Raw genomic sequence first — 288,358 nt, 5'->3', positions numbered from 1 at the left:
AGGAGGTAGGTTCTAATTCTCCATAAATGCACATGCAACAGCAAAGAATTAACTTCTCATTTGTTCTTTCAGCATTTGACTAATATTTACTTCTTAAGACGTCTATAAGATAAGTGGAACACTTATGGTTAACACCATTTTACAGATATATAATCCATGCTCAGACAAAGGTAAGTGACTTGCCATCTTACAGAGCTAAGAGCTGGTGAAATTTGGTGTCAACCTCAGCCCTTGTCAGTGTGAGTCTAGTTTTCCCTGCTGAGTTTCCTCTCTGAGTGCAGTGATTGCTTCCGTTCCCTACATCATGACTGAACAGTAGTATTTATTAATGCTTGAAATAAGAGCAATGCAGAGGAGCCATCCATGCCTAGCCTTGTTTAATTGGAATTCTCTCTCTCTCTCTCTTCCTTTTTTTTTTTTTTTGGCTGGGGGTACATATGGTCACATTTGAAAACCAAACTGAAATGCGGCAGGAGAAGAAGCCAAGTCAAGAAAGAGTGAGTGTTACTATTCCAGCTATTCAATCAAATGAACCTAACAAACAGTCAATGCTAATGGACCACTAGTATGTTCCTAGCTCAAAACATGGCTTAACAAAATACTCTTTAATAATCTAAATGGGAAAAGAATTTGAAAAAGAATAGATACATGTATATGTATAGCTGAATCACTTTGCTGTACACCTGAAACTAACACAACATTGTTAATCAACTATACTCCCATATAAAATAAAAATTAAAAATATATACATAAGGAAAATAAGCACTTGGTTCTTTGCCTGAAGGAACTTAAAAATTCTCTTGTTTGAAAGAGAATAGTAACATAAAAAAAAAATAACGCAGCATAGAAATTTTAGTTCTTAGAATGTGTTCTATGATATATGTAACCAATATTTGGGCTCATTTGTGCTCCAGGACTTTGTGACAGGCCCTATGCCCTCATTCGGAATCTGCGACTCAGAATAGATGATCAGCTTACCTGAGATCACACAGTTTAGAAGTAGTGGGGACCGGGATTTTTTACTTTTAACTTCCTATCCAAATCGCACGCTCCTGATTGCAGTAAGGATACCCCCTTATCACAGCATTCTAGCTTTGAGTTTATATCTTGGAGGAATAGGGGTGTTGGCTCAGGAAAGAAAACAAAAAGGAAAAATAGAGAGGGCAGAGGAAAGGAGAGGTCTGTGTGTGTGCACGTGAGCAGTAGAAAAATTCTGGGTCTCAGCTCGCACCTGAAAAAATGGTGTTTCAATGCCTGCAGGCATTTGACAAGAGAATGGCGAGCTTGTAGCACTGACAAATCAATTGGAAACATCTTAACTAGAATGTAGGGGGAAAATAGACTTTCCGTAATTTACTTCATCTGATGCTTTTTTACATGGACAAAGAAGTCACTTCAACTCGATTAGGAAATTGCTTTCGGAGTTTTCAATAAGTTTCTTCAGTGGCAACTTTGTATCTTATAAAGTTGCAAAATTATCCATGTGATGGCACTATTAGAAGAGAGAGTGTAAAATGTAATTGCTTTGATAACATTTTGCAGCAACATCAAGAAAGACTTTGATGTCCCTGTGGTTTCAAAACTCAAATAATAACAACTGTGTTTCCTGGACTTTTTTTTTTTTTTTTTTCCCAACTGATCTACATTCGTATTAATCACAAGGTGCTGACAACTTGACAAATATTCCTTTGCATGGTATTCAACTGATATTTTCTAGAGCCCAATGATATATGAAATGGGGGGTGGGGGGCGGGGGGGGAGAGGAAGAGCTGATAAAAATAAATTTCCCACTGTTGTCAGCCAGAGCTTTAGATCTCTAAAAATTATTCATAGCTACAAGGTAGCATTACTTCAAAGAGATGAAAATCATTCAAATGGAGTGGAAAAACTTCAGCTTTTTCTGAACCATATTTCAACTGAGGGAAAAGAAAGGCATCTACATTATTAATCATGGGGAGAAAAAACAGCAGTGTGTGAATTTTCACAGTGTGTTTGTTATTTCCTCTTGGACACAGTGCTCCAGGAAGCCCAGCTAGGTGATGATCTTAAACCCAAAGCAGATGGTCTTTAAAATGATCATACAGATTTTCTTTCATAACGAATCTCAAGAATCCTATAGGATTTATAATAAAAACTGTTCATACATATGAAAAGACAGATGTTTCTTTAGATGCTGCTCACCATTTCTTTGGCTGAATCCAGGAAGAGCCATTAGCTAAGACTTTATCTTCAAGCAGTTGAGTTATGTGGGACTTTAGTCTCAACTAATCAATGTCAAAACACCTTTTAAATGGAAATTATTTTTTCTCTGGGGTGAAGTATGGACGTCTTGTGTTTAGAAGATTGAGGAATTAAGTCCCTTTTCATATGTATTTTTTATTGTTTCACAAGACTTGGGACATTCATTGGCTTCTTTTTGCAATTTTTAGTCCATGAAGCAAAACACTATTCAGAACACATATTTTCAGTCTAATAAACAATGAATAGACTACTATACAGAGAAAAAGTCAATTCTAAAGTTTGGATATGATTGTGGTTTTCAATACTGCTCCAGAAGGCAGGAAACTGAGTTCCAAACCAGAATCTATCACTCACTAGTTTCTGAGTTCATCTTGATCAATACCAAAAGACATTTGAAGTAACTCAACATATCAAAAACCTAACATCAGTAAGCACAATTACAAAATAGCAATAATTGTAATACATTATTAACAATGTATGTTTAATCATTAGAAATGTGTGTTTTCTGGAAAGAAATACAACCATTGTAATATTTACAATATTGAGAGAATGGAAACAACTCAAATACTGGACAATTAAATGAACAAATGCAACACGTCTGTCCTAGGGAAGAAGACCACCTAATTGCTGACAAGGATGCTCATAAAATTTTATTTCATGATGAAAATTTTTGGATTATTATGTTAATTTTTAAAATTCAGAATGTAAATGTGTGTGATCTAAATGACTGTTTGTTTTTTTTTTCTTCCCTCCTCCTTTTCTTCCAGCCTCATTTTCTTCTTAACAGGAGAAAACTGCAGTGAAAAACTTTTTCATGTAAGGGGCACCTTCAAGATGGTGGAGGAGTAAGACGTGGAGATCACCTTCCTCCCCACAAATACATCAAAAATACATCTACATGTAGAACAACTCCTACAGAACAACTATTGAATGCTGGCAGAAGACCTCAGACCTCCCAAAAGGCAAGAACCTCCACACGTACCTGGGTAATGCAATAGAAAAAAGAAAAAACAGAGACAAAAAATAGGGACTGGACCTGCACCTCGGGAAGGGAACTGTGAAGGAGGAAAAGTTTCCACACACTAGGAAGCCCCATCACTGGTGGAGACGGGGTGGGGTGGGATGGGGTGGGGTGGGGTGGGTGGGTGGGGTGACGGGGGCAGGGGGGGAAGCTTCGGAGCCACGGAGGAGAGCGCAGCAACGGGAGTGCATAGGGCAAAGTGGAGAGGTTCCCGCACAGAGGATCAGTGCCGCCCAGCACTCACCAGCCCGAGAGGCTTGTCTGCTCACCTGCCAGGGCAGGTGGGGGATGGGAGCTAAAGCACCAGCTTCGGAGGTCATATCCCAGGGAGAGGACTGGGGTTGGCGGCGTGAACACAGCCTGAAGGGGGCTAGTGTGCCACAGCTAGCCAGGAGGGAGTCGGAAAAAGTCTGAAACTGCCTAAGAGGCAAGAGACCATTGTTTCAGGGTGTGCGAGGAGAGGGGATTCAGAGCACTGCCTAAATGAGCTCCAGAGACAGGCGAGAGCCACAGACATTCGCACAGACACCAGAGATGGGCATGAGAAACTAAGGCTGCTACAGCCACTGAGAAGCCTGTGTGCAAGCACAGGTCACTATCCACACCTCCATTCCTGGGAGCCTGTGCAGCCCGCCACTGCCAGGGTCCCGTGATGCAGGGACAACTTCCCCAGGAGAACACACGCCACATCTCAGGCTGTTGCAACATCACGATGGACTCTGCCATTGCAGGCTCACCCTGCATTCCATATCCCTCCCTCCCCCCGGCCTGAGTGAGCCAGAGCCCACTAATTGATTGCAACTTTAACCCCGTCCTGTCTAGGTGGGGAAAAGATGCCCTCAGGCGACCTACATGCAGAGGCGGGGCCAAATCCAAAGGTGAACCCCAGGAGCTGTGTGAACAAAGAAGAGAAAGGGAAATTTCTCCCAGCAGCCTCAGGAGCAGGGGATTAAACCTCCACAATCAACTTGATGTACCCTGCATGTCTGGAATACCTGAAAAGACAATGAATCATCCCAAAATTGAGGCAGTGGACTTTGGAAGCAACTGTAGACTTGGGGTTTGCTTTCTGCATATAATTTGTTTCTGGTTTTATATTTATCTTAGTTTAGTATTTAGAGTTTATTATCATTGGTAGATTTGGTTATTGATTTGGTTGCTCTCTCTTTTTTTGTAATATATATATATTTTTTCCTTTTTCTCTTTTTGTGAGTGTGTATGTGCATGCTTCTTTGGGTGATTTTGTCTGTATAGCTTCGCTTTCACCTTTTGTCTTAGGGTTCTGTCTGTCAGTTTTTTTCTTTTCTTGTATAGTTTTTAGTGCTTGTTATCATTGGTGGATTTGTTTTTGGGTTTGGTTGCTCTCTTCTTTCTTTCTTTTTTTTATTACTTTTAATTTTTTTATTTTTAATAATTTTAAAAAATTTTTTATTTTAATAACTTTTTTACATTATTTTATTTTTTGATTTTTTTTTCTATCTTTCTTTTATTTTCCTCCCTTTTATTCTGAGCCATGTGTCTGACAGGGCCTTGCTGCTCCAGCCAGGTGTCAGGCCTGAGCCCCTGAGGTGGGAGAGCGGAGTTCAGGACATTGGTCCACCAGAGACCTCCCAGCCACAAGTAATATCAAATGGCAAAAGCTCTCCCAGAGATCTCCATATCAATGCTAAGACCCAGATGCACTCAATAACCAGCAACCTACGGTGCTGGACACCCTATGCCAAACAACTAGGAAGACAGGAACACAACCCCACACATTAGCAGAGAGGCTGCCTAAAATCATAAGTTCACAGACATTCCAAAACACACCACCAGATGTGGTCCTCCCCACCAGAAAGACAAGATACAGCCTCATCCACCAGAACACAGGCACCAGACCCCTCCACCAGGAAGGCTACACAACACACTTAACCAACTTTACCCACTGGGGGCAGACAAAAAAAACAATGGCAACTACGAACCTGCAGCCTGTGAAAAGGAGACCCCAAACACAGTAAGTTAAGCAAAATGAGAAGACAGAGAAATATGCAGCAGATGAAGGAGCAAGGTAAAAACCCACCAGACCAAACAAATGAACATGAAATAGGCAGTCTACCTGAAAAAGAATTCAGAGTAATGATAGTAAAGATGATCCAAAATCTCAGAAATAGAATGGAGAAAATACAAGAAACGTTTAACAAGGACCTCAAAGAGCAAACAAACACAATAAATGAAATTAAAACTCTCTAGAAGGAATCAAGAGCAGAATAACTGAGGCAGAAGAAAGGATAAGTGACCTGGAAGATAAAATAGTGGAAATAACTACTGCAGAGCAGAATAAAGAAAGAAGAATGAAAAGAATTGAGGACAGTCTCAGACACCTCTGGGACAACATTAAACGCACCAACTTTCTAATTATAGGGGTCCCAGAAGAAGAAGAGAAAAAGAAAGGGACTGAGAAAATATTTGAATAGATTTTAGTTGAAAACTTCCCTAATATGAGAAAGGAAATAGTCAATCAAGCCCAGGAAGTGCAGAGTTCCATACAGGATAAATCCAAGGAGAAACATGCCAAGACACATATTAATCAAACTACCAAAAATTAAATACAAAGAAAAAATATTAAAAGCAGCAAGGTGAAAGCAACAAATAAAATACAAGGGAATCCCCATAAGGTTAACAGCTGATCTTTCAGCAGAAACTCTGCAAGCCAGAGGGAGTAGCAGGACATATTTAAAGTGATGAAAGGGAAAAACCTACAACCAAGATTAGTCTACCCAGCAAGGATCCCATTCAGATTTGACAGAGAAATTAAAACCTTTACAGACAAGAAAAAGCTAAGAGAACTCAGCACCACCAAACCAGCTTTACAACAAATGCGAAAGGAATTTCTCTAGGCAGGAAACACAAGAGAAGGAAAAGACCTACAATAACAAACCCAAAACAATTAAGAAAATGGAACATACATATCAATAACTACCTTAAATGTAAATGGATTAAATGCTCCAACAAAAAGACATAGACTGGCTGAATGCATACAAAAACAAGACCCATATATATGCTGTCTACAAGAGACCCACTTCAGACCGAGGGACACATACAGACTGAAAGGGAGGGGATGGAAAAAAATATACCATGCAAATAGAAATCAGAAGAAAGCTGGAGTAGCAATTCTCATATCAGACAAAATAGACTTTAAAATAAAGACTCTTAGAAGAGAAAAAGAAGGACACTACATAATGATCAAGGGATCAATCCAAGAAGAAGATGTAACAATGGTAAATATTTATGCACCCAACATAGGAGCACCTCAATACATAAGGCAAATGCTAACAGCCATAAAAGGGGAAATCGACAGTAACATAATCATAGTAGAGGACTAGAACACCCCACTTTCACCAATGGACAGATCATCCAAAATGAAAATAAATAAGGAAACACAAGCTTTAAATGATACATTAAACAAGATGGACTTAATTGATATTTATAGGGCATTCCATCCAAAAACAACAGAATACACTTTCTTCTCAAGTGCTCATGGAACATTCTCCAGGGTACATCATATCTTGGGTCACAAATCAAGCCTTGGTTAATTTAACAAAATTGAAATCATATCAAGTATCTTTTCCAACCACAGCACTGTGAGACTAGATATCAAATACAGGAAAAAATCTGTATAAAAATACAGTCACATGGAAGCTAAACAATACACTACTAAATAACCAAGAGATCACTGCAGGAATCATAGGAAAATCAAAAAATGCCTAGAAACAAATGACAATGAAAACACGACAACCAAAACCTATGGGATGCAACAAAAGCAGTTCTAAGAGGGAAGTTTATAGCAATAAAATCCTACCACAGAAACAAGAAAAATCTCAAATAAACAACCTAAACTTACATCTAAAGCAATTAGAGAAAGGAGAACAAAAATAAACCCAAAAGTTACCAGAAGGAAAGAAATGATAAAGATCACATCAGAAATAAATGAAAAAGAAATTAAAGAAACGACAGCAGAGACCAATAAAACTAAAAGCTGGTTCTTTCAGAAGGTAAATAAAATTAATTAAACCATTAGCAAGACTCGTCAAGAAAAACAGGGAGAAGACTCAAATCAATAGAATTAGAAATGAAAAAGGAGAAGTAACAACTGACACTGCAGAAATACAAAAGATCATGAGAGACTACTACAAGCAATGGTATGCCAATAAAATGGACAACCTGGAAGAAATGGACAAATTCTTAGAAAAGCACAACCTTCTGAGACTGAACCAGGAAGAAATAGAAAATATGAACAGACAAATCACAAGCACTGAAATTGAAACTGTGCTTAAAAATCTTCCAACAAACAAAAACCCAGGACCAGATGGCTTCACAGGTAAATTCTATCAAACATTTAGAGAAGAGCTTCTCAAACTCTCCAAAATATAACTGAGGGAGGAGCACTCCCAAACTCATTCTACGAGGCCACCATCACCCTGATAGCAAAACCAGACAAAGATGTCACAAAGAAAGAAAACTACAGGCCAATACCACTGATGAATATAGAAGCAAAAATCCTCAACAAAATACTAGCAAACAGAAATCCACAGCACAATAAGAGCATCATACACCATGATCAAGTGGGATTTATCCCAGGAATGCAAGGATTCTTCAATATACTCAAATCAATGTGATAAACCGTATTAACAAATTGAAGGATAAAAAGCATATGATAATCTCAATAGATGCAGAAAAAGCTTTCAGCAAAATTCAACACCCATTTATGATAAAAGCCCTCCAGAAAGTAGGCATAGAGGGAACTTTCCTCAACATAATAAAGGCCATATATGACAAACCCACAGCCAACATCATTCTCAATGGTGAGAAACTGAAACCATTTCCACTAAGATCAGGAACAAGGCAAGGATGCCCACTCTCACCACTATTATTCAACATAGTTTTGGAAGCTTTAGCCACAGAAATCAGAGAAGAAAAAGAAATAAGTGGAATCCAAATTGGAAAAGAAGTAAAACTGTCACTGTTTGCAGTTGACATGATACTATGCATAGAGAATCCTAAAGATGCTACCAGAAAAGTACTAGGGCTAATCAATGAATTTGGTAAAGTAGCAGGATACAAAATTAATGCACAGAAATCTCTTACATTCCTATACACTAATGATGAAAAATCCAAAAGAGAAATTAAGGAAACACTCCCATTTACCACTGCAACAAAAAGAATAAAATACCTAGGAATAAACCTGCCTAAGGAGACAAAAGACCTGTATGCAGAAAACTACAAGACACTGATGAAAGAAATCAAAGATGATACCAACAAATGCATAGATATACCATGTTCTTGGATTGGAAGAATCAACATTGTGAAAATGACTATACTACCCAAAGCAATCTACAGATTCAATGCAATCCCTATCAAAATACCAAGGGCATTTTTCACAGAATTAGAAAAAAAAATTTCACAATTTGTATGGAAACACAAAAGACCCCAGATAGCCAAAGCAATCTTGAGAAAGAAAAATGGAGCTGCAGGAATCAGGCTCCCAGTCTTCAGACTATAATACTAAGTTACAGTAATCAGGGAAGTATAGTACTGGCACAAAAACAGAAATAGAGATCAATGGAATAGGATAGAAAGCCCAGAGGTAAACCCATACACATATGGTCACCTTATCTTTGATAAAGGAGGCAAGAATATACAATGGAGAAAAGACAGTCTCTTCAATAAGTGGTGTGGGGAAAACTGGACAGCTACATGTAAAAGAATGAAATTAGAACACTCCCTAACACCATACAAAACATAAACTCAAAATGGATTAAAGACCTAAATGTAAGGCCAAGCACTATAAAACTCTTAGAGGAAAACACAGGCAGAACACTCTACGTCATAAATCACAGCAAGATCCTTTTTGGCCCACCTCCTAGAGAAATGGAAATAAAAACAAAAATAAACAAATGGGCCCTAATGAAACGTACAATCTTTTGCACAGCAAAGGAAACCATAAACAAGACGAAAAGACAACCCTCAGAATTGGAGAAAATAATTGCAAATGAAGCAACTGACAAAGGATTAATCTCCAAAATATAAAAGCAACTCATGCAGCTCAATATCAAAAAAACAAACAACCCAATCCAAAAATAGGCAGAAAGCCTAAATAGACACTTTTTAAGGAAGATATACAGATTGCCAACAAACACATGAAAGGATGCTCAACATCACTAATCATTAGAGAAATACAAATCAAAACTACAATGAGATATCATCTCACACCGGTCAGAATGGCCATCATCAAAAAATCTAGAAACAATAAATGCTGGAGAGGGTGTGGAGAAAAGGGAGCCCTCTTGCACTCTTGGTGGAAATGTAAATTGATACAGCCACTATGGAGAACAGTATGGAGGTTCCTTAAAAAACTAAGAATAGAACTACTATACAACCCAGCAATCCCACTACTGGGCATATACCCTGAGAAAACCATAATTCAAAAAAAGTCATGTACCACAATGTTCATTGCAACACTATTTACAATAGCCAGGACATGGAAGCAACCTAAGTGTCCATCAATAGATGAATGGATAAAGAAGATGTGGGACATTTATACAATGGAATATTACTCAGCCATAAAAAGAAAAAATAATTGAGTTATTTGTAGTAAGGTGGATGGACCTAGAGACTGTCATACAGAGTGAAGTAAGTCAGAAAGAGAAAAACAAATACCGTATGCTAACACATATATGTGGAATCTTAAAAAAAAAAAAATGGTTCTGAAGAACCTAGGAGCAGGACAGGGATAAAAACACAGACATAGAGAATGGACTTGAAGACATGGGGAGGGGGAAGGGTAAGCTGGGCCAAGTGAGAGAGTAGCACTGACATATATACACTACCAAATGTAAAATAGATAGCTAGTGGGAAGCAGCTGCATTGCACGAGGAGATCAGCTTGGTGCTTTGTGACCACCTAGAAGAGTGAGATAGGGAGGGTGGGAGGGAGATGCAAGAGGGAGGGGATATGGGGTTATGTGGATACATATAGCTGATTCACTTTGTTACACTGCAGAAACTAACACCACAATGTAAAGCAATTATACTCCAATAAAGATGCTAAAAAAAAAAACCAAAAAATGTTTTCATGCATTTTTGTAAGGAAGGATTTAAAAAGAAGCTGTACTGATGGAATTGGAGAAAAGGGTGATGAGTTTTATGTGCTGAATAATTCTCCAACGACCCCAAACCTGGTGAAGGTAGTGCCAAAGTCACCTTTTTCCTGAGCGTGTCTGAAGTCCTCTGGTAACCCTGAACTTGCAGTTTGATGCCTGCCAGGGAGAAAGGAAATAAAGCCCAAGGCCTGCCCAACTTGGGAATTCTAATAGGAGACCTTCATAAAGATGAGATTCCAAAGGCCTAAACCCTCAGTGGAAGGATGGATGTTTAATTCCACGCTGAAGGGGATGCCTGTCTTGACCTCTGACAGAAAAAGGGAAAAATCCTCTTTAAGAATTCATAATCATAAACCTCCCTTTATATGGGTTTTGGTCAGATATTTAACTGCCTGTGTCATGGAAAAAAACCTCAGTCTTTTCATTCAAAAGGTTCTATCATTGATGTCCCCCAGATGGCTGACTTAAACAAATTCAAAATCTTATTGAAGCAGTGAAAAGAGTCTCAAAGAAACTAAAGACCCAAAAAACCACAGACACTCCATCATTCTCTCTCTCCATCTCTCTTTCTTTTTCTCTCCATCTCTGTATCTATGTCTCTCTTTCTCCCTCCTTCCTTCTCTGTCTTTTGTTCTCATATACACATACACATATCATAAAACAAACAAACAAACAAGCAAACTCCATCATAACAAAGCATGATGTTTTATTCCCACTGTGGGAATTTTAAGCCAATCCTGTATTCCTGAAATAAACCCAACTTTTCCATTATTTTTTGTCTATTGGGAATAAAAAGTAAGGTAAGCAGAAGTGCAAAGATTTCAGGTTTCAGAATTATGAAATGCAGAATCTAAAAACATGTTTTACTAAATTAGAAATAAAGAAGATTCTTGGAAGTATCAGTTAGGAGCAAGAGACAATAATCATGACAAAGTAGACCTTCAAATCATTTAAATAGAACTTTTAGTAATCAATACTCCAGTAATTAAAAATTATAAGCAAAATAAATGTGCTAAGCAAAAGATTTAGTAAGAGCTAAAGAAAGAGTTAATGAACTGGATGATAAAATGTTAAAAAAAAATTCCAACATTCAGCACAAGAAGACAAAGAAAAGAAAGATAGAAAAGAGAGAACAAAGTATGAATATCTAGAATATTCTAATCAACTTCAGAAGCAGGTAATAGACACAAGACAATTTTCAGTGAGACAGCAGCTGAAGACATTTGAGAATTGTTGAAAACATAGATTCAGGTGCCAAAGCCCAAATAACTCAAAAAAGATAAATAAACATAAATTGACCCTCAGAGACACCCTAGTAAGACTATAGAAAACTAATTAAAATGAGAAGACTTTAAATATCACCTTGAGAAACTGACAGTGTAATAACTGGCTTAGCAGCAACTGTGTAGGTCAGCAGTTAATGGACATGACCATGAACACCCAAACTACTCAAGGAAGTTAACAGTCAACTTCAACTCTATCCTGAGCAAAGGTCTTTCTTAACCATAAGTGAACTAAAGATATTTTAAACAAATAATAACAGAGAATTTATCACCAACAGCTGTTCACCATGGATATTGTAAAGGTTGTACTTCAAGAAAAGGAAAGTGATCCCAGAAGGAAGGTCTGAGTGGCAATGAGGAATGATGCAAAAAGAAATTAATAAATATATGGATAAGTAAAAAATGAACATTGACTTTATAGAACAATAACAATCATGTCTAAATGGTGATATTGGAAAAAACAAAATCCAAATAATATTTTGCACAAAAATAGCATCTAAGTTAGGAGAGAAAAAGTTGGTTTCCTGAAAACACTACCAAATGAACATAACTCTATGTATGCCTGATTTGGCAATAAAACAAATAAGGCATAAATACATAATCATAAGAATGATCAACAGCACAGTACCTTAAAGGTAACAGATATTACTGAGGAAAAAACAAGATATCATGAGTTGGTAAATCGAAGTGAAGAGTATATGGAAATTTAGTGTATTATTTTCACAATTTTTTTTTGTATGTCTAAAATTATTTCAAGGCAAAAAGTTAAATAAAAGAAGTTATCTGACAGTATTTAACCCTATCCCTCAAAACATCAGATCTGGAGACATTACTGGTGCGTTTTATCAAATAGGCAAGGAATAAATCAATTCAAACTCCACAAACTTGGAGAACAGAAAAACGTAAACTTTTAATAGTTTTATGGAGCTAACATATGTTTAAGCATGAAACCAGAAAAGCCAATCTCATTAGTAAAAACAAAAGCAAAAATAGACAAAAAATAATGAAAAAGTTGGGTTTACTTCAGGAATACAGGATTGGCTTAACACTAAAACATTAATCAGTGCACCTTACTGTATAAAAAAAAAAGTGTTAGATTCAACTCATCATCCACTCATGAACTAAAAAATATAAAATCTTTTAGCCAATTAAGGATAAAAAGGGCTTTTCATACCTGACAAACAATATCTTTTTTAAAAAGTATAAAATTTAATAGCAAATATAAGTCTTATTTTTAAGGTTGGGAGCAAAATAAAGATTTTTTTTAAAGCTATGAATATATCTATTCAATATTGTACTTGAAATCCTAGGTAGGGCAGTATGTCCAGACATATAAGCAAAAGACACAGACACTGGAACATAAGAATTAAAGCTGCCATTATTTTCAAATAATAAAGTTACGTATGAAAAAATGACCATGAAAATTTGGAATTTAGTAGGGTTACTGTATAAAATCAATACATAAGTGTCAGTTGTGTTTCTCTACGTATAAAACAACCAGTTTAAAATGTAATAAAAAAGAAATCACGTATAATAGAAGGAAAAAAAAGTGACTAGGAATAAATTTACCTAAATCTTACAAGCCTTTTATGAAGAAATTTTATTGAAATGGCTAAATATGTTTATCTTGATATTGGATGAGATAACCTTGTATGCTGTGAAGATTGTATATTATTGACTTAAAGAAAAACACACAACATAAGAGTTGTGAGTTTAAGTTTTATTCAGGGTCTTACTGAGGACTATAGCCTGGGAGAGAGCCACTCAGCACTGCAGAACTGTTCTGAAGAGGTAAGGGTGAAGCCAGTTTATATATGATTTTTTTGGCTAGTAAATACATGCAGTCAAGTATACATCTTGGTAAAAGATTACTGCTAATCACAAACAATGGATATCTCCAGTTAATGATTTTAGTGCTTTCCTGTGGGGACTATGCAAGAATCTGAGGTCACTGACATTCTCCCTGAGATATGCATCTAACTATCTAAGGCCTGTTATCCAAAGCTCAGAGTCCTCGATCTTGTTTTTCATCCTGAACTCCTCTCAGGTTCCACTGTTGGCGGGCAGCTGCAGTGGGTTATGACTTAACCCTTGTAGGACTGGGTGGTAATTAATGCTCATTCATTTGTCTTTGTCCACAATATCCGTACAGGAAAACATGAAGTTGGATTTCTATCTCCCGACATTCAGAAAACTCAAGTGTTGTTAAATTAATTATTTTATAAGACAGTATGGGAGAATATCTTGATGACTTTGGGGCAGAGAAAGATTTCTTAAACCAAACAAATCATTAAGCAAAAGACTGATACATATAAATGTATAAAGAATGAAAGGACAAATCAAAACTGAAAGAAGATACTTGTAACACAGAAGTCTAAGTATTTGTATACAGAATATATAAATACCCTGTGAAATAATAAAAAAAAAATAGGTAAAATTATCTCAAAAAGAGAGGAAAGTTGGCATAAAGGTGATAAGGAATAAGTAACCTAAAAAAAGAAAAAGCCAGTTTGTCTGGGTCAATGAAAGGAATTGAGAAGAGGTGATTGGCAAAGTAAGAAGGAAGTAGGCGGACAACAGCCTGGACCATGTAAAGCTCTGGGGGCCTACAACGATTTTGAAATGGAAGCCAATGAAGAATTCCAAACAGGGAAATTATGTGGATTAATATAATTTTTTAAAAAAGATCCCTTTGATCATTGTGTTGCCAAAGGGCAGTAGGAGAGTACTTTTCAGGCTAGAGTATGGCTTCATCCAGGGAGGGGCAGAGGAGATGGCAAAGTAGACAATATTATGAAGCATGAGTCCAGAGGATCAGCTGATGGATTAAACAACAGGGTGGAAATGATGAGAAAAAAAAGAAGCAGAGGGGCTTCCCTGGTAGCGCAGTGGTTGAGAATCTGCCTGCCAATGCAGGGGACACGGGTTCGAGCCCTGGTCTGGGAAGATCCCACATGCCGCGGGGCAACTGGGCCCGTGAGCCACAACTACTGAGCCTGCACGTCTGGAGCCTGTGCTCTGCAACAAGAGAGGCCGCGACAGTGAGAAGCCCGCGCACCGCAATGAAGAGTGGCCCCCACTCGCCGCAACTAGAGAAAGCCCTCGCACAGAAATGGAGACCCAACACAGCCAAAAATAAATAAAATATAAAAATAAATTAAAAAAAAAAAAAAAGAAGCAGAAATGCTTTCCAGAATGTGAGATTAAATAGGGTTATGTTGGTGCCAATTGAAGAGATGGGGAAGTCTGGGGCAAGTGGTGGAGGGAAAAATCTAGAGTTTTGTTTTGGACTTGTAAGGTTGGAAATGTCCACTAGAACTATTTCTTTTGTTGGTCAATAACCAAGAAAGTTAGTATGTGGGGTGTTATAGACTACAGGATTTGAAGTCAGTTGGACCAACATTTAAAGGCAGATTTTTGTCACTTGTAGTATAGCCATGGCCACAACACTTTTCTTTTATGAGCTTTATTTGTTTGTTTGTTTTCCTCATCCTCAGCAGTCATCATGAGGTTTAAATATGATGGTGTATTTTACATTCTTGGCACATTTTAGGTACTGAAATACTAAAGAGTCTTTTCCCCTTCCAAAGTTTCTGATGAGAAAACTGAAGCTTGGCGAAGGAATGGCATCTATTAGAAGTTATACAGTTGGGAGTAGAGGCAAAGGAAACACCTCTGTTATTGGTTACAATTCCAATTAATTTTTTTTAAAGATCTCCTTTGTGTACTTACACACTCAAGCTGGTAGATAATCATAGGTGACAAATTTTGCTATTCTCGCAGCAGAGTAACCTGCTATGAGAGGTGAGTACTCTTGCATCCAAATGATGCCTGTGTGGGATGGAACAAGAAGAAAAGTTCAGGCACTGAAATGAAAAAAGTAGGGTATGTGAGGTCAAAGCATGATGATCTCTGGCAGGTCGAATTCACCAGCTAATGACAACCTTTATTTTAAGAATCCATATCCACTTAGCAGAGCTAAGTTCTTGCCCTCTTTCTTTGAAAGTTACCAAAGAGATGAATTTCCTCACATTTTTCTGAGAGAGAAGAAAAATAGGTTTTGTTTGCTTTTATCTTCACACACAAATGAAGGCTAAACTAAAGATAAATACTCACAAAAGAAACAGGGAAAAATTGAATGTGCAGGTAAGATAAAATGGATGCGTTTTATGGAACGGGTTTTTAAATCATTTTAAAAATTCATTTTAAAATATATCGCTGATTTCCAATGGCATACTGTTTCAGATTGGTAAACCTCATGTGTATCTTTTCTTTTTCTCCTTCCCTTCCTTCCTCCTTCCCTCCATTCATCTCTCCCTTCCCTCCCTTCCCTTTTCTCTCCTTCCTTCTTTCCATCTTCCCTCCTTCCTTAGCCTATCTCTCTCTCTTCCTGTCATCAATCCAGAGTTTTCACAATGATGCTTTAGAGAGAAAGTGATTCCTCTTTGAAAATTTGTTTTATTGTCTTCCTTTATGGTGCTTTAGAGATAAAGATGTCCCTTTAATGCTCAAAAATGCAAAATTGGTATGCCAGGAAAATGTACTATTGTAAGGCATGGTATAGATACCATTTGTCTGATGGAATGGCAAATGTTAATCTGGGTTCACGGTCCAGTTTTATCTTTCCCTTGCTGTATCATCTTGGAAAAGCCACTTGGAGTCTTTAATATAAATAGGCCAGAGGCAGTCCCTGTTTATTAACCTAAAATGGTCCCTGTGGTGCTTCCTTCTTCACAGCAGGCTAGCACCATTAGCCTAAAGTCTGATGACATTAAACTCAAATTCTTACATATATACATATATAGAGATATATCTCTATTTCTATCTATCTATCTGTCTATCTAGAAGTGTCCAAATAAACATATTTTAACCATTTAGAGCCTATGTACTTCACATTTCCTAGAAAATTGCACCAACATCTGATAACCACAGATAAGACAAGCCTTTTAGCTAGATCCTAACTGCTGCCTCTCTTAGGAGCTCTTGACCCAGCCATTCCTCACTTGCTGCTGAGAGACAAGAGGCATCAACCAGACATGTGAGCTCCCTGTATTGCTCTTCTCCCTTGGGAGGTCCTTAGGGACCTCTTTGGAGGAGGTCTTATCCCCCCTAAAGCTTTGTGCCATTGTCTCTGGAAGATCTCTTGATGGGAAGGTCTCCTCTCATGCAACCCTGTCCAAGCACAGCCCCAGAAAGCTGTGTTGCTGCCTTTTATAGCTTTGTCTCTTTCTAAATTAACCCTGGAATCCTTGAACTCATCACAGAGTCTGATTTATAAAATAGGGAAATATTATTTACCCAGCAGGGTTGTTTGGAAAGAGGCTAGTATCACACCAGAAGTTTAATTGGAGGTCATTAAATGCAATACCCTTTTCTTTGTAATTGATTCATATGCTGTCACTTGTACCAGAGAAAGGAAAGAGGAGAGACAATAATAATTATTCTGTCATTTACTTAAACATTTTAGAATTACCTGTTTGAAGCTGGAGGAATAAATTTGCAGGGGTGAACTGAGCTGTTTGGATCAGTTGGCTCTTTCAAAGTAATTGATCGGAATCTGCCAAATACCTATATTGCTTAGAGCTCTGAGGGGACTACCCTGAAGACATTGAAATTCATTCAATGTCATTTTCCATAGGATAATAGTCAATGTCAAAGATGACAGACTGTCTCTTGCTGGGACAATATGAAAAATATTTTCCAAGTGCAGATTAGTGAATAAGTAGATTTCTCTTTTCCCTCTAGTGATAGGGATGGACAAGTAAATGAGCAAAATAAGCAGTGTTCTCTTCTTAAAAGGGCTGTGGCAGGGGAAGTTCAGGGTATGATGGATATACAGGACAAGCAACCATTCAGAACGGAGGGTGCTTAAAGCACGCATGACCTCAGTTGAACAACCAGAAAGGTTTCTTTCCCTCAGTATATCAAAATAAGTGAAACCAGATTTCTGTAGTTGCAAAAATGTAGTGGCTTACTAGAGACAAAAGCTCACTTCCTCTCGGAAGCCATTCCTAACTTCCCATCTGATCAGAGCACAATTGGCTGCACCCTGTATCACAATACTGTACTTTTAATGGAGTGTTTTTGGTGTACTCAATAAAGGTGTATATTTGGACTCTCTCTCTTACTACCCTCGTGGTTCTAGAGAAGGTTTACAATCCTTTTGAGACTCAGTTTCTGCCTCTAAAAAAATTACACTGAAATATCTACAGGCATACCTCAAAGATATTGAGGGTTCCGTTCCAGACCACCACAATACAGCAAATATTGCCGTAAAGTGAGTCACACAAATTTTTTGTTTCCCAGTTCATTTAAAGTTTTCTTTGCACTATACTGTAGTCTATTAAGTGTGCAATAGCATTATGTCGTTAAAAATTAAACTTAAAAACCGGCATTCATTTAAAAAATAATGATGGAAAAATGGTACCGATAGACTTGCTCAGAGCAGAGTTGCCACCAACTTTCAATTTGTAAAAAATGTGGTACCTGTGAAGCACAGTTATGTGGAGTACAATAAAACGAGGTATGCCTGCATAACAAAATATTGGGAAAAAAGGGTAAATCTTAAAATATTTAATCAAAACAAGAGGTATATTGAAAAAATAAAATGGGCAATGAAGCAGGAGTTGGAGCAGGAGTCCTGGTTGTGATGTAGGTCTGGCATCTGGGAAAGAAGAGAGGGAAGGAAGGACGATGGCTAGGAAGACCCTGACACATCACGGCAGACCTTAGAAAATCTTTTCTAGGGTGAGGGGAGCCACAGAGTGAAGATTACTTATTGGACGAGTCCCATATTGGGCTGCAAATGTCCACAGTGGTGGTCCTGCCATGCACCATCATAGCTAGGACTCTCCTGGGAGAGGTTGGCCTCACAGTGAATTCAACAATGGATCCTGAAGCTGTGGCACCTATTAAAGGCTGTCAGCTCACTAGATTCTTTGCAACAAGTCTTGTGAAGGGGAGCTGAGCAGCATACTCAGTGTCGGCTCTAGTACACCCCTTGTATTGCACAGAGGGACTTCTCCATCCATGTGTGGGGAACAGTTTCCTCCATGGCACACAGAAGCTTCTAATACTGAAAAGAAACTAAGAAGAGAAGGGTTAGTGGAACAAACGACCGCCACCATTTGCTGCAGTTGGTCACAATGTTGCAACTGGTATTCATTTTCTTCTTATGTTATCCATTCTAAATGCTCCTCACCCTCAGTAGTCACCTCTGCAGGTCTTGCTGGCTTACCTAATGGTGTAAGTCAAACATTCACTCCTGATGGGTTGAGCCCTTGGTAATCATACTCTTCTTCAGGCCAGGATTGCTTCAAATGTCCATGCACATTTATGATGAAGCAAGGAGTACCAAGATGTTTTCCATGGAGTCTTCCTTTACAAATTGTTGGGAAAAAAAAAGAACAACTCTTCCTGTTGATCAGACTCAATTACCACTGGTAAGATGGTGATTCATCTTCTTGCCAACAGGACTCTTTGGACCCAGGGAATACTAAACTTCCCAGACAGCCACCAGAGCTTGTGGTCCAATGGTAACCTTGCTCTGTTCCCTAGAGAAAGTGCATCTCTTTTGGGGACCATGAGCTCTAACTCTAGAGAGCCTAGAATTTGTGGGACAAGGCAGCACAAATTCCCCCTGTGGATCTCTCTAGAGTGATGGTATTTGGACCACTCCTGCTCCCATTCCTTGGTTCTTGGACCCACCTTCCCTTCTGATTAAGAAAACAACACTTACAACCCTTACAGAGGTCTCTGATTTGTGCCAGTACTGTGTTCTGAATAATGGCACTCAGCTTCCAGAGCATTCTCTATAAGCAGGTGCCACAACTGCATCTTCACTAAGGTGTTTTAACATTCTATCAAGTCAATTGCCTTTCCTTTTAGATTTCTATCCAGCTGGGAGGCCATTGGTTAGTGCCCAGAAATCATATCTATATCTATATCTATGTCTATGTCTATGTCTATGTCTATGTCTATGTCTATGTCTATATCTATATCCTCTCACCTCAGGCTATTTCTCCTTGCACACAAAGGAGAACCAGGTTCAGCATTCATATTTCTATCCACTGGGAGAAAATTTTCTCTCTATTGTCTTTCAATGCCATGCTTTAGTGTGACTTTAAGGCAACCACCATCTGTTTTTGATTTGCATGCACATCTCAAGCTGACATATACAGCACCCAAGCTTGGGCATTTTCACTCTTCTTTCAGTTGGTCATATTCTACCTCACCTCACACACACACACACACACACACACACACACACACAGATACACACACAATTATAAGTGTGAGCTGGGGGCAGTAATGGTGTGCCACTGTGCTATGTAACAGTGGATCTGGGCCATTTGGTCATGCAGCTTGCTCATGGCATTTGACTTTGCTTGGTCTTAGTCCTACATATATCATTTTCCTCGTATAATGAGCTGCTGTTAGATCCCTCGGTTATGGATTGTCCAATTTTTATATTGGCAGGACTGGTAGAATCAGCTTATTATATAGGCAGTCTGCATGTGTGATTACTTGTGCCCCATGACCAAGTGCTCCATCTCTACTGGCATCCTGTAATGGGTAGGGAGTTCTTTCTTGACTGTCTTATAATTCTTTGCTACAGACGGCATGTCCTTGCTCTAGAACTTTAGGGGTCAGCGTCTTGATTCTCCCACTATGACTTATACGCCATACTGCATCCTTTCACACCATTACTGCCTCCAGCACTATAGGGTTTGTTGAATGTATGGTCCAAGTTGCAAGTCTGCTTGTGCCACTGAGTAGGCCTAGCACAGAGACCTTTTCTGCTCCAGGACAACTCAGAACCAGCAGCCCTTCCACGTCATCCAGTGTATGGGACAGAGAAGCATTTCTACATGTGTGCTACTTGGCATTTCCCACCGTGATAGTTTTTACTCCACAGTAATGTGGAGTTACTCTACAACTTCACTACCTAATGTCAATCCTAGCTACACACTCAGAGAACTGGGGAAATTATCACCAAGTGGGTTCACAGACCCAATCAATCCACTCTAAGCTGTACTTCAGCTATGACTCAATTTACTATCTGGCTCTCACATACCTTCAGTCCAACTAGGATGCCATGGCTATGCTTACCATCTACAGGGATCAATGTCAACTCCAATCTAAACCAGATCTCAAAATGGTGGGGATTCCCCTTTTCCCACTATAAGTAAATGGCCATAGACTCCTTTGGGGAAGGACTAAGGGCATCTCTACTATGGACATCTGCTATGGTATTGTAGAGTCCTTTCTCCCAAGTCAATGAGTACCAGATCTGAAAATTATCTCAGGTCCAAGGACTCATGCCTTTTTTTTTTTTTTTTTTTTTTTTAATTAAGCAACTAGCCCCAACCTATGCTCCTTTATTTTCTATCTTCTTCTGAGAGTAGACGTGAGGCAGCCCCTCCATTGACAATCTGTCTATTTTGTCTCTAAGGATATCATATTTCATGAACTGTGTTTAAGACTCCTTCTGGGTCAAGCTCCCTCCCTCCATCCTCATGGTTTGTAATGGAAACTGCAGCCCCTAATACTAAAGGTTAAGTGTTGCCACCTAGTCTCTGTCACTGAGAGGCCCATGATCTCCATGAATATAATAAATTCAGCTCTGTGATGACTCTTCTACTGCCCACCCTGCTCTTTAGGAGAGAGTCACCAGGGAAATTCTTAGAAATGCCATGGCCCCTCTCACGAGCACAGTCCTGATTGTCTTGATGAATGGGTCTGAATGGGCCCTCCATGGAAGCTACTTTTCTGGTGGATCTTCTAGCTTCATGTGACACAATCATTTTACTATGCCCATTTCTTTCAGCCTCTTTATTCCTTCCGCTACTGTTGGTCACAGCAACTCAGAAAATCCTACTTTGTTCAGAATAGGACATCACTTTTTCCAGGCTTCAGAGATCCACAACAATGAGTTTGCCCTATATTCTGGCACTGGGGGGTAGGGACTCTTACCAAAGGGTTAAATCTCGTGTCACAAAAATATGCTTCAAAACAATGAATTTATGCTTGCCCAGTCCTATGTTCCAACCTGCTTGATCAAGCATTCTTAAACTCCATTTCCAGCGATACCCCCCTATCTCCTACCAGTGTATACGAGGTGATGTTTGCAGCTCCTTTAGGGTATAACATCTTTTATTTCTATGAGACCCAGCAAATCCCCAGCTGAAACTAATATAGTGGGATTTATTCATAGTTATTGGTCTATGATCCAAAAAGAGCAGACAGAGGCAGCTCCAGAGAGGAGATCTTATTGCTTTGTTGGGGAAAGGCCTTTGCAGTAACTTCCTGCACAGGGAAAGTGTTTGCTCTTACCAGGGAGGGCTGTGTCAACTCTGAGGACACCGATGGTCCAGGTGAGGTTGCAGAGCTGCCAGATGACCTCCATTCCATTTTACAAGGCCCCCGATTTTCGCAACCAGGGCCATTATGTTAAAAAAAAACAGACCTGCTTTGACTGAGCCTATGTCCCTGGAGCACTCCACTATGACTATCGAATCTTGTGTGTGCTCCTCTGCTGTGTCTGTGTTTCCACTGCAGAGATAAAGACTTCTCTTAAAGCTATAAAGAAGCCCTCTGCCTCTCACAATTAGCTTTTAACTGCTTGTTGATAGTTTTTCATCCTTTCAACGGGGCATTGCTATGGACTGAATCTTTATGTCCCCTCAAAATCCATATGTTGAAGCCTGAATTCACAATATGATGGTATTTGGAGGTGGGGTCTTTGGGAGGTTGTTAGGTTTAGATGAGGTCATAAAGGTGGAGCCACCATGATGGGATTAGTGCCCTTATTAGGAGGTGAAGGGACTGAACCTCTTTTTCTCCACCACGTGAGGACACAGCAGCAATGAGAGAATCTACAAGTCAGAAAGAAAGCACTCACCAGAACCTGACCATGCTAGTACCCCGATATTTGACTTCCAGTCTCCAGGACTGTGAGAAATAAATTTCTGTTGTTTAAGCTACCCAGTCTACGGTGTTTGGTAAAGCTGCCCAAACAGACTAAGATAGTAATTGGTACCAAGGGCTGTGGTGCTGCTGTAACAAGTAACTAAAAGTGTGGGAGCACCTTTGGAACTGGGTAATAGATAGAGGCTAGAAGAGTTTTGAGACACGTTCCAGACAAAGCTGATATTTCCATGAAGGGACTTTTAAAGGCAATTCTGTTGAGGACTCAGAAAGAAAAGAGGCTGAAAAGAAAAGACAGCTGTAGAGAAAGCTTTATTGAGATATAATTGACAATCAAAATTGTATATATTTAAGATGTACAACCTGATGACTTGATATACATATGCATTGTGAAATATTCACCACAACCAAGCTAATCAACATACCATCATCTACACTGTTATCATTTTTCCTTTTTTTTCTCCTTTGATAAGAACATCCAATTTCCACAATATTAACACATTTTCAACTTGATTTGAACTTGAGACCTCCCATGACACAATTTGTTTTCGCTTTTCCTTGTTACCCTCTGCTATATTTACCCACCGTTCCCAGGCTGGTAAATGAGAGTAGCATCCTGTTGGACCTGCCATCAACAGGCAGAAGTTTCATTTATAATTTTGCAAAGGGTCCTAGGAACCACATGTGCAGTAGTGTACTTGTCAATCTGATCACAGACTGTCCACACATGCATGTACACACACACATGATATTAACTCTAGGGAAAACTGATATAACATAGCTTCACCAAGATCCCATGGCCCTCAACCCAGTGAGCAGTGGGTGGTTGTCAGACTCTCACAGTCTTGATGCGTCTCAGGATTTGAGATCTTTAAGAGATTTGGGGCAATACCTAATTATCACGCATTTTTGTCTCTAAATATGATGGGACTAGAAAGGAGGCTAATGAAAAGTAATGTGCTATGGTCTATTTAACTCTTCAAGGGGACTTCTAGATCTAGGTGGTAAATCTTCAGAGGTAGTAATGTTCAGTTATCAACTAGACAAATAGGGTAGCAGAGTCTTTTCCACGCTTTGGATATTGCTAAGTGATTCCTGATAAAACTTGTCTGGGGAACAAAATTCATTCAGGTGTCTTTTCTGCAGGACTTCTTGGAACTTTTCATTTGCTACTTTAATGAGTATTGTGAAGAGAGTAAGCAGCATTAAACAAATGTATTTTCCAATAATGTCTTTCTTTCATGGAACATCATTTAACAGAGAATCAAGGAGTCTTGTACCTGTTACTCACTGTATGATTATCAGTTAAATGACTCAATCTTTCTGACTTCCCATATCCCCATCTGTAAAATGGGAAGGCTACCCCCCAGCCATGCCTGTTGATTTCCCTTCATTGGAGGATAGAGGTTGCATATGTGTCCACGGTGAGTGCTAGGAGGGAGGTAGCCTCAGCTTTCATCAGCAGGTAAGGGTGTAGATTCAAGGAGCAAATGAAAGCAGAGGGATTTCATGGACCTGTACCAGTCCTGGAGCATTTGTTTCTGGTCAGCAATGAGATTAGTAGAGAAATGAGCAGAATGTGTTTAGAAACGTTTAGAGCAATGTGAGAGGGATGTGATAGCCAGCCTGTGATCAGAGGAATTCCCCGACTTTTATTGTATTTTGCAAAAACAAACTGGAGAAATAGCTAAACAAAACTGGTTTCCCCCACAGACAGCTGGAGAGGTAGTGCTCTACAACACATCGAATCTCTCCCTCTAAGAGACTTTTAATGCTAGATAACCACAAAATGAGTTTCCTTTTCGATATTTGAAAACTCTTTCTTTTAAAAGCTTTTCTATGCTTTAGTTTACTTGGATATGACTATTGTGCCACAGACACAATGTGATGCCTTCAAAATGCCGGAGGCAAACTCACTGTTTATGTGCACAGAACAAGAGCCGAGCCCAGGGTGAGATGGAGATGCATTGGAAGACCAACAACTTGTCTTTCTACTCCTTAACTTTGATTTATCTTCCTCTAAGATTTTTAGCTTGGCCTGATGACTTGATCATCAGAGCAATGTGAGTCTTTTCGGAAAGGAGGCTGGAGACAGAGTATTTACAAAGAGTTTTCCCAAGGATCAGACAGTGTCTGGCCCACAGTGTGGGCTCTGCCCTCATCTACATCTGAACCCACTTCTTACAGAGACATTCTTCTTGTCCAACATCTGTCTATAATGCTACAAATGCCCAGGTTCCATTTTAGAGCAGTTCTGGAAGCCACATCAGGGTGTCTGTCTCCTGTTCCTCATTTTATTTGTCTGTGTGAGGGCTGTTACTTCTAATCTAATGGGTTTTTTGGCTATAAAACAAAAAGTTTGAAAAATAACTGTCCTTGGTATGAGCATAATGTAGGCTGCTTAATGTTTTTAAGATGGGGTGTGCCCAGTTACACATGATAAGTTATGAATACACTGAAGATTTTATGTTCTGAAACGGGCTTATCATTCATTAACCCACAACAGAGGTTCACACAGAGAGACAACCAGGGAAAAAGTAACACGCCAAAAGAGGAAGATGCAAATTTACCCAGAATAAATCTGAGGCTGTCAGAAGCTCAGATTCTTTCAAAAGACATGGCAAGGCTTGTTGTGCGCACATAATGAAAAGGGTTTTAGGCAAATATGTTTCGTACACGCCAGGTATTTCTGCATAAGTGCTCAGGAAAAACAGGGAAAATAGCTTTCAACCTGGTGTGAAGTTTTCTGATTCTCCATCAGTTTATCCATCCATCCACACATTCATCCATTCAAACACTATCTACCATGTTTCCTTCTTCAAGTTTTCCTTTTCACTATTGCTATAGGCATTCCTCTTCTGTGACACCTAGTAGGAGGTGAGAGTGGGCAAAATATGCTTTAGATTATTGTTAATAAGCGAACCTAATTTCACTTAACGAGGAAAATTTATCCTTAATCAATTCAGGAAAACCTGAGCATTTTAGAGTTTTCTCAGTCAAACTGGGGGTTTTCATCTGTTCTTAATCATGTCTCTGGATTGATTTTAACTTCAAACTTCAGGGCATTGGGTCATGCCAACCATACAAATGCAGGGACTTATGATCTTTCCTCATTAACATCTGTCCATTTTGCTATCTGCTAATTTTATTTATGTTGTTCTTGGTCCCCAGTTATCAGTCCATAGTGTTTTTTCTTAATCCACCCCTGCTCACCCTCAAGGCACTCAGCTAACTTGCTCTCTGTCAGATAACTTCTGCATCCTTCCCAAGGACATGGGACATTTGAGCATTCTCTCCTCCAGCCTCTTGAACATTCAAGAGCCCAGCTTAGACCCTCTTTTCCCCCACATGCCATACCACATTAATGACTGTACCTCTGTCAGCCTCTGCAAGGAAATTTTGCCAGATTTGTGGCCAACCCTATCACCCATGGGTTGTTCAGGACAATGAATCAAGTGGCCTTTGATCATTAGGTCCTCAAATCGGTTCCTATATTCTATATTTTGCAGTTTTATCATCTTGCTTGTCCCATACATAGGTCAAAAGATAAGGAGAAGAATTTGGGCTGCGGTCTCTTTTAGGGACCCATGTCTAAGCTTTTGCTTCCCTTCATATGTTTTCCCTTTCTCCTGCCTATGGCAGCTTTATAGAATTTTGGGTGACAAAAGTAACTCTTTTTCGTAAAGCGTTCTTCATGATAGGTGCAGTGCATATTTTACGTCCTGAGTCTTTCAGTGTTTATGAAACCCCAAAATTATAAAAATTTCTTGGAAATAAAACCTTGACTTCCAAAACTTATTTATGCCATGGATTTCATCAAAAGACTGTTCAGAAAATCAAAACTTAGTATTGACTGTGTGTATGTTGGGGGGGGCAGGGTGTGTGTGTGTGTGTGTGTGTATTTCCTACTAAAACAATCCTTTTCTTGGGCATGGACACCCATTGACTGTGTGTATGGGAGGGGCGGGGTGTGTGTGTGTGTGTGTATTTCCTACTAAAACAATCCTTTTCTTGGGCATGGACACCCATTGACTGTGTGTATGGGAGGGGCGGTGTGTGTGTGTGTGTGTGTGTGTGTGTGTGTGTGTGTATTTCCTACTAAAACAATCCTTGTCTTGGGCATGGAAGCCCATGAGTGCAGCGCCTATGCAGACCTGGAGGAGGGAGGTGGGGGAGCCTTAGTTACTACCCTAAATTAATATCCTATAATATATGCTGGGCTTGGCACAACCTGCAGTCTTGCTTCATCACTTGAAGAAATCCACACCTTTTACTCTGTGCCCTAGCTTTATCTAACCACTGAAATCTGCTCAAACCTGCTATGCTGTGCTAATTTTCTATGACTTTGAACAAAGCTCTATCTTTGTTTTAAACACCTTTGTCTATGTGGAAAACTCCTATTCATTCTTTCAAAACCAACTCAAGAGTTTTTACCTTTGAAAGCTTCTTTGATGTTTCTAAACTAAATTGAACCTTTCTTATCACTAAAACCTCTATTTGAAACTGACTACAAACTGTTGTCATTATTCCGCTGACCTCCATCCCTCCCTCCCTCCCACCTAGACTGTCAGTATCTTAAGACCTGGGACTGTTTTAAACATTGATACCTGCATTTCCAGAATCTATACAGCACATTGTTCGTAACATGTACTTAGCAATTAGAGGAAGAAATGAAGGCAGGGAAGAAGGTAGAGTTTCTGAGATAGAAGGAGAAATAAAGGGAGGAAAAAATAGTTTATTTTATTCCCAGGTGAGTAAGATACTAGTAAGTAAAAAAAAAAAAAAAAAAAAAAGCTAACATTTGTCTCCAACCTACATTGCACTGGCTACATATTTAATTTAGATTATTTCATCAGACATGGCAATTTTGTGCTCTCACTTCACAGGTGAGGACTCCAAGGAACAGAAATGTTAAACAAAATTATCCAAGATTCAATTTCAAGTTTCAAGAGAAACTTGATCCTGGAATTCACATCCTTGCCATGATGTTCTACTGAAAAGCTGAGCTGAGACTGGGGAAATTATCTTAGTGCCTGCCTTAGATTCTATTCTAGAAGCCTCTTCAGCTGCCCTTTGCTTGTTTGTGAGCTTCTCTTGGAACTGCTCTTGACCACATTCTCTTTCCCCAATTAGGGCTCTATTTATTTGCTATTTCCTTTCTGTAGTCATTAAAACATAAGATCTGGCACCCAAAACCCTGTTTGGAATCACGATTCTGCCATACTTTACCTTCTGTGAGTTATTTAAACTCTTTAAGCCTATTTATTCTCCAAATGTAGGTTGTTGTGAAGACCAAAAGAGATAATTTATGAAGTGTTTTATAAATGGTAGTTTTTATTCCCATCCTCTATTGAGATGCTGGCAGTTATGACTGTCCAGAGCCTCATGCGGATATATTCTATGCTCCTTTGGTCTTGAAACTCTGACTGTCTCTAACTGATGGGAATGTTATGAGAAGTTCATAAGAATCAGGGATAGAATTCTCTGGTCCCATGATGGCTCAAGTAGAAGTGAAATTGGTTGGAGGACATGCAAAAAGTATTTTAGAAGCCTAGGCTTCACAGTACTGAATTCCACAATTACTCCCTTCTGCCCCCCCCAGCAATAGGCAGCACTGTGGAAACTCAGTCTTTGACCTACAGGGATATGGAACTTTTTAACTTAATTTAATTTTATTTTTCTGGATGAGAAAAGACTGGAGCTTATCTGTTCTGAGTAAGGCAGGTCCAAAAGAGAAGGCAGGATTGAAGCAACTGGGTATTGTTCTTAAATTTAGATGGGTGAAAGTTGGGATAGGGTCATAAGCCAGGAGTGTTTGAGTCAATTCCTGCTGAAAATAATCACAAAAGTGGTGAATAAGTAGCTCCCCTGAACATGTGTGACAGAGGCTCTCTCTTTAAATATGAGACCAGTGTCAATGGGATATTTGGATGACACTTTCTCTGTGTTTCTCTGGAGGCCATAAATTGAACCAGTGGGTGGTTTAGATGATATGAGAATAAGGTCATCTTAAGGAAGAACTCTAACAATCAGGGTTAGCTATCAGGTGAATGGACTGACTGATGAGATAGGGAGCAGAGGCAGAGAGAGGTCACAGTTCTAGGGATGTATTATTTATCAGAAGGGCACATGTGGACCATTCAGGTTATCTGGATGGATGCAGGTCTTGGATGAATCACATGGCCATTGACAAGCCATGTGACCCAAAAAATCTTACTTAATCTGAGCCTGTTACCTCACTATAGCTTCAAACTATGTAAGTCTCAAGTTGCTTCCAGACCTAAACTTTTAGAAACACAACTAATCCAATGGTCTTGTCTCTTTTGTTCCATATCTCTTTGTTGTATACATTCAAAGACTCTGTTGTAATTATATTACACTTTCTACATTTTATAGAGTCACGTACCTAAAAAATATATTCCGGAGCAAAATAAAGAGACAAACCATAATCCCCTAAACAAAATACAACTGGCTTGAAAGAATAGGTTCAATAAGATTACCCTGATGCTAAATCACGTTAAAAATAAAATAATAATTCTTCATGATAAACTATAACATCTAGCCAGAATTATGCTTAAGACTACCCTACATTCTGATAGCAAAAATGAAAAATTAAAAAGCAATGGTATACCCTGAAATAAATTATATCATATAGATACTTGAAATGATGAATATTCCCAGGATTTTCTTTTGTTTATTATGTCCTGAGAGTCTATAGTTGATTTCACAGCTGAATATACATCACTTTAAATACTGAAGAACCATTGAAACACTCTAAAATAAGAACGATAATAGCATTGTACTTAAGAAATGAGGTAAGGCTGATTATGCTCTGTTCACTACAATGATTGTATTCAGTAAATTTCCAACACAGTAGGAATAAAAGAGATGCTTTTAATGTACTCACGTTAATAGCAGAAGATACGTCTTTTTATTTTACAGGAAAACTTCTTTCTTCCTTACAATGTTTCCAGTCAGCTTCTACAGAGTTTAAAGCAGCTGTGCTCCCTGTGAAAGAAAATTGCTAGAGACTAGAGACCGCTGGCCAGTCACTTGTTCACTCCTGGAGAAAACAGTGCAGCACAAGGCTTTCCCCAAAAGGCTGTGAGACCAGTGTTCCTGCTGGGTAGGCAAACGAGTTTTCAACCCATCTGAGGGGTCAGGAAGGTCTGGTGAATCAATTCCTTTAGGACTAACTTTCATGTGGTGCCACTTGCTCTTAATGATACACCTAAACTACTAAGAATGTATCCTGGTGACTTAGGGACAAAGGGAGACAGTACTGAGACAACCCCATGTTTCTCTAAAGGTTCTTGTGTTTCCTGAAAGGAAGTAATCTCAGGAGTGATGCTAAGGTGTGTGTGGTATATCGTGTAGCTTTGTCACTCTTAGTCTCAGTCCTTTTTTCTTCTCAATACAATGTTATCGACTACAGTCAACTATGTTTTGCATTAAATCTTTAGAAATTATTCATCTTATAGTTGACAGTTTGTACCCTTTTATCAGCATCTCTCTATTTCCCCCGTGCCCCAGCTGCCGGCAACCACTTTTTTACTTTGTTTCTCTAAGTTTGACTTATATTTTGATTCCACATATAAGTGATACCACTTATGGTATACCATAAGTGATACCAAGTATTTGTCTTTCTGTCTGACATATTTCGTTTAGCATAATGTCCTCAAAGTCCATCCATATTGTCACACATGGAAGGATTTCCTTCTTTCTCATGGCTGAATAATAGTCCATTCACACACACACACATACATATGTATATATATATTATATGATTATATTTTCTTTACCCATTCATCTACTGATGGGCACTTAGATTGTTTCCATATCTTGTCTTTTGTGAATAATGCTGCAATGAACATGGGAGTGCAGATATCTCTTCAATATCGTGTTTTCATTCCCTTTGGATATACACCCACAAGTGAGATTGATGAATTATATGGTAGTTCAATTTTTAATTTTTGAGGAATCTCTATACTGTTTCCCACAGTGGCTGAACCAATTTAAATTCCCACCAACAGTACGCAAGTGTTCCTTTTTCTCCACATTCTCACCAACCCTTGTTATCTCTTATCTTTTTGATGATAGCCATTCTAAAAGGCGTAAATGATATCTCATTGTGGTTTTGATTTGCATTTCCCTGATGATTAGTGATGTTGAGCATCTTTTTATGTACCCGTTGGCCATTTGTATCACTATGTCTTCTTTGGACCATGTCTATTCAGGCCCTCTGGTCATTCTTAAATCAGATTTTTTTGTTTGTTTGTTTTATGTTTTGATGTTGTTTTTTGCTATTGAGTTGTATGGGTTCTGTATAAAATCTGGATAACTCCTTATTAGATATGTACTTTACAAATATTTTCTCCCATTCCGTATGTTGCCTTTTTATTTTGTTGATAGTTTTCTATGCTGTGTAGAAGTGTTTTAGTTTGATGTAGTACCACTTGTTTATTGTTGCTTTGCTGCCTTTGCCTTTGGGGTCAAATCACTCATAGTCCTTTCTTACCAGCAACAGTGGAGTGAGAGGGAGGGAGAACTTGGTTTGCTTAGAATGTTGCAAACCACTGAGCTAGCTGCACTGACTTAAACAGCTCAAGCAATCCTTTGAGTATGTTTTTTATCTATCAAACAAGAACACTGCTGCTTAGGACTGTAGCTCCAATTAAATGAGGGAAGAATGAACGGAACATCTTGGAAAATTATTAAGATGGTAGTTTCTCAAGGAATACATATTGAAGATAATTAGACATAGGATATATGCCAATAGTTTAAAAATGTGTATACTGAGGGGAAAATGCAAGGTAAGGTGTGAGAGGGAAGGGTAGAGGGAAAGGAAGAGTGAGGTGATGAGAGAAGAAGAAATAAGAGAAAGAAAGGAAAGGGAAGGGAAAGAAAGATAACAGATGGGAGGAAGGGGGTGGATCTCAGCCACATTCTCTTGGATGCTCTCTCTTACCACTACATGTACTTATCACACTCACACACAGTGGCTGGCTTCACTCTAACCCTGGAATCTTGCCTGACTTGACAGAACTGCCGTCATTACAAAAGTCCAGCACTCAGGGTGTATACTTCATTCCTTGAAGACCTCATAGCAGGTAGCATGGTACCTGACACCGAACTCAAATTCAATGTCTATTTCTGCATATACTGACCTAGTTAAGAGGCATGGTGGGAAGCGGAATCTCCAAAAGCAGGGTCAGAAAACATGAATTTGCATTCTTCTGTGCCATTCAGTAGCTTGGAACCTTGGGAAGGCTCTTTACCTCTGTGTTTTCTTATTTGTAACCTGGGGAGGTTGCTTAACTAGAAGATTAGTTGGGAGAATTAGACAAAATAATGGATTTTTGAGGAGGCGTATGTAATCTATAAGGTACTAAGTGAGAGTATTTGTTAGGGCATGAATCATCCCCCTAAAAAAGTTATGCTGAAGTCCTAACCCCCATTACTTCATTGCAGATGTAATTAAGTTAAGATGCGGTTATACTACTAGAATAGGGTGGGCCCTCATCCAATATGATTGTTGTCCTTATAAGAAGAGCACTGGAGTTTTAAACCCAGTTTCCTCATTATGTTGAAGGTCCCTAGATGCATGGAGCTCTGGGGGCAGAGGATGGGTGGAGAATATAATGAAGAATATAGCAATCATTTCTTTTCATTTACATTCTTCTCCCATTGCCAAAGTATGGGTAGCCAAACAATAGCACCAATTCAGTTGTAAGTATTGACTACTTTACTTGTTCCCTTTCCCAGAACTGGAGTCAGTTAGTACCCATTAGAGACATGAGTCTCACTATTGTTCCTGGACCCTACTTGAATACAGAGAGATGTAGTATATTCTGGCCCAAAGGCAGAATCCAGCTGGCCTGCTTCTGGTCCAGCTTTTGCTCTGGGCCTCCTTTTAGGACCTGGATTCTCTTTTGTTTCTTGGATCTCTGATCTGCTCATAATGATTTCAATCTTTCTCACTGTTATCTTGGCCCTGTGTCTACATTGCCATCATGGGTGGAAAATAACAGATGTTACCGTGGTGCCAAGTAAAGGAGTGGCAGAGGTGATATCCTTTTCTATCCTAGCAAGGATATCAAAACTAGTATAAAGAATAATGTCAAAATTTATAGTCATTCACCCATTCATCCAGTCAACAACTATTACTTGAATATTACTATGTGCCACACACTCTAAGTACTATACCATGCACTGGGATTAAAAAAAACACAATGAAAAATGCAGAAGTGATCTTTGGACTCATGGAGCTTTGGGTCTAGTGTCAGAGGTTGGTGGTGAGAGAGAAATTAGAATATGGTAGGAAAGAATCAAATCAAAAGAGTCAGGCAGAGAAATGAAAATGTGTCCAAAGTGAAAGATCCAAATCAATGACATCAAGGGGGAGTGAGGTGGTATGAAGGATGGGCACAGGAGATACCTCTAGAGGTGCCCTGAGGCACCAATGGGCAGGAACAGGTGCCTTTTTTATGGTACCTCTCTTGGGGAACCCATTTGAAGAGGCAATTAGAAGCCTTGAGTAGGTCCAGACACTCATCTTAGAAACTGATCTTGTACTTCTAATTCTCCTACCTCTAAAGTCCCTGCTGGGCTCATCCCCATCACTTCAGATCAGTCCCCTAACCTCCATCTCACACCTTTCATTCCTTTATTGATGACTGAGTTTCCTGAATCCTGGATCTTTGAAGCAGGATTTTTCCTGGTCTCCAGGCTAAGGTGTCTCTGATCCATCCCATTTTTTCATCTTAGGTCACGTTGATGGCCAGCCACCATGTTACTGTTTCTGCATTCCATGGTTCATGGATTCTGCCTTATAATTGGGACTTTATCTCATTTTTCTGCTTTGTCTCTCTCCCTGTACTTACCTCCTCCCTCAAGGGTGTGTTCATAGTCTCTGGTCACGGTCCTTACTTTCTGCCCCAGCCCACCAGTGTTAGCCCAAACATGAACTGGGCGTCATTTTCCCATCATTTTGGTTAATACAGCTGCACAACTGATTTTCTGCCCCATTTGACTTTTAGAAGAAAAAATGTCCCTCTAAGTCTTTTTCTTTTAACATTCTCTGGATTGTCTCACAGTTTTTGCAGAGACCTTCTGGGAAGGAGTCTTCAGGATGATGAGCTGTAAGTTTCAGCTGCCTGTTCTCCACTAATCAAGAAAAACAAAACAAAACGAAACAAAGTATGTTATCACATATGTGGAACCTAAAAAATAAAACAAACAAATGAATATAACAAAACAGAAAAAGACTCGCAGACATAGAGAACAAACTAGTGGTTACCAGTGGGGAGAGGGGTGGAGGGAGGGGCAAGATAGGGGCATGAGATTAAGAGGTACAAACTACTATATGTAAAATAAATAAGCTACAAGGATATATTGCACAGCCCAGGGAATATTGCCAATATTTTTATATCACTTTAAATGGAGTATAATCTATAAAAATATTGAATCACTATGTTACACACCTGAAACTAACATAATATTATAAATCAACTATACTTTAAAAAAAAAAAAAGAAAAATGAAACAAAAACACTGGCATCTATGTCCCACTCCAAAAGATAATTGACAAATGTGGGGAGATTCTCAGACGGAGGATTAATTCATGTCAAAGTGGGTCTTCCAGTTAATAATAATAATAACAATTTAATGAGTATGATTTCCTCTTTGCCTTAACAAAGAAATTGCAGATGGCTAGGTTAGATAGCTGGGGGGCAGAGTGGTTCCAGGAGCAGAGACTTGCCTATTTACTCCAATAAAGCTTCAAAATCCCAATAAAGAGGTCATAAGAGCTGATGATTTAGCAGCCACAACCTTTCTCTCTGCTGACTAAAACTGAAATGTGAAAGATGAATATTGGCCCTTGGGCCATGTATCTTTGAAAGATACATTCTTTAAAGAGTGAAGAAATTATTAAACAATGTAAACCGAACTCTGCTTTCCCAAGTGTTTACATAAATCAATATATATCAAATGGCATGCATGCTACTATATAAAAAAGGAATGTGTCTCATTTCTGGAATATATGGTGCCAGATGATTTGTGTAAGCATGGCTTTATGTTATCACTTTTCTGCTTATTCATCCAAGAGATGGAGATATTTATAGTCAACAAGGAAAAAATATGATAGTTTCAATGTGGGAAATATTTACAGAGGAAAATATAAAAGGAGGCATGAGAGGATTATTTGAGTTATTTGGACTAGGAATAAAAACTCATAGCTGTACTTGAAGAACCCAGATAATTAAAATAGAAGTGTGCTACCCCTGATGTAGAATCAACCATCGACTCTTCATTTTATGTCCTAAATACCACTCAAACTTATTCTCTTATTCACCACCCTGCTGCCAATTCCTGAGTTCAGGAATGTATCAACTCTTCCTTAGATGAGAGGGGATACACTTTTAGGGATTTAACAGATGGATAAAAATTCCTCACCCCCAAATTGTAAGGATTGTAGAATTGTATAGGTCACTAATGACCTGGGACTGGCATCATTTTATCTTGCCAAATAAGGATATTTTAAAAGCACACCATCTGCTATCACTGACATTTTGTAAAACAAATGATAGATTTAATGTTGGAAAAAATGTAAAGTAACAATTTCAAAACGTGTTCTTTTCAGTTGAATGCATTGGATGTCACTAAATCCGATGAATTCTGCATTGTCTTTACTGTTCTCATTTTGCCAGACATATGTGAACATTTCCTTGAGGAGAAGGAGTGTCAAGCAAAGCCTTGGATGCTAGCAAATCTTCCTAGCTCGATTTCTCTCACTCTGAGTTCTTCTTGCTACTTCAGCCAAAATCATCTGCCTTAATATGCAAAGTGCTCACTTGCTTACAACCCACTCTAGCTCACCATTATCCTCAGAATAGTTTATACTTTTTCGCAAGATAGACAAACTCTCTAGGTTCTGGGGTCCCATTTTCTGGTGCCTTCACTTGGTCACTTCCCAGCTTACACTGTGAGTGGTCCAGCAGTAGTAGACTCACATAGGCTCAGGTGTGCTCAGTCAAACCCTTTCACTTCTGAAATGCTGTTCCCTCTGTCTATCCTTACACGAAAAACCCCTCCCAGGTTTTCTCCTCTTTAACTTAGTATGACCTTCTTTGCACTGACTCCCCTGGCTGCATTTTACTCATTCCTTCAACAAATGTTTACTGATCCTCTGCCGTATGCCAGGCATACAGATGGAGCATAAAGACAGAGCAGAAAACAGAACAAGTAAAACCCCTTCTTGTATGGAACTTATATTCTTATGTGTTCTTTTCCCTAAGCTGCCACTGCATCTTAAGTATTATACATGTATACACGTATACATCATACTATGAGACCGAATGATTTGCCTTCCAAACCAAAACCCTTTCAAGAGTAAGAGGGATGCTATTAATAATTATTACCAGACAACAGATGTAAACCAGCAATATCTATGGCAAACTGGGATGTTGGACTACTAACTATAAAAAGTGTCACTGTTAGCATCTCAGACTTCCCGAAGAATTTTGTATGCCTAACACCCAGCACAAACCAGGGACATGGTTGACAAGCAAAAAAAAAAAAGTTGACTTGTTTAATATGCTTTGATTTATTTAATAAGGTATTAAAGAATGAACAAATAATCACAGCTCTCTGTTTGACTTTGCATATGTGGGCACTATTGTGTTCCTACAGTAAATAACCAGAACTCTTTTATAGGTTACAAGTGACAAAAGCACTACTCAAATTAAGTTAAGGGAGAAAAAGAAATGTGCCTGGAAATCCAAGGGGGTTACTATTAGATATGGTTAGATACAGTAGTTCAAATAATGTGATCTGGTTCTCCCTCTTTCTTTCTCTCTCTTTCTCTTCTCTCTGCTTGGCCTCATTCTTAAACTCTCTCCATATAGAATCAAGATGATCCCAGAAGCTATAAGCTTCCTTGATTGTTATAGTTTAGGATCTAAGAGAAAGAAAGATCCTTTTTATGAAGAGTTTCAGCTAAAGTTCCAAGGAGGGCTTTGATTGGCTTGGCTTGCATAACTTTTTTTTCTTAAAACAGCAATTAAAAAAAAAAAAATCCCTACTATTTATATAGCACTTCATGTTAACTATTGCCTTAAGACCTTTTCATGGCTTCTGTCCTTTGATTCTCCCAGTAATCTTACATGCCAAGCATTGTTGCATCTGAACTTCACAGAACTAATGGGATTCTCTCACAGTGGGAATAGAATGACTTCCAAAGGAAGGTATGCTAGAGAGAAAAAAAAAGTTCCACTCTACTCCAAGAAATTACTCAAATGCTGATTTAATCTGAATATTCTAGAAGGTACTGATAAATGAGAAATGCATGAATCTCTTTATTAGTGTTTAGTGCAGGAGAACACAAACCAAGCTCACTTCCTCCCACTCTGTCTGGAAGACCCTTCTGCTGCCTCTTCTACCTCTATGAAGAGAACGGAGGTCCAGGGCTTGGGTTCTGTGGTCGGATGGCAGGTGCTTTAGTCCAGGTGTGCCATTTGCCAGCTGAGGATCTTGGTCAAAATGCTTAATCTCCTAAACCTCAGTTCCTTCATCCATATAATGAAGATACTTATAAGGTTACTGTGAAAACTAAATTACGTGAAATATAGCGAGAGTTCTCATCACAGGGCCAAGTCTAAGTGCTTGTTCAAAAAATGATAACCGTTGTTAGAGCCAGCTTCAGGAATTATGATCTGTGGGATCACACAGAGCCTGGTTCCCAGGAGAGCATCTTTCTTGTTTTAATTCCCCATTGCCACCTTCTTGAAATTCTTAAGAACTTTATCTTTGAACTTGTGTTTTGTAAGTGAAGTCCAATGACACAGTTGAGTCATACCCACAAGTAGAGGCAGTCCATGCGCATATGGCCTTGCAAATGTTCATGAGCACATAACTCTAATGGATTCGTGTTGCATGAAAGTTCAACAGTACTCAAAGCCAATACAAAGTGGGTATGTTGTCTTTGGTTAAGTAAAGGTGCTAGCAGCTCAGAAAATACCTTGCTTTCTGTTTGAACCAGAACTTGCTTCAAACACAGAAATAAGGCAATGCCACCCAAAGAAACACAAAAGACAAAGGAGGCATATCATATCCTTTCCTGCTTCTGTTACTTCCCTACATTAGCGAACCACTTATGCTGGAAATGATACCATAGAAGGAAAGAGAAAGACAGGACAACTCATAGTCCCTTTCCTTTCAATCCTTCCTTACTCATCAGTAAAGCAAAAGTAGGGAGTGTGGGTTGAATGTGCGCATATAAAGAGGTGAAAGAAAAACAGCTGAGCTAGTTTTGTGCATCATTTCCACTGTTGTGGTAAGAACAAAATGAGTATGTACATAGGAGTTATAAAATATGAATTGTGCAATTCCGGCAATTCTCAACACGAGATAAATGTTCTTATACCTATGTTTAAGACTGGTGTTGCACAATACGAAGATGAATGGAAAATGTCATGTTAATAATTTAAAATATTTATTTTTATTTACTGAGAATGACATCAAATACAAATAAAAAACATCAAGACAAGTTAAGAGAGACACCACTGGAAAAAAAAAAGCTTTAATTTTTGGTTTTTTAATGGCACTTCCTCTGCCTTCTGAACAAGGGACTCATGTTTTTATTTTGCACTGGCCCTGCAAATTCTGTAGCTGACCCTGGCTGTATTATTATTATTATTTCACCCTGAGAAAAAAATCTAGGTCTGTCTAAATACTGCTTCCTCCAGGAAGGCTGCCCTAATTACTTGATCCAAATCTCTCTTCTCTCTCTCTCTGTTAATCCTGTAGCAATTTTCTTAACTTTCTTTTTTAGCACAAGCCCCACTGTGATTGCTATATATTCCTGTCTTGTCAATTAGACTGTGAACTCCTTGGGGTTGAGAATCTTATTTGTTTCCCTGCAGCCCCAGAGCTCTCAGACTAGCTGACAGCAGAGACCAGTCTTCAATTAAAGCTTCCTGAATTGAATCATTGGCCTCTTTGGGAACTGTTCGTCCTGATGTGAATTTCTCTTCAGGGGCTTACCCTGAATGTAGAACTTTGATTCAATTCAATCTAATGCCTTGGAAACATCTGGGCACTGCTTTTCTCACAAGAGTTTTCTTTCATATATTGATGTAGGCCTTTTGATCTCAAGCAGTCAAGATGATACTTAGATTTCATTGGCTGCCCTGGGGATAGACCTCTTTTCCTGGGGCAGCAAATGGATTGTTCCCCCTGCCCCACACCCTGGCAGTTCTCTCTTCCTCTGAGTCAAGCCTTTGGTAAATGGCCCAGCAGGAAACAGAGGGTTCTTTCTTTCTCTCTTAGAAGAAAGAGAGCAGCTGGGTGCTAAGAATAGATTGTGTGCTCCTGGGGCTGGATCTCTACCCTGCTCCCTGCTGGAGGGGCCCTTGGAGTCAGAAGTGAGCAACATAAACATGGAGCAGAGGACACTGCCCATCGTCCTTGGAGTAAACTATGGAGTCCTCACCGTGGCCTTGAGTCCACTGTGATTCAGCCCCTGACCTCTCACTACCACCCCAGAACAAGCCCATGCCTTGGTGGCTGTGAACATATAAAGCTCTCCCTGCACGCACTTCTGCACCAGGCTGCCCCGCTCACGTGGTCCCCTGTGCTCTGGGAGACCTAACTTCCCTTAACCATCCACCACATCACTGCCAACTCAGCTTACTCACACCTTTGGTTAACTCCTCCTTTAAGGCTCATCTTAAACATAAAATACGGTTAGTCTTTTGGGAATATAAAAGAATCCATTTCTCAAAACTGTACTAGAGGGGAAATATATATACGTATATAAATATACATATGTTGCAAAAGCATGAAAATCAAATAGAACCAGAAGAAAGCATAGGTTTCTAATCTTGTGATAGAGAAGGTCTTCTAAGTATGATATCTAAAGCAGAAATTATAAACTAAACATTTCATAGATTTGAACATAGGAAAAACTTAGATTTTCATATTAAAGCATTCCATACAAAATTAAAAGCAGAGAATAGCCTACAATAATTTTCCTTGATACGTGAAAAGATGAACATCCTCAGTGTATAAGGTTCTCTAGAAACTCATTATGAGAAATGCCCGCATAGAAACCACATGATAGAGTAATTCACAAAAGAAGAAATGCAATACATGTTTAGGGAGCTTCAAGATGGCGGAAGAGTAAGACGCGGAGATCACCTTCCTCCCCACAAATACATCAGAAATACATCTACATGTGGAACAGCTCCTACAGAACACCTACTGAACGCTGGCAGAAGACCTCAGACCTCCCAAAAGGCAAGAAACTCCCCACATACCTGGGTAGGGCAAAAGAAAAAAGAAAAAAACAGAGACAAAAGAATAGGGACGGGACCTGCACCTCGGGAAGGGAGCTGTGAAGGAGGAAAAGTTTCCACACACTAGGAAGCCCCATCACTGGTGGAGACGGGGGGTGGGGGGGGTGATGTGGGGGGGGGAAGCTTCGGATCCACCGAGGAGAGCGCAGCCACAGGGGTGCGGAGGGCAAAGCGGAGAGATTCCCGCACAGAGGATCAGTGCCGCCCAGCACTCACCAGCATGAGAGGCTTGTCTGCTCACCTGCCAGGGCAGGTGGGGGCTGGGAGCTAAAGGGCCAGCTTCAGAGGTCAGATCCCAGGGAGAGGACTGGGGTTGGCGGCGTGAACACAGCCTGAAGGGGGCTGGTGCGCCACAGCTAGCCGGGAGGGAGTCCGAGAAAAGGTCTGGAGCTGCCGAACAGGCAAGAGACTTTTTCTTGCTTCTTTGTTTCCTGGTGCGCGAGGAGACGGGATTAAGAGCGCTGCTTAAAGGAGCTCCAGAGACGGGCGCAAGCCGCGGCGATCAGCGAGGACCCCAGAGACGGGCATGAGACGCTAAGGCTGCTGCTGCCGCCAAGAAGCCTGTGTGCGAGCACAGGTCACTCTCCACACCGCCCCTCCTGGGAGCCTGTGCAGCCTGCCACTGCCAGCTTCCCGTGATCCAGGGACAACTTCCCCGGGAGAATGCACGGCGCGCATCAGGCTGCTGCAATGTCACGCCGGCTTCTGCCGCCGCAGGCTCGCCCGACATCCGTACCCCTCCCTCCCCCCGGCCTGAGTGAGCCAGAGCCCCCGAAGCAGCTGCTCCTTTAACCTCGTCCTGTCTGAGCGAAGAAAAGATGTCCTCAGGTGACCTACATGCAGAGGCGGGTCCAAATCGAAAGCTGAACCCCGGGAGCTGTGTGAACAAAGAAGAGAAAGGGAAATTTCTCCCAGCAGCCTCAGGAGCAGCGGATTAAAGCTCCACAAACAACTTGATGTACCTGCATCTGTGGAATGCCTGAATAGACAACGAATCATCCCAAATTGAGGAGGTGGACTTTTGGAGCAATGATATATATATTTATTTTTCCCTTTTTCTCTTTTTGTGATTGTGTATGTGTATGCTTCTGTGTGTGATTTTGTCTGTATAGCTTTGCTTTTACCATTTGTCTTAGGGTTCTGTCTGTCCTTTTTTTTTTTTACTTAAAATTTTTTGTTCTTAATCATTATTTTTTATTTTAATAACCTTATTTTATTTTATTTTATTTTACTTTATTTTATTTTATTTTATCTTCTTCTTTCTTTCCTTCTTTTTTTCTCCCTTTTATTCTGAGCCGTGTGGAGGACAGGCTCTTGGTGCTCCAGCCAGGAGTCAGTGCTGTGCCACTGAGGTGGGAGAGCCAAGTTCAGGACACTGGTCCACAAGAGACCTTCCAGCTCCACGTAATATCAAACAGCTAAAATCTCCCAGAGATCTCCATCTCAACACCAAGACCCAGCTTCACTCAACGACCAGCAAGCTACAGTGCAGGACACCCTATGCCAAACAACTAGCAAGACAGGAACACAACCACACCCATTAGCAGAGAGGCTGCCTAAAATCATAATAAGGCCACAGACAACCGAAAAAACACCACCAGATGTGGATCTGCCCACCAGAAAGACAAGATCCAGCCTCATCCACCAGAACACAGGCACTAGCCACTGGGGACAGACACCAAAAACAATGGAAACTAATAACCTGCAGCCTGCAAAAAGGAGACCCCAAACACAGTAAGTTAAGCAAAATGAGAAGACAGAGAAACACACAGCAGATGAAGGAGCAAGGCAAAACCCACCAGACCTAACAAATGAAGAGGAAATAGGCAGTCTACCTGAAAAAGAATTCAGAATAATGATAGTAAAGATGATCCAAAATCTTGGAAATACAATGGAGAAAATACAAGAAACGTTTACCAAGGACCTAGAAGAACTAAAGAACAAACAAACAGTGATGAACAACACAATAAATGAAATTAAAAATTCTCTAGAAGGGATCAATAGCAGAATAACTGAGGCAGAAGAATGGATAAGTGACCTGGAACATAAAATAGTGGAAATAACTACTGCAGAGCAGAATAATGAAAAAAGAATGAAAAGAATTGAGGACAGTCTCAGAGACCTCTGGGACAACATTAAACACACCAACATTCAATTTATAGGGGTCCCAGAAGAAGAAGAGAAAAAGAAATGGACTGAGAAAATATTTGAAGAGATTATAGTTGAAAACTTCCATAATATGGGAAAGGAAATGGTTAAGCAATCCAGGAAGCACAGGGAGTCCCATAAAGGATAAATCCAAGGAGAAAAACGCCAAGACACATATTAATCAAACTATCAAAAATTAAATACAAAGAACAAATATTAAAAGCAGCAAGGGAAAAATAACAAATAACACATAAGGGAATCCCCATAAGGTTAACAGCTGATCTTTCAGCAGAAACACTGCAAAGATGCTACCAGAAAACTACTAGAGCTAATCAATGAATTTGGTAAAGTAGCAGGATACAAAATTAATGCACAGAAATCTCCTGCATTCCTCTACACTAATGATGAAAAATCTGAAAGTGAAGTTAAGAAAACACTCCCGTTTACCATTGCAACAAAAAGAATAAAATACCTAGGAATAAACCTACCTAAGGAGACAAAAGACCTGTATGCAGAAAATTATAAGAAATTGATGAAAGAAATTAAAGATGATACAAATAGATGGAGAGATATACCATGTTCTTGGATTGGAAGAATCAACATTGTGAAAATGACTCGACTACCCAAAGCAATCTACAGATTCAATGCAATCCCTATCGAATTACTACTGGCATTTTTCACAGAATTAGAACAAAAAATTTTACAATTTGCATGGAAATACAAAAGACCCCAAATAGCCAAAGCAATCTTGAGAAAGAAAAACAGAGCTGGAGGAATCAGGCTCCCTGTCTTCAGACTATACTACAAAGCTACAGTAATCAAGACAGTATGGTACCAGCACAGAAACAGAAATATAGATCGATGGAACAGGATAGAAAGCCCAGAGATAAACCAATCCACATTTGGTCACCTTTTGTTTGATAAAGGAGGCAAGAATATACAGTGGAGAAAAGACAGCCTCTTCAATAAGTGGTGCCGGCAAAACTGGACAGCTACATGTAAAAGAATGAAATTAGAGCACTCCCTAACACCATACAGAAAAATAAACTCAAAATGTATTAAAGACCTAACTGTAAGGCCAGACACCATCAAACTCTTAGAGGAAAACATAGACAGAACACTCTATGACATAAAACACAGCAAGATCCTTTTTGACCCACCTCCTAGAGAAATGGTAATATAAACAAAAATAAACAAATGGGACCTAATGAAACTTAAAAGCTTTTGCACAAAAAAGGAGACCATAAACCAGACGAAAAGACAATCCTCAGAATGGGGGAAAATATTTGCACATGAAGCAACTGACAAAGGATTAACCTTCAAAATTTACAAGCAGCCCATGCAGCTCAATATCAAAAAAACAAACAACCCAATCCAAAAGTGGGCAGAAGACCTAAATAGATATTTCTCCAAAGAAGATATACAGATTGCCAAGAGACACATGAAAGAATGCTCAACATCATTAATCATTAGAGAAATGCAAATCAAAACTACAATGAGGTATCATCTCACACCGGTCAGAATGGCCATCATCAAAACATCTACAAACAATAAATGCTGGAGAGGGTGTGGAGAAAAGGGAACCCTCTTGCGCTGTTGGTGGGAATGTAAATTGATACAGCCACTATGGAGAACAGTATGGACGTTCCTTAAAAAACTAAAAATAGAACTACCATACGACCCAGCAATCCCACTACTGGGCATATACCCTGAAAAAACCATAATTCAAAAAGAGTCATGTACCAAAATGTTCATTGCAGCTCTATTTACGATAGCCAGGACATGGAAGCAACCAAAATGTCCATCGACAGATGAATGGATAAAGAAGATGTGGCACATATATACAATGGAATATTACTCAGTCAGAAAAAGGAACGAAACTGAGTTATTTGTAGTGAGGTGGATGGACCTAGAGACTGTCATACAGAGTGAAGTAAGTCAGAAAGAGAAAAACAAATACCGTATGCTAACACATATATATGGAATCTAAAAAAAAAAAAAAAAAAAAAAAAATCATGAAGAACCTAGGGGCAAGACGGGAATAAAAATGCACACCTAGCAGAGAATGGACTTGAGGATACGGGAGGGGGAAGGGTAAGCTGGGACAAAGTGAGAGAGTGGCATGGACATATATACACTACCAAATGTGAAATAGATAGCTAGTGGGAAGCAGCCGCATAGCACAGGGAGATTAGCTCCATGCTTTGTGACCACCTAGAGGGGTGGTATAGGGAGGGTGGGAGGGAGGGAGATGCAAGAGAGAAGAGATATGGGGATATATGTATATGTATAGCTTATTCACTTTGTTATAAAGCAGAAACTAACACACCATTGTAAAGCAATTATACTCCAATAAAGATGTTAAAAAAAAAAAAAAAGAAAAAGAAATGCAATACATGTTTAAAAAATCATATAAAAAGGTTTTTTTCTTGGAAGGCATGAAAGAAATGCAAATGAAATATACTATATCAGTTTGGCAAAGATTTTTAAATGATGCAATATCTGTGATGCAATAGACTATTGTACAGCAAATAATTATTCTCTTTTTACTCCATTGATTTGGCTTTTCCATGTGATTAGGCAGGTTAATTATACTTCCTCACCCCTTGACTTGGGGATTGGCTATATGACATGATTCAGTAAACGTGTCAATGGATAGTATTTGAGCAATGGCATAGCCTGTGTTCATATGGTAGGAATTATTCCCTTGTACCCCTGCTTTCATTATGAGAAGAACATGCCTTGAGTATCTGCTGGTTCAAACACCCGAGAGGTTGAGAGATGGTGTGGCAGGGCTAAAACCTGACTCATATCTTGGAGCCCAGCTGAACTAAGCCCAGCCTAGATTGGTCAAACTCCAGCCAAACACATAGACATGTGAGCAAGAAATTGATTTTACATTGTCAAGGATGCCACTGAGTTCAGCCTGGTGTGTTACACAGGATCATTGTAGCAAAAGCTAACTGAAACAATGTTTGATATTGGTGAAAATGTAGAGTAACCATTTTGGCCACTCTAGTGGGATAATTAAAAATCATGAAGGAAAGGAGAAAGGAAGGGAAAAAAGGGGGAAAAACTGGGGGGAAGAACGAGGGAGGGAGAAAGGAAGAGAAAATTATGGTGAATTGCTTTTTTTACTGAATTGTTATGCCTAAAATTGCTGGAGTTTGGCTACGTAATAAAAGGAAACATCAAAACCAAATAATCAGATGAAACGATAAAGCGGAAATGAGAGCCATGTTACTACGTATGATTATCACGCTGACCAGGATGTTGCTGATGAAGATAACTTGCGACCATATAGCATTTTTCAAACTGAAAAAGCTCCTTACGTGGTTGTTAAAATCTGACTTATTCCCCTCTTACAGATGAGGGAACTGGGACACGGAAGTCGTATGGCTTTCCCAAGGTCACAGGTAGTCCTGAGATTTTAGTGAAGGTCTTCTGACTCCTAAGGAAGTACCTTCTGCATTTCCACACCTGCTTCCAGTTGTCCCTGGCTGGCTCGGAGTTTCTCTGCATGACTCATGGGCACGACTTCCTGAGAGAATCTAACATGTTCTCCTCTTCCCGATAGGGAGAATGGAGCTTGTTACTGATCATATCTATACTAATTATGAGCAGTGATGGTTTAGAAGACCTGACTTTAGACTCTTCTCAGATCTTGTCAATTCCCATTATGGGATACTGCCAGGATATTCCTCATGAAAGGATAATAATTACTCATTATTGAAAAGATGCAATTAAAGGGTCTTTCATCGAAGGATCTTAGGTACTTGCTGTGCTCCTTCAAAGGTAACGATGGTGTTTACAGAGAGAGCCAGAGATACAGAGCAGCATCCAGAGATTACATGTTTGATGTCCTCCACTGGGGACGATGCTACCCACATAGCGGAATTACAGTAAACTGAGCTGTCCTTTGAAAGTTGCAAACGGGAAAGACCAGTTTGCATTCTGATCTCTGTACTACGTTACTTGTTTAATAATTTAAGAACCCTAAGAAAGTTTTCAGTCAAGACTGAATTGATAGTTTCTACAAGGGCAAGCTAAACTCACTGAAAGGGGCAGGTGTGGAGTGTGGAAAAGAACCGCCGATGTGGGGTTAGGCGTCTGGATTTAAGCTTTGCCACTTAGCGTCTCTGGGAGCTTGGACAAGTCTTTCAATCTCTCACATCTTTTTGTTCCTCCTTCCTTCCTTCCCTTCTTCCATTCCTCTGATCTCTTGCTATGTCATGTAAAGATGTGTGTGCATGTGTGTGTGTGTGTTGTGTGCATGTGTGTGGCAAATAACAGAAACCCCAGTAAATCAAGCAATAAAGTGCTTGATTTTGATCATGTGAGTGAAAAGTCCAGAAGGACGAGCTTCCATGGGAGTGAGAGGAATGTTATAGAGCTATGTCTCTGTGGTTCCCAATTTCCTGGCTCTTATTAATACTGCGCTCTGCACTTTCACTTTACCCCATTCCTTTTCTGGTGATTATTTCATAATCACAGGGTCTCTGCAGAACACAGATGCCCCCTATTTCATTTCCCCACTGAGAAGAGGATATTTGTGTGTTTCTAAATATTAGAGCATCTTCACCCCAGCATCTCATTTTGAGTGTCTTTATTCTGGTGCTACTTGCAGTATTAATTATTATGTTTGCCAGGGTCCAGATAGCAAAAAGATGGCATACTCCAGTTGGGAAGTTTGAGGAAAGCGACTCATCACAATGATGTGGTCAGGGTTTAAGGAGGACAACATAGGAGGGTCAGCTCAGGTCCTGGCAACAGCGGGGAGCTGTTGCCACCCAGGGGTCTGAAGGGACAAGGGAAGGAGTGGTCCTGGCTTCCAAATAAAGAATTGCATGGAAAGGACCACTTGACAAAAGCTAGGGCTTTGGCAGAGGGCCCAGCCCCAAAGGAGTCAGGAAAACAAGACCTCCAAATTCACTCTCTTAGTGGTTTCAATGCCTTACCATTGCTGCCTTCCCATCTCCCCCCAAGAATGCCAAACACAACCCCAAGCCTGAGGGCATGGCTGCCCAGGGAGATAGATCATTCCCAGGACAGCGCATTCAAGACGCAGAGCAGGTGTACAAAGACAGGGCTGCAACTGGCACCAGCCCAGTCCCATGATAATTCTGGGCTTTGCTCTGTAACAAGTGGATCGAAAATGTAGAGGAAGAAGCTTCTCTGGGATTAAAAACACATTATATAAAGAACAAAGAAGGAAATACAGTTTTCAGTCTTGAGTAAAAATGAAGACATGAACTTGAGGGATGGACACCTTTTAACCATTTGAAATGAGAAGCTGGCAGTGAACATATACAGAGCCCCACCACATTTCAGGTATACAGAGGGGCCTGAGACACATAGAATGAACTGGTACCCTGGCCTTTGGGAGCTGTTATTTGAAAGAGTGATTAAACAGATTCCAGACAAGCTAAGAGAATGGCCTTGGAGAAATGAATAGAAACTCTAAGGACAACAGAATTAGCCTCAGATGTTTTGGCAGGACATGGGCACAAGAGTTAGCTGTCTCACAAGAATTTTGAAATAGAGGAGATTAATTGCCGCTAAGAGTTAAATTTAAATCTACACTCAGTGGTTGTGATTTTCTGTTGGTGGTGTGTGGTAGAAACCCATACTGGAAATGTGAGTCAGAAAAGGCAGGGAGCAAAAACGTCCCTGTGTTATGTTGTGACGTGTCTGTCAGGAGACTCATTTTACACATGTGGTATCATTTAATCTTCATGACAACGCTGGGCATCAGTTTCATTACTCCTATTTTATATACAAGGTATCTGCAGTCCATAGAGGCTGAAGCACTTGCACAAAGTCTCACATAAAGTTAAGGAACAGAGAATCCAGTTAAATACAGGTCTCTCTGGATTCAAAGGATTGTTCAAGGAGATAGAGCTGGAAGGCCACTGCAATTTAATAAAAAATAACCTGGTGGGCATGATTGAATTTCAGTGATGATAGTCTGTCCCATTTCTTTGCCCACTTTTCCATGCACAAATGCTTGAACTTAGCAGAGTTTACAGCATTTTCCAAAAGACAGAAATTTAGAATTCATGGTGTAGTGGATTGAACAGTAGCTCCCAACAGATATGTCCATCTAGAACCATGGAATGTGACCCTATTTGAGATAAGGGTCTTTGTAGATGTAAATAAGTAAGGATATTGAGAAGAAATCATCCTGGATTAGGCTGATCCCTAAATCCAATGACAGGCATCTTTAACAAAAGGAGATAACAAAGAAAAAGACACAGGAAGAAAGTCACGTGAAGATGGGGGGCTGAGAATGGAATTACGCTGTCACAAACCAAGGAATATCAGGAGCCAAAAAAACTGAAGAGGCAAGGAAGGATTCTCCCCTAGAGCCTTCAGAGGGAGCATGGCCTTACTGACATCTTGATTTTAGGTTCTAGCCTCCAGAAATGTGAGAGAATAAAGTTCTGTTGTTTTAAGCAACCAAGTGTGTGATAATTTGTTATGGCAGTCCTAGAAAACTAATACAAGAACTTTTGGGGGGTACTAATTAGATGTTCTTCCCTATGGAAGATGGAAGAAGGGAGGATTCATTATCTTATTTCTGAAGCTTATTCCTTTGCTTAACTCAGATTTTTTACTTACCGAGTGACTTTTGGACAACTATTACGAACTGGAAATTAACAGGTGTTCATAGAGGACTTGGAGGAAAAAGAAATTGTCAACTAGTTAATGGCAGGTGGGACACAAGACAAGTGTGTCATTCCAAAGCCAATGTTCTAACCTCTACTTCGCAGTGGGTCCCATCTGATCAAGGGAAGGAGTTACTCTAAGGAGAGAAGGTATTTGGTCAGTGTGGGGCACCACAAGGTTAAAAGCCAAATCCTTTATTTATTTATTTTATTTAATTAATTTTATTGGAGTATGGTTGATTTACAATTTTGTGTTCGTTTCTGCTGTACAGCAAAATGAATCAGTTATACATATACGTATACCCATTCTATTTTAGATTCTTTTCCCATATAGGTCATTACAGAGTACTGAGTTAGGTTCCCTGTGCTATACAGTAGGTTCTTTTTAGTTATCTATTTTATACATAGTAGTGTGTATAGGTCAATCCCAATCTCCCAGTTTATCCCTCCCCCCCTTTCCCCCTTGGTAACCATAAGTTTGTTTTCTACATCTGTGACTCTATTTCTTTTTTTGTAAATAAGTCCATTTGTACCATTTTATAAGATTCCTCATATAAGCAATATCATATGATATTTGTCATTCTCTGTCTGATTTACTTCAGTCAGTATGACAATCTCTAAGCGTATCCATGGATTTCAGCAAAAGAAAGCCACTCTGATCTCCAGAGAATCAATCATCTGACATTGCTATCACCTTCTTTTCTAACTACAGTGCAGGGCTTCGGCAGTCAGAGCCATGCCAGCAGGGAGGTCCCTGTTCCTGGAGATAGTCAGGCACTAGATGAATACTTGGACAGCTGACCCCGGAGCGCTGAGATTCTTTGATTCTATGAGACTTCCTCAGGTGTCTGATTAAATGATCAAAGGACACAGTGGTTGCAAAGAAGCTTTGACAAGCTCTCAGCTACAGGACAGAATAAATACTAAATAAGTTAGCATTTTAAAATGGTGTCACACAGCTACATGTAAAAGAATGAAATTAGAACACTCTCCTCCCTGACACCATACAGAAAAATAAACTCAAAATGGATTAAAGACCTAAATGTAAGGCCAGACACTATAAAACTCTTAGAGGAAAACATAGGCAGAACACTCTATGACATAAATCACAGCAAGATCCGTTTTAACCCACCTCTTAGAGAAATGGAAATAAAAACAAAAATAAACAAATGGGACCTAATGAAACTTAAAAGCTTTTGCACAGCAAAGGAAACCATAAACAAGAGGAAAAGACAACCGTCAAAATGGGAGAAAATATTTGCAAATGAAGCAACTGACAAAGGATTAATCTCCAAAATATACAAGCAGCTCACGCAGCTCAATATCAAAAAAAACAAACAACCCAATCCGAAAATGGGTTGCAGACCTAAATAAACATTTCTCCAAAGAAGATATACAGATTGCCAACAAACACATGAAAGGATGCTCAACATCACTAATCATTAGAGAAATGCAAATCAAAACTACAATGAGGTATCACCTCACACCAGTCAGAATGGCCATCATGGAAAAAATCTACAGACAATAAATGCTGGAGAGGGTGTGGAGAAAAGGGAGCCCTCTTGCACTGTTGGTGGGAATGTAAATTGATGCAGCCACTATGGAGAACAGTATGGAGGTTCCTTAGAAAACTAAAAATAGAACTACCATATGACCCAGCAATCCCACTACTGAGCATATACCCTGAGAGAACCATAATTCAAAAAGAGTCGTGTAGCGCAGTGTTCATTGCAGCACTATTTACAATAACCAGGACATGGAAGCAACCTAAGTGTCCATCAATAGATGAATGGATAAAGAAGATGTGGCACATATATACAATGGAATATTACTCAGCCATAAAAAGAACCGAAATTGAGTTATTTGTAATGAGGTGGATGGACGTAGAGTCTGTCATACAGAGTGAAGTAAGTCAGTAAGAGAAAAATATCGTATGCTAACACATATATATGGCATCTAAAAAAAAAAATTTTTTTTTTCTGAAGAACCTAGGGGCAGGACAGGAATAAAGATGCAGACATAGAGAATGGACTTGAGGACATCGGGAAGAGGAAGGGTAAGCTGGGATGAAGTGAGAGAGTGGCATGGACATATATACACTACCAAATGTAAAATAGATAGCTAGTGGGAAGCAGCCTCATAGCACAGGGAGATCAGCTCGGTGCTTTGTGACCACCTAGAGGGGAGGGATAGGGAGGGGGTGGCAGGGAGACGCAAGAGAGAGGGGATATGGGGATATATGTATACGTATAGCTGATTCACTTTGTTATACAGCAGCAACTAGCACAACAATGTAAAGCAATTATACTCCAATAAAGGTGTTAAAAAATAAATAAATAAATAAAATGGTGTCACATACTGCCTAGAATAGGCATTTGATATTTGCTGCTTAAGTATCAATTTTCCAAAAGCTCTTTAAGGCAGTTTAGTATAATAAGCATATATCTCATATTTGAAAACATTTGAGCAATATTAGAATATGAACTTAGGAAAGCTACATAAATCCTCTGAGCTGCATATGTGAAAACTAAATGAGACAATGTTTGAAAATTCCCAACTCTGTTTCTGACACATGTGAATCATGCAATAAATGGTAGTCATTTTTTATTTTAAGAAGTAGACTTTATAATATCTAGGAAAGAAAATCCCCAAAGAGTAGCTTTGTTTTCTTTTGTTTTAATCTTTTATGTGAAAAGTATTCATGGAAAGGAAGCAATGCTCAAGATATATTGCTAATTAGAGGAAGCAGGATGTGAAAGAGTAGATAGGTGTGAAAATTGTGCAACATTAATTTTTTTATTCATTTTGCTGTACAGTAAAAACTAATACAACATTGTAAAGCAACTATACTCCAATAAAAATTGATTTTAAATAAAGCATATTTGAAACTGCCATTTAATAACATAAACTTGTTATGTTCAGGTATATCTGTGTTTATGGCTGTATGGTCACATATAGAATCCACAGGTGGATTCTTATATAACAAATATAGTTTACATACAGATGTACATAATTGAAAGATGTTTATTAATTGCTTATAATGTCTACAAGGTAATTTACTTTAAAAATACTTCTGTATAAATAGTGTGATATTTGTGGGTAAAATTTAATTTAATTCCAGACTGTTATTTAGCACTTAGAGTATGCATATCAAGAATCATTCCCTTTAGAGTGGTTACGTGACATGTATAATATTGTTAAAATTTACACCAGAGGATGTGTTAATTAGCATAAATGTTGGTAAAAGTTCATGTTATTGGTGAAAAGAGTAACATTCAAGGTGATTAGGAATGTTACAAGGGATCTACTACTGTTGCATCAATATGGCAAAACCAGTCGACTAATGTCACCTAAATAATATTTAAGGTCCAGGATCCCATTGATCCTAAATCTACATAGCATGTAAGGTTATCATCAAACCCAAACACAAGTCCAGTGGATCCTGTGGTTAAATATCTGTTTCCACCTTTCATGGTAAGTGTCAGTCTGACTGCTCTTGGGGAGGGAGAGTAGGAGGGGGAGTTCCCTGAACCACAGAAAAAGTAGTGAGATTGTTTTTGTGCCTCTTGGCAAATACTTGTTCTGCCTTTGACAGAATTTTGTAGAACCTTTGCTTTATTAGAACAAACCATCTGATAGTGAAATTGAAGGGGATGTAACATATACTCTTCTAAGTTCTATGACAAGAGTGCTATCAATATATATCCACCAAACATAGGTCAATTAACATATGTCATATATACCATAAATTCTGGAAATACAGACAATATTATTTTATCAAGTATTATAATATATGATAAATTAGCCACTTACGTATTTGCCTACGATTCAAAACTTGTTGGTCACCCTGTGTGTATACATAAACACACACACACATTACACACACACACATAAAAACTGAAAGGAAAAGTATCAAAATGTTCAGAGATTACCTCTAGGTAATGTTCATTTTCTTCTTGATATTATTTTATTTTCTAAATTTCCTTCAGTAAATAAAGTAAAAAAAATTATAATAAAAATGCAATAAATGCTATAAAAATTTGCATTCACACTTTCCAGTTACAGATTTGCTCAAAGGAAACAGTTGGCTGGTAGCCCTGTAACATTCTGTCTCCTAAAATTAGAGCCAGAGACTCTGATATGATCCATTACATGAAATAGATTCCATATTTAAAAATGTAAATAGACATTTCAAAGCATTAACTTAAGCTGTAGGAGCTGGGCTGGATCTGATCAGCCCAATAATTTTTTCAGTGATACATATTGAGTACACACGGTGTGCTCAAGCTGTGTGAAGAACAGTTTAGAAGAGAGACATGTCCCCGCTCTCATGGAGCATTCACTCGAGTTGACAATCTCAATTGTAATTACTTATACAGGCCTGATCTCCCTTTCTAGATAAAAGTTCCAACTAAGGCAGAGATCCATCTGTTTATAATTGATCTCATAGGTCTTCCTCCAGTTGTGTCATATAGCAAATGCAAAATCAATATTAGTCAAATTGAAATGGAAAGGATTTACCAATTCAAACCAATGGAAATCAGTTCACCAGGATTTTTGAGTGTCTGATACCAGGCATCTGGCTAAGTTCCAAGATAAGAACAGCACGTGGACCCTGAGATTCTAAATCTCATGGTCTCCTTGGAAAATCGTGACACAGAGTGATAAGTGAAATGACAGAGTTACATACAAAGTACACAATTAGCTAAGTGGAGGGAAAGGTTGATGACTCAAAGATGAGAGGTCACTAAAGACATCATCTAGGTTATTTCAGAGCTGGGCTATTAAGGAATGAGTCAGCTGGGTAAAGGGTGGAGGAAGGACATTCCAAACAAGGAGAAACAGCATGTGTAACTGCCTTGGAGGTTAAAGCAACCTGATGTATCTCAGCAATTGGCTATTTAGACTGGTTAGAGCAGTAGAGGGTTTACAAGCCATGGCAGGAAGCTAGAATTTTGTCATACTGTAGGTGATGGGGGACCATGGAAGATTCATGAATAGAGGAGTGACAGATGAGATATATTCATGATAAACTTTTTGGGCAGCTCTGTGTAGGATGTTCTCTGGGGAGAGAGAATACGAGAATGGGTGAAAGAGAGGTCTGGTAGGGAAGGTACTTAGTCAGTTAGAGTAGGAGATGGAGAGCCAAGGTCGTGGGAAGAAAAGAAGTGGATAAAATCAACGAATATTTTTAAGGATTAAAGTCACACTGACATGATTTGATGGCATCATTCACTCATTCAACTAATATTAGTTGAGTGAAAGAAAAACTCGAAATACATTAAGTTCAACAGTCATGTTAGGTTATTGTAGAAAATACTTTGGAAAATGCCCTGTCAAAGTAGTATTTTTGAAACATACTTTACGGAATACATTTTTGTAACATGATGCTGAGTCATATCTTGTTACATAATATTAACAACATCAACTATAATTATATCTTTATACCATGAAACTAATTTGATCATCTCAAGACCCTGTGACTGAAGAAGATAAGTGACAATTATTCTCATTTTAAAGATAACAAGAGGAAAATGATGCTTAGACAAAGTAAGAAAGTTGCATAATATCGAATCTTATGTCAGTGATGGTGTGTGTATGTGTGCATGCATGTGCATATTTAGGTTTTTTTTAACCCCAAGTATAAAGTCATTCCACCAGGCTAAACTGTAAAAAATAAAAACGCAAACACAAGCAAAACAAAACTGGTAAACTGTGTCTTTGAGAGAAGAATAGCCTAATCTGAACACAATTAGACCCCTAATAGCAAAGTAAAGAGTTCCAAGAACATTATGAAAACTTCACATAAATTTTTACTTTGCTCTCATCCATTTTATCTGAAATAAATTTATTTTTCAAGTGGAAAATTATGATGTAAGGTATAAATGAATTAGTCATTCTTTGACCTGGGCTGTATTAACCAGAATTCCCTCTACTCATGAATCACTTCAGATGACAGGATAAATGATTTCTATGTCAGAATAGTAGTAGTGATCTAAATAGTATAGTATTAACCTAACAAAATTTTTTTAATAAAAAATAATTATTGATTTTTTTGGTTTGTTTTTGAAAACATCTTCCCTCTCAGACATGTCTATGAAAGGCAAAATCTAGGGTTCTGGCTGTTGGTTGAAAATAGAAAACTAAAGATAAAATGACTCAAAGATTTATTGATTGATACATTGGTGGACAAATTTGAACATGAAAATATCCCTGGCATCCTCACTCTTTCTCCATTGAACACAGCTTCAAACCTTGTCCACTTATGTCTTCCAAAACTCTTACCCCACTATTATCCTTCCTTCACTCGAGAGTAATGACGATCTTTTGAAAACAAATATCTGAGCATATTTTCCCTCCCAATTAAAGTCCTCCAATGGCTCCCATTTCATTTTGAATTGAATTCAAAGTCATTCCTCTAGCCTGGAATGCTCTGATTATTCTCTCTGCCTACCTTTGTAACTTCTCTATCAATATGTTCTTTTATACCTCACCTCAACATCCTATTTCTGATTCTTTCCTGAACATTCAGTATTCTTTTTGTACCTTTGTAATTTGTACACCTAGGGTTCCAGAGTTTAGTAGCTGGGATGGACAAAATGTAATACACTTTGGGCTATGAAAGGGAGGGAAGACAAAACATTGACTATAGCATCATGTTTCTAGCTTGTCTTTCTTCACTTAAAAAAGAACATTAAATTAACTCTGTTCTAGAAAACTGGAAGCAATGATGAAGACTTATGACTGTTTAGGGAGCGATCATAATTATGTCATAATAATGACTGAGTATAATTTAATTGTGATTTGCTCATAAACATCAGCCTCTTCTTTCACAGTCTGAAGTAGAGAGATAAGGAGATGGCCTAGGGGAAGAGCAAGCACAGGCCATGTGATCCACCCCGTACTATTCAGTCCTAGGAGGAAGGAAGTCTTAAATTCAAGATGCCTACCAGTTGACCAAAAAGATCTAGTCAGTACAAGGCCGGGGACAGGCCCACGACCTATTGCTTAGAGATCACAAAAGGACACTTCCAAGAACAAAAGCTAGGCAACTGTGAATTTTTCACAGGCATCAGAGGTAAGTGGAACGAAGTATAGATGTCAACATGAAGACCAAGTAGTCAAAGAGCCTAATGCCAAATGAAGAATTCAAAGGAAGAGATGGATGGAATCAAAGGTGGGTAGAAAACTGTAAAAAAGAAAACTTTCACAGTGTATGTAGCAAGCAAGAAGCTATGTTAGAGACACATAAATAACTCCCACAAGTCAATAAGGTAAAGACAAATAGCCCAACAGAATATTGAACATGAAGTTTACGGAAGGAGGGATACAAAAGATCAATGCATATATGGAAAGCTAGTCTAGTCCAGTGAAATGCATATTAAAACAACAAGAAGATACTATTCCTCACTCAATGGTTTGGCAAAAACGGAAAGATTAATAATAGCCATTTTTTAGCGAGGGGTTGGGGAACAGAGTCTCTCTTACGTTTTGGAATGTACATTTGCAGAGCCTATTCAGAGGGTAGATTGTCATTACTGATGAGTCTATGTTTCTCGCCTGGAGAAACACTTTCACTGGGACCTAGCAAATCAGGCATAAAGATCATCACTGTGACACTGCTTGGAATAGCAGAAATCAGGAAACTAATGTCTATCAATAAAGGAATGGCTAATAGTTTTGGACATTGCATAGAACACTATGTGGCCTCTAAAATAATGTCTATCTATATTAATATGTAAGGCTCTCGGACACATATTGTTGAGTGAGAAAACCAGTACGATTTAAATTGGTAACAGACAAAAATCACGGTCAAAAAAATCCTACAGGAAAGACAACACCATGCACATAAAGGCTTTTAAAACCAGGCTAGACAAGTAAGAGGCATTGCACCTACAGGGTAGCTTGTAATTACCTGTGGAGAGAAGAGGGGCCTGAGGTCAAGGGTTGAGGAGGGATCTCATTTTGTCTGCAGTGTTTGAATGAAATTCAAACTGAATTGGACATGTTGAAAAAGACTGGAGAGTTGCATAATTTATAGAAAGGAACAAGTGTATGAACGTGTTGGAGAAACAAGGGCACACACTCCTGTTTCCAGTTCTTAAGGGCATCATGTGACATTTCTAACAGTCACTTGTATTAACATTAAATTGCTTTATTTCAAAACATTAATCTTAGAAAATGTGACTAGGGAAGTAAAGAAGAACAAAAGGAAACAAATGTAGCGCTTGCATAAACCTGTGTTTGTGAGCATGGAGTATGAAATAGCATTTTCCAAAAAACCTAAAAAAGAAAAAAATAATAACAGCCATCTGGCTAGTTCAAGCTGCAATATCCCACAGGCCTATATTATTTGTAAAAAGTATAGCAATCTCTTTATCTCTATATCCAAGATGTCAGTTGCTTAAAAAATTAAATAATGGAACTGGGATGCTAGAACCTCAGTGCTAAGACAGATTTTACCTATTTTATATCAACAATTTCATAGATGAATAAATAGTACTCCAGAGGGTAAGCTGAGGAAGTTTTGATTGCAGGCAACAGTAACCAACTCTGGTTAAGAAAAGTAAAAAGATAATAAATTGGTAGATAAAAGTGGTTCACAGGACAGGAATAACTGAAAAACCAGACTCAGAACAAGAACTTATATAAGGATCCAGATAACTGTGCTACAAAATTAGGTACCACTTAGTAGATGTTAACTTTAGGAAGCAATAAAAATAATGCACATATATTGAGTTCTTGCAATATTCTCAAAGCTATACTAAGCCCTTTAAGTATATTCACTCATTTATTTCCTCCCAACGGTTATTATTATGTCCATTTTACAGATCAAGAAACCATAAATGAACAAGACATAGAATTGAGAGTCAAGTCAAGCAGTCAGATTCCAGGGACCACACTCTTAATTACCATGAGATTCTGCCCATATTAGGTGATCAGCAAAGCCTGTCTAGAGTTGCTACTGGTTGGCTGAGCTGTGACCGCCACTTGTATCCTCTGTTAAGATAACTAGCTTAAAAAAACGTGATATATGCTAATTCTAGAGCTCACCCTTCAAAACCTTATGCATGACCTTTCATGATCTCTCTTCTTCCTGCCTAGAGGACATCAATGCCCTTGATGATCTTGGAAGCTACATGTTGACCACCAGAGTCTCTACCAGCCTGGATCCCTAGATGACTGTGTGGAGCTCAACCCCTCCCTGCCCCCAGTCCGATATCCATATTAATACATTTTTTCTCAGGATAAAGCACTGAGATTTCAAAATTCATCTACTATAACAACTACCATAACTGATACATCCAGACATGTAAAATGAACTAGGAAAGTACAGTGGAGAGATTGGATGTCTGAAGAAATCTTCCTGGTGGAGGTAACATCTGAAATTACACTAGGAAAACAACTGAAAACCTCTTGAAAATGTCTTCCAAAGCTAGTTGCATTTTAGAAAGAACCTGGATAAGTTCAAGGGCTTTGTGTATATTTAAGGGCTCTTAAGTGCTGGAATTTCCCAGGATATCCAAAACGCATGCACCCATGGAAAAGCCCAATGCTAGAATAAGATGCTTTCTCCGTCTGCAGGATCCTATTCTGATCCAGCTGGTTTCAATTCAATATGCTTTCCTGAGCACCACTCTTTGCTCAAGGTTCTGTGTTAAAGCCAATGGGAAACAAAACAGAACAGAACAGAACAGGAGAAACAAAGATGTGAAATTCACAGTTTCCCCCCCCCCCACCCCCACCGGAGGAGTTTCCAATCTAATGATGGAAGAGTGGACTCGGTCTTGAAGCAGGTAATGAGTGACGCTGTTTGGGGGAGGAGGGCTCAAGTGCTCCTTCATTTGCCATTATTTCATGAATTGGAATGTAACTGATAGGAACAAGAACCAAACAACATTTTGAAAATCTGTATATCAGATATCAGAGTGATTTTGGAGAGAGAATCTCAATTTATCACCTCCTTGATTATTTCCCCTGAAATTGTAACTTGTCAGTCAAGAATTGATTCAATCACTTTGTATTGAATGCTACTATATGCTAAACACATTGACATATATCAAAATATAGAAGCCTCAAGAAGAGTATCTGAGACTGGTGTTATTATAAGTATTTAAAAGGGGCCCCAGGAGGTTCAGAGTGAAGCTGCTTTTCCAAATCAACCCAGGAGGGAAGAGACAGAGTGGAGAGTAAACTGAGTGCTCCACCTATACTTTTAGAGCTGTGCCTGCACCCCTATAGCTGTCATCCCACCCTTACACCATTTTCTTCCCTGAGCTCTTTCTAGCTTTCATCTTCCCTCTTCCAAGTACCTGTTTCCCTTCTGAGCCTCCCTTACTTGAGATGGAAGTCTCAAGCTGTATGCTCACCTCCCTCTGCTTCAACAGCTCTGGGAGGGAGGGAGGGAGGGAGGGAGGGAGGGAGGGAAGGAGAAAACAGAAAATAGCTCAGCAGATGTTTCCGGATAAATGTTGTTTTTCTTTAAGTGCAAGTTGCTAATGTGGAGGTTTATTTTGGGGCCTGCCAGTGTTAGCAGATGTTAGAGCACACATGTACCTGGTTAGACAATTATACATAGAAACTGATAGCAGGATTGCATAAGAAGTCAATCTTTAAAAAAGGAGAATATAATAGGATTTTTTATATAGATTCAGCATGCTTATCCTAGATTGGTTCTTGGGGACTGATTTAGACCCTATATTTATTCCTGAACCTTTGTACTTACGAAAACGGGGCCATACAAAAGGGGAAATAGAAATAGATTGTGCCTACAGACACAGGCTAGAGAATATAATTAGAGGACACAATGCCAAGAAACTCTGACACTCAGGCACTGGAGCTCCGATTAATTGCAGCTATGTTATTTTGGGACATAAATATTTACACTTCATTTCTCATTAAAATTCTGCTTCTTAAAATATTAAACCTAAACTTCTGATTGCTGGATAATTAATGACAAAATAATGCATCAAGACTTTCAGGAAATTGAAGGTGTGCAATTTTCACTCTGGGTATTCTTATAGTGGGGAAAGTATGTGCCCAAAAAATCCATTCAGTAAACATTTACTACACACTTACCTATGAGTAAGGACATAAGTATTTGGATTCAGAGATAAGTAGGACACAGCTCCAGCTCTTTGGCAGCTTAAATCTCATAAACATCATGTCAAAAAGCTGATAGATTTCACAGACCTCATAGAAAAATTTCCCTCTGATTGGGAAGAAGTTGCAAATATGAACTTTAGACCAGCTTAAGGCCTGCCTGGACCTACATGAAAAATGTATTCCCAGGAAAATGGTCCTTAGAAAAGCTATGAGAATGGTGATGGGAGGTTCATAAAAATTCTGATGTAATCTTCTGGAAGATCAGTAGGTGCCCTGGGTGATGAGGTACTTTTGTTGGGACCTGAGGGCCAGGGAAGTTTGCCCTCCAGCAGGTAACTGTAGATGAGACTCCTACTTTGACAGCAATCTGTTTATAGTTATATCTGACATTTTTTTTCTGGACTTATTATTTCTCTGAGTCTGTTGGTAATTTTCCAGAAGCACTAGAGCCCTGTACCCTAAATGTGCAAGTCTTCCTTAATCAAGTGATCACGTTACTCTCCCATGGTTTAAAACACCTTAGCATTTGCCTTTGCTGGTAGGCTGGATTCTGTCAAAGCCCCCTACCATCTGGCTTCTCCCTGCATCTCTAGTCTCATCTGTAGTGACTTCCCCCGACAATACTAACCTTCTGAGAGGTCCCCAGATGTGCCAAGCTACTTTAAAATTCCATATTTTGCTGATGATCTTCTATCTGAGAAGGCTTTGCTCCTAAGTTTTGCTTCAGAGCAATGAACTGTCCATTATTATAAACCATGCTCTAGTGTCTCCATGTCTGGGGTGAATTTCTTGAGTTCTTCATCTTTCCAGGGTGCCAGGTACTTACTTTTGTTATTGTTATTGTATTACAGTATTGTCATTATAGATTTGCATGCCTGACCCCCAAACTAGCTGTGACCTCCTCCACAAAGGTAGGGGCATACCACACTCATCTCTGAAGTTCCTCCCCAGAATATACCTTGCCACACAATGGGGGCTCACAGCATGTCCTCTGAATTACTGCATCAGTATGAATATTTCCTTGTGAAGCAGCAGAGTTCAAACTAGTTTAAACACCAAAAGGAGAACATTGGTTCACATAAGTGGGAAGCACTGGGGTGGCATTGGATTCAGGCATGACTATATCCGGGAGCTCACATTGTCAAAACTTGACATTTCTTGGCTCTGGTTCTTCTTCTTTCTGAGAACTGGCTTTATTCACTCACAATTCAAATGCTCTTTTGCCACATAGTGGCTGCTTGATATTCTGGGATTACATCCTTGACTTTATAAACTACAAGGAAAGAGAGACCATCTTTCTCCAGTGGCTAAATATAAATTCCCAGGGAAGAATTCTGATTGGCCAAGTCTGGTTCTCATGCTCACCCCTGTGGAAATTGCTGAGTCTAGGAGGATAAGGTAATGTGGTCGGGGGCAGGTCTGAGTGAGTGGCCAACTCACCCCAATGGCTGTAGGATACCCTGATTGTCAATCACACCTAAACCACACAAGAATGGGGCAGGGGCAAAGAAAGAAAGGTAGTGAGAAGGACCAAAAGAAGTAGAGAACAAATCTTGAACAGAGAAAAACAACAGTGGTTTACTAACTCCTGAGCAGAGCATGTGACACATAGTGAGCGTTTAATAGATGTCCACTTACTGAATGAATTCGCAAAAACATAGGTTCACGTTAATTTATTTTTCTCATCCCATCAGTGACTTCTCTGATTCCATAGAAAGAATCTGGCCCTGTGTGTTTCATGTTTGCAAGTTTATTTCTTTGTTCACGTCCTAGACACTCTTCAAGCTCACAACATACTCTGTTCATTTTCCAACATAAAATTTTTATTTATATTAAGAGATTCTCATTCCAGCAATCCAGATGGGTTACTTTTAGACGTCTGCCCACAAGCACAGGCATCAATCTGTTTCCTACAAAGTGTTGTTTACTGTGATAATCTCACCTCCATCAGATGTTCCTATCTTTAACTCTTTGTTATTAAAATAGTGTAGAGGAAGCTCAGGAAAGATAAGGCCATGGGCTGAGGCAACACGATACAGTAGAAAGACAAGGTGTCTGGGAAATTTATACATAGCTTTAAGTGTGTCTTTGCTACCAACTCACCTTAGACATGTCACTTCACCTCTCTCAGCCATTATTTTATCTATAAAAGAGATGAGATTAGATGATTTATTGGTGTCTTTCAGCATTAACTCTCTATACATCTATGGAAGATTTTTATCACCAGACCAATATTTGAGCAACCATGGCTCCATCCAAACCACGACAACCCAGAACCTACCACATTCATCATTCATCAAGACTAACTTGGCCATCCATCCAGTGAACACATAACTTTGCTTTGTGCTTTAGGACAGACCAAATTATCTGACTTCAATTAAATTTCCAAACAATATGTTTTACTCTGTTTCCTTAACCCCTGTATGCCCCTCCCCAAAGAGCTGATGTGTTCTTCTCCAAGAACTTTATATTTTTCTTCTGTAGACTTACTTATGCAGTTTCTGTCACTAAGAAAGTCCCCTGCTCCAATTTTATCTGTTCATATCCTACCCATCCTTGAAGGTCCACGAAAAGACTACCTGCTCTGTAAAGTTTTCCTATTTTCCAACTCGCCTCCTTCCATCAGGATGCTTCTCACTCTTTTCCACTGAGTTCTTACAGCTCTTTCTTTATGTCTTTGAATAACAGTGACCATGTTCTACCTTGTGTTACAGTTATTTGGGGATTTATCTCATCTCTCCCCCTGGAATGCAAGCACCTTCCCATTAGGACAGGATGTTCTGTGTAGTCAAGCACGAATGGATTTTGCAGCAAACAAGCCATAATCAAATCCTAGCTCTTCTGCCTAGTCCTTTGAGGAATTACTTAATCTCCATGATCATCAGATTCCTTATCAGTAAAAATAATAACTACTGGGGTGTTGGAAAGACAAAATGAGATCATTTAAGTGAAAGCACTTAGTACTGTGCTTTGAACATGAGGCAAGGTTTTTTTTTGTTTGTTTTGCATTTGCATTAACTGAACACTCATAAGAGCTGGTGAAATCCAACATCTCTACAGCATTTTGAGTTCAATTCAAATTCCTCACTAGGGCATACAAGGCTGGACATAATCTGCCTCCTGCTTCTCCTGTTTTACCTCCCCTTGTTTTGTGGTCGGTTTGTTTTTTACCAGCTTTATTGGGATAAAATTGACATACAATAAATCACACATATTTAATTGCATAATTTGTTTAGTTCATATATATACATGAACTCATCACCACAATCATAATACTGAAGTATTTATGCCTCCCAGTTTCCTTTTGCTGCTTTGTAATTCTTTTTCCAACACTTTCCCTACTATGCCTTCTGTCCTATAATTAGGCAGCCACTAATCTGCTTTCTATCACTATATGTTAATTTGCATTTCCTAGAATTTTATATAAATAGAATTACTCAGTATGTAGTCATTTTTGGTCTGTACTTTCTACTTTCACTCATCATATTTATTTTGAAATTTATCCCTATTGTAGAACGTAGCAATAGTTCATCACTCTTTATTATTGCACATGATTCCATTGTATAAATATACAAGTTTGTTGATGGACTGTTGGGTTGTTTCCAGTTTTTAACTATTGCAAATAAAGCTGCTATGGGCTTTCTTGTACAGGTGTTTATGTAGACATATACTTTCATTTCTTTTGGCTAATTATCTAGTAATGACTAGGTCATGTGATAACACAAGTTTAACTTTTTAAGAAACTGGCAAACTATTTCCAAAGCGGTTGCACAATTTTTACATTTCTACCAGTAGTATGTGAGAGCTCCAAGTCAACACTTGGGATTATCAATCTTTTTTTAATTTTAGAAATTTTGAAATGTGTATGGTGGTATTTCATAGTGCTTTTATTTTCATTGCTCTAGGACTACTGATGTTGAGCATCTTTTCATATGCTTATGTGCTCTGCCTATGTCTTCTTTGGTAATGTGTCGTTCAAATATTTTGTCTTTTTTTTAAACTGGGTTATTTGTTTTTACATTATTGAGTATTAGAAGTTCTTTATATACGTAAGATACAAGTTTTTATCAGATATTTGCTTTGCCAGTCTGTGGCTTGCCTTATTCCCAGTCTGTAGCTTGCCTTATTTTTTTTCCCAGTCTGTGGCTTGCCTTATTCCCTTATCAGTATTTTTCAAAGAGCAGAGATTTTACTTTTGGTTAATTCCAATTTATCAAATTGTTTTTTTATGAATTACAACTGTCCCTCAGTATCAGCAGGGGATTGGTTCCAGGACCCACAGCAGATACTAAAATCTATAGTCCAGTCCCATAGTTAGCTCTCCTTGTCTGTGGATTCTGAACCTTAAGATACGGAAGGCTGACTGTATATTTATTGAAAAAAAATCAGTGTATTAGTGGACGCATGCAGTTTGAACCAGTGCTGTTCAAGGGTCAGCTGTATAATTTTAACAAAGTATCCGAAGAAGCCTTTGCATAACCTAAGGTTATAAGGAATTTATTCCATCCTTTCTTTTAGAAATTTTGTAGGTATATGTTTTATATTTAGATATGTCATACATTTTGATTTAATTTTGTATATGGTATAAATACTGATTGAAGATCTTTTTTTTGTTTATGTATGTTTAAATTTTCCAGTGCCATTTGTTGAAAACTTCTTTCTCCATTGAGCTGCTTTTGCAACTTTGTAAAAAATGTATGTGTAGATCTATTTCTGAGCTATTTATTCTGTTCTATCAATCTGTCAAACTTTATACCATATCCACACTGTATTTAATACTTTAGCTTTATATTAAGAACTGAATAAATTCTGAAATAAAGTATTGTCTTCCAACTTTGTTCTTATTTTTCAAAACTGTTTTGCTATTTTAAGTTGTTTGCATTTCCATATGAATTTTGGAATCTATTTGTCAATTTCTATAAAAAATAAAGCCTGCTGGGATGATGATTAGGATTACAATAAATCCATAGACAAGTTGTTAAGCATCAACTTTGTAATAATATGAGTTCCCTTAGACATAAACATGGCTTAGCTCACCATTTAGTTAGGTCTTCTTTAATTTCTTACAGCATATTTTGTAGCTTTCAGTGCACAAATCTGTATTATTATTTGCAAGGGTAAAGAAATATAATTAATTTATGTAGGTAGATTTTGTGTCCTGCAAACTTGCTAAACTCACTTATTAATTTTAGTAGATTTTTAAAATAGATACATTAGAATTTCTACATAGATAATCACATCATCAGCAAATTAAAAACACTACTTCTTACTTTCCAATGTAAATGCTTTATTTATTTCCTTACATAGTAGCAAGGGCCAAACCTTTAGTACAATGTTGAATAGAAATGGTAAGATTGGGCAAGAGAATGAGATCCCCCAACTGTAGGGAGAAAAAAAGCATTCAGGCTTTCACCATTAAGTATGATGCTAATATAGGTTTTTTAAAGATGCTTTTTATCAGGTTAAGGACAATCCCTTCTATTCCCAAATTTTTGAGAGTTTTTAAAAGGGATGGATATTGGATTTGATCAAAAATGTTTTTCTACACGTATTGATATGATCACATGGATTTTCTTCTTTTGGTTTGTTAATATGGTAAATTATATTGATTGATTTTCAAATATTAAACACATTTCATATAACTTTAGTCCTTTTAAATTTGTTGAAACTTATCTTATGGCCTGCAATATTATCTCACTTATTAAATTTTCTTTGGGCAAGAATGTGTGTTTGTGTATATATTTTTTGTCTGGTGGAATAGTCTATAAATGGCTATTAAGTTGGCAAATAGTATTCAAATCTTATATATCCTTACTGGTTGTCTATTTACTTGTTGAGAGATGAGTATTTTTATTTCTGATTAAAATTGTATATTTCTCTATTTCTCTTGCAGTTCTATCAATTTTTGCTTCATGTATTATGAAATTCTGTTCTTTGATAAATAAACATTCAATATTACTATTTCTTCTTGATAAGTTGACCCCTTTATCATTATCTTTACTCTGAAATCTACTTTGATATTAATATAGCCACCTAGCTTTTTTGATTAGTGTTTGCATCGCATATCTTTTTCTACCCTTCTACTTTCAATTTTTTGGCGTTTTTGTATTTCAGGTGCATTTCTTGTAGGAGGCTATAGTTGGGCTTTGCTTTCCCCTCCCTCAGTCTGACAATCTCTCCCTTTTCATTAGGGTATTTAGACTATTTACATTTAATATGATTATTGATATGCTCAGATTTTAGTCTATCATTTGGTCTTTTTTTTTCTATTTGTCTCAGATGTTCTCTGTTTCTTTTTTTCTGATTTCTTTTGGACTAATTGAATTCATTGTATGACTCCATTTATAGTCTTTCTTGGTTTATTACCAGCACGTCTGTGTTATTCAAATGCTTGCTTTAGAATTTATGGCATATATTTTTAAGTTATCACAGTCTACTTTCTAGTGATTATTACCCCACATCAGGTGCATATAAGAAACTTAGCGTAGTATACTTCCATGGCTTCTTCATTATTTTTGCCATGCGTATTACTTTCATGTATAACACACCAAATATATGTTTATTATTTGGTTTAAACAATTATCTTTTAATAATATTTAAATAATAAGAAAAAAATCTTATATAATTTTCAAGTAGTCACCATTCCCAGTGCTTTTAATTCCTTCTTGTAGATGCAGATTTTCATCAGGTATCTTTCTTCTTCTGACTGAAAAACTTTCTTTAGCGTTTCTTGTAGAATAGATCTCTTGGTAAGAAATTTTTCAAATTTTGTATATCTTTAAAAGTATTTCTTTTGCCTTCATTTTTGAAAGGTATTTTGGTTTTGTATAGAATTCTAGGTTGAGAGGTTTGTTTATTTGCTTCCTTTTTCAATACTTCAAAGACATTACTCAACTGCCTTCTCACATAAATTGTTTTCAATGAAAAATCTGCTGTCACCTTTAACTTCATTCCTCTATATGTAATGTGTCTTTTTTCACTGTCTGCTTTTAAATTATTGCCCTTTATCATTGATTTTGAGAAATTTAAAGATGTGCTTTAGCATAGCTTTCTTCATATTACTAGTATTTGACTTTTATTGCATTTCTCAAATCTGTGGTTTTATAGTTTTCATCAAAATAGGAAAAAATTTCGCTATTTTCTCAAACACACACACACACACACACACACACACACACACACACACACACACCCTCTTTGGAGACTCTAATGTTACTCATATTAGGCCAGTGAATCTTTCCAACAGCTCACTGAAGCTTCCATCATTTTTTTATTCTATTTTTCTCTCTATGCTTCATTTTAATAGCATTTTATTGCTATGTCTTCAATAGTACTCCTTTTTTTAAATGTAATATTTAATTTGTTTTTATTCCTATTCATTGAATTTTTATCTCAGGGATTTTTATCTCTAGTAATTGATTTGCATCTTTTATATATCTTCTATGTCTCCACTTTACTTTTTAAACATACAGGAAACAGTTATAGCTGTCTTAATGTTCTTGTTTGCTTTATCTAACATAAGTGTCCATTCTGGGTCAGTTTCAATTGATTGATTTATCTTCTCATTTGCTTGTTCCTTTGCAAGCCTGGTACTTTTTTGTTAGGATACCAGACACTAGGATTTTTCACCTTGATAGGCACAGGATATTTTTGTATTCCTATAAATATTCTTGAGCCTTTTTGGGGGGAGGCAGTTAAGTTCTTGGAATTAGTTTAATCCTTTAGGTCTTGCTTTTATGATGTGTTATTAGGGACCAGAGTCAGTTCCTTATTATGGATGCAAAACTCTGTATACTCAATTCTATGTCCTATGAATCTTGTGGTGACCCAGTGTGGCTGATAGGACTAAGCACTATTCTCAACACTGTGTGAATGCTGGGCCTTAGTTCTTTTGGGTGGCTTTTTCCTAGCTTCTGGTTTTTTCCTCACATGCATGTGCTGATCAATATTTAGCTGAATATTTAAGAGGAATCTCTGTAGATCTCCCAAGTGCAGTTCTGTGTAGTTCTCTCCTATCTTGTAAACTCTTAATTCTTTGGTCTCCCTGGACTCAAAGCTTTGTCTCCTCAACTCATGAAGTCCATTGAGCTCTACCTCAAATTCCAATCCCTACATCATGTCCTGGAAATTTCTCAAGAAGTAAGTTGGGACAATATCTGAGCCATCCTTGTTTGTTTCTTGTCATTCAGGGTCATTTTCCTTTTTTGCTTGTTTTTCAAGGTCTTGCAAAGAGTTGTTTCATATATTCTGTCCATTTTTTGACTGTTTCAGATGGGACCCAACTTATTTCTATTTATAAACATATTCACTAAGTTGCCCTTTCTTTCTATCCTTTGCCCATACCAAGCTTATTCACACGTCAAGCCTGTAAAACCTGCTGACCCTTTTTTTTCCTCTGCTTGGAATACTTTCGCCAAGATCTCTGCAAGCTGATGGCTTCTAATTATTCAGGTATTAGTTCTAATGCCAACTCCTTTGGGAAAACTTCTTGATCATACTAATAAAGTAGACCATTCCCAACTCTAAGTTATCTATCCAATATCATGCTTTATTTCTTTCATAATGTTAATCACCATCTACATTTATTCAATTGACTTGTTTACACTAAATATATATTGAAAGAAGAGTCGTGTCAGATATTCAAAGAATAATTGAAAGTAGGTTTATAATATGTGCATATAAAAGATTAGATGATTTAGAAGTGACTTAGAAGGAAACTTGCTTATTTCACATAACAAAATGGCCCAAAGTAGGACAGTTCCAAGATTAGTTAATTGAGTGACTCTGTGAATTCATCAAGGATACAGTTTCTTTCTACTTTTCTCCTTGTCATCTGTAGTGTATTAGATTGCCATCTTAGCCCAGCTCTATTTATTTTCCCAAGATGGCTCCCACAATTCCAAGCAGCACTTGAATCAGATTTTAGAGATTGTAAAGGGAAGGTATTTTTCTTCATCTCTTTCTAAAGGTAGGAAAAAATTTCCCAGAATCTTTCCAACTTCCAGCAAACTCTCCTCACATCTTCTTGGCCAGATGTTGGTGCCATTCCCAAATTAGGCAATGGGAATGAAAATTACCAATATTGGCTCAAACTAATTAAGGCACGCTTTCATCTCAGACCTCTCCTCTTCGACCTTGGGTTTATGGAAGTTTCTTTCCCCACCTCTCCCAAGAACTTGGTGCCTGAAGTTGTCAAGAATGGAGTTCTATTAGAAAGAAGGATGGGAAATATGTAGTTAGGGAGGCTGCCACAGATTATTTTATTAGGATGAGAGTGTGCAATTCAAACATTTAAATTAACTTATTTTGGTTCATCTAGAAAATCTCTCAACTAGTTCAAATATTTGCCAGAGTGTGAGACAAACCTCCTGATATCAGCTGAGTTAAGCATAAGGTTTTTAGCTTGCATTTTTAGTTTTTCACTTTGTATAACATCTCCAATTCTCCGCCTTCCTTCCTGGTATCTTGCCCACCACATTGATGCACACTGTCAACTGAAAATACTGTTTCCACAAATTTCCAACAAGCTGGCAATGGGATTTCTGAAGTAGAAACATATTTCATTTTTTCTGCTTAAAAATGGAAATTTAATCATAGTACATTTCTTGTCATGATACACCCATTCAAAAATATTTACAGCTGATTCTATTTACAGTGAATCCACAAATCTTAGTAAACATTTTGATCAAAAGGATGATGCTATGCTTAATTAATCTTTGACACAACCCTGTACTCAAGGGTAAAATTATATTATTTTAATCTAAGGGTGAAACCAGGAGATCACCTATTCATTCCTGGTGTTGAAGGTGTAGAAACTGAATGGGTAGAAATTAATTTATTTCATCAAAGTCATTTGAAGGTGTGTGCTGGAGTCCACTTATATCAGCTTATGAGACCCAAATGTGAGCACCTGTTCCTAACTACACTATCAGTGATGTCAAATTGTTAGATTGAAATTGGCTATCGTGGGAGTATTTACACTATAGAAATTGGCAAAATGCTACAAATCACATCTTTTTCTTTTCTGGAATGCTGGTTTTAAACATTTGCCAACTCACCATATAATAAGATGCAGAGCAAGATCTAAGATAGTAGAATTGAAAGAATTAAGAATTTTAAAGCCATATATTAGTCAAAGTCAAAATTATTATTAATACCTGTTTTGTTGTAATTATTAACATTTCCTGACTCAGAGTCTATTTTTTTTTCCCACTATATTGTGACAGTGTCTATAACTCATTTGTATTTACCCTTTTCCCCAATTTGATGGATTCATTTGCCTCTGAATAAATTGGGTTGGACACTGTTTTAGTCAGGGTTTTGGTGGTGAATAACAAAAACAAACAAAAAGACCCTGATGCAGGGAGAAAAGGAGCTTATAAGGATATGTAATGACTCACTGGATCAAGAGAGAATAAGACTTGGAGAATGGACAAGAACCAAAGGGACCTGGCAGCAGAAACCTGAGTCAAGGTCAGGCCTACAGGACTGTCTGGTTATGACGTTGCCATTGGTGTCACTACCTCAACTGTTGTGGAACACCGTGTCTGTTTATGAACCAAGTAATTTCTCCATAATCAATCCCTCTTTACACTAATAATGTAATATTTAAAACTGATGATACTGGCACAAAGATAGAAATACAGATTAATAGAACAGTGTAGAAAGCCCAGAAATAAACTCACAAACCTATGGTCAAAAGCTCTAAGACAAAGTATGCAAGACTATACGATGGAGAAAAGATAGTCTCTTCAATAAATGGTGCTGGGAAAACTGGACAGCTACATGTAAAAAAATAAAATTAGAATATTCTTTAACACCACACACAAAAATAAACTCAAAATGGATTAAAGACCTAAATGTAAGACTGGATACTGTAAAACTCTGAGAGGAAAACATAACTCTTTGACATAAATTGCAGCAATATCTTTTTCGATCTGTCTCCCAGAGTAATGGAAATAAAAACAAAAATTAAAAAATAGGACCTAATTAAACTCAAAAACTTTTGCACAGCAAAGGAAACCATAAACAAAATGAAAAGACAACCCACAGAATGGGAGAAAATATTTGCAAATGATATGACCAACAAGGGATTAGTTTCCAAAATTTACAAACAACTCATGCGACTCAATATTCAAAAACAAACAACCCAATCAAAAAATGGGCAGAAGACCTAAATAGACATTTCTCCAAAGAAGACATACAGATGGCCAAGAGGCATATGAAAAGATGCTCAACATCACTAATTATTAGAGAAATGCAAACCAAAACTACAATGAGATATCACCTCACACCAGTCAGAATGGCCATCATCAAAAAATCTACAACCAATAAATGCTGAAGAGGCTATGGAGAAAAGGGGACCCTCCTACACTGTTGGTGGGAATGTAAATTGGTATAGCCACTATGGAGAACAGTATGGAGGTTCCTTAAAAAATTAAAAATAGAGCTACCATATGACCCAGCAACCCCACTCCTGGGCATATATCCAGAGAAAAACATGGTTATAAAAGATACATGCACCCCAATGTTCACTGCAGCCCTGTATACAATAACCAAGACATGGAAGCAACCTAAATGTCCATCAACAGATGAATGGATAAAGAAGATGCAGTACGTATGTACAATAGAATATTACTCAGCCATTAAAAAGAATGAAATAATGTCATTGTGGCAACATGGATGGACCTCGAGATTATCATACTAAGTGAAGTAAGTTAGACAGAGAAAGACAAATATCATATGATATCGCTTATATGAGGAATCTGTAAAGAATGATACAAATGAACTTGTTTACAAGACAGAAAGAGACTCACAGACTTAGAGAACAGAAATTATGGTTACCAGGTGAGAAGGGTGGTTGGGAGGGATAGATTGGGAGTTCGGGATTGAGATGTACATACTGCTATATTTAAAATAGATAACCAACAAGGACCTACTGTAAAAAAAATTTAATTTAAAATTAAAAAAAAAAAACTGATGAAACCATCTGCTTTGTTGAGACTGAGTCATGCTGCTGCAGGTGTTATAGGAATCTTGCTTTGCCTCAACTTCCATAGTAAGAGACAGAAAGTCACCTCCCACAAATATAATTCCCACTGACAAACTCACCCCAAAATAGAAATGGAATTTGGTTGCTTGGTGACAAAACTGAAAAGAAATACAAACAAATGTTCCTTGACATAATCATTGTTAAAAAATGGGGGGAAAAAAAGAAGACATAGTGCCCTGACTATATGTTGATATGAGCAGGGGAGAAAACATATCATAATCATAGAGCAAAGTACAGTAAGTCCCCTATATATGAACAAGTTCCATTCTGAGAGCATGTTCCTAAATCCACTTTGTTCGTAAGTCCAACAAAGTTAGCTTAGGTACCCAACTAACGCAATTGACTATATAGTACTGAACTGTAATAGGTTGATACTTCTCACACAAATAATACATAAAAAACAAACACAAAAAATAAAGAAAACATTTCTAATCTTACAGTATACTACCTTGAAAAGTACAGTAGTACAGTACAACAGCTGGCATACAGGGGCTGGCATCAAGTGAACAGGCAAGAAGAGTTACTGCCTGGAGGAGGGAGAAGAGGTGGGAGATGGTAGAGCTGAAGGATCATCAGCAATAGGCTATGGAGGGCAAGCTGCAATTTCACTCACGCCTTACGTGATTGGACATGCGAACACATGTTCACACCTTGAAAGTTCACAACTTGAAGTTTCATATGTAGGGGACTTACTGTAAATGAGAGGCATGGTCTCCATGGAGCCTCTCAAGGTGTCATGTTGTCTTATAGTTTTCTACCTAGGTATTTAAGAATCAACATTGTGAAAATGACTATACCACCCAAAGCTATCTATAGATTCAAAGCAATCCCTATCAAACTGGGTAATTACTAATGGCATTTTTCACAGAACTAGAACAAAAAATTTTACAATTTGTATGGAAACACAAAAGACCTTGAATAGCCAAAGCAATCTTGAGAAAGAAAAACGGAGCTGGAGGAACCAGGCTCCTGGACTTCAGACTATACTACAAAGCTACAGTAATAAAGACAATATGGTACTGGCACAAAAATAGAAACATAGATCAATAGAACCGGATAGAAAGCCCAGAGATAAACCCACACACATATGGTCACCTTATCTTTGACAAAGGAGGAAAGAATGTACAATGGAGAAAAGAGAGCCTCTTCAATAAGTGGTGCTGGGAAAACTGGACAGCCACATGTAAAAGAATGAAATTAGAACACTCCCTAACACCATACACAAAAATAAACTCAAAATAGATTAAAGACCTAAATGTAAGGCCAGACACTATCAAACTCTTAGAGGAAAACATAGGCAGAACACTCTATGACATAAATCACAGCAAGATCCTTTTTGACCCACCTCCTAGAGAAATGGAAATAAAAACGAAAATAAACAAATGGGACCTAATGAAACTTAAAAGCTTTTGCACAGCAAAGGAAACCATAAACAAGATGAAAAGACAACACTCAGAATGGGAGAAAATATTTGCAAACAAAGCAACTGACAAAGGATTAATCTCCAAAATATATAGGCAGCTCATGCAGCCCAATATCAAAAAAAAAAAAAAAAAAAACCCAATCCAGAAATGGGCAGAAGACCTAAATAGACATTTCCCCAAAGAAGACATACAGATTGCCAACAAACACACGAAAAGAGGCTCAACATCTCTAATCATTAAAGAAATACAAATCAAAACCACAATGAAGTATCACCTCACACTTGTCAGAATGACCATCATCAAAAAATCTACAAACAATAAATGCTGGGAACCCTCCTGCACTGTTGGTGGGAACGTAAACTGATACAGCCACTATGGAGAACAGTATGGAGGTTCCTTAAAAAACTAAAAAAGAACTACCATATGACCCAGCAATCCCACTACTGAGCATATACCCTGAGAAAACAGTAATTCAAAAAGGTACATGTACCACAGTGTTCATTGCAGCACTATTTACAATAGCCAGGACATGGAAGCAACCTAAATGTCCGTTGACAGATGAATGGATAAAGAAGATGTGGCGCATATATACAATGGAATATTATTCAGCCATAAAAAGGAATGAAATTGAGTTATTTGTAGTAAGGTGGATGGACCTAGAGTCTGTCATACAGAGAGAAGTACGTCAGAAAGAGAAAAACAATTATCGTATACTAACGCATATATATGGAATCTAGAAAAATGGTACTGATGAACCTAGTGATACGGCAGGAACAAAGATGCAGACTTGAGGACACAGTGGGGGAAGGGTAGGCTAGGATGAAGAGAGTAGCATGGACATATATACACTACCAAACGCGAAATAGATAGCTAGTGAGAAGCAGCCGCATAGTACAGGGACATCAGCTTGGTGCTTTGTGACCACCTAGAGGGGTGGGATAGGGAGGGTGGGAGGGAGGCACAAGAGGGAGGAGATATGGGGATATATGTATATGTATAGCTGATTCACTTTGTTATAAAGCAGAAACTAACACACCATTGTAAAGCAATTATACTCCAATAAAGATGTAAAAATAATAATAATAATAAAAAGATGGCATGGTGAATTTATTGTGGTTTAGGGATATAGTTTTAGTCCTAAAGAGACAGACCCAGAAAAAAGTGAAATTTATCAAATTTATGTGGAAAGTGAAATTGCCCAGCTATAAGATTAAAAGTGAATTCCTGAATAATAAGAAATGGCTTGGCTAGTTGGTAGGAATCAGGAAGGAGAAAAATTTTAAATCAGAGACAAGGGTTTCTGGGGAAGACACATGTGAATGGGCACATAGAAGTGGGAACAAAGGGTATGGATGTTTGTGTCTCATGTTAATGTCCACCAGAAAATATCCACATCAGAAGAACCACTGAATAACCATGTAAGCAGAAGGATTCATCCACTGCGTTTCAACCAGACCCTCTGTCCCCAGGTACCCAGTGCTTAGATAATGCGCCCATGATTGGAATAGCCATTGTGGCAGGGATGCAGTCTATGCATTGAGCCCAATAGTATGGATTCTTACCCAAACTTAATAGAGTCTCTTCTGCTGCTGTATGCCCAAACTTTTAGCAGTAGAGATTAACTCCAAATCTTCAATATGGCTCTATCCCTGGAGGAGTTCAGCCTGCCACTTTGTAGCTTGGTTATGTTGGGGCCAGTTGTTGGTAGGACAGCAATTTGTCTTAAAGGGAACAGTAAATGTATGTACATTTGCCTTCACCAACTTCAGTATCTCTGTCAGAAGCAGTTTTCAAGGATGTAGAAAGCACTTGATTAATAAACATGAGATCCTGCATTACATTGGCTCAGATCATAGGATTCATTTTATTGAAAAAAAAAGTACAACGATAGATACACATAAAACGGATCCACTGATCCTACCACATCCTTCATCACCTAGAAGCAACAGCCTGATAGAATGTTGGAAAGATCTATAAAAACTTAAGCTAAAGCACCATTTGAGGACAAATACCTTGCATGTCGGAGCGCTATCCTTCAGGATATGATACATGCTTGGAAACAATGACTGATATATGATAATTTGTTTTCAACAAACAGAATTCACAGGTTCATGACCTAAGGGAAAAATAGGACTGGTCCCTCTTATTATCCCCGGTGATACTGTGCTTCTTCTCACAACCGGGAAACCCAGTAAGAGTATTCCCAAACCTGAAGCTGTGACTGACATATGCTCACTTTGGAATCTTCATGCCAGTGGACAAATCAGGAAAAAGGGTTATCATACTAGTTTGGGTAACTGACCCTGTCTTCATGGGGAAGTAAGGTTGCTGCTATATAATGAATGCAGAGAGGTCCAGTCAGAATTCACAGAGTCATATTTTGGTACTTCTGTGCTTGGTGATAACAGAAATCAGTCAGTCACATGAAACTTGCCCCATAGGGGAAGGTCTGATGGGGATGATGGTCTGGATCACTCCAACAAGGAAATAGTGTAGACTACCTGAAGCGCTGCTGGCTAAGGGTGAGGAAAACATAAGTTGAATGATAAATTTCAGAAGAAAGAGATGATAAATCTCAATTGCAGCCTCAGGAGCCCCCGCAATGGTGAGTACCATGGCTTTTACCACTAACCCTCATAATTGTTTTTAGAGACTATTCTGTAGAGACTGCTTCTGGCCACCACGTTGAAAAGTCAGGGACAGAATGGATTACATGAGGGTATTATTAGAACTGAGCATGCAAGAGGTAGCAGACACTTGTGGCTCTCTGTGTCCCATGGAGCCCTAGGATGCTCCATGTACACGGACTATGTCCCACCTAAGCAAGGGCTTCGGCGTCTCTGTTCTTCTGCCTCAGGCTTTTTCTGACGCTATCTTAGCCCACATGCAGGAAAGACTAGAAGTACAAATAGATATTGTTCTCATGGGATCCCTCGACCAATGGGACATGAGAGTTGATAGATAAATATTGCAGACTCCTATCCTTGGAGGGACAATTCTGAGAGGGTTCTATGTGACCCACAGTGCAACTGAAGCCCAGTTCTGATTCTGGTAACCAGTTCAATAGTGCACACTCTATTCACTTTTTCACTTTCATAATCTCACTCTTAGTACTTCCTCACTCCTAAATTCTGGAATCATTTCCCAAAAATACAATCTGTATCAAATCCTTGTCTCAGGCTCTATTTTGAGGGAAACTCAAACCAAGAGAGTAGGAAGGCTGAGATAATTATCTTATTGCTGCTTGGTGAGCACAAAGCAAGATCACTTTTCTATCCCTACAGCCCAGAGTACTCCCCTGCTATCTAAAATTCATGGGAATCCCACATTTTGAGTCTCCTTCTCAGATTATCATCAGGTACAGCTTCTGTGTAACTGACATATCCCAACTATAAGTTTTGTTTGTTTGTTTGTTTTTTAATTTATTTTTGGCTGCATTGGGTCTTTGTTGCTGCATGCAGGCTTTCTCTAGTTGCGGCGAGCAGGGGTTACTCTTCATTGCGGTGCCAGGGCTTCTCATTGCGGTGGCTTCTGTTGTTGCAAAGCACCGGCTCTAGGCGTGTGGGCTTCAGTAGTTGTGGCTCACGGGCTCTAGAGCGCAGGCTCAGTGGTTGTAGTGCACAGGCTTAGTTGCTTCGCGGCATGTGGGAGCTTCCCGGACCAGGGCTTGAACCCATGTCCCCTGCATTGGCAGGTGGATTCTTAACCACTGCGCCACCAGGGAAGTCCCCCAACCATAAGTTTTAAGTAGTACAATTCATGTAATCACTTAACCCAGTGCCTAGTGCAAGTTAAATACTCAATGCACGCTACTTGCTATGATGGTTATTATTGTTATTATTATTACTTTACTGACTTATCTACTATTCTGTCTGTTTAAAAATTACTGTTTTCTGCTATTGTTTCCACTTAGTTTATTTCCGATTTATTTCAAAGATCCTTTCACAAAAACTTACAATTGTTATCAGCTAATGCTTAAAATACCTACTTTTCAAGATTATTTTGAAATTAGTATATATAAATGATTAAAACAGAGTCTAACATGTAGTATATTTCCTACAATGCTTACTTTCCCTTCTATTGCTATTATCTATTTTCATTATTATTACCAATAATATGATCACTACTCTCATTGCTGTATCCATGGAATCTAAGATAATAATGCAAGAACAGAGCTCCCATTTTTTTATTTTTATTTTTTAAATATCATGACCCAGTTTGGGAGTCTCACTTTCATTAACTTTAGCTGCTCAATAATTCATTTTCACCAAATATGGCAAACCTGATCCAACCGACAAATGGAAGATGGCATTTGCAATTTGCGTGTTCTGTTATGAGAGTTACCAGTAAGAAGTGCTTTCTAGGATTTATTGGCTCTACGGTTGGGACTCATCCATAATATAATATAGGATGCAAAGGAACGTCATTGATTGAATGCCAGCTCTGTACCATGTGCTGTGCTGGATATTGTCTCATTACTGTCCAGAGCCACCCCTCTGACTTCCCATCATTGATCCTAATTCACAGGTGAAGCACGAAGGCATACAGAGGTTGAATCACTGGCACAAGGTCATGTATTCAGTACATGACAGAAAGAATATCTCCTTCAAATCAAATTGATAGATGCTATTTACTATATTTTTTATTCCTAACAAAGGGACCACATGCAAGTCTCAGAACAAGAAAGGCATCTGTACTCTGAACTCTGATCAAGAATAGAAACACTGAAGGTGACATTCAGATCCGGAGGCGTATCAGAATTTCACTGACTGCCGTATGTCCCAGTTTGTTTCTGCTCTCACTGTGTCTTTCAGAATAGCCTATTTTGGTCCCTAAGCCATCAAACAACTTGAAATAACTGAACCATGTAACAAGAGCTTATTGAAAAAATACAAAAAAGAAAGAAAGAAACACTTTCAGAGACAGGTGCCCTCCCTGTGATTGTAGGACTTGCAAAACTCTCAACTCCAAGGGGGGGAATTCCACAAGGGCCCCTCAGCATCTGAGACTTGTGGCAGGAACATATCGGGCACAGGCCAGTTTCTCTTCCTGCTTCTGCCTTTATTTTTTGTGGTAATTCATCCCGTAATATGAGTCAAATAAACTCACCAAGGGTTTATTTTTAGTTTGTTTTTGGCTTGGTTATGGTAGATCCTTTTCACTCAGATATGCATAATAATAAAAGGCCAGTTTTAAGCTCCATTTTGGAAAAAGAGTGATGTCATGCAAAAAAGTATGAATTTTGGAGTCCCATACTTGCATTGAAGTCCTGCTCTGCCACTTACTGTCTGTGTGACCTTAAACCCATTCCCTAACCTCTTTGAACCTCAACTTTGGCCTGGGTTAGAGGGGATAAAATGCATTTTGCAGGGTTATCATGAGAGCTTAATGAAAAGAAAAAATTCCACTGGAGTTTCTGATTCTCAGTGCTATAGTAAATGAATATCGATTCCCCTCATTTATTCCCTATCCTTTCTCTGTTTGAACATTACTTGATGGGCTTTATTTTGGAAAAGGTGGTAGACTTAGAGGCAAAAAATCTGAGCTCCCTTCCAGTCTCTGTCTTTCTCTAACCATATTTTCTTAGCATGCTGAAATGGTATGATGCACTTGAAAGAACGAAAGAAAATTATTTTGATCTCTTGGAATCTTGGGCCACCTCTTCACCTGCTCATTTCCCAGTTGTGTTGGGAATAAGGAATCATCACACCATCTGGCATGGAACCAAAGAGCTCAGGGTCTGGCTTCCAAAGCCATCTCAGACACTCAATGTCCTTGTGAACTTGGACAAGAGTGTGACATCTCTGAGTATTGCATGATTATTTATAAAATGGGATTCATAATAGTACCTGTGTCAGAGGGCAGTGGTGAGTACTAACTGACATAGAATTAAAAGAGTAGAGTCTGTTTCGTAGATAAGTTCATTTCAGTCATATTTTAGAGTCCACATATAAGTGATATCATATGGTATTTGTAGGGGAGGGATAGATTGGGAGTTTAAGATTAGCAGATGCAAACTATTATATATAGAATAGATAAATAACAAGGTCCTACTGTGTAGCACAGGGAATTACATTCAATATCCTGTGATAAACCATAATGGAAAAGAATACAAAATTGAATATATATATACATATATATATAACTGAATCACTTTGCTGAACAGCAGAAATTAACACAACATTGTAAATCAACTATACTTCAATAAAATAAATTAAAAAAAGAGTAGTGTCTGACAATATGCATTATACATGCTAATGACAGTAATTTGTAATTTGTTTTATTTAAGGAAAATTTCAGCTCTAAATGGCTATTTATCTGTTCATTCACGTGTCTGTGAATTTACTGTTTACTTAAGCATTTATTAAAGACGTATTTTGGGAATGACTGCTGTGTGCCAGGCACTGCTGAGGGTTTAGAGAATACATGACTTCTGTCATTAAGGAGCTCACGGAGTGCTAAAACGTGAGGCAGGCAAGCCATCAGTTGCAAGACACTGGTAGATCCCGAAGATGGGAATGTATACAAAGTGAAAATAAAGCACCTGGCTTCAGAGGAACAATTAAAAAAAAACATGAACCTCCATGTTCCACTGATACCTGGTTACCACGCTGAGCGATATTTTAGGAGCTGCTAAAGATGAGCTCTCAAATGTCAGGACTTCTCATGATGAAAATTGTTTCAATTTATATTTCATGGTAGTTTCCAAGAAGCCAATGCGCCAATTCAACTAACAGTGTTAATTATAGGATGTTTCAGTTTTCTTGGTTTCCATTGGTTCAGCAAAATCCTTATCCTAGGAAGGCTATTTTATCTGCTTGGGAACACTTCTATGGCCACATCCACTGGAAGAAGCGCCACATCTGCTGTCGGGATGGAGTGCTTTGCAGTCATCAGATATCATTTTGGAAGGAATCAGAAGAAAGAACCAGATCATTAGCAGAAAGATGTTCTCTAGGAAAATTTATAAAAAACTGAGTAGGGAGGGTTTTTTTTAAAGGTAAAATAATCAGAAGTGAGTTTATAATGTTCTTAATCACGTGTGAGGGTGTATTTGCTTCCCTTTTGCTAACCCTGGAACACGATGAGCACTGGGCCGAGAGTCAGATTTGAAACTTAGCTTCATCTCTAATTAGTGATGTGCTCTTGAGCAAGTCAGAACCATTCTGAGTCTGTCGCCTCATTTGTAGAAAAAAAAAAAAAAAGGATAATTATGGATGGGACAATTATTGCTTAGAAAAAACTCTGCAGAGTCAGTGACCAATAAAGGACCTTTAGCAAATAATATCCATAAGGATAAGGCTGATGATGATGATGATAGTAATAATTTAAAAAACAATCTGTGCTGCTCATTTTAAATGAAACCTGTCAAGAAATCTCACTGCAAGCTGCACTAGCATGTGATTATGAATTGGGTTAAGAGATGGAGAATATAGAATAGATACATACAATAATGGGCCAAGAGGAAACGCGAGAGTGAGCCTTTAATACTTTCATTAGTAACTTGAGCATGTAAAGATACTCATGGACCTTAGGAAGCCTTTGTGGAACTGAGAGGAGTTACAGAAAAGTGTGGGACTCTACAAGACAACTTGTGTCCCCATAGAGCTTGTGAGAAGTTTCCGTCTGCTCCTGCTTTAAGCAGATGAGACTTGGGACACCACAGATGGCCAAGGACATCTCATGGAGGGCTCCCACTGAATTAGCAGGGGGATCTGGGGCAGTAACTCTCATCCGGCATAATAGAAAACTTACACAAGGGGTGCCAGTCAATATGCATCCATGTGCAAAAATTGTGTGGTTAAAATTGAGTGTAATACTGTTAGGGTGATGCCTGCTGGGTAAAACATAGAGCTGAGCTGGTTAAGTAATACAGAGAAACATGAGCTACAATGTGCTTTGGGTAAGAGGTGAAAAGTAAAGCGTGGTGAATAGCTGGCACTGGAAAGTGCAAGGACTTCACCTAACAAGTAATTGAGAACTGAGCGAGGGCAGTGCAAGGTTTTTTCCCCCAACAGCAGCCTAGTGCCAGTAATTAAGTGAACTAAGCAAGAGTCAGCTACTCACTACTAGAGGTGGTTCTGTAATTATTGATAAATTTTGAGTATTTTAATATCTTCACATTCAGCAACAAAAAGTCTAGCATTTGACAGCACTCTGGTTCCTCACAAAGGTTTAGAACTACTGATGTTAGGAGCACAAAGAAAGACCTCTATCTATTTGATCTATTAATTATCTATTACTGTGTAACAAATGGCTCCAATATGTAGTGGCTTAAAATGGCACACATTTATTATCTCAGAGTTTTTGTGGGACAGGAATCTAGGCATGGCTTAACTACCTCCTTTACTTCTGGGTCTCATAAGGCTGCAATCAAGGTGTTGGCTGTGGGTGTAGTGTTGTTGGAAGGCTGAGCTGAGAAAGGAGCTTCCAAGCTCACTCCAGGAGTGGTTGGCGGCATTCAATTCCTCACAAGCTGTTGGTCAGCAATTTCACTCATCTCCTTGCCTCATGGGCCCCTCCATACAGCATTTCACAACATGGTGACTTGCTTCATCAAAATGAGCAAGTGAGAGGGTAAGAGAGAGTTTCAGCAAAAGGGAGAGGATGCTAGTACGATAGAAGTCCTTATAAGTTAATCACGGAAGCACCTTTTATCACTTTTGTCAGATTCTATTCATTAGAAACAAGTCATTAGATCCATGCCACACTTATCTGGAGAAGGATGTATAAAGGCTTGAATATCAGGGAGTGAGGGTCATTTGGAGTCATCTTAGCAGGATGCCTGTGACAGTTGATACAGGAAAGGTTAAACTGTAGAGATCCTAGTCTCCTCTCTCATCATCTACTTCCTACCTTCTTCCTCTTCATGTCATGATTCTGATTCTGAATTTTTTCCTGGCCAATATCTTTTTCCCCTATACCTCCTTTCCTTTTGCACCTCCTTTCCTTTTGCACTTCCTTAACTTTTTTTTTTTTTTTTGGTCCTGAGAGACTCTGATATAGTGAAAAAGACAATGTCAATAGGAGTTCCCAAATTTAGACCTAATTCTAATCCCACTACTTAAACTGTATATGAACTAAGGAAAAAGCACTTCACTTTTTAATCCTCAGTGTCTTAAACTGTTAAATGAAGCTACAAGGTAATATAGTGTAGAGCTTATCATAATGGGATTTGGAGTCAGACATTCTGCAGTCAAATGCTCTACCCCTGATTTATACCCCCTCCCTTTGGAGTCAGACATTCTGAATTGGATATTAGGTCTCTGATGTTTTAGTATTATTTCATTGTGTATTATTCTGTATTATTTATTTCTTTTAATTTTATAATACTGCAAATTAGAATCTATCTCCAATTTATACACGAGGAAAATGAGACTTAAAGAAGTTAAAATCTTAGCAAAATTTTTCATTATGAAGTGTTAATGAGAGTGTGAAACAGCAGGAGGTCTTACGTACCCTATGCCTGGGGGAACACACATTTTTACAGCACGTTTGGTACACAACTGGGCATTGACTTAAACTTTCATTTGTACCACAATCTACAAGCTGGAAGCTTAGCTAGTAGGATTATACCCCAGAGAATGCCTGCACTCTGCTGTGTAGATAACATTCATAGCAATACTAATACCAATACTGACACTGATACTGATATTAATAACTGCCGTTAACCTGCATGGTACAGTGGTTCTCAAATCTTACATGCAATCATAGCCATCTGGAAGGCTTGTTAAAACGCTGGGCCCCATTCCCACAGTTTCTGATTTTGTAGGTCTGGGGTAGGGCCAGAGAATGTGCATTTCTAACAAGTTCTCAGGGGATCTTATGCTGCTGATCTAGGGACCATCCTCTGAGCACCGTTGATAAAGTGTCTACTCTGGGCCAGTCACTCCTCTAAGTGATTTATGCATATAAAGTCCATAATTCCTCACAACAATCCTAGTGGTAGAGAACTCTTATTATCTCCTGTTTACAGATGGAGAAACTGAGGCATGAAATGTAACATGAGCTGCCTGAGCTGGGAAACTCAGGCTGACTGGTCCTGGGTCTGCATGATTAACCAAAACATTTGGTGTGTTCCTGATGGACAGATGCAGAAGAACATTTCAAGTGGAGGGAATGTTAATAAAAAGCTTGGCAGTATGGGCCATTCCGACAAGTTTGGGGACTAGAAGGGAGTCTAAGTGACTCTAATATTGGACACACGTGGGGCAGGGATAAAGACTGGATGAGGTCAGAAGGAGGAAGCAGGGGTTGTAGAACCAGGACTTTGCTTTCCACGTGAGATTGCACTTTGTCCTGGGGATTACAGGGCACGGGAGGGCTCAGGCAGGGAGGGACAGGATGATATTTGTGCTTTTAAATACATGTATAATATACAGGGCTTGGGGAATGGCTTAGGGGGAGAGAGAATGGAAAGGGAGAGAATAGTTTGGAAGTTATTTGGGATGGTCCTGATGGGAAGTGTTGGCAGCTTGGACCACATAGGCGGGAACAGAGCAGGGAGATCAAGTATGAGAGATATTCAGGTACAGAGTCAGCAGGATCTGGTGGCTGCCTGGGGTTAAGGGGAGACCAAGGAGGTTAAGGCTAATTCCTAGCTTCCTGACTTAGTCCATTTGGTCATGGTGGTGTTGTTCTCTTGGGGCTGGGGTTTTGGGGGGTAAATGTGCTTTGTTCACTGCTGAGTCTGAAGTCCTTGTTAGAAATCTAAGCAACTTTTCCTCTTAAAAACAACAACAGCTTGCAGCAGCTTCTGACACAAGGAGTCCAGCAGACATGGTTTGAATCCCAGCTCCAACATTTATTAGCTGTGCAATCTTTGGCATTTGTCCTTTCTGAGGCTCAGAACAATCCCGACATCATAATATTGTTAAGAGAAGTGCATACTGGGGTTGGCATAGGAGTTCATTAAACAGATATTGAGTCACCTCCAAGTGGGATGCTGATAGAAACACACAAAACCCCTGCTATCATGGAGCTTCTGCTCTAGAGAGGAAATACTTATGAAAGAAAATTGGAGTGTGCCCTGTAGCCACCTGCTCAGCCATGAGTCCCTGAAAAAAACAGGGAGTTCAAGCAATCGGATGGGCTGTGGATTGAAACGATCTGCTCTTGAGGCCTCCCACTCTGGCAATTACAATCCTCACAGGCAGAGATGAGCCTTATTAATGCCTGTATCCCCCAGACCCACAACACTTCCTGGTACATTACCGGTATTCAATGAAGGTGTGTTGAATGAAGCAAAAAAGTGTGTTCAGCGGTTTTCACAGATGAAAAATGCTGAATCTGGAAAGAGGTCTGTGCTGGTGGCAGGGACGGTTCGTAGGGTTTTATCATAGAGCTAGGATGAGTTTGTGCTGCTTTCATGCTCACTGGCAAAACTGCAATGACCTAGTTAGCTTCCCAAGTAAAATAAAGAAATCACTCTGTAAACGGCAACATTCTGTGCTTAAAATAGGAAGGTTTCTCTTTAATATATTAACCAAATCACCTGCAAAATCACCAAAACACCCCTGCAATTTGTGGAGCGAGATGATTCTGTAGAACCGAATAATTTATTCATACATCTGCTGACAGTGTGCATTTCTGACCTACCATTATTTGCAATCCTGCATCATTTCCTGATGCAATGTGGTCACTATTCTGCCATGTCGTATCAGAAATCTATTTAATTTTGCACTCCCTAAAATTACAAGACAAGGTATCCCAAGGATGTTGCTTTTATTTCCAGCAGCAACTAAATTTTGAATAGCGGTGAAAATATATTGTTTTTAACCTTTACCAGAAAGGGCAAGAGATGTGTCTTAGCACCCCACTGGTGGGCTTTCTAAGGATGCCTAGGGTTCCTTTCTGTGTGTCAAAACCTTGTTGGATGATGAGGACCTGGATAGTGACAGCAAAAATCACAAGCTCCCTCCCTGCCATGAACTTTGCCTGTGCTGAGCCGCTTTATTCTTGCAACAAGCCTGGCACAGAGGAACTATTATTATCTGCACAGAGGAGGAAACAGAGGTGTAGGTGGGGTTAAGAACGAGAGAGGAAGGACCTAGATTGTGAGAATACAGCTTTAAATAGTTGGTTTTGATTTTACTGCGTTAGGAGCATTTTTACCTTCATGACTTCACTTGGCAGTTCTCGAGACTAAAGTAGTTTCCTGCTTATTTTTAGACGTTATTTTATAATTTTTTAGTGACTGCAGGGGTTGAGGAAGTGTAGAATAAAAAGGGATCTGTCATATATTGAACAACTATTAACTGTCCTACACTTTCTTTTAAAAAATTGTATTGATTCTTCACACCAGTCCTAGAAGGGAAGTAACATTATGGTAGTTGTCCCTTCAGTTTGAGGATGAGGAAATAGAGCTCATAATGATCGGTGATTATTTAGTGACTGCGTGCAGTTAAAAAGCCCTTACACGGCTGAGATGGAACTTTGGACTCTCGTGTTTGATTTCAAGCAGCGCTCTCTTCATGTTGGAGAAATTGTGCCCAGTGGGTGAAGAACCCTACTGTTCCTCATGATACTGTAACCTGTGCTGTGAGACCAATCCAGCAAACTAAGAGCTGTGTTCCCACATAGCATGATCGTGACCCCTCTATAATTGCATGTATGCATAGGTTCTTTTGTGCTTTACCAAAGATGTCATTTTAAAAAAATGGCGTTTTATATGTTATTGAGTTGTTGCCCCCAGCGTTACAGTGCATGAGAAGAATTCCCTTCAGATCTCACTCCTAAAATAAAGACATCCACCCCTCTTCTAGGTTTTTCACTTATTGCCTTTCCCACTTTTCTCGGTCCACTGAGAAATCCAGAACCAAATGTGCAGCATGCCTTTAGCCAGTGTACAGAACTTGAATAACAACCATTTGCTCAGCTATGGGAACTAACCCTCTTGGTCATCAACTGTTAGCTATCTTCCTATCTTAATTTGTCCTTCACCACCATTTCCTCATTAACAATAGTACTATATGAAATTCTATAAGCTACCATGATATCCTTCTGACATTTGGCTGAGTTACATACACAAATAAACAATGTTTTCCAATGGAACAAGCCACCCTGAGAAGCAGATCTGAGAGTGGAGGTGCTATTTCCTAGGAGGTGCCCCAGAGAGATAACCTATAAGACAATTATGGCAATAATAAGCTTGATTAATAATTAATAAGTGATGACATCTTGTGTGCTTATGATGTGCCATCTATGTCAAATGCTTCCTCTGTGTTTAGTCCTCGTAATAAACTTGGAGGTAGAGACCATCATCCTTTTTACCAGATGAAGAAGTTGCACATTAGTGAGATCCAAATATACCCAACTGGGGAAGGGTCACCAACTGGAGAAGGGTGGAGCCAGGGCTCCAGTTCCGGTCTGTCTGCCCCCAGATCCCAGGCACTACTCCACTAGGGGAAACTGCCTCTCTGGGTGGAATGGTTCCGACTCCTAAAGTGAGCTGAGTGGGGCAAGCACCTGGTAATGAAGCAGGGAGTTCACTGCCCCAGAGAAGGTTCCATTCACTTCCCCGCTTTCAGTTCTGTTGCTTTCAGCCCCCTGAGATGGATGACGTGACCTGGTAATGCATATTGTATTCTCCACCCTGCAGGATTGTTAATTTCAAAAGGCAGGGGATTTATGAGTTTTCCATGGCCCTGTATCATAGCTGCAATGTGGAGGTTTCCCTGGGGAGGCAGCCCCAGAGCATTGCCTTTTCTGGGGGCCAGCACGCTTTTAAATGAATTGGCCTCACAGAGGAATGAGTAAGGCCTGGCTGAAATGACATCAAAGGCAATTGTCACCAGCACCCAGGAGAGAAAAATTGGTGACAGCGTGGAAGTGAGCTTAAGTTGGATTTCTCAAGCGGGTTTCACTGTCTGCCCTGCCAGGTGGGGGCAATTCACTTCCCCTTTTTCTATTTAACTTGTCCTGCAGCTTCAAAACAATGTACATCCATTGCGAAGAAATTAGAATATACAGAGACACAAAAACACATTGAAGTTTTCATTATCTCATCCTCCCAGATGATCCGTTATCAGATCACATCCTTGCAGATCTTTTTCTATGTAAAAAAAAAAAAAAAAACAAAACAAACTACTGTCTCTGTTAGTTTAAGAGCAGCTGTTTTTCTGTAAAAAAATATATTGTGAGCATTCATTCACGCCAATTAGCTTTCCACTGAAGCAGAGTTCAGAGATTGGTGACTCAGGCTCTCCACCTCCCTTCTTCATAGAGCTTAACAGACTAAGTAACTAGACAGTAGGTGGTAGATTTGGTATCTTACCATTTATTGTTTTATTTTAGAGCTAGCAACTTACCTGCAACTTCCCACTTCTGTCAGTATCTTGTCAGCTTCCGGCTCTACCATGTGAAACATTTGACTGCTGTGTTTCCAACTGCTGCTGTAACAAAAGACCACAAACAGTGGCTTAAGCCAAGATGAATGTATTATCTTACAGTCCTGTGAGTCAGATGTCTGATATGGGTCTCACTGGGCCAAATTCAAGTTGTCGGCAAGACTGCATTACTTCCAGAGGCTCTAGGCAAGAATCTGTTTCCTTGCCTTTTTCAGTTCCAAGAGGCCACTGCATTCTTTGGCTCAAGGCCTCTTCCTCCATCTTCAAAGCCAGCAAGGTAGCATCCCTCTGACTTTGCTTCCATCACAGACCCTCTTTCTCTGATCACAGCCAGGAAAATTCTCCCCTTTTAAGGATTTATGTGACTCCATTGTTTCCTCCTGAATAACCCAGGATTATTTCTCCATGTCAAGGTCTTTAACCTTAATCACATTTGTAAAGTCACAGATTCTAGACATTAGGACATGGACATCTTTGCAGACCTTTATTCTCTCTTCCACAAGTGGTACACCGTCTGATAGCTGTAGGGCTATCATATATTTAACTGGTCCCCATTAATATACATTTAGGCTGCTACCAACATTTTTGCTTTATAAACAGTTATTCAGTAAAAACTTATGTAACTAAATCTTTGCTTAGCTTTGTTTTCTTAAAAGGAATTACTAAAAGCAGGATTTCTAGATTAAAGCGTATGCCCATTCATAAAGCTTTTCCGCATTCAGTGCTCCATAAACATTTCTTGAGTACCTACTTTGTGCCAGGCATTGTTCTGAGCTGCAGAGATTCATTAGGGAACAAAACAGATCAAATATTCCTGCCTCAGTAGTTTCTATTCTACAGGATACTGGTGGCTAATTACCTTTTGGCAATAGCTAGACTGCATTAGAGACTGCCTTTTTCAATTGTCTCTCTTCAATTCACCCCTGTTTCTTAGGAGACGAGCTTTGATTCATTTTTTAATCAGTCTTTTAAAAACAGACATTTATTTTAACATGTGGTAGCAATCAATTAAGCTGGTATTTACAGAGAAGTAAATTTTGCTTATACTCAGAAACCCAAGGCTCAAGATCCAGTTTTGCTGTTTACTAACAGTGTGAACTTACCCCGGCCCCCTCACTGTTACAGACCCGTGTGATAGAAGTAGAGTGAATTCCATGTGTTAGGCAACTTTTAAGTCATTTTACATACATTATCTCAGTTATTTCCGATAAAAACTCTGTGAGTTAAATACTCTTAAGAATGCCATGTTATAGATATGGGAATTGAAGCACAGATAACTTAAGTAATCTGCTCAAGTTCACACAGCTAAGAAGCACTGGAATCAAGATTCAAACAAGCCAGTCTGATTCCACAGCCTATATTTATAACTGTCTTGATCCTTGTTATAGGTAGAATTTTGTACCCCAAACATATATGTTGAAGTTCTAACCCCTAGTACCTTAGAATGCGACTTACTTGGATATAAAGCTGTTGTAGATGTAATTAGTTAAGATGAGGTCATACTGGAATAGGATGGGTCCCTAATCTAATATAATAGTTGTCCTTATAAAGAGGGGAAATTTGGAGAGACAAAGACAGACATGCATACAGAGAGAATGGCGGAGACAGAAATGAGGATGCTACTTCTACAAGACAAGGAAAGCCAAAGCTTGCCAAGAACTGCCAGAAGCTCCAGGTTTCAGAGGGAGCATGGCTCTGCCGACACCTCGATTTCACACTTTTAGCTTCCAGAATTTGTTGTTTTAAACCACCCAGGTTTTGGCACTTTGTTATGGCGGCTCTAGAAAACTAATACAATCCTCCTCTACATTGTGGAGATATGTTAATTTACTTTTAGCTTATAGACAATGTGAACATGTCACTGACCATGTGTTTTTCTTTCTTTGGTTGACAGGACATTCAGAGCAGGGTAATAACTGCAGAACCAAAGCTACTACACCTCTGTCATCTGAATGTCCCAGCTGGATCCCATCATTATGGCTGTATTCTACCTTTACTCCAATGTCCTTATTTGTAGGAAATCTTACTGTACTGCATGCAATTCTTTAAGCTACATTCAAATTGCATCCTGTCTAATGGCTAAAATGTATAAAAAGACAGATTGAGAAGAAATTCTAGAGGGGAGACATGACTTGCTAAGTCACCAATCATTTGCAGCAGGTGCAAGGCTAGAACCTGAGCAGGTTGTACATCCCGTTCAGTGGAAGCCCTTGACCAGGGTGCCTCCAAATAATGGAGGATTCCTCCAAGCTCCTCTGTCTCCATTCCTCTGCCCTCTTCCTTGGGTCCTACAACTTTCCTGTCTGGAAGACCCTACCCATGCCAGCTCATTCTTTTTTTTTTTTTTTAATTATTCATTTATTTATGGCTGTGTTGGGTCTTCGTTTCTGTGCGAGGGCTTTCTCTAGTTGCGGCAAGCGGGGGCCACTCTTCATCGCGGTGCGCGGGCCTGTCACTCTCGCGGCCTCTCTTGTTGTGGAGCACAGGCTCCAGACACGCAGGCTCAGTAATTGTGGCTCACGGGCCTAGTTGCTCCGCGGCATGTGGGATCTTCCCAGACCAGGGCTCGAACCTGCGTCCCCTGCATTGGCAGGCAGATTCTCAACCACTGCGCCACCAGGGAAGCCCACGGGAAGCCCACCAGCTCATTCTTGACTCTACTTCTTAAGCCAACCTTGCCTGAGGCAGCTCCAAGTCCTCCCATAGTACAGATGACCTGGATTGTAGATACCTGAAATTGTCTCCCTCCAGATCCCAGGATCTTTTCATTCTGCCCAAGCTGATTTCTAACAAGAACGGGTCCTCTCAAGGAATTTCCCAATTGGCAAAGCTACTGGGTTGGTGGGAAGAAAAAACAGAGTAATGGAAAGATGATACATAGGATTTGGTCCTATTTCTCCTTCTAGCTGGGTGATCTTGGACACATTGCTTAGCCTCCTGGCACTTACTTGGTTTTCTATCTGTGAAATGGGAATTGTTACCCCACAGGAAGTTTACATGTGTCTCACCCAGTTTTGGCCCACAGAAAATTTCACCCCCTCCCAATGCCCTCACTTCTATTGTCCAGTTAATTATTCAGCCTCTGCTACTATGGACCCACAGGAAGAGCTCTGTACCCTTGATGAATTAGAGTTTAGGTTTTCTTGCCCTCCATTGCTTTCCTCCATGGCAGCATGAATGACAGAGCTTCAGGGACAAGAAGACAAAGGCTGCCCTTGGGTATTAGAGAGCAGAGCAGGGAGAGAAGATGACTCTTCTGCTCTCAAATCAGCTCTATCATCATCTCAGCCTGTCTGCTTTGATGGAAAATACTTGGGGAATTCTGGAAGCACAAGCGATCAGCCTGGCCAGTGTAATGTGTTCATCTCTTCCTAACTTGTTCTGTCTTTTTGCTGCTGTTAGGACAGGACGTGTGACATCTGAATAGCCCCCATGATCGGGGCTCAGCAGTCTATCAAACAAATGCTGACATTTCATCCAGAGCATTTTATTTCTCTCCAAAGCACCATTACACAAAGAGCTCAGACAGATTGTTGGAGTGGTCCGTGTTGAGACGGGTCTTTAAGCTTTGCTATCAGAGAGGTGATACTGGGACCTGGAGCATCAGTGGCCTGGGAGAGAGAAGATGAGGCAACTAACATACCCTAAGGACCTGTGCGCCACAGGCTGGGCACGCCTGCATCTTCCAGCCACTATACTTCTGCATACCCAATGTGGTGATCTTCATTGCACAGGGGAGGAGACTGAGCCTCCGAGATGTCCTTCACCCCCCTTCTCCCACTATTGCGAGAAATAGGGTTTGAGTCCCAGTGCATCAGTTTCCTCTACCTGAAGCTCTCCTGGCCTGCAGACAAAGAGCACAGGTTCTAATGAGTCTGGGCAAGTCATATAGACTCTGTCTGAGCTTCAGTTTCTCAACTTTAAAATTGAAATATTTCTCCTGGTCCTGATGGCTTCTGGAGTCTCAGTGCAACTCAGTCAAGGTAAATAGTAAATAGAGTGACCATATCATCTATCACCATACCCTTGAGTGCCTGGGATCGCCAAGACCACACCCATCTTTGGAGATTCACTAGGACTAAACATAGAGTTAAACTCACAGCTAAGATTGATTACGGCAACATAGTAGGGATACATAGCCAAAACATATGGGAAACAAACACAGGCAGAGTCTGCAGGAATCCATGTGAGGCTTCCCTGTGGTCTCTCCTTATCCCATGAGGAATTGCACAGAGCACATTCTTTGCCCAGAAATGAAAATGCAGAACTGTGTGCCATGTTTCTGCCCAGGGAAATCCGCTAGAGGCTTGGTACTCCAGGTTGTATTATGGGCTGGTCACATAGGCACCCTCTGCCTAGCACATTTCAAATTCCATACTTCCAGAAAGAAAGAAGCACAAACAATACTGTCTCCACGGTGTAAGTGCAGTGAGCCACACTTGTTAGTTAGGGAAAGTTTTATGTCAGTGTAAGGAACCATATACCAGCCAAGTGCCCAGAAACAGCCAAAGGCCAACATTGTAAGAAGGCCTTTTTAGGGATAACAGTCTCTGATCTGCTATAATAACTATTTTCTGGACTCCAGAACACCAGTGAGAGTGAAAAGAGAGCTTAACAGGATGGTACCCCAGGACAACCGGCATAAATCAGGAAAGTCCCAGATAAACCAGGGCACGGGCATCCAGACATTTGACTACAAAGCTAGCTGTGCGATGAAACACTGCCTTGCCAGACCAGGTCTCAGGGATGCTAACTAGTCCAATCTAACTTATGCTTTCTAGAAGAGCAATTTTCAAAATTGAGTTTGATTTCACATGTGTGATATCCAAAAGGAAATTCCTATATCTGGTGCTTAGGCACAAGTGAGGCATTGCTTTTAGGGAAAAGGGGACTTCCAAATTAAGGCATTAGTGAAAAATAGATTCAAGTTGTTATGTGCTTTGTATTTGGCTGTGCATCTTTAACGCTACATACTCAAATTATCACATTTGAATTTTAATACTGCAAACAGCCCTGCAAAGAGTTTATTAATTAGAACGTCTAGCTATCTGCAGCCCGTTAAATCTGTTGCTTGTTAAAGGCAATATAGTTTCTAGTTCAAATGTCTTAAAATAATGAGCAGAATTCCTTTTCCATTCATTAACACAGTTGTCCGTATTCCCGGACAGGTGACAATACAGCGAGTTTTACCAACTGCGGATGCAGCTCTCAAGCTCAGGGAAGAAACTTCCTGGGTCTCTCTGCCGTATTCATTCTTGTCACTCTTCTCAGCAATGTGTTCTGTAATTCTCTGATCTTTTGACGTTGTCATTCCCTGGTAAAAGAAATTTAATCAAAATATGTGTGCTGAAATTTTACTTAAGCAGAAATAATGACACTCATAAATTCAGATTTCTACGTGAGCCTTTTCATTAGAGGTGTGCATAATCTCAAGCCTGGCCTCTCTGTGGAGGCGAGCCACCTCCAGGGGAACCGGGGCAGGCAAGGCTCAGGCCTCTCTCCTCCTCCCCATGGGGTGCAGCTCTGCACATCTGAATGTGCACTCCATTTCTACTGAAGAATTTCTGCCTTATATATCTCTGCCAACCCACCAGTCACCAGTATTTATTTTTGTGAGGATTAAATAAAATTATATATATACATGTATATGTACATGTATACATATATTATATACATACACACACACCTAGGAGATGATTGTTCAGTTCTAGACCACTATAATAAAGGAAATAGCGCAATAAAGCGAGCCACGTGAATTATTTTGTTTCCCAGTGAAGATAAAAGTTATGTTTACACTATACTGTAGTCCAGGGGTCCCCAATCCCTGGGCCGCACAGCAGGAGGTGTCCCCATGTCTCCCCATCGCTCGAGTTACCGCCTGGACCATCCCACACCCCGCCCCGCCCGTGGAAAAACTCTCTTCCACAAAACCGGTCCCTGGTGCCGAAAAGGTTGGGGACCGTGGCTGTAGTCTATTAAGGTGTGCCAAAGCATTATGTTAAAAAATATATATATGTATACATACCTTAGTTTAAAAAATCCTTTATTGTTAAGAAAGTGCTAACCAGCATCTGAGCCTTCAGCGAGTCGTGATCTCTTTGCAATAGTGACATCAACCATCACTGATCACAGATAATCATGAGAGAATACTAATGAAAAAGCTTGAAATATCGTGAGGATTACCAAGATGTGACACAGAGGCATGCAGTGAGCAAATGCTGTTGGAAAAATGACACCAATAGACTTGCTCTACAGAGGGTTGCCACTAACCTTCAATTTATAAACAGCACAATATCTGCAAAGCACAATAAAGTGAAGCACAATCAAATGAGGTATGTCTGTGTATGTCTATACACACAGACACACACAGAAATGTAGAGAGAGAGAAAGTGCACACACACGGAGTGGGTTGAATGGTATACCCACCTATGTCCTCATCCTCATGGCAGAACCTGTGAAAATGGGATCTTATTTGAAAAAAGGTCTTTACAGATATAATTGCATTAAGGATCTCGAGATGAGATCACCCTGGATTATCCAGTTGTGCCATAAAACCAATGACAAGTGTCATAAGAGAAAGACAGAGGGAGATCCAAGACAGAGGAGAAAAGACCGTGTGAAGACAGAGGCAGAGATTTGAATGATGCAACCACAAGCCAAGGAACAGCAGGAGCCACCAGAAGCTGGAATAGGCACGAAGGAATCTCCCCAGAACTTTTGGAGGGAGAAAGGATCCTCGATTCAGATTTCTGGCCTGCACAACCATGAGAGAATAAATTCCTGTTGTTTTAAGCCATAAGTTTGAGGCAATTTTTTATGGCCCAGGGGAAATATAGATATAGATGTAGATGTGGATACAGATGTAGATATACATGTACATGTAAATATAGATACAGATGTAGATATAACCTACAACCAGTGCAGGCCTGGGCACACATTTTATATTCAGTACATGTTATTAACTGCTCTGTCCTCTGTCCTGACCTGTGTCTGTTCCCTGGAGTGACAGTGGCTCTGAAAAGTCAGCACCAAATATCCCTTATCCAATTTCCAATTTGCACCTAAAACCTTCCTTTTAACAATCTCTTCTACTTGACCTCATCTATTATGGGGTGAATCATGTCCTCCCAGAATTCATATATTGAAGCCCTAACCCCCAGCACCTCAGAATGTGACTGTATTTAGAGATGGGCCTTTAAAGACATAAGTGAGATACAATGAGGTCATATAGGTGAGGGCCCTAATGCATTGTGACTGGTGTCCTTATATGAAGGGGAGATTTGGACACAGACACACACAGGGGGAAGACTAAGTAAAGACACAGGGAGAAGATGACCATCTACAAGCCAAGGAAAGATGCCTAAGAAGAAACCCACTCTGCTGATGCCTTGATCTTGAACTTCCAGCCTCCAGGACTGTGAGATAATAAATGTCTGCTGTTTAAGCCTCTAGTCTGTGGTACTTTGTTATGCAGTCCTAACAAACTAACACACCATCCTGGCAGCAAAGAAATATCACTACGCCTGTCACTTTCTGAATCAGGGCTTGGGGGCTGTCGCTAAGACCCACCAAAGTTCCACACTGGCTATGACATGCAGAAAGTGTTCAGAAATCGTTCATCAATGGCGCATGATGATCAAAAGATGAGGAACCAAGCAGGAAAAAATAGTCTTTGGAGAATGCATTGTTTCTGTTTCCTGGAATGGAGTATGCTGCTACAATGATGGTCTTGGGGTAGGAGGCCCTGAACTCCAAAAGGCTATAACCACGCCATGCACTTAGCCTCTGCCACACGTCCAGTCCTGTGATGAGCTCTTCTCATATAATAACTCATTAAATGCTCATACTACGTCTTCAAATCAGCTGCCATTGTTACCTCATCCTACGAGGAAGCAGAGGTCGCAGAGCTTGCATGCAGAGTTGCTGAGGTGTATACCCAGCCCACTGCATCCTGAGTCTGCTTTGCAAGCCTGCAGGAGGCTGTGGATAATAGAGGCCTCCTCATCTTCCTGCTCTTTCTCCCTCCTAAACGTTTCCCGATGATTTATTTGTTGTTATTTTTTCTCCGCTTAATCACCCAGGATCTGCTACTTGGAAACTGGTTTGAAAACAACAGATTTTTTTTGGCATCAGCTGCTAAAAAGACATCAAATGGAAGCAAATATATAGGTAATAATGTTTCCTGTGGGGAAACATTTGTGAAATATAATGCAATCTTCTACAATGATATTTTCCAAAGCCCTGCAAAAAAAATTAATAGAGAGGGGAAAAGGGGGACAAAATTCTCTCGTCATATTAGATTTTTATTGACTCTGGTGTCAGGGGGGTTACTGAGGGCCTCCGGTCTGGTGGGCTTTGTAAAGAGTCACCATCAAAGATTTATCATATGTCTTGTTTATGCCTTTTCTCCTTCCAACAGGCACCAGAATCGTAGGACTACAGGTGGGATACTGTGTTCCACTTGTGGTTTCCATGAAGAGGGACATTTCTCCTAAGCATTTTCTGGTCTCTCTCTGCCTATATTACTCTCTCCTCCCTGAGGACGTGGCATGACTTACCAGGTCAGTAAATTTGGGAAGAATCAACTGGGCACACTCGTCTCCCAACCCAGTCTCTCTTTTTTGTGTGGTCCTGGCTGCTCCCCGAAAGCCATCCTGGTTCTTCCATGCTCTAGCCTCTCCTGGCCATGGCCTGTGTAGAGACGCCTGGTGCAGCAGGAGTTTCTGGTGTCCTCCATCACATCTTTTTGGCCCATCTTTGGTTGCAGCCATAGCTGCAGCGATTCAAGCTCAGACTCAGGTAGCAGAATCCCCCCTCCAGGGCATGTTACAAGTCATTCCACTTTCTGCCTCAGGAACGTCTTTGGGGCTGCAGGAAACTGCTTGACCAGCAAACTCATACGGCAGAAGTGCCAGGGAGTGACATCCCTGGAGTCAACACTCAGTCAATGAGGAGACAAGCCAGGGGATGCCTGCTCCTGCTTCCCATCATTCAGACTCTCATTTCTGCTTCTTGGAATCACCTTCCAAATAATCTACCTACACCCAAGCCCTTGTCATAGACCCTAGTTTGGAAGGAACCCAAATTAAGACACAGGGAGCTCAGCTCAGTGCTCTGTAATGACCTAGATGGGTGGGATGGGGGGTAGGTGGGAGGGAGGTCCAAGAGGGAGGGGATATATGTATACATATATCCCCTGATTCACTTCATTGTACAGCAGAAAATAACACAACATTGTAAAGCAATTATACTTCAATAAAACAAACAAAAAAAGACACTGCTGGATGCTGCATTCCGTGAACTGAGCTGTTTTGTTCCGACATGAGGCAAAGTCCTGCAGCCTCTATCCACAATAAAACTTCTGTTTGGCCTCTATATTAACCTGGATTTATTTCTGAAATTGCACAGACCTGGCAGGAGAAGATTTGTGCTCTTCTTTGGGGGAGATACACAGAGATCCCATCATGCAGAAATGTTTAATGCATGCAAAGTATTTTGTAGTTTTCAGAATAACTTGCATCTGTGCTTTCCATAGTGTAAGGGAAACACATAGCAAAAGCATCTCACAAGGCCACTCTTTACCTACACAACCACAGGCATGTCACGAACTCATCTGAGCAAACATTAAATTAGATAAATTATATCTAAGAAAGAATGTTGCCTTAAAATGCTCACTTTGAACTAGAAGGCAGGAATAGGAAAGTGTGAATTATTAGAGTTTGGCAGAAAAAGTTGTATGGCCATTAAGCTCCCAATATGAGATACCAATACAGCATTGGAGGGTGGGTAAGAGTCTGCTTACCATGCCCTGGGCCTTGCTTGGGGCCATTGTGGATTCTGACCCTAGCACTTACTAGCTGCGTGATCTTGTCTAAGTGGCTAACATCTCTAGGTCCTGGTATCCACATCTGGAAAATGGGCATAAAGATACTGAAATTATTTCCTGAAGTGGAGTAAGGATGAATATAATGAAGTAGGAAGAGCAGTTAGCAAAGCGTTCGACACGTAATCAATGCTAGACAATTGTGTCCATTATCTACCGCTTTGTACACATCACCACAACACTTAGTGGTTTCAAAACGTGATAAACATTTATTATATCATACAGTTTCTGAGAGTCAGGAACTTAGGGATACTTAGCTGGGTGTTTCTGGCTCAGAGTTTCCCATGAAGATTCAGTGAGATGTCAGCTGGGGCTGCAGTCATCCAAATTTTGGCTGGGGTTGTAGGATCTGGCTCCAAGATGACTGCCCCTCATGGCTGGCAAGTCTGTGTTGGCAGTTAGCAGAGGACTCAGCTCCTCGCCACAGGGACTTCTCTATAGAGCTGGCACAGTGTCCGTATGACATAACAGCTGGCTTCCTATATGTATATGGACATGTAGACCTAGAATCTAGATCCATATCTGTCCGTTTCTATTTCTATACCAATAGAGTTTATGATAAGTTTTAAAGTCCCTGGTTCTAACCATCAGAGCAGAGAGGAGTGAGGATACCATGATCCTTCAAAAGGAGTATATTGGATTTGGATTAGTGGAGAGTCAGCAACAACACATGCAAAGGCGTGGAGGAAAGAGTGACATACATCTGAAAGACAGATGGAAAGACCAGTTGTATAAAAGCATTGCATAGCAAAAGACTCAGGCTGGAAAGAACACAGGGAGACGGAAAAAAAAAAAAAAAAAAAGGTGGGACATGCAGAAGGGAGCAGCAAGGTCAATGACACGTGACTGGGAGCATCTGAGTGGAGAGCTAACCTGATTGAAACAGCAGTGACTGTGATAGGCTTGGACACAGTGTATTTGGGCAGCTTGAAGAAATCTGGAGGCAGAAGACTGCACAACATTTCACTGTTCGTTTATTATGAGCAAAATGCCTGTCCTCGCAGGGTAATAGGGACTAATTTACTTAAAGAGCCCTTGAGAGAACATAGTATACTCTGCCTTCCATACAAGTTGAAATTAAGGCACTTGTAGATGACAACTGTGAGCTGACAGCCCAAGTGATCTTCCCGGGATTTAGTAACTATGGCCAAGGATGGGCACATTTTGGGGAGGCCTTGTGGTGGCAGACACTTTGCCAACGTTTCTGGAATCATGTCATCAGTAGCATTTGAGGAGCTTGCATTTGCCCTGCTGTGTACAAGGGTCTTCACTGATCCCTCGTAGCCCACCCAATGGTAACTGAACATAATTTCCTGTTAACCTAGTCCCACCTCCTGATTCCCAGAGTGGGAGGCAGCATGTTAAGGGGTCAGAGCTTGTGCTGTTGCGAGTCAGACTGACTTGAGCTCAAAACTCCAGTCACTTAATGTATGGTTTTCATGAACTTCTGTTAAAAAAATACTCATAGATGTATATGTACATAATATATGTATATAAATACAGATTAATGCCTGGAAAGATTGTAGTGACAACTGAAATTTACTTAGAAATGTATCTAGCATATGGAAGATAATATGTTCATCTTCTCAATTTTGTTTATCTTCTCAATTCACATAACAGAGAATATAAATACGGAAAGGAATCAGACTTTATTCTCTGTGGATGGTGACCTACAAGCAGTAATGGCACCCTGATTGTCAGGTCTTAACCCAGAAGAATACTGTGGTCAAGTGAGGATTCTAGAACCCATTAAAGTTCAGAGACACTCCAGGTTTTCCTATATTGTTCCATTTTTAACCCACTCATTGGTGACCCTGGAATTTCTACCCTTGGACTCTGGTTATAACATGCTAAGCACATTGACTTGTGTCCAACTCTGCTTTCAAATTACAAGTTTTTATATATCTTTGGTGCTTAATCTGTGTCCTCCCCAGAGTCTAACCTTTGCTTGGCTTTCGTCTTCCAGATTGACAACTCAAAACCTGTTCTCTGGTATAAGCCAAAGAAATCATCCAGTTCAAACATTCCTTATGATATGTGAATCAAGCCCACAAGCTACTCTTGGGAAACACATTGGATGAGACAGAATTAAGCATTTGTTACTGAAGCCTCTAAGAAGCTGGGGTTGTTTGCTATTTTACAGTAAAATTTTGTCTGTTCTGACTAAAGTCATCAGAAGATGTGGGGTTTAATACTTATATTACAATTAGCAAATAATTGATTGCTGATCCCAGGGCCAGAGAAAGCCAATGAGACCCCATTTACATGGCAGGGTGTGGGATAATAAGATCCAGGTTTCAAATCTAACTGGGAGAAGTTTTACTTGATGAAGTCTGAGGGATTTGAGACCAGAATTCTGATAAGTAGGAATCAATTTGGACCAAGGGAAATGGTATTTAGTGTTCAGTCTGAAAAAATAAAGTACCAGATCTGAGGAAATGGCTGAAAAATTAATATTTGAAAGGGTCTCAGGTAAGAGGAAGATAGCCATGTCTGGGGCTGGAGCCATGGATGGTCCAGAGCTAAGACCTTGAATCAGATGCTGGGGCTTATCTTTCATTTGGCGCCATGGGTGTACGGCAGCGGGTAGGCATGGACCTGGTAAGACTTTGCTTCTCTGAGCCATGGTTTCTTCTTCTTGTAAAATGGGGATCATCATGTCTATCTCATATTTAGTACTGAACCATGTATGGGGGGGAAAACAACAGACAGCACAGCACAAATGTGCAAGAATTGCTTATAAGACAAATGCCAGTTGAAGTTTAACCTTAAACAGATGCACTCTTCCCGGACTTCTGCAGGACACCCTTCTCACCACGCAAGCAAACTTACAAATTGTTCCAGCTGTTCCCAAATCTCATTCAGGTTTTTGGCCAAACAGGGATGACGGTTTGCTTTAACTCCATTACATTTCCATTAGAACCTTCTACTCCCAGGAGGGATTCTTCATTTCCAGGGCTCATGGGAGGGCCCAGGAACAAAAGATGGTTTGTGGTTGGGTGTAAGACAGTCGTTTTTTTCTTTTTTTCATTTTTTTTGTGGCTTTTTGTTGTTGTTGTTGTTAATTCAGGTGATAGCAGGTGATTGCCTGCAAAGCACCAGTCTAGGACACCTGTTCTCACCTTGATGCATTTCACCACTATGAAAGGGACTCACCTCAGAAGGGGAGCTACACTATGACTTCCTCTTGTTTATATAATATGCAAGTATAATGATATAATAATATAATAATATAAATATATATGATATATATATAATGTATAACATATATATTTTTAAATTTTTTTAAATTTTATTTTTTATTGAAGTATAGTGATTTACAATGTTGTATTAGTTTCAGGTATACAGCAGAGTGATTTGGTTGTATATATGCATATTATATCTATGTATAATATAGATATATTATTCTTCAGTTTCTTTTCCATTGTAGGTTTTTACGAGATATTGAATATAGTTCCCTGTGCTATACAGTAGGTCCTTGTTGTTTATTTTATATATAGTAGTGTGTATCTAGGTATATATGTGTATATAATAACTATAGAGTATAATAATAAACTCACATTACTGGGGACTTGTAATGGACCGAATATTGTTCAAAATACTTTCAACATTTAGTTCTCCCAACAACCCATCATACGAGAGAAATGCCAGTTCCCCCAATTTACAGATGAAGATGCTGAAACACAGGAAGGTACCCAAGGTGATGCAGCTGGTAAGGCTGAACAGAAGTTGAACCCAAGCAGTTTGCTCCAGAAATAGCACTTGTACCCTACAGACCCACACCTTGCCTCTGCCTCTGTCTGTGTGTGTGTTGGAGAACTAGTATGGGTCTCACAATTTGGGTACCAACAGATTTCCAGGAAGCATTATACAATGCCAACATCTAGACCTGACTCACCGTACGGAAAGCACATCTTTCAAATCTATTTCATTGCCTCCTTTATAGGTGATGCCATCTGTCTGTCACCTCTCCCTAATTCCCACCTCGTGCCTTCAATTCATATGCCATAAACATGTCACCTGCTTTCTCTGGACTTCATTTCTGCATAAATGAACCGTTTTATAATTGAATGCATGAATATATAGGACTCTACAATTTCATAGATTCCATATACTTAATCTTTTCATGTTAATTACACTTCTAAATAGAGCTTTGGTCAAAAGGGGACATCAAGATTATTAAGGGGTGGGTATGGAACCCACCCTTAAATCTGAATCTGCTGCTTATTCTATAGCATGGTGCATCATTAATTAAAAGGAGACTTTTTCTTTAGTTTTTAAAATATATTTAGAGAAGGTGGTCTTATATATAACACATTAGGCCCAAGTTGCCTAAATAATCATTTCAAAATACTGATATCAAACATAGTTTAAGTCATTTATCCAAGTGGTTCAAGGATCTAGAATATAACTCAGCCAGAATGTTTAAATGACAAAACCAGTTTCCCATAGGCAAAGACTTTGCGCATGAATGTGCCCCTCAGTCCCTTGATTTATATAACATCTGTTATATCTGAGAGTCTGAGACAATTTTCTAATAGAGAAAAGTAAATGTAGACTTTCTTCATTAAAACTCCAGCTCAGCAGGCAGGGTCTAAGTGAAGTCTTCAAGCGTGTGTGGTCCATAGTCTTCTCTGGACATCAAAATGAAATCAGGAAATTTAGTGTTGCCCTTGAAGAAAAATAATTATTTTCTCCCATGGGATTTATATGTACTCAGTTTTAGTCTCTCTCTTAGGGAAAATGCACACATCTCACTTAATGTTTAAACAGGAATATCTTCCACTTCCTCCTGACTTCCTTACACTAAACTACTATGATTCCAATTTTTATTTGTTTACAACTTACCCAGTGCCTGGAAGCCCATAAATAGCATTGCTTGTCATCACAAATCCCCATCTCATAAATTAGAAACCTGTTTCTGTAACTATTTTGGGGTTCTGTACAAAATGGGATCTCTGTCTGAAGCCTGCTTTCCTTCAGTGAGAGAGTGCACACCTATACCCACCCTGTTTAATGTAATCAAAGGATGCTTAACAGTTGTTCTTGGGAGGCTTGGGCAATTCATGTGTTCTTAGGTGGCACAATCAGTAACGCACCATGTCCTGATTAATTGGTCCTTTCCTGTGATGGGGCAAACGATGGGCAACTGCAGAAGTTGATGGAACTGAGAGATCCGTCCCCTCGAATAGATATTGGCCTCTGGCCAAACCCAAGAAGTCCTGGGTGAGAAGCCCATCTATCACACTCAAAGTTTTGCTGTCAGGAGCAGGGCGCAGGACAGTACCTGAGGGGGACAGAAAAGACAGGACTAAGTCAACAAAACCAAAAGGAAACTATGATTATAGCTTCTTCACATCCCCCCAGCTTGTGTTGCGTGGCTTCCAGAGACCTTTGCTCTTGTTTCTCTAAAATCATTTTCCTTTTCTAAATTTAACCCAGCTTTGTTTTTCAAAACAAAAACAACAAAATATTCTGTGTTTATGTGAGACGGTAGCAGAGAGCAGGCCTGACACTTCCCTTTGTGAGCTAGTGAACAAAACAGATCCTATAAACACAGAGGTGGTGAGGTTGGCTAAGAAATAGGCACACAAAACATGGACGAGAGAGATGCATAACTATATATGAAGGTGTCGAGAAATCATCACTTTTTAGAATTGAAAGGCATTCTTGTAAATGTTCAAATTTTCTTATACTCGAACTCCTCTATAATGTGCCTGTCCAATAATTTTCCAGCCTGGGATTATAAATTATGTCCAGGGACAGAGAGTTTATTACTCCCCAAGCCAGATCTAACAGGTGGAAGCTTTCTTTGAGTGAAACCAAAATCTTAATCCGTGATGTTTTCAATCCTCGGTTCATGTTCTACCTCTACATTTAGTTCTGTGTGGAACAAGTCCGGGATTTCCTAGCTGGATGTGAGTGAGAAAGTTTATTTCCCCTTCCTGTATCTCAGCTTTTTCTTCTGTAAAGAGAGGGTAACAAAGATATCTATTTCATAGGGTTGCAGTAAATGTTAAATGAGATAATCCAGGTAAAGGATTCACCATCTGATTTGATGCAGGGTAAGTGCTCGCTAAATGTTAGGAATTTCTGTAAGTATTATGTTTCATGTGGCAGCTTTTCAAACATTTTAAGAAATTCATTACCTAGATTATCATTGAGGAATGCAAGCTTAGACGTAAAGAAATTCTGTTCTCTAGATCCACCTCACCTAGCCTTTAGGAAGAACCTTCAACTGGCCAGAGAATGTGCCGGGTACTATGATTAGCACAAAAATAAGTAAAGCACAATCCCAGTCTTCTGTGAAAATAAGTGAGGATGCTCATTATCTAGAACAGAGCGTGAATAAGGGAAAGGAGACCCGGACATATGGATAAGACAGAAGTGGATTCTGACCCTGGTGGTGGCGTTTGAGCCTAGCCTTGGATAAACAACTTTAACAGCTCTTAACTAAGCAGAAGATACTGAACAGAACTTTACATTCTCCTTGAAAGGCTTGCGATTCACACCAGGAACACCAGTTATTATATATGTCCTGGAGAGAACTGCGAAACTTTGCATGTAGTCTGAAAACTGCAATTAAGTAGGTAGCCCTGTGCAATGGATTGGATGTTCATGTCTCCCTAAAATTCGTACTTTGAAATCCAAACACCCAATGTGATGATGTTAGGAAGTGGGGCCTTAGGGACATAATTAGGTCATGGGGGTGAAACCGTCATGAATGGATTCACGCCTTTATAAAAGGACGCCAGAGAGCTTTCTTGCCCTTTTTTTTTGCACTGTGTGAGGATACAGAGAGAAGTTAGCAGTCTGCAGTTTGGAAGCAGGTTTTCACCAGACCCCAACCCTGCTGACACCTGATATCAGGCAGCCAGTGTCCAGAATTGTGAGAAATACACTGTGTTGTTTATAAGCCTCCCAGTCTCCGGTATTTTTCTGCAGCAGCCTGAATGGACAAAGATGCCTTGTGATCCTGGGTAAGTGGGCAAGTGTCTCCATTCACTGTAAGTTGAGAGTGTGGATCAAATGTCCTCCAGACCCTTTTCAATTCCCAGGGAATAGGTCTGCCCAGCTCATGTAGGGGTGCTCAGAGTTGACCACAGAAAACACTCCACGTGCCGGAGTAGAGGATGAGGTGAAGGCAAGGATGGAAGTAGAGGATGAGGTGAAGGAGTGGAGAGAGCACATGTAGAGACTAGGAATCTTCCAGCACAAATAATTAAGAGAAGTTGGAATAGTTTCTTCAAATCAATTTAAACCTGACCATTAGCCCTTCTAGGTCTTGGAACAGGGGCCAATTTTCAATCTGTCCTTACTGAGGATCCTTTATGCTCTCAAAGCCAAAGGGAAGACATGTGCTTTTGCTTTTGTTCAAAGACTGAAGCTTGAAAGCGAAGTTAACTTTAGACAATTCTGCTTTTTGTTTTACCACACCAAATGCTTCTAAAAAAAGGGTGACCCAAGGGCTTCAACCAAGGTGAGGAGAAACACAGCAAGAACAAAGAATAAAATACAAGTTAATATTCCAGTAAAATATACACCAATTATAAACTAGTTGGGTTGGAGATCTACTAGAACTCTAGAAGGTTATTCGTTGTGGGTCTTAATGGGTTTCTGCAAGGGTTTGGGGCCCTTGGGGTCTTTACAGATTGCTAGTCTACCTCCCTTCCCTCTTCTGATTCAGTCTTTCCTCCTCTTTGACTTAGCGTTGAGAAAAGCTCAATTTTGGTTGCACGTTACTTTTTGTAAGTGTGTGTGGTACACGAGCCCTTCTTATGAGAATCATACACATATAATAAATGCAAGTCATTTGAAGAGATGTCAAAATCTGTTCAGTTCAATGTAGGAGTCTGTACACCAGACTGATCTTTTCTCCTGATTACATACTCATTGCGCCACTTTGGCTCCATTAATTTACAAACCCCAGGAGTCCCTTTCTTCTCCCAGGTCCCTCTTTATTTTCATTTCAACCAGGAGAATTTTTTATGCTTCTCTCTGGTCAGTGAAGCCTTGTAAGTAACACCTCCATTTTGCTGGTTTCAAATCAAAGGTTCTTTCCCCTTCACTGACACAATGTACTCCACTGTCATGAATTCAGAGGTTCGAGGATGCGTCAGAGAGGACAATTCCAGTAAGACTGAAGATGTGTGGATGAGTACAAACCCTTCTATCCAAGTGAAGATGGAGTGTAGAGAAACAGAATATCACAATCTTGAGGATTAATCATAGGTGCTGAACACTAAGAAAAGTTTGGAAGAAGTAAATAATTTTGTAATGCTGTTATGGATTCTACCAAATAAAACTCTCTTTGCTAAAAGCTGAAAAAAAAGTGCAATGCAAGTAGATGCCCGGCACAATTCCAATCAGGATAATTACTGTGTTATCTCTGCAGGGGAATATGAAATTATATGGGAGCAATAAATTGTTCAGCTACCTTTGAGAACTTAGTTGAGTCCATCAGAAGCAAAAGAGGATCCAGAATTCTCTGGGTATATTGGAAAATGAAATATAGACATATCGCACTGCATTCTGAAAGAAATCTTAACCACTAGATAGAATACTGTTATTCTGGAAGTATTTTATTAAGTTGGTCATGGAGACCCCAAATGAAGGTTGCAGGAGTTTTAATAGTTTTAAGAATAATAAGAGTATTAACTTTATAATAATTTTCAAAGAGTTTGAAGCAAGTTAATTGGGAAAAGCTAAAATGAAAATGTGTGACCTTGAGCATATTCTTGCCCCTTCTTTGGCCTCATTTCCCTTGTTAGTCAACTAAGGAGTCTGAACTAGAGGAGACTTGAGATCTCTTCCAAGTTCAACATCCACAGAATGAAGGAGACAGTCATGATTTTCCTTAGAAGAATGGGATTCTGTATAGGAAATAGAGCATGTAGCCTTTAACAAACCACTTCATCTCCCCCAGACTAGGGGTGTAAGGGAGAAGTTGTATTTGCAAAACTTTATAAGGGAAATATCTGCAGCCATCCTCTCTAAGTTCTTCTGACACTAAATAATTACTTCTAATTTTTCAGAATGAGTTTTAGATTTGATTAGACCTCCAGTAGCCTAGGGCACAGGTTTGTTAACTTGGGTGCCTTGCACTACTGGAATGCCAAGACTATGCTTCAGGCTTGCAGGGATTCCCTAAAGTTGTATGCAAATGTCATGTCCACCAGTATCTATATATGTGTATGTGCATGGAATTATGCATATATTCCTCCCTGTTCATGGGAAAATGATCCATGGATTTTATCAGATTCTTAAAAGGACCCAAGACATTCATAATATTTAGGAAGAACTACTGTTGTTATGCAAGGTGCATGCTATAGACTGAATTGTGTCCCCCCAGATGCACAGGTTGAAACCATAACCCCCAATGTGATGGTATTTGGAAGTGGGGCCTTTAGGAGTGTTAACCTAAAGCAATAAAATTGCCACTTATTTTACCAGCAAAATGGGTTTACTTGAGAGCAGCTAAGAATTGCAATCTAGGACATGAAACTATGGTAAACCGCATACAAGTCTAGCAAAGCAAAGGGGAGGAAACTCTTTTACAGAGAAGAAAGGAAGTTGGGAGGGGCTGTTATAAACAAAAAGTCCCTTGGAGGAAGCTGAGAATTCAAAGTATAGTGGCTTTTCATTGGCTGAGTTGTGACAGTCTCTCATTGAATGAGCTGTTGCCAGGCAAGAGAGAAAAATATTACTTTCTCCTGCTGGAAGTAGTAAAGTAGTATTACTTCCTTCCAGAGCTACAAGGTACCACTCTTCCTTTTGCTATTTGTATTGGTGTTGAGTGGTAACTGCCTGGGAACTCTGCTTTCTGGCCTCCCAACTTCATTTTAGTGAGGTTTCTCCTTATTAATGTTCACAGGAGGTGATTAGGTTTAGATGAGGCCATGAAGATGGGGCCCTCATGATGGGATTCGTGCTTTTATAAGACGAGACCCCAGAGAGGTTGCTTCCTTTCTCTCTCTCTCTCTCTCTCTCTCTCTGCCATGGTTATAGAAGACAGCTATCGATAAGCCAGGAAGAAGAACCTCAGTGGAGAACCAAGTTGGCCAGTACCTTGATATCAGACTTCCCAGCTTCCAGAACTGTGAGAAAATAAATGTCTGTGCTGAAAACCACCCAGTCTATGGTGTTTGTTATGACATCCTAAGCAGACTAATACAGTACAAAATATTGAATTCATGAGACCTACCTTCTAGGTCAATTTCTCTCATTGAATGTATCTGCAACCTTGAATATTAAAACATGATTTCTTCTGAGAGATGGATACAGTATCACTTTGAAGGTCCAAATTCTACTTATGTTTTCCATATCATTTTGAAATTGAATGGTATAAATAAATTGGTTTTGTTTTTCCTCTTTACTTAATAGATGAAGAAACTGGAGGTCCCCTAGCTGGCTCATGAAGCACTAGCGGCAGAGCGGTAAACGCCCACCCCACTAAACTGTGTGCTACTTAAAAGCAAAGAGCTGAGAGTTTATGGTCTAAAGCATCTAACACTGACATAACATGGAAGCATGTCCTATAATTTCTGGTTAGTGGACTGAAACATGAAACAATCAAATAATGCCTGTTTTAAATATGAACAAATGATTATTTGTAATTGACTGGATTTTCTACTTAGGAAAATCAACTGGAAAAAAAGATCATTATCATTGCTGCATTACAAATGAAGACTCTGACCCTGAGGAGAAGCTCAGGAAATAACACAAATCTCATGACTAGTCAGAAGTAAAAGCTGTATTTAAAACCTAGACCTTTGTACTGCACAAACCATACTTTTCAGCTTGACAAAGTCTTTCATTTGGCATCCACTTAAGAGACTATTTAAAAAATTATAATTTAGTTCTAAATTATGTTGGTTTTATAATATGAATTGAGCTTACCTTTTGTTTACCTTACAAAATAATTAATGTATTTGTTCCACCTTGTAGGTCTTAAATAACTCACAGAGCATAAAATATAAATAATTCCTAATAACTGTTTAAATTGCTTCCTTTGTTACTGTCCTATTCAGGTTTTCCATTTTATCCAGTTGCTGTCAATTATATGTGTATATTACAAAAAAAAAGTCATTCATAAGTATTTATCGAATGCCCCCTATGTGCTGGAATAATGTGTCTTTTCATTTTCATTTTGTTTTGTTTGGTTCTGGAGGTACAATGACAGGGACTGACTACAGAATCTCTGTCTTCAGAACTTAATATAATAGAAGATGAGCAAATAGACTGGCAATTATAATACAATGTTTTATGCTCACTTCCCTATTTTTTGGAGACCTTAGTATATATTGTCTTACAATAGTAAATCATATGTTTGTTGTATTACTCTTCTAACCTCTCATTTGTGTGTAGTTTTTAAAATTTTATTTTCTTGATTAAATTCTCCAAATATTTATCTTTTTACTTGAAGATTCAGCTCCTGAAGTTCTTTTGCAATTCTATGAATTTTCAAGTGTTTTAGTTAATGTTTACATTTTTCTCTTTTTTTCTTTTTATGACTTTGCTTAAGGTTTTAGTTGTTATTGTCTTGCTTTTTAGTATGCTTTCCTTCCATTATTTTCAGTCAATGTCTTTTATTTTTATAAATCACTGGCTGGATCGGATTGAAGACAAACTCTGAAACAAAGAATAATTCATCTTTAGGCCCCCAGGCAAATGATATTGGAAAGACATAAAGCAGGAGATGGGGCACTTCTGTCTGTTAATAATAATTTGCTTCTCCTCCCAAATCCTTTCAGATAATACTCTCACAGCAGGCATTTGTGTCCTGAAGACCTCTTCTGGTTGAGTTCTAGAGACCAAGCATACATTTTGGCATCCATCAAGTGCGGTGGGTTCTAATCCTAACTCTGCTGTGTAAGAGAGGAACATCTTTGCCTAATTGCCTAACCTCCTTCAGCTTTGATTTCTGCTTTGCTGAAAACTGAGGTTCATAACACTAGCCTCCTAAGAATGACTTGCTGTATAAGGAAAGGGTAAAAACTTTGTCCACAAGCTCAGGCTTAGAAACTCTACTTTCTTTAAGTCAAATTAAATAGGACTCCTCACCCCAGCTTGGTAGGAAATTTAATCTCAGTCAGTATTGGACCTCACCATCCGCCGGGAATGTCCCAAGTCTGGAGGTTTAATTGGCACTTAGAAGAAGAAGCCGTGGCCTCTGACCTTTAGGCCATTCTGGTGGCTGTAACATCCCCATTGTCTTCACTCCCTGTGGCCCCTGGAAGTCTGATGGCTTTGCTGGAAATCCTGCCTATGTTTAGCTGACGGACATGTTCACCCTTGTCTGATGAGGGCCACTGCAGAACCGAGCTGACCACAATGGGAGGACACAGTGGTCTCCACCTCAAGGGCAGCTACCTCCTTTCCAGGCAACCACTTCTCTTTCTTCTCTTTCCCCCCATTTTTTCCCCACTTTCCCTCCTTGCTCCCAAAACCCCATCCTTCTTTCCCCTTCTCTCCCACAGAGACAGTTTTCAGTGAGCCCAGACTTTTACAAAGAAAAAAAAATGACACCAGTTTTTGGGAACTTCTGTTTTTATATGGGAAAAGCAGGCTGTTGGCCTATCTACAATTTGAATTGGGGTCAGTGGAAAGATAGGAAGCACAAACATCAATGAAAATATTTTAATCATTTACCCTGGCACACATATAGAGTGCTGGCCACTCAAAAATGTAGGAGTAGCCCCTTCCTTCTTTAAAAAACTTGGTAATTATTTGATAGATACAGAGTTTCAGTTTGGGATGATGAAATGTTATGGAGATGAATAATGATGATGGTTACACAGCAGTGTGAATGTACTTAATGCCACTGAACTGAACACTTAAAATTTGTTTGAATGGCAAATTTTATGTTTTACATATTTTACTAAAATTAAAAAATATTCAGTGATTCCTTAATCAGACAAAATATAAAATAGTTCTTCAGATGACCACCAAGGTTCTCGCCTCTCCAAACATCTTTCTTTTATGCCCTTTGTATCCTTCAGTTTTTGCTGTAATGTTGTTGTATAAGAAAAATTTCAACATTTAAGTGATTTACAATTAATATGTACTTCTCACTCATATCAGATGCTAGGGTTCTGCTCTAAGCTGTCGATTAGTTCAGGACAGCCTGAACTGTCTTCTCATTCCAGGACTCAAAAGGAGAGAGTCATATTTCCAATGTGATATTCTCAGGGTGTAAGGCAGGAGTGCAAGAGAGCTGGTAAAACTGGTGGAAATTGCCGGTGACTATGGTCTTCTGCTTGGAAATGGCACATCAACGTTTCCTTCAATCCCACTGGACAAACCACTGGGTCCATGCCCAAGCCCAATAACCACTGGACAGGGAAAGTAACCCCTCCCTTGGAGGTAGGAAAGAAGAAGTTTCTATTTGATTTACAACAATAAAATGTACTGAAGTCCATACTTCTAGTCACAAATACTCTCCTTCTTTCCACAAACAAATATACAAACAAAAATTTCATATAAAAAGGGCATCAGGCTCAATATTGAGGACCTCATGATAGTTTTCACATCAGATCCCAAGGTGGTACTTCTGATCCAGAGATCTATAAGCTAAAAAGACAGGTGATTTCTTTCCTCACATCCAAAATCCATTGGGTGAAACAGGGACAGGATAACCAAAATCAACACCCTCATTTGTAAAGGGGAAGATTAAAGGGACACAGTTACTAGGCAATAGCAATTTGTACCTCTTCTTGGGTGCACCTTTTGAGTATCACTGTCTCAGGTTAGGAAATATACTTTGATTATCCCCTGGTTCTTATCCCTGGGAGTAGCTCCCCAGTGTATTGCCCTCTGGCTCTTAAATCCAAACTTTGAGATGGCTTTCTCTTTCCATCATCCTCCTTGACCACATCTAAAAGAAACATTGGAGACTATGCCCTTCTTAGGGCTTACACAGCTTTCTAAGCATGCTTCCTGACCATAAACAGTTGGGGGTTCTGTGATAGCAATCCTCTTAGATGTCCCCTGATAATCCCATATGGTATTTATGTCCTTGTATAGTTCCCTTCCACATTGTAACAGGGTTAGTCTGTGTGACAATTAGCATACCATGTAAGGCATGGCATGTCAATTTCAAGACTAGGTCCTAAAAGATAGTGTAACATTTCCTTTGTCTTCTTGTATCACTCACTCTGGGGGAACCAGTTCCCAGGTTGTGAAGACGCACCATGAAGCTCTATGGAGAAGCCCACATGACAAGAAACGGAATCTTCCTGCCAACAGCCATGTGAGCAAGACATCTTGGAAGTAGATCAATCCAGCACCCATTAAGCATTCAGATGGCTGCAACCAATCTCTAAATTAATCAGCTTTTACTGTCATCATCCCTTATAAATATTATCAAACATTTAGTGAGTTTCCATAAAAAATGTCGATTTCTTGTGGCTCTGTGTCTGGTACCACATCTCTGCAGGGTGGGCTCAAGTTTTCCCTATGGATCTCCTTACTCCAGGGTCCAGGCTGAAGGAGTAACCTCTATGCAAGATGTGTCGTTCTCATGTGGAAGTCAGGAGCCCAGAGGGTTGGTGGAAACTTACAGTGACTCTTAAAAATTCTGCTCAGAAGCTTTATTGGCTAAAAGGTACATGGCCAAGTTACACCTGCATTCCTTCCTCTGTGTTAAAGCATGTCATGTGACCAGGATGAATGGGAAAGGGAAAATAATACAACCATGGGGTGCAGGCAGAGAAAAAATATTTGTTGAGCAACAGTCCAATCTATCACACACTTTTCCAGGTTATCTATTGATGGGCAACAAACTACTACAAAACTTAATGGCTTAAAAGTACAATATATTATTATGTCTTATGTTTCTGTGGATTACTGGGGTTACCCTGGGTACTCTGTGAGGTCTCTTCTGGTATTGTCTCAGATGATGGCTGTGCCTAAAATCATTTGAAGGCGTCTTCACTCACCTATCTTTGCCTGGGCAAGAATGGCTGGAACAGCTGGGGCTATTTGGATATTTTTCTCTTTTTGCACATCAGTTCATGGGGTAGTTTGGGCTTCCTTACAGCATGGTGGTCTTAAGCTAGTCAGATTCCTTATATGGTGACTGGCTTCCCTCAAACAAGTCTCCCATCAGAGAGGTAGTGAACACTTCTAGTCTCATAAGTCCTTGGCCTGGAGAGTGGCAGTTTTCATAGCAACTATATTGTAAAAGTCAAATCACATCCCCTCCTGAGATGCATGGGAAGGGGTCTTTTCAATGAGAGAAATATCAAAGAATTTATGGTCATCTTTACTGGTTTAACAATATAACTATAGCTAAGTGAAGCTACAATAGACTCTTTTTTTTACAATAGACTTTTCATTTATCCCTCATGAAAAATCTGGCCATACCTTTGGGTGTTGGCTTGTTTCCCTTGTAATTTAAGTCCTCAGTAACCAAGAAATATGTTCCTTCATATATTTGTATCTATTCTATAGTGCACAGCAGAGTATCTTATCAGTAGTAGACCCCCAGAAAATGCATAATTAATTCAATTAACCTCCCTGATATGAAGAGAATATGCCCCATCAGAAGCAGAACTCAAAATTAGTCAGGAACCCTGAGTTCTAGTCTGAGAACTGCCATAACTCTGCCATCTTGGCAAAGATGGCTCACCGATCTAGGTCTCCTTTTCGTCATCTGTCAAGTGAGCTGATACTGGTTGGTCCACAGGTTGTGTTTTAAAAAGAAAAAAAAGGAAACTGTAATGAAATACAGAATTTGTATCTATACAGCGGAATACTGTTCAGCCAATAAAAATAATGTTTTAAGATTATTTAATAGCATGCAAAATGCTATTTCTGATACATCCCGGGGTGAAAAACTGCAGACCACAAAACAGTAGACACTACTCTTATATGTTAAAAGCAAATTAACTCTTGGTTGTGGAATTAGGCTTAATTATTACTTTTGGATGACTATCTTTCCTCAAGGGTTATTTATTTAGAGTAACACACTCCAGAGTAATGAAGTAAAAGAAAATAAAAACTCTAATGGGATATACACTTTTCAGCCATACAATATAACTCTGTTCTGCCATTGAAAATAGTGCTTTAAAACTATTTGAAGATTTGACAATATGTTTGCAATCTATTTTGGGGTGGTAAAAAGGCAGGTTACAAAATAGAATATACTCTGATTAAAAGTACTTGACTCTGTTGGTAGGATAGAGCTGATTTTCATTTCCTTGTATGTGTTCTTTTATTTATTTTCCACATTTTGTATAAAGAAGATTTTTTTTTTTTTTTTTTTTTGGTCAGAAAGTAATGCTAATTTTTACTTTAAGGAATTCAAAAGATGCAAAAGAATGTAAAAGTCAGATGATGTTTGAAATATGTTGGTGCAAGTAATGTCCTGTCTGTAATTCCCTCTTAGTTGTCAAGCATGTGTAGCTTTAAAATCACTATTTTATGTTATCATTTTTAATTTTACCTTATCATTGTCATAAGGAGTGCTGTTCATTGACTTCAATACTATCATGACTAGGGGAAAAAGTAATCGGAGTGTTTCACATGATTCAAAATTTGGCCACTAGGGCAAAAGGAGCACCCATATGCTGAGCCCCATACCTCACAGAGGGGAACGGAATGAGCTGGAGAGAGCTCATCCTACCTTGTCAAAAAAGGCAGCATATTCCCAGGTGTCCACACTGGCTTCCAAACCCTCTGCATCCGCAGGCCTTGCAGCCTGACAGATAAAGCTCAGAGCAAAACACCCCAGCCTAAAAGCTCCTTTGCATGGCATGCAAACCATCTGTCAACACAGCAGAGACTCACCTACCCCCCGCCCCACCTCTAGGTTGCAAGTGCAAATTCCAGAGCCAGCCATGGGAGGGGTGATCCTGTCTAGGTTTGCAGGGCTTTGGTTGGTACGTTCTGGAGATTCCCACGGTCAGGTGATCTTAGTTCTTGGCTAGTTTGTGGCTCTTGTAGATCTCAATGTGATGCTGGCCCTGACCAGCAGGGAGAAGTTACATGAGTGGGTCCCCGTGCAAGCTGGCGCTGGCATTGAGGCACTGCCAATACTTTCCAGCAAGGAGAGTCCCTCAGGAGCCAGCGACACTTGTTCTTCAGAGTTGGGGACCCAAAAAAGAACACCAACTTATCTATCTTGAGTTCTGAATCTAGAGAGAGATAAGGCTTAAGGGAGATGGGAGAACAAAAGACTGCCTTTACAGCAGGAAAGATCATCTTGGGAACTGTGGATTATATCTGAACCTCAGAATTAGCTAGATCCACCCAGGAATCACAGGTGATTCTGGGTCAGGCAAAAGCTGTTGCTGCTGGGAAGAGCACTGAGGAAGTTGTTCTCCCTGAAGGGACCCATCCTGAGAGGGAGAGGGGAGGAAGGGCCAGAGACCTGTGGGTTACCCCTAGGAGGACCAGGCTCTAACTGCTAGGTTTCCTCAATGAAAGTAAACCAGGCACTGAACAGGGCTGTGCTGGTGTGGATGCAACTTGCTTCCTCTTCTAAACTAAACTTCTAAACTCAGTTGTGGAATTAAGTCATTCCTCCTCCCCAGGAAAGACAGAGTCCCAGGGATCAAAGACAGGCCAGAGCATCAGACTCATGACGCTTCCTGCCTATGGATTAGAGCTTCTCATTTGGGAGGAAGTACTCTCATGCCCCAGCATTAAGGGTGGCCCAAGTATTTTCTCAGATGAAAACATATAGGACTGGGAGTCAGCAAGCCACAGTTCTCATACACAACTGGGCCTCCACTTCCTCATCTGTTGTTTCTTCCCACATTTATGGTATTTCTTTTAGGCCAGGCACTGTAGTAAACAGAACTGGCGTGAAAAGAATGCCTTAATCCAGCCCTTCACCTTGAGGTACCGGAGAGGAGATGAGCTTGTAAACACTGTGGTTTCTAAAATCGCTCTCACCTCTGCAATTCTGAGTTTGGTACAGCAGGCATCATCGTGTGGCACAGCAGCTCTGACTCAAGGAAACGATGGAGATGATCTTAAGACTTCTTACTGAAGAGACAGGTTCGTAGTCTGTGGTAGAAGCTTCAGCCTTAGATACAGAACTCTCAAATGTGTCCTCTTGAAGACAGAACCAGTGTCAAGGGTATGGAGAGATGGAAGTTCTTCACAAAACTGAAAACCTGGACAAAGAGAAGTGTGGGCTTGGGGTAGGGAGAGATATCAGGGAACAGGAGCAGAAGCTATTGTTTCTGAGAAGCTCATTGTTCCTGCCTCAGGGACATTTTAGCATTCACATTGCCAAATGAATCGATGTATGATTCATGAGACCAATCACAAAAATACTTTGCATAAAATCCTTTAAACTTCTCCCTCTGATCCCATCTAAAATAAGGTGGCTTGCACGATGCGTACAATCTGACTCTCATCCCTCTCAAAGTCTCTCCCCTCGAAATCTATGATCCAACTTAACCATGTTTATTTCCCTTCCCTGAACAAGTAATGTGCTGTCTTTCTTCTGTATGCGATAAAACTTGTCTCCACCTGGAACCCTTACTGAAGCCGAATCCAGCCTCTGTAACCCGACACTGAATTAATTCTCAGAGACAGAGTTTTGGGTGAAGTAGAAAAGATTACTGCTTTGCCAGGCAAAGGGGGCCACAGTGGGCTAATGCCCTCAAAACTGTGTGTGCCAACCTGGAGGGGGTAGTAAGGAGCTTTATGGTAATTGTTCAAAGAGGACGTGATCAGCTCGTGGACATTCTTCTGATTGGTTGATGGAGAGGGAATCAGGAGTCAGCATCACTAACCTTCTGGTTCCAAACAGTCTGGGGTCTATGTGTCTGTGGGCGGAATAGTTGATTTCTCCCACCTGGGGGTTTCAGTATCTGCAAAACAGCTCAAAGATATTGTTATGTGTATCCCTTGAGGGGGAACCAGGACCCTGCACCAAGGCTGTGCTATTGTTTCTTTTGACTGTTCCTCCCTTGTCTCTGCATCCCTTCCCTTCCCTAATTAGCAACTGTTTGAACTGTTGGAACTCAGAGAACGTCATGGAGGCTGAATGAAGCTTATTTTCTGTAATCAAGAAGTGGGGACACAGAAAGGCATTTGTGCCCAGGAGCCTCGCAGGATCCTGCTTGGGATCGTTACCATCCTCCCCTGCCCCGCACAGTCCTTTTCAGTTGGTTTCTCCCATTCATGCTGTACAAGACAGCTTAGATGTCACTCCTGCTGGGAAGGTTCCTTGCAAGTGTCTGAGCCTGATGCCCCCTCTAGGCTCCCTCCCCTGGCCCAGGTCCTCCCTGCCCTCTTTCCTCTTTCCTCCCCTCTTTCCTCTTTTCCTCACTAGCTTGTAAGCCTTGTCTGCCCTATCCATCACCACACCTCAGAGCCTGGACAAAGGAATGAATCAACATGTATTTAGTGTTTTACATCTGCCTTGTAAGCATTTTACTCAACCCTTAAAATCAGGCTGGAATTGAGAGGAGCAGAAAGAAAGATCGTTATTCCCTTTCACAAGTTAGGAAACCAAGAATCAGAGTTTAAATGACAGGTGTGAGTTCACAGTTCGTTGAGAGATGGAGCAAGAACTCTAACGTGATCTTCTGTGATTTCTGGTTGTTTACGGTACTCACCTTTTGGGGAAGAAAGAAAGAAATCATGTTCAATTTTTCCATGATCATCTTACCTGGTGTGAAAATACAGAATTACTCAGATTCTAACTTCCTTTGCAACAGTAGGCTTTAAATGTAAGTAGTTCATTTAGACATGAAACCAATTACATATGTGTGTGTATTTGTTTATATATAAAATATATGTTTATATATAAAATATACATAGGATTTTGAGCTTTTCCAATGGATAAAGTACTATAGCTCCTTGATAAACTATGTTCCTTTTGACCCCTCTATCCTGCTGAGATCACTCACCAGTGCTCTGCACAGAGTAACACACTTGCCAGATTCACTTTTAAGTGCTTCCTATGGATTTTTTTGATGTGTTGTTTATTGGAGGCATAGACTTAAGAAGTCCTCATAAAATTAGCAACTTCCTATCACTTGATAATGTAAAGGTAGTGCCCAAAGCTATATTTCAAAATACTGTATTAGCCTAAATTCCATTGTTCTCATTGGGTAAGAAATATTGATAGAGTATACATGTTATCTGAGAGTTCGTATGTGCCAAGTACTGTGCCAGATTCTTAAGATATACAATTTCATCTAGACTTTACAAACTGCCTTTGTGTTGAGAATTATTATCACTATCTTACAGAAAAGGAAACTGAGACTATGAGTTTAAACTTTTCCCAGGTTTATAGACAGTATTTGACAGAATAGAAACTCAGTTACAAACCATCTGCCTCCCCAAGTCCAAGTTCTTTCCATTTCTTTTCTAGAATTGAGTTTGCAAGCTTGATTGCATTTCTCCCATGATCCAGAACAACTTCAGTACTTAGATTCTCCAGGAGGAAGGATAATAGGGAAAGAAATTTATTCAGAGACTATCAAGAATGGGGTTCAATTCCCAGATTTGACTGTTCCAAACAGGCGACCTTGAAAGAGCTAAGGAATCTTCAGGTGCAGTGAGGCTATTCGATGAGAACTCTTACTAAACCAAGATTGATTTGGGTGGTCACCTCTGTTCTAAGCCATGCGACCTTATAACTTACTTCACCTCTCTGGGTTTGCGTGTCCACAAGTACAAAAACAAGAGTGTGAAGCCCAGTAATCTCTAAACTATCTTGCTGCTACAAAACGCTATAAGTTCTAGCCCACAACAATCTCTTTCTTCTTCTTCTTGCTCTCCTCCTCTTCCTTCTCCTTAATATATTGATAATTATATTGATATTGATAATTATTAACTTGCTTCCTACCACTGAGTTTAAGTTTTGACTTTCCTTCATATATCTCTTCCATATATCTTCCAATCCACCAATTAATGAAGTGTTTGTTCTTTTTCTATCCTTTAAAATAAACACAAGCATGTTTTGTTTGCAGATTCTCAATCCGTTGTGCTACACCACACTTTGGAAAAATATACTCAAATTTCTTTCTGCTTCTGAACACAGACATATACAGATGTGCCTTTCCCAAGCAACAGGAGGTGTTGTTCATGGCCAACCTTTTTTGTAGCTGTCACCATGATGGCCTGTAAGAAACAGATGGGCTGATGGAGAGTACAGAATTGATCTTTTTTTTTTTACTTTTTTTTTTTAACGTTTTCGATTAAAGGGAAAAAAAACATCATTTAGGCCATTCTTTTGAGCTATAGATTTTTTATGGTTGGTTTTCCAGTTGTAACAAGTATTGATGTTAGAGAGAGGAAGAGAGAAAGAAACAACCAAGATGAGCCTGATAGCCAACTAAGAGCATTTCTACTGAGTACTTGTGCCTTAGAGGTATTGTAAAGTTTTAGTGTCTGGTCCTCAACATTTTAAGTTTGGGAACTAGTTTTCCCTAGGTGATCAAACTCAAGAAGACTGATATTTTCTAACCAACATACAGGTATTGGTATATATAAAAAAACTATTTTGTTTACATTTTTATTGACACCTAGATGTGCTATGGATTCTAATAGGTGATGGATATACAATGACTAACAAGATGCAGTCTTCGAACTCAAGAGGTTTATAGGCTCACGGGGAGCACAGAAAAGTGTATAGAAATATGTGATGCAATGTAATACATGTGCAAATACCTAGAAACAAGCTTGAAATTTCTGTGAGGAGTTCATTATTGTACCTTAGGGTACAAATTTAAGAAACAAAATAATGCTGGAGAAGTTGGAAATTCTGAAAATTCTTCTAAAACATGGTTAAGATTTTGAATAGGTCAACACAGTCAGATCTTCATTTTGGAAAGAAAAAAATGATATGGTACAAACTTTGAGGGGCTGACATGGAGCAGAGCGCCGCCTTGTCTGAAACCAATGCCCCCCCCCGCCCCCCCGGGCAGCTGGGTTAGTGAGCGGAATGGCTGCAGATGGAAAAAGGAGCAAGGGTGTGTTCTGGCCATGGAGAACCTGGATAAACCATCTTTACCCTCACCTTTGGAAGTCCTTCCCTGATGACCAGAAATTTCACCTCCCCTAAATCCCGAGCTTCCCTTTGGTTGGCTGTGCTGAATACACAGGAAAAAGGGCTAATTCATAGAAAACACTTTGGCCAAGGTTCCATGAAGACCATCCTTCATGCCTCCCACACACTGAACAATAACAGCCACATGTATTGAAACCGTACTGTATGGCAAGCCTTGGATAAGGCTTATGTCTGCTTGCTCTTTACTTTTTTACCTATCCAGGGAGGTCAATTTGGGGCAAGTTACTCAAGCTCTCCAAGTTGCAAGTTTTTGTGTGATGCAAAGATTAAGATGGCAAATAGTAAATGAGCAAGCAAGGAACAGAAGTTAGATATCTCTGACTCTAATATCTGTGCTGTTCAACATATGAGAGCCAAGATTGCAGGTTGGAGTGCACAAATACTTAAATTTCATTCCTTCCAGATTTTTTCAGTTTTCCATGGAATGAGTCCTTTCCCCTCTTGGATGCCAGGTGAACACCAGATGAATATTGAGATTCAGCTCCAACATCACTTTCTCTGGAAGCCTTGTCTGATCTCTACAGAATAAAATTCTGTCATCTGCACCCTGGGGCATCATGCACATCTGTACAAGAGCAGCCATCTGGGAAGGCAATAGACAGGATCCTATTTACTCTGTGTCCCCAGCTTCTCTCAAGTGGCCGACAACGATGGTCTCAATGAGCTGGCTTGTTGAATGAATAAGTTATGCCTAAGTTGTGCCTTTCTAAGATCACCCCCTACTCTTCCTGTGGACTTGCCCATTTCTATTCTTTTCTCAGTAAATCTTTGGAGCACGTCCATGGCTGGTTAGCTAATGTGCACCTGTGTAGTGCTGTCTAGAATCTTAGTGTCACACCAATCTAAAACATATAGAAACTAAAATTAATGTGTGTATCTGTGTGCCAGAGGCCCTCACAGTGCTTTTTATTCTTTCTTCTTTTAGTTTTTTCTTCTTTGAATACGTTCGAGGCTTCGCCTATCTCTTTATGTTAAAAAATATACCAGCTTTTATCCTATGTTGTTTTTCTGATTGAAAAAACTGTATTTGAAGATCAAGCCTCACCCTCTGCTCCAAAGAAAAAACACGGTGACTTTCTGTGTTGTTGTTGGCTTCAGAGTGTGGGCCTCTATTTTATCTCCTGATAAATCTCCAGTTTTATTTCCTGTCTTCAATGAGTGAGGTGAGAGATTCTTCTAGAGGGTTCCCATGGGGATCTGGAGGAGGCCAACCTTCACAAAGAGATTCAGAGCTCTGTGTGTTTAAAAAAAGAAGCACAGGAAGGCAAGTTCACGTTTTTCCAGTCCTGGTTTGTGTGCTGGACATTGTGTTATGTTAAACATTATGTGATGAATCCACCCCAAAATTTTACAGGGTTTGTCCCTGCATTAACTGAGGTTGAGCAGGTTTGGGTAAGAAGTCCAAGGCCACACAGAAGGCAGGGGTGTGGAGTGGGGTTTGTGTAGGGTATTTCTTAGGCATCGCTTCTGATCCTCTCTTCTTTCTGCCACTGCCTCAGTTCTGCACCCGAGCAGACCAGCTTCAAGGTGGTACAGTCTAATGGTACCTTCACCAGGCTTTGACCTGAGCATTTTCCCTCCAACCCACACCTCTCTGTGGTCTTAAAGTGTCCTACCTGTGCAGCCTGGACACGAGGTTGTGGCTAATCTTTGACCAAGGGGCATGGAACCAGTGCATAAATGGGTTTCCCCAGGTGGACAGTCCCAAAGTTCACTTCATGTGGCCTCTTGAATTGTAGCACAGGATTGTACAGCTGGTCATCATGGCAGTGCCCAATTCCATGAGTATCTTTGCACTGGCTCTCCTTCCTTCCTCCCCTGCTCCCCTCTCCTAGTTTGCTTGCCTGATCCTTGGGACCACATGCCCAATAAAGGCCTCACGCTTAAACTTCTGTCTTAGGCTCAGATTTCTAGAGAACCCAGGCTGCATCAGTATTCCAATCCAAGCTCATAATCCATGTTCTTTCCAATATTCTAGTGGCTTTTAAGCTTTTTAGATCCCTGGAGACATTTAAATCATACAGATTCTTGGACATTTCCTACAGACCTGGTGATTTGCATATTCAGAGGAGTGCTAAAAATATGCACTTTCTTTGTGTTTTCTGTTTCTTGTTTTGTTTAATTCTCCCATAAACTCCAGAGGTGATTCATATGAAGAGCCAAGGCTCCTCACTCAGGCTTTGACTGGGTTCCCCAAGGTCAAAGACTAGGTATTTACTTTTTGCTGTACTCCTAACCCTAGCACACTCTGGGATCATAGCAGACACACACACACACACACACACACACACACGTTTGTTAACTTGCATTAACTTAAATTATTTCTTTATAGAAGAATCTGATATCTTACTTCTATTAGAGAATAGCTTACTTAGGAAAGTCAGACACTCCACCCAGATCCGAAGCACTTACTAGGCTGCTAATTAGTACTTGAGGCTTAATTCTCCCCTCAAAGCATGAGCCTGGGAATTAAAAACTTACATTTGGATTTCTAGTCTATCGTGTAGCAAACTTCTCTAATTTTTAGTTTCCTTATCTATCAAATGAGGATTGAAATAGTTCATCAAGGGCTTCCCTGGTGGCACAGTCATTAAGAATCTGCCTGTCAAAGCAGGGAACATGGGTTTGAGCCCTGGTCTGGGAAGATCCCATATGCCATGGAGCAACTAAGCCCATGCGCCACAACTACGGAGCCTGCACTCTAGAACCCACGAGCCACAACTACTGAGCCCATGTGCCACAACTACTGAAGCCCACATGCCTAAAACCCATGCTCCACAACAAGAGAAGCCACTGCGATGAGAAGCCTTCACACAGTAACAAAGATTAGCCTCCCTCTCGCTGCAACTAGAGAAATCCCACTCACAGCAATGAAGACCCAACACAGCCAAAAATAAAAAATAATAATAATAAAATAAATAAATTTTAAAAAAATAGCTCATCAAGTTATTATAAGAATGACCTAAGGTAACATATTCAAAAGTTCTTTGTAAACCCTAAATGGATCTATGCATATAAGGATTAGGCAAAGTAGTTGACAGCCTGTGAAACAGGTATCCCATCTAGCCAGCTGAGTAATTTTGCTTTTCCAGAAAATCCTGGAGAATCCAACTGACATTTTTCTAGCATCATGTTGCTTAATCTGGGGCAGAAGCAGACATTGTACTCCCACCACTTCTTTAGTGACTTTGAAAGTAAGACATGACACACTTTACCATCTGATTACTGTGCAATCTCACAGAACGAAATTATTGGAAATCTGTACCTGGAACTCATGTGGGCCATTCAGTGATGATTTTCAGAAATATATTTTAAAATCTTTTCCTGTGGGTTTTCCTTAAAATGATTGTAATTTTATTGAAAGCAGAGTGATTTGGGAAATGAAAATTGTTTGGGAACCTTGGCAGTGCAATGATGTGTGCATTACGAAATGGTGAGTCTACAGTCTGTAGTGTATATTTCCATTCAAACTGGTCCATCTGTCATCTATAGTAGGCACTATAATGTTAAGTCCATATTCTGGTTGTTTTTCTTCCCTTCTTTAAAATACAAATGCTAACAACTTTAGCATTTTGATTCAGAAACAATACTTTTGGATTTCTTTGGTCAATACATAAAATTTAAACAAGGGAGTTTGATTTAATATGTTTCAATTCAATAAGCATTTACTGAACCACTTTCACGCACAAAGATCTGAGACGTAATAGCTGGAAGAATCACTACTACAACATTACATGTAAACAACAGTTTAAAATCTAGTTGCCTGCAAACACATCACCTAATTTAACCCTGACAACTGTCTTGAGAGTTATACAATCAAAGTGTTATGTACACACATTGTGGAGAGAGAAAAACTGATGTGTAGTGTAGAGGGAATTAAAATTGATGGAGCAGGTATGATATCTCAAATGCTGCACTAGGCATGTAAAATGTTTTATTCTTTCAACAAACCTGCAGTATAGTTGTTTTTACTATTTCCATTTTGTTAAAGAGAAAACTGAGTCTCAGTGAAAGTCAAGGATCTGTCCAAGGTCCTGCAACTAGAACATCCCCAGACTGTCTGATTCGAGTTTTAGGTGACTTTTTATGCCAATGGAAGTCATCAAAATGATGAATGAAATTTGAAACAAAGAAAGCTACTGAGCTCATCCCAATGTTACTCAGAAGCTGAGCTGCTTCAGAAACAAAGGCAGTTAGGCTCCTGCCCCAACGCTAGTCCCTTCCCCTGTGGAGAAGTGATTGTCGGTTCTCTTACTGTATTATTTGGCATATTAAAACCATGCTCATTTACATCACTGGAGTCTGGCAGGGGTTCATTCATCACTCAGTATCAATTCCATCCTTTCTCTAAACAGCAAAGAATCATTTATAATATGAAAATATTGTATAATTCATAGCACTTGGAAGGAGGTATCCTTTGCAGAACAATTTGCCTCTGCCTATTCTGTAAGGGCAGAGAGATGAGGTGAAGGTCAAAAGACCTCATGTCTGGTGTCCATGGTCAAGCCACTTAGACTCTATGAGCTCCAGTTTCCTCTGTAGTACAGTGAAGATGCAGGACATTAAGCTGATACCTCAGAAAAATTGCCTGTCAGAGCTACAGTTCCCGCTCTGCAAAATGTAGGTGGGGACAGTGGCTGAACCAGATCATTGAAATATCACCCCGAGGTAAAATGGAAAGAGTGCTGATAGAGAAAGTGGAGTGAGTGGACAAAAGAAGATGGGAACGCTCAGAAATTCATGCCAGCTTAATTCATAATTTGACACTGTGGTCTCTTCCACACCAATCTATCTTATTAAGTAAAGGATCCAGAGCTGAGGCTATAACTGTGTTCCAGGATCAAGGTGGCAGGAGCATATGATGCCCCATCTCCATAATGATACTCTATTAGTTTGCTGGGGCTACCATATCAAAATACCACAGGCTGGATGGTTTAAACCACAGAATTTTATTTTCTCACAGTTCTGGAGGCTAGAATTCTGAGATCAAGGAGTTCTGAAGTCTTGGTTTCTTCTGAGGTCCCTCTCCTTGCCTTGTAGATAGATGACCATCTTCTCCCTGTGTTGTCACATTGTCTTTCCTATGTGTGTGCCTGTGTCCAAATCTCCTCTTCTTATAAGGACACGAGCCATATTGGATCAGGGCTCACCCTAATGACTTCATTTTATCTCAATTACCTCTTTAAAGACCTTATTTCCAAATAGAGTCACATTCTGAGGTGCTGAGGTTAGAACTTCAACATCTGATTTGGGGATGGGGTACACAATTCAGCCCATAACAGATACTTCGCTGTGTGACTGCAGAGGATGAACTTTCTGTATCTTCATTTCTGCCTCTATAAAATGGCAATAATTATGCTCAGATTAAAGGTGTATCATGAAGATTAGAAATAATGCATGTGAAGTACCTAAATAGTGACTTCTTTCTGTTATTCAGAGAAGGCTAACCTATGGAACAATGTATATGTTCAGTGGCTTAACACATTAAAAGTTTATTTATCATTCATTTTCCAGGTTAGTGGGCTCCCCTTGATCAGTGAGTCTGGAATGGAGCCTCTTTCCAGGTCTTGTGACAACTCCACCTTCAAGCAGTAGCCTCCAAGATTGCCTGGGAAGTGGATCAGAGCATGGGAATGCACCACAAGGCATTCCTCGTGACAGCTTGCTTTCTCTTGGCCCAAACTGGTCACGTGAGCCACACTGGGGCAAAGGGTCTGGAAAAGCAGTCCCTTGGCTGAGAGTCCCCTTCCCAGCAACAATTCTGCACCGTGGGAAAAGAGAACAGACACTTGATAGTGGATAGTTATCTACATCAGTCGGGGCCATCACAGGCAACAAAAGATGGCACAAAGTAGGGCATGTGCAGAGTGGTTAATAAAGGAACAATTTACAAAGGGATGGGCGGTTTTTGAGGAAAGTACAAGGTCATGGGCAGTGGGAAGGGACATTGCCACTCCCAGGCTTGAAGGGGCCAGAGGAGGAAGTAGATTCCAGGACCCAGAGGGAGGGGCAGCATGTGGAAAGGGCTGCCTGCCAGAAATAGTAGTCCCTGGTCAACAGACTCAGCCAGAGAGACTGCACGGGAAGGAAGCCAAGTGAAAAATACCCAAACTAATCCTTGTCTCCATCCAGCCTTGAAACTCACTGCCTGCTGACTGGGCTGCCCAGAAGCCAGAAGGCAAGGGAGTTCAAGGATGTGGTACATGCAAGGTGGCCTCACGGTCCTGGGCAGATGGACAAGTGTGGAGAGAAAGTGGAGGGGGGAATAGAATAAATAAAGCACAGTTTAAATGCTATATTCTTCAACAGAAAATAAAATTAGACTGGAGGTCTTTGGAGGTCTCCTGAGGTGGCTCCATTACTGCTTTTTATTCCCTATGCTCTCCTTTCTAGAAGAGATGGGAAGCAAACTGGTGAGCAGAAGTGTTGTAGAGCAAAGCCCACCAGCTGTGGAACTGGCACCAAATATGTGTTGACTGAGGTATGTATTAAGGCACTCCAGTGAGTAAGGAGCTTCCCCATTGCTCACAAAAGATTGCAAGGCAAGCATCATTACCTCCACACCTTTAGGAACTCGAATTCTTGGTTTCCTCTTCCTCTCCCTCAGGCCCCACCTGGTCCCACCAGAACTCCAGCATCAAAAGTGCTTCCCAAGCAATCGGAACATTCAAGCCCAAATAAGAGCAAGGAAAATAAACCCTGCAAATCTGCAGACTCCCAACAATTCCCAACACCTGTAGCCTAAAGGGTTCATCAAAATTTATAAGACAGAATGCATACTTTTGAGTGGAATAGAACAGGCACACTCCTCAAACATTTGTTACATAAATCTCTTTTCACCTCACAAACACTTTTTTCAAATAAGGAAGCAGAGGATATAAGAAGTTAAATCACGCTTTCTCAGGTTTCTGAGCTAGTTGGTGACAGAACCAGTGTAAGGATACAAGGACCTTGCTTTATTCTCTGTACTCCGAACCCAACACACACACACACACACACACACACACACACACACCTCCCACACGAGGACCTTCAGCTATGCAAGAATTGCAATCACTTCCTGCTGCCTACCGAAGCCACATCTACCTGACAAAAGAACAGGGAGGGAGAACCAAGGAGCTGTTGGTCTCTTCTCTGTTCTGGAATGAGAAGTAGGGATGGGCCAGCTAGAGAGAGGGCTCTCTCTCTGTCTCTGTCTCTGTTTTTGTTTCTGTCCCTCTCTTCCTTTCTCATGCCCTCCTAATCTCACCAGATAGAATCAAGTATACAATAAAAGGAGATTCAGATAAAGGAGAAAACAACACAAAGTAATTAGTTGCCATTTTCTGAAAACTCTGCAGTTCATGTGGGATGTTAATGTGCATTTAAAGTCATCCCAGTTGGGCTACTCTCAAACATTGATGTCTCTGAGTCCATCTTAAAGGCAAATCAGAAAACTTAAGTAAGTTATCTACCTAAGGAGACAAAAGACCTGTATGCAGAAAACTATAAGACACTGATGAAAGAAATTAAAGGTGATACAAACAGATGGAGAGATATGCCATGTTCTTGGATTGGAAGAATGAATATTGTGAAAATAACTATACTACCCAAAGCAATCTACAGATTCAATGCAATCCCTATCAAACTACCAATGGCATTTTCCACAGAACTAGAACAAAATTTCACAATTTGTATGGAAACACAAAAGACCCCGAATAGCCAAAGCAATCTTGAGAAAGAAAAACGGAGCTGGAGGAATCAGGCTCCCAGACTTCAGACTATACTACAAAGCTACAGTAATCAAGACAGTATGATACTGGCACAAAAACAGAAATATAGATCAGTGGAAGAGAATAGAAAGCCCAGAGATAAACCCATGCACATATAGTCACCTTATTTTCGATAAAGGAGGCAAGAATATACAATGGAGAAAAGACAACCTCTTCAATAATTGGTGCTGGGGAAACTGGACAGCTACTTGTAAAAGAAAGAAATTAGAATATTCCCTAACGCCATACACAAAAATAAACTCAAAATGGATTAAACACCTAAATGTAAGGCCAGACACTATAAAACTCTTAGGGGAAAACATAAGCAGAACACTCTATGACATAAATAACAGCAAGATCCTTTTTGACCCACCTCCTAGAGAAATGGAAATAAAAACAAAAATAAACAAATGAAACCATAAACAAGACGAAAAGACAGCCCTCAGAATGGGAGAAAATATTTGCAAATGAAGCAACTGACAAAGGATTAATCTCCAAAATTTACAAGCAGCTCATGCAGCTCAATATCAAAAAAAACAAACAACCCAATCCAAAAATGGGCAGAAGACCTAAATAGACATTTCTCAAAAGAAGATATACAGATTGCCAGCAAACACATGAAAGGATGCTCAACACCACTAATCATTAGAGAAATGCAAATCAAAACTACAGTGAGGGATCACCTCACACCAGTCAGAATGGCCATCATCAAAAAATCTACAAACAATAAATGCTGGAGAGAGTTTTAATGAAATTTAGGCCATAGTTATAAGACACAAATTATGTATCATTGATTTTGAGCTACATGGTAATTAGACACAAACGATTCCTAGAATTATTGTAATTGATTAAGGGTTTATGTAATAAAACATAAGTGAGTTCGTCAAAAACAAAGAAACAAACAAAAACAAATATAGTCACATCCGAAGTACTGGGAGTTAGGACTTTAACGTACGGATTTGGGGGGGGGGTGGCATTTCAACCTATAACACCCTCTTACCTATATTTCCTGCTTCAGCTCCCAAATTAACTTCTTGTTCTTAAATCCCTGTCTATTACTTCTGAGGGAACCTAAACTAGGTGTTTTGCTATAGTTTTATCTTTTTTAATGTTTCTGTAAGTGCCTAATCCTTTCAACATTTCTGCCAAGGTGTAATTATACACATTCTACATATGAAGAAACTGTGACTCAGAGAAACCATACATATTCTCAACAATCTGTAAAGAGAAAAAAAAAAAGAGAGAACTGGGATGAGAACACAGATCTATGTAGGTCACTATCTTTACATCCTTTCCTCTTGTGTCTGCTGCAGTCCTTAGTAATCTCCAGAAGGTCTCTAGAGAGTTCATGATACTGTAGATAAAAATATTAACTGTTCTAAGAAGTTGCTTTTTCTGTCCAAAAAGTATTAGTACTGTTACTTGAACAGAACTGTGTTCCTATTTCTCAAATCAACTTAACCAGCCTCCCTGAACACAGACTCTGGGGGATGCATCAGCCTGGTCCAAGAAAAGTGCAAGATGAATAAGTTCCTGCTCCCCTAAACTCCCCTGTGAAAAATACCATGTAGATTTTAGTGCAAAGAAGCACTTTGTTTTCAATGTGGAAAGACGTGTTTCCTTTTTGGAAATTCAGAACTGAATAACAGCTTACACCTCCCTTTCAAGCAGGGCTTCTGGGAAGCATTAGGCTTACCCATATCATTAGTGTATTTGAAATTTATTCCCATTCTCTTTGATGGATTTTATTTATTTACACTCTGGTATTTCAGGATACTGACAACCATACAACAATGACACCAACAAAAACAATAACAACTGTTATTACCAATATTAATAAAACACATTATGTTTTAAGCTCCACAATTTACATGTATTTCATTATTTTATATAGCAACTCAATGAAGTGATTGACTAAACAAACAACAGTCTACCAACTGTTTTAGAGAAATGAGATTCCTTCCTCAAGATCATACAACTAACAGAAGAGATGTTGGAGATTCAAACTCATGTCTGTACAACCCCAAAGCCTGGGGTTAACCTCAGTGATATAATTTACATGTCATATTTTAGGTCATCTGAAATCTCTTATAAGAACATGGAGGCTGTGTACCATGGTGGGGGGTGTGGAGGTGCTCTGTTCAGAATGCCTTTCACGGAATTGCTGCAAGAATCATAAATGACCTTCAGCCCAAGATGTTGCATCTTCAGATCCACCCCAGGCAGAGGCAAGAATGCCAAGGTCACACTTTCCCCGGGCTGCTCATGGTCAACAACTGAGTGTGGGAGGGTTACCAAGCAGGCCCATTCCTACCCCATGATGGGGAATTCTTCCGAAGGGTTACTTTGGCTTAGAGACACCCCATTGGCCTAGCTGAGACTTTCTCCAAATTGCAGTGTGGTCTGAGGCTCTCCCTACCTACTCCTGCTCCCTCCTTCTTTAGTTTTCACAGGCATTTTTCCCAAGAAATCTGCTACACTTCTAATCTCATCTTTGCATCAGAGAGAATGATAGATAAATAAAAGAAAATAAGTGTATTCACTTTTTAATTTATGTAATGTAATCCCAGAGCTAACTTAGTGTCTGTGACATATTCAATGCTCAAGAAATATTTGTTGGATAAATGCCTTCTATATTCAAGTGGCCTACAGCACTGGAATTAAAAGTCATGTATGGTAATGGATAACTTAGACAGGAGGCATAATGTAAAAAAGGTCTATGATAAGAGAATAATAAGTAAAGTGCTTTGGTTGTAGAAGATTGGATTGGAGAAACCAGCAGAGAGTTTCATGGAGGGGGAAGCATGCCACATGATTTTAAAGGCCATATAAGACTTCTGTGAGTGAAGAAAGTCAGAGAAGTTAGTAAAACTCCAGAAACAGTGTGAATGAAGTAGAGAGATCTGTTCTATTACATGGCTTCTACTAGACAAGTAAGTGGTGACACATGACTGGAGTAGCTTTTACAGAGCATAAATGGGGAGCAGAACGGAGAGGGAAACTGGGGAAAGTTTGTGTATGAGTGTAAGAGGTGTATGAAGTCATACTCTTTGAATGATCTAGAAATGAAAATAAAGATAGTTACTCTCTAATAGTGCTATCCAGTAGAAGCGCAATGCAAGCTACACATGTGAGCCACATTTGTGATTTAAAATTTTCCGATAGGTGCATAAGGAAATGGGTGAAGATAATTTAATAATATATTTTAAATATCCAAAATATTATTACTTCATCATGCTATAAATGTAAAAATTATTCATGAGATGTCTTACATTATTTTTTCTTACTACATCTTCAAAATCTGGCATTTTATACTTAACAGAGCATCTCAGTTCAAATCAGCCACATTTAAGTGCTCAGTGGCCATCTGTATCTAGTGGATACTCTACTGAACACCCCAATTCTATAATAGCCTACAGACAAAAAGATGGAATGGCTTAACAAAACACTGTAAAGAATTCACATCTGGGAGACGAAACACTTCCTGAAGATACCCTGAAGAACTCAGGTCATGGGGACAATGCCAAGCCTTCCTGCTTGGGTGCTGTTTATTGAGAGTACAGCCTTTGAGAGGATTGGCTTTGGAGAATCCACCTCTTGCAGTGGCTAAGTGTGTGATCGTGAGCACATCAGGGCATCTTTGAGTGTCAGTGGCTTCGGGTGTATGATGGTGATAACTCCATCCAGCTCTCCAGTTGCTTGTTCTTCTTTTCCCATGAAGCCATTGTTCTTGGTTTGTTGCAGGCACAATTCTGTGTGCCTTGCAACACCAGTCTAATTCACCTAACAACCCTATGAGGTAGGCACTACTATTATTTCCTGGTGCTATTAGAGACATAAAAAGAAGTGAAGTGACTCACCCAGGGTCACCCAGTGAGTAAGTGGTAGAGTCAGGATTCAAACCCTGCCCTCCAGCTCCAGAGTTGAAGTTCTTTTCATTCTATCATGTTGCCTCCCTAACAGGGTTTTGAGACCCCAAATTATAAACAACAACAGCAAAACAACAACAACAAAGCCAAGTGCTCCGAAGGCAAGTATTTGTAGACATAACCAGGAGATAACTGATAATAATTCCTCAGCAGCAGAGTTGAGTTCTGACTATATTTGAGGATCGGATCTTTAAAGAGGTAATTAAGGTAAATTGAGGTCATTAGGGTAGGTCTTAATCCAATATGACTGGTGTCCTTATAGGAAAAACAAGCAGGGATACAGAAATACAGAGGGAAGGCACATGGAGATGACACCCTTCTACAGGGCAAGCAGAAAGGCCACAGAAGAAACCAACGCTGCAGGCACCTTGATCTCAGACTCCTGGTCTCCAGAACTGGAGTTTTTTGAGCCACCCAGTCTGTGATCCCTTGTTATGGCAGCCCTAGATGACTAATATAGAGGGTGAGGAAGTAAGACAGGGAAGGGAAGGAGGTCACTCAGGGGGCATTAATGGACAGGTGACCTGTGAGAGCCTCTAGGACTCAGTCCCATTGAGGACCCCTGTAGACATCTCATCCACAGGGTTGGGGATGCTGGGGTGTTCATCCACCAGGTTCCATCCTTTTTGGGCTGAAGTCTGGGGCATTAACATCCTAGCTTGCCCCACTTACAGGCTGAGCATCTCCTGAAGTCAGAGAGATTCCTCAGGCCATAGCAGTAAAAATTCTCTAAAACAATGGGAACTGTGAGTGTAGGGTACATGGATGAGGTGTCAGTGGCATCTGCTATTAAAATGCTTAGCAAACGCTAGTTCCACAATAATAAATGAAGGCAGTACTAATTAATTCAACACATATATACTGACCCCAGGCCATGTTCTAGGCTCTAGGATTACCCAAGTGACCCAGATGGCCATCATTCAGCTTGGAGTACAGGTGGGAGTGAGTGATGTAGAGCTAAGGAGGCAGAGAGGGGACATATAACAAAGAATAAGCTCAGAGAGTGACAGGTGCTATGAAGGAAGGGCAACAGGACAATGAGACAGATAAACCGACACAGGGTCACTAGTATTTGTAACTGAAAAGGACAAGAGCCTCAGAGCCCTACTAAATAATTCCTCACACAGAGGGAGAGCGGCTTCATTTACTAAGGAACTCAGAATTCTAGGGAGACCCTGAGGTTGGGGCACAGATAAATTTATTTCTAGGAGAGCAGAATGTGGCAGGGGAGGACACTGAAGAACTATGGAAAAAAGATACAAGTTCACTATTTTAAAGGGCAGGCAAATGTACTTTCAGGGAAGTGGTCTTTAGCTGGTGCTAAATTCTCTTTTGCTATTCTGATGAGTTTCAAGCTTCTAGAGGCAGAAGTTCTGCAGTAAGGAAGGAAGAAATAACTAGAATTTATCACCGAAGGAATCATCCAGTCAACAGATATGCATCTAAATATTTCTATGGTTGATCCTTGGGCAAACAATTTAACAGCTAGCTAATCAGAGGTGGTCCCTGACCCTACAAGGCTACAGTCTTGCAAAGTAGTTCTCAACCAGGGGAGATTTTGTATCCAGGAAACATTTGTCAATATCTGCAAACATTTCAATTGTCACAACTAGGGGATGCTACTGACATCTGATGGATAGAGCTTGAGGATGCTGCTAAACATCTTACAATACACAGGCCCCCACAAAAAAGTATTATCTGACCCAAAATATCGATAGTGCTGTGGTTGAAACCTTCAGGAAAGTCAGTGATACTGGATCTTAACCATTCAACCGCAATATTTAAGCTTCTCTTCTTTTCGTGTTCTCTAAGTATCTAGCACAAAGCCACCATGTATTACATGCTAAATAAACATCAAGTATCGTATGATAAATGCTGATCATCAAGGTAATATGATGTAATAGAAAGAGAACAGGACTTGGAGGTAGATGCCCTGGTTTCTAATTATTTAACTTACTACTCATGTGACTTAGGGCTGTGGCATGACCACTCTGACCCTCAGTTTTCCTATCTGTCAAAATAGGGTGGGTGTAAACGTGTAATGGAGAGACACATGAAAAGCAGCCAGAAGTGTAAGACATAGCGTAAATCCTCCACAAATATTCTTTCGCACAGCTTCCCTCCCCCCATCAGTGACCCCAGTTGTTCAAACACCATTAAGTCACTCTACACCCATTTCTAATTTTGAATAAATTGACCAGGTTGCTTTCATTTTTTTAGAAGCCCATATTAGTCCCAATCCCTTAATCATTTCATTTTTATAGGAATTTGCTTATAAAAATTGAAATTAGAAAGAAAATGCAGATTTTAATTTCTGATACTCAATATTTTAGCAGTTTAAAATTCTGTGGAAGACCACGCATCATGAGGTCTACTGTGTTTAAAGGGTACAACACATTATGGTTGACTATAGGTACAAAGTTGTACAGCAGATCTCTAGATCTTGCTTCACGGAAATTTTATGCCTGTTGATTAGTAATTCCCCAATATCCCCTCCTTCCAACCTTTGACGACTACCATTCTATTCTCTGAAACTATGAATTTGACTATTTTGGATACTTCTTATAAGTGGGATCATGCAGCATTTATCTTTCTGTGGCTGGCTAATTTCACTTAACAGAGTGTCCTCCAGGTTCATCCATGCTGCTGTGTCCTGCATCTCACCTTCTGTGGCCTAGAAGGGTTGGCTGGTTCTCTGACATGACAGTCTTTTTTTTCCCCTTCCTCTCCAGGCCCTGTAAGTGAAGGAAAGCAATGTGGAGACTCATTTTTTTTTTCTGATATAAATTATCACAAACTTCTATTTCTTTTCTCAGAGGAAAAAAATGACTTTAATCCATTTTAATCAACATTTTTTATTTTAGAATTTTATTTCAGGTCTACAGAAAAATTACGAAGATTGTAGAGAGTTCCCATACACTCCCCACTCAATTTCCCCCATTATTAACATCTCACATGAGTACAGTACATTTGTCAAAACCAATGAACTGGTATTGATATATTATTAGCTGAAGCTCATGCTTTATTCAAGTTTCCTTAGTTTTTACTTGATATCCCTTTCTATTCCAGGATCCCATCTAAGATATCCTATTATTCCAATAAGTTTTAATTTTACATAAACACACAGACAAAAATTATGATATTTTTCACATCATGCTCTGGTTATCTATTTTCTTAGTGATGACATAGGAGCCCAGAAAGCATGTGGGCTCTTGTGCACATATCATTGCAGATTGGGAATGGAATTGTGGCTGGAACCCTTGGTGGCTATCTTTGAGCACTTTCCATTTATTTTGGTAATTTCCAACATTGTAAGTCTAGCCATCCTAAAGAGGAAGACAGAAAATCCCCACCCTGACTCTCTTGCAGTTAGGGTTGGAGCATGTGACATGGTTTCTTTGAGTTGGACTTGGGTTTAGAAATAAACAATGTGAGGACATGACAGGTCTAGAGACAGAAGTCAGCTGTTCCTTCAGGCAAGGTACATTGGGACTTCTGGCATCCACTCACTCACAGGTGCCTGAGTAGGGTTTTTCCTAAAGAAGCCCTCACCATGGGATTGCACACAGTCCTTGACTACAGCACCAGAGGCCCGCTTACCCACTGTGTCATGAGATACTTGGTATTACCTAGTATCCTTTAATAAATTTATTTTTTATTTAACTAATGAAGGGATTCCAGTATTTGCAAGTAAGGATTATGAGCAATAAAACTAGAATTCTCAGAAAATCCTCATGATTAATCTTATTTACTTCTACTACATAATTGGTCTTTGCAAAGTTTGATTAGTAGCAAAATGGTGATAATTTTGAGTAGTGCATCCTCCCTTTGATTTCACTCAGCCTTTAAAAAATGTAGGAAGAAGGAAAAATATGTTTGCACCTATATTTGCTTGTTAGGGCTGCTGTAACAAAATACGATAAACTGAGTGGCTTAACAACAGAAATTCATTATCTCAGAGTTCGGGAGCTTAGAAGTCCCAGATCAAGATGCTGGCAAATTTGATTCCTTCCGTTGCTGTGAGAGAGAATTTATTCCATGCCTGCCTCTTAGCTTCTGGTGCATTTCTACTGATCTTTGGTGTCCCTTGGTTTGCAGAAGCATCACCCTCATCTCTGCTTTCACCTTCATATGTCACTCACCCTGGGTTTGTGGGTCTGTGTCCAAATTTTCCCTTTTAATAAGGATACTATCATATTACATTAAGGCCTACCTTGAAGACCTTATTTAACCTGATTACTCTGTAAAGACCCTATCTCCAAATAAGGTCACATTCTGAAGTAATGGAGGTTAGGACATCAACTTTGGAGGCACACAATTCAATCCATAAGAGCACCCCTAAGTAAATGATTAGCTTCTAGGAACCTAACTCCTGCCAGGGTCATCAGCTTCATTTCGGCAGTGGTACTCTGAAGGGACTGAGAACCAGAGAACCAGATAGTGCTACAACCTCTAATTCAACCAGTCAAGGTGAAGAGTGTATTATAACCAGGAATCAGTTGAGGGACAGAGAGGCTGACTGATACTAGATATTAGGTATGACCCTGTTGTCACAAATCCAGATTTTCAAGCAAGTCTTGATTGGAAATGTCCCAAAGATCTAGAATCTAAGTGGGTGAGTCATTTGGCTCAAGTGACAATAAGTCAAAACAAGGTGCTATGGATTTGCTATTGAGAAAAAGTTTATTTCAAATCGGAGTCCTTTATGAATATCCTATCAAGGAGCTAGAGTCTAGATCAGGCTTTGAAAAAGGGAGGGGGATCTCTGCAAGTGATAATGACCTCAGTGTGCCTTCAGTACCTTCCAAGAGAGAAACCCCTCACTTCTTACTAATTCCTCCCTTCTTTCACACTGTTTTGCATCTAATCAGTCACCAAACCTGTCAATACTGCCTCTTCAGTATTCCCCAAGGCCATCATTTCCTTTCACATCCCTACTGCCATTACCTTATTGCAGGCACTCATTTGATATTCAAACTATGACAATCACCTTATTTTATTTAATTATCCATATGGCTGCATTTTTGTTTTGCCCATTTTCACATTTAAATCTTTGCTTGTTTGGAATTTATTTTCATGTAAAAAGTGAATAAGTGACCTGAATCATTTTTTTTCTCATAATGGCTTGCCAGTTGTCCCAATACAACTTATCAAATAATCCATGTTTCTCCACTGATTTCAATGCTGATTTGGCCATAGACTAACTTCCTATGCATATTTGTCTCTAATTTGGATTCCTTTCATTCACCATTTTGCCAATTTTTGTATTGATTTCTGTTTTAATTGGAATCGAGATTTACAATGTATTTTGATTTATGACATTAAAGCTGTCTTTTCATTACTTCTCCATTTCAAGGTTGTCTTTCCTATTGTTGCATATGTGTTTTTTAAGATGGACCTTAGAATAATTATGCCAATTTTAAAAATCACTGGACCTTTGATTGGAAGTGCATTGAATTTGTAGATTGAGGATGGACAAATTGCCATCTTCACAATCTTCCCTCATCTCAAACTAGGTAAGTTTCTTCATTTGCTTGTTCTTTCATGTTACTCTAAGTTGGTTCTTTCAGGTTTACCATTAAAAAACTGTATCTTTTAATAGATTACTTATATTTGTTTGAATCTATTGCAATTGTGAATGGGATTTTTTGGTTCTATTTTCCTTTTGTTTTTATTATGAGAAAGCTATTGACTTTTGTATTTTTTTAAATAACTGTTAAACTTACTGAACTTTCCTATTATGTACATCAGTGAGTCAATAGTTCTTGTTAGGTTTTCCAGAAATGCAATTGCATTATCTTCATGACATTATTATTTTCTACCTCTGTCAAAGCTTGACCTCAAAAGTAGAAAACATAAAAGAAAAGACTGGTTAGTTTAACCACAATTTTTTCAACAAAAATTGAAATCTGAAATTTAATAAATAAATTTATTAGCTTTATGCTAAGAGCTATGATGGAAAAATAAGAAAAAAGACAACTACATCAATGGAAAAATGAGCAAAGAACACAAATATCTAATTCCCAAAATTTGATCACAGATAGGACACATATGACAAGATATTCAACCCCATAGGTAATGGAAAATCATGAAAATGAAATGAGATACTTTTTATCCTATAATTTTGGCAAAGGTTAAAAATATCAATATTAGTGACTATGGGGTGAGGGGAAGGGGTACTCTCATACAATGCTGTAGGAAATAGATATTGGTATAACATTTGAAGAAGAATCTAGCAACAAGATACAAAATTTATAATGTCTCTTTAACCCAGACTTCCTTTTCAGTTAATTTTTCTCTACACCTATTCAGGAAAGTGTATAATAACACATGCTCTGTGGATATTTAACAGAATTTTTTATAACAGCCACAAGTAAATGTCCATCCATACGGAATTGGTTAAATTAATGACAGTATATGCATATAACAGAGTTCTCTCTAGCCATTTAAATAATAATGTAGAGCTATATTCATCCACATATAAAAGCATTCAGAAATTTTATGCAGCAATAAAGTAACATGTTTATTATAATCCTACTTCTTAATTTTTATATTTATATACTGTCTTAGTCCGTTTGGGCTGCTGTAACAGAATACCATAAATTGAGTGGCTTATAAGCAGTAAACATTTATTTCTCATAGTTCTGGAGGCTAGAAAGTCCAAGATTATGGTGCTGGCAGATTTGGTGTCTGGTGAGGGCTTGCTTCTTGGATGACATCTTTTCTTCTAACTTCACATGGCTGAAGGGCAAGGGAGCTTTTTCAGGCTGCTTTTATAAGGGTACTAATTACCTCCCAAAGGCCTCACTTAATCCCCTCTCAATGGCACCATCTCTTAACACCATCACCTTGGGGGTTAGGTTTCAACATATGAATATTGAAGGGACACAAACATTCATACCATAGCATAGAGTCATAAGAGTTTCCAAAGCTGCCACCCTTATTTAAAATCATTTTAGTTTCTTTTCACTGGGAACCTATGCAAACTCTTTATTGTGCCCCACCATCCACTTCCTGGCTGCCCTGGTCAAATCTGGCTTCACTCTGCCTCTGCAATCTTAAGTCACTATGTTCAGCCACACTGGGATGTCCAGACACCCTAACTCTTTCAAGTCAGTACCTTTATCTGCTCATCCCTCCACCTGAGCTGTTCTTATCTTGCTGATGGCATCCTTTATGTCTCAGTTGAAATACCATTTTTTTATCTCTATGTAAACCACCCCAGTCTGTGTCAGTGCATACTTTTCACTCCCCTCCATGGCACTTGTTACAACTTGCAATTGTTTCTGTGTTGAATTGACTTTATTATCCACCTCTGTCACTATACTTGAAACACAATGAACCCAAGGACCATAAAATTTCTCATTCATCACTGCCTCACACATATTAGATGATCAATAGATATTTTTCAATGAATGAATACGCATGAAGAAATATCTGTAGATATTTCCTGAAATGTTAACAATGCTATCTCTTGGTATTGGGATTTGTGGTGATTTGAAAATTTCTTATTTATATACTTCTTAGGTATTTCTGTATTGAAATGATAATGATTATATTTGCATTTCAAGTTACATGTTTTATTTCTTTTTTTTTGAATTTTTGAATTTTATTTTATCTATATTTTTATACAGCAGGTTCTTATTAGTTATCTGTTTTATACATATTAGTGTATACATGTCAATCCCAATCTCCCAATTCATCACACCACCACCCCCACACCCCTCCCCCACTTTCCCCCTTGGTGTCCATACATTTGTTCTCTACATCTGTGTCTCTATTTCTGCCCTGCAAACCGGTTCATCTGTACCATTTTTATAGGTTCCATATATATGCATTAATATAGGATATTTATTTTTCTCTTTCTGAATTACTTCACTCTGTATGACAGTCTGTAGATCCATCCACGTCTCTTCAAATGACCCAATTTCATTCCTTTTTATGGCTGAGTAATATTCCATTGTATATATGTACCACATCTTCTTTATCCATTCATCTGTCGATGGGCATTTAGGTTGCTTCCATGACCTGGCTATTGTAAATAGTGCTGCAATGAACATTGGGGTGCATGTGTCTTTTTGAATTATGGTTTTCTCTGGGTATATGCCCAGTAGTGGGATTGCTGGGTCATATGGTAATTCGATAAACTCAAAATGGATTAGAGACCTAAATGTAAGACCGGACACTATAAAACTCTTAGAGGAAAACACAGGAAGAACACTCTTTGACATAAATCACAGCAAGATCTTTTTTGATCCACCTCCTAGAGTAATGGAAATAAAAACAAAAATAAACAAATGGGACCTAATGAAACATAAAAGCTTTTGCAAAGCAAAGGAAACTACAAACAAGATGAAAAGACAACCCTCAGAATGGGAGAAAATATTTTCAAATGAATCAATGGACAAAGGATTAATCTCCCAAATATATAAATAGCTCATGCAGCTCAATAGTAAAAAAACAAACAACCCAATCCAAAAATGGGCAGAAGACCTGAATAGACATTTCTCCAAAGAAGACGTACAGATGGCCAAGAAGCACATGAAAAGATGCTCAACATCACTAATTATTAGAGAAATGCAAATCAAAACTACAAGGTATCACCTCACATCAGTTAGAATGGGCATCATCAGAAAATCTACAAACAACAAATGCTGGAGAGGGTGTGGAGAAAAGGGAACCCTCTTGCACTGTTGGTGGGAATGTAAATTGATACAGTCACTATGGAGAATAGTATGGACGTTCCTTAAAAAATATGTTCTATTTCTAATTATGAAAATATCTGTTCATTTATTTATACATACATATATATAAATTAAAATGTATATATGTTATATATGAATATATATATAGAAAGAGAGTGTGTGTATGTGTGTATGTGTCTAGTTTTAAAATGTGCATCTGATCAATACCCCTCCATAGCTTACAATGGAATTTTACTCAGCCATAAAAAAAGAATGAAATAATGCCATTTGCAGCAAATGAATGGACTTAGAGATTACCATACAAAATGAACTAAGCCAGATAGAGAAACACAAATATCACATGATATCGCTTATATGTGGAATCTAAAAAAAAAAGATACAAATGAACTTATATATAAAACAGAAATAGATCCACAGACATAGAAAACAAACTTATGGTTGCCAAGGGAGAAATGGGGGAGGGAATAAGGAGTTTGAGATTAAAATATACACATTACTATATATAAAATATAGTATATAAAATAGATAACCAACAGGGACCTACTGTATAGCACAGGGAACTATACTCAAAATTTTGTAGTAATCTATAAGGGAAAAGAATCTGAAAAAGAATATATATATATAATATATATATTATATATATATATATATACTGAATCACTTTGCTGTGCACCTAAAACTAACACAACATTATAAATCAACTATACTTCAATAAAAAAAAAAAATTTAACATTGTGTATACATGTGTGTGTGTCTAGCTTTAAAATATGCATCTGATCAATGCTCCTCCATAGCTTAACTCACAATTACTTACAGAATAAATTTTAAACACTTTAGCATGACATTCAAGTCCCTTACAAAGCTGCTTCAATGCTCCATTTAAGTCTTACATTTTGTAGATTCATTCCTTCTGACAGTTCACGCTCAGCTTCAACCACAGTGGAAAGCATCCGTGTCCTGGGTGACACATTGCACTCATCCATTTCTGCGCTCCCGCTCACATTTCATCTTCTGATGGAATGCTCTTCTGTATCTTCTTTGCCTGAAGAACTCTCATTTTAGTTCTATCAATAAGGTAGCCTTGGACTCCCTAAAGAGTGTATTCCTAGTGATCTACATAGTCGATTCCACCTCTAGAATGTGAACTATTAAAGGCCAGGGACCTTATCTTTTTCTACTTCAGCTCTGCAGCCTAGATGGTGGCATACAGTAGGGAGTTGTTTTTTATTTTTAACTGATCAAGTTGTAAGTAAATTTTACAAAGAATGTTCTAGTTACTATTTTTATAATAATTAGTCCCAAATCAGTGAATTAAAACAACAATCATTTTATTATCACTTCCTGTTTCTCTGGGTTGGGAATTTAGGAAGGGCTCGGCTAAGTGATATTGGGTCGCTGTCGTTTGTAGTCAGACAGTAGGTAGAGCCAGGGGGGAAGGAGCAGCTGCCTTGTCATCTCTCCCTCTTTTCATGGGGTCTTTAGCTTCCCCATGTCATTTCCCCACATGGATAATGGCATATAGTAGTTACATGCTCATATACCAATAGTTTGGTATATTTGCTGATAGTTTGAGTGTCTTCATAGCCTGGCAGTTTCAAAGCAGAACAGCTGATTACATGCCAGCTTAGGGCTCCACAGGTAAAAGTCCCAGCTAACACAGTGGGTGCCTCTTCACTTTCTGTGATCTAGCCTCAGAAGAGGCAGGTCATCTCTGTTGCATTCTATTGGTTAAGGCACTAAAGCCAGCCCAGATTCTGGGGGAGGGGCTATAGAGCCCACTTCTCAACAGAAGAGTCTCAAAGAATTTGTGAAGACATTTTAAAGTCACCACAGAGAGTCTTGTATCTGATACCTGCACCCCGTGCAAAACCCTCTTCGTACAAGGATCAAAGGACCTGAGTATTTCACGTGCTGAAATTACTAACGCTTAATGCAAGAACTATGTTATTAGCTTAAACTGAGTGCATCCTCTTTGCAAACACGATTTCAGCCTGCTTAGAAGAAAAGAAGCAAAAGTGAAAAAAAAAAAAGAAAAACCTCTGGAAGTGATAAAAATTAAGCTTTGATGTTGATAGTTTACAACTGATGTAGACATTGCTAATTTCTGCTTTTATCGATAGCTGTGCTCCCATTTTTAGACACGCAGAAATCAAAGAATTCTGCTAGTGAAGGAATCCCTCTTTTGATCTGGAAGATGCTACTAAGGTAGATGTGCTGAGGCTTAGTTCATAAATCTTACAACAAGCAGGAATTATAGAGCTCTCTGAGTCCAAATGTGTCTACAGGCTCATTTCTCCATTCCTTGTACCAGAGACAGGGCTCAAGCAGTCAGATAGAAAAAAAGTCTGGACTGTTTCTTGTGAGAAATTGGAGATCCCACCTGAAGCTAGAGATTCAGCCATTTTTGGAGGCTCCAAATGGAAAAGGGGACTAAGAGTTTAGAGAAATGATCTGGGGCATTGTTTTGCTAGGGGATGACACAAGGGATGGAATAAGTCACATCGTTACATTAAAAAAATGCTAGATTGGGAGTTTGGGACTGAAATGTAAACACTGCTATATTTAAAATAGATAACCAACAAGGATCTACTGTATAGCACAGGGAACTCTGCTCAATACTCTGTAATAACCTAAATGGGAAAAGAATTTGAAAAGGAATAGATACATGTATAACTGAATCACTTTGCTGTACACGTGAAACTAACACAACCATAATAAACTACATTACCAATAAAATTAAAATTTTTAAAAAAGAAAAAAAATGCATGTATAGATTTATGTTTTGTTTGGAGGGCTGTCCTCTGGAAGTGGGATTCAACAACCAAACATTTGCTGACCCCTTATTTGTGGGAAGCTCTCAACCTGACTCAGGTTGGCTGCAGAGAGCACACAATCTGGCTGGTTGGAGAGCCTCCTGCCTTTTCTGGGAGCAAGGTTGAGCATCGGAGCTGGGAACTCAGCAGAAACCTTCAGAATGCAGAGTCTATCTCAAAGGTTATGAACCAGGCACAGCACATTGTCCCATGCATGAATACGTGCACACGGGCATGCTGGCTTTGCACTGAGAAGAGCCAAGGAGATATGGCTGCACAACAGGAAAGAGAGCTTTCCCATGTGAAATCAGGCCATACTGTCTGGGATTGGAATAAATATCTCAGCAGCTTCAGTTCTACCAGCTGCCATCCCATTAACCACTTAGTTGAGTAGTTCATGTCATTTTATTTTCTTCAAATGAAGGTGATTTATAAAAATTATAACCAAATGAAATATAGTTTCTCACCTTTACAAAACCCCCCAAAAAGTCAATACTTTGAAAATCAATAAAATAAGCATTTATTATATTCAGGGTCTGGTTTATCTGTAGGAATTAGGGTAGTAAACATCAGTACTGTGGCTGGCAGACCTACTGTGTGCCAGACACTGTGCACAAGAAGAGCTGTTTGTGGGAGGTGTTATTTTTCTAATTTTATGTAGAGAAAACTGACCTGGGGAGGTGAGTCAATTTCCCAGAGGTTATATGGTATGGATAGTGCATCTAGGAGTCAAGCATGGACCTGTTTTGACTTCTACATGCCTGTTCTTTCCATTATAACACACATTTTCTAGCTTTTGGCATCTGACAGAAAAGCTTGGTTCAATTTGTATGCCTAAAGAATATAAGTAGATGAATAAATGTTTTCTTTCTTCTATTTCTTTTTTTTTTTTCTTAATAGCAATGTAGAGTGGAATGAACGTCTGAGTTGAGTTCTGGCTGCACTATTCATTGGCACTAAGTCACTTATTTTCCCTTTTTGAGCCTATTTTTCACCTTTAAAATGGAAATAATAACTCCTGCTATACTTACACCTTGAGATTATTATAAGATTAAGATAAAACATTGTATAGGAAAGCATGTTGCAAACAGATGATTCCAGATAACTCTTTTTTTTTAATGGGTGAATTTTATTTTATATAAAGTATACCTCAATAAACCCACTTTTTTTAATTTAGCAAGGTAGTATTTTATTTATTTAATTAATTAATTTATTTTAACAAGTTTCAAAAGATTTTTTTTTTAATTGGGGTATAGTTGTTTCACAATGTTGTGTTAGTTTCTACTGTACAGCGAAGTGGAGTTCTCCGTGCTATATAGCAGGTTCTTATTAGATTCCAGAAAACTCTTGATTTAAATTCTTCCCTAGTAGTCATTTGAACATATGCTGGATATATTTCTGACCCATGGACCTCTTTGGGGGCTTGGTTTTCAAGAGATACATTGTTCACTGTAGATGGAAAGGTGTGTGGAGAGACATTATGTGTTGTCATTCCTACAATAATGAGCCATTACAAAAGCTGATTTCTCTTCGAGTTTTTTGCAACGCTGTGATTTTTTGAGATCCATGAAGGGTGCCCTGTCATATGCACTGGGGACCCTTCATCTCCTTCATTTTGAATCCAGGCTTTGGTTCATACATTCAAATGTGTTGAACCTACCAAGACAGATAATGTCACGCGGCCATTCTTGGCTCTTGTGACTGGTAAAGTGAATCTGTTCATTCAACATTCATACATTCGTTCATTTATATGGCAGACATTTACTGAGTGCCTGGGAACTGGTGTGGAGTGTACAGATGAAAGGACAAAGATTCAAGGGTGAAGGTAAATGAAGTCCCATCCCCAGCTGGGGTACAGTCCACAGCATAGTGCAAGAGATAAACATGTAAACAAAAGATTACAAAAACATTATGATTGTGATAGACACTCTTGGAACTAACACACTTCCCCTTGAAGGCTGAGGTGGGCCAGGCTGGGTTTGGGTCTTCGTGCCTGAGGTGAGTTTAACCAAGAGGCAAGAAGTAATATAAATCCAAGCATACTCCTTGAGCATCATATAAAGTAAAAGTTGGGAAACCAATATTAGACATTATGTGTGAATGAAATAAATAAGCCATATATATGGTAACAGAGAGACAAGAGATACAAAGAGGGGACCTGACCTTTTCTGTGAATGGACCTGAAGCTCTGATGTCCAGTGGCCAATGGGAAGGGAGTGAACTGTGCTCATTGAAAGATTTGGAAACGGCTGTGGGAACGGAATGGGAGACAACATTTGTTCTGGATTTTGGTAGCTCTTGTAATAGATCGTGACTGCAATTTTGTGATGAAGATCACACATAAGAGCTTTCTTAATATGAACCTGAAGTTCCAGGCAAGCAACCACAGAAAATAAGTGATTAAGCTGAAAGTTAGATAACTGTGTCCTTGGGTATTCATTGGCCCTTTCTCTATTTCTTTTTCTATTTCTGAGATAATCTGGTTATTAAATGACATCAAAGAGAAAGAGCCACAAATAAGGGCATGTATACCACCTCTCCTCCTATTCCAGAAGCTTAATTGTGAATGGAAAGTTCTGGTTTAAGTCACAAATCTCAAAGATAAGAGATGGGACAAGCACCTAGATTGTAAGCACCTAGAATTGGAAACATCTTATTTTGGCTTGTTGGGAAGGGTGGGATCATAAAGATGAGAGGACTAGGGTTTATTGGGCCTTGATCTTAAAAACACAGATGCACCCAGGTAATCCTTGGAACACACCTGTGATTCATCCCATATAGAACAGAGTCATGCAGTTTGCTTGTGGCATTTCTGAGATGGTGGTCGATACTCCACTCTTCCACTGTTCAGCCTCAAGCAAGCCGTTTAGCTCCTCCCAGCCTTGGATTCAAATTTGTAAAATGAGGATAATGTTCTCTTTCTTGCAAGAATGTGAAGTAGATTAAAGGAGGTATGTGAAAAACATCATCTGGTAAACTGTAGGTTCCTGAAAATTACTGGGTTTCTCTTCCCTTTTGTTACCTCTTTCTGTAACATCATGCTAAATGAAAGTTTGGAGCAGTAGGGAATACATTTCTGAGAATCCAGGTCTATATTTTTCCAGGAACTGGGTGCAGCCACAGGTTCATAATATATGATGCATTCAGCTCAAGTCTTCCTAAATGGAGCAACTCTGTACCAGAATCTAACTATACCTGGAATTCTCTGTAGCCCGAGAATGATTTCATATGGGCGCTGGATTGGGGCAGCTCTTTGAGGCTCCACATATAAATACAATGATTTATATAAATATCTTTTCTATCACAATATTACAAGACTGTGGGATTTCATTTGCATACCCCAGATGATCTCATTATACACTATTTTATCTCCCACTTTCTGTCCCCAGTTAATTGGGTCCTATGATATTAAGCTGTCTGAAAAGGCAATCTCTGCTTCTGAATTTCAGATTTTAGCTTACAAGTGAATTGATGCTGATAAAGTGATGTTTTATGTAGATAGGAAGCACAGGAGGCTTCCTGGAGGCCTTATCTACTTCCTTAATATCTTTTAAGTCAACCTTTTGGGGTCCTATCTGCCTATGCATGGAACTTCAATAAGCAATATACCTAAAGCCACCTCCTCTCCTCATTAAGTTGATTCAATTTTAACTTTCCCATCAGGGTGCTCTGTCCCAGTGAACATTTGGCCTCATCGCCTTTTTTATTTCCAGCTGTCAGTTTGAAAAACGGTGACTGCCTATCTGCCTTTCCCATTTTGCAGCATCAGCAGAACAAGCCAGGTGCTTCCTGTTTGCAGAAGACTCGCCATCATCTTCCACCAGAGGTGCTGAATCTGCACAGCTGGCCAAGTTCAGCAGATGGCTGGCAGGGGATTCAGCCCGGGATTACGCTGGTTGAAAAAACACAGGCATGGAATGTGTTTTTAGCCAGAAAATTATGTTCCCTTGTTCTCCTCCAGGTACCATCAGTGAGTGAGTTCCCACTTGGACAAAGCAGCTCAGCAGAGGAGGTCACGTGGAAGATGATAGGAAGAACCTGGGGGTGGGGGGTGGGAAGAGGAAGAGGGAGGGCCATGCTGAGTCTCTTTCAGGCTCATGCCCTGTTTGACGTGTGAAAAATATGCCAATTTTCAATTCTAGAAGTATTGGTCATTTACCATGAAACTCTCTGTCAAAGAACTTGTAGAAATCCAGATATACCTGGTCACCTCTCTTAAATTCCCTTTTTTCTCCCTTCACCACGTTCACTCATACTTGTCTGACGATGCTGAGTTCAGATGTCACCTTCCTTTTCCACCCCTACATCCTCAGCTTGGGAGGAGTGCCCTTTACCTACACTCTCACACACACACCTACGCTCAGCCCCATCTTCACACATGTCACGTTGAGCTGTGACTATTGACTTGCCTGCCTTTTCCACCCGATGTCAGACCATCCAGTTTTTTCATTTCTGCATCCCTAACGCAAGGCTTTGGTATAAAAAGGAGAGATGCATTGAGGTAATGACCAACCCTACAAGGACCACAGTGTCTGCCAACTGTGTGAGGAAGACCTCCATCAAGGTTATCCAGGTTAAATGAAGGACATCTTGAGCCATGGTACCACTATGCTAAGCCTGGCACTATACCTGACAAGTGGTAGATTTTAAATCAAGTTTTCTTGACTATATGAACAAATATTTCAACAAACAGATGAATGAACGAACAGCTGAACAAAGGGATGAATGAATGGTTTTCACTGAATCTCTGGCTTTACCATGAAGCCTGTCGAAAAAGGAGATAAGACATTACTTTAGATAAAGCACCAGTTGGAAAACACTGGCATAGATTAGTAAAAATCGACGAATCCAAGTCCCTCAGAGTAACATAAATAAGATGAAACAAAGAGAGAAAAATCTATATGCTTGGGGAAGGTAGTTTCTATGTAATGCCAAATGTGTGCATGAAAATGCCTTTTCCATCCCCTAAAGAGGACCATTTTGGTATTTGAACTTCTCTTTACACAGAGATCAGTGACCCCTGTATTGTTGTGTTATATGAACATTGCAGTTAATATATGGAATTTGTGCTAAGCATGGACAGTACTTCAAAATAACATGTGTGGGGGGGAAGTGGGCAATTTGGTTCATGCTACGTAAAAAATAATAATAAAAATAAAGGAAACAATGAGGATTTTGAGTCCCATCTCAAAAAGCTTGCAGGTACATTTACGATTGACACCCATATGACACTGATGGGTACATCACTCCAATTATATGATAAAGGTCTTTATATTTCTCAAAGCAATTAAGAAAAAAAATATCACAGTAAACAAATGCTTCAGTGGGCTAAAACTCTCTCCATTTGAACCACTTTTTTCTTTTTAAAAAAATCAGAATTCACTCATCAGATCTAGAAAAAAAATCCATCTATAAAATGGGCAAACATCTTGGAAATGCACCTCCCTTCTGAAACCTGTTTGCTGAAAGGAGAACAAGGGAACATAATTTTCTGGCTAAAAAAAACCCCTTAACAAAGATGATTGGAAAGCTTTTATGTATTTCCTAAACCATTTCTCCTCCAGTTGGTTTTTGGCCAACGTTGGATCTATGAAAGATGACTGTTGGCTTTTTAATCATTTTATGACTCAGGGTTGCAGTAAACATATTTTTTGCGTGCAGTCTTTATATTTGTTCATTCATTCATTGACTCAGAAAATATTGTTTTGCGATTTTTCTATGTTCCAGTCACTCTGCTGGACACTTAAGAGGCTATGGTGAGCACAACTGATGTTTTTTCTAGCCATAATGAATCTTATAGTGGGGGAAAGGGGATGGTGATATAAAATATAATCACACAATTGACTAATGAATAACCATCATGACAGGCTGTAGAGTTCAGCATCAAAGTATAACAAGGGGTCTTAGCTAATTGGCCAGCCTGGGTTCACTCCTCTGAGAGGTTATATATTTGTTGGAATCTAAGGCATTAATAGTTTCAATAAGCAACAAAGTGTTGAGAGAGTGTTACAGGTGGGAGGGTGGGGACCGCGTATGTGAATGACCCTGGAAAAGAAGTTTTATCATATTATTCCATCTGTGTCTACAGGCACCAAATAGTTTTTGAGCACCAACTACTTTCCCAGCTCAGTTCTGTCTCAGCCTTCAGGGGCCATAAACCAGTGGGGGAGAGAGGGGCCGGGATCTGTCTCAGCTCTAAGGAGCATCACAGTCTAGCAGAGGAGACCAAGAAACAGGGCAGAGTTCCAGTCTCAGGGACTGGAAAAGTCGAGAAGCTTAACAGGATGCTGTCCCTGGACTTGGTGACACAATGCCAGCCAGTTCCCACTTGCCAGAGATGTCAGCCCCGCAGTACCCCTGCTTTATGGAGGGGCTGCTGGGGGTTCTCACCGAGCAGACTCTTAGCTCTACCTCTAATATGTTCCCGTGAAGAGACTTAGTTAAGCTCCCAGCTGCATATACGCAAGGTTTCCCGAAGCAGAGAATGAGTCTATCCCAGCTTGACTGGCCCTTGTTTATATGCAAAGAAACCCCAAGGATCTGGAGTAACAAATGTCTCTGCTAAGAGACTCTTAAGTATCAAAGTGGTCCCCTGCTGCAGTGAGACTCTTACCTACTTGACTAGTCCTTAGATTTATTTTTAAAATTTTGTTTAATTAACTTTTTTTTTTTTTTTTTTTTTTGGCCACACCACATGGCATGCTGAATCTTAGTTCCCCGACCAGGGGCCGAGCCTGTGTCCCTTGCAGCGGAAGTGCGGAGTCTCAACCACTGGACCACCAGGGAAGTCCCTAGATTATATTTGAGGCATTAAATCTTGGAAAAACACCAACTTTCAACTTCAGCACTCAAGTCTTCAAGTTCTTCCTCTTATCCATTGATATGTTCAAAAAATTAGAGTAAGAATCTCACCCCTTTTTTCAGTAAGGTTTTGGAACCAAAATCACTGTATGCTTGATTTGGGGTATGTGGCAGGGATTAATGCCTGTCATTCCTACAAGCCAGGCTCTGCTGCTACAGGGCTCTGCCTCAATGGCCCACACTGCAGACTTCCCTTGTGGGTGCATGCCTTACACCAGTGTGTCTACTCTCTCCTACTTTGTTGCCCTGGGCCCTTTGGGCCTGTGTCTGAACACCTAGGCAGCAAGAGGAGTGTCAAGATTGCAATTAAGTCAAGTGATAAAACTAGCTGTCACTTACTAAGAGCTATTCTGTGCTAGTGTTCTGAGCACATCTTGTATTAACTCATTAAGTTTTCAGAATGATGAAATAAGGTAGGTATAATTATTCCCATTTTAGAGATAAGAAAACCGAGGCACAAAGAGGTTAAGTAAGTTGCCAAAGTCACACAGCAAAAAGTAAGTGAGCTGGAAATTAAACCAGGTGGTCTGACTCCAGAGTCTGCATGGTCCCTACCACGCTGCCTGGCAGAACACTGGCCAGCATTTATGACAAAGCCTGAGGCTCTGGTTTACATGAGGTTGGGTTGCAGATGTAATGAGGGCTTGAGCTGGGGCTTTTTTGTTGGTAAGGAACAAAGACTCACTCAAGTTGGTTTAAGGAAGTAGAGGTTGGATAGTTTAAGGATGAAATGAGTTGGCGGAAAAGACAGAATCTCACAGACATCATGAAAAGTTGTTTTTGATCTCACCACACTGACACTGCAGGTGGACTCTGTGTAGGGCTCCACGCTGGCTCCATGCACCTTGGCAGGGAAATTTAGAGATCGGTGCTTACTGCTTAGGTCGCCTAGTCTAACTCACATTTTCTGAGTGGCTACTACCCTCTTGCCTCTTAGCATCATGGCTTGTGCTCTCTGTTCTGTACCCATCTCTTCTTATTCACACTTCCTGATCCCTGCCAACCTGGGGTACGCATAGCAGCAGACAGAAGCTGTGGATGCCCCACCCACACTCCCTGGCCCACACTGTGCTCACCTGCAGCCCAAGTGGACAGGTTCCCTTGAAGGCTGACAGCATCCTTCCTCAAGCACCTGCATCTCTCTGCTTGTTCACCTGAGGCTTTCTCCAGATGGGCGCTCATTGAGCCCACCTGCAGAGCACCCTACAAGGGCACCCCTATCCAATGAGGGTTGGGAGCTTAGAGATAAGTACCCTAGCTCCTCACAGGTGCATCCATTGCTGCCAACTCAGAGGGTACCCAGGAGGGGGTAGACAGGTGGGAGTGCTTCAGGAAAAGACAGCCTGGATCCGGAAGCAAATAGAAAAGAAACCAAAGTTAGTTATGCACTTATATTGGGCCAGGATTTTTAGCGGCCAGGTTGACGTTTTTATACACATTTATGCAGATTAAGAAACAAAGGTGGGGCTTCCCTGGTGGCACAGTGGTTGAGAATCTGCCTGCCAGTGCAGGGGACACGGGTTCGAGCCCTGGTCTGGGAACATCCCACATGCCGCGGAGCAACTAGGCCCGTGAGCCACAACTACTGAGCCTGCGCGTCTGGAGCCTGTGCTCCGCAACAAGAGAGGCCGCGACAGTGAGAGGCCCGCGCACCGCGATGAAGAGTGGCCCCCGCTTGCCGCAACTAGAGAAAGCCCTCGCACAGAAGCGAAGACCCAGCACAGCCAAAAATAAATAAATAAATAAACCCAAAGTTTAAAAAAAAAAAAAAGAAACAAAGGTGCAGGGCTGGTGCCTAAGGACCCCATAGCCACTATGTAGGGAACTTAGATATAGTTCACTACAGTCATTTTTTCCCCCTGTGGTATCAGGCACCAAGGGATAGATAAAGTCAACATGTCAAGGACTCAATAGTTACAGATATTGAACAGATTGAAATCAATATCTTCAAATGAAAACACGCAGGTGAGTGAGGTGACCCGCAGGGGCCTGTTTCACAAAACTGACAAATGTCACGTGCCTCCTTTACTACGTTCTCTCAGGGAAAGCAGCCCAAATCTCTTCGCCACGGAATCAGCACAGTCCTACCCTAGATCTGCCATTAAACTGCAATTTGGTGCCAAGAAAATAATGTAACACTAATAATTTTTGCTTGACAAGCATTCATGACTTTCAGGAAAGAACAAAAAGAAATTCTTACTATTCACCTAGAGTCTGTAGATTTAAACTTTGAATAAAATAGCTACAAAAATGAGGCAGAAGCCTGGGGTGAGGAGGACCAAGGAAATTAAGAGAAAAACAAGAATACCTGCTTTCTGTATGCATCGATATGATTAGGTCAATTAAGTTGGATTTTTTTCCCTTTATTGGTGTTGGTGTCTGGAGCACAAGGGGAGTGGCTCAGATCAAACCAGGGAAAAGTAAGACCTGCGCTATGAACAACCCATTAGCAGCAAGACTGAGCTATGGAGCTGAGAGGAGCAATATTTAAACAATCCTCTAAAGTCTGAAAACTCCTGCACCCACATTTGATTGTGTTACAAGCATATTCTGACCTCTCTGGTATGACAAAGACAGGTGCTCACACACACGCATAGAGACACACATTTCCAGATGCACACAAACACAAGTTTGAATCTCAGTAAGACCCACCATCATGGGCAAAATACCTGCTCTGTGTAAGGTCCTTCGGTTATTTTGTTTGTTTGTTTTTTATTCATTTATTCTGACAGCAAACCTGTGAAGCAGGGGGGGTTTTGCTCCCATTACATAAATGAGGAGACTATGATTTATAAAGTAAGTAACTTCACTGTGGTTACCCAGGGAAGAGGTAGCAGAGCTGATATTTCCAACTAGGCTCACTGACCCCAAATCCAGAGTTCTCTCCAGCCCACCACATGGCTCCCAGGGGATGTGCTCAAAGGGCGATCACCAACCATGTTCATTCATCTATTCAACCACTGTTTATGGCACATTTAGTATGCGTCTGCCAGAGGTCATGGCTTTGGAAACAGGCACAGCCTCCTCTGTATACATTTGTGTTATCTCCTTTCGATCCAGAGGTTAAAAAAACCCTGCACTTTTGGGGATTTAGAATCCAGAGGTAATATAAAGTGTGATGAGTGTCGAAAAAACAGTCACACTGAGCTCTGGCCAACAGTGGGGTTGGTGAAGACTCCATGAGGTGGTCATAATGGCAGATTACTGAAGGATGAGAGTTAAGCTGAGCAAGTGGTAAAGCTCCAGGTGGAGGAGACAATTATACAAAGTCCTAGGGATGGCAATGTGAAGGGCATTATAAACCATGTTAAGGAGCCCGGAAGACATTATAGGAACAGTGGGTATACATGCCAAGTATAGAAAGTCAAGAAGTGTCATCATCAAGTGGAAAATTCTAGAACTTCACTGCTGCCTGATGTTAGCCATTTGCTGAGAGCGTCCCAGAAGTAACCTGCTTGAAGTTAGGGCTTAGAATGTTGGGGTTTGCCAATCTCAAGCAGCCCCCATGTAATGACATGGTCATTTTGCAAAGTATTACTATGACAAGGCAGTTTTGTTTTGGAAAGTGATGGAGTATTGAAAAGAGGGAGTTGGTTGCACAGAATCTGTGATTCCAGCACAGAAGATGCCCTGACTGAATCAAGTGACTAGTGTTATAAGCAGGTTTATGTCAATAACAACTGCTGCCATTGAGTAAAAACTCCTGTGTGCCAAGTCAGATAATATACTCTAAATACTATAGATGCTATAGACTCTACACTGTAGTCTAGCCATGATTCCTCACAGCAACCCTCTTGGAAAAGTACAATTATTCCTGTTTCAGAGATGAAGACAATACTGAGGCTTAGAAAAGTAACTTTTTCAAGGTCACACACGTGAAGACTGAAATAAAAATTAAATTCCCGTCTGTCTGACTCCAAATGCCACACTTCTGCCGGTGGAAAGAGGATATCATTAATTAATAACATTTTCCTTTACTGCCTTCCAAGCAAGCCGCCACAGCTCTCAGTTCAATGTCCCAAAGAGACTCTCCAACCTGGCTGTGGAAAATATTGGCCACACACTTTCTCCAAACAAATAAATGCTTTAACGTGGTGGATTCCTCCTCTGGTGCTTGAGTGTGACTCCGTTCCCAGAGTTTGGTCTCTCTTGCGGGGGTAACAGAATCCAACATCTGTTCCTGAAAGTGGTCAGTAAGCTCTGTGGCATCACCCAAGCCTGGGCAAAACCTGGGGCTTGACTAAAATCAGGCAGCCAGACCAAACTTGCCATTGGAAAAGTTCAGACAGCCAGTGTCACCAAGGTTCCTTTGTACCAACTATCACCAGCCCATATGTTAGGTTCCAGGGATGTGAAAATGAACCAGCCCTAGGCACCGCTCTGGAAGATCTTATAATCCAGTTGGAGAGATAAGTACATACATAAATATGGACAAAGTTGAGTGCTTTGCCGGAATTCTAATCAATGTGCCCTGGGAGCCCAGAGCAGGGGCTTGGAACTCATGTTGGAGAGGGTGGAGAAGATCATGGCTGAGCTGAGCCTTGGGAGATGAGGAGGAATTTCTCATCTGGCAAAGAGGGGCAGGAAGGAGCTCCAGGCAGATGGAATGGCATGAGCAAAGTCATGATGTAACAATGTCAATGTTTTCACTGTTGAAAGGAGGAGTTAGGCTATCATAAGAGATGAGGCCAGCTGGGCTAGCAGGGCAAATATTGGGCAGACATATGTGCTAGGATCAGAAGCTTGTATTTTTGTTTTTATACTAAACATGACAAAGGAAAGAAAAAACTTTGCAAAAGGCATATACATCAAGTTTCCATTTAACCAAAGAAAATTTCACTGGATAATCTTCCTCAAGTTTCTTTTATTGTATTTTGTTTCACGTTGTGTGCACTCCTAGCTTTCTTCTTTTCTTCCCTCTTTAGCATACATTTTATTCTCTACAAGGCTGTAAGTCCTTTGAGGGAAGAATGTGTGTATCTTGCTCATCTTTGTTTTATTACAACACTCGGCAGGGTGCTTGGCATGTAACGAAGTACTTCATAAAATGCTGAGAGAATTGAAATGAAGGGTGAATTTCATTAAGCCCAGGTTAGAGGTTTTAGGGATGCTATTTTCCTTAATTTTCACTACACCACATTATGTATGATGATTTTCCTCTCTTTATGCTTAAATAAATTAGAGGTCAAGGATGACAAGCAACAATCCCAGGGCCACAAAGGCTGTGTGCATTTACTAACGTATAGAAATGTCAGGACTTAGCCTGGGTCTGTGTCATGACAATGACTATGTTTTTAAGCATTTTGCTATATGTGTGACCTCAGGTTGGAAATCCTGGGCTCAATGTTGTCCTGTACACACTCATTGGCAACCTCACTGAAGTGAGAAATCAGCCACAAATGGGTCTTTGAAGGCAAAATAAATCCAAATAAAGTATGCACAGCTGCCTATGCACTTCTCTAAGGAGAATCTCTCAGAACCATTCTCTTTGGCTGTGGAGATAGACAGACAACATTAGGTAAAAAGATGCCTGAGGTTTGAGTACTGATGAATCTACTTCATCATTGCATGTCAAATTAAATAAATATAATTAGATTTGCACCAATAAACTGTCAGGGCTTTTTGTTCCAGAGAAATTTGTGCTCAATGCATTTGGTAGTTTGAATGCTTACAACATGGCTGTGCTACGTTGGGTGTTGTGCCTCATTCAATTCACTTAATAAACTTGTGTGTCAACTTCATTTGGGCCCAGCCCTGAGCAAGTGTGATCATACAGAAATCAATAAGACAAAGAACAGGAGTACATATGGAACCCTGGCTAAGGGTTTGTGGATTTTGCTTATCTTTTTAAGAAACAAACTCTTAGTTTTGTTGATTCTTTAAATTGTTTTTCTCTTTTCTGTTTCACTTATTTCTGCTTTAATCTTCATTATTTCCTCTCTTCTGCTATTTTTGGGCTTAGTTTGGTCCTCTTTTTCTGGTTCCTTGAGGTGTCAGGTTAGGTTGTTTATTTATGATCTTTCTTGTTTTTAACTGTAGGTGTTCATCACTATAAACTATAAACTTCCCTCTTAATACTTCTTTTCCTGAATCCCATAAGTTTTAGAATGTTGTGTTTTCATTTTCATTTATCTTGAGATATTTCTTAAATTCCCTTTTAAAAATTTTCCTCTTTGACCCAGTGGTCAAGAATGTGTTGTGTAGTTAACACATATTTATGAATTTTCTTATTTTCTTACTGTTATTGATTTTTAGTTTCATTTGATTCTTGTCAAAAAGATACTTCATATAATTCTGATCTTTAAAAATTTGTTAAGACTTATTTTGTGGCCTAATATGTGGTCTATCCTGGAGACATTTCATGTGTTCTTGAGAAGAATGTGTACAGGCACATCTCATTTTATTGCTTTTGCAGGCATTGTGTTTTTTACAAATTGAGGGTTTGTGGCAACTCTTCATCAAGCAAGTCTATTGGCATTATTTTTCTAACGGTATTTGCTTACCTAGTGTCTCATGTCCCATTTTGATAATTTTCACAATATTTCAAACTTTTTCATTATTATTGTATTTGTTACGGTGATCTGTGATTAGTAATCTTTGATGTTATTATTGTAATTTTTGGGGGTGCCATGAAATGCACCCATATTAGACAGTGAACTTGATAAATGTTGTGCGTGTTCTGACTGCTCACCAACTGGCTGTTTCCCTGTCTCTCTCCCTCTTGTTGGGTCTCCCTATTCCCTGAAACACAGCAATATTGAAAGTAGGCCAATTAGTAAGCCGATAATGGCCTTGAAGTGTTCAAGTGAAAGGAAGAGTCAATTGATGCTGCAAATTTTATTGTTGCTTAGTTTAAGAAATTGCCACAGTCACCCTAACCTTTAGTACCAACACCCAGATCAGTCAGCAACCATCAACACTGAGGCAAGACCCTCCACCAGGAAAAATATTATGACTTGCTGAAGGCTCAGATGATGGTTAGCACTTTTTAGCAATAAAGTATTTTTTAATTAAGCTACACATGTGTTTTTAGACATAATGTTAATGCACACTTAATTGACTACAGTATAGTGTAAAAATAATGTTTATATGCATTGGGAAACCAGAAAATTCCTGTGACTCCCTTTATTGCAATATTCGCTTTACTGTGGTGGTCTGGAACCAAACCTGCAATATCTCTGAGATGTGCTGGTATTCTGCTGTTGGGTGGAAAGTTCCCAACAGTATATGTCTATTAGGTTCATTTGATATAGCTCATTGTTCAAATTCACTCTCTATTTTCTCTCTTGGTGTTCTATGCATTTTTGAAAGTGAATTATTTGTCTCCTATTGTTATTGTATTGCTGTCACTTTCTACCTTCATATGTGTTAATATCCACTTTATATATTTAGGTGCTCTAATGTTGGGTGCACATTAATTTCAAATTGTTACATCTTCCTGTTGACTTGAACTTTTGTCATTATGTAATAACTTTCTTTGTAGCACTCTAAATGGCCACTATAATTATGAAATGAAAGGACCTTAAGTGAAGAATGAGGGGATGTTTCACAGAGAAGGTAGCAAGTAAACTAGGATTGAGGAATGAGTAGGAGTTTGCCAGATTGACATTAAAAGAATAATCCAGATTTACCTTGTTTTGTTGAACCCTTGGATTTTAAATTCCACCTATGGGATCTGTCAACCCATTAATTAGTTTTAATATCTGAGGATAACTAAAGTCCAACAAGCTTCTGAATATTAGAACCACAGCTTTCTTTGTGAGGAAAATGTAGGGTGTGTAAGGGATGTTTGCTGTTTGTATGTGTGTGTGCATATATTGGGGGTCATCCAGAGTTTACTCTTTTCTTGTGATAAAAGGACCTTGATTTTGTTAGGGGTTCCAATCTCCTGTCACTCTTCACTGAAGTGTTTTAGGTAAATCTAACACTGTACCCAAGCCAGGGAATCAGGTGCAGCCTATCAGGCAACCCAGTTTCTCCCATCACAGTGATTAGTTTAAGGATGAGCAAGGCATCCCCTCAGAGTCAGTGGTATTCACTGAGATTTGTGCTGAAGCTCCTAGGAAATAGGCTTTTGTTCTGATTCTGTAGATTTGAAACCTGAGAGGGGTTGGGGACTGAAATGGCTGCTTACATCTGATAGAGACTAAAATCTTACCAATCAAAGGCAGAGCTAAAAGATAGAAGAACTGAATCTTGATGATGTTATTTGATCCTGACTGTAGGAAAATCTGAAGTTTTATCTACCCTACTGGGGTCTTCTATTACATTGAGGCAATACACTTTCTTTCCACTTGAAACAGTAAATGCCCTGCCGGGTACTGTGTGTATTTTTGAAGGGTCATTGCTTCACATAGCAAAAATAGATATTTGGTCAACAGGGAACCTTATAGATATACTTTTTGCTTACAAGCTTTCACAGTGATGTGGTGAAATGTTCTCTCTGAGTGAGAGAGGCTTTGGATCTATAGGCTCTTCCGACTATAATATCTCCTGTTAAGATCCCAACTATGTCACCAATTACCTGCGACTTTTTTACTTTAAGACAAACTATCCCCTACCCACCACTTAGCCCCCAACCTTTCTGTTTCCACTGCAAAGATGTAATTTATTGCTTATATATTTTGGCTTTTCTCTTATAGATATGCTCTCAAAATGAAAAAGGTAAAGGACAGGCATGAGCTCATTTCAGGAAATAATTTACTTTTTCACATATTACAATTAAATTAAAAGAGGAATATTGGTTTTGCATTTAATCTGACTCTGGACCTTTCAGGCTGAAGATACATTGCAGTATAACAAAAAGAACTCTGGGGTTAAAAAGTTCCAGATGTAAGCCCAGACATCACCATTAGTGTGTAAAATCTTGAGCTGATCACTTAACCTCTTTGAGCCTCAGTTTTCTCATCTGACAGTGAGAACGATAGTACCTCTTGAGCAGTACTGTTGAAAGAATACCATCCACACTATATTTTCAGAGTGTCTGCCACCCTCATTTCTCTTCCAGTAGATTCTATTGAGGGCAGCCCTCTGTGCCCCTGTGCAGCTAACCACAATGGATTGAACTGGGGTGGACACCTGTGCCTTACCCAGAAACAGCCAATCTATAGGCTTCTGATGATTGAAAGAAGAGTCTGGTCTAGGAAAGAGGATTGGGGAAAATAAGATTCTCTCTCAGAAATTTACTTTGAAAAACTTGGTGAAAATGATGGAGGTAGTAGCAAGATCTGAAACTAAAAATCACACTACAGAGAGAGACAGGAGACAACTGGAATGATGGTCCATCAATGTCCCCATTTGTCTTCCTTTAAAAGCAGAGCCCGAGGCAAGGCTTTGGTGCAGGTGGTTTCTTTGGGAGATGATTCCAGAGAGTGTTAGGGGGAGAGAGGGGACAGTGAGACAGGGAAGGGAGAAAGGTAGAAAAATGAGTGTTAATGAGTGGGTAATTGCTGTGGGAAAGTTATAACTTCTTTGGTGGGTCTTCCCTAAATTTATCAAATTTAGCTTAAGTATAACCCCCCATCCATATCACCTTATAATTCTCACACCATAACACTTAGGAAATTGTATTTTAGCTGCTTATTTAAGTAAGATCAGTTGGCCCTCATTAAATATTTGCTGAAGGAATAAAGAAAGAAAGAAAGGATTGAGAAAGGAGAATTGAGTATGGAAAGAAAGAAAGGGGTACCTAGAGTGTACCTGGGTGAAGCTTTGGGGATATTACAGGAAACAATGCAGAGAAGCTTTAGGAAACTGACAGTTTGTTGAGGAAGAGAGACAAATATTATAAGGACCTGTTATGAAAGGGGAAGTGTGCAGAGCTATGAGAACATAAACCACAGGGATAAGATCCAGTTAGGGACATCAGAGAGTCATGCTGGAGGAAGTGAAGAAAAAACATTCTTTAGAAGCTGTCTATGTCCAGAAGGATAGCTGATTAGATACCCTGAATTACTCTTCAAATGCAAACAGCTTGAAAGCTGAATAAGGCAGAAAAATATTTTGAAAATGGTTTTAATCACTGTCTCAGTTGGCAAGAAAGTAAGGAATTTGCAGAGGTCAAAAACATAAGTGAAAGTGATATATCTGAAGGGTGAGTGAGCATAAAGACAACTCTTCCCGGTGAGAATCTGCAGAGCCCCAGGGCTGTACTGAAAACATGAAAGCCTTCTACTGAAGCCAGTGGAGGAGCCAGATCTTTGTGGATATGTCTTTAAAACAATAACAAAACAAAACACAAAAACCACTTTCTTCTTTTCTTCATACTCTATATTCTTTTTATGTCTGAGTTGAAAATGATTTATCATGGATATTATACATGATTTGGGACTTTTTTATCCTTATGAAATTTTGAGATGGCAAAGTTGACATTCTGCTTTTGGTTCAATCTCACTAGAAGTGAAGAATTCCAAAACAGGACTTTAAATGAAAGATCCACCACCTACATTGAATTAAATAGGTAAAAATTCAATATACAAATATCTGCATATCTTAAGGTTATTTTGTTTAATGTTATGTAAACTGGTGAACCAAGCCTGGGCAGGCAGTGGAAGTGGTCTATCAATGGACAAAACATAAAGTGACATACTATATACAGAGAATTTATAAGAACGATGAAGCAAACTAAAGTTCATTTGTTTTTTCATGTCACCAAATGCCAGCACCTCTACAAGATTAGTGATAAAATACTCGTCCTTGAAAAAAAAAAGATTTTGTTGGTCTAAGTTCTAAAAATTACTATGCTTAGTGCAGGTTTTTAATAACATATGTAAGTTTCATAGCAGGATATTTTTGTTAGCTATCTTTTAATAAAGTAAAAATAAATGTACGTGGAAGTCAATTTGGAGAATTCTCGTTTGTACAGTGAACTCCCCAAAACATAAACTCAATTACATGCATTTGTTAAGAGAATAAGATGTTAATGTTTTGAAGTTTTTCAAGCTTGTGTTGGGAGCAGTTTATACCTCTAATACCTGTGCTTTAATACATATTCTTGTATTTGAGCAGTAGATTTTAAATAATCAATGACAGCTGTATGAGATTTTCTTTTCTGAGTTATCTTTTCCTTTTGGTGCGAAGTTTTAGCTGAACATGATTAGAGTAGAAAATCATTGCAAATTAGGAACATTTATTTGGAAAAAGAGTCAAATTTTAAAGAAGAATGCCAGGAGAAAGGACAAAAGATGCTGGTCTTACTTTACCAGAAAATATGTAAAGAACAATGTTTGAATGGCTCCATTATTCTCACCAAGACCTGACACTAATAAAGCAATGGATGAAAAGATATTAATGCCTTCTACCATTCAGTCATTTCTCTGATATTTGCAGAATAATACTTTTGAAATGTTTACTAAATATGCTGAAATTTATAATAAATTGTCAGGTGAAGTTATTCCACTGGAAAATTTTTGACTGCAGAAACATTTTCAAGCTTTTAGTATCAATCCCAATAGGCACAGACAGTATTGCAATTTCTAGAATTTATTGTTGATACATTTTTGCCAAATTTATCCTTACCTTTAAGATTTTTCCTATTTGTATATATAAATCATCTGTGAAATAAATTTTTAAAAATTAAAATTAATAGAAAATATACTATCAACTAAAGCAAAGGTAGAAAATCTGGCTATACTGGGTGCTGAACACAAATATTCAAAGAAGATCAGTTTTGATGACGTAATTGAAGAATTTACACATATACTAGGTGGGTCCATAGCATGAATGCCAGTGCATCAACTTGTAAATATTGGAGTTGTGATCTAATCTAATCTCAATTAGTCTTCTGTGTTAATTAAATTTCTGTAAATATTTGTAGACTCAAAAAAGAATATAATGTTCTTCCTAATCTGACACAACTAAAATACCTTCCTTTAAGGTCAGTGCAAACTGTCAAACTATTTCTCTATTTAATCATTCATAAGTGTTGATTAATTGTTTTATAACAAAGCATAATAGCTTTCACAATCTCCACATACTGGAGGCAGTTTATGTGCTTCCCAGAAGCCCTCTTCCCAGCCTGTCTCCTAGGTGTCATACGCTTGCCCAGGGAGTAGTAGAGTCCATGCAATTCTCAAGTTGCAAAACTCTAGTACTGTCAGTCACTTGTGTCACTGCCTTTATGTTTGCACATCTCATGTCTTGTTTAAGAAGTCTTTCCCTGCCTAGAAGCTTACAGGTTTGTTCCTATGATGTCTTCTAAATGTTTTATAGTTTCACCTTTCATATTTAAGTCTTTAATCCACTTGGAATTGATTTTTGTGTATAGGGTGATTTAGGGGTTCAATTTATTTTCCTCCCTATTGATAACCCAGAGTCCTAGCACCATTTTTTGAGAAGTCTCTCCTTTCTGCACTGATTTGCAGCACCAGATTCCCCATAAATCAGGTTTCCATATTTGCCTGGGCTGTTGGTGAGCCCTTTATTCTGATGGTTGTCAATTTGCCTATGCCTAATGTCACCATAGCTTAATTACTCTAACTTTACAGTAATTCATGATACCTGCAGAGGAAAGGCCATGCAACCCACTTTTCTTCTTTGTCTTGACTATTATTGACCTTAGCACTTCCAGTTAGATTTGGGGTTTTAGCTTGTCAAGTTCTATGAAGTACCCTATTGACATTTTCATTGGAATTACATTACAGCTATAGCTCAATCTGGGGAGATGTTCAACATCTTTATAATATTGAGTCTCTCTACTTCTGTTAGGTCTTGAATATCTTTCAAAAGATTTTTATAATTTTTACCATAATGGGCTTGCATAAAGTTTATTGGACTTTTTCCTAGGTGTTTTATGTTTTATGTGCTTAGATAGATAGATAGATATAGATGGGGTGTGTGTGTGTGTGTTTGACTATTATAAATTTTAGATTTAAAAATTATATCTTAAAACTCTGTATATGGAATTCAACTCACTTTGGCATATTGATTTTGTATTCAGAAAACTTGCTAACTTTTTTAATTCTAAAAAACTATCTTTTGATTTTCTTCTTAAGTTTTTTTATGTAAAGAATCATACTATCTGTGTTAATAATACAACTTTTGTTTTTTCCTGTGCAATCTTTATACATTTTTTTTTCATTGTCTTGCCTTCCATGCTGGTCAGGACCAGCAGCACAGTATTTAGATACAATTGGTGGTCTTACATTCATGGCTTACTCCTAAGAACGTCTAAGACTCAGGGAACATTTCACATCTTAAGCTGTATTCTGAGTATAGAGAAGTTCATTTTGTTATTTTTAAATTTTTTTCATATTTATTATATACACTTTTGTAGGCTTTCTATATTGACTGTTTCTAAATTGAAGTAGAGTTGATTTACAATGTTGTGCCAATCTCTGCTGTACAACAAAATGACTCAGTTTTACACATATAGACATTTTTGAAAATATTATTTTCCATTATGGTTTATCCCAGGAGTTTGGATATAGTTCCCTGTGCTATACAGTGGGACCTTGTTGTTTATCCATTCTATATGTAATAGTTTCCATCTACCAACCCCAAATTAGAAATAAAATTTTAAACAGAAACTTGAATAGAAATTAGCCAATTGTGGGGAAAGAGGATCTTCTCAGGTGTTCAATCAGAAAACAGAGAGCAAGGATAGAGGTAGAGCAAGCATGGGACCTTTGGAGTAACACTGACAGACAGAAGAGGAGGAGGGTGCTTCCAAATGAACTTACTCCAGTGGGCAGAGGGCAAGTCATCACACCTTGAAGGAGGTTGAGAGCATTGTTTCTTACTCCCATCCTTGCTTCCACAATTGCATGAGAACAATCTCATGCAGAGTGAAGGCAGAAACTCATCTATCCCAATTTTAAAGGTAATGAAGAAGTTGGCACCAGCTCCAGGCCAGGCTCCTGAGGCCCAGTGACAGGTTATAAGCATCTACCACGCAAGGTCAAGATGAAGTCTGACCAGCTAATGATGTCAATAGAAGACGCAAGTGGGGAGTTTTAGAATCACACACATTGTAAGGGATGGAAGGTTGGAGATCATGGCTTGGCTCTGACTTCCTTGCCAGCATTATTTCCTACTCTATCTCTCCCCAGCACAATTCTGCATCATTGGAGCTCCCCAAAGGGACCCAATTCTTTCAAATTTCTGGGATTTGAATAGGCCCTTTCTTCTCTCTGGAGTGGCCAAGCCTACATCACTGAGCCCTTATTGATGTTTTCTAGTTCAGCTTAGATAATACCATCCTTGGGAAACCTTCCCCTATCTCTCCCACTTCCCCAAAGAAGGATCCAATCCTTCCCTGTGTTGCTTTGTGTGTGTCTTGTATGTATTTTTCTGGTTGTATTTGTTCTTGTTTATTTGGTCAATGACTCTCTTTCCTCAAATACTGTGAGCTCCTCAATAACATAGCACAGTACCATGTATGCAATCACGAGGGCAACATTTATTGATTTTTTTGTCATGTTCTGGGAAATGTGTAAGTACTTTTCAAGCATGATCACATACTAGGAGTTCAAACATTTCTTTCTAGATGGGGGTTGGGAGTGTTTTGCTCAAACCCATAGAGCTAGTGAGAGGTAGACCACAAATCATCTGACACTGATGACATCATACCCTTCCCTCTTCCAAGAATAGACATCACATGTAGTTTAATCTATGTGGACTCTTGGAACGTACCCTACATATCTGAACCCCTTTCTTAGCTGCTATGAATTTCCAGATATTCAGTGCAGTGCTTTCAGAGCCTGAAGCCTCTCTTAGTCAATATAATCAGCATCTCTAAGAATAACTACAGAGAGAGGGCTTTGCCATCCCAGGAGAAATAGTACCTATAAGCCAGCATTACTCTTCTTAAACAAGAAGTGAAATGGTTCAGGATAGACCCTCTGCAAGTTTATGTGCCTTCCAAATATTTCATTTTCATCTCATCTTTTGAATCTGTTTGCTAAACTGTCAGTCTGGCCAGTCTGTCCACTGTTGTTCTTCTATCATGTGTGTACATGTACATGGGTGTATGTGCATGTGTGCATGTAAGTTTTCCATGCGTTGAGTGTATGTATTTGTGTTTTCCCCTTGATGGGTTGTTAGACCAGGACAAAATCTGTTTTCAAACAAAAAGCAAATTCATCTCCTTCCTTTTCTCTGAGGAGCCCTGGAGTTCAAAGCTGAAGTGACTTTGCCTGCTTGGATACTGGAAATTGTGGCTATGGCAGCCAGATTTCAGGAAGGAACACCAGAACACCTCTGACAGATGTTCTCTCAATGGCAAGACATAGTTCAAGTTGGGATCGTTTCTGCAAATCCAGGACATACTATAAAGGGAAGAGCATTGCCTCTGGGATTAGAAGCACTGACAACTATTAATAATAACACTGGGGTTTGTTTATTTGTTTGTTTCCACACATACCCTGTGCCATGTCAAGAGCTAAACATGTCATGTGGATTCCTCAATTCTTCTGAAACTCTTGTCACATTCGATGAACCAGAAAACTTACTGTATAAAAGAAATGGGAAGAAAAAGGGAGTTGACTTTTGTCGACTCCTCAAGTGTTAGGTATCTTGCTAATGATGATAATAACAATGATGACGGTAATTATTTCACTTATTGAGCACTAACTAAGTGTCAAATGCAATGCCAAGCACTTGACATGAAATATTTAACCTTACAGCACCCTCTGGCACAGGTGCTCCTATGAGCTACGTTTTACATGTGAGGAGAGTGAAGTGTGGAGACGGTAAGGGACTTGCCCGGGGTCAAAAATAACAGAGATGGGATTAAAGACAAATAATAGGAAATTTAGAGAAACTGTTATTACCTATTTAGTGCTCACAGGAAAACTGTGAACCAGGTACTAGAGTTCCCACTTTTCAGACAAGAGAGCAACTCGTAGGAGTAGGGAAGGAGGAAACGACGGGAAAGTGCATTCTATCTACTGCTGGTCAGTGACGCTCATAGTCTCTCTGATACATAGTTTTTCTCCTGCTTAATTAGAGTTCATTGTAGGACGTGGCCTCGTCCTCCTAAACTCACCCTCAGCATTCCTTTCCCAGACTGTATTCCCCCTGTGCACCTAAGAGCCAGTTCCTTGCCATGCATTAATTTAATAGTGGCTTTTGAGAACTATTTTGGACCAGGCATGGGCTAGTTCCTGTTATCAGAAAGACCCAGAACAGAGCGGGTGCCTGCCTTGCAGGTCATTACCATCAAAGTTACCATGTCCCAGCCGAGATCTTTTGTTGCCAACACTAGAGCTGCCGCCATGTAATTGACTTGGCTTGGCCCCTTTTGTACCACATGCTGGGGGCAGCTCCTCCTTTGCTGACTGTGGTTGGCCAGGAACCTCTGTTCTCCACCCCTGAATGCCCAGCCAGCCAAGCCCAATCTCAGCATTTTAAGCTGAATTTAGCTACATCCTGTGCTTGGCCCTGAGCTGTTGTGGGGTTTTTTTTGTTTTTTGTTTTTAAACTTTGTAAATCATAGAATTAAAATATATATATACAAAGTAGAGAGGAAAATATACAAATCACCACGTAGCCACCCACAACCCAGCTTTTTCAGTTATCAACATTTTACCCATCTTGTCTCATCTCTCTGACCCCACGCTTTCTCCTTAAGTTCTTTAAAGCAAATTCCAGATAGAATGTCTTTTTAATCTATAGTTAATTCAGTATGCATATCTAACAGATAAGGACATTTTTCAAAAAACTTTCTACGGTGCCATTATTACCTCTAACAAAATAAACAATAATTCCCTAATATCATTTGACACCAGTTCCATATTTTCCCAACTGACTCAAAAATGCCCTTTTACAGTTTACATTTGAATCAAGATCCAAGCGAGGTTTACGTTCTGGTTGATATGTTCTCCTTAGTCATTTTTTAAAAATTAAATTTCTTCTGATATAATCATAGGCTCACGTGTAGTTGTAAGAATATTACAGAGAGATCCTGTGTACCCTTCAGTCACTTACCACCAGTGGTAGCACCTTGAAAAATTATAGTACAGTTTCACATCCAGATAGTGACAATTGGCATTGTCACTGAGCTGATTTTTGAAAAATGTCAATATTTCAAATTTCATAAGTCAATAATGTTTAATGGAGAAATGCTGTTTTCTTTCTTGTGTAATTCACTCATTCTCATCTAACTTTTCTTCCTTTGTAGGAAGAGAAACACTATCTCAAGGAATGCCTTGATACAGGTGTCCTAACACAGACCTGCTTCACTGTGGTCACTTCACCTGTTTTTCAAGGGGTTCAGGCCAGCATGAGTGTGGGTAAGCTGGTCTGGTTTCCCCAAGACCTTATTAGTTCCCTAGGAGATCACTCATTGCTAGGAACCCTGGACTCAGAAAAGGTGTCTGTGTAACCTTAGAGAACACTTCTATTACTTCTAGTACTATTCATGATAAATCTTTGGGAATCAGCCACAAAGGTGAGTCAGGCTGTGAATCGCTGTCTTTTCTACCACTCTCCTAGTGAGGCCCGTGATCGCTCCAGCCCAGGGAGGAGGTCTCACACATTCATACATTTTCAAGTTTGCAGAAGGGATTGCCTGGGGGTGCCTCTGCAGTATCTGTTGCTCAGTAAGTGACTTTATTGGAAATTAATTTCTGGACAGCCAAATAGAAGTCAGTGGGCTATTTTGCATGCCCCTAATATTTGCAGTGGTCTTTTAAAAGAGATAACAGACCTGCCCTTGGGGTCTTGACAGACAGCAGTTGGGTAGGGGCATGTGTGTGTGTGTGTGTGTGTGTGTGTGTGTATGACAGGGCTCCTTGTAGACATGTACATGGAGTGGGTGAAGGAAAGGAGACTATTTTTCAGCATTCCCTATGTACCAAGAGCTGTGGTAGAAATAATACATACATTTCACCGTGAAATCCAGACATTGGTAAAACAAGATTTAAAAAGGAATTTGAAAAGCCAGGGGTTCAACCAAACAAGGCAAATCTGGATTGTTCTTTTAATGCCAATCTCCATTTTTACAATAAGGAGACAGAGAACGTTCTCAAGGTCCCCCAGCTGGTGAATGCAAATCAGGATCCATACCAGAGCCCAGAGAGCACGCTCTTTCATCCTTTCGTTTTCTCTCTTCAGATCACTGCTCTGCTCTGCACTGTGAGGGTCACTGAAACTTTTGAAGGAACTGGGGATCTTTGGCTTAGGAAGAGAGAATATTAAGGGACATCATAAATACTGTTTTAACTACTGAAAACCTCTCTCCCATCACACTGCTTGTTCATTTGTTGTGCTCATTTCTGGTGGGGAAAAAAAATTATTTGTTTATATGCTTATTTGATTTTTTAAATTAATTAGTTAATTAATTTTTGCTTACTTGATTTTAGTTTATCTTCCTCACCAGAATTAAAGAGAGAGCATGTCTGTTTGGTTCTCCCCATAGGAGTTCCTAGAACATAGTAGGCACTAAGTATACATTTATTACATGGATAAATGAATAGTTTATGAGGATTAAAAAGATAAACTGAAATGTCTGTGCCTGAGATTTAGCTGGTGTTTAAAAAGTGGGGTCCCCTTTTGTGATTCGAAGAAGGAAACAAATTTGTCTGCATTAAAGGCTGCATAGAGTTTGGCCCTAAGCTACCTTTCCAGTCTCATGTCCTACTGCTGCCTTATAAATACTCTTCTCTCCATTCTCACTGGTTTCTTTCCTCCTCCCTGAGGGCCTTACATGAGTTCCGCCCCTGTGCCTTTGCTCATGTCAGCACGCCTGCCAGCATGTCCTCTCCCTGCTGCTTTCCCTTCTCCCAGTTACTCTCTCTCCTGGCCGCATGTTAGAATCCTGTGGCCTTTTAAGATCTGAATGAGGTTCCTAATGTGCCACCACAGTTGAGAACCACTGACTGGTGTCTGTGCAGCTCAAGAAGCATAAGGCTGGAGGGATTTGAGATGTTGGCAGCCAGTGTTAAAGCCATTTGCAATCCTGACCTAGTGAAGCTGTGTTTCAAAACCTGAGTTACCTCCCCCATCCTCCTCTCTCTGGGTCCTGCTGGATGCCCCTCTGCTCTGATATCCTGTGGCCCCTCAATTTATCCATACCTCATTTGGCACTTGCTACCTTTCACCTTATTTTGTAAGTTACTTTTCATGCTAGCTCTTTTGTTTGTTTATCCAGATCTTCAGAGAGCAGGGCATTTGCAAAAATACAAAGCATCACAGTTGATGTTCAGTCTGATTTGCTCCCAGGTTCCTCCCTGCTGATTGATAAGGAAAGTCTTCTGGTAACGACATGACCCCAAAATCCTCCCTGCACCCACACCCCATGCAGCATCTTTAAAAAGCAGGAGAAAGTGGGAAGGGAGTCAATCAAGTGAGTTCATCATAGCAAAACTCCCCTCCTTCCCAGGGAGCTGGCTCTATCCCACTCTGTCTTCCTCTGGTGCTTGACACTTAGCTCATTTACTTAACAAACATTTCTTAAATATCTACTTATGTGAGCCAAAGGAATGAACAAACTTCTCTAGAGCAGTCTTGACCTCAGAAAAGTGCTAGGGCATTCCCTAATACACATTAGTGAGTCGGGAGTAAATTGAAATATATGTCACTCTTTTTCAATCTCATCCCATTTGTCTTTTTTGTACAAAACTGTATGAGACTAGGGAAAGCTGGGGGTGAGGAAGGGGGTTATATGGGAGCTGCTGTACTCTTTGCTTAATTTTTCTATAAACCTAAAACTGTTAAAAAAAAAAAAAAGTCAAATTCAACAATTTAACAGTGTTAGTTGTGTTTTGGTCACCTGATACTTCCCAAATGCTGTGATAATATGCATTTTTATTAAACTAGCAAATATTTGTTGAGGATCTCCAACATGTCAGGAATCATGCTTAATAGGTATACTGTGGTAATGGGAAAGGGCCAGCCCAGAGTCCACAGGAGAAACACAGAAGCACTCAGAGAACAAGCTTGTGAATATCAGCTGGGTGGAAAGGAGCCAAAAGAAAGAACCCACAGGGAAAGGGAAATAAGGAGTGTGGTCCAAGAAAAGACCCAGCTAAAATAAGCAGAATGTCATAAATTCTTGCACTGACTGTACTACCTAGATTCAAATCCGTGGCACCATTACTTGTTGAGTACGTACTGAAAAATGACATGACGCTTCTAGCTCTCAGTTTCTACTTCTATAAAATGGGATAATGATATCTACTTTCAAATGTTGTTAAAGGCTTAAATATCTTAAAAATATTCTGACACTTGTTAAAAGGATAAGGGAGACTTTATTTAGGGCTATTGCAGCAGGTGTCAAGGCTATCACAGGAAGGAGGAGAGATTGGATTCAACTCTGAATACAGCAGAGACGGCTGGAGATTTACAGCTAGTGAGCAGAGTTAGGGGGTCATTGGATGGAAAATTACTAAGAGGAGACATGGATGGTAGGGGAATTCTAGCTAAAGCAACTTATAGAATTCTGCTAAAGGCAGGCCAGCATGATCAGATTACAAGTGTGTGAGATGAGGAATTTGATCAGCTCTCAAGGGTGATCATATATTAAGATGGGGAGGAATTCTCACTAAACTGGCTTAGCTGTTAAAACTGAGCTATGCAGGCCCAGCAAGGGCAGAAGGCTCAGAGGAGCCAGACTAAAGTTTAGTTAGGGAAAGAGTCTTTGTCAATTGATACATAAAAGCACTTATATCAATATCTGGCTGTCTTTGTCTGCTCAGGCTGCAATAACAAAATACCATAGCCTGGGTGGCTTAAATAACAGACATTTATTTATCATAGTTCTGGAAGCTGGAAAGCCCAAGCTTAAGGTGCCAGAAAACTCAGTTCCTCATAATAACCCACTTCCCGGCTTGCAGATGGCTGCCTTTCCACCCTGTGCTCACACGACCTTTCCTCTGTGCATACACATGGAGGCATGGATTCTCTGTGTTTCTCTTCTAAGAAGGCACTAATCCCATCATGGGAGCCCCACCCTCATGAGCTCATCTAAACTTAATGATCCCCAAAGGCTGCACCTTCATATACCATCACATTGGGGGTTAGGCTTCAACATATGAATTTTTTTTATTATTTTTTAATTTTTAAAAATTTATTTTATTGAAGTATAGTTGATTTCCAATGTTGTGTTAGTTTCTATTGTATAGCAAAAAGATTCAGTTATACATATACATGTTCTTTTTCATATTCTTTTCCATAATGGTTTATTACAGGGTATTGAATATAGGTCCCTGTGCTATACAGTACCACCTTGTTGTTTATCCATTCTAGATACAATAGTTTGCATCTGCTAATCCCAAACTCCCACTCCATCCCTTGCCCACCCCCTCCCCCTTGGCAACCACAACTCTGTTCTCTACAACATATGAATTTTGAAGGGACACAAACATTGAGCCCGTAAAATTGGCACAGAGTAGATACCCAATATCGGGGCTATTGAATCCTGATTCATTCCATTTTTTCCATTAGAAAATTAATCCATAACCATTTTCAAAGGTTCAGAAAATACTGAAAACTAACATATAAATACTTTAAATATCTTGTTATTTTTTCCAGCTTAGAAGAGTGTAATGTCTTTTTACTTGAGGTCGGTGAGTTTAATAAAGAAATTTCTGTATCTATTGTTTTTGTTTAATTATAAAACAGAATGTTTCTATGTTATACTAAACTCTTTGTAAACGTATGTTCAGAGGACAAAGTAACTTTACTTAATAGATAACATTTAAATCATTTCCTGCTTTTCCCTAAAATCATACAGCCAAACACATCTTTGATAATAATGCCTGCTCTTTAATTAGAATCATTTCCTTATAAAAGGTTTTGAAAACAAGAAATCAAAAGCAAATCCTGTCACTGGCCTGTCAGGGGTGGGACCTTCAACTGTGACTACAAACCAGGGCGATACATTCCTCATCAACCTGCTGGGTCCAGGGAAAGCAACTGCCCTCTCTGAGTCTCTTTTTCTCACCTGTAAATGGACAAAAGCTACCAGCTGAACTAAGTTGGTACGAAGATTAAGTGATACATCAAGTGAAAAAAAAAAAACATCTAGAAATGTACCCAGGGCAAGCAAATGACATCCAATTCAACTCACAGAGTCTATGTAAAACCTATAAAACATTCCTTCACAATTTTTTCTTAGGATTTCCTCCTTTTTAGTCAGAAGTCCTTGGAGAGGTACAGGCTGTGTTCAGAGCCCGTGGTAGGTGGGCTGCTTTGTGTCTTTTCTAGCAGGGAGGGGTCCGGCAGCTGGAGTTCCTGTGGGGAAGATGGGCTTGTCCCCATCAAATTCCGCTTATTCCAAAGATGGGGAGGTGCACACAGGTATAACATAGTGCTTAGACCTCCAGCATCTGAGTGCTGTCCAGACTCCAGTACTCACATTGTCTAAGGGAAAGAGAGTGGTCGTGTGCCCAGACTTACTTTCTCCCACCCTAGAAGGCCACATGGTTGGTACCCAGAGTGTGTTGGAGAAGGATGCCCAGCACCTCAACAGAAACAACCTACTATGTGGAAACCACTCTTGTATGCACTTATGTCAACCTTTTGTATATACGTAATTTAAGAGATTCAAAATCTTCCAGAAGCCTATGCATGGATGGACACCAAATTAAAAAGTCTTATTCTAGATGTAATTGATGTTTTATTGAAATCACTCTTCAGATTCTACCTTATCCAGAATAAATACTAGTTGTATTTATTTAGAATTCAAATACGGTGTCTATGATATATTTATTATATAGAGGCATGCATAAATTCACACACAGCTTTTTTGGTTGTGCTTTGTTTCATTTTTAAGAATAACATGAGGGCAACTACTCACCTGACAGATCTTTACCAGAATCTACCTTTAAGTCCCGAATCTGCTAGGTCACTTTATCAATTTAGTTCACCCTCCGATAAAGAGGAAGGAATATCACTCAGGCCAGCACTGCAGCCCCACTCTACATTCATTGTGGTTAGGACCAAATGTAAAAGTGCTTTAGATAGATTAGAGTGCAATTAAAATGTAAGAAACATTTGTTGTGATAAGTTTTCATTACTCTTGTTTCTGGGAAAATTAGCTCTTAAGGCCAGAAAATCTAATGTCAAATACTCCAAACAGAAGAGGCAAGCCCATAAAGAAAGCATGAGCTTTTCACAGTAACTTTGAATAAGTAAAGTGTGTGTGTGTGTGTGTGTGTGTGTGCATTGCTTTGTTGTAAATTCACAGAGATAGACCTACAATTAGCCAACAACCTTCCATAGAACCAGATGTGCTAGCTCTGAGATATTCCTGCAAGCTCCCACTCTTTCACCCATCCCAGGGCTGGATAGTGTAGACCAGTTGTCTAAGGTCTAATTCCTATAAAACCCTGATTCCATAATACTCATAGAGTTTCTGCCTTGTGTTTGAACTCTGCCGTGTGCGTGTGTGTGAGCGCCCATGCTTGCCAATTACACAGCCTAATTCTGACTCAGAAACCAGCTCTTCAACATCTGTCACCCCCACACACTTCACATCTCCCTGACTGTTCTTAGTGAACGAGGCCATGTGAACATGATTGCTGTGGTTGACCACAATGAACACATGCCTTGGAGCTTACAAGAAGTACTCAGCTGTGGTTTTCCTGATCTGAATCAGGAGGTCATCTTTCAGGATCTACTCTTTCCTTGTGAAATGAACTCAGTCAAAACCCCAGGCCCTATGAGAACAAGAGAGGCTTAGTGAAAAATGAGCAGAAATCTATAGCTGTAGCTTATAGCTACAGCAATGATTCCTTCTCCCAATAGGCTTGTGTGTGGCTACATGCAGCATGGAAGAAAATCAGGAGTCCTAAGAGCAAGGGCTTACCTGCCACTATCACAAGATGTGTGCTCGTTTCATCTCTCTGATCCTTAAGTTTTCTGTCTTTGAAATGTAGCTAATCATATGCAGTTCCTGAAGTTGTGAAAATGATAACCGTTAATGAATAATAAAATTCTGTATAAGTATTTTAGCTATATTATAAATAAAATGTGATATATGTGCATATCAAGGTTCAATCAGGGAAGCAGAATCTCTATGAGGATTATGGAATCACAGTTTTATACGATCTAGACTTTAGACAACTGGTCTACCCTAGCCAGTCCTGGCATGGGTGAGCCAGTTGGCACTTGCTGGGGAATCTCAGAGCTAGCATATCTTGCTGCTGGATTGGGGCTGTGGAGAAGGCTAATGTACAAGTCTGTGTGTGTGTGAGTGTGTGTGTGTGTGTGTGTGTGTGTGTGGCGGCGGCATGGGGGGTGGTCCTTATCTCTTCATAGACCCACCTCTATGAATTTGCAGCAAAATATCTACTGGTTGGCAGGGGCCACAATGGTCAGCAGAACTGGTGATCAATAGAATGGGCTTTGTGCTAAAAATGCTTGTGTTGATGTTATCAGCCCAGCACCACTGCTGTGTGCTGAGTAATCTCTAACAGTAATCTGTAGCAGTGGCCCCACTGACCACAGGATAAACTCCCAATTCCCTAATGTGGCATTCACAGTCTTTCTGAGTTCTATAGATTTCAGTACAATTTCAGCCTTATCTGCTAATGACCCCATTGCTCACCTTACTTTCTTCACACAATGAAATAAGTGCTGCTTTTCAAATACAGTGTGAGTTTTCATCCCTGTACTTTCCATCTGCCCATAATGCTTCCCAACCTGCTTCTGCTTAGTGGCTTGTTTACCCTTCAAGTCCCTCTCAAACACAACAGTCTTGAAAAGTTGAGATGTATATATTTAGATCAGGGAAATTTGGCTGCTCCAGGGCTGGCAGAGAAGAGCCGTTCTCACCCAGCAACCAATGTGTTCACTGTTATTTGGGGCTCAGAGCCTCTCCTGAAGAATGTAGGGCAGGAATCCAAACCACATATCTTGTGCATTCAGCAGTTATGCCCTAAGAGGAGTGCTCCCCTATGAAAAGTACGAAGGGCAGACCATGGGGCTGGAGCCAGTTGTGTGGGCTGGAACTCTCTCCAAGGTGCAGCAGGTACTGAAAGCTGTCCAGATCAAAACTCTGGCACTGCGCATATGTGTCTTGGGAGAAAATGGTTGGATTGTGTAAATGTAAAATATCTTACTGAGGATGTATCTGGGGGCCTAAGCAGAATGGCTAAGCAGGACCCTGAGAGAGGACTCAAGGACCCACCATTGCCTGGGAAGTGGGAAAGGAGACAAAAGTGTCAGGGTACCAGAGACAGCAGCTCAACTGGCTGCACATTGCTGTAGGTTTTAGACCTTCAGCAGGTTGTCAATACCAGCTCAAGATGGTGGCCCTGGTGTAAAAAATCAGAAAGAGAGACTGTCCATGGGTTTAGTGGCTGCAAATATGAACATCTGAGGGCACGATTTATTCCTCTTTTATCAACTGCTTTCAGTAAGAACACAAGACCCCTACTGACCCCTCCTAAACAAAGTAATAAAAGAAATCCTAGAAGATTGAAGAAATGAAGAGTTGAGTTCCTGTTACTTGGGTAACTAGAATTTTAAGCCCCTCTAATTTGTTTTTTTAATGGAAATGCAACTTTATTTTTTTGTCCCATGTTGAAGGGGTTTTGACAATTGAGTTATACAACAGATGAAGAACATAAAGCCATGAAAGAAAAAGAAAAAATAGGGGGGGGAAATGGGAAGTAACATTTCCTGGGTGGAGGCAGTATTTGCCTTCAGGTTATCCCATTTTAGTGCTCATTTGATTCTTATAACAAACCTGCAAGGAGAGCATCATTAACCATGTCTTAGTATCCTTAGTAGAGGGAGTGAAGCTCAGAAAGACCCACCAGCTTGTTAAAGTTCTCAGAAGAGGCAGGTGGCAAAGCAAATTCTCCAGAAACCTGAGCTATGATGCTAGTAAGAGATGTATTCCCTGTCACTTAGATACCTGTTCAAATTAAAGGCAGATGACAGTGGAGAGCTCACTTGGTTTGGGACTTTAGCAAACACAATCATCTTCTGGGAGCATCACATTATCAACCAGTATCTTGCTTCCTTTCTTTTAGACATTTCCTGTCATAGCAGTTTGCCAGAATTAGAAAGATATGCACTCTTAGTGTCCATAATTGTAGTTTAAATCGTTCTTCTTTTGATGTTAGGAAGTATTTTCTCAACTAGAAAATTCCTTTATTGTGATAATTCCACCAAACTGGATTTTGGGGGGAAATGATAATTTTATATATATATAGATAGATATAGATATAGATATGTAGATATATATTCAATTATATATATGCAATTATATATAATTAGCCCATCTTCATATATTATTATTATTACTATTGGATAGTGAAGAGTGGAAACAAGAATTAAGGGAAGAGTATATTCTGTATACTTCAGAGTACTGTATACTGTATACTTCATGTATTTTATCATGTGCCTTATATAACATTGCCTCATTTTATATTCACAACAATCTTAGAAAATAGGTATTTCTATCCACATTTTAAAGATGAAAAATGAAGCTCAGATAAGTTAATTTGCTTTCTAAATGTGTAGCACAGGTAAGAACAGAATCTATTATTACCTCTAATTCTGAATAACTTTATGAGCCGAAAGAGACCATACACTTAATTTTAAAACTATCTTAATAAACTGTCCATTCCTTGAACGTAAGAGTGTGTGTTTATTTGATAACATCGCCATATCCAATCCCCGGGGGAATGCTTAGTGCATAGGAGGCGGTCCATGTGTTTGTCAAGCAAATGATTCCTGAGTGGAGGATCCATGTGGCCTGTTGTCATTGTTCTGGAAATGCCCTTAATGTTTTGAATTCTATTTATAAAGGTGATGCCTGAGATGGAATATATATAACTAGTTTCTAAACTCAGCTTGTGTCTATATGACCTAAAATGTGGGCACACTGCCTCTAAAAGCTAAAACCAGAACATATTTTCACTGATAATATGGTGTCTTTGCATGCATGAACTCTTGGCACTTAAAAGTACATTACTGTTTGTGGCTAGTGTCAATATATAGTCTAAAAGGTCTATGCATGCAACAAAGGGAAGAAATTCCTCAATTAAAAAAAAGTAGATCCAGAATGACTCATCTGCAAATCTGAGTGCAGACTCTTTTCTTTTCTGCAAGGATGTAAAGTTTTTTGACACTTTCCTTAATATGACCTTTGCTATTTAATCTCATTTCTCCAGTTAAGGCACACACACACACACACACACACACACATACACACACACAGTCAATGCTCTGGGACTTAAGAGAAATATAGAAAAAGTAGCAGCTATATCTAGATTTATTTCAGATCTTAGAATCTTGTTAGAGAAGTAACAGAAGCAAACATAAATGATTAACAACACATATAAGACAATAGGTACCAATTGCAAGATTGGGTCCAGGTCAGGTCAGACTTAAGATGAGCAAAGAAAAGTGAATGTCAGAGGATCCCAGAAATATAATGAAGGCAAAGGGATGTGCTATACATGCAAGGTAAGCCTCTTTGCCTTGCAAATAACAGAGAGTAACTTGAGCTAATTTACACAGACATGAGAAATGTCTTACAAGGATAGAAGGATACATGTCTGAAGGCAGATGCTGAGATGGATTGAAAAATGCTGTCTATCTATCATCTATCTACCTATCTATATGTAAGAGAAAGAAATTTACTTGGAGGAATTGTCATACGTGATTATAATTGGCTTATACAATTTTGGGGTCTGGCTGGGTAAGTTTGGAATCTGAAGGGCAGGCAGCAGATGGGAAACTTAGGCAGGAGTTGATAATGTCAGCCTTAAGGTAGAATTTCTTCTTTCTCAGAGAATCCTCAGTTTTTGCTCTTAAGCCCTGCAGCTTATTGGATGAGGTCCACCCACATTATCAATAGTAGCCTTCTTTATTTAAAGTCAAGTGATTAGAGATTTCAACCACATTTACAAAGTACCTTCATGACAACAACTAGGTTAGTGTTTGATTAAGTAACTGAGTATAGAAGCCTCACCTTGTTGTCACATGAAATTAACCATCACAGTGGCTTACCTGGAAATGTGACACAGACCTTAGTTCCTGAGTGGCCTGAACCTGAGAAACCATTTTCTTCTCTGACCAGGCTTGCTGGATTGCAGACACAACCACGCAAGGGACTCATGAGAGAGCCAAATGGACACCTGAAGTTTTCTCATAGCCCTTCCTGCTCCATGGTGCAACAGCAGCCTTACCAGCACAGCTGATAAGGGACAATTTCCCTCACTTAGTTGGTGACTCCTCTCTCCTGCTGGATCCTGGGCACAGCATGTTCAACTGGACCCTAGATGTGTCTTCTGGAAAGAACGTACCCTCTCTGGGGACAGAACCTCTCAACCTACCAAGTCCAGAGTTGCAGAGATGAGAAATGACAGATCCTCCTTCAATGAAGTTCATATTGCTTCATTTGTTAAGAGTGTTGTCATCATACAACCTTCAGCTCTCAGCCCTTCTAAGGATTGCTTTAGCTGTAGACAGCCACCTTGCACTAGGACATGCACCCTCCATATCCAATGACTGATCAATGTGGGAATACACAGGTCTGGTCATCTTGGTCCAAGTTGGGACAAGTCTGAAGGACCATTCTAGCTCTGAAGCTCCCATGGTACCAGCTGCATTTTCACTGCATGAGCTGCTTTGCAGCTTGACTTCTCTCTTTGCCCAGTGCAGCTTCCCCTGTCTCCTTTCCAAGGACTTTGATTTCAAAGTCACTCCTTAATAAGCATTCTGCATTCTCAACTCTGTCTCAGGGTCTGTTTCTTGGGAACCCAATCTGCAGCCAAGTGTTTCTACAAATGAGCAATCCATCTTGGGTGGGACTGAAGCTTAAGTAGAAAGTGAATTTTTACTGCCAAAATAAGTTTTAAATATCCTTTCTTTTTATAACAGAGAATGAGGCCTGTAGAAAAAAAAAGGGTCTGTAAGCCCAGGATAAAGAGAAATGGGTAGAGCTACAGCACCCAGGAAACAGACAAGAAGAAGCCACACTTGGCTTCACCAGAAAGTGGGAGCCTGCTCTCTACTGAGCATATTGGATGGAGCGAACACTGCTGATAAGCAGCCACTAACAGGACCTGCAAGCAGGTGCAAACACAAGGACAAGGGGACATCCAGCAAAGGTCACAAGAGCTGGGAACCAAACTCGCAATAGCTTGAGGAAGACCAGTGTGGGACAGGAATAAGAACTTCAGCAGGATTTTAAAATATCAAAAAGTCTTGGCTGATTCCCATGTTAAATACTCTTTTATGAGCCCAGAGTCCCACAGCAGTATCACATTTTAGTAATCATGGCACAGTTTTGCAATTGTCTATTTACTCTTTTTGTTTGTTTGTTAGTCCATGGTGGAAAGTCTCTTTATGGGCAAAATGGAAACTCACAGGATGAAGAGCACAGGTGGAGATGCAGGGAAGTTATACAGTGAAGTTCAGTTGACCATAGAAATATGTCCCCCATCCTCATGGACACTCCTCTGTGTGAGGGTGCTTTTCCACAAATGTTCCATGAGCAGGAAGCATCCTCAGGATATAAGGAAAAATTCTTCTGTCAGTCTCCATCCCAGTCAAATCTGCCTGGACCCCTAAGACACAGCCCTCCTGATCGTGGCAGCTCTTTTCTGGATACATATGAAAAAACCTCCCCCATATGACCACCACTCCCCAGGAAGACACACAAACATGAAGCCACAGTTGTCACCCTGAAGAGTTCTAACATCAACTACAACTTATTTGGAAAGCCTGCTGTCACTTCCAACTCCCAGCACTTGTTGCGAAGGCCAGCCTCGGGTCCCCTGGCTTCTGCCTTTCCCCATCCCAGCCATGGAAACAGATGAGGAAGAGAAGATCTGGAACTCACAATGTGTACAAGAATGATCTGCAAGAGGAGACTTGGGTAAAATCAGACATCTGGGAGGAGAGAGGAGGTGGAATTTGTGATAAAGGAGATGATTCAAAGGATCACATGGCACGAGAGCATGTAGTGTAGAAGGAAGGTGTGTAGAGAGTAAGCTCTAAGCTAGTGGCCACATAGGAAGAGATGCCCCTAAGGACAGGGCTTGGAGTTGACACCTGGGAATTGACTCATCACACCCAGGGGCCACAGCTAATGTTCTACTTCTCCCAACCTCTCAGCCCCTGTCTGTATGGTTAAGGGTCTTTCTCTGCAGCAGGATGACAGAGTGGTTAGAAATCAGGGTTCTGGAGTCAGACTGTTTGAGTTCCATTCCACTCTGCCACACTAGCTGGGTGACCTTACGCCAGGTAGTTAACTTCTCGGTGCCTCAATTTCCTCATTTGTAAAATGGAGATAATAATAACAAGGAACAATTACATAGGCCTGTTGTGAAGATTAAATAAAATATTATACATAAAGCACTTAGAACAGTTCCTGGCATATAGGAGGTTCAAGTTCTAAATGATGTTAATTATCTATCTATCTATCTATCTATCTGTCTATCTATTCATCCGTCTATCTCTTATCAAACCTCCTTCCAAATTAGATATGAGCATGTTTTCTCCTCTCTTTTACCCACACTAAAGATGTAAAAGTCACCCATAGATACCACTCCACCACCTTAATAATGACTGAGTTTTTCTAACCAATGTCCACAACGCATCCTCAAGATGGTCCAAGTAACTTGATTATATTTGACAGTTTGGGGGAAGTCCATTCATTCTCTGGGTCTTAACATCTCTATCTGTAAAAAGAGGGATTTGGAATGAAATGGTCTTGAAAGTCCTTTCCAATTTTATTTTATTTTTTTAACATCTTTATTGGAGTATAATTGTTTTACAATGGTGTGTTAGTTTCTGCTTTATAACAAATTGAATCAGCTCTACATATACATATATCCCCATATCCCCTTCCTCTGTTTCTATCTGTCCCTCCTTCTCTATCAAATGCATCAGTCATTAATAAATTGGCATGCAGTAAAACATCAATCAAATAGAACTTGACAGACAGAAAGAGACTAATTCTATGAAACCATGTCTCTACCACCAAAATCCCAATTCTATGGGATGTTCTCAGTTGAGTGACTACCCAGACACCAATTTTCCATACTTCCTTTACTATCATCTACTGCCTGAACAGTGATTTCTGGTGCAAAATTTAGTCACCCTGGAGCCCTATAAAAGTCTTGGCCTTGTCAAAAGCCCCCCTGGTTAGAATCACTGGGATCTTCCCAAATCCAGGAAGAATATGACGCATTATAGAAATATCTGGAACCACAAAAGGAGAGACGGAGGAAAAAATTTACCAGCCCACTCATTCTTTGTGGCATGATAATTCTTTCATTGGTTCAGGATTTATTTACCCTAGAGAAAGGTTTTTCTAATTGTGGGGTAACTGGAAAAGGGGTAGAGTATGGTGGAGAGGTGGGATGTAGGTGGAATCAGCACAATAGACTCTCATCCACACCTGATTCGAGTCCACAAATTCAGCTCTGTTGCAATTTGTTCTCTTTGCTTTACTCTTTGAGCTTCTTTGTGAAGAAAAGTCTTTTGAAGAAAAGATTTTTGAGCTAAAAATTTGAAAACCCCTACCCTGGAGAATGTTTCCACAGATACAATCCTCATGACAAACTCATGCAGTCATTATTAATATTATCCATTGTTACTAAAAGGTCCACAAACTTCAGAGGGATAGGAAAACTTGCCCACTAATAAGTCACAGAGCACAGACTACAAGCCAGGAAGTCTGATCATAAGTATAAATATTCTTTCCACTACATCTCTGCATCTTCTTTGAAATTTTATAGTAACAGAGTTCCGGACTTTATACGATTGTATATTCTCCAACTTTATTCGAGATTAATTCAGCAAATTTTAAATCAATGCCTTCTCTAATAATAACAACCACCATTTTTATGCATTTGCTTTATGTCAGGCACTGTGCTCTGCTCTTAAATTAACTCATTTAATTTTACTTAATCTGCCACCAAAATATATTTGTTAAGGTCCACCATTAGCCTTTTTTTTAACAGATGAGGAAACCGAGACTCCAGGAGGTAAGACACTTGTCTAAGATCAAATAGCTACTTAGAAACTGGTCCAGAAGTTGATCCTAAGCAATCTAACCTATTAGAGCCTGTGCATTACTAGGTGGGGTATAGCTGAGTTTAGGTGCTGAGGAATCTGTGATGTATAAGGCATTGTCCTGAACTCATGTAGCTCACCTGTGGGCACATGGCCTCTAAAATACGGTTTAGTATGAAAGTAACTACACTGTCACAATAAATGTCAGCATGCAAATCAGTGAGTTTAAAAATAAAAATTGGGGGGGGGGTTAGTTTTAAATAGGGTCAGAGTTCTAAGGAACCATTTAAGATCGTAGTATTTCTCAAATATTTTAAGAAGATAATTCATGCTAGCTTCAGGAAAGATTACTGAGAAAATCTCAGAGAATGTACCCCATGACAGAGGCAATGCTTAAGTTACAGTGGGCATAAAGGCAGAAGAATATTGCATTGGAGAACTAGCTCTCATACTTGATGAGGACTGCATGATAAGGGCTCTCTGGGAACTTAAGGGAAGATATGTGAATATTAAAGAAAGGGATGAATTATTCTGCTAGGTGTATGGCTTATGGATGCATGCACATTGTCTACCAAATGTTCACAGCTACTGAGAGCATAAAAGTCAACTCTTAGCTCTGTTCCTCCACTGATAATCATGCACAAGACCAGAGCCTGTTTAGAAAAACTTTGGAGGGTGACATATTTTCCGCATTTCAACTTCCATACTTATTTTAATCAGTTCCCTGGTAGGACAGCAGTACGTGGGTTTTGCTTTAAAGCATGCTCAGTGTAAAATTAAAATCACGATTTGAAAGAGAAAAGACAAATTGGACAGATGTTGCAGCCAGAGACTATTGGAGGTGAGTCATAGTCAAGCGGTTAGTGGTGGAACATTCCTTACAATTGGAACTGTCAAAACAGGCTTGCAGTGCACCCGAGGTGAAATACAACCCTCCAGAGAGAAGTTTTCATCATCATAAAATCTAATCTCCCTAATTTCACAGAAACCTGTGTTGCCTGATGGTATAACACAAAGTGGAGGCAAGAAAGAAGCAGTAGGTTAAATGTTCACTCTATTTGGTTTGGTTGGTATCTTTTCTTTTGCCTAATCAGCTTCTGAAAATGGGTGAGAATACTGAGTCAGGATGAATTGTCAGTTATTTAGGGAAGATAGGCAGAAAGAGACAGCAACAAGGAGAGGGGAAAACATATTGACTAGTACTGAGGGTATAGAAACCTTTGTTCTGATACTTTCCTGAGCCTTTGTTTTTGTTTGTTTGTTTTAATCTGTCAATCTTGAGTATAATGATAATCATCTCCCTGAGTTATTGTAAGGAAAAAGAAAACACAAAACATTTCTACCAAAATTGATTTATAAGCAATGAAGTATCATGCAATTATTGGTCATACTGTATTCTTTATATTTTGGTTTTGATTATAGGGCAAAATAACCCACAAAATAAGCAAAACAGGGGAAGTGATATGCCAGTACCACCCAAAGAAAGGTGGCAATGTGTGAAGGAAAATGATGGAATTTGGTTTGAAGAGACTGGATTCTAGTCTGGCTCTACCCCTCATGAAAATACGAGTTGATATATATAAAATATTTGGAAGTGTGTCTAACCATAATAATGGCAGCAAAGGCTAATTAGAGTTGGCAAAACTTTTAACTTTTCTGAGCTTCTATTCCTTGTCTATAAAATATGGATCAGTATACCTACTTCATATACTAGGGAAGAAGGATTAATAAGAAAGGAAATTATGAGATATTTCCAAATTATCTATTATTATTACTTTTTGTTGGAATCTGTGTTTTTATACCAAAGTTGAAGGGAACATGTAACACTATCTATATCAGCAGAGAACTTGATATAAAAATAGTGTCTTATTTTCAGGAACATGAAATAAACGCTAAGTATCTTTTGCCCCAATTTGGGGTTGACGTGATCAACTCTGATAAATATGAAGACCGTTTTGGAAAAGTTTGAGATTTGTTTAAAAGAAATGGGCAGAGGCTTTAATGGCCTGTCCTAATTAGAACCACAAAGGCCCACATTCAGATACTGGTAGTGACGATTTTTAAAATGTATTCTGTTTAAGAGCATTGATAAGATTTATCATGCAACACAACAGACTTTAGTAGCAGGCAGCTTGTGATTCAGAAGATCTGAAAACCGAATTCTCACTCTAAAAATGCTTTCCGCTTATGCTGTACTTTTTACTTTTCCCTCCACTATCAGATCAATCACCTTGAACTGAAAGCAAAGGAATGAATTACAGCCTTCAGTTAGTGTCCAGTGTGGAAAGACATCATGTAGCAAACCTTGATGTAGTGAGAATAGCATACTATTTGTCATGAATCTGACCTGGGTTCAAATTCCTGCTGGGACTCTTATTTTGTGCTTGATCTTAGAAAACTTGGTTAATCCCTCTGAACCTCCATTTAAATTATTATAATAATTATTGCACCCTCCTCCCAGGACTGCTCTGAGGTTTCAATGAACGATGCATGAAATATACCCAGACCTGCACCTGTACATAGTAAGCGTTTTATAAAAGTTAGCTCTCTTCCTTTTCCCCATTCGGTCTTAGACCTCATGCTTCTATGATAAATATACCAAAAGGAGTGTTACAGTTATACTCACAGAGTCTTAGATGTGAGTAGGCTTTGTAATACAACCTTGAATATCAGCAAATCAAATTCTCTTGAAATACAGTTAGTAAATAGGCTTAGAAAGATGAGTGACTTGCTCAAGGTAATACTTAATTTGCAGCTGAAACATGACTACAGACTTGTTCCCGTGGTTTCTAGTTCAAAACATTCCCCAAGCCCAGATATGACCTATTTCTTGGTTGCTTCAATGGAGATATGAATCTGTGCCATCACGGGGCTTAGATTCTAATAAGACAACACCAAAAACAATCTGTACCTCTCGCCACACTCAGAGTAGCAAGAAACAGCTGATGGTTAAATGCTCCCTAGTTATCTCTTTCCTTCGCTTGTGTGAATGCAGCCTTGCATTTATTTAGTAACTGAACAGGCTGACATCATACCATGCAAAACATTCTCTTAAGCACTGTACAAGGAGGAAATGAAAATTCAGCCCAGGAGAAAAGAGACACACAGTCAGCTGTAAAGTAGATCAAGAGCACAGATTTCAACATCAGAAAAAACTGTTCAAATCTCACGTCTGCTACATAGCCTGTGCTGTACTGGTCAGATCCCTTAACCTCTCTAGCCTTTGTTTGCTTCTCTATATTATGTGAAGAATTATACTCAAATATGTCATGAACGTCGAATGTTACAATGTTTAAAAAGGACCCAACTGTTATCTAAGCTCTAATCAATCACTCTACCAAGGGCGACTATTGCTAATAACTGTTATTTATTATTAAGAGCCGTAAAAGCGAAGTCCTATGTGGTTAACCTTCTCAATTAGGGGTCGACACACTTTTCCTGTAAATGACTATATAGTAAATATTTTCAGCTTTGTGGGCTGCAGGGTCTGCCTCACAACTCCTCAAGTCTGCTGTTGTAGCCTGAAAGCAGTCCTAGACCCCATGTAAATGAATGAGTGAGGCTGTGCTACAATAACTACAAACACAGTAGGCCTGCCTGCCGGCCATCGTTTGCCAACCCCTGTTCTGAATGGAAAATTATGGGAGGTTTAAATACAAGGAATGATTGGAGGCTTAATGAAACTATAGGATTTAGCAGACAGATGGCAAAAGCAGTGGAAGAAATAGCCTAAAAGTAGACAAGAATTGGGAGTGGTTTAGAGCAAGTAAGGTGTTTACTTGAACCTAAGCTCCCCCATCCGGCATCCCCCAAACACCTCGTCCAAGCTTGAGCATATAAGACATGTTCAGTGAAAGGAAGCATGGGACACTACTGCAAATGACATTTTGGAACTCTTATATTTCAATGCCTTGACATCCCTGTTGAATGACAACTTTTGAGCAGGGAACTGACATAATTGATAATGTACTTTACTGCAATGGAAATTCAATGGCAACTCTCCGAAGGCAGAATAAACAAGTAACAAGGTAACTGATTTAACTGGAGGAAAGAGGAAGTGGGTGGAATGGGGGATAACACCTCTAAGTCCAGCTTAGAGGACACAGATATGGAATGTTGAAAGCAGGCAGCATAGCTAGTTTATGGAGCTGAAAAAGACTCAAAAGTGAACTACGGGACTTTGGGCAAGTCATTGAACCTGGGTGGGAAATGGATTGGATCATCTCTGAGTCCTTTTAGATCCAGAGATCAACGATTTCAGATTGAATTTGGTATTGGGACCACACCATTATTTTGGGTCTCTGTTACTTAGCAGCCAGACTAAGCCCAATATAGTAATTAGTATAAATGGACAGTGAAATCACCTATACTATTTGAAAACTCTCTTTTCATCTCTCTGGTTTTCTTTCACCCTTTTCTCTTTTCCTTGATTGCTTTGTTCCTTTACTTCCTTGGGTCCTGTGGGACACATGCACTTGAACCTATAAGGTGGTACTTATGATTTGGCTCCATTGTACTGTGTCTGATGCTCTGACTGAACATTTTCAGCACTGGTGCTTGAGTGGATTTTCAAAAACACTGATATTTTCATGTCTTCCCGCTGCATTAAACAACATCAGCAACTTAGACACTCTGTATAAAGCCTGCTCTGTTCAGTATGGCACACAAGTCTTTCATTGTCTGATTCCCACATGTCTTTCTAGCTTTATATCCCATCCCACACCTCTAGTCCAGATACATGAACCATAGAGTTTCCAAAATGCTCTAACTTGTTTTATGCTGCCCCCAAAATAGAATCCCCCTTTAGCAGCTGGATTTTGAACAAGTAGGGAAATAGAGCAAAAAAGGTGGGGTGTGGAGCGATAAGATGTCACCTAAAACATAGCCACATTACAGAGGAGCATGATTGTGGGCATTTTTGGAAACAATGTACACAGATAGGAACTACAGCCTCCAAGGGATCTAGGTAACAGAAGAAGGAATGGACAAATGATTTATGGTATCACCTCACCTTGAATCCAGGCTGGCCTTCGTACTCACTTTGGCCAGTAGATGGGGTAGAGGTTGTGTCAGGCTAGGTCTGAACCTAAGTTTCTGCTCATTTTCTTGGACCCTCACCACTTTCATTTGAACAAGCCCCAGTCACCCACTGGGGATGAAAGACTAGGTGGGGCAGAGCCTGCTCATTTCTCCCCACAAGGTCCCAGAAGTATGTGAGGAACCAGCCAAGATCCAGAAAGCCAGCCCTTAGCCACCCAGCAGCTGACCTCAGATGCATGGGCAGTACCTCTGTCCCCCCCCACCCCCGCAACAGCTGAGCCTGGCTCCAATCAGCCGATGCTCCCAGCCAAACTGCAGATGGGGGCTAACAAATGCCTACTGTTTTAAGCTACTGAGATTTGGAGTGGTTACTTACACAACACTGGCTAACTTTTTTTCCCCAGTTTTACTGATATTTAATTGATATACAGCATTGTATAAGTCTCTAAGGTTTAAAATGTAATGACTTAATATTGGTACTTAGAAATGGCTTTGAGGTTGGGTGTCAGGCAGAGATTGGAAAAATAAACAAACTGTTGATGGAAGATGAAAAGTCTTGGAATTCAGCTTTTCCTTTCTTTTTCCATTCAGACCACTACCCTAAATCCATCCAACAGAAATTTTCTTTTTCTTTTTTTATACGTAAATTAATCTGAGTCACTGTATGTTGCTTGAGACCCAAGAAACCTAACTGAAACAGACTAGAAGGAGGGAAGGAAGGACAAAATAGAGACAAGGAAAAAAGGAAGGAAGGATACTCAGTTCTTAAATAAACTCTTGTCTGGAAAAAAAATCAGATGTCCACATTTAAAAGAAAATGAAATTGCCAAATACCAGAGTGTTCTTGAAACAGCTAAAATGCTAGTGATCATCAGACTTAACAAAAGAATATGTTCTGATGTTGTGATTATTCAGTATATGTATATAAAATCTCTCTCGCTCTCTCGCTCTCTCTCTTACACACACACACACACACACACACACACACAGAGTTACAAATGGCTAACCCATCTGGTCAGAGGGCAGCAGAAAAGTCACAAGCAAATGCGTATTGGAAGTTTTTGATTTATGTAGGAGGTTTTCTGCAAACAATTCACTGTTACTGATTAAATCATTGCAAACAGATTAGGTTCTATTGGTGAGCAGGGTAACAAAGTGAAATCTATTTCTGCTTCCCGAAGCATTTATGCTGTATTTACCTTAGACCAAGGCATTCTTCAGATAAACAGATTCCAAATGCAGGGATCAAGAACAAACTTTGAGTCTCTGCAAAATTACAGAATACTTCTGTTTTTTTCCCTTTCATACCAAAAGTAAAACATGAGATAAATTCTTTGTGTCCACCAAATAATTTTCAAATAGTTTACACAGAAAACCAGATATTGGGTATTTAACAATTCACTCTTAATTATTAACAACTCAAATATACTCTGATAATATTGCTATACTTAGGAAGCACTGTACCTCAGTTGGCTTCCTACTGCCTAAAGAATTGTGTAAAAATAATTATAATGATTACATTACTGTTTATTGTGGCTGAGAATACCCATGGATCTCCCTAGGAGGTTCTAGATATTGCTATAGCAGTACTGGCTACACCTGGGCTTCATTCACACGTTGCTTGTACTTATCCTCAAGCTTGCCACTCACTAGTTGTGTCAACATTAGGCAAATTATTCAACAATGCTGGGTTTATTCTTCTGTAAATGGAGCTAGGAATTGTACTGTCTCATCCTATGTTGTGAAGATTAAGCAAGTAAAATTATGTAAAGTACTTATACCATTGCCTGGCATGTAATAACTGCTTAATAAATGTTATGTCAATAGCTATAATCATCATCATCATCAGAGTTCTGGATCATCTAATATCTCACAAATCTGATTTCTCAGATCAGTCCTGTGATTTATATTATTACCCTAACTTTATGGAATTGAAACCAAGACTCACGTTGGTGAATAATTTGCCAAGGCCACTCTCCTAGCAAAGAAAAAGGTCAGGGTCAAGCCCAGGCCTGGTGGACTTCAAAGTCTATTCCCATTCTCTGCACCCTCGCCTTTCATTGGTTTCTAAGGCTGTCTACCCATTTCCTTTTTACCTTCTTTCCACATGACTCCTCTATGTTCTACCTAAATCAATTGTGCTCAGCACTGGTGGGGTATAAGCATGGTTTCCGCCCAAGAAGTTGACCTTGGCGTAATTCCCAACTCTGCTACCATTGTAGCAGGGGAAGGAGGAGTTCAGTGCAGTGTTTAACTATTTGGGAATCAACAGACTGCTTGGATTAATGTCCAGCTCCAATGCTTATAACTATGTTAACTTGAATTATTGTGTCAAAATTTCCTCATCAGAAAAGGAATGCCTACCCAATAGGCTTTTCTGGGGATTAATAACTAGAATAGAATAACTAGAGATTATCACAGTAGTTGGCATGTGGTAAGCCCTTAATAAATGTTAGCATAAAAGGCCTGTAAAATGGGTCCTCTCTTGTCTGTCCAAAAACCACAACAATGGGTGCCAATCAGCAAGATCCTAAATAAGGGCTGGGCCATATTTGATACAAAACTGTACAGCTGAGATTATCCATCACTCACCTCAAAGGAATAAAGGGTTTGAGAAAAGGGGCAGGTGAGGAAGTTTTCCTTTTAAGGGAGGGTCTGTTGGGGCTATGTACCACCTCCCAAAACCTACAAGGAAGAGGGACGTGTTTGTCCCTTACCTCAAACAAAGTTAAAGGGGCTTTAAAGGAGCACTGAGGTTCCTTTGTGATCTGGGATTTGGGAAACACGTGACCTTTGCCTGGGGAAGACCACAATGGGTAAAGTTGTGGCCAGAACTATGCCTCCTGGCATAGGAAAGAGATGGAGTCCCATCCATGAGGCAAACAGCATTTTCTAGGGGACCAGATGTGACCTCAAAGTTGGAAGCCAGCCTGGAGTCTTTGTTTGGATTGTTGGGAGACAAGGGAACAGGAGGAGAAGCTGGAAGTGGCCAACTAGAAGTGTGGTATCACCTGTATTAAGGCTGTAGCAGGAAGACCTCTGAAATATGTCCTTAAATGCAACCCCTCGAGAGACTGACAGGGAATGCCTATGCCATGTGCTGCAGGAACCACATTCGGCTACCTGTCTGCCCATCACATTGGCCACCATGTTACATCAGGGCCTTTTTCCCTATTGCCCTCTCCTCCTACACTTGATCATGGAGAGATCAGAAATCTACACTAGAGAGAGCAGCGGGGGGCAGAAGGGCAGGGTGGGGAAATAGAAAAGATGCTCACTGCCCATGCACCACCCAAGGCATCCAAGACTGAAGATGGCCTGATTCAGGCAGTGGAAGAGCTAGAATTTTGAATAAGGCTTGAGTTTTGATGATTGCACTGGTCTGGATATTTAAATTATTTAAAAGGCTCTGCACTTTGGCTTAACCTCAGAATGTTTGGAAATAGCTGAGACTTGGTCCGGGGCAGGTAGTCATAGGACCATGTAAGGACCCTTCTCACATGAAGGAGTCAATACATTTCAAACTTTTAGCACATTTTGGCACCTTTCTCAGTGGAGGTATTCTGACTTCTCTCAATGATACATTTCCAAGAATAAACTGGCATGCTAGGCTTATCCCCTCCCATTGGGAGCAAGCTCTGCAGAGGAAAGGCCCTTTGCCCTCCAGGTGATGAGTCTTACCTGAGCAGCAGGTAAGACTCCCTGCCTGCCCTTCGGATGGATACCCATGCTGGGTCGACATACCTGTGACAGTTGGGGAATCTGTTTAAATCGGGGATTCACTTATGTGCCCCATTTGGTTCTCACTTTCATCGAAGTCCTACCATCAGCCTTTCTGTGACATGAAGACCCTATATTGGTCTCCTTGTGTTTACCCTCTAACTCATTTCTCAAATTGTTCAAAGCTCACACAAGGAAGAGAGGTGAGATGCATTGGGTCTCGCGGATACACCAACAGTCCACAGTGTAAGGTTAATGGGGAAAAGTGACGAAGACCAGAGATATTCTCTGACTGGAACCATTCCAGTCCAGCATTGCTGAGTAAATGGTTGCATTTGGCCACTGTGACTATTACTACCTGTATTAGTACTTGTAAAATCCTAAATATGCCCCCTTCTTTTCCTGTATCTTTGTGTTTGCTAGGGGCATTTTCCATCTCTGTCCTATTTCCTTTTCTGGATTCAATTCAAGGACTTCCTGAGCTACAAAGCCTCTTCTAACTCACTCCATGCTGTGCCCTCCACCCAAATTATGTGATATTTCTTCACTCGTTCTTACCCAGAAAACTTTGTCGTGATGGCTCTTACAGTATGAGTCATACTTTACTTTGAAACATATAATCCTATTGAACACAAGTTCTTTATGACCAGCTCAGCCTGGTCCTTCCTCATCTGTGTGTCCCCAGAGTACTGCTCTCACATATAATGGGGCTTCAGTGTTTGCTGAAATTGATTGAAATGACACTGACTCTGTATCACGCACAGCTTTGGGATTCAGACAGATCCAGCCTCAACCCTGGACTTTTCTCTGCTTCCTCCTTGTTTTCCTCATGCAGGCACAACTGCTCTCTGGGTCTCAGTTTATATCACAGTTATAGAGCAAGTTAAATGCTTTGTGTTAAACATCTAGGGTTGTACCTGGTTTTAGCACTCAATAAAAACTATTTCCACTTCCATTTTGATTGGAAAAAAATAACAGAAGAGGTATTATCATTATTTTATCAGTTTTTTGACAAGAATATTATCCCAGAGAGCATTCAAATCTATTGCCCTTTGAGTTTTGAACTACCTAAGAAATCGTTTAAAGAAATGAGGGTATGAACAGCTCTTTCTTCCCGAAGTGAGCTAACCCACCACCAAAGAGGAAAAGTATGCAAGAAGCATTGTAGTACACGGGCTATACTTTGCTGGTCCAGACTCTAAAGTCAAACAGACCCTATGGAATCTTGGCTTGGCTGTTCTCTCTGTAAAATTAGAGCAATGATCATCATAATATCAACCTACTTCATAGGATTTTGTAAGCATGTGTGGATATAATACATACACCAGGCTTATAGACCACAAATGTGTCTATTAACACCTGTATTATAAGAAGGAAATCTCAGATAATCCCTATCAGTTAGGCTAAGGTTCTTCTAATTATCCCACGTCTTCATCTTTATTTTTTGTACTTTTATAATTTTTATTGTGTTTTTACCTTTTATCTGTTAGAGATAAATAGTCATTTAAATATGGACATTAAATAAAGTGTCTTGTTAGAGATAACTAGGATCCCTTTTGCTCTCCTAATTAAATAAAAAGTCAGACTCAACAGTAACTCAATATGATCTGGGGCAAGTCAGCTTGACTCTCTGTGTCCCTATCTTCCTCATGCATGGGTTGATGTTAATAGCTGATGAAACTGTGAAGAAATGCCTAGAATGATAAACGTCTACATAAAATATAAAGTTGACAACTAACGTTAGGTATACTTAGCTGGGGACAGCAGAATCCTGAGGTTTTCAAGTCCTGGCTCCACAGTCATATACCTGGAACACATCTGTGGTCTCTAAATCTATTTTCTTACCTGCCAACGGGCGAGAAGAATAATAGTTACCTCACAGGGTGGTGATGAGATTTAAAGGAAATAATGCACATGAAAGTACTTGTTCAATTCTGAGATGCTATAAAATGTTAACATGTGTTACATTTGTAAAGCCCTGTCCTGTCTTCTTCATGAAGAACCAGATAAAGCATACAGGGTGGGAAAAAGGAAAAATGGGCATGAAGGAAGGACTGATTGCACTCCTAACTCCACCACTAGGTAAGTCCGTTATTTCACCTTGCAGAGGAAATAAACATTCATATAACAAGCAAAAAGAATACTATGCTACAGCAAGAAGAATACACTATTTCTACAGTCCTTTCAAACTCTGAAGCTGTGTGATTTCCATGCACCTGCTATCTGCATACAAATAAAATAATATCGAATCCTTTTATAACAAATAATTCCACCATCATTAATGAGATAGAGCAGTGTAGTGTCGTGGGAAGAATAAAAATAACCAAAGCCAGAGAACTCTGGTTTGAATCTTGGTTCTTCAGCATATCAATTGACTTTGGAGGAAGTTATTAAATTTTCATGCCCTCGGTTGTCTTATTTGTAAAATGGGATAATACAACACCTCATGGGACTTCCGTGAGGGGTGAAAAATTCATGAGATAGTACATTCTAGTTCATTTGTTCTGCCCTTTTAAAAATATCCAGCAGGCATATGGCAAATGAAATACTGAACCCCCTTAGTTCTGCCTGATTGGAGACATTGGGAGTCAGGGAGCTAATAAAGATCTCTTGGCGTCAAGGTTAAAGTCAAGCCCTTTGTGTTGAATATGGGTGATAGACCCAGAGCTAATGGCTAAGTTAGAAAAGACCCTTGTTTTGGCAGTGTAGAATTCCACATTCTGCACTCTGTATTGCCAGGAACCGTGCAAGCAGAATGCCGCGGAAACAACAGGATTAATCCTCACTGGAGGACTTGCCTTTAATCCCCACAGGAAGCCTGCTTTCTGTGGGCTGGGAGGGGAAACATGATGTTTTTTGGGGGGTGGGGGGGAAACTCAAGCCCTTCCCTTCTCTGAAGCCTAAGGGTATGAAAGTTGAGAAGTAAAGGCATCTGAATAGCTCTTCTGACCCTCCCAGAAGCCTCGGGCTCAGAGCACTGGGGGTACATCTTCCATTTCCTCCTTTCCATACTGGACAAGCCTCACAGGTTGGAACTTCCAACTTTTCTGTCTCTCACTGATCTCTGAGCTAACGGGCCAGTGGTCTTCATCGTAGGGTGGGGATCCATGGTGTACACAAGGCAATCCATTAGAATGAAGCAGTAAATTAATAAGCCTTTGATTTATGCTTTGTTTTAGCTCATCTAATGTTTACTTTAAATTTTGTAATAGGAGTAATATATTAGCACAGTAGTGCCTTTATATAATTTATAAATAAAAATAAAGTTATATATTGCAGTTGTGTTTTAATTATTATTGTATGCAGAAACAAATAATATATAAACTACTAGAAATGTACAACCCCCCCAAAAATTTTATATCTTTATACTGTTGTCTCTTTAAAAGCCAAGATGAGAGCATTGATCTTTGAATTGCAAGCTTCTGGTACAATGTCTGACAGTCTAGAAAGGATGGAGGAATGAATGAAACTGGGCAAGTACTATGGGCAAGGTTCTCTTCCAGGTACTCGGGATTCAGAGACTTATAATATTGTGAGAAGACAATCATGTAAGTGACCAAGCAAAAGACAATGTGGTGAGTACTACATGTGAATTATAATTATAATGATGTGAATGCAAAGAAGAAATGATTCATTTTATTAAGGTCAGAGCAAGATTGGGCTAATTCACATAGGAGTGGGGGTTGAACTGAGCCGTAAAGGGTAAATAGGAATTTTTCAACTTTTTGGAGGAAAGAGGGGAGAAAGGACTTGGAGAATTTGTAATTCCCTGTAACTTCCAGTAATTAGCACGGGGTGAGGTACATTGGGATGTCTGCACAGAAAGAGTCACCATTTCTAAACATATATTGGTTAGAATTGCTTTAGTTATTACTAATAAAGACACATCGAAATTAACTAAGAAATAAAAATAATTTTTAACTTATGTTACTTAGAACCATAAAGATTAGAAGGGTTTCAGGTATAGTTTGTTTCAGAGGTTTACAACATTATCAAGATTTCAGCTTCCTTTCTCTTAGAAACACTGAACTCTGCCTTCTACTGTGGTTTCATCCCCAGGCTGGCTTCTACTGTTACTGGCTATGGCAATTCCAAGCCTCATTTCTACAACCTACAACCTTCAGAGGCAGAGAGGGCCCCTGTGTCCCAGAAGCTCATGCAAGAGTTCCAACTCTAACCCTAATTGCACTAGCTTAGATCACATCTCCATTCCTGAATCAAATGTCAGCCAAATACAATGCCTGACTCTAAGAGACAGATGGGGAGTCAGCTGCTGTAAAGCTACATGGGTCCTCAAGTGGAAATCAAGGTGTTTCCAATAGAGAAAATAAGGAAATTGATACTGCTGGGGCAACCAACAGAGGACCACTACATGTTGTGTAACCCCAGTCAGAGTTTGGTGAAGAGTACAGGTGTAAATTTTGCACATTGTGAAGGCAAATTAATCTGAGGGCTTTTTTTAAAATTAAATCTCCTGAAATTTATCACACAGTTGTTTTTTTTTTTCTATATTTCATTCTGTTTTAACTAAACCTCTGAAATAAAAAAATCTTCAGTGAAGATATACCAGCTCTCATTTACCAACATGGTGAGTGAGAACTGAGCTTCCTTTGTTTATGCTTCTCTCCTCTTTTCTTTTTTTTCTTTCTTTCTTTCTTTTTGTAGAAACTTAAAACATAAGTAACTAAATCACACTCAAAGCCGCTATTTTATTCTCTGCCTTCTGTGTCTGCTCATGATATCATTATCTTCCCCTCTGAGAAACAGATATTTGCTTTATCTTGTATAAAACTAGCCTGGGTTCCTGGACAAAGTGCAAGTATATAATAACCATTTTGTTAGACAGAGATTGGCTTAAAACACACTGGCTCTTTATGGAGAAATGCAATTATCCCCAAAAAGGTATCCAACTAGAGCAATATCATCCACAATAGAATCTAAGCCCATTTGTTCATTCTACTCTTGTCCTGAATCCAATTCTCACCCTTGAGCATACATCTACTCGTCACAAATGAATCTCACAGTTTCCATTTTGGAGACTCATTTTCTATGTCAATCCGCTAGCTTTCTCCTTTATTCTATTCTATCCTAAGCCCAAGATTGCTTGACATTCAATAAATATTAAATGTGGCAATAATACTGATGATGATGACTGTAAATAAATAAAAAGAAATAATCCTTTTTAAGCCTTTCCAGATTGTCTGCATTTATGATTTAAGAATAAAAGTCATCTCTTGGGGTCAAGTGAAACGTCTTTTGGCCTCTTCATGTTATTAAGTCTACTCGATTTTCCAAAATCAAAGGATAAACCTCTAGTGGAGTAAAATCATTCCCAAATGGACACAGGGCCTATTCAGAGACCGTGTTAATAGTATTCTTAGAGGTGAAAACAGCATATTTGGCATCTGCAGTTTCAGATATAATTGAGTCTTCTCTCTTGTACAAACCTCTACTAAAGTAGCGTTAAATTCATGAACACTATTGGTCTGAGTATCTTGCACTGGGCTGTGACTGTTTTCACTATAACCACAGCATATGCATTTGTAAACCTCTCACCCCAGGCACAGAGGCTGACACATAGTAGGTGTTCATTAAAGTTTTGCTTATAATTACTTTCAAATGAATGGGCTAAGTCTTTCTGCAAATGTTTAATACATACATGCAAACACATGGCTCAGGGTTATTTGAGGATTTTCACAATCTGTCCACAAATGCAATCCTAACCAATCAATACTTGGAGTTCTACCATTTTGGGTGCATTCATTTTTATAAATTAAGTAACAAACTTCAGTTAAAATGAAATAAACCAGTTTGCTCTTCACCCCTGACAGCATTTCACATTTGGCAAAGCAAGCACTGAACTCATGCTTGGCACATAAGACAAACTATAAATATTAGCCCCAAATCACCCAACCCCCTTCTTACTTACTTAAATACCTCCTGTACCAGGTGCATTCTCTGACCTGGTCACTGCTGGTATCTTCCATTTGCCCATCCAGACCCACTCAGCTCTTGATATGGGAGGCTGACCTCTTGGACAACATCGACTGTCTCTCGTGAGGCTCCAATAGGGAGCCTCAGAGGGCGACTGAACGGAATGAAGAGAGACAAGTCAGAGTATTTCTTCCGTTGGATTCCTCCCAGTGAGGTCACTTCAAAATAGCCACGTCCCCTTCCAGGTCACTGCCCCTCCTGAGGCAGCCTGCTCTATATACAAACTCTCTCTGGCCTTCCAGATTCCAGTAAACCCCCTTCTCCTCATCCCTTCAGGGCCACTGCTGTGAGCTTGGGTCTTTGCACTATCCTTTGTAGTTCCCTACACCACACACCCACCTGAAATTAATCTCCTTTTAGGTAACATTGTTTGAGTTAGCCTAATTTCAACATACCATTTATTTCCTTTGTACCCTGAGAGATATGATGCTTCTCCTGGCAAGCCCATGCCTCACCCTACCCCAGCGTGATTTTGAACATCATGTCTCCATCCGGGCCTTAGCATCCTCTGGCCTTTGTGTCTCCTCTTTGTGACTTTAGTGGGAAGTCTCTGCTTCTGTCCACCCCAGAAACCTACGGCATGCACCAGCTACTTATTTTATGCATTGCCAGAGTTACTCACATGTCCTCATAAAGCAAGGCCTGCTCTAATGGGTAATAAATTAAGCAAAACCTCCCAGATGCAAAACTTGTGAAAACCTGGGTTTTTTAATTGGTATAATATTAGCATTTTCCTGTGTCAAATGGAAGATCTTTGAAAAACATTGTGTATCAATTAGAAAACTAAATGTTCTAAGGTTAGAAGAAAAAATAGTTTAAAAATTTTTAAACATTTTTTACAGACTCAAATGTACCAGGCATTGGATGAGAAGAATGAATATAAAGATGACTTAAAGCATTATTTCTATACTTGAATAACTTGTTCTATAATTAAATAAGAATGCATACATTCACACAGATACACTCACATCCTCTAAGTTCATTGAAAGGCTATTAGATGCTGATGTGTTTATATACATGCTATTCTATATTTTAAACCTCTCAACAACTGTGAAAGTTACATATACTCCTTCAAACTTAATGATGAAGAAGTGGAGAATTAGAGGGTGTAAGTGGGTTGACCAGAGCTGCATATCTTGCAAGACATGGGCAGACAGACAGACATATTAGAGTGAACCCACCATGTTGAGGCAACAAATCCTTATCCATTAAGACTCTACTCTTTTTTTTTAAATTATTTATTTATTTTAATTTTTATTTTATATTGGAGCATAGTTGATTAACAATGTTGTGTTAGTTTCAGGTATACAGAAAAGTGATTCAGTTACACATATACGTGTATCCTTTTTAAAATTCTTTTCCTGTTTAGGTTATTACAGAATATTGAGCAGCGTTCCCTGTGCTTTACAGTAGATGTTTGCTCGTTATCTATTTTAAATATAGTAGTGTGTACATGTCAGTCCCAAACTCCCAATCTATCCCTCCTGCCCACCCTTCCCCCCGGTAACCATAAGTTCCTTCTCTAAGTCTGTGAGCCTGTTTTTGTTTTGTAAATAAGTTCATTTATAATGTTTTTTTAGATTATGCATATAAGTGTTATCATATGATATTTGTCTTTGTCTGACTTACTTCACTTAGCATGATAATCACCAGGTCCATTCATGTTGCTGCAAATGGCATTATTTCATTCTTTTTAATGGTTGAGTAATATTCCATTGTATATATGTACCATATCTTCTTTATCCATTCATCTGTCAATGGACACTTAAGTTGTTTCCATGTCTTGGCTATTGTAAACAGCGCTGCAATGAACATTGGGGTGCATGTATCCTTTCAAACCATGTTCTTCTCTGGATATATGCCCAGGGGTGGAATTGCTGGATCATGTCGTAGCTCTATCTTTAGTTTCTTAAGAAACTTCTATACTGTTCTCCATAGTGGCTGCACCAATTTACATTCCCACCAACAGTGTAGGAGGGTTCCATTAGGACTCTATTCTTGCCGCCAAACTTCTTCCTTCTTAATGCAATCAAGTCCCCACCACATTTTATCTCAGAGCTGTTTCATTCCCCAACTTGCTGGTTTACAGCAGGATGTGATTCTGCCCCCACCCCAGGGGACATTTAGTAATGTCTGGAGACATTTTTGGTTGTCACCACAGGGGGAAAGAGTGTTACTGACTAAGCCAGGGATGCTGCTAAACACCCTAAAATGTCAGAGGACCCAACGTCACTAGTGCTGAGGCTGAGTTATTCTCTCTAGATCCATCACTTTGCCCTAGGAGTCCATCCTCCTCCAGCCTCTCTGCAAACATGACTCCAAACTGTACTTCTCATTCTTGCTGCCAGTTTTGTAGTTTTAAGGGTTTCAGCTTGGTCATTTACTGGGACAAGATATTTAAATGTTCTGAGCCTCAGTTACTTAGAAGCACACTACACCACTCTGAGTTTTATTTCCTCATCTTTGAAGGTTTCTCATGAAAATTAAATAAGATAATGTGGAGACAGCTTTATCCATTTCACCTCCAAGTTTTTTTTTTTTTTTTTTTTTGCAAAAACACATTTGCCACAGTCTTGTCAAGCACAAGAGAAAGACATCTCTTCCTACTCATGGTTAATGAGACTAAACATGTTTAAACAGCCGGTTCTCATTACACAAATCAAAATGCTTGCTCAACCTCTTCTACAAATGCTCGGCAAATGGTCTGACTCTCAGCCTCCAGTGTTTGTGTTTTATATGTTAAAATAAGGTCCCAGCCTACAGTATCTGTTTTTTTTGTTTGTTTTTTTTTTTTTTTGTTACTTCTTTTTTTAATAGTTGTGTTCCCAGCTGGTTTTATTTAAGGCTAGGCTTTTGATCTCTTTTCAATTCTGGGCCTTAGTCCAACTTGGCTGTCAATATTTCAAAAGCTCCCTTGGAGCCAGCCTTGCTTAGAAGATGGCCCCATGCCAACCAAGAGAACTGGTCTAGCCCATCTGATAGTTTGGTGAGTGTGCGGGGGTTTCAGGCCTGCCCCCATCATGTGTCCGGTAAGAAAGGTATAAGTCTGTAGTGATGCTGCCTAGGGCACTGTAAATTCATAGACTATTACAGCTAGACATGATTATATAATTCACTTAGTCCAACAGACTAATTTTACAAATGAGAATACTGAGGCTCTTAGAAGGAAAGAGTCTTACAAAGGAGACCTATTTCCTGACACTCCACCCAGCCCTTGATCCACAGTGTTTACGCTGCTACACCATGATAGGATTAAAATAACGAAATGAAATAAAATGCTGGTCTCTTACCTCTTGTGACTGAGCACTTAAAAACTAAGTTCTTTTATGTTGCTTTCAACCCTTCATGTCACTATTCCTTCCCACCTTTCCACCCATACGCCTGGCACTTCCATGTCCATAGAAGAACGTCTTCTAACACACAGTTCTCTCCATTCTTCCCCCGGGGCATCTCCAATCATCCACTTCCTCCCAGCCACCACTCCCAAGGTCATGCCCTAACCTTGTCATCACCAATACCCCTCTGACAGCTTGAGTAGGACATCATCCTACCCCCTGTACTCCACCTCGATCTATCAGCTCATTCAACCTAATGATCCCTTACCCAGTAATTGATCTTTGTACCTTCTCTGATCGCTAGTTCATTAATCAGCTCCTTTGTACTATTGATCCTCTCATGTCCTCGCTTCACATTTTACTCAGTATAAAAACTTGACTACATAAAAATACATCTTAAAGTTGGCCTGGAAAAGTGCCACAAACAAAAATCAAGAGGAAATTGATACACTGGGGAAAATATTTACAGAGTATATCAGAGACTTAATAAAAGCTAATGTCCTAAACATGAGATGATCTCCTAAAACTCAGTAAGACACAAAAAATTACCAAGGACCTAATAAAAAAATAAATAAAGGGAGCGTACTGGCTGTTTAAGGTAGAAAAGCACCTAGTAGTAAGTAATCACCCTCAATGCATAACTTAAAATGAAACTACAAAGAATATAACTTCTAAACCTAATTTATAGGCAAAAAATATAAAAGTTTCATAATATATATGAAGGAACACTTTTATAGATTGCTGGTAAAATCTTATATTGGTAAACTTCAGGAAAATAGAAATTCTTATTAAATTAAAACCCAAATAAAATATGACTCAGCAATTTCAGTTTTAGAAAGTTGCTCTACAGATACACTTTCACATATGGTCAACAATATTCAATGCTGCTTTGTTTTTTAGTAACAACAAATTGGATATGACCTAAAACTCCATTAATGCAAAACTAATCAAATAAATCCAGATCCCTCCCTTCTGTGTTATATTAAGCAACCATTAAAAAGAATGAGACAGCTCTATATGCTGATTTGGAATGATCTACATCTTTATATATATTTTAAGTGGGAAAATCTAGATGCAGAGCCATGTGTTTTGTATATTATTATTTGTGGAGAAAATTTTAAAACATTCACATGCATGGTTTCATAGGCATGGAATATCTATAGAAGTCTGCACAGGAAATTGATTAGCTTAGTTATTTCTAATGAGGAGAAATGGTGAGCTGAAAACGTGCATGAGGGAGGGGAAGGTAAACTAGTACTTTTTACCATATTTTCTTTCATCCCTTTGACTTCTATAACATATGTGTTACCAAAAAAAAAGTCAAAAAAGAATTAGGAAACTAGTAAACAAATAAATAAGGTAGTCTCTTAGTGAGTTTCTTTCTCACTACTGTATTTTATCTCTGCATAGCACTTATTGCTTATAATTGTCCTCTTTATATGCCTATTATACATCTCTGCCACTAGAATGAAAGCTGACTAAGAATAGAAACCATATCTGTAAGTTCCGACTGTAAGTCCTTTGTGAATTGAAAGAAGGGTCTCCCTGAATGGATGCAGCTCCCACAGACAAGGGCACATTTTGGAGTATGGAGACCAATGAAATTTCTGCCCATACTTGAACCTTTGCCAGATCACTCTTATGCTAGGAACGCTACACAAAAACATATGCAGCCATATCACCTTTCTGGCTTGTATGCATTCTTCCCCAAACATTTAGAGCAGTATCTTCTACATGGTAGAAGCTCAGTGCATATTTGTAAAATTGATACATATACAGGACACAGTGTTGAACTCACTGGGAATGTAAATTACTAAATAGAAAATATCCCATTGCAGTAGCTGAGGCAGGCATAGCACTTGCTTCATTTATTTTCTTTCTCTCAGTGATTACTTTGCCTGATGTTCAGTGTCTCAAAAACCATTGTAGTATTTTTTTAATTGTTGGTTGTTCTAGGAGAGAGGGTAGTTCTGTCCTTATTTCTCCACTTTGTCAGATGTAGAAGTCTCTCCAAAGCGATTTTGAGACAATTAAATTATATTATTTTTAACCATAACTTGAGATTTGATTTATGTTCAGACCAAACTGAGTTAGCAATAAAAAACCATGTGTACCTGTAAAAGGATAGCATGATGAGATTGTTTTGAAAAATTGTATTATACATTCCTTTGCCCCATTAACCAGAATATTTTAAGCCAGTTATTCTACTGTAAAATTGTCCTTGCATTTTAGATAAGTACATAAGACTTAGCTTTCTCTCTTAACATTCTTTCTATTACCACTTTCTTAATGTTGATCTTTCCTTTTACCTCTCTTATTACTCTTATTTTTGTTATTGTTGTTATTTATTGTGTTTTGTTTCTATTTCTTGGTGATTTGACATCTGGCAGTAGCAGCCTTCCCTTCTTTACCACACTCACTGTTTCCAATTTTATTTCTTCTCATAACAATAAAAGATTATCAAGAAAATCATAGAGTTAAACTGGTGAGTAATATAAGGTTTGATTTAGCAACACAAAACTTCAAGCTTTTGTTCCCAAGTCATAAAGTAGCTCAATATTTCTCCTATAGAATGAAGTACATTGGTGTGACAGTCCATGTGGGAAACTTGTTCACTTACATCTAGGTTGGGAACTATGACCCATATAGTTTAAAGAGTATACAGAAGTGAAGAATGCACTAGAATTAGAGTCAAAGACCTTGGTTTTCATTCTGAGTCTCATTTGCCAGCTATAAAACCTTCTACAAGATGTTTACTGTTATTGAAACTCATTTTCTCCATTACATTAGGCATTATTATTTTCATCTTACAAGGCTTTAGTGAGAATTTATTTATCTTTTTCAGAACATTTGTTGAAAGTTCATAGGCATTGTATTACTGGTTGGAATAAAGTATTAAATGAGAGAACATATGTGAGTCAATGACATAGAAGTCATTCAATAAAATATAAAAGCAAGGTTTATTGGAAAGCCAGAGGAATGAGTGACTAATTCTAGTTGAAAAGACTTACAAAGTCTTTAGGAAAAAGGTGATTATATAAGCATGACCTTGAAAGATGAGATAAGACTTTGATTTACTAAAAGATATAGGAAGACGTGTATTTATTCAAAGTATATTTATTGAGCAATTACAATGTTCCAGTGCTCTAGATGCCGTGAATATGGTCATTAACAAAAGAATGTAACTCCTAATGAACCTTACATTCTAATGGTAGAGATAAACAATAAACAAAATAAGTTTATACACTGCTTTAGTCCCTTCCTGCTGCTATAACAAATACCATAAACTGGGTAGCTTATAAAGAACAGAAATGTATTTCTTCAGCCTTCACAGGTGTGGAGGTTGGGAAGTCCAAGATCAAGGCACTCGTGCTGTCTCGTGAGAGCCTGCTTCCTAGATGGTGCCTTCTACTGCAACCTCACACAGTAGAGGGGATGAGCTAACCCTCTCGGGTCTCTTTTATCAGGGCACTAATCCCAACCATAAGGGCTCTGCTCTCATAAGTAATCACTTCACAGCAAAGTCCCACCTCCTAATACTATCATCTTGGTGGGTTAATATTTCAGTATATGAATTTTGAGAGGACACACAAATTCAGACTATAGCTCACATAGACACACAAACCTATGTTATAGGTTGTGTGTATATCTATCTATCTATCTATCTATATGTGTGTATATAATATACTAGTTAGTAATAAGCAGAACAGTGAAAAATATGGTAAGGCAGTGGATAAGGCTTTTCATCATTTTTCAGGAAGTAAAAACTTGAGATTGTAAATATGGTGGCAGAGAAGCCTCACTGAGAAAGTGATAGTTGATTAAAAACTGGAGGAGATGAGTGAGTGAGTCAGGCTGTAAACAATGGAAGTGGTGAGAAATGTTCAAATCCTAAATGTATTTTGAAGTTAGAGCTGATAGTATTTGTTGATGGACTAAAAGTGGGGCATGAATAGAAGCATCTTTGGGAGAAGATAGCTCATATTTGGTCATATTTAACTTGCGATCAATGAAACACTTGAGTGGAAAGTTCTTGAGTTCCAGAAAGAACTGATGACACACAATTTGGAGTCATCAGCACATGGATAGGATTAAAACAGCTGCAATGGATGAAACTCCCTCAGGAATGAAGCATAGAAAATAAGGAGACCAGGGACTGAGCCCTTGGACATTCTTAACTAAGAGGCTGGGATATGAATAGGAACCAAAAAAAAAAAGATAGAAAGGGAACATCCAGCAAATTGGGAAGAAAACCAGGATAAGCTTGGAAGCCAAGGGGAGGCACAATTTAAAGAACTGAAAATTCAAATATGTTGAATGCCAGTGATAAGTTAAGAAAGAGTTATTTATTAATTCAACAAATACTAATTGAAGACCTACTATGTGCTAGTCAGTTTTCTAAGAAGTAAAAATAGAACAATGAACAAAACAGATAAGCATCCTTGCTTTAATGAATGTCAACTAAGATTGACCACAAGATTCAGGATATGGAGGCAATCCGTCCTTGACAAAGGCTTTTTCTGTAGTTGTGGGGGAAGTCTAACTGGAATGGGATCAGGCACGAATTAGAGCAATTTGAGGCAATGAAGAAAGTCTTATCACTGAGAATTTTTGCTTTAAAGATGAGAAGAAAAATGGTGAGGAGAAGGAAGGGTATGATGGTTAATTTTGTGTGTCAATTTGTCTTGGCCATTGGTGCACAGAAATTTGTTCAAACATTCTTAAAGGTGTTTCTATAAGGGTAATTTGGATGAGACTAACATTTAAATCAAGAGACTGATTTAAGCAGATTGCTCTCCTTATTATAGGTGGGCCTCATCCAATCAGTTGAAGGTCTGACTAGAACAGAAAAACCCTGATCTTTCCCTGAGTAAAACGATTCTTTTTGTATGCCAGCCTTTGAACTGGGACTTTGGCTTTTTCCTGCCTTGGAACTTGAACTGAAGCATTGGCTCTTCCTGGTTCTTGAGCTTGATGGCCTTTGAAATTGAATCTATACCATCAGTTCTCCAGGGTCTCCAGCTTACCAACAACTCACTCTACAAAATATGGGACTTGTCAGCCTCCATAATCATGTGAGACAATTCCTTAAAACAGATGTCTCAATAAATGATAGATAGATAGATAGATTGATAGATAGATAGATAGATAGAAAGATAGAAATAGATATAGATAGAGGTATAGACATAGACATAGACATAGACATAGATATACTCATCCTATTAGTTCTGTTTCTCTGGAGGATCCTGACTAACACAGAGGTAGAGAGAGGTTTGTTGGTTTGTTTAAATATGCAAGAAATAACCACATGCTGTATTCTAATAAAGAAGGCCCTGGAGAGAGGGTAAGAGAACTGATGATGCAGGAAGAGAGAGGGGAATAGTTGGAGTGATACTCTTGGAAAGAAGGGAAGAGAATGGATCTGACATACAAATAGAAATACTAGCTGTACTGAGTTGAATTGTGTCCTCCAAGAAGACACGTTCATGTCCTAACTCCTAGTACCTGAGTGACCTTACTTGGAAATAGGGTCTTTGCAGATGTAATCAAGTTAAGATGTGGTCCTACTGGTTTAGAATAGACCCTAAATCCAATGACTTGTATCCTTCTAAGAAGATTGTGTGAAGACACAGATACACAGGGGGAAATGCCATGTGTCAGTGGAGGTAGATTCTTTTCCCATTTAAGTTGTTACATAATACTGAACAGAGTTCCCTGTGCTATAGAGTAGAAGAATAGATGCATGTATATGTATAACTGAATCACTTTGCTGTACACCTGAAACTAACACAACACTGATAATCACCTATTCTCCAATATAAAATAAAAAGTTTAAAAAAATGGAGGCAGAGATTGGAATGATGCAGCTACAAGCTAAGAAGCACCATAGATGCTCAGCAACCACCAGAAGCCAATAAGAGGCAAAGAAGGATCCTCCTCTAGAACCTTCAGAGGGAGAAGGGCTCTGCTGCCATCTTGATCTCAGACTTCTAGTCTCCAGAGCTGTAAGAAAATTAATTTCTGTTGTTTTAAGTACCACTCAGTTTGTGGTATTTTGTTTCAGCACCCCTGGGAAACTAATAAACTAGCCTTAGTGGCACCCATAGTCATTTCAGGAAAAAGAGTGGCAAAGTCATAGGAACTTAAAATCCATGTTGTACTTAAGAATAACAAGTTATTTTATGGGCTCAATGACAAAGAACACTGGTGGATAACTTAGAGTGGCTCTATGGGCTTCATGGTATCAATTCCTTTATCCTTCCTTTTCTCCAAGTTTCTAGCCTATAAAGCCAACGCATATAGAAGGAAGTTAGTCAAAAGGGACATAAATATCAATTCTAGACATTTTTGTAAGTTATCTACAACTTCCCATTCAGTGGTCTCTGGGGAATTTTGTAACAGAGGCCAAAGTAAAGTTTTCTTCCCCTGACCCCCCTGGACTTTTGAGGTTGTATCTTGCAACCTCAGTATTATGCCTGTAGGGCCATAGGGCTGTCAGGATGGGTTACCTACTCGGAAACACACACCTGCTCCTGGAAGACAGGTCCTGGATCTCTCCAGGCTCATTAACTCCCTTGAGGAGGTGTGAGGAAGAGAGTGAAAAGAGAGACACCAGAAACGTTCCCCCTTACACTGTCTCTCTGGAGGGAAATTATGGAAGTTCCCTCCTCTGTGAAAGCATGGAGAGAAGAGTTAAGGAGTTCTGGTCTAATAATAATGGGCCTTAAGTATCAGGCTAAGAGATTACACTTCAACTCAGTAGCAAAGATTACTTTTAGTTATGGAAATTTGCATTTCCATAATGCTGTACAGTTACTTAATGGTACCCCAGTGGGCAAATATAGTTATTGTGCTTCTTAAGTCTAATTACAATGAAGCCTAAGCCAAAAAGCTATACATGAAAAAGTGCTTGAATTCTAGCCAATCCAGCATTTAATACAGCAAAATTCCAACAGAACAAAATTGCTGACATTCCCACCACTGTTTGTAAAATAACTTTTATTATTCTAGAAAAATCACAGGTTTCACCTTCAGAATATCTGCATTTAAATTCTGACTCTGTCACGCACAGATGATATTGAGTAAGACATGTCACCTTCCTGACTCTCAATTTCACCATTTGATAAGGAATGTTGATACTTGTTCAAAATAGATCTCAGACCATGTTTAGGGTGATCCTACATCCAGTGTGCCCAGGTCAATCCCCGATTGTTGCCTCAGGTAAATCATGACGCTCTTTTACTCTCATAAATATCCAGATTGTTTCCATAAAATTATATGATCATCCAGTTCATACGTGACCATATGAAAGCAAGATGAGAGTTTTGAAATTATATATATTAACATAAGTTACAATGATGAGAATGATGATTCCTAAGCCGTCTCCATAACAAAAAAAATAATTTCTGCTCTTGGTTTCTGTACAGTACCCCACCTGGGAATGTGTAGAATAAGTTAATAAAGGACTGAAGTGTATGCGGGAGTGAGTGAGTGTAGGAACTTGTGTTTTGGAAGTGTAAGGAGGCATTCTTGAAATCAAGTAAATCTTTTCAGTTACTAAGTATATCAAAGATTTTTCTGCAGAAAAAACTAAGAGGCGCAGTAGGAACTAAGGTGGATATAACATCAACAATATGCCAGATGCCATCACTTGAGGCAGTTTGTTACTTATATATATATATATATACATAAGTTTAAATATAATTAAATTCTCACCGCAATCTTGTGAAGCTTGTGATAAACCCACTGGATAATCCTGAGAATGGATAATTTCATTGGAAAATTGTGGAAACACTTGGACAATTGGTAAAATTGGATATTGCCCAACTTAGCAATGGAACCAGGTTTTGGATCCATTTCTTCCCAAAGCCTTGCTCTTTCTCCTATCTACTGATCCTTGGTATGACCTATCATTTCACAGTCAAGAAAATTTTTGAGAAAATAGAATTGGGGCCAGAGGTGAAACTCAAATCCCAGTCTCTGCTCCATCAAAGCAATCTGAGATCTATGTCACTACCAGTGGGTGAGGATAGAGCCTCTGATGGTGTCATCAGAGGAGACCAAGCCCAAAAAGACTGCAGAGGAACTATCTTGGAAAAGTGAGCTACACTTGACTCCAGTAAAGGTGCAGCCTCCCAGCAAACACCAAATATATAAAAGACAGCTTTTCAGAGCTATCAGTGTCTCCAACTGGATCACGTGAGACCCAGGTTAAGCTGTGCTAAGGAAATAGGCATCCATATTTGCCCTCATTTAAACAACAAGTCCAAGAACTGGCAAAAGATTTTAGCTTATGACAAGTAAAATCTTTAGGCTATTTCTTTGTAATTCCACCCCCATGGTGGCTTCCACCTACCTCCCTTGCCCAGCTGATCCAGAGGGCTCTGCATTTCTGCCAAGGCTGCCAAAAAGGGAAAGCGTGATGAGACCCACTGGGTTTTGACTTTGACACTCTCTGCCTCCCCCTACCAGATGCCTCTTAATGTGGCTTTCTGCAGGAAAAAGCAACTGGAGAGGGAAAAACCCAACTGAGTGACTGTCGCACTACACCACGGGGGAATTGTTCTTGCCTGTTTCTTTTCTCAATGTCTATTCTGAAAGACATTTTCATAGCTCTGGTTATCAGCCAGTATATGTCAGATGTTCTAGTTGAAACCCCACCTATGCCTTATCTACTTGATAAGCATGTATAAATAATTCTGGAAAGTTAGCCACAATGGTAGCATCTCTAGTCATACAGAGATAGGCAAGGCGAGTGAAATTTTCTAAATGCATACTCATATCATTGTCATTGAATATGACTGCTGGCTTTTTTGCTTTGCTTTGTTTGCTTATTTTTCAAATATATATATATATACGTGTGTGTGTGTGTGTGTAATTGAAATATTAATATTGTCAGTAAAATGCATGGAACTTAAAGTGTACAATTTGATACATTTTGATAAATGTATGCACTCCTGTAACCACAGCCACAATCAATATATAGGACATTTTCATTGTCCTAGAAACTTCCATCATGTCCCTTTCCATTCAAACCCACCAGCGACCCAGGACCCCATCCCTAGCCCACTTACAGAGGCAACCATTTACTTGATTTCTATCACCATAGATTACATTTTGCTGTTCTTGAACTTCATATAAAATGAAGCATATAGTATAACTCTTTTGTGTCTGTCTTTCGTTGTTGTTATCCATTCACTTTGTATGCATTTGTACATTATGTTCATCCATTTTTCTATTGCAGGACCTTTGGGTTGTTTCTAGTATTTTTGCTTTCTTGAATAGTGCTGCAATCAATATTCTTGTATACATCTCTCTTATAGACATATGTTTTATTTCTTTGGGATAAAAACCTGTGAGAGAAATTGATGATTACAAAGTCGGTGTAAATTTACCATTATAGGAAATTGCCATACAGTTTTCCAAAGTGTGCCATTTTACACTCCCACTAGCAGTGTATCAGAGTTGCAGTTGCTCTGCATTCTGTCCAAAGTTTTAAAATGTTAATCTTTAAAATTTTAGCCACTCTAGTTGGTGTGTAATGATATATCATTGTGGCTTTAATTTGTACTTTCCTAATCCCTAAACTTAATGAATATATTTCATGTGCTTATCAAACATTAGTATTTCTCCTTTTGTGAAACATCTGCCCAAGTCTTTTGCTCACTATTTTTAAGGTTTTTGTCTTTTTATAACTGAGCTATAGGAGTTCTTTATATATTAAGGATACAGGATCATTGCCAAATATATGATTATAAACTATTTCTTCCAATCTGTGGCTTGCCTTTTCATTTTCAAAGTTGACTTTTGATGAAGTTTTCATTTATTATGAAGTCCAGTGTGTCAACTGATTTTCTTCTCTTTTAAAAGTATTGTTTCTTGAATTCTAAAAAAACTTTGCCTATATCAACAGCTCAAAGATATTTTCCTATACCTTCTTCTAGGAACTTTAGAGTATTAGCTTTTACACTTAGGGCTGTGATTTATGTATATGATGTGAGGTATGGTTAGAGACATATTTTTTCATAGAGAAGTTCATGTTTTCTAGCACTGTTATTGAAAACATTTTCCATTCTCCACTGAATTGTTTCGGCATCTTAATAAAAGATCATTTGGCAGTATACTTCTGGAAGCTATGTCTGGTCTATTTCTGTGCTTTCTATTGTGTTCCTTTGATTTATTTGCCTATGTTTATTTTCATAACATGTCTTAATTATTGTGTCTTTATGATGTCTTAAAATCAGATACTGTGTGTTCTTTTACCTTGTTCTTCTTTTTCAAGATAAATTTTAGTGTAAGCTTGCCAACTTTACAAAAATTCCATGAAAATTGAATTGGAACTGCAATGAATCTATATATTAATTTTGAGAAGATTGACATCTGTATTGAGTCTTCCATCCCATGAACATACTTATCATCATTAATTTAGGTATGTCTTTAAAACTATCTCTTAGCAATAATTTCCAGTTTTAAGCACATAATTCTTGTTCATCTTTCATTACATTTATTCCTAGATATTTTATGTTTTTAGGTCTGACTTAAATGGTATTACTTTTTTTAAAATTTCAAATATAAACCCCTTATATGGTTTACAAATATTTTCTCCCAATTCATAAGTTGTCTTTTCATTTTGTTGATTGTTTCCTTTGCTATGGAGAAACTTTTTAGTTTTATATAATACCACTTGTTTCTTTTTTTTTTTTTGTTCCCTGAGCTTTTGGTTTCATATCCAAAAACCATTACCAAAACCAATGTCAAGGAGCTTTTCCCCTATGTTTTCTTCTAGGAGCTTTAGAGTTTCAGGTCTTACATTCAAGTTTTAATCTATTTTGGTTTTATTTTTGTGTATGGTACAAGATAAAGGTCCAATTTCATTATTTTGCATATGGATATCTGGTTCTCCTAACAGCATTTATTGAAGAGATTATCCTTTCCTCATTGTGTATTCTTGGCATCCTTGTCAAAAATCAGTTGCCCATATGTGCTTGGTTGATTTCTAGGCTCTCTATTCTCTTTTATTAGTCTATCTGTCTATTTTTATGCCAATGCCATATTATTTTGAATATTATCGCTTTGTAATATAATTTGAAATCAGGAAATATGAAGCCTCCTTCTCCATTCTCCTTCCACAAATTGTGTACTCTTATCACACGCACACACATGCACAAATGGTAACTATGTGAAGATGATATGTTAATTAGCTTAACTGTAGTAATCACTTCAATACATATATGTATATCAAATCATCATGTTATACAACTTAAATACATAAAATTTATGTTTAAAAATAAACTAAAATTTAAAATATTTTTTAAAAAAATGTTTCCAGGTGTTTGTTGCAGATATGAAGAAATAGATCTGATTTGTGCATGTTGACTATGTATTCTGAGATTGTTCTTAATTCACTTATTAGGTCTCAGGGTTTTTGTAGTTTCCTTTGGATTTTGCAAGTACACAATCAGGTCATCAAAAGACAGTTTTGTTTCTCATATCTCAATCTTTATGTCTTTCATCTTTATTTTTTCTTGCCCTGCTGCACTGGCTAGGACCTCCAATACAAATATCCTTTGGCATTTCTTGTAGTGAATGTTTGCTAGTGATGAATTCCCTCAATTTTTGTTTATCTAAAAATAACTTTTATATGTCCTTTTTAAACAGTTTTTTCTTGACATAGAATTATAGTTGGAAAGTTTTTGCTTTTTTTTTAGTACTTTAAAGTTGGCATTCCACCATCTTCTGCCTTACATTGTTTCTGTTGAGAAAGTAGCCATTATTATTAATGTTCCTCTGTTTTAATGTATCATTTTTTTCCAAAGGCTAATTTTAGGAATTTCTCTTTTCTTAGTTTTTAGCTATTTGACAATGATATACCTTGGTGTTGTTTTATTTGTGTTGATTTGCTTGAGACTCATTAAATTCTATAATGTTTTAACCTTTGAACAAAAGCTGTCAAAGAAACAAGAGATAGAAATAAGCGGGTATGGTAGAGGATGGTGTACCTGGTTATGTTAATTGCTGAGCACCTGAGAAACGATCCAGGCAGTACAATGCTGGGGTCTCTGAAGTGAGCCTTTTGTCTAAAGAGCCGTGTTTTGGCTCTAGGCTCAGAGAAAGCCCTTCCTACCATCATTTCAGTTCTTGGATTTCAGTAAGAATCTCTATTCTTTGAACTACATTGAATAGTCTTAAACCTTACAATGCGAAGAGTTAACATTTGTCTATGATATCTGTTACTGGGGACACAAAGCATGAAGTTTGTTGGCCCTCTCTCTTCCCCTCAGAACATTCCAATCTCTGTTCTGCCCTGGGATCACAGTAACTTCTCCATACTACTTTCTTCCCCTTAGCAATATTTACCTATCTTACCTTCCATCCCCTCATATTCCTGATGGGTAAAAAAAAAAAATCTCTTTTTTTATTCTGTTAATTAATTCTAAAGAAGCTATTAATAACTGGTACTGGTTTATGACGTTTGATCCCAAGCCAGATGGAGCAGAGGCTACCATGTGCCACCTATATCCCCTCCATCCTTACCATTCTAGTCAATCCCATACCATTTCCAAATATCAGCACCCACATACATTTACCTGAGGCTCCCTCACGCCTCCAGTAGCCACTCTGTGCATTGTCATGCACACAATGGTCTTAAAGTGCCATAAGTGTATGTGCCACCCTCTCTCTGGGAGTACACCTCAACAAATGATTGGATGGAACTGGTGTATGAACCCACAGCACCTCCCCCCTTGTCTAGGATGACTCTGAGACGTGCATTCTATTCTGGCACCCAGAGTTTCCTGGAAAAATTAAGCTCCAGTTGCCTCTGTGGTCACTTGCTTAGCACTAATCTCTTTGATATCACATTAGAATTCTTCCCTGTCTCATTTACCTGGAATCAACCCCAAATAAAAACTTGTACTTGAATCTTTGTCTCAGGGTCTGCTTCTAAGAAAACCCAGGTAACATATTCACACGTTAAAAAATTGTCCTCAGTGCCTCAGTCCCAAAGAAGGACTTGCAAATGTCTACATTATTTCCTGGCCATCAGAATAAATGTGTGTGTTTATGCCTAAGACTAAGAAGAGTTCATCTTTTCCCAGCCATCAGCTTGGGTCTAAGTTAACAGCAATTTTTGATTCCCTTGAGGTGACTCTCCACTATCTTTTGGTATGCAGCTCATTGTGAAATGGTCCTGATGCTCCTCACTATTGGGTATGAAGCTTTCGTACCTGGAAGAAATACTCCTTGTGCTTTAGTCCTACTATCATGCCTTCCCGCAGAGCACACTGCAGGGGTAAGGGGTTTTACTCCTGTGTTTCCCATGGATGTGGCCCCTCTACCATGCTGCTCATGGCATAACCATCTGGTTAAGCTACTTTAAAGGCAGGAACAGAAGTGAGCTGCTGGGATGGCTTCTCCCACCTCCCAGGCTAAATATCCTGATTTTTTCCTCCAAACCCATAGTAGAAATTCTTTCCTCTGAGTTAACAGAGCCAGATCAGTTCAGACCGAACCACATGCTGGTCAGTCATAAAAAGTGTTTGATGAATCTTTTGTGTTACTCCTTAGTATTCAAGTCTCAGATGAAAAGTTGTGTTTCTTCTTTTTCTCTCCTTATAAAGAAGAAAACACACCTTGTAAGCCCTGTTTCCCCCAAGAATCTTCTTTTTCTCCTCCCCCCATCCTGGCCTCAGCCATCTCTTTTGTGAATTAGGTCAATTGAGTTAAGTCCTTGGTCCCTTTGTAACAATTTCACTGTACAACAATTAAAGAATTATGTTCACTTAGAATAGAAGGAGACAATAGAAGTTAACATCTTTATTCTAGGGATGAAGGAATCAGTAGAAGATCTCTGAGAGATTTGCCCAAAGTCTAACAGGAAGTTAGAAGGAGGACAGGAAATAGAACCTAAGTTCCTCAAAATCTGTCCAGTGCTCTTGGTGTACAGCAAATAGAATATTGGTATAAATTGGCTTGTAGTCAATGAAATAAAATAAAAAATTTGAGCAGAGAGACTGAAGACGTTATGCATTTATTCAATAAATATTTTGACTGCTTATTGTGTACTATGCACTGTTCTAGATGCAACAGGGAACAAAGTAGAAAAATATCTCCACTTTCATGGAAATTACACTTTGGTCAGTGAGAAAGATAATAAATAAGCCTGGAAATAAATGAAGTACATAGTGCATTAGCTATGTTAAGTGCCACTGTGAAAAATCATGCAGAGAAAGGAAGAAGAGAACCCAAGGAGGGTTAATATGAATTACAGTTTAAGAAGAAAAAGACTTGTTCATGCAGTAACATCTGAGCAAAGGCTGAATAGTTTCATGCTGCTCTTCCTGCATAGAAAGTTCTTCTTTCACTCCTCTCCTGACTAACTTCCACTCATTCTTAGTGACTTTCTCTCAAAGAGAACTTTTGTGATGTATCATCAATCCAGATAAGTCCTATCAGTCCTAGACTGTGTTTTGACCAGTTACACCTATCCTGGTTTGGAACCATATATTTAATTATTTGTTAGTATCCCTGTCTCCCCACTAATCTATCATCTTTATGAGGTTCAAGGATAGTAGTACCTGTCTTTCTGACATTGCATCACCAACACCCATATAGAGATGGGCTCATAATAGGCTTTAAATTTTTGTTTAATACATGAATAGGTGGGTGCATGGATGGATGGAGCAGAAATTAGGAGAAACGTAGAACGGGTATGCTTGATAGTCTCCAAAGACAGTGCTATAAAATCTTTCCCTCCCTATATATGGATGCTGCAACTGACATGAAAGTGGAGTGTACTTTCCATCCCCTATATTCTGCGTGGGCTGCCATGACTTGATTAATCAAAGTAACATGGCAGAAGTGACATTTTGGGACTTCTGAGGCTATGACTTAAAAAGCTTGCAACATCATCTCATGTCTCTTAAAACACTCATTCTGGAGAAGCCGGCCACTATGTTAAACTGACTACGTTAAGCCTCCATGCTGGGAATAAGCTCGAGGTAGGCATGTAGAGAGGCCATGTGGAAGAAGAGAAAGTTGACCAGCCCCAGGTGTTTCAGTCCAGCTGTCAGACTCCAGCCCCAGCTGTCATCTGTTTGTGACCCCATGAGAGAATTCAAGCAAAACAGTTCAAATGACCCCAGTGGTCCACAGGACCATGGAGGATCATAATAAATTGTTGTTTTAAACCACTAAGTTTCGGAACATTTAGTTACATCACAGTGGATAACTGGCACACCTAGGGAAACAGCATATTGAGAAGCTTATCATGTCATTTGAAATACACAACAGCCATACAAAGTAGAAAAGGTAGGTATGAATGAACCCATTTTATAGATAACAAAAGACGAAGATTACAGAGGTTAATTGGCAGCCAGTAAGAGGCATAACCAGGATTAGATTCAGCCCTAGAATCAAAACGAATTCGGGAGATGGAAACAAATGGTTTTGTACCTTCAGAACATCCATAATCTTTTCTCAAATCCTTCTTAACTGACTTGAGCTGAAGCCAAGAATGTATAATCCATGTGGTCTTCACTGAGCTAAATAGGACCACCTTACCCCCTGGCTTACACATGAGCTATAATTTTTTAAAAATTCAAAGTCCTCTGTACCTGTAATAGCAACAGCCTTTGTCCTCCCACTCTTCATAGCGCACGCTCCTGAGAGATATGTCCTCTAACTCTTGGGTCCTTCTAGCTGCTTTTGGACTTGATCCAGTGATTTATAATACCAGGAAACCCAACAGAGCAAAGAGTTCAAAGCTACTTCCTGTTAATTAGCCCAGGCGGTTTTGAGGGTCCCAGCTGTGCAGCTCATTTTCATGTGCAGTATCCCCAATTAGGCCAACTCTGTTTGAAATTTCTGGAGCCACAACTTGGTAATCAGTAGAGAGAGACACCAAGCTAACATAAGGTCAATGTAGACTTTCTTTAGAGGCTTCCCTAAGACAACACTTCAAAATAATTTACCAGGGTAAAAACTATAGTTTGTATTTATTATGAAAATAATTATTTAGTCCTTGAAAGGGGATGTATCAATGTTAAAAACCTAACCATTTCTCTTAATGCTATAAGCTAAAGGAAACACTGTTAAGTTTTTTCTCTGACTTGTCTGACTCCTCTTCTCATATTTTGAAATAAACTCTCCATAGACGACAGGATTTCCTGTCTTTTCCTTTCCTTTTGGTCAAAAGATCCATATTGGATTGCTGACCAGGGAATCCATTTTGCTTTAAGCACCCACAAGGTAGATGCTATTTCTTAAGGAAAGTGGTCTTCTTTCCTGCATAAACCGTATAGGAGACACATTGATCACAGTGTCTTCCATGCCCCTTTGAAAGGCAATTGACCACCCACAGGACCTGAAGAAGTGGGTTTTGGCCAGGGCAGCCAATCCCTAGCCAAACCAATGCCCTGTTTTCTTGCATTTAAGTGGAAAGTCAGGTTGAGCGAATCAAATTCTTTTCCTCTCTGCAATGCAAAGAGAAATTCTGAACAAAAGCAGCCTGAGCAAAGAAGTGGCTGCTCAAAGCCACAGCAGTGAGAGGTTAGAGGGCACATGCTGGATCTTGAGTGAGCCAAAGTGATGAGTAGTCTATGAAACAGAGAAATGAGGGAAAGGCCAGAAAAGCCAGCTGGCAGCAAGAGGAACCTGGGGCACATGTAGAATGCGGGGTCACCCTGAGACGGTGAATGAAACCGTGCAGGTCCCTGGCACAACCTTAGGTCCGGAAGGCTCTGTGGTCTTCTGAATACTGGATAGTCCTGGTCCACGTGCATCAGTACAACTTCCTTTTCACTTAAGCTGCAGTGAGCTCAGGTTCTTTATGAGACTGCTGGCAATGTGCTTTGGAGTGGAAACCGCCCTTGATCCAGCCTTAAAATTCTGTAGGGGAGGCTGCTGCATGACCCAGATGTGATTTCCTAAGGGCTGAGCTTGAGGAATCATGTCCCTCTGAGGCAGCCTGACAAAAGTGCTCCCAAGTGAGGTTGTGTGGTGGAGAGGTAGGTACCTAGCCCAATTCAGTGTTCCCATTTGGAACATATAAAACCTTTGCAAACAAAATTAAGCATGGGCTATTGTCATGCAAAATCCTGAGCCATCTTCCTGGCCTCTCGGAAGTTGGTATGAGTTTCAACCAGAAAAAACACTGACACTCTCATTACTGGGAGGCTTCTGAGGCTTCTGTGTGGTTTGTGGCATATTCCCTCATCCCCGCACCCCACACATACAACCACCACCCCTGAACGCCCTTTTCTGGCTCCTTCCAACCCAGATCCTTCAGAACCTAACATTTCTCCTCCTATGCTCCTCCACAGGCCCATAAACGGGGACTTTTCATTGTTTCATGGTTTCTTTTTATCTGTCAGTTCCTGAGACCAATTCAAATTATTTTTCTTCAACCCAAATCAATAGCAGTCTTGATTTTACCTTACTGTAAAAACAATATATGTTTATTATACATGATCTGAAAAATGCAAAAGAAATGACAGAAGAAACAAAATTTCCAACCCAGAGACAACCAATATTAACATTTTAATCTTATTTTTCTGTCTTATTTTTCTATGAATATATTATTTGTAGATATGCAATCTGATATTTTTAAATTATATATATTCTGATATTTTCTTTTAACATTGTTTCATGAATATTTTAGGCTATCACTAAAAATCTTCAAAAGCATGATTTTAAATTTGCTGAAGAATATCCTATCAGATGAAATGACAGTAATTTACTCAACCATTTCCTGACCATTGTACATTTAGCTCAGTGTTTCAATGACCATAATTCTTCCAGAGAAGTTTGTATTGTCTGGTTGGGTCTCATTATTGTACAGACGGCAGGTGTACCAGATGACATGGGAGGTCAGAGGCCAGAAGGTGTAGGATCTCAGAGTAACCCCAGCAACCATCACATCTGAACCATTTGCTTTGTGCATGACCTCTGGCAAGTAGTTTAATATCCTGAGTTTCAATTTCCTCATTTCTGAAATGAGAATAATAAAAGTAGAGTTGTTGGGAGGATTAAATGAGTTAATATCTGCAGTTGGCTTGTGGTAGTACTGGCACATTAAGTTGTTTTTATTAGTTCAGTACTATTAGGAGGAAATATCCCCATGCCTGATGTGGACTTTCTTGTTGGTGGACCTCTTTGGTTAATCCGTGGCCTCATCCACATTCTCCCCCTCCCCTGATATTCTTCTGGGAAGAGGATGGACCTTCCTTGGTGGGAGTTTGAAAGAAGGAATGGGTATGTGCAGTGTAGTGGGTTGAATAGTGTCCCCCCCAAAAGATATGCCCAAATCCTAATCCCAGAAACCTATGAATGTGATCTTATTTAGCAAAGAGGTTTCTGCCAATCTTGAGATGAGGTTATCCTGGATTTAGAGTTGGTCCTAAATCCAATGACAAGTGTCCTGTAAAAGAAAAGCAGAAGGAGATTTGACAAAGAAACAGAAAATAAGGTGATGTGACATCCCACGTGAGGATGGAAGCAGAGATTAGAAAGATGAGACCACAAACCAAGGAACGTCTGGAGCCACCAGAAGCTGGAAAAGGCAAGGAAGGATTTTCCCCTAGAACCTACAGAGGGAGAGTAACTTTCCTGACACCTTGATTTTGGACTTCTGGCCTCTAGATCTGTGGGAGAAGAGATTTCTGTTGTTTTAGTCACTCACCCTCCCAGTTTGTTACAGCAGCCACAGGATTACTAATACACGTAATATAGTTCCTTTTGTTTGGTGGCAAAGTGCTCACAGGGAGCACATGATTGACCCTGTTTCTCCATGTCACAATCCCTACAGGGGTGACCCCTACACAGGCAGGGCTGGAGCATTTGGCACTGCCTATGCTGGGGTGGATGAATCAGTATAACATGATCAAGGTCGGGAAGCCCACTTGCTGATAGCTTTATGTCACGTCCTTCCATTTCAGCTTTATCAGTATTAAAATAGATTTCTGGATCTCCATATGTTTTACTCCTTCTTTTCTCACTCTTAGTGTTTATAACTCGGAAGGAAGACACTATAAGTTACAATAAACTTTTGTTACTTTCATCTTTAAACTCATTTCTCATATCTGCTGTTAGGGGAAGAGTCATATTCTTTTATGGACGGACCTGGATATGTTTAACTGCTTTCATAGTACTATCATTATACACCACTTCATAGTTTTTCACCTCTTTGTGGATGATTTCAGAAGGTTTCTGCCCTGTCTCAGGCTCCTATGATCTCAGCATTGAGTGTTGGATGCTTGCCTGTGACTTGCTTTTTGAATTTTCTCTCTCTTCACTTCTCAACGCTAACCTAATACTGTGTTAGATTTATTCTTTCAGTTATGAGAAAGTGACCTGTTTTGAGATCCATATCTAGGGAGCCTGAATGGCAGAAACCAAATGAACTCAGGTCTAGGGTAGTATTACCAAAGCACCTCTGCAATCAGAGACTTGAAGCAGTAGTAGGAAAAGTGCTTTTGAGAACTGAACAGTCTTAAAGACAGGGCTGATACCAAAAGGTGTCATCTTTCTCTCCTGTAACTGAGAATGCAAATAAAGTTCCTCCCACATAAGAAGGAAGCAGAGAGCATGTGGGTAATCCCTGGAGGAGGATGGTGCAGGGGAAATGGGGACCCTTCTGCAGGTGGATTTTCACAAACCACATAGAAACTGCACTGCACCAAGGCCATGAGGGCTGAACTTTGAGCACCTGCAGCTCAGAAGTCAGAGAATTCTACAACCCCCTCATCAGTTAAGATACCAGAAATAAAGTAGCCAGTGCTCCCGAGATGGACCAGTGAGGTTGGAGACGATCCAGAAGCAGAACATCGGAAGCCTAGAAAGGAGAGGTTGGTGGTTGTACACATTTGTCAGATCATAAATAAGAGTAGAAAATTTAGAAATGGTTTAATTTATTACATAGGTATGATTTTTCTCAACTAACCCTCTTATATTTATGAAATCATAAACTAAGAACTCTGTCAGGCATAACCAAGACAGGGGTTACCCTACTGAGAATTTTAGCAAAAATTCTAGTGCCTAGATAGGGTAATACGGGAAAATATACTTCTTACTGAATGGCAGATGGAAAAGAAATGAAATGAGAATAAAGCTAATATATAATGCAGATGCCATTGCCCAAGATGCTTTAATGAATGCATTATTATTATTCAATCATAATAACACTTGAAGAAAGCTAGTATGCTCCCTGAGCTACAAATTAGTAATTTAGAATGCATAAAATATAATCAATATGCCCAAGATCATAAAGCTGGCAAATGGCCCTGCCAGGATTCAAATTCAGGACATCTCACCATGAAGCCCTGATTCTTGGCCCTTAACACTGTTCTTCTGGCCCCAGTACTAACACATACATTTGACTTTAGACTGTGTGCAGGTGACATTAATGCTGCTATAGGAGAGTACCACAGACAAGGTGGGTTAAACCGACACCACTTATCATTAAGTACAGAAGAGTTCAGCAGGGCTACACTCTGGAAGCTCTAAGAGAAATATATTTCCTTGACTTTTCCAGCTTCTAAAAGATACTTTAATTCCATGGCTCATGTCCCCTCCCTCCACTTTTCAAAGCCCATCATTCACCTCTGCTTCTATCATCACATCTCTTTTTTCCTGATTTTGATTTGAATTCCCCTTATAAGGACCCTTATGATTACATTGAATCAACCTGGATAATCAACTCGGATAATCCAGGATAATCTCCCCATCACAAGATCCTTAATTTATTTATATCTGCAAAGTTTCTTTCACTCTGTAAGGTAATACACTTGCAGATTCTGGATGTTAGGTCGTGGACATCTTCGGAGAGGTGATTATTCAGCTCCTCACTGATTGATAATGGCAGGCACGTTGCAGATATTCTGCCTTTATTGAGTGCTGGCAGTTTAGAGCCTCTCATAGACAATGAGCACTCAGAGTTTCTTACTGACCCACAGCCCAACTGTATTAAACAGAACCTGTAGTCCTATGATAGCAAAACAAAGTGCTCAGGGAGATAACAGGGAAGTCAATGTAAGTGACAACAAGAGACAGTGGTCTTTGACTGAGGAACTCCTACTTTTAGATGGTCAGAGGCTCTGCCCCAAAGGCTCTGCCTTGGCAGAATCTATACAAACAAGTGTCCACACAGGCTCCCTGGGATGGGATAAGTCTGGAGAAAGCACTTGATCGAGGAGACAGGGATCTCTATCCCAGCAGAAGAGATGAACTTTTTTTGCTTCAGAAATTACATACAAAATCATGTGATCTGTAAAAATGAAAGGGCCAAGGAAGCTAAACTGACTCCAAGTTCTCTTTCTTTCTCTCACTCTTAGATGTGCATCACTCATCAGCTCTGTAAATAACTTAACCATCCTGGGGCTCAGTTTTTTCATCTGCAAAATGGAAATGACAATACCCTAGTGATTATTGCCAGGAGGATTGAATGGAATAAAATTCACACTGCAGAGATTTCACCCTAATGCTCAGCATGTAGCTCCAAATAATGGTTTTCTTCACTGTGGTTCAATATCATATCCAGTCTGCATTATAGACCAGCTGTGGAACCTCTGAATCTGTTTCTAGGAGCTTTGCTTTTCCTCATTGAAGGATAGAATAATAAATTGTTACCTACTAGGGTTACTAAAATCAGATAATTTATGAGACGTCACAATTCAAATGCTGTAGCCCATACTGATGACTTGTGACTCATGGTTTATGTGACAGTCTCCTGGACTGTGTTCTCATCAGAGCTCTACAAAACTGAGACACCCACTCCCCTGTGTAGGCTCCAGGTTATCTTCCTGGAAGTGGATGCTGGTCATCCATGAGTATTCAGCACAATAGCTGTCTGAGTTTGGGTTCACTCAAAAGCAGGCTTGGTATCAAGTAAGCAGGTACAAGTAAAAAAAACATACTAGAGGATTAAAGATTGAACCTGGAGCAGAAAGCAAGGAATAAGGGTTTGTTATCACTTTGGAGAATTCTAGAACAATGAAGACCATGCTTCTCAGAGTTAACCCACTTGAGGGGTTAGTGAGCTGGGGTATTGCTATATAAATTCCTACCATCTTTGAGGACTGTTGGGGAAGTGGGCATGAATTCTCCAGTATTTCTAGACAGCCACGTCATGGGCAAAGTGAACTCAGAATTTGAGAAAAGAAATCAGAGACTCGCAACGGAAAATCCATCAGGGTGATGGGATATGGGAGGGGCAGAGACGGCTTCTGCCATAGGAGTTAGAAATATAAAACTAGAATCAATTAAAGCTAAACTTTTTGGGAAAACATCTATTTAGTTCCTCTGCCAACTTTTTAATCAGGTTGTTTGTTTTTTGTTATCGAGTTGTATGAGTTCTTTACATATTTTGGATACTAACCCCTTATCAGATATATGGTTTGTAAATATTTTCTCCCATTTTTGTAAATATTTTGTAAATATTTTCTATTCATTTTACTGATTTTTTTCTCTTGCTGCGCAGAAGTTTTTAGTTTGAGATAGTCCCACATATTGATTTTTGCTTTTGTTGTTTGTGCTTTTGGTGTCATATCCAACAAGTGTTTTCCAAGACCAATGTCCAAGAGCTTTTTACCTAGGTTTTCTTCTAGAAGTTTTTCAGTTTCAGGTCTTATGTTTTGGCCTTTAATCTACTTCAAGTTATTTTTTGTAAGCGGTATAAGATAGGAGTCCAGTTACATTTTCTTGCATGTGGTTATCCAGTTTTCCCAGCACCATTTATTGAAGAGACTATTCTTTCCCTACTGCATATTCTGTTTCCCTTGTCAGTTATTAGTTGATCGTGTATGTGTGTGTTTATTTCTGGGCTCTCTATTATCGTCCACTGGTCTTTGTGTGTATTTTTATACCAGTACCATTCTGTTTTAATTACTATAATTTTATAGTACAGTATGAGATCAGGAAATGTGATGCTTCCAACTTTATTCTTTTTTCTCAAGATAGCTTTGGCTATTTGGAATCTTTTGTGATTCCATACAAATTTTAGGATTGTTTTTTCTATTTCTGTGAAAAATGCCATTGGGATTATGATACGGATTTTATTGACTCTATAGATGGCTCTGTGTAATATACACATTTTAACAATATTAATTCTTCCAATTCATGAGCATAAAATCTTTCCACTTGTTTGTCTTTCTTCAATTTCTTTCATCAATGTTCTATAGTTTTCAGTGTACTGAACTTTCACTCCTTGGTTAAATTTATTTCTCAGTATTTTACTGTTTTGGTACTATTGTGAGTGGGATTGTTTAACAAATGTCCAACAGACACATGAAAAGATGCTCAATGTCACCAATCATCATGGCAATGCAAATCAAAACCACAGTGCGGTATCACCTCACACTGGTTAGAATGGCTACCATCTAAAAGACAAGAGATAAAAAACACTGGTGATGAAAAAGAGAAAAGGTAAGTCTCCTACACTGTTAGTGGGAATATAAATTGGTGCAGCCACTATGGAAAGCAGAAGGAGGTTCCTCAGAAAATTAAAAATAGAATTACCATATGATCCAGCAATTCAACTTTTGGGTATATATCCAAAGGAAATGAAAACAAGAGATTGAAGAAATATCTACACTCTCCTATTTACTGCAACATTATTCACAATAGCCAAGATATGGAAACAACTTAATTGCCCATCAGTAGATGAATGGGTAAAGAAGATGTGAGATATACATGCATATAATGGAGTATTATTCTGCCATGAGAAAGAAGGAAATCCTTCCATTTACAGCAACCTGGATGGCCTTTGAAAGCATTATGCTAAGTAAAATAAGTCAAACAGAGAAAGACAAATACTGTATGATATCATTTCTACTTGGAATTGAAAAAAACTGAACTCATAGAAACAGAGTAGAATGGTGGCTCCCAGAGGCTGGTAGGTGAGAGAAATGAGGAGATACTGGTCAAAGGGTACAGACTTCCAGTTGGAAGATGAATAAATTCTGATTTAATGCACAGCATAGTGAATATAGTTAACAATACTTTATTATATACTTGGAAGTTGCTAAAAGAGTAAATCTTAAATGTTCTCACCACAAAAAAGAAATGGTAATTATGGGATGTGATAAATATGTTAGCTAACTCTACCATGGTAATCCGATTGCAATATATAACTGTATCTAATAAACATGTTGTACACCTTAAACTTACACAATGTTATATATCAGTTATAACTCAATAAAGCTGGGGAAAAAAACTAGACTCCAAACCTTGTTTCTTCCATATACTATATGAACTAAACTACTCTACTTCCTTTGTTCTAAAAACAATGAATATTATAATAATATGTACCTTTTGGAATTGCTGTAAGGATTAAATAAAATAATAGATTAGTATACTGCTTAGTCCATTTAAATGATAACAGTTATTATTATTAAGCCAGTTTTAGCATGACACAATAGCCTGCACACAGGAGTGCCTAATAAATATTCACTGAATCTAAATTTATATATACCAAAAATCTATTAAGAATACCAAAAATCTATTAAGAATTCCAAAAGACATTATTCTGAATTTTCCTTACTTGTATTTTTCCACCACACTACCCAGAATGACAGAAAATTACAGATGTTATTGAAAATAATTCTTCAAACATGAGGGACACATTTTAGTATTTTAACAGAATGGCTTTGCTTTCCAGTGCTCCATAAAAAATAAACTAATTAGAAGGAAGGAAAATACATAAAAAGAAAAATTTTCTTCAAACAGGACATGAAAAGAAAACTATTCTTCAAATATTTATAGGGTTTTTGTCCCAGAGTCTCCCATGTTTTCATCTCAATTCAATAGCCTGGGGAAGATGAGGAGGGTGCATTGTATAATGTAGTGGGAAAGCGAGACCCTCCAGAGAATTACAAGGTCAAGAGGCTGCATCATGCCCGGAGGGTGTGGTAGGTGTTTTCTGCCTCCTTTTCAGGGTATTACCAGTGGGTGGGGAGGGAAGGGAAGTAACAGAATTTTGAATCTGGAAGACATGGAAGGAACAAAGATTTTGAAAAATGAAGAGGAGACTTTTAATTGTTATCATAGTTCTGTTTCTTTAGGTCTCAAGCCACAGAACTCACGTGTCTAGGGGAAGATACTGGAAGGAATCAGAGGATGAGTTTTAAGTCCCAGACTTGGGAAGGGCTCTCTAGACTTCAGCGCAGGGCTGGGTGGTCTTCTCAACCAGCAGGTTGGTATCAGGAATATGACCCAAATCTGATGTCTCTTTGTTCTCATGTGACATCCCCAGGAGACAGAGCAACTCAGCTGGGGACAGCTGGCTGTGCTCTGCATCAGTCAGCAGTGGTGAGGGACAGAGTCTCCTGGCCCAGAAGTGACCTGGGAGAGAGGCACCCAACCCCCCTGACATTTAGTGCTTGTCTATGCTCTCTCTTCTGCTCTTTACTCTCCTCCTTCCCAAGAGAGCTAGAGTAGGGTGGACTGAGGGTTTCCTTCACTTGAGAAGTGTCTTTGCAGAGAACTGAAAAATGCAGGATAGGACCTCAGAGAGACACAGGTAACAGAGACCTGTGACTTTACTGCAGTCAGGTAAAGGAATGAAACATCGAATGTGTTTTCTAAATAGTCCAAACTAATTCACCTAGAATTGTGAACTTGAGATTCAGGACAGAAGTGAGAGAGAAAAGAGCTAAAATAAATTAAATAATTCAAATACCGTTGGAAACACAGGAGCAAGTTTTCACCTATGTTGTATCATTGAACCCTAATAGCACCCTGATGAGAAGGGGTCAATAGTTCCATTTTATAAAAAAGGAAAGTAATGTTTTAAGTGGACAGAATTTTTATACCAATACACATTTTTTATGCTTCCTGGTTGAAGTGACCTCAGTGAAAGCTCATGCCATTTCCACAAACTTTTATTTATTAATAATTTTAATTGAGTTATAATTTACATACAATGAAGTACAGTCATCTGAGTTGGAAAGTTCAGTGAGTTTGGACAAACATATGTACTCAGATCATCATTATCTCCTACCACATAACAAATTGTTCCCACCACCCAGGTATGTACTTCATGCTCCATCCAAGTTATCCCCCTGGCAGATGCTGTTTTGATTTCTATCATTTCATATGAATAGACAAATACATTGGTTATTCTTTTTGGGCCTTGACTCTTTTGCTTAATATATGCTTTTGATATGCATCCATGTTATTATATGGATCAACTATTCCTCTTTTATGGGTGAGTAGTATTCAGTGTAAGATTATACCATCTTTTTTTCCTCTTAATTTGTTCACCTAATAAAGGACATTTGAGTTTTTCCAGTTTGGGGTTACTAAGAATAAAGTTGCTATGAACCTTTATGTCTACACAGGAATTTTTGTGGACATATGTAGCCAGTACTCTTGGATAAATATCTAGAAGTGGACTTGCTGGATCATAAGGTACATGTATACTTCATATTATAAAAAATTTCCAGCTATATTTTCCATAAGTGATTATATTTTACATTCCCGCCAACAGTGCGAAAGAGTTCAGGTTATTTCACTGTCTGGCTAATATTGGGTATTTTTCATTTAAAAATTTTAGCCACTTTAGTGAATGTGACATAGTATCTCATTTGGGTTTTAACTTGCATCCCCTTATGACAAATGATGTGGAACACATTTTCGTGTGCTTTCTTGCCAAATGTATCTCTTTTGAATGGATTTACTAAATTTGGGTAACATATCTATTATTGAGTTGTATGGGTTCTTTATATATTCTAGATACAAGTTTGTTTTTTTTTTTTCTTAGATGTGTGTATTGTAAACATCCCCCTACCCAGTTTGTGATTTTCTTTTGAACTTTCTTAATGTTATCTTTTAACCCAAATATTTCATTTTAACCAGACTTATATTTTAAATTCAATATATGATTTTTTACAGTTAGGGCTTTTTGTGTCCTAAGAAAAGTTTCCCCAACTCCCAATTTTTATAATTTTAGTTATAGTTTGTGCTCTGATCTTTCTTGAATTTAAATGCCATATTAAATGAGATATAGGTTGAGGTTCATTTACCTTCATTTACTGATAGCTACTTTTTCTATCATTATTTGTTCAAAATTTTATTTTGCCCTTGAATTTTTCTTGGTGCCTTTGTTGGAAATCAGTTTAACATCTACAAGAACATTTCATGAACATCTGTATTGTGTCAGGAGTTTTTGTAAGCACTATCTTTCACCAAAAAAGAAATACTCTCTTTTTACTTGCATTTGAAATTTTTGTCTCTCTTACCAAAACAATACATTCCACCAAGACGTCTAGTTAACTTCTGTCTAGTTACACCTAAATTAAACTTTAGAAATAAAAGAGAAACTTCTAAAACTTCTAAATGCTTCTAAGAAGAAAAACAAAAAACAGACTATATTCAAAGGATCAAGAATCAGAAAGACATTAAATTTATAATCAGAAAAATTGGCAGCCATGAGACAGTGAAAAATGTCTTTGAAATTCTGAAAGAAAGATATTTGAACCTTGGATTCTATACCTCAAACATCAAATACAAGTGAAGATAGACTAAAAACATTTTCAAACAGTTTCTTAATATGTTACCTTCTTTCCACTTTCTCATAGGAAGCTACTGAAGGATTTTCCCATAAAAATAAGGAACCAAAACAAAATATGGAAGGCATGAGATCCACAACACAGGATACAAATAATAGACAATGAAACTCCCAGGAAAATTGCTAAAGGAAATTGCTAGATCTCATCTGTACAACTGACCCAGAAATAAATCAGCACAGATAAGAACAGGTCAGAAATTTCAAGGCTGCACAAAACCCAGTATATTTCAATGCATAAAAGTTTGTATAGTTGAGAGAAATGTGGGGAACACTTTAGCAATGAGAGCATAGATGATTACAAACAAACAAGACATAATATTGCACAGGGAAAAATAAAAATCATCATAGCTTGCTAAATGGTCCAGTGATCAATATATTTATGTGGTCATGATAATTTAAATTCTCAATAATGATCTAAACCAAATTATGAGATATTTACCATAGGTAGAAGAAAAATTGGAAAATGAGCTGATGATTGATGCAAGGGAAGAAGATGTAAAAGAAAGAAAAATCCTCATTTTCTGTACTAAGAACACATTACATAAAGCTTAAACAGTATAAAAGCAATAAGTAGACATTGAATTTTGTTATATAAATATGGAGATAAAAGACAGAAGTGGCTATTTTTGGTGAGAATAGAAGACGTTGAAGGGCATTTAAGGACAGTCTTTTCCATAAGTGTACTTGTAGAATGGTTTTACTTTTTATGTTAAAATCATGCATAACTAATACAAATCTTTAAAAAGAAAAACTTTTTTTAAGAAAGTGTCCTAAACTTAAGAATCTGGAGGGGCCTGAGATTACATGGAGACAGTTCCATAAACTAGCAGTGTTTCTCAAGGTGCCTGTGGATCCCAGTTCCCTTTTCTGTAAAATGAAGATAATTGAGCCCATTTTTTTGCAGTTTAGAAAGAGAAACTGTGAACATCTCACTACTAAAATGGATGCAGAAAGGTCTTTAATAATGTATTTCTCAACGATTATCTGAATTGAAATTATGTGAGTTTATTCTTAAAATGCAGGTCCTATCCATCATCTGTAGATCCTATAACCTGGCCTTTATGCTCAAGGATTTGTACATTTGGTGAAGCCTCAGTTGGTTCTGATGCTCAACAGAGCTTGGGTATTAGATGCACTTGGTTTCATTCCCAGTCTTGCATAGACTAGTAACCTGGAAAATTTCCTTAAATTGCCTTGATCTCTGTTTTCAAACTTTTGGGATAGAGTGAGATGATTTCTCCAGCATATAAAAACTTTAGCACTGGGGCTGCTACTGCAGGGCATTCAATAAATGTGCGTTCTCTCTTCCCTCCATCAATCAGCTTTGTCTCTGATATAAAATTATCTTGGCACATTACTGAATCAGACAGTGAAAATAAAAAACTCCAGACATTGAATTGGATCCAGCTACAGCTGTACAAACTACCAACAGCTGGTTATTGAGCAAATGGTATGTGCCCGGCATTCTGTTAGATGCTGTGAGGAAAATTAGCATTTATGGAAGAGAAATTTACTCCATAAGAGGTCATTTTGACAGACGGTACCCATGCAAAGCCATTTCAGAACCAGAGAATGTTAAAGATGGAAGATACCTTAGAGAATTTCTGGTTAAACCCTTCTATTACATAGAGAAAGGGATAGGGGATCTGTAAGGGTAAAATTTCCTCAAAATTATTTAGATAATGATGGAAAAATGTACCAGAGTTGGGTAGAACAATTCAAAGGCCATCTTTCTTTTGAATGCAACAGTGATTTTCAAAACATTTTTTATTATAAGCTAAACATTTTTTCTAACCAAATATGATGTGGCAACAATATATGTGAGCAAAGCTTCTCTGTTTGAGGTAGGATTCAGATGTCCACAGTTACACCCCTTGGACCCTTCATGGAAACTGTCAAAAACTGGCTATCCAAACATCACCAACATAACCTGTTGATAAGATAAGAGTGAGTATATTGCTTACTGAGGGAAAGGAAAACACCATCTTTGCAAATCTTTGGCAGTGTCTCAGCATGAAAATGGTAAGGTCAGAATTTATTAAGACTTGGAAGTTTGGCTTAAGGAAAGTCTTTCAATGCAGGGACTTCATAAGGATTGAATAAGAACCATGATACAACAACCCAGAATTTGTGGAAATTGCAAGCAAGGACGTTGAGGTGAAGGATGCAAAGAATCTGAGGGTGCAAAACATCTGTTGCTGCTTTCCTTTGAAGAGTCAGTGGGTCTTTTAGGAAATTCCTGAAATGAACAATCCAATCACTTGCTTGGGTAGAACAATTCCAGAAAAGTAAGGTGGTGTCGTGAAGACAGTAAAATAGCAAAGCCAAGTTAATGTGGACAATAATGTGGACACTGATTTCGGTTCAGTGCTCAGGCTGAGTGTGGGGAGTAGAAAGCTTTGGTTCATAAACACTTGGGGTTTTATCGAACAGAGCTAGAAAACCACCTTGTGCCTTTACCAATCAATCCTTAATGTAGCTGGCACGCAGTACTAGGGATCCTATCTTTTCTCTCTATGAAAATTGTAAAGTCTCTTTTGTCATCTAATCTTGTGTTTCAACTCCATACCTTCTCCTCAGCCTGCCCGACCTCCACTCACATCTGATGATGCATAAAGCCTCGTCAACATCCACCTTTGCACTCTACTATAAATAAGACTGTGCATGAAATCACAGTCTAGTGTCATTCTCTTCTGGCCATCCCAGTGACCCAAAACATCTGGCCCAGCCTCAATCCCTAGACCTTAGATTGAGATCAGTCCAGAAGGTCCAATTTTATTGCCCAGGAAAAGAATTTGACACCCAGTCAGCCTACATATACTTTTGGGTGATATCTTTTATGTTGACAAAAGACTTGGCAATAACAAATACTGGGAAATATCTAAAGGCACAATTAAGACAAAAAGGTCCAAAATGAACTTACTTATAAAACAGAAACTGACTCACAGACTTAGAGAATGAACTTATGGTTACCATGGGGGAAGTGTGGGGGGAGGGATAGACTGGGAGTTTGGGATTTACATGTACACACTGCTATATTTAAAATAGAGAACCAACAAGGACCTACTGTAGAGCACAGGAAACTCTACTCAATATTCTGTAAAAAACTAAATGGGAAAATAATTTGAAAAGAATAGATACATGTATATGCATAACTGAATGACTTTGCTGTACACCTGAAACGAACACAACATTGTTAATCAATGATACTCCAATATAAAATAAAAATTTTTTAAAGTATTGATCCCCCTGCTGAAGAACATAATGTTGTCTCCCTCACATTATTTATTATTTTTCTACTTACTGCTAGATACAGGGGGGTGATAAGTATACCCTATCAAATGAATGAACATGTCTTGGGAATAAATTGAGATTAACTGTCATAAAACATTTAAAGACACTATGCAGAGGACCTTCAAGATGGCAGAGGAGTAAGATGTAGAGATCACCTTCCTCCCCACAAATACATCAAAAATACATCTACATGTGGAACAACTCCTACAGAACACCTACTGAATGCTGGCAGAAGACCTCAGACATCCCAAGAGGCAAGAAACTCCTCACGTACCTGGGTAGGGCAAAAGAAAAAAGAAAAAACAGAGACAAAAGAATAAGGATGGGAACTGCACCTCTGGGAGGGAGCTGTGAAGGAGGAAAAGTTTCCACACACTAGGAAGCCCCTTCACTGGCAGACATGGGGAGTGAGTGGAGAGGAAACTTCAGAGCCATAGAGGAGAGCACAGCAACAGGGGTGCAGAGAGCAAAGCAGAGAGATTCCCACACAGAGGATCAGTGCTGACCAGCACTCACCAGCCTGAGAGGCTTGTCTGCTCACCCGCTGGGGCGGGTGGGAGCTGGGAGCTGAGGCTCGGGTTTTGAAGTTCAGATCCCAGGGATAGGACAGAGGTTGGCTGCGTGAACACAGCCTGAAGGGAGCTAGTGCACCACAGCTAACCAGGAGGAAGTCCAGGAAAAAGTCTGGAACTGCCTCAGTGGCAGAGACCATTGTTTCAGGGTGTGCGAGGAGAGGAGATTCAGAACACCACCTAAACAAGCTTCAGAGATAGACATGAGCCATGGCTATAAGCATGGACACCAGAGACGGGCATGAAACGCTAAAACAGCTGCTGCAGCCACCAAGAATCCTGTGTGCAAACACAGGTCACTATCCACACCTCACCTCCCAGGAGCCTGTGCAGTCTGCCACTGCCAGGGTCCTGTGATCCAGGGACAACTTCCCCAGGGGAACACACGGCATGCCTCAGACTGCTGCAACATCACACCGGCCTCTGCTGCCACAGGCTCGCCCCGCACTCTGTACCCCTCCTTCCACCAGGCCTGGGCGAGGCAGAGCCCCCTAATCAGCAGCTCCTTTAACCCCCTGCTGTCTGAGCAAAGAACAGATACCAGAGGGCAACCTACAGGCAGAGGCGGGGCCAAATCCAAAGCTGAACCCCAAGAGCTGTGTGAACAAAGAAGAGAAAGGGAAATTTCTCCGTGCAGCCTCAGGAGCAGCGGATTAAATCTCCACAATCAACTTGATGTAACCTGCTCCTGTGGAATACCTGAATAGACAATGAATCATCCCAAAATTGAGGTGGTAGACTTTGGGAGCAACTGTAGACTTGGGGTTTGCTGTATGTGACTGACTAGTTCTGATTTTTATGTTTATCTTAGTATAGTTCTTAGTGCTTGTTATCATTCATGGATTTGTCTATTGGTTTGATTGCTCTCTTCATTTATTTTTTATTACTTTTAAAGAATGTTTTCTTTTAATTTTTATTTTAATAACTTTATTTTATTTTATTCTTTTTTTTCTTTCTTTCATTTTTTTCTCCCTTTTCTTCTGAGCCATGCGGCTGACAGGGTCTTGGCATTCTGGCCCGGTGCCAGGTCTGAGCCTCTGAGATGGGAGTGCCAAGCTCAGGACATGGGACCACCACAGACCTCCCAGCCCCATGTAATATCAATCAGCGAGAGCTCTCCCAGAGATCCCCGTCTAAATGCTAAGACCCAGCACCAGCCAATGGCCAGCAAGCTTCAGTGCTGGACGTCCCATGCCAAAAACCTAGCAAGACAGCAACAAAATCCAATCAATTAACAGAGAGGCTGCCTAAAATAATAATAACTCCACAGACGCCCCAAAACACACAACCGGACATGGTCTTGCCCACCAGAAAGACAAGATCCAGGCTTATCCACCAGAACACAGGCACCAGTCCCCTCCATGAGGAAGCCTACACAACCCACTGAACCAACCTTAGCCATTGAGGGCAGACACCAAAAACAACAAAAAACACAAAACTGCAGCCTGAAAAAAGGAGACCCCAAACACAGTAAGTTAAGCAAAATCAGAGGACAGAGAAATACGCAGCAGATAAAGGAGCAAAGTAAAAACCCACCAGACCAAACAAATGAAGAGGAAATAGGCAGTCTACCTGAAAAAGAATTCAGAGTAATGATAGTAAAGATGATCCAAAATCTTGGAAATAGAATAGTGAAAATACAAGACACGTTTAACAAGGACCTAAAAGAATGAAAAAGCAAACAAACAATGATGAATAATAAAATAAATGAAATTTTAAATTCTCTAGAAGGAATCAATAGCAAAATAACTCAGGCAGAAGAAGAGATAAGTGACCTGGGAGATAAAATAGTGGAAGTAACTACTGCAGAGCAGAATAGAGAAAAAAGAATGAAAAGAATTGAGGACAGTCTCAGAGACAGCTGGGACAACATTAAACGCACCAATATTGGAATTATAGGGGTCACAGAAGAAGAAGAGAAAAAGAAAGGGACGGAGAAAATATTTGAAGAGATTATAGTTGAAAACTTCCCTAATATGGGAAAGGAAATAGTCAATCAACTCCAGGAAGCACAGAGAGTTGCATACAGGACAAATCCAAGGAAAAACATGTCAAGACACATAATAATCAAACTATCAAAAATTAAATACAAAGAAAAAATATTAAAAGCAGCAAGGGAAAAGCAACAGATAACATACAAAAGAATCCTCATAAGGATAACAGCTGATCTTTCAGCAGAATCTCTGCAAGCCAGAAGGGACTGGCAGGACATATTAAAAGTGATGAAAGGGAAAAACCTACAATCAATATTTCTCTACCCAGCAAGGACTTCATTTAGATTTGATGGAGAAATTAAAACCTTTACAGACAAGCAAAAGATAAGAGAATTCAGCACCACCAAACCAGCTTTACAACAAATGCTAAAAGAACTTCTCTAGGCCGGAAACACAAATGAAAGAAAGATCTACAAAAACAAACCCAAAACAATTAGGAAAATTGTAACAGGAACATACATATCAATAATTACCTTACATTTAAGTGGATTAAATTCTCCAACAAAAACACACAGACTTGCTGAATGGATACAAAAACAAGACCCGTATATATGCTGTCTGCAAGAGACCCACTTCAGACCCAGGGACACATACAGACTGAAAGTGAGGGGATGGAGAAAGATATTCCATGCAAATGGAAATCAAAAGAAAACTGGAGTAGCAATTCTCACATCAGACAAAACAGACCTTAAAATAAAGAGTACTACAAGAGACAAAAAAGGACACTACATAATAGTCAAGGGATCGATTCAAGAAGAAGATATAACAATTGTACATATTTATGCACCCAACATAGGAGCACCTAAATACATAAGGCAAATGCTAACAGCCATAAAAGGGGAAATCGATGGTAACGCAATCATAGTAAGGGACTTGAACACCTCACTTTCACCAATGGACAGATCATCCAAAATGAAAATAAATAAGGAAACACAAGCTTTAAATGATACATTAAACAAGATGGACTTAATTGATATTTATAGGACATTCCATTCAAAAACAACAGAATACACTTTCTTCTCAAGTGCTTATGGAACATTCTCCAGGATACATCATATCTTGGGTCACAAATCAAGCCTTGGTAAATTTAAGAAAATTGAAATCATATCAAGTATCATTTCCAACCACAATACTATGAGACTAGATATCAACTATGGAAAAAAACTGAAAAAAATACAAACACATGTATTGTGCTAAACAATACATTACTAAATAACCAAGAGATCACTGAAGAAATCAAAGAGGAAATCAAAAAATACCTAGAAACAAATGACAATGAAAACAAGGTGACCCAAAACCTATGGGATGCAGCAACAGCAGTTCTAAGAGGGAATTTTATAACAATACAATTCTACTTTAAGAAACAGGAAAAATCTCGAATAAAAAACCTAACCTTACACCTAAAGCAAATAGAGAAAGAAGAACAACAACAACAAAAAAAACCAAAGAAGAGAAGGAAAGAAATCATAAAGATCAGATCAGAAAGAAATGAAAAACAAATGAAGGAAAAGATAGCAAAGATCAATAGAACTAAAAGCTGGTTCTTTGAGAAGATTAACAAAATTGATAAACCATTACCCAGACTCATCAAGGAAAAAGGGAGAAGACTCCAATCCACAGAATTAGAAATGAAAAAGGAGAAGTAACAACTGACCCTGCAGAAATACAAAGAATCATAAGGGATTACTACAAGCAACTATATGCCAATAAAATGGACAACCCAGAAGAAATGGACAAATTCTTAGAAAAACACAACCTTCCGATACTGAACCAGGAAGAAATAGAAAATATAAACAGACAAATCACAAGCACTGAAATTGAAACTGTGAATGAAAATCTTCCAACAAACGAAAGCCCTGGACCAGATGGCTTCACAGGCGAATTCTATCAAGCATTTAGAGAAGAGATAACACCTATCCTTCTCAAACTGTTCCCGAATATAGCAAATGCAGAAACACTATCAAACCCATCCTACAGGGCTACCATCACCCTGATACCAAAACCAGACAAAGATGTCACAAGAAAGAAAACTACAGGCCAATATCACTGATGAACATAGATGCAAAAATCCTCAACAAAATACTAGCAAACAGAATGCAACAGCACATTAAAAGGATCATACACCATGATCAAGTGGGGTTTATCCCAGGAATGCAAGGATTCTTCAATATACACAAATCAATCAATGTGATACACCATATCAACAAATTGAAGGATAAAAATCATATGATAATCTCAATAGATGCAGAAAAAGCTTTTGACAAATCTCAACACTCATTTATGATAAAGACCCTCCAAAAAGTAGCCATAGAAGGAACTTACCTCAACATAATAAAGGCCATATATGACAAACCCACAGCCAACATCGTTCTCAATGGTGAAAAATTGAAACCATTTCCACTAAGATCAGGAACAAGACAAGGATGCCCACTCTCACCACTATTATTCAACCTAGTTTTGGAAGTTTTAGCCACAGCAATCAGAGAAGAAAAAGAAATAAAAGGAATCCAAATCAGAAAAGAAGAAGTAAAACTGTCACTGTTTGCAGATGACATGATACTATACATAGAGAATCTTAAAGATGCTAGCAAAAACTACTAGAGCTAATCAATGAATTTGGTAAAGTAGCAGGTACAAAATTAATGCACAGAAATCTCTTGCATCCCTATACACTAATGATGAAATATCTGAAAGTGAAATTAAGGAAACACTACCATTTACCATTGCAACAAAAAGAGTAAAATAACTAGGAAGAAACCTACCTAAGGAGACAAAAGACCTGTATGCAGAAAACTATAAGACACTGATGAAAGAAATTAAAGATGATACAAACAGATGGAGAGATATACCATGTTCTTGGATTGGAAGAATCAACACTGTGAAAATGACTAGACTACTCAAAGCAATCTACAGATTCAATGCAATCCTATCAAACTACCAATGGCATTTTTCACAGAACTAGAATAAAAAAATTCACAATTTGTATGGAAACACAAAAGACCTCGAATAGGTAAAGCAATCTTTAGAAAGAAAAATGGAGCTGGAGGAATCAGGCTCCCTGTCTTCATACTATACTACAAAGCTACAGTAATCAAGACAGTATGGTACTGGCACAAAAACAGAAATATAGATCAATGGAACAGGATAGAAAACCCAGAGATAAACCCACGTATTATGGGCACCTTATTTTTGATAAAGGAGGCAAGAATATACAATGGAGAAAAGACAGCCTTTTCAATCCGTGGTGCTGGGAAAACTGGACAGCTACATGTAAAAGAATGAAATTAGAGCACTCCCTAACATCATACACAAAAACAAACTCAAAATAGATTAAAGACCTATATGTAAGGCCAGACACTATAGAACTCTTAGAGGAAAACATAGGCAGAACACTCTATGACATAAATAACAGCAAGATCCTTTTTGACCCACCTCTTAGAGAAATGGAACAAAAAACAGAAATAAACAAATGGGACCTAAAGAAACTTAAAAGCTTTTGCACAACAAAGGAAACCATAAACAAGACGAAAAGACAGCCCTCAGAATGGGAGAAAATATTTGCAAACGAAGAAACTGACAAAGGATTAATCTGCAAAATAATCAAGCAGCACATGCAGCTCAATATCAAAAAGACAAACAACCCAATTCAAAATTGGGCAGAAGACCTAAATAGACATTTCTCCAAAGAAGACATACAGCTTGCCAACAAACATATGAAAGGATGCTCAACATCATTAATCATTAGAGAAATGCAAATCAAAACTACAATGAAGTATCACCTCACACCGGTCAGAATGGCCATCATCAAAAAGTCTACGAACAATAAATGCTGGAGAGGGTGTGGAGAAAAGGGAACCCTCTTGCACTGTTGGTGGGAATGTAAGTTGATACAGCCATTATGGAAAACAGAATGGAGGTTCCTTAAAAAACTAAAAGTACAACTACCATATGACCCAGTAATCCCACTACTGGGCATATACCCTGAGAAAACCATAATTCAAAATGAGTCATGTACCACAATGTTCATTGCCGCTCTATTTACAATAGCCAGGAATGGAAGCAACCTAAGTGTGCATCAACAGATGAATGGATAAAGAAGATGTGGCACATATATACAATGGAATATTACTCAGCCATAAAAAGAAACAAAATTGAGTTATTTGTAGTGAGGTAGATGGACCTAGAGTCTGTCATACAGAGTGAAATAAGTCAGAAAGAGAAAAAAAAATACTGTATGCTATCACATATATATGGAATCTAAAAAAAAAAAAAGGTTCTGAAGAACCTAGGAGCAGGACAGGAATAAAGACGCAGACGTAGGGAAGCAGCTGCATAGCACAGGGAGATCAGCTCAGTGCTTTGTGACCACCTAAGAGGGGTGGGATAGGGAGGATGAGAGGGAGATGCAAGAGGGAGGATATAAGGATATATGTATATGTATAGCTGATTCACTTTGTTATACAGCAGAAACTAACACAACATTGTAAAGCAATTATACTCCAATAAAGATGTTAAAAAAATAAATTAAAAAATATAAAGACTCTATGAAAAGTTGATTGCCTCATTTCAGTGTGACAAACTTGAATTAGAAAGCTGGTTCTGCCATTTACTAACTTTAAAACATTGAATACGTTATTTAATCTCTCTTATCCTCAGAGTCTTTATCCTCATTCTAAAAATGGGTTGTCAATGTTTATTTGATAAAGTTATTGTCAAGATTAAAAGCTAAATCCTAATGTATCAGATATATGATATGCATTCCATTTATAATAGTAGCTCTTATTATTTTTACTTTCTTCGTTGAGAAATCTACTTTCCATGCCTGTTTATAAATACTTCTAGAGGTAGTTATTGCTGTAGCTGTTATATAAATTCTATCAATGTATGTCTTAAATGCAGAAGATGAAGAAAATAGAAAAGAGGGGTGGGAAAAGAAAAAGAGGTGGAGGAGTAAGAGGAAGGAGAACCTGTATTTACTGAGGTTTTACCATGTACCAGTACTATAATAAGACTCCAGCACACCTTGAGCCCTCCATCAGACACCATTAATATCATCCTCTTTTACAGTTAAGGAAGGTGAAGCCAGAGACCTGGAAGTCATTTTCCCAATATTCCATAAAATGGCTGGATTTATACTTATTCTAACAACTTTCCAGGGATAGGGGTTGTTTTCCCTATACAAATATTGAGGAAACATGGGCAGAAATGGACATATGTAGCTCAAGTTCACAGAATTAGCCCGATGCATCCTGGGCTGCAGCCTCAGGTCTATCTACTTCTAAAGCTCACACAATTTTTGTGGCTCCAAGGATTAATACTAGGAGAAGGTCCATGTTCACTTGTAGAACTTTATTTTCAAATACACAGCATTTTGTTGTTCTTCTTTGTTTCACGAAGCAAAAGCAAACACTCTATTTGAATGAGAGGTAAATTAGCTTTAAGAAAATACCCTCAATGACCTGAAAAGCAGTGTCAATATTTTACTTTAATGGTTTTTGTTCCTAAAGGACAGAACTAGGTTACATTAAGGGGAGTCTTCCCGGAGGCAGGTATTCATTCAAACAACAAGCATTCCTATACACTATGTGTCAAGAATCATGTCAGGTTTTGGATCATGGCTTTTGATAGTATTGATAATTTCTAATCCTGATAAGATGGGGTGCTTTTTCTTTTGTTGAGAAGAGAGAGGGCAAGGTGACCTGGGGACAATTCAGGGTGTTTAACATTATACTAATGGTTACCATCTAATTTCATGTGCCCTTTCCAGAACTGCTTTAAATCTTCTACCTGGTTTATCTCACCTCCTCTTCACAGACATCAGTTCAGCACTGCCACTATTACAATAGTCTCTCTTCTTATAAATGATGAAACTGTTTCTGAGAGTGGATACATAATTTGTTCAAAGTCATACAACTTATAAGTGGTGGAGATGCTGATCAAAACCTAGTGTCTTGACCATTAAGTCCTCTGATGACAGCACATGACGTGAGAGAGTGAACCAAAAGATTGGTCATGAACAGGAGCTGAAAGATAAGACACCTTGGCCAGAAAGTCCAAGCCAATGGAGTGAGCCAGGAAGCAGTACCAGGACATAAAAACCAAATCATGAAAATTAGACCAAGCAAAGGTTACTGTGCAAAAGCTTTTAAGTTTCATTAGGTCCCATTTCTTTATTTTTGTTTTTATTTCCATTTCTCTAGGAGGTGGGTCAAAAAGGATCTTGCTGTGATTTATGTCATAGAGTTTTCTGCCTATGTTTTCCTCTAAGAGATTTATAGTCTGGATCTTGTCTTTCTGGTGGGCAGGGCTGCATCCGGTGGTGTGTTATGGAGTGTCTGTGAACTTAGTATGATTTCAGGCAGCCTCTCTGATAATGGGTGGGGTTGTGTTCCTGTCTTGCTAGTTTCTTGGCATGGGGTGTCCAGCACTGGATCTTGCTGGCTGTTGGGTGGAGCTGGGTCTTAGCGTTGAGATGGAGATCTCTGGGAGAGCTCTTGCTGATTGATATTATGTGGGGCGGGAGGTCTCTGGTGGTCCAATGTCCTGAACTCATCTCTCCCACCTCAGAGGCTCAGGCCTGACACCAGTCCAGAGCACCAAGATGCTGTCAGCCACACAGCTCAGAAGAAAAGGGAGAAATAAAGAAAGAAAAAAAATTTTTAATAAAATAAAATAAAATAATTAAAATAAAAATTTTGTAATAAAAAAAAAGAGAGCTACCAAACCAATAAACATATCCACCAATGATAACAAGCACTAAAAACTATACAAATACAAACATAAAAATCAGAAACAAGTCAGTCACAGACAGCAAACCCCAAGTCTACAGTTGCTCCCAAAGTCCACCGCCTCAATTATGGGATGATTCATTGTCTATTCAGGTATTCCACAGATGCAGGGTACCTCAAGTTGATTGTGGAGATTTAATCCACTGCTCCTGAGGCTGCACAGAGAAATTTCCCTTTCTCTTCTTTGTTCGCACAGCTCCCGGGGTTCAGTTTTGGTCTTGGCCCCACCTCTGCCTGTAGGTCGCCCTCAGGCCTCTGTTCCCACCCAGACAGGACAGGGTTAAAACAGCGGCTGATTAGGGGGCTCTGGCTCACTCTGCCGGGGGGAGGAAGGGTTATGGTAGTTATAATTGGAATGCGGGTCGAGCCTGCGGCAGCAGAGGCCAGCATGACATTGCAACAGCCTGAGGTGCACCTTGTGTTCTCCCAGGGAAGTTGTCCCAGGATCACGGGACCCTGGCAGTGGTGGGCTGCACAATCTCCCGGTAGGGGAGGTGTGGATAGTGACCTGTGCTTGCACACAGGATTCTTGGGGGCTGCAGCAGCAGCATTAGTGTTTCATATCCATCTCTGGTGTCCAGGCTGATAGCCGTGGCTCATGCCCGTCTCTGGAGCTCGTTTAGGCGGTGCTCTACCTTCTGTGGGAAGATGGGGAAGGAATCCCCTCGCCTTGCACACCCTGAATCAATGGTCTATTGTCTCTTAGGCAGGTCCAGACTTTTTCCCAGACTCCCTCCCTGCTGGTTGTGGCACACTAGCCCCCTTCAAGCTGTGTTCACACAGCCAAGCCCAGTCCTCTCCCTGGGATCTGACCTCTGAAGCCCGAGCCTCAGCTCCCAGCCCCCACCCGCCCCAGTGGGTGAGCAGACAAGCCTCTCAGGCTGGTGAGTGCTGCTCGGCACCGATCCTCTGTGCGGGAATCTTTCCGCTTTGCCCTCTACACCACTGTTGCTGCGCTCTCCTCCATGGTTCTGAAGCTTCCCCCCCTCCCAGCCCCTGTCTACGCCAGTGAAGGGTCTTCCTAGTGTGTGGAAACTTTTCCTCCTTCACAGGTCCCTCCCAGAGGTGCAGGTACCATCCCTATTCTTTTGTCTCTGTTTTTTCTTTTTCCTTACGCAGGTACGTGGGGATTTTCTTGACTTTTGGGAAGTCTGAGGTCTTCTGTCAGCGTTCAGCAGGTGTTCTGTAGTAGTTGTCCCACATGTAGATGTATTTTTGATGCATTTGTGGGGAGGAAGGTGATCTCCATGTCTTACTCCTCTGCCATCTTGAAGGTCCCCTCACATTATAGTTTTAAAAAACATTTTCCATGTTTTCAATAGATATATGCAAGTACAGGTGAATAATGATAGTTTCATTTCTAATTTTCCAGTCCTATTATTTTTCTTGCCTTATTGTATTGACTACTGCCACTGGAAAAATGTTGAATAGAAGTAGTCTTTATGGCCTGAGTCCTGATCTCAGGAGAAAGTTTCCCATGTTTTACCATTAAGTCTACTTTTTTGTAATCGTTTTCTTTTTAATTTATTTTATCTGATTAGATAAGTTCAATTCTATTTCTAGTTTGCTTAAGGTTTTGTTTTTGGTTTGTTTAAATAATGATTAGAAATTAATTTTATCAATTCTTCTTGAATTAGTTTTGGTAAGATGTGTTTTTTTATTGAATTCATTAATTGCCCCTAAAGATTCAAATAATGGCATAAAGTTGTTCATAATATCATCTTGTTTTAATGTCTGTTGGATCTACCCTGTCTTTATTCTAATATTTTTAATGTGTGCTTTTGTCTATTTATCATGACTAGCCTTGTTAGGGAATTATCAATTTTACTATTTGTTTCAACAAATTGGCTTCTGACTTTGTTGTCTACATTGTATATTTATTTTCCTTTTATTTTATCTACTTATTTTCTATTTTTTTCTATCTACTTTGTTTGGGCTGATTTGACATTCTTTCAATATCTTAAGAAGCATATCTATTCATCTATTTTTAATCTTTTAAAACAATATATATGCTTGAGATGAGAAATTTCTTTAAAACTTCAGTTGTAGTCTCATTATAAGGTTTGATGTTTTATTTATATTTTCATTCTATCCAAACTATCTTCTAATTTTCATTATAATTTCTTGATTGACCCATTGTAAATTTAGAAGTGTTTTTATTTACTTTCAAAATTAAAAAATAAATTTTAGTTATCTTCTTGTTACTCATTTCAAGCTTAGATCTATATGATCAGAATATTCTTTGTATGATTTCAGTTCCATGTACCTTTGAAAGTATTCTGTAGTTTTCAGGTGTAGTGTTCTATGTATATCAAACAGATCAGGATTTTTATTTTTATTTATTAAATTTTTTTAACATATTTATTGGAGTATAATTGCTTTACTATGGTATGTTAGTTTCTGCTTTATAACAAAGTGAATCAGTTATACATATACATATATCCCCATACCTCTTCCCTCTTGCATCTCCCTCCCTCCCACGCTCCCTATCCCACCCCTCTAGGTGGTCACAAAGCACCGAGCTGATCTCCCAGTGCTACGCGGCTGCTTCCCACTAGCTACCTATTTCACGTTTAGTAGTGTATATATGTACATGCCATTCTCTCACTTTGTCCCAGCTTATCCTTCCCCCTCCCCGTATCCTCAAGTCCATTCTCTAGTAGGTCTGCATCTTTATTCCCATCTTGCCCCTAGGTTCTTCATGACCATTGTTGTTTTTTTTTTTTAGATTCCATATATATATGTTAGCATACAGTACTTGTTTTTCTCTTTCTGACTTACTTCACTCTGTATGACAGTCCCTAGGTCCATCCACCTCATTACAAATAACTAAGTTTCATTCCCTTTTATGGCTGCGTAATATTCCATTGTATATATATGCCACATATTCTTTATCCATTCGTCTGTTGATGGACACCTTGGTTGCTTCCATGTCCTGGCTATTGTAAATAGAGTGGCAATGAACATTTTGGTACGTGACTCTTTTTAAATTATGGTTTTCTCAGGGTATATGCCCAGTAGTGGGATTGTTGGGTCGTGTGGTAGTTCTATTTTTAGTTTTTTAAGGAACCTCCATACTGTTCTCCATAGTGGCTGTATCAATTTACATTCCCACCAACAGTGCGAGAGGGTTCCCTTTTCTCCACACCCTCTCCAGCATTTATTGTTTGTAGATTTTTGGATGATGGCCATCCTGACCGGTGTGAGATGATATCTCATCGTAGTTTTGATTTGCGTTTCTCTAATGATTAATGATGTTGAGCATTCTTTCATGTGTCTGTCGGCAATCTGTATATTTTCTTTGGAGAAATGTCTATTAAGGTCTTCTGCTCATTTTTGGATTGGGTTTTTTGTTTTTTTTAATATTGAGCTGCATGAACTGCTTGTAAATTTTGGAGATTAATCCTTTGTCAGTTGCTTCGTTTGCAAATATTTTCTCCAATTCTGAGGGTTGTCTTTTCGTCTTGTTTATGGTTTCCTTTGCTGTGCAAAAGCTTTTAAGTTTCATTAGGTCCCATTTCTTTATTTTTGTTTTTCGTTCCATTTCTCTAGGAGGTGGGTCAAAAAGGATCTTGCTGTGATTTATGTCATAGAGTGTTCTGCCTATGTTTTCCTCTAAGAGTTTGATAGTGTCTGGCCTTACATTTAGGTCTTTAATCCATTTTGAGTTTATTTTTGTGTATGGTGTTAGGGAGTGTTCTAATTTCATTCTTTTACATGTAGCTGTCCAGTTTTCCCAGCACCACTTATTGAAGAGGCTGTCTTTTCTCCACTGTATATTCTTGCCTCCTTTATCAAAGATAAGGTGACCATATGTGCGTGAGTTTATCTCTGGGCTTTCTATCCTGTTCCATTGATCAATATTTCTGTTTCTGTGCCAGTACCATACTGTCTTGATTATTGTAGCTTTGTAGTATAGTCTGAAGTCAGGGAGCCTGATTCCTTCACCTCCGTGATTCTTTCTCAAGATTGTTTTGGCTATTCGGGGTCTTTTGTGTTTCCTTACAAATTGTGAAATTTTTTGTTCTAGTTCTGTGAAAAATGCCAGTGGTAGTTTGATAGGGATTGCATTGAATCTGTAGATTGCTTTGGGAAGTAGATTCATTTTCACAATGTTCATTCTTCAAATCCAAAACATGGTATATCTCTCCATTTATTTGTATCAGCTTTAATTTATTTCATCAGTTTCTTATAATTTTCTGCATACAGGTCTTTTGTCTCCTTAGGTAGGTTTATTCCTAGATATTTTATTCTTTTTGTTGCAATGGTAAATGGGAGTGTTTTCTTAATTTCACTTTCAGATTTTTCATCATTAGTGTAGAGGAATGCAAGAGATTTCTGTGCATTAATTTTGTATCCTGCTACTTTACCAAATTCATTGATTAGCTCTAGTAGTTTTCTGGTAGCATCTTTAGGATTCTCTATGTATAGTATCATGTCATCTGCAAACAGTGACAGCTTTCCTTCTTCTTTTCCAATTTGGATCCCTTTTATTTCTTTTTCTTCTCTGATTGCTGTGGCTAAAACTTCCAAAACTATGTTGAATAATAGTGGTGAGAGTGGGCAACCTTGTCTTGTTTCTGATCTTAGTGGAAATGGTTTCAATTTTTCACCATTGAGGACGATGTTGGCTGTGGGTTTGTCATATATGGCCTTTATTATGTTGAGGAAAGTTCCCTCTATGCCTACTTTCTGGAGGGTTTTTATCATAAATGAGTGTTGAATTTTGTCAAAAGCCTTCTCTGCATCTATTGAGATGATCATATGGTTTTTCCCCTTCAATTTGTTAATATGGTGTATCACGTTGATTGATTTGCATATATTGAAGAAGCCTTGAATTCCTGGGATAAACCCCACTTGATTATGGTGTATGATCCTTTTAATGTGCTGTTGGATTCTGTTTGTTAGTATTTTGTTAAGGATTTTTGCACCTATGTTCATCAGTGATATTGGCCTGTAGTTTTCTTTCTTTGTGACATCTTTGTCTGGTTTTGGTATCAGAGTGATGGTGGCCTCATAGAATGAGTTTGGGAGTGTTCCTCCCTCTCCTATATTTTGGAAGAGTTTGAGAAGGATAGGTTTTAGCTCTTCTCTAAATATTTGATAGAATTCGCCTGTGAAGCCATCTGGTCCTGGGCTTTTGTTTGTTGGAAGATTTTTAATCACAGTTTCAATTTCAGTGCTTGTGATTGGTCTGTTCATATTTTCTATTTCTTCCTAGTTCAGTCTCAGAAGGTTGTGCAATTGTAAGGATTTGTCCATTTCTTCGGCATATAGTTGCTTGTAGTTATCTCTCATAATCCTTTGTATTTCTGCAGTGTCTGTTGTTACTTCTCCGTTTCATTTCTAATTGTATTGATTTGAGTCTTGTCCCTTTTTTTCTTCATAAGTCTGGCTAATGGTTTATCAATTTTGTTTATCTTCTCAAAGAACCAGCTTTCATTTTTATTGATCTTTGCTATTGTTTCCTTCATTTCTTTTACATTTATTTCTGATCTGATCTTTATGATTTCTTTCCTTCTGCTAACTCTGGGGGGTTTTTGTTCTTCTTTCTCTAATTGCTTTAGGTGTAAGGTTAGGTTGTTTATTTGAGATGTTTCTTGTTTCTTAAGGTAGGATTGTATTGCTATAAACTTCCCTCTTGGAACTGCTTTTGCTGCATCCCACAGGTTTTGGGTCATCATGTTTTCATTGTCATTTGTTTCTAGGTATTTTTTTATTTCCTCTTTGATTTCTTCAGTGATCTCTTGGTTATTAAGTAGTGTGTTGTTTAGCCTCCATGCATTTGTATTTCTTACAGATTTTTTCCTGTAATTGATATCTAGTCTCATACCATTGTGGTTGGAAAAGATACTTGATATGATTTCAATTTTCTTAAATTTACCAAGGCTTGATTTGTGACCCAAGATATGATGTATCCTGGAGAATGTTCCATGAGCACTTGAGAAGAATGTGTATTCTGTTGTTTTTGGATGGAATGCCCTATAAATATCAATTAAGTCTATCTTTTTTAATGTATCATTTAAAGCCTGTGTTTCCTTATTTATTTTCATTTTGGATAATCTGCCCATTGGTGAAAGTGAGGTGTTAAAGTCCCCTACTATGATTGTGTTACTGTCGATTTCCTCTTTTATGGCTGTTAGTATTTGCCTTATGTATTGGGTTGCTCCTAAGTTGGGTGCATAAATATTTACAATTGTTATATCTTCTTCTTAGATTGATCCCTTGATCATTATGTAGTGTCCTTCTTTGTCTCTTGTAATAGCCTTTGTTTTAAAGTCTATTTTGTCTGATATGAGAATTGCTACTCCAGCTTTCTTTTGATTTCCATTTGCATGGAATATCTTTTTCCATCCCCTCACTTTCAATCTGTATGTGTCCCTGGGTCTGAAATGGGTCTCTTGTAGACAGCATATACACGGGTCTTGTTTTTGCATCCATTCAGCCAATCTATGTCTTTTGGTGGGAACATTTAATCCATTTACATTTAAGGTAATTATCGACATGTATGTTCCTATTACCATTTTCTTAATTGTTTTGGGTTTATTATTGTAGGCCTTTTCCTTCTCTTGTGTTTCCTGCCTAGAGAAGTTCCTTCAGCATTTTTTGTAAGGCTGGTTTGGTGGTGCTGAATTCTCTTAGCTTTTGCTTGTCTGTAAAGGTCTTAATTTCTCCATCAAATCTGAATGAGATCCTTGCTGGGTAGAGTAATCTTGGTTGTAGGTTTTTCTCCTCGTCACTTTAAATATTTCCTGCCACTCCCTTCTGGCTTGCAGAGTTTCTGCTGAAAGATCACCTGTTAATCTTATGTGGATTCCCTTATGTGTTATTTGTTGTTTTTCCCTTGCTGCTTTTAATATTTGTTCTTGGTATTTAATTTTTGATAGTTTGATTAATATGTGTCTTGGTGTGTTTCTCCTTGGATTTATCCTGTATGGGACTCTCTGTGCTTCCTGGACTTGTTTAACCATTTCCTTTCCCCTATTAGGGAAGTTTTCAACTATAATCCCTTCAAATATTTTCTCAGTCCCTTTCTTTTTCTCTTCTTCCTCTGGGACCCCTATAATTCGAATGTTGGTGCGTTTAATGTTGTCCCAGAGGTCTCTGAGACTGTCCTCAATTCTTTTCATTCTTTTTTCTTTATTCTGCTCTGTAGTAGTTATTTCCACTATTTTATCTTCCAGGTCACTTATCTGTTCTTCTGCCTCAGTTATTCTGCTATTGATCCCTTCTAGAGAATTTTTAATTTCATGTATTATGTTGTTCATCACTGTTTGTTTGCTCTTTAGTTCTTCTAGGTCCTTGTTAAAAGGTTTCTTGTATTTTCTCCATTCTATTTCCAAGATTTTGGATCATCTTTACTATCATTATTCTGAATTCTTTTTCAGGTAGACTGCATATTTCCTCTTCATTTGTTAGGTCTGGTGGGTTTTGCCTTGCTCCTTCATCTGCTGTGTGTTTTTCTGTCTTCTCATTCTGCTTAACTTACTGTGTTTGGGGTCTCCTTTTTGCAGGCTGCAGGTTCGTAGTTCCCGTTGTTTTTGGTGTCTGTCCCCAGTGGCTAAGCTCCGTTCAGTGGGTTATGTAGTCTTCCTGGTGGAAGGGCCTAGTGCCTGTGTTCTGGTGGATGAGGCTGGATCTTGTCTTTCTGGTTGGCAGGTCCACGTCTGGTGGTGTGTTCTGGGGTGTCTGTGGCCTTATTATGATTTTAGGCAGCCTCTGTACTAATGGATGGGGTTGTGTTCCTGTCTTGCTTGTTTTTTGGCATAGGGTGTCCTGCACCATAGCTTTCTGGTCGTTGAGTGGAGCTGGATCTTGGCGTTGAGATGGAGATCTCTGGGAGATTTTCACCGTTTGATATTACGTGGAGCTGGGAGGTCTCTTGTGGACCAGTGTCCTGAACTTGGCTCTCCCACCTCAGTGGCACAGCCCTGACGCCTCGCTGGAGCACCAAGAGCCCATCCTCCACACGACTCAGAATAAAAGGGAGGAAAAAAAGAAAGAAAGAAGAAGAAGATAAAATAAAATAAAGTAAAATAAAGTTATTAAAATAAAAAATAATTATTAAGAAAAAAAAATTTTTAATAAAAAAAAAAAAAAAAGGACAGACAGAACCCTAGGACAAATAGTAAAAGCAAAGCTATACAGACAAAATCACACACAGAAGCATATACATGCACACTCACAAAAAGAGAAAAAGGGAAAAATATATATATCGTTGCTCCCAAAGTCCACCTCCTCAATTTGGGATGATTCATTGTCTATTCAGGTATTCCACAGATGCAGGGTACATCATGCTGACTGTGAAGATTTAATCCGCTGCTCCTGAGGCTGCTGGGAGAGATTTCCCTTTCTCTTCTTTGTTCGCATAGCTCCCGGGGTTCAGCTTTCGATTTGGACCCGCCTCTGCGTGTAGGTCGCCTGAGGGCGTCTGTTCTTGGCTCACACAGGACAGGGTTAAAGGAGCAGCTGATTCGGGGGCTCTGGCTCACTCAGGGCGGGGGGAGGGAAGGGTACGGATGCGGGGCGACCCTGCGGCGGCAGAAGCCGGCGTGACATTGCACCAGCCCGAGGCGCGCCATGCGTTCTCCTGGGGAAGTTGTCCCTGGATCACGGGAGCCTGGCCGTGGCGGGCTGCACCGGCTCCCGGGAGGGGCGGTGTGGAGAGTGACCTGTGCTCGCACACAGGCTTCTTGGTGGCGGCAACAGCAGCCTTAGCGTCTCATGCCCGTCTCTGGGGTCCGCGCTGATGGCCGCGGCTCGCGCCCGTCTCTGGAGCTCGTTTAGGCGGCGCTCTGAATCCCCTCTCTTCGCGTACCAGGAAACAAAGAGGCAAGAAAAAGTCTCTTGTCTCTTTGGCAGCTGCAGACTTTTTCCCGGACTCCCTCCCGGCTAGCTGTGGCGCACTAGCCCCTTCAGGCTGTGTTCACGCCGCCAACCCCAGTCCTCTCCCTGCGATCCGACCGAAGCCCAAGCCTCAACTCCCAGCCCCCGCCCGCCCCAGCGGCTGAGCAGACAAGCCTCTCGGGCTGGTGAGTGCTGGTCGGCACCGATCCTCCGTGAGGGAGTCTCTCCGCTTTGCCCTCCGCACCCCTGTGGCTGCGCTCTCCTCCGTGGCTCCGAAGCTTCCCCGACCACCCCCCGCCCCCCGCAGTCTCCGCCCGCGAAGGGGCTTCCTAGTTTGTGGAAACCTTTCCTCCTTCACAGCTCCCTCCCACTGGTGCAGGTCCCGTCCCTATTCTTTTGTCTCTGTTGTTTCTTTTTTCTTTTGCCCTACCCAGGTACGTGGGGAGTTTCTTGCCTTTTGGGAGGTCTGAGGTCTTCTGCCAGCATTCAATAGGTGTTCTATAGGAGCAGTTCCACGTGTAGATGTATTTCTGATGTATTTGTGGGGAGGAAGGTGAGCTCCGCGTCTTACTCCTCTGCCATCTTGAAGCTCCTCCAGGATTTTTAAATTTTATTTTTGATCTTCAATATACTTAGCTTCTCTGATTTTATTGATGCCTGTTCTATCAGTGACTGAGAAGGGTGTGACAAAATTTCCACAATTCAAATTGAAATTCTACGATTGAACATTTGTATTTTTATCCTCCTAAATCTGTCAATATTTGCTCTATTCATTTGGGGGACATATTGTTAGAGGGAAAAAAAATAATTAGAATTTCTATATAATCCTAATGGACAGACACTTTTAAAATAATAAAATATCCTTTTTCTCTCTTGCAATTTTTAAATACCATTATTTTGAGATTTTAAAATAATATTTAAAATTTTAATATTAAAAATGAAAAAAATTAACTATAGTATTCTGATATTGATATTTGTCAGACTTCTTTTGTTTAATGTTTCCATGACATATCTCTATGTCTGTTTACTTCGCATTTCTCTATATCCTTATATTTGTAATGTATCTCTTTTAAGCTACACGAAGTTAGATTAACAGAAAAATTGAGATGATAGCACATAGAACTTCCATATACCCCACACTCAGTTTCCCCTATTACTAATATCTTAAATTAGTATAGTAGTTTGTTACAGCTAATAAACTGATGTTGATACATTATTATAAACTAAAATTTGTGCTTTGATCAGATTTCTTCTGTTTTTACCTAATGTCTTTTTCTGTCCCAGAATGCCATCCAGGATACCCCATCACATTTACTCATCATGTTTCTTTAGCTTCCTCTTGGAGGTTGGGATTCTGTCTTTGTGAAGTCTGGTCCCTTGTCCTAGTGCATAGTCATGTGGAATTCCAAGTGAATGACATTTTTTTAAATCGAGATTTTTTTCGAGGTCCCTCCTCTCGTACACCCATGAGGATGCTGGAAGCTTTCCTCTGCTTGTTAGTCTGCCAGCTGCTCTTGAGAAATGGAGAATCCAATCCACTGAGATTAAAAGTAGTGCCAAATATATTGGTCAGCTGTATGGACTTTGGGTCAAGTAGTTGCTGCTTTAATAGTACTCTGACATCTTAAAATATATTAAAATTTTTTTCTAGCATTTTAATTTTTTTTTTTTTACAGTGGGAATGTCCATCTGCACAAAACTAGTTCATCTTAACCATAATGGGTAAAGGCATTTAAAAGCATTTGCTCTATATTGCACACTAGGTTTCCCAGACATTGTACCAGTTTACATTCTTGCCAAAATTTATCAGTAACTATTTATCCAAACTTTGATAACGATGTCTATAAGTGGTATTGTTGAAGCTTAAAAAGAGAGAACAATCAGGATTCATTTATTTATTGGTTTATTCAACACATATTTTTGAGCTCTTACCGTATAGCAGGCATTCTATCTCTTTCCTCTTACTTTCAAGGGACTTTAGAGAAATTGTTTTCTATCCTTCTCTCCAGCAGCCCTTAAGCTATATGAAGAAGTTACTTTCTATGAAAAAAATCATGTTAATAATATTTCTGTATAAGTATGGATGCCTACCTACCTCATATTCACAAAACTAAAGAGTAACCTTGAGGTCCTTCAATTGAATGAACACCATTTACTCCAACTGATATTCTTTCTGTTTAACTTAAAACACACACACACACAGAGAGAACAGAAGTTCTATTGGCAATCTTTAAATGAAAGTTCCTCTCACCAAAAAATAAAATAAAATAAACTATATAAGAGAAAGAGGAGAAGACTATTTGAAATCTCCTCTATGGTTTGAATTGCTTCATTATGTATACATAGATTGGTGATCCATGTGATTGATTTTTTAAAAAGATCATAATAGACATTCATTTAACCACTTTCATTAAGTAAGAGTACATCAGGACATGGAGTATTATGTCTTAATATTCTCTTCTCTACCCGCAACCCATAAATCACATATCATGCATCATTTAGACTAATAGAAGATAATTTAAAATTATTGATCAATTACTTTTGTGTGCTACACAATGTTCTAAGGGCCTTCAACAATAGCAGCAATGGAACATAATTAAAATAAAAACAATATTAGTGGCCACTATTTCTCAAATATCACATGCATGGCTCACCATAAGCACTTTACAATCATGATCTCAGTTAATACTCACGTCAGCCATCTGAATTAAGTGTTCCTAGCTTCCACTTTTCTACTGATCAGGGAACTGTTGCTCATTTAGAGGAAATGTGAATATCAACTGAAGCACCAAAACACTTCAGAGGATAATTGATATGAATGCAAATATCAAGTTATAGCTAATTTAATTAAACAATAAATAAAACTGTATGTTCATTGCATGGTAAAATTTATGAGACATTCTAGCCTTAGAAACTTGGTTTTAATTAGGTAGAGCTAAATAAATGACTAGTTCCCAAAGATAGAGGGGATTTGTTTTTCTCAGCATGCCATTCTCAAGAAATAAAATCTTTTTTTTTTTTTTTTAATAGTAAATGCTTCTCTGTTACATGGACAGGCCCTGCTGATCCATCTTTTACTTAAGTATAGCAATAGAATATAGAAATATATACCATTTCCACTTTATGATTGGGGATACTACCCTAGGATTCCACTAATTTATGATCTACTATGAATCAAGAGTATATACAAGGTAAGAATATAGTGTTTTTTATAAACACTTTTTCACAAAATTATATTGTTTCTTAAAGAAAAATGCTTTTAATAAGAATACTGTATAATCCATGAAAAGAGAAAAATTGTGCCCTTTTTACAGATGAGAAAACTAAAGCTCAGTGGAGTTAAGTGAATAGCCAACTTGCTAAATCTGAGAGCTTAAAGAAATTTTATCTAAAACGGTATTGGTTCCCATGTATTTGATGTTCATGAGTGATTTTATAGGGAAGGTGTAAAGGAAATAGAAGGAGAGGTCTATTTTATGTGACTTTGTTGGAATTCACATAGAGTGAACTTGAGCTTTGCTTTCAAAGCTATTAATACACCCCCCACTGAGAACAGTGGAAATACACTATCTTTTGGTCAATTTGAATGCCAAGTCATTATCATTTGGCAGTCATTTCTTTGAAAAAAGTTCAAGAGTGTGTGTTAAATGTTTAATTCTTTTGGCTACACAGCTTTTAAGAAATATAAAAATGTTTCCAGTATGGTTTATCATATTTGAATTAACCATGTAGGATTCCTAATAACAAGTCCTTACAATTCCTTTTTTACTTTTTGCTTTTGAATTGGTTTTCTTTGATTGACCTACTTGTGTCTGTATACACAAAATGCAACACTTCCCCAAAGTACAGCCCTTTCCAGTCAAACAAAGCACCATTCCTAGAGTGCCAGGATGACCTATCCCCACACATTTCCTATCTTCTCATGGCCCCTGCCCAAATTCTTCAGGCACTCCCCTTATGCTAGACAAGATCTGAACTCCTTCTCCTGGCATATTTCCTGCCTTCTCTCTCCAAATTTATATTCTGCTACTTTCTCTCTCAAAACAGATGCTTTAAAAAGATGGGTAACCAGTAGTTTCCAGAATATTCCTTGTTTTCTCATTCTTCTTGTGTTTGTTGATGCTGCACTCTCTGCAATGTTCCTTCCCATCCCTCCACTTTCCTCTCATTGGTCTTTGTCCAGAACTACCCTAAGGCATGTGTAGCTACACATTGTAATAGTTTGAACCTCTACGTCCCTTTAAACTTTAAGTTCTCATACATTCATTTCCTCAATAATCATTCAGCAATCACTGGGTGCCAAATATTGTACTTAGGTCTGGAGAGAAGTGGGGTTCTAGGGTTAAAATGATTAACTAGAGGCACCGCTCCTGCTCTAAAGAAATTTCCACTCTAATACGGAGAAAAAAATGCTTAATACTGTATGTTATACAAGTGCTTTGCTATAGATGTCCATTAGTCATTAATGTCCTGCTTTAAATTGATAATCTTTTACATTAAAATTTCCCTGTTCAATTACTGGTGTGGTTTCTGTCTCCTAACTGGACTCTGGCCAATGTAACAGGGGAGCCCAGGAGCTTTGGAAGCACGTATAGGACCTTTAACATAATGCCTGATGGAGAATGGGGTTTCAGGTATCTTCTTACTGGAGATACTCTCCAACTAGTAGAAACTATGGTGCTTGGAATTGATTAACTGCTCATTGAATGAATAAATAAGATAAACACTTTTTAATATTATTTTTTACAAAAGTCTTATAAAGTAAATAGAGAAGGAATTATTATTATCAATTAACAAATAAGTATGTGGTAGCCAAACTGGTCAGATCAACTTACCAAGGACACTTAATAATCATCTGACAATTCTTTACCATTTGATCCAGCAATCCCACTTCCAGACATTATCCAGAGGAATTGAAATTTGGATTTCAAAGAGGTATCTGCACTCTCATGTTCATTGCAGTGTTATGCACAATAGTCAAGATATGGAAACAACCTAAATGCCATTGACAGATGAATGGATAAAGAAAATGTGGTGTATACATACAATGGAATATTATTAAGACTTAAAAAAAGAATATCTTGCCATTTGCAACCATATGGCTGAGTCTGGAGGATATTATGCTAAGTGGAATAAGCCAGACACAGAAAGACAAGTACTGCATGATCTCACTTACGTGCAGAATCTAGTCAAACCATGTGGAAATAGTCAGATTCACAGAAGCAGAGAGTAGTTGCCAGGTGGTTGCCAGGGGCTATGGGGAGGAGGGAATATGGGAGGTGTTGGTCAAAGGGTGCAAAGTTTTAGCTATGCAGGGTAAGTAAGTAAGTAAGTTCTGGAGATCTACTGTACAACATAGTGCCTATGGATAAAAATTATTTTATACTTAAATTTTTGCTAAGATGATAGATCTTATATTAAGTGTTTTTATCACAAAAGGAAAGAAAAAAAAAACAACACAAAAAATAAAGAGGGCAGGCAAATTTTTGGAGGTGATAGATAAGTTTATGCCATTGATTGTGATAATAGTTTCACTGGTGTATGCTTAACGCCAAACAAATCAAGTTGTATACATTAAACATTTACAGTTTTTTGTATGTCAAAATAATCATTGTATGGCAATTTTTGGACCAGAGCACAGTTCTGTTCCTGTCTAAGCAAGTGATTTTTCCAATTTTTCAAAAGTGTTGCAAAAAATTATATTTAACATGTAGGTACTAAAAGATGGTATGATTTTTGTCTTTCATTTTTAAGGAAGTATGGGAAAATATTTTGGCTCTTCAGAAATCTGGTCCAAGACCTTCCTTCCTCTTGACAACAGCGAGGATATACCCAAGTATAGAGTGCCAAACATGATTTCCTTGTCTTCAGATCCAAATTTACTCCAGTTCTTTTCTGCTTCATATGGGAGAAGATTCTGTCCCTTGCAGGCTACATTTTTTCTGGCTCCTATACCAGTGGCTTCCAGCTTGCTTCATCTAACGGGGGGCACTAGTGGAGTTTGTATCCTTGTGCAAGAGAGAAACCAGGGCACCTCACCTTTCCTGTCTGCCCCAAGCAGCATCCCTCACAACAGCTGCATTTTCTTTGTGACCCCAGCTTCTGCCTGACAGGCTCATCAAGGTCCCAATGTCTGCCAAGGGACCCTGTATCTCTGGTGACACTGCCTCCCCCGTTTGATCCTGCCACCCCTGGAATCCATCTTGCCAGCTGTTGCTAAAGCTGCGCTAACTCACCATCAGTTAAACCATAACATGTACAACCCAAATTCTCCCCATTAAAAATAGTTGATGATACCTTTCTTCCTGGTGGGACTTTGACTGATTCAACCAGTCTAGGGTTACCAGACACCCTTTAAAGTTGAGTTAAATATTCAAATGTATTCTTAGGTTGGCAGGTGACAAATGAGGGAAGCGAGCCAGGTATAGAAAAATATATTCCTAATATAAAAGGGCAATAGAGCAAGTGTAATGATAAATGGCACCTGTTGATTGGTACTGAGGTTGGAAGACAACGGGGAGGGGAACAAAAGACAGATATAATGTGCTCAGGCAGCCCAAGCCCTCTCTGCTCCAAACAGGCTCCACTCCCACCTGTGTCCATATCTCAGGTAATTGTTAGAAATACACAAGCTGGGGCCCCACACCAGATCATCTGTATTTAAACAAGATGCCCAGGTGACAAAGATGCACTTAAAATTTTGAGAAACTGCTGGCCCACAGGCTCTCTTGCTAAAGGAGTACCTCAGCTCCAGCTAATTGTCGCTATGTAAAAATGTGTTCTTCACATTATCAGATCTTCCAATTTTTCAAGGTAAATTGGAAATTACCAAAAACATGTGAAATTCTTTGATTTTCAACACTGGACTTATTTTTTTTAAGGGTGTGCATGTCAGATAGAACTCTTCTCTGGATATCATAGGACCAGCAGGTGTGAGTTGGTCATATGCTTAAGGAAACAAAGTATGGAGCTTAGAACACATGCCAATAAAACATATTGGCATCTTTTATCTTATTGAAATGGACCTCTATCTTGCATGGTTTTCTCCTTCTATGGTTGGGAAATCACAGAGAAACTGGCTCCCAGAACAGAGAGTGGTTGAAAGGCACACAGTGTATAAAAAGAGGATAAGCCAGAACTTCTTCAAACTCCAAATGCCCCCTTTCTCTCACTATAGATTTGCTTCTAGAGTTAATGGGTCAGTGTCCCGGTGACCTGGGGTCTATCTAAGGTGCTAAAATCCTGGGATATTTTTCCCCCCTGCTGTATCTTCAGCAAATAGAGCAATGGTTAAGTGCAGAAACTTCCTCACTGTTCACAAAGTAGACGTTTAATTACTAGAAGCTTCTGTGTTCCCACAGCAGGATGCATAAAAGGAAATAAAACATAATTGTGGCAGTACGTCTGACTCGGAAATTAAAACTCAGCAAAGAAGGGCATGTGGGGAGCCAGATGGTGTGGAGCATAAGGTGGTGTGCAGTGAGCCATTTCTCGCTCAGTGGATCTCATTGGGAGCTGATTTGTTTGAGGCTGGGCTGCCTCTGGGCCAGGTTCCTGACTCTCTGTTTGGGGATGGTTTGTGCCTGTTTTAACAATCATTCCCTGTCTGGCAGATTTTTTTCCAAAGAGGCTTGATGTTTGGTCAACAGCTAGGGAGCAAAACTGCCAGATATTCAGTAGCTCCTGGAAGGTGGATGGACAGAGAAGTGCTGGGAAACAATAACTCTGTGTTTCTCGTCTTCCCCAGGTGACATATTTAAGACCCCACCTGGGTCCTGGAACAATGTTCAGAGTAAAGGAATTGCTCCAGCCTAAGCCCTGTGTTTGTGAATTTGGACTCCTGAAGTGTCTGAACTTGCTTGTTCTTTACCAGATTCCTTATTCTTAACCCGTTCGATGTTACATAAAAGCTTGAAAGGATGGAGGAGAGGATATCATGGCACATGACAGACGCTTTCACCTCATCAAGCCTGATTTCCAACTGCAACTTCCCTCCAAGAACGGTTGCCACACGTCATCACCACAACAATTTTGTGTATAATTCAGAGGTGTTCCTGCTCCAAAGTTCATCTCCCAATTCCTTTTTCTACCAACCCTGATTTATTCATATATTTATTCTTTCTTTCAACAAGTATTCAATGAGCAACTAATACATGCCAGACATTTTTCTCAATGCTGGGAACAGAGTTATGAATAAAATAGATAATGAACATAAATATATCAGACAATTTTGGAAAATAGGAAATTCTAGGTAGGCATGCTCATGTACACACACATACACACACCCATGCTCACACCTCAGAATCCTGGGATAGAGTGGGGTCACTACCTTAGTTAGGATGGCCAAATGAGGCAGCTCTGGAAAGGGGGCATTTGAGTTGTGGCCTCAATGATGAGAAATCTAGCCATAAAGACGAGACAATGGAAAGAGAAGGAAGTGTTCCATGAAGAGGGATTGATAGTAAGAATGGAGAGGTGGGAATGATCTTTTGTGTTCAGGAGTAGAGGAGATGTGCTGGTGAACGGAGAGAATGACAGGAGATGAGATTGGAGAGGGTGCCTGGGGCTGTATTATGTAGGACAATCTAGTCCAAGGCAAGGATTGTAGTGTCCTTGCAGTGAAAAATGCACACAAATGTGTTAATCCTTAATCTAACTTGTGTCTTAGGGAGATCGTTCTGGCTATAGGATAGATGATGACCTGTAAGGGGGACAAGAATGGTAAAAGCAATTAGGAGGTTATTGCAGAAATCTAGGTGTGAAACAATGATGGCCTGACTAGGATGAGAGAAGTAATAATGATGAACAGTATTAGGAATATTTTTGGAGGAAGCTTCACTCCAGGCAGCCCCACCTTGGTTATGCCAACCTTATTTATTGAGTTTGCTCAAATTCCAGCAGGTGTCGAATAATATGGGTCTTTCCTATGCAGCAGGTAGACCCCCATGATTCGAACAAAATGGCAAAAGGGAATATTTGGTATATTAAGAACATGTACTGTTCAAGGCTCAATAAGCATTTTGAAAACTTTCATTTACTTATAAGCTACTGCACAGGCAGAGAAGAGCAGGAGACTATAGCAGAGTGGAGGTCACACAGCTGGAAGAACGCGATCATTCCTGGAGAGGAAGAGCCCTCAAGATGGAACAGGTGAGCTGACATCCAATATTTGAAAGATCATCATGTGTAGGAAAAGGCGATCTGTTTGGCACTTGAGCAAAAATCACAGGGCTGTGTTAGTTTTCTAGGGCTGCTCTAATGGTACCACAAACTCGGTGGCTTAAACAACAGAAATTTATTGTCTCACAGTTCTTGAAACTAGAAGTCTGAGATCAAGGTTTTGGCAGGGTTGGTTCCTTCTGAGGGCTGTGAGGGAGAGTCTGTGCCAGGTCTCTCTCCTAGTTTCTGGTAGTTTGTTGGCCATCTTTGGTATTTCTTGGCTTATAGAAACATCACCCTTTTATCTTCACGAGGAAGCTTCTCTGTGTGTATCTGTCTCCAAATTTCCCTTTTGATAAGGACATCTGTCATGTTGGGTTATGGTTCACTCTGATGACCTCATCTTAACCTGAGTACATCTGCAAAGTGCTGGGTGTTTGGTTCAACATATCTTTTCTGCTAGAAACACAATTCAAGCAATTAAAAGGACTAATTGGTAGAAGTTGAGAGAAGGCAGACTTTGTTTCAATGTAAAGATTAATTTTTCAGTAGTCAGAATCGTGCAGCCATAGGGAAGTTCTGTCTTTCTCAATAGTGAGTTCCTAATGGCTGGAGATTTTCAAGGAAAAGTTGAAGGGTATTGCGTCAAGGATGTTGTGAGCAGGGATGTCTACATTGCATGTAATGATGGGTTGAAATGATCTCTAGTCTTCAAAAGCTACTTGCCCATAGTTCTATAATATTTATCTCATTAATAATAATAACTGACATTTACTGATGCCTCACAGGGAGCCAAGCTCTAGATTGAGATATTTTTTTAATTACAAAACCTCATGAGGTTACAACATGGATGAACCTTGAAAACATTATGCTAAGTGAAAAAAATACAGACACAAAAGGCCACATATTGTATGATTCTATTTGTATAAAATATCAAGAATAGAAAAATCCATAGAGAGTGAAAGTAAATTAGTGGTTGCTAGAAACTGGTGAGAGGGGGATGGAGAGTGATTGCTTTTGCATAAAGAGGATCCTTAGGGGGTGATGAAAATGTCTGGAATTAGATAATGATAATGGCTGCACAACTTTATACATAAAACCACTGAACTGTATACTTTAAAATGGTGAATTTTAAGGCACAAAATTGTATTTCAATAAAAATGAAAATCTCATGAGATGGACATTATAGTTCCCATTTTACAGATTAGAAAATTTGGATTTAGAAAATTAAAGACTAGCCATGCTCAGATAGCAAATGACAGAGTTAGGGTTTATATTTATTCTTTTTTTTACTTATAAAAACAAGTTTCTCTTGGCTGATATTTGATCACTTAATAGGAACAATCTGCTGGTGATAAATGACTCTTTCATTGAGGACATTCTACAACCCAACCTGTCTGGTCCTTTAAGCTGTCTCTGGACTTGAAATATGGGTATGAACATTTTCTTTCCTTCATGGTCAGAGAGAGGCAGAGACAGTTTTCTTTTCTTTCATCAAGTTTTCTGATTCTCTACCAAAAGAAGGAAAGCCTGCTGCAAGACAAGACTGGATGCTAATTAAGACACAATTTCCTAAATATAATGTGTGTCTGTGTGTGAGAGTGTGTCTGTGCATGGGTGTTGTGTAAAAAGCAGGGGAGAATCAGCATTCTGGCCTCGCGTTAGTTTCCTATTTCTGCCGTAACAGACTACCACTAACTTGGCAGCTTTAAACAACCAACCTTATTGTCTCAAGATTTCCTTGGACCAAGTGTCTGAGCCTGAGTTAGCTGAGTCCTCAACTCAGGGTCTCAGGTCAGATCTGGCTGAAATCCAGGTGCTGGCCACAGCCTTGTTCTTATCTGGGGCTCTAGGTCCTCTTCCAAAGTTCTTCAGGCTCTTGGAAGAATTCAGTTCCTTGGGTTTGTAGGACTGAGGTTCCTATTTTCTTTCTGGCTCTTGGACAGAGGTTGCTCTCAGCTCCTAGAGGCCAATTCAGATCCTAGTCGTATGGCTGTTTCACAACATAGCCACTTTCTCCTCCAAAGCAAGAGAAGCTCTTCCTTCATTCTGCTAAGACAGACTCTTATATATAATATAATGCTATTGTGGGAGTGAGTATTTCATCACTTTTACCATGTAACATAAACTAATCAAACCATAATCCTATTCACCTCAGAAGGAGGAGATTATACTGGGCATGTGCACTGGGGTGGGGGAGGGGGCTTGGCGGCCTTCTTAGAATTCTACCTGCCACAGGCATTGAGTTGTGTTCATCTGAAATTAGATCAGTTTGCTTTGGTTCCATCATCAAAACAGTGGACTTTTGCAAAATCCACTATTTAGAACATTGCACAGAAAGACCTCACATACAATGTACATGGAAGTCAGGAGAAAGTAGTGGACATAAGCTCTAAAGTGTTTATCATATTTTGCACTATTAATTCAGGAAGCACTTCCACACAGCATCTGTGTCTGACAGTCTCACCTGTAGCTGTCAAAAAGGCTCAGGGAAGTGTCGTTTCTGGAGAAGGTGAACAAAAATCACCACCTGACTTTTTCAGCCCTGTAACTGTATGGTGTTGCTGGGGCCACCATAACAAAATACCCCAGACTGGTGGCCTTCAAGATACATTTACTTTTTAATAATTCTAGAGGATAGAAGTTCAAGATCACGGTGTCAGCAGGGTTGGTTTCTTCTGAGGTCACTCTCATTGTCTTGTAGATGTTTGTCTTCTCCCTGTGTCCTCACACGGTCTTCCTTGTGTGTGTTTGTGTCTTAATTTCCTCTTCTTATAAGGACACGAGTCGTACGGATCAGGGTCCACCCTAATTACCTCATTTTAAATCATTACTTCTTTAAAGACCCCCAACTCCAAATACAGTCACATTCTGAGGTACTATAGGGTAGTACATCAATGTGTGAATTTTGGAGGGGACACAATTCAACCCATAACACCAACCAAGGGTGAAACACACAAAAAAACTCATTATCTTCATGTTACTAATGAGAAAGTTAGGGCACAGATAGAAAAGGCTCAAGGTCAAATAAGTAATAAAGAGCTGTAGAGGCCTTAAATCACAGGGCTGCAGAGCTTCAGCTTCTGGGGTCTTTCAAGTGCTCCAAAGCATGTGGCAGGTTGAAATGTTAGAAGAAAAGCTGAGATATTAGAAGAAAAGCTATTAAGTTAGGAAGCTGCCAATAAACACAATGAAGAAAATCTCAGAAGACTGCATTAACTCTGTAGCTCTTTTTGGGACGTGAAATTATCCTTGCTTTCCATGCTGCATGAATGCTATTCAAAGACTTTTTGTTTTACCTCATCCTCTTGTTTTATGATGAATTTGTGCGTGAAAAGACTCATTAAGGACATCATTATTCTACATTTATCAGTAATGAACTGTCTGTGGCACCTATTAGCAGGAAAATGGTCCCAGTCCCTTTTTGTATCTGTCTACATTTTTCTTCATTATTTACTGCTCAACTCTCATCCATTTCAAATGGATTTGGCTGGATGCAATTTTCCCCCCAATTGTTCTTTTATTTGAGAGACAAATATTATTAGAATTCATAATCCTTGAGGAGTCTAGTCTGCATGTTCCAATGTTAAAAAGATTTTTTCATTTTTAATATTGGGAAGGGGCAGGGGTGACTCACCTGAGGAACCTACAGTTAAGCAGACCCTTTGCATTCCTTATTGTACTTAATTTTCACAAGAACTCAGAGATGGGTGTTATCACTCCAATTTTACCAAAAAGACACTGGAGAAACAGAGAGGCAGCCTGCCTTGTTTTGGTAACCCAATTAGTAGTTACAGACAAGGTTTGAGGCTGAAGATCATTAAGAAACTCACAAAGATTTTGTTGCAGGGTAGGTTTTCTTTGGCTTCCACGTGCATGCTGATTCCAATGTATCCAGACCCAGTCTTAAAACTTGAACTTATTAAAATGTGTGAGCACCTCTGCGGACTGCAAGCCCCACAACACCTTTGGCTCAGCCTAGTTCATTTCTGCAGTTTTGTATGATGCAAATGACCCCTTCTGGTATAGTCTGTCACCTTTTATGTAAGAAAAGACATTCTTTTAAAAAAATCTTACTCACTTCTTTAGTTTCTTTGTAGAGTTTTTCTCTTATCTCCCTTCTCAATGATTAACATTCCTTTTGAAGACATTGGGATAGGAATCTCATCAGAGTCCCCAACCTCCTGCCTGAAGTCATAAGATTTTTTTTTATTGGAGTATAATTTTTATACTTATATATTTTTATTGGAGTATAATTGCTTTACAATGTTGTGTTAGTTTCTGTTATACAACAAAGTGAATCAGCTATACGTATACATATATCCCCATATCCCCTCCCTCTTGAGCCTCCCTCCCATCCTCCCTATGCCACCCCTCTAGGTCATCACAAAGCATAAGATTTTTACATCTAATCTCTCTAGCCTCTCCTGCTGTAATTGGTAATTGAGTGGTTTGCTAAGTTTCACTTTGTGTAATTTGCTCAGAATGGAAAAACGCAAGCAGTGATTAACAAACCAACTCTTAAATATGATTTTAGAGCAGTGACAAATTATTATTTATGTGTGTCTTCACCTGCTAACCTTCAGAGTATAAGAATTTTTGTGGACATCTGCTGACAATGATGATGACAGCCTGAGTCTTGCTGTGCTTGAACTTCAGCCTTGCCCTTTTGAAACGTTTAATTACACGTCAATGGATTTCTTTTTTCTGATCATGAGATACAGAAGCCTAATTCAAAGTGGATTAAACAAAGGAGTCTGTCAAATATCGTGACTACATCGTTCTTAAAATTTTAAGTACTCCATAGCACCTATATTTCTATGCACAATAAGATCATAATAAATATTTTTGACTAACCTATTACATGACATTGATGTATTTGTATTTATTTCTACACATTGTTACTCAACGATCTTAATAAAATTCTGTTGAACATTCCTATGACCTTGAGTCACTCAAGGGCCTTTGTAGCACAAATCTGAAGCTTCCAAAATGGCATGTGGGAGGAAGGTAGGTTCCAGAGACCCAGGCACACTGAACATCTCTGCTGATTCTGATTGTGTGATTTTAGGAATGTTGCAGCATCTCAGGCATGGGAGGTAAGAAAAATCTTTCTAAAGAAAGTGATTTCAATTAATCTAACAGAATACTAAGCTAAGGAATTAAAAATTAGATGTTAACTAGCCTTCTCATTTCCCAAACTAGATCTTCCCTTTTATATTCTATGATTTTCAGCTGTATTTCCTTTTCTTAGCATATAACACAACTTAGTTACTTGTAAATACCTATGTTTCTTGTTAAAGTATATATTGATAAAAACTGCAGGGGCCCTGTAAATGCTTGAAGGATTGATGGATGAATGTATGGTAGATGGATAAAGGGGTGGATTGATGAAGGGTTGGAGGAACGGGCACATAGATGGGTGGATGGATGGATGGATGAGTAGATTGATGAATGGATAGATGGTTGGATGGACAGATAGATGGAAAGATTGATGAATGAATGGTTGAGCAGATGGATGGATAAATGGGTGGATGGTGGAAAGATACATGTACCACACCAGCAAAGTGCTGAAGGTGACAGAGAGCATGTGCTATCAAATCTTTCCTTATTTTCTGCATTTCCGTGGATAGAAATTATTTTAAAATGTACAGTTACAACTATGATAATATATGCTAAGAAAAATAAGATATTCTAATAAACACAATACGATATATACTTAAAATTCTTTAATTGGTTTATAGAATACAGTCACAGTAAATAAAGTATTTTGACATATGTTTCAAGTATTTTATAAAAATATCATACCTATAAAAGAAAACATCATATAGGAGTACAATTTATTAATCACTTTAACAATGTAAAAAATAGCCATGTATCCAAAATCCAGGTTAAGTAACAGAACATATCTAAATATTCTATGCTCCCCTCCTTAATTGCATCTTCTGCAAGAAGTAACAGCTTTCTGGAATTTGTTCATCACCCTTTGCTTTTCTTTGCAATTTTTCTAAATATGTAAATGTCCCTAAAAGGCATGTTAGGGAGACCTTCAAGATGCTGGAGGAGTAAGACGTGGAGATCACCTTCTTCCTCACAAATACATCAGAAATACATCTACATGTATTTCTGTACATGTAACAACTCCTATAGAACACCTACTGAACACTGGCAGAAGACCTCAGACTTCCCAAAAGGCAAGAAAATCCCCACGTACCTGGGTAGGGTAAAAGAAAAAACAGAGACAAAAGAATAGGGACAGGACCTGCACCTCTGGGTGGGAGTTGTGAAGGAGGATAAGTTTCCACACACTAGGAAGCCCCTTCGCGAGTGGAGACTGCGGGTGGCGGAGGGGGGAAGTTTTGGAGCCACGGAGGAGAGCGCAGCAACAGGGGCGCAGAGGGCAAAGCGGAGAGATTCCTGCACAGAGGATCAGTGCTGACCAGCACTCACCAGCCTGAGAGGCTTGTCTGCTCACCCGCTGGAACGGGTTGGGGCTGGGAGCTGAGGCTCGGGCTTCGGAGTTCAGATCCCAGGGAGAGGACTGGGGTTGGCTGCGTGAACACAGCCTGAAGAGGGCTACTGCACCACAGCTAGCTGGGAGGGCGTCCAGGAAAAAGTCTGGACCTGCCTAAGAGGCAAGAGACCATTGCTTCAGGGTGTGCAAGGAGAGGGGATTCAGAGCACCGCCTAAACGAGCTCCAGAGATGGGCACGAGCCGTGGCTATCAGCACGGACCCCAGAGACAGGCATGAAACACTAAGGCTGCTGCTGCCGCCACCAAGAAGCCTGTGTGCAAGCACAGGTCACTATCCACACCTCCCCTCCTAGGAGCCTATGCAGCCCACCACTGCCAGTGTCCCCTGATCCAGGGACAACTTCCCCCCCCGGAGAACACACGGCACTACTCAGGCTGTTGTCACTCCGGCCTCTGCCACCTCAGGCTTGCCCCGCATTCCATACCCCTCCCTCCCTCCTGCCTGAGTGAGCCAGAGCTACTTTAACCCTGTCATCTCTGGGTGGGGAAAAGACGTCCTCAGGCGACCTACATGTAGAGGCGGGGCCAAATCTAAAGCTGAACCCCAGAAGCTGTGCGAACAAAGAAGAGAAAGGGAAATTTCTCCCAGCAGCCTCAGGAGCAGCGGATTAAATCTCCACAATCAACTTGATGTACCCTGCGTCTCTGGAATACCTGAATAGGCAAAGAATCATCCCTAAATCGAGGCAGTGGACTTTGGGAGCAACTGCAGACTTGAGGTTGGCTTTCTGCATCTAATTTGTTTCTGTATTTATGTTTATCTTAGTTTAGCAATTAGAGTTTATTATCATTGGTAGATTTGTTTATTGATTTGGTTGCTCTCTGCATTTTCTTTTAATACATAGATTTTTTTTTCCTTTTTCTCTTTTTGTGAGTGTGTATGTGTATGTTTCTTTGTGTGATTTTGTCTGTATAGCTTTGCTTTTACCATTTGTCCTAGGGTTCTGTATGTCCGCTTTTCATTTTTTTTAGTATACTTTTTAGCACTTGTTATCATTGGTGGATTTGTTTTTTGGTTTGCTTGCTCTCTTCTTTCTTTCTTTCTTTTTATTTATTACTTTTTAATTTTTTTTATTTTTAATAATTTTTAAAATGTTTTATTTTAATAACTATATTTTATTTTTTTTCTTTCTTTCTTTCTTTCTTTTTTTCTCCCTTTTCTGATGAGCCGTGTGGCCGACAGGGTCTTGGTGCTCCGGCTGGGTGTCAGGCTTGTGGCTCTAGGTGGGAGAGCCGAGTTCAGGATATTGGTCCACCAGAGACGTCCCAGCTCCACGAAATATCAAATGGCGAAAGCTCTCCCAGAGATCTCCATCTCAATGCTTAAGACCCAGCTCCACTCAATGACCAGCAAGCTACATTGCTGGACACCCTGTGCCAACAACTGGCAAGACAGGAACACAACCCCACCCATTAGCAGAGAGGCTGCCTAAAATCATAACAAGGTCACAGAAACCCCAAAATACACCACTGGACACATGGTCCTGCCCACCAGAAAGAAGAGATCCAGCCTCATCCACCAGAACACAGGCACCAGTCCCCACCACCAGGAAGCCTACACAACCCACTGAACAAACATAACCCACTGGGGGTAGACAACAAAAACAACAGGAACTACAAACATATGGCCTGCAAAAAGGAGACCACAAACACAGGAAGTTAAGCAAAATGAGAAGACAGAGAAATACACAGCATATGAAGGAGCAAGATAAAAACCCACCAGATCAAAGAAATGAAGAGGAAATAGGCAGTCTACCTGAAAAAGAATTCAGCATAATGATAGTAAAGATGATCCAAAATCTTGGAAATAGAATGGAGGAAATACAAGGCACGTTTAACAAGGACCTAGAAGAACTAAAGAGCAAACAAACAGTGATGAACAACACAATAAATGAAATTAAAAATTCTCTAGAAGGAATCAATAGCAGAATAACTGAGGCAGAAGAACAGATAAGTGACTTGGAAGATAAAATAGTGGAAATAACTACCGCAGAGCAGAATAAAGAAAAAAGAATGAAAAGAATTGAGGACAGTCTCAGAGACTGCTGGGACAACATTAAATGCACCAACATTTGAATTATAGGGGTCCCAGAAGAAGAAGAGAAAAAGAAAGGGACTGAGAAAATATTTGAAGAGATTATAGTTGAAAACTTCCCTAATATGGGAAAGGAAATAGTCAATCAAGTCCAGGAAGTGCAGAGAGTCCCATACAGGATAAATCCAAGGAGAAACACACCAAGACACATATTAATCAAACCATCAAAAATTAAATACAAAGAAAAAATATTAAAAGCAGCAAGGGAAAACCAACAAATAACATACACGGGAATCCCCATAAGGTAAACAGCTGATCTTTCAGCAGAAACTCTGCAAGCCAGAAGGGAGTGCCAGGACATATTTAAAGTGATGAAAGGGAAAGGCTACAACCAAGATTACTCAACCCAGCAAGGATCTCATTCAGATTTGATGGAGAAATTAAAACCCTTACAGACAAGCAAAAGCTAAGAGAATTCAGCACCACCAAACCAACTTTACAACAAATGCAAAAGGAACTTCTCTAGGCAGGAAACACAAGAGAAGGAAAAGACCTACAGGAACAAACCCAAAACAATTAAGAAAATGGTAATAGGAACATACATATCAATAACTACCTTAAATGTAAATGGATTAAATGCTCCAACCAAAATACATAGACTGGCTGAAGGGATACAAAAACAAGGCCCATATATATGCTGTCTACAAGAGACCCACTTCAGACCCAGGGACACATACAGACTGAAAGTGAGGGGATGGAAAAAGATATTCCATGCAAATGGAAATCAAAAGAAAGATGGAGTAGCACTTCTCATATCACACAAAGTAGATTTAAAATAAAGACTATTACAAGAGACAAAGAAGGACACTACATAATGATCCAGGGATAGATTTAAGAAGAAGATCTAACAATTGTAAATATTTATGCACCCAACACAGGAGAACCTCAATACATAAGGCAAATGCTAACAGCCATAAAAGGGGAAATCGACAGTAACACAATCATAGTAGGGGACTTGAACACCTCACTTTCACCAATGAACAGATCATCCAAAATGAAAATAAATAAGGAAACACAAGCTTTAAATGATACATTAAACAAGATGGACTTAATTGATATTTATAGGAAATTCCATCCAAAAACAGCAGAATACACTTTCTTCTCAAGTGCTCATGGAATATTCTCCAGGATACATCATATCTTGGGTCACAAATCAAGCCTTGGTAAATTTAAGAAAATTGAAATCGTATCAAGTATCTTTTCCGACCACAACGCTATGAGACTAGATATCAATTACAGGAAAAAAATTTTAAAAATACCAACACATAGAGGCTAAACAGTATAGTACTTAGTAACCAAGAGATCACTGAAGAAACCGAAGAGAAAATCAAAAAATACCTAGAAACGAATGACAATGAAAACACGATGACCCAAAACCTATGGGATGCAGCGAATGCAGTTTTAAGTGGGAAGTTTATAGCAATACAATCCTACCTCAAGAAACAAGAAACATCTCAAATAAACAACCTAACCGGAGGGAGGGGCAAGATGGCGGAAGAGTAAGACGCGGAGATCACCTTCCTCCCCACAGATACATGAGAAATACATCTACACGTGGAACTGCTCCTACAGAACACCCACTGAACGCTGGCAGAAGACGTCAGACCTCCCAAAAGGCAAGAAAATCCCCACGTACTTGGGTAGGGCAAAAGAAAAAAGAAATAACAGAGACAAAAGAATAGGGACGGGACCTGCACCAGTGGGAGGGAGCTGTGAAGGAGGAAAGGTTTCCACACACTAGGAAGCCCCTTCGTGGGCAGAGACTGCGGGTAGCAGAGGGGGGAAGCTTCGGAGCCACGGAGGAGAGCGCAGCCACATTGGTGCGGAGGGCAAAGCGGAGATTCCCGCACAGAGGAGCGGTGCCGACCAGCACTCACCAGCCCGAGAGGCTTGTCTGCTCAGCCGCCGGGGCGGGCGGGGCCTGGGAGCTGGGGCTCGGGCTTCGGTGCTAGCCGGGAGGGAGTCCGGGAAAAAGACTGCAGCTGCCGAAGAGGCAAGAGAATTTTTCTTGCCTCTTTGTTTCGCGGCGCGCAAGGAGAGGGGATTCAGAGCGCCGCCTAAACGAGCTCCAGAGACGGGCGCGAGCCGCGGCTATCAGCGCGGATCCCACAGCAACAGGGACGCAGAGGGAAAAACGGAGAGATTCCCGCACAGAGGCTCGGCGCCGAGCAGCACTCACCAGCCCGAGAGGCTTGTCTGCTCACCCGCCGGGGCGGGCGGGGGCTGGGAGCTGAGGCGCGGGCTTCGGTCGGATCCCAGGGAGAGGACTGGGGTTGGCTGCGTGAACACAGCCTGAAGGGTCTAGCGCACCACAACTAGCCGGGAGGGTGCACGAGAAAAAGTCTGCAGCTGCCGAAGAGGCAGGAGACTTTTTCTTGCCTCTTTGTTTCGCAGCGTGCAAGGAGAGGGGATTCAGAGCGCCACTTAAACGAACTCCAGAGACGGGCGCGAGCCGCGGCTATCAGCGCGGACCCCAGAGACGGGCATGGGACGCTAAGGCTGCTGCTGCTGCCACCAAACAGCCTGTGGGCAAGCACAGGTCATTCTCCACACCGCCCCTCCCGGGAGCCTGTGCAGCCCGCCACGGCCAGGCTCCCGTGATCCGGGGACAACTTCCCCGGGAGAGCGCACGGCGCGCCTCAGGCTGCTGCAACGTCACGCCGGCTTCTGCCGCCGCAGGCTCGCCCCGCCTCCTCCGTACCGCTCCCTCCCCCCGGCCTGACTGAGCCAGAGCCCCCGAATCAGCTGCTCCTTTAACCCCGTTCTGTCTGGGCGGGGAACAGACGCCCTCAGGGGACCTACATGCAGAGGCGGGTCCAAATCCAAAGCTGAACCCCGGGAGCTGTAGGAACAAAGAAGAGAAAGGGAAATCTCTCCCAGCAGCCTCAGAAGCAGCAGATTAAAGCTCCACAAACAACTTGATGTGCCTGCATCTGTTGAATACCTGAATAGACAACGAATCATCCCAAATTTAGGAGATGGACTTTGGGAGCAGGATATATTAACTTTTCCCCTTTTCCTTTTTTTTGTGAGTGTAGATGTGTATGCTTCTGGGTGAGATTTTGTCTGTATAGCTTTGCTCTCACCGTTAGTCCTAGGGTTAGGTCCGTCCGTTTTTTTTTTTTTTTTTTGGCTTAAAAATTTTTTTTTTCCCTAATAAATATTTTCTTAATAATTTTTTCCTTATTTTCTATTTTTAAAAAAAATTTTTAATAAGTTTTTTCATATTTTTTATTTTAAAAAATTAAAAAAAATTTTTTCTTAATAAATTTTTTCTAAATAATTTTTTTCTTATTTTTAGTATAAAAAATTAATAAATCTATTTTTAAAAATTAAAAAAAACTTTTTTTCTTAATAAATTTACTCTTAATAATTTTTTTTTCTTATTTTTTATTATAATTGCTTTATTTTATTTTATTTTATTTTATTTTATTTTATTTTATTTTATTTTATTTTATTTTATTTTATCCTCTTTTTTTCTTTCTTTCCATTTTTTCTCCCTTTTATTCTGAGCCGTGTGGATGAAAGGCTCTTGGTGCTCCAGCCAGGCATCAGGGCTGTGCCTCTGAGGTGGGAGAGCCAACTTCAGGACACTGGTCCACAAGAGACCTCCCAGCTCCACGTAATACCAAACGGCGAAAATCTCTCACAGATCTCCATCTCAACATCAAGACCCAGCTTCACTCAACGACCAGCAAGCTACAGTGCTGGACACCCTATGTCAAACAACTAGCAAGAGAGGAACACAGCCCCATCCATTAACAGAGAGGCTGCCTAAAATCATAATAAGGCCACAGACACCCCAAAACACACCACCAGACGTGGACGAACCCACCAGAAAGACAACATCCAGCCTCATCCACCAGAACACAGGCACTAGTTCCCTCCACCAGGAAACCTACACAACCCACTGAACCAACCTTAGCCACTGGGGACAGATACCAAAAACAACGGGAACTACGAACCTGCAGCCTTTGAAAAGGAGACCCCAAACACAGTAAGATAAGCAAAATGAGAAGACAGAAAAACACACAGCAGATGAAGGAGCAGGGTCAAAACACACCAGACCTAACAAATGAAGAGGAAATAGGTAGTCTACCTGAAAAAGAATTCAGAATAATGATAGTAAGGATGATCCAAAGTCTTGGAAATAGAATAGACAAAATGCAAGAAACATTTAACAAGGACGTAGAAGAACTAAAGAGGAACCAAGAAACGATGACAAGCACAATAAATGAAATTAAAAATACTCTACATGGGATCAATAGCAGAATAACTGAGGCAGAAGAACGGATAAGTGACCTGGAAGATAAAATGGTGGAAATAACTACTGCAGACCAGAATAAAGAAAAAAGAATGAAAAGAACTGAGGACAGTCTCAGAGACCTCTGGGACAACATTAAACGCACCAACATTCGAATTATAGGGGTCCCGGAAGAAGAAGAGAAAAAGAAAGGGACTGAGAAAATATTTGAAGAGATTATAGTTGAAAACTTCCCTAATATGGGAAAGGAAATAGTTAATCAAGTCCTGGAAGCACAGAGAGTCCCATACAGGATAAATCCAAGGAGAAACACACCAAGACACATATTAATCAAACTATCAAAAATTAAATATAAAGAAAACATATTAAAAGCAGCAAGGGAAAAACAACAGATAACACACAAGGGCATCCCCATAAGGTTAACAGCTGATCTTTCAGCAGAAACGCTGCAAGCCAGAAGGGAGTGGCAGGATATACTTAAAGTGATGAAGGAGAAAAACCTACAACCAAGATTACTCTACCCAGCAAGGATCTCATTCAGATTTGATGGAGAAATTAAAACCTTTACAGACAAGCAAAAGCTGAGAGAGTTCAGCACCACCAAACCAGCTTTACAACAAATGCTAAAGGAACTTCTCTAGGCAAGAAACACAAGAGAAGGAAAACACCTACAATAACAAACCCAAAACATTTAAGAAAATGGGAATAGGAACATACATATCGATAATTACCTTAAATGTAAATGGATTAAATGCTCCCACCAAAAGACACAGACTGGCTGAATGGATACAAAAACAAGACCCATATATATGCTGTCTACAAGAGACCCACTTCAGACCTAGAGACACATACAGACTGAAAGTGAGGGGATGGAAAAAGATATTCCATGCAAATGGAAATCAAAAGAAAGCTGGAGTAGCAATTCTCATATCAGACAAAATAGACTTTAAAATAAAGACAATTACAAGAGACAAAGACGGACACTATATAATGATCAAGGGATCGATCCAAGAGGAAGGTATAACAATTGTAAATATTTATGCACCCAACATAGGAGCACCTCAATACATAAGGCAAATACTAACAGCCATAAAAGGGGAAATCGACAGTAACACAATCATAGTAGGGGGGACTTTAACACCCCACTTTCACCAATGGACAGATCATCCAAAATGAAAATAAATAAGGAAACACAAGCTTTAAATGATATATTAAACAAGATGGACTTAATTGATATTTATAGGACATTCCACCCAAAAACAACAGAATACACATTTTTCTCAAGTGCTCATGGAACATTCTCCAGGATAGATCATATCTTGGGTCACAAATCAAGCCTTGGTAAATTTAAAAAAATTGAAATCGTATCAAGTATCTTTTCCGACCACAACGCTATGAGACTAGATATCAATTACAGGAAAAGATCTGTAAAAAATACAAACACATGGAGGCTACACAATACACTACTAAATAACGAAGTGATCACTGAAGAAATCAAAGGGGAAATCAAAAAATACCTAGAAACAAATGACAATGGAGACACGACGATCCAAAACCTATGGGATGCAGCAAAAGCAGTTCTAAGAGGGAAGTTTATAGCAATACAAGCCTACATCAAGAAACAGGAAACATCTCGAATAAACAACCTAACCTTGCACCTAAAGCAATTAGAGAAAGAAGAACAAAAAACCCCCAAAGCTAGCAGAAGGAAAGAAATCATAAAGATCAGATCAGAAATAAATGAAAAAGAAATGAAGGAAACAATAGCAAAAATCAATGAAACTAAAAGCTGGTTCTTTGAGAAGATAAACAAAATTGATAAACCATTAGCCAGACTCATCAAGAGAAAAAAGGAGAAGACTCAAATTAATAGAATTAGAAATGAAAAAGGAGAAGTAACCACTGACACTGCAGAAATACAAACGATCATAAGAGATTACTACAAGCAACTCTATGCTAATAAAATGGACAACCTGGAAGAAATGGACAGATTCTTAGAAATGCACAACCTGCCGAGACTGAACCAGGAAGAAATAGAAAATATGAACAGACCAATCACAAGCACTGAAATTGAAACTGTGATTAAAAATCTTCCAACACACAAAAGCCCAGGACCAGATGGCTTCACAGGCGAATTCTATCAAACATTTAGAGAAGAGCTAACACCTATCCTTCTCAAACTCTTCCAAAATATTGCAGAGGGAGGAACACTCCCCAACTCATTCTACGAGGCCACCATCACCCTGATACCAAAACCAGGCAAAGATGTCACAAAGAAAGAAAACTACAGGCCAATATCACTGATGAACATAGATGCAAAAATCCTCAACAAAATACTAGCAAACAGAATCCAACAGCACATTAAAAGGATCATACACCATGATCAAGTGGGGTTTATTCCAGGAATGCAAGGATTCTTCAATATACGCAAATCAATCAACGTGATACATCATATTAACAAATTGAAGGAGAAAAACCATATGATCATCTCAATAGATGCAGAGAAAGCTTTCGACAAAATTCAACACCCATTTATGATAAAAGTCCTGCAGAAAGTAGGCATAGAGGGAACTTTCCTCAACATAATAAAGGCCGTATATGACAAACCCACAGCCAACATTGTCCTCAATGGTGAAAAACTGAAACCATTTCCACTAAGATCAGGAACAAGACAAGGTTGCCCACTCTCACCACTATTATTCAACATAGTTTTGGAAGTGTTAGCCACAGCAGAGACGAAAAAGAAATAAAAGGAATCCAAATCGGAAAAGAAGAAGTAAAGCTGTCACTGTTTGCAGATGACATGATACTATACATAGAGAATCCAAAAGATGCTACCAGAAAACTACTAGAGCTCATCAATGAATTTGGTAAAGTAGCAGGATACAAAATTAATGCACAGAAATCTCTTGCATTCCTGTATACTAATGATGAAAAATCTGAAAGTGAAATTAAGAAAACACTCCCGTTTACCATTGCAACAAAAAGAATAAAATACCTAGGAATAAACCTACCTAAGGAGACAAAAGACCTGTATGCAGAAAATTATAGGACACTGATGAAAGAAATTAAAGATGATACAAATAGATGGAGAGATATACCATGTTCTTGGATTGGAAGAATCAACATTGTGAAAATGACTCTGCTACCCAAAGCAATCTACAGATTCAATGCAATCCCTATCAAACTACCACTGGCATTTTTCACAGAACTAGAACAAAAAATTTCACAATTTGTATGGAAACACAAAAGACCCCGAATAGCCAAAGCAATCTTGAGAACGAAAAATGGAGCTGGAGGAATCAGGCTCCCTGACTTCAGACTATATTACAAAGCTACAGTAATCAAGACAGTTTGGTACTGGCACAAAACAGAAATATAGATCAATGGAACAGGATAGAAAGCCCAGAGATAAGCCCACGCACATATGGTCACCTTATCTTTGATAAAGGAGGCAAGCATATACAGTGGAGAAAAGACAGCCTCTTCAATAAGTGGTGCTGGGAAAATTGGACAGGTACATGTAAAAGTATGAAATTAGAACACTCCCTAACACCATACACAAAAATAAACTCAAAATGGATTAAAGACCTAAGTGTAAGGCCAGACACTATCAAACTCTTAGAGGAAAACATAGGCAGAACACTGTATGACATAAGTCACAGCAAGATCCTTTTTGACCCAGGTCCTGGAGAAATGGAAATAAAAACACAAATAAACAAATGGGACCTAATGAAACTTAAAAGCTTTTGCACAGCAAAGGAAACCATAAACAAGACCAAAAGACAACCCTCAGAATGGGAGAAAATATTTGCAAATGAAGCAACGGACAAAGGATTAATCTCCAAGATTTACAAGCAGCTCATGCAGCTCAATAACAAAAAAACAAACAACCCAATCCAAAAATGGGCAGAAGACCTAAATAGACATTTCTCCAAAGAAGAGATACAGATTGCCAACAGACACATGAAAGAATGCTCAACATCATTAATCATTAGAGAAATGCAAATCAAAACTACAATGAGGTATCATCTCACACCGGTCAGAATGGCCATCATCAAAAAATCTAGAAACAATAAATGCTGGAGAGGGTGTGGAGAAAAGGGAACACTCTTGCACTGTTGGTGGGAATGTAAATTGATACAGCCACTATGGAGAACAGTATGGAGGTTCCTTAAAAAACTAAAAATAGAACTACCATATGACCCAGCAATCCCACTACTGGGCATATACCCTGAGAAAACCATAATTCAGAAAGAGTCATGTACCAAAATATTCATTGCAGCTCTGTTTACAATAGCCAGGACATGGAAGCAACCTAGGTGTCCATCATCGGATGAATGGATAAAGAAGATGTGGCACATATATACAATGGAATATTACTCAGCCATAAAAAGAAATGAAATGGAGGTGTTTGTAATGAGGTGGATGGAGTTAGAGTCTGTCATACAGAGTGAAGTAAGTCAGAAAGAGAAAAACAAATACAGTATGCTAACACATATATATGGAATCTAAGGGAAAAAAAAAAAAAAAAAAAAAAAAGAGGTCATGAAGAACCTAGTGGCAAGATGGGAATAAAGACACAGACCTACTAGAGAATGGACTTGAGGATATGGGGAGGGGGAGGGGTGAGATGTGACAGGGTGAGAGAGTGTCATGGACATATATACACTACCAAATGTAAAATAGATAACTAGTGGGAAGCAGCCGCATAGCACAGGGAGATCAGCTCGGTGCTTTGTGACCACCTAGAGGGGTGGGATAGGGAGGGTGGGAGGGAGGGAGATGCAAGAGGGAAGAGATATGGCAACATATGTATATGTGTAACTGATTCACTTTGTTGTAAAGCAGAAGCTAGCACACCATTGTAAAGCAATTATACTTCAATAAAGATGTTAAAAAAAAAAAAATTCACAAATTAAAAAAAAAAAAAAAAAAAAAAAAAACAACCTAACCTTACACTTAAAGCAATTAGAGAAAGAAGAACAAAAAAACCCCAAAGTTAGCAGAAGGAAAGAAATCATAAAGATCAGATCAGAAATAAATGAAAAAGAAATGAAGGAAACAATAGCAAAGATCAATAAAACTAAAAGCTGGTTCTTTGAGAAGATAAACAAAATTGATAAAACATTAGCCAGATTCATCACGAAAAAAAGGGAGAAGACTCAAATCAACAGAATTAGAAATGAAAAAGGAGAAGTAACAGCTGACACTGCAGAAATACATAGGCTCATGAGAGATTACTACAAGCAACTATATGCCAATAAAATGGACAACCTGGAAGAAATGGACACACTTAGAAAAGCACAACCCTCCGAGACTAAACCAGGAAGAAATAGAAATTATAAACAGACCAATCACAAGCACTGAAATTGAGACTGTGATTGAAAATCTTCCAACAAACAAAAGCCCAGGACCAGATGGCTTCACAGGTGAATTCTATCAAACATTTAGAGAAGAGCTAACACCTATCCTTCTCAAACTCTTCCAAAATATAGCAGAGGGAGGAATACTCCCAAACTCATCCTACAAGACCACCATCACCCTGATACGAAAACCAGACAAACATGTCGCAAAGAAAAAAACTACAGACCAATATCATTGATGAACATAGATGCAAAAATCCTCAACACAATACTAGCAAACAGAATCCAACAGCACATTAAAAGGATCATACACCATGATCAAGTGGGATTTATCCCAGGAATGCAGGTATTCTACAATATACACAAATCAATCAATGTGATACACCATATTAACAAATTGAGGGAGATAAACCATATGATCATCTCAATAGATGCACAAAAAGCTTTTGACAAAATTCAACACCCATTTATGATAAAAACTCTCCAGAAAGTAGGCATAGAGGGAACTTTCCTCAACATAATAAAGGCCATATATGACAAACCCACAGCCAACATCGTTCTCAATGGTGAAAAACTGAAACCATTTCCACTAAGATCAGGAACAAGGCAAGGTTGTTTAAGTACATTTTGAGAAGAGTCAGTGGAAGGAAGAAGAGTAAAGACGTTAAAATATACTATGTGAAGAGATTTTGAAGGATACAATTTGAAAACAAAAGGAATTACAGGAACAATATAAGCAATACATCTGAAAGGAGATGCCAGTATACGTTTGAAAAGAAAGGGAGTCACAATATTCATTCAGGATATTGAATGACTTTAATGGTAAACAGGGTGAAGACAGGAATCTTAAAAAAGAGTGATTTTCCATTTCACTCCAATAGTTCTCTGGTTATTTTTCTGTCCCCACACAGTTTTTCAGGACTTGTGTCATTTCTAGTCTTCATGCAGTCCATTGTGCATACTACAGGGTAACTTCCCTTTTCTCTGCGAGGATACAGTTACACCAGTGAGATAAACATTTCTGGATTTGTGGACGTTTAAGTGATATCTGCTATTCTGTGAAGAGTCAGGCTCATCTTGCTTTGGTGGCAGTTTTGGTACAGCAGTGGCTTTTTGGTGGATTTTTGTTTGCAATGAGTTCTGTGCATCCCACAAGAGCCAAAAAAGCATCCACAGGGGAGAGCCTGTCTTGAGAGTGAAGCACTTTTTACCCTGAAATGCCTTTGTACAGGTCTAGTGTCCCAGCTGGATTGCCCTAGAGTCCGGTGTTGGCCTGGAAGCTCATATTTAGGCTGAGAAGGACTTTGGAATAGAAGAGAGCCTTTCAGAAGACAGCACTGTGTGGAGAGAGTTGCTAAAAAGAACAGCTGAGAAAGTGATGAAGTTATCATGGGCTCAATTTACAGTTGTTTAACCTGACTCCACACCTTAATTAGGACAACTGGAAAGACCTCAGGCTAGTTCTGGCCTTTCTTTTTAATGGCATTATCTACTAAGATAATCTAGAAGCCACTTTATGGTTGTGTCAAATTTATAATTTCAAGAGGAAAGTGCTTCTTTCTCTGAATTCAAACTAAACCAATTATCTAATTGTCATTCCTACTAATAAAAAACTGTAGCTTCCCTCACCCCTGAATTGCTACAAACTCAGAAATCTAAATGTTGTTCTTCTTTTAATTCTAGATATTTAAACCCTGTGGAAGACAACAAATTTCTTCGATAATACTTGGAATTATTTCCAGTTGTATTTTGGATATTTTATGTGCCTTTATCTGGTTGGAGGTCACAGTCTATAGAATAATTTTATTGATATTCCCAGTGAGTCAGAAAAATATGATTTCTAGGTGGTGTATTTATATTCACTAGCTTCTTTTTCATTGATGCAATAGATGAGTCAATAATACAACATTTTGAATAGCAAGACTACAAAGATTGCATTTGTCTTCTATTCACCTTCATTTAGACACCTTTATACTAGTGTTTTCCCCTTTTGTTTTTCATTATAGACTCAGGACTTTTCAGATTTACTGTATATAAATCAATCTGCATTAATGTTATTTTGAGGCCCAATTGTCTCAACTCAACAGAAACTCCCCTCAAATTGGGTATTTTGTATTCCTTTGATATGATTATGTATTCTATTATTTGTGAAAGGTACTTGGTTTCCAGCACAACGGATTTCACAGGCTCACGTTTTTACCTTTCAAATCCAGAAGTAGAATCAACCACTTCTACAAGGAACCCCCGTGTCTCATAGTGACAAAATAGCACTGGAGACAAGAATTTAAGTGCTACTGTAAACAATGGAGGGTGAGAGAGAAGCACTTCTGGGCTATTTCTTTGGGCAGAGCTAAAAAGGATGTATTCTGAATTTCCTTTGTAAAGTTATGTTTGATTTTGATATTTCCAATCCAATTTGAATAGTATAATATTTTTACTTAAATTTTTTATTCCAAAATTACACTTCCTTTTATTGTATACTGAGCATCTTGATTCCAAATGAAATAAACATCATTGCCCTTTTACTTTACTGAGAATATAAGAAAACCATTCTAAAATAGCAATTCAATATTAATGCAACATATATTTACTAAGTTTTTTTTTTTTTTTGGTTTTTCTTTTTGTTTATATTGCATTTTGCTATGGATGTGCGGTCAGATTATTTTGCTTTAAAATAGTGTTTCTCAAACTTTTAATGCATCAGAATTACCTGGAAGGTTTGTTGAAAACAACAACTACCGAAAAAAAAAAAGAGAGAGAGAGAAAGAGAGCTGGATCTGGGCCTCACCCCCTGAATTTCTGATTCTGTAAATTTGGGGTGGGCTGCAAATTTGTAATTCTAATAAATTTTCTGATGATGCTGCTACCACTGGTACAAAACACTTTGAAAAATCCTGTTATAGAATCAATTATAATTTCTCACTCTCTATGGTTGCAAGTATACTTACCTGATCTATAGCATTAGTTCGGGGATTTCTCCTTTTTTTCAATCTGAGGTTGTTGGCAATCTAAGAGTTGCCACTGGCAAATCTATAGAGAATGAAGGCTGCTTAGATTGTTAAAACACTGGGAAAGAAGCATTCGTTCTACCTTGAGATGGTTAAAAACACACAAACAAAACTCCATCAGCTCTGTATTCAAAATTCTGCACAATAGTTTCATTTCATCACTTGAACCACCTACAACAACTTGGTACATAGTTTTAAGTACAAGATATCTGTAGTTGATTTCTGGCTGAATAAACCAGTCCTGCCACCTAAGATTTAATTTCTGACAGTATTGGAACACACAGACTTTCACATGTAACATTCCATTGTTGTGTATTGTTACAATGAGATTACCCTAATTAGCAGTATCTTGACACAATACCAGCCAAAGCTTTACCTTTTCCACTGGGGAATCAAGAAGATCCCTAGTACCTTAGAATCCCATGTCATTAGCAAAGAGAAATAAAATAAATACAATCTCTTGGTGTTTGTCCTGAAATCCTTATAGGTATTACTGTATCCTCATACAGCTGTAGATAAACCTAGTTTAGGACACAAGTTTCTCAGATGCATTACCTTATTGCTATACAAATTCTAACTTCACAAAGTTAATCACATGTATTATAAAAAATAACCAGCATATATAACAAAAAAATTACAATTTAATTTTAAAATATCAGCAACTGGAAACAAGTCAGGTATTACAACCTTAAACCATGATTACAGAGTTCAAGTAGAAATGTTTCTACAGATTCATATAATTTCCAGATTATCTGGGTCCTTGTCCTTCTAGGGCCAATTCATAAAACAAGAATGTTTATAATTATAACACACTTTAACTGCTAAAATTTATTTCAACTGAAGTCCCATATTTTAGATCATTTGCATAAAGCTTTAACTATTTAGTTTTAGTGCAGAAATCCAAATTATTAAATAAAATCAAATATACCATGTACCAAAAACTCTGATTTTTACTTCTGTGTTAACTACACTTAATACTACAGAACAGCACACAAAATACAGCTTTTCAGAATCAAGAAAAGTTGATAAATGCTCTCATTTCATTATTAAATTTACCTTCATCATCTTTTCATATCTAAAAAGAATTTAATACAGAATCCCCAAGTTTGGAATCAATGTTTTGAAAAATACAAAATTCAAAAAGAGCGTTTTGTAAAGAAAAAGGAGGTACTATCCTTGCTATTATGCAAGATGTTAAGGCTCTTGGCCTCAGGACAAAGTGTTTTGTCAATTCATTGGCCTATGGCTTGTTTTATCAACCACAGATTAAAACTCCACTAGAAAAAAAAAAAATTCTTAGTTTTAAAAATGTTTAATTCTTATAATTTTTAGTTTCAAGCATTTACTGTCATCCTGTTGCTTTTGATAAAAATCATTAGCCACATGTAATTATTCAGATAGAAATTTATCTCATTTCCTATGTTTCACCATATACATCTTAATAGTTTTCTTGGGGGAAGGGCTCTTTTCCAAACAAATATATCTTAAGATTAAGCTATTTCTGAACTTCATTTTTATTGCAACATATTTGTAATATATTTTTAAAACTCCAAGAATTTTTTAAGGTGACAAATTCCTTTATACAAAAAATAATATGGTGCTTTTAAAATATGGTCACAACAATTTTGTCACTCCTCCCATTAAGCAGTGACACATATATCCTCTCTCCTTGAATCCAGGCTCTGTGTCTTCTTGACCAATAGATAGAAATGATGCTGTGCAGGTTCTTGGCCCAGACCTTAAAAAACTGATAGCTTCCATTTCCTGTCTCTTACTCTTAAAACCCTGCCACCATGCTGTGAGGACTCCCAAGCCACTCCACAGAGGAGCCCCCATGGGAAAAAAACTGATAGGCAACAACTTGGCAACCAGGTTACTCAGTTATCTTGTAAGTGAGTCCTCTGGTCCCAGTTGAGCCAGCTCAGCTAACGTCGCACGGAGCAGAGGCGAGCTGTCCTCACTCCTTAAATCATAGATTTGTGAGCAAAACAAATCGTGGTTGTTATTCATCCACTCAATTTTGAGGCAATTTGTTATGCAGCAAAAATAGCCAGAACACTGCTGCTTACAATTTTATATTCTATAACTGGAAGAAATTTCTTAGGGTTAAACATGTTTACATTCTAGTATCATCTAAACACTTCTTGATACACTAAAATATTTTTAAAATTTAATAACTCTTCCCCCTCTTTAGATCTTTATAATAAATTACTGTAAGCAAGGAAAGTTACTCTACTTTGATCTATTTCCATTTGTAGTTTTCAAGAATTTAAGTCAACAGTGAATAAGTTTTCTGTGGTGATGGAACCAATTGCGGTAATGTTTACGTCAATTTATACATGTGATAAAATTTCTTAGAGCGGTACACAAAAAATAAAAAGAGTTCATGTAAAAACTTGCAAAATCTGAATAAGGTCTGCCCTTGAGTTAATATTACTGTACCAATGCCAATTTCCTAGGTTTGAAAATGTACTATGATTTTTTAAGTACTTTAACATTTGGGAGAAGCTGGATGAAAGGTACACAGGAACCCTGTATTATTTTCAAAATAGCTAGTGAGATTTATACTATTTCAAAGTAAAAAGTTATAATAAAAAATTAAGGTCTGGACAATAGAAAAAGTCATTTCAGTAAAATAACTCACCCTGGCAAGGAGTCTTTGGCCCATTTATTGCAGTTAGAAGAGGAACTACCAGCCATGGTTTCTATGATAGCACTCTCAGGGGCTCAGAGATTTTGGTGATGATACTTCAAAGATTTATTCTTATATTGATACAGACAATTTCATAGAGGAGATTCTGTCATCCTCAGGAAAGAAAAATACAGAGGTGTAAGTACTTGGTACAAGAGTAGTTTTAAACGTACAAGCAAAATGTGAAGGTGGCTGAGGTTTCTTTGGACACTCATTTTTCCAATGACTTGGATTCTTTAGTGGTCACAATTTTCCCAAACCTGTCCTGGTGGATGGATAATGGTTTCAAATATGTGAGGGTTTGGTCTTTATCATGTGGATTTTTTGCAAGTATTTGTAAAAGTCTTCTCTAGACCCCAGGTCCTTAATGATGTTCAGAAACCTCACCTGAGGATGTTGTGAGGAAGGCAATGCAGGATTGCGTCATTCTTTTGTAAGCCTCATCTTCCTACAGATACTTTGTCAAGGGAATGATTTTTCCAGGTTTTCTCTTCCATGGTTCAGGATCCAACAAGGGAAAACCATTATTTGGGGTCATCTGTGGGGAGCTGGTTTCCTCTCTTAGAAGTAGAGGACCATCATAGTTCAACAAAAATTGAGGTGTAATGGTCCTTAATAACTCAAAAATTTAAGACAATCCATTTTGTATAAGGATCAAAATAGAGCACACAAAAATAACACTCTCCTTTTTGAGGAGGGGGATGGAGTCACACAGCAGATAGGAAGCCGTATAGCCAGGCTCAGTCTATGCTTCCTACACATAAGAGTGAAAGTCTTGCTGAACATTGAATAGCTCAAGAATAGAGCTTCACTGCAGTGTCAGTCCCTAGGTGACAGAGGAGAGGTAAGTAGAAGCCAAAAATGTGAGACATCAAGGGCTCTCATATATGTGCACTTGACTTTCACTTTGTAGCCCTTTTGCATTGTTCTCCAGACCAGAAGACTCCAAATCCTGCCCAGAGGACCCCCATTTGTTGTGAAAATAAAACCACAGCACAGAAATGTTAAAATGTGGCTTTATCATTTACTAAGATATCTGCATATGAAAAGAAATGAGAGGAGAATACACCAACCAGAAACCAGGTAATGACTTTGCCTCAGTTTTTAACACTCCAGTTTTCCTCAGGTTTGTTTTATTCATGAATACCACCTGACATTCCATGCCCCTGGTGCTACCTCCCCAAAACAAACTTATTCTAATAATCAGTAAGAGAAAGTCAGAAACCCCAAACTTTAAATGGGTAACAGTTACAAGTATGTACTTCACAAGTAAGAGTATCCAAACAGACAATAAACACATGATGACGTGGTCAACATCTTTTTTTTTTTTTTTTTTAAGAAATATGGGTTTAAACCACAGTGAGAAACAAGCCCACCAAAACGGCTAAAATTTAAGAAGACTGGCCATACCAAGTATGATGAGGATGTAAATTGAAATTATTATGAACTTCTAGTAGACATTTTAATTGGTGTAACCAGTTTGGAGAATCGTTTTCAGCCACGTCTACTAAAACTAAATCTTACCAACCCTATCCAGAAATTTCTCTCTACGGAAATGAGAGCATACATACACTCAATAGCATTCACAGCAGCATCATTCAATAATATTTCGTAGGCAGAAACAACTCAGATATCCAAGAAGAGTAAACTGCTAGATAAATGGTGGTATATGTAAACCATCCTGCAGCATGAGGAAATGCACATACTGGTGCTGTGCGCAACTCCTTGGCTGGGTCTCCTAAATGTCACAGTAAGGAAAGAATGGCAGACACAAAGGAGAACCATCTGTATGATTCCATTACATAAAGCTCAACGACAAGCCACACTGATTTACGGTGGTAACAGTCAGGATCATGGTTTCTTCTGGACGGGAGGGAACCTCCTGTATGTGGGACAATGTCCCCAGTCCTCTCTGACCCAATTTACCATTTCTGTGCAGCCACCTCTACCTCTGCTCTGCAGGACTTTCAACGGACAGTACAGACAGAAGTGGGGCTTCTTGGACAAGCTGTTCCTTTGGAGGCTTTGACCATAAGTGCAGAGAAATAGAGGGGTCTGAGAGTTTGTGTTTTCCATTCCCACAGAGTCATTACCACTGACTGTCACTGGGAGTAAGAAAGTCCGGCCCCCCTGACACACGTGGAATAACGCTGAGTCCTCTCGCTCCTGAGTTCTCCTCTCAGGTCAGACTGAAGCTACCTGGGGGGGCCTTTCACCCTGATGACATCTTTCTCCCCTTCTCTGACCTCCCTGCTTCTCTCACTCCCTGACCTGTCTCCCATGGGAGCATTTCCTTAATAATTCACTTGCACACAAATTCTCATCTTGGCATCTGCTTCTGGGAAACCTAACTGAATCAGCTGGCAGTAGTCAGCTTTTGTTGAAAAAGCTAGTTGGAGAAGAAAAAAAAAAGTTGGTAATGTTGATGTGTTCACTTTATGAGAGTCTATCAGGGTGTCTATTTTTCGTTTTCTATATGTATATTATTCTTCAAGAAGAAAAGTTTAAAAAAATATATTTCAAACCCTGTGACTAGAAAAACCCAGAAATGTGTCCTAGAATGTTTTCATACAGTTATGTAGTAATTTGAGTTTAAGAGCATTGATTACAATGTTATTATAATAACAAATAGTCAAAAACATTGTATATATTCAAACTTAATTTTTAATTTATAGTATGTTAACATCTACATGATTAAACACCACCTATTTATTACAAAACACTTTAAATTATTTAATGACAAAAATATCAATAAGCATTATTTTTAAAATAATCAAATTACAAGGCAGTACATAAAATATAGCTCCCATTTGGAAAAATAAAATTGTTTATGTATTTTTAATGTGCATCAAGATATTAGTAGTGGTTAAGTGGTAAGATTATGCCAACTTTTTCTCACTCTCTTCTGAAGTCTTCAGCATATTTTCTCAATTTTCTATGATAAATATGTAGTCATTTTAATCAGAAATGTAAAAAAAACAAAAACTGTTTCCTCCAAGCAGTGTCCATATCATGGAAAATAAAGTAGCTTTTAAAAATAGGTGGATATTCTCCACAGCAATCGAGATGGCTACTACCAAAAAAAGAAGAAAAAAATAACAAAATAACACAGGTTAAAGTGTTGGTGAGGATGTAGAGAAATCGAAACCCTTGTGTACTATGGATGGGAATGTAAAACGGTGCAGCCACTATGGAAAACAATACAGCGTTTCTCAAAAAATTAAAAACAGAACTACCATATGAACCAGCAATTCCTCTTCTGGGTATGTATCCAAAAGAATTGAAAACAGAGTCTCAAAGAGATACTGGTGTACCCATGCACAAAGAGGCACTATTCACAATAGCCAAAAGGTAGAAGCAACCATGTGTTCATTAATGGATGAATGGATAAATAAAATGTGGTATACCTATATACACTGTAATATTATTTAACCTTAAAAAGGGGTGAGATTCTGACACATGCTACAACACTGATGGACCTCAAAGACAGTAGGCTAAGTGAAATAAGCCAGTCACAAAAGGATGAGTACTGTATGATTCCATTATAGGAAGTATCTAGAGTAGCCAAATTCATAAAAACAGGAAGTAGAATGGTGGTTGCCAGGTGCTGGGAGGTGAGGGACATGGGGAGTTGTTTAATTGGTATAGAGTTACGATTTTGCAAGAAGAAAAATTCTGGAGATTGTTTGCACAGCATTGTGAATATACTTAAAAATACTGAACTGTACACTTAAAATGATTGAGATGATAAATTTTATGTTATGTGTACTATAGCACAATTTTTTTTAAAATGGGTGGATATTACTATTGCCATTTAAGGACGGTTGAGGTGGAGCAATTCCAGGACTTTCAGTTTTAATCCTAGTCACTGCCCAACAAATGCTTACTCTGCTAATTAGCTCTGCATCACCATCAGTGGTTTCCTTTTTTCTCAGCACTTTATGCTCTAGACAAGTGTTGTCCAGTAGAACCTTCTGCAATGATGGAATTGTTCTATATCCGAGCTGTCCAAAGCAGTAGCCACCATTACCTGGCTGCTGAGCATTTGAAATGTGCCTTGTGTGACTGAGGATCTGCATTGTTTATTTTATCTAATTATCATTAATTCAATTGAAGTAGTTGCATGTAGCCACAAGGGGTTTCTATATTAATGCTGGTCTAGACTTTTTTGTATCCATCGTCTTCTACCACTGGATGAACTTTGCTTGTGATAATTTTGAGAAAACAGAAGAAAATGTCTCCACTCTCAACAGTTCTTATTTTTCTCTTTTTCTGGATTACAGTTATCCCGTTTGTTGGAACCACATCCCCTAAACAGTATGCTTTCTCTACCTTTCCCACTTAAAGAGCCTCCTTTGTGATATTCCTTTTCATCTGCTCTGCTGGCAAACAATTGTCATTGTGAAATAGCTGATAAGTGCTTTGCCGAGTTTCGGATTGTTATCAGGTTACAGAGTCCTATAGGGGATCATCGGTGAAGTGCAAGCCAAGACAGTGTGAGTAATTTAGGGGTAATTACAGCGGCTCAGGTGTGATTAGCTGATGCTGGGTGTACTTTTTTTACCTGGGGAAGTCAAGCATTCAGAGATGGCTCTCCTGATCACAGAATAAACTCATACAGAAGACAGCAAACCAACATTTTGAGGAAGGAAAGGACAAGCCCTGGAATCAGATGGCTCTGGGCTTAATTCCATTTATGGCAAATACTATCTATCATCTTGAAAAGTCCAAAACTGCTCTGATCCTACTATATTTTGCATCTACAAGATGAGGGTAATAATACGTTTTAGATGATTAAGCCTGGTAGATAGTGATCAGTCAGTAAATGGCAGCTCTTAAAAATGACTAACTCTACATCCCTGCTCTTCTTTCCACTACCTCATTTTATCTCTTCGTCCATTTGGCTGTAACAGAAATAAGATGTTTATAACCCCACCTGCCTTTTAAAGAAAGTGTCTCTGTGAACTCAGCCTTTCATTTTGCTTGGAAAAATAACATGTAGAGATAAATCACTAAATGATTTATTTAGTTGGAAGAAAGTTGCAGTTCTTATTCGCTGTTTTATTTCATTTTGTCATCTTGGTCTGGAGGTGGGTTGGGGGTGGAAAACAATGCAAGAGATGAAGGATGAGCCAGAAAAGCTGGACCTGCATAGATCAATAGCAAGGTGAGGGTGGGGGACACCACCATGGTACAGTCAAGCAATGGCTTCGAAGACTAGACATATCCTTATGGATTCTGAAACCATTGGCTGCCAAGCACGTGATGCAAGTTCCCTGTTTTGACACCCCCATAAACCCTTTAGTAGAATTTGCTTTGCTTATTAGAGCTTTTTGCATGAAAGGATGCTTGTTAGGAAACTCAATGAGAAGTTCAATTCTGCAGCTATATGAATGAGGGACTAAAACAGAGAGAGAAGACAGCATACAGCTTGGGCTGCCCATTCATCCACTCATTCATTTAGACTTTTAATCAACCAGAATTTATTGAAATTACTTTCTTGATCATCTCTTCATGTGAAATATCACCAAGCCCAAAGAAAGGGTTATCATCTTTGTCCTAAAGGATCTTATGGTATAAGAAAAAGGACGAGCACCATAGCAAGAGACCTGGAAGAGATGCTGAAGAATTTCCAAGACATCTGCTTCATTTCGCTGATAAGGAAAAAGAAGCTACAAGGCTCAGAGGCTTAAAAGGCCAAGTGTTTGTCACTGAGTGTTAGAGCCTTGGCTCAGACCTGTGATTTTGTAATAATGATCTTCCTGTCACACTGAGAATGCCAATTGTGATATCAGAAGAAGGAGAGTGGGATCTTTCTATAATCATCTCAGCCAAGACCAATGACCAGGTGTTACTTGGGCTAGGCTAGAGCAGAAACTATAGTTGATTCCCAATATGTCTCCTCTTCTTCCTCAGTATCAAAAACAACAAAAAGTACTGGTTCTAAGTTAAGACTTCATTTTCCCTCTTCCCCTGTAAGTTTTGTCTGGAGAGCATGAGCTACAAGTAGAATTGCCCTGTGCAATTCCAGAAAATTCCACTAAAGGAATGCAGTGGGCCTCTCAGCCTCTATTTCCACTTCGATCAGAGCCCTCTCTATGACTACCTACATCAACTCAAAGATCTGCCTCCCAGGCACATGTTTATTTCTTTGTTCTATTTTCTGTGCCATGTACTCTCTTTTCAACTGTGGAATCCTGTTCATCCTTGACATCCCAACACAAGAACAAGCCCTACTTCCTTCAAAGATCTTTGTCTGACAACACCAACTTTCCGCAAGGGCTCTTCTCTATAAACACACATGGCTCTTGCTAATTGTATCACCTATGTCCAGGTAAAGGCCTGGAGACCATTCACCTGGATGTTTTAGAGCCCACAGCTGCCCCTGAGGCCCCTCCATAGAACTCCAGCCCTCTGCAGAGTACAGTCTGTGTGTGTGTGTGTGTGTGTGTGTGTGTGTGTGTGTGTG

This window comes from Eubalaena glacialis, chromosome 5 (assembly GCF_028564815.1).
Source record: "Eubalaena glacialis isolate mEubGla1 chromosome 5, mEubGla1.1.hap2.+ XY, whole genome shotgun sequence".
Lineage (NCBI taxonomy): Eukaryota > Metazoa > Chordata > Mammalia > Artiodactyla > Balaenidae > Eubalaena > Eubalaena glacialis.
This window is presented reverse-complemented; position numbering follows the sequence as displayed.